The sequence below is a fragment of the Melopsittacus undulatus genome, chromosome Z (assembly GCF_012275295.1).
Source record: "Melopsittacus undulatus isolate bMelUnd1 chromosome Z, bMelUnd1.mat.Z, whole genome shotgun sequence".
NCBI lineage: Eukaryota > Metazoa > Chordata > Aves > Psittaciformes > Psittaculidae > Melopsittacus > Melopsittacus undulatus.
This window is the reverse complement of record NC_047557.1, coordinates 83,071,129-83,290,914: the sequence shown is the minus strand read 5'-3', so window position 1 is coordinate 83,290,914 and position 219,786 is coordinate 83,071,129. Positions and strand designations below refer to the sequence as shown.

The window sequence follows — 219,786 nt, the reverse complement described above, 5'->3', positions numbered from 1 at the left end:
CTCTTGTCCTGTCTTGTTCCTTGGGAATCACCTCCTGGCTCCATATATTCTTTCAGGTAGTTGTAGAAATTGATAAGGTTCCCACGAGTCTTCTCCAGACTAAACCCCCCAGTTCCCTCTGACATTCCTAATCACACTTGTGCTCTGGGCCGTCCACCAGCTCCCTTGCTCTTGTCAAAAGCAGGTGCCCTCCTTCAGGAAGATGGTGTCCACCTCACCCTGCAGGAGGTGTTGCAAGGAGATGTAGCGAGGATTCTTCCTTGTGCCCCTCTCACCCTTCTCTGATCCACAGCTGAGGGTCCTAAGGGCAGTGCTGGGTTGCTCTGCACTGGGCTGCTGGGGTGCTGCGAGGGCTGAGCTGTGCTGCAGGCAGGGCTGCCTGTCTTTAGCTCCCTGGGTAATGGGCCAGTGCTGGCCCATGTGGGGCTGGTGCAGTTGTGGATGGTGCCTGCTCACACACAGACAGTTCAGGTGGGCTGAAGCAAGTCCTCAGGAAGCAGGTTAGTGTTTGTGCATGAGTGCAGAAGACAGCCAGGGGCAGCAGGGTGGGCAGCCTGAATTTTCCATTCACTTGCAAAGCCGCATTAGGCTGAAATTCAAATGGGCTGCCTTCACATTTTATTGCCTGACTTATTTGCTGTCTCTGCTGATGTTATCGGTAACTGCTTTTAAGGCACATGTGATGGTGGGCTGCAGAGGTATGAGAGTCCCATTCTTCCCCCAGCCTCACCTCCAGGTGGCCACAGGATGGACACTGTGTTAGTGTGGCCTCGGCTCGTGTTTTCTGTCATGTGGGGAAGGGTTTAAGGGATTTGTTAAGTCAGTGATGGGGTTTGGGGCAGTTTTGAACCCTGGGTGCTCAGTGGTTCTTCTTCCCTGGGCTCAGGAGAAGGGGATGTGGGCATCTACTGCACCAGACAGCTGCTGGATCCCAAGCACTGGGGAATCACAGAGGGGCTCAGTGGCTCTCACTGATCCATGTCCTCCAGCCTCTGCAGCCCCCCTGGCATTTGAGTCCTAGTGAGGGCATCCCTCTCAATGTCACATTTCCTGCTTCCCCCTGGTTTCACTGTGAGATAAAAGGGTTGTTTTTCTCCCCATGTCTGACACAGCCCAGTGCCACAGGCAACAGCTCCAAGGCCAGCCGAGATGATTTACGGGATGTGTGGGGTCTGGGGCAGTATCCCCCGAAGGGTGAGGGTGCATGGGATTTACTTACTCCCATTTTCCATAATAAATCCCAGTGGGAACTGAATGTTCTCGGGTCAGGGCCAGAGGCAAACTCCACGCCACATTTCTCTCCTGCTCTGTCCTTGGGACTTAATCTCAAATCTGTTATCGCTGCCCCATCGGGGGCCGGGAGGCAGGGATACCGATTACAGCGGGGTTGATATCCCTTCCAGCTAGTTTTTTTTCCCCCTGACCAGCTCGGGGTGGTTCAAGCCGATTCCTTTCCCCCATTAGCAGCAGTGGTGGGTGGGTGCTGGTTGCCTCACTCTGGTTTTGCCGGGTATAAAGCCCCAGTGAGCCCTTCTCCACCCCATCCCTCTCCTGGCAGTGCCTTGGGCAGAGGCAATGGCTGAGCTGCCCATTGCAGAGCTGCCTCCGGCCCGCTGCAGTGGCCGCTTCACCATCAGCACCCTCCTGTGCATGGAGGAGGGTGGTCGTGGTCCCTATGTGCCCACTGAGAGCTCCGGCTGCGACAGCGCTCAGCCCACCCAGCTCTCGGGCAGCACCCTCTGCACCAGGACCTTTGGCTACAACACGGTGGATGTCGTGCCCGCCTATGAGCACTATGCCAATAGCAAGGGGATGGGAGACACCAGGAAGGGCAGGCCCTCCCTGGCAGACCTGCATTCCATCCTCAAGGTAAGGTGGGATTCGGCGTCCCCTGGCTGTGCTGTGGGTCCCTGTGCCATCTTCGTGGTTGTGGTGCCCCATCTTGTGCTTCTTGGTGACAATGTGCACATCCCTGGGAAGGCGCTAGAAGGCAGAGGGATAACCCAGCTGTCTCCAGAGCTCTGCACCCTGGGGAAAATCTGGCTGCCTTTCTCCTCTCACTTGCCTTGCCTTTTCCCTGCAGCCTGACCCAGGCCATCTCTGTGCACCCATGTCTGACCCACAGAGGAGCAATGGGCTCACAGAGGCTGGCCCAGAGGGGGCATCGGCGGAGCCAGGCACAGACCCTGTGCCAGAGCCTGTCCGCTTTGGCTGGGTGAAGGGTGTGATGGTGAGTGCAACTGGTCCTGCAGGAGCAGCCTCTCAAAGAGAGCCAGTGCAGCCCCAGCACCCATGGGCTGATGGTCAGTGTCCCCTCTCTGTCCCCCCAGATCCGCTGCATGCTGAACATATGGGGAGTCATCCTCTACTTGCGCCTGCCCTGGATCACTGCACAGGCAGGAATCGGTGGGTGCTGAGGCACAGCACGGGTGGAACAGTGACACCAAGCTCCCTGTCACCTAAAGCACTGGGGGGACAATGCCAGCAGTATCAAGCATGGTGGGAGGCAGTGGATGGGGGTCCTTGTGTGAGGGGTCTATGGGGCTGGGGGATGGATGGAAATGGACACAGGACCACAGCTGTACCCTCTCCCTACAGCCCTGACGTGGCTCATCATCCTGATGTCTGTGACAGTGACCACTATCACTGGTTTGTCCATCTCTGCCATATCCACCAATGGCAAAGTGAAGTCAGGTACCATGTGCGTGTGTCCTGGCATGGGCCATGACGGGCAGGGGGCCCCTAAAAACATGTTGGGGAGGCAGCAAACACCACGGGGTGCTTCCACCACCTCAGGGGGCACCTACTTCCTAATCTCGCGGAGCCTCGGGCCGGAGCTGGGCGGCTCCATCGGGCTGATCTTCGCCTTTGCAAACGCGGTGGCTGTGGCCATGCACACTGTGGGCTTCGCTGAAACCGTCCGGGACCTGCTGCAGGTAAGAGAGTGGCTGTGCGTGTCCCCTGGGCCCCACCTCTGCACACAAGCAGCATTCTTTACTAATTAATATCAGACCACTGACAATCAACTGGTGGCTGCTAAAGTCACAGCAGTGCTGGTGGTTCAGTAAGGGCAAGGGCTATTCCCATGCTGTGGATGGTTCCCCCTCCCCAGGAGCACAATTCTCTCATTGTGGACCCCACCAACGACATCCGCATCATCGGGGTGGTCACCGTGACGGTGCTGCTGGGCATCTCTCTGGCTGGCATGGAGTGGGAGGCCAAGGTAACCCTCACTTCTGCCACTCACCTTATTCTCCTGGTTTGAGAAGAGCTACCCCCGCTGCCCACCAGGCACCTGAGGAGCAGGGGATGCCCATAGCTCTGTAAAGCGGTCTGGGGTTTCTCTAAACACATTCTTCTCCCTCTCAGTGCCCAAACCCCAGCCCTCAGCTCTCTCTTTCTGCTCTGGCAGGCACAGATATTGTTCTTCCTGGTCATCTTGGTTTCCTTCATAAACTACCTGGTAGGGACGGTGATCCCTGCCACCGCTGAGAAGCAAGCGAAGGGCTTCTTCAGCTACCGAGGTGGGTCAACAGGGCCAAGTGTATGGCTGAAGCCCAGCTCCTTGCTGCTGCTGGGGAAGGAGTTTGCTATGGGAAGGTGCTCCTCACTGAGAGATGTCATCAAGAGCTTGGTGTCTTCCTCCCATGGCTTAACTGCCATCAGCAGTGTACCTCCATCCAACAGAGATGCTTCAGACAGGAGTGGGTGGTCCAGAGGCCCCACATGCTTCTCCTCTGCTTCTTTCCCAGCTGACATCTTTGCTCAGAACTTTGTGCCCAACTGGAGGGGACCTGAGGGCTCCTTTTTCAGCTTGTTTTCCATTTTCTTCCCATCGGCAACTGGCATCCTGGCTGGGGCCAACATTTCAGGTGACCTGAAGGTGGGTTTGATCACTCAGCTGGCATTTCTCAGGGATGAAGCCCTGTTTTTCCCGGGGCTTTGGTTCTGATCCATCTCAGACCCTAGTTTATTTCTTCTGGAAGCTTTGTGGAAGACTCAGCCAGAAGATGCTTCACGGCTTTATGCCACAGTGAATTACAATTCCTCTTGTGTGGCAGCATTTTAATGATGCTGCTGAAAAGCTGTCTTACATCTTTGTGGCTTCCTTGGGCAGGATCCTGCTGTGGCCATCCCCAAGGGCACCTTGATGGCCATCTTCTGGACCACCATGTCTTACCTGGTGCTTTCTGCTACGATTGGTAAGCAGCACATCCTTGGGTGAGCTGGGTAGGACCTGTTTCCCCAAAATGGGAGGTCTGGGAGGATGCAGGGAGCATGGACCCCAGCGCTGATACCCCACAGGCACCAGGCCTCATTCCTGTCCCCCTGCAGTCCTGAGAGGGCAACAAAGCTCATGGCATTCATAGAATCCCAGATTGGTTTGGGTGGGAAGGGACCTCAAAACTCACCCAGTCCCAACCTCTGCCACAGGCAGGGACACCTCCCACTAGAGCAGGTTGCTCCAAGCCCCGTCCAAGCTGGCCTTGAACACTGCCAGGGATGGGGCAGCCACAGCTTCTCTGGGCAACCTGTGCCAGGGCCTCAGCACCCTCACAGGGAAGAACTTCTGTCTCAGATCTAACCTGAACTTCCTCTGTTTCACTTTAAGCCTATCACTCCTTGTCCTGTCACTACAGTCCCTGATCAGGAGTCCCTCTCCAGCATCCTTATAGGCTCCCCTTCAGATACTGGAAGGCTGCTATGAGGTCTCCACACAGCTTCTCTTCTCCAGGCTGAACAGCCCCAACTTTCTTAGCTTGTGATAGTATGAGTCGTGTTCCTGCCCACAACCCCATGGGCCATGATCACCCTTGTAGCCTCCTCTGGACTTGCTCCAGCAACTCCATGTCCTTCATATGCTGAGGACACCAGCACTGCACACAGTGCTCCAAGTGAGGTCTCACCAGAGCAGAGCAGAGGGGAGGATCACCTCCTTCTCCTGCTGGTCATGCTGCACTGCTCACAGCAGCCCCAGGGCGGGGACTTGGGCACATGTGACAACTGCAGGTGAGCAGACACTGAGCAGCACTGTGTCCCTGCAGGTGCCTGCGTGGTCCGAGATGCCTCAGGCAGCCTCAACGACAGCATGGTGCTGGGCTCGCCGGGCTGTGAGGGGCTGGCCTGTGCTTTCGGGTGGAACTTCACCGCCTGCGCCCAGCGGCAGAGCTGCCGATATGGGCTCAGCAACTACTACCAGGTGCTTGCCTACCCCACTCCATGCTCCTGGCTGGGTCTGTGCTCCAAGGGATGGGCTTCCCAGGACAGCCCCATCCCAGCATCCTAGTGAAGGACCCATGTAACAGGGATATACTGGGGAGTATGTCTTCCTAGGGTTTTAGATGTGGCTGGACTTCACTGATGGGACAATGTTGATGGAAAAGCCCTGAGGGTGGCAGGATTGGGCCTGGAAATCCCTTAGGGCCAGGGGAGAGCAGATGTGCTAGGGGTGCCAGGTTTCCTGACCACCTGGTTTTTGGGCAGAGCATGAGCATGGTGTCCGGGTTTGGCCCCCTCATCACAGCAGGGATCTTCGGAGCTACCCTCTCCTCGGCACTGGCCTGCCTCGTCTCAGCCCCCAAAGTCTTTCAGGTGAGGGGGTATGTGTCTGCATCCTCCAGCTCCCGGGGCTGGCAGCAGGACTGATGCGCTTGGGTGCGTCTCAGTGCTCTGCGGCCATGAACAGCCCCAGGGTGAGGAGGATGCTGCCATTGGTGTAAGGCATGAGGCCAGTTCAGCACTTGCTCTAGGGGGTGCAAGAGCCACCATGGTGCTGCCATCCCCAGTACATCTCTCTCACAGTGTCTCTGCAGGGACCAGCTCTACCCTCTCATAGGCTTCTTTGGGAAGGGCTATGGGAGGAATGGTGAGCCCATCCGTGGCTACATGCTCACCTACGTCATCGCTGTGGGCTTCATCCTCATCGGTAGGTGCTGCCCACCTGGTGTTGAACACCTGCTGGGTGCCTCAGTACCTTCCACCACATCTCACCCTTGTCCTCCCCACAGCCGAGCTCAACGCCATCGCCCCCATCATCTCCAACTTCTTCCTCTGCTCCTACGCTCTCATCAACTTCAGCTGCTTCCACGCCTCCATCACCAACTCCCCAGGTGGGCTGTGCCATGCCATGCAGTGCCACACTGCCATGCTGTGCCGTGCTGCTGCACGCAGCTCCCCGTGCTGCTTCAGTCACGGCAGCACCACTCTGTGTGTGTTTGCTGCAGGCTGGCGACCCTCCTTTCGGTATTACAGCAAGTGGGCTGCGCTCTTCGGGGCTGCCATTTCAGTGGTGATCATGTTCCTGCTGACCTGGTGGGCAGCCCTCATTGCCTTTGGCATCGTTATTGTCCTCCTGGGATACGTCCTCTACAAAAAGCCAGGTAGTAACCTGGTGCCAGTGATGCCCCAGGAGGTCTCTGGCCCTATGACTAATCCATCTTCTCCACACAGATGTCAACTGGGGCTCCTCCATGCAAGCCAGCTCATACAACATGGCCCTCAACTACTCAGTGGGGCTGAGTGAAGTGGATGAGCACATCAAGAACTACAGGCAAGGGGTCTCAGAGGCAGGGGGATGCAGATCCAGCTGCTGCTGGCAAACCCAGAATGGCTTCATGCTCATGACCACATATCATAGAATATAGAATGGTTTGGGTTGGAAAAGACCTTCAGATCATCCAGTTCAAACCCCCTGAATGTTGTAGGGACACCTTCCACTAGAGCAGGTTGCTCCAAGCCCTGTCCAAGCTGGCCTTGAACACTGCCAGGGATGGGGCAGCCACAGCTTCTCTGGGCAACCTGTGCCAGGGCCTCAGCACCCTCACAGGGAAGTTCTTCCTTATATCTAACCTGAAAATCCTCACCACTATCCTCAGTAACTGGAATCCGCAGCAAAATGTGTCTGTCTCCAAAGACCCATGTCTTTGCCAAATGGGCAGAGGTGAAAAGCAGGGCAAACCTTGCCTTCCCTGTACCAGGCAGACCCATTGCTCTCATCTGATATAAAGAGACCTCAGAGAGAACCACAGCTGGATTTTGTTTCATTCTAAAGAGACTCCACATTTGCTGCTGGCCAGGCATGGGAGAAGACACATGCCTCATTCCAGAGAGGCTCTGTACCTGCATAGTACCAGCCTTCATCCCCTGTTTCCTCCCTGCCCACAGACCGCAGTGCTTGGTGCTCACTGGCCCTCCCAGTTTCCGCCCAGCCCTGGTGGACTTTGTGGGGACCTTCACCAAGAACCTCAGCCTGATGCTCTGCGGCAACGTGCTCATTGTGAGTCACCCACTCGTTGGTTCCCTGCCCTGGGAGCTCCAGCCACCCATGGGTGGTGGGCTGGGAAATCCAAATGTGTCCTGCTGGGATTGAACAGTGCTCATTGTGTGTCACTTGATGATGTTTCATCTGGAAGACTCTTTCTAGCTTGTTAAGCAATATTGATGAAACACTGGGAGGTCTCTGTGGGCTAATGGCTTCCCTTCACCAATTAATTGACAAGGCAAAGACATAGTAGAAGGAGGCAGTTGCTCAGGGTGGTCCTGAAGCCTCAAGAGCAATTGAGGTGCAGCAAATGCCATGTCATCTGCAGCCATGGGACCGCTGGCACTGTGTGTTTTGGCTGCCACCCGCAAAATTCGCTGGTTCTCTTGCTGTGATTGCAACCTCCCTTGTGTGCAGTGGTTACATCAAGGTCTTGCCAGTGATTTGGGACAAGAGAAGCTGGAGGACATTAGAGGCAAGACCACCAGCAGGAAGGGCTGCCTGTGCCTGAGCCCTTGCCCTTGCTCCCTACAGGCACCACGGAAGCAGAAGATGCCAAATTCCCGGCTGACAGCAGACGGCCACACCAAGTGGCTTATGAAGAGAAAGATCAAGGCTTTCTATACGGATGTGGTGGCTGAGAATCTGAGAAGTGGTGTCCAAATGCTCATCCAGGTAGAGCCTGGGGGTTCTGACCCTCCTCCCTGGCCTCCACACACCCCCTTTGCATCCTCCCCTGCAGACTGACACTACCTGTGTCCATCTGTCCCTCCAGAGGGATCTCATGAGGACATCTATCCACAGGCTGCTGGCCTTGGGAAGATGAGACCCAACATTCTGGTGCTGGGCTACAAGAGGAACTGGCGGACAGCATCCCCACAGAGCCTGGAGGACTACGTGGGCATCCTGCAGTACGGCCACACCAGCTCCTCCGTCCCTGGGGACGCCAGGACCTGGTGGTGGCCCTGCGGTTGGGTGCAGGGATGCTGTGGCCACATGCTGGCAGTGCCACCCAACATGAGATGCCCAGTGTTAACCTCGTTCTCCTCCCTCCTTCCAGCGACGCCTTTGATTTCAAGTATGGTGTGTGCTTGATGAGGATGAAGGAAGGGCTGAATGTTTCCCGAGTGCTGCAGGCACACAGTAAGTGCTTTTGAGCAGCTGGGGATGCTCAGAGATATGCTGGAGCTGTAGGACATGCCAGCAGGCACCATGTCCCCAGGTGAAGGTCACAGACCTGAGGGGACATCACTCCTGGCTGGGACTGAAGGGGCTGGGGCACAGGATGTTGCTGCTTGCCCATGCTGATCTCCTCCCTCCTCAGTTAATCCCATGCTTGAGGCAGAGGAGAGGAATGGCACCAGAGGCAGAGCAGCCCCGAGCACAGGTTGGTCCTGACTCGGGGTCCCTCAGAGCATTCCTGGCTTCAATGATGAATTTTGGGAAGCCAGGTTTATAGGGGGCATTTACAGGGCTGTGGGTTGGGAGCAGGGATGAGCCTTTAATCTGTGGCTGGCAGTGCTCCTTGCTGACACCAGGACCCTCTTGCCCTGGCAGTGGATCCCACCACCTTGGCCTGTGAGCAGCAGGCAAGCACCATCTTCCAGAGTGAGCAGGGCAAGAAGACCATTGACATTTACTGGCTCTTCGACGATGGAGGTAACCTTCCCCTTTGGCTGCTGCAGCTCTTTGGCATCTCTGTCTAATGTGATCCCAGCACCCCCACTGCCCAGGAGGGCTTGGTCCTTTCCAACTGTGCCAGGGCATTCCAGGCATCTGGTGTCAATAGTGCTGGTGAGCCAACAGGGCTGCTGCCAACACCTCTGCCACTGGGTGTTTTGGGGCCAGGTCTCACGCTGCTCATCCCCTACCTCATGGGGCGTAAGAAGCGGTGGGGAAAGTGCAAAATCCGTGTGTTTGTTGGTGGGCAGATCAACAGGATGGACGAGGAAAGGAAGGTGTAAGTGTCCTGCAGCCCCTCGTAGCCACCACTGCTGCCCCATGGGTGGGTGGCAAGAGCTGCTTTACCCCCGAAACTCCTTGACCTTTGTGGTAACAGGAGCTGTGGGCTGTGACCTGGCTGCTCTGTCTTGATCCTCTGAAAATCAGTGAAGTGGGGAAAACCTAAGTGCATACCAAGGATGGCAGCAGGGCAGGTCCTAGGGCTGCTATGCCCACCGATTCCTGGAAAACATGTCCTTTTCCCTCTGGTAGGATTGTCTCTCTGCTGAGCAAGTTCCGCCTCGGCTTCCATGAGGTCCACATCCTCCCTGACATCAACCAGAAACCCCAGACAGAGCAGTAACTGTCCCATTCCCTTTCTTCCCCCCCTCTCCAGCACCACCAAACCCTCCCATACCCCTGGCACCATCTGCTTGTCTTGCAGCATCAAGAGGTTTGATGACCTCATCGCTCCCTTCAGGCTAAACGATGGCTTCAAGGATGAGGCCACAGTGAACGAGATGAGGCAGGGCTGTCCCTGGAAGATTTCTGACGAGGAGGTTGATAAGAACAGAGTCAAGGTAGCAGCACTACTGGGGGAGCTTCCACAAAGGCTCTCCTGCTTCTCAGACAAAATTCAGGCACTTTGGAACCAATTTCTGTGTTTCTCAACCCTAATTGCTCTGCAGTCCCTTCGACAAGTGAGGCTGAATGAGATTTTGCTGGATTACTCGCGGGATGCGGCACTCATAGCGATGTAGGTACCATCAATAGCCTCCTGCCCCATGGAAATGGTCCCCCTAGATGTTCACTCCCCATGGACTGATGCCCTAACCTGTAATGGGACAGCAGGGAGAACCCCTTGGAAGGCACCAAGAGGTCTGGCCCTGGTCCTGTTGAGGGGGAGGATGTGGTGGTGTCCTTTTTTAGGGAAATACCTGCAAATTAGTGGGGGATGGACAAGGGGACTAAATATGAATCCCGGCTCGGGGGGCTGTGCCTTACCGACCCCTCCCTGTACCGCAGCACGCCACCTGTCATCAGGAAGGGCTGCCCCAGCTCCCTCTACATGGCCTGGCTTGAGACCCTCTCGCAGGACCTGAGACCCCCTGTCATCCTCATCCGAGGCAACCAAGAGAACGTGCTGACCTTTTACTGCCAATAAAGCCTCCTGGATCCCTGCTGACTTGGGATGTGAATTTGTCAAGCCAGTTCTGATCTCAGAGCACACACACCTGGGGCTAGTGGAGCAGTGAAGGCATCTGATTACCATCTCTTGGCAACTGCTCATTGCACACAGCCGCCAGCCTCTTCCAAAGCCTTGTTTTGCCAAACTCAGTCTTTGTAGGCTGTATATAGATATATAATAGCGCAGGCATTGCTCTGGCCCTGCGTTTAGCCAGAGCCATGCAGATGAGGTATGGGGTCCCATTTTGAGGGCATGAAGGGAACAGTGAGCCTTCCACTGCCCTTGGAGAGCCTGAGGGGTGCACAGGGATTGACCCACAGCCCGGCAAAGCCACCATCCAAGGGTGTGAACTGCCCTGGGCAGGCAGGAGTGGGTCAGCACCATGCCCAGGGGTTGCAGGGACCCTGCATGTCTGCTCAGGGAAGGGAGCTCCTGGTCCCAAAACAGGCTGAGCACATTCTGAGAGCAGAGCAGCAGTGAGATGCCATGTCAGGCTGCAGTGCCTGGCTGCAGAAGTGAGTCAAGCTCTTAAGGGAGACAAAACTAACCACCAGAACCAGGACATTCTGGGTGCAGATGGCCCAGAACAAAGCAGGAGCAAGGCTCATTTCCAGTACCACAGGCCAGGCCCCCTTGTCATGCTGCAAGAGAAACACACTTTGCTCACCTCAATGGTTACAGAATTTACTGGTAATCATCACAAGGATTAGACGGGTCAGTAGAAAAATAAAATTTACAGTTTCCTATCATACAAAGATTTGTTTGCGACAGCCTCAGTCATTAGTGAGACAGGAAGTGGGGTGGGAGCTGAATCAGAGCAGCCCAGGGCACGTCTGCACACAGCGAGCAGGGCCACGAGCCTCAGCAGCAATGTTTCTCCAGGGCAGGCAGCTTCTATGCAAGGTGCTTCCTCAAGCGACGCTGGCCAGGGGCTCACAGCACTGCCTGGAACACCTCAGCACCGATGATTCACAACTCTGAAGTTTTGGGCAAGTTTGACTGAGCAAAGTCTACTGCCGCCTGCTGAAAACTGAAGGGATTTCTCTGCTCACCTCAGCATAAAGGAATGTAAAGGGAAGACCAAGCTAATGCACTGAGAGGGGAGGAAGCTGCCATTACTGACCAACACTACTCCTTGCTGCTTGGATCTGATTTTACCGGACAAGGAAGTGGGGAAGGCAGCCAGGGGAGCAGTGGATACCCTGTGAGCACCAAAGAACACACCCCCAGTGCTAATCCCTGTCAAGACAAGCCAGCAGCTGATTGTTCACCTCCTAAGCAAGAATTCCCTGCAAATTTCACAGCGCCTGGACACAGAGAGACACCACTGGTTCTAACCACTCAACTTCCAAACAGTGGCCAAGCTGTCAACTCTTCAAGTAAAGCAGACCCCTTCCTCTTCGCCCAGACAGACTTTGGAGATCACAGTGGGTAAAAACCAGGAGGGTTTCACTTCACCCAGCACCAAGTGATTTTATTAAACAATTCTTGTTCTTAACAGCCCAGATTTGCACCCTGTATGCTTCAGCCCCATTACACCAGAGGAACCAGCCTTGTCCCATCTCACATGACACACTGATAAAGTGCTTTCATAGTTGCCATCAGCTTAGTCTTTGGGGTGAGGGAAATGGGAACACAGCACGTGCCCAGGACACTGTTTTCTAGCTTCACCTGAAGGTAAGGCCAGCTCTGCCCAGTCTAATCCACCCAGGAAAACACAGAGTAACTCATGTGAATTAAATGTCCAGGCACTATGGACATGCACTATGTGTGCAGCCATTTGAAATGGGGAGGGGAAAAAGACATCTAGAGAGATCACTAGTCCTGTTTTTTCATTGGGGGCAGAAGCAAAGAGGGAAGGAGAGGCCCAACCTTCCCCAGACAGATGACGCAGTAGGAAGACAGGCTCTCTACAAGCAGCACAGCATGTAGGGCTCTCGGGAAATCCAGGGCTTAGAATTTGTTATACCACCTGGACCTCACCCACCTAGAGAGAAGGATTCACATTAAAGTCTTCCCTAAAATGCACAGCTTTATTTCCTGAATTAACATGGGATAAAATTTAGGGTATCTCAGCAAGTAGCTCCTGAAAAACACTTCTCACCACTGGCTGCCAACAGACTGCTCCTGAGAAATTAGTTAGTATATAGAGAGAAATTCTTCTTCATGATACACAGAGTGCCCTGCTTAGGGTTGTTTCAGCAGATAGGACACATGGCTCGTGAAGGATAACTGGCCTTACGATAAGCTGTAGGTACAACAGGCAAGCAGGTTTGGAAAACAAAGGAGTTCAGCAAAAACACTGATGTGTTGTGCAAGGCTGGATACAGACCACACCTTCCCTTGGCAGCCCATGCCATGTCAGTGGCAATAACCAAAGGACCACAGCAGAGCCATGGGACTGGCTACATCAACCCCTTATCCTTGGCACTCAACCTCACCTTCTCCAAGGTCCACTAAAACCCAAGCTCCCAGGAAATACCCAGCCAGCTACCACAGTGCCCCAGCCATGTGGCATGTCTCCTAGTAAAAGGCCAGCTCTAGTTTTTAAAAGTCACTTAGACCAAACTAAATCAATTCATTTGGAGAGACCATGCTGCCTGCTGGCAAGGGCTGGGCTGGGACATTGGAATTACTGGGGCTCCTCCCAGAAGCCTTGCAGGAATCCTACTTGGCACCATGCTGTGAGCTGGTTGCCTCTGCACCCAGGAAGCCCCATATCCCAACCCAGCACCAACCAGCACAGTCACCTAAGAAGCAGTGTGCTGAGTTTTGTATAAACTGGCCAGGAATGTTTCCATGTCAGCAAAGACATCCAGTTCCACCACATCACTGTAAACATGATAAGCAAGTAAAAGGAGAATGGAGAAGTTTAAAACCACAAGTCTCCTTCAGAGCCCAAGAAGCAACACTGAGCGCTCAACACATGTGCCCTGGGATTCCCAGTGTCGGTAGTGGGGGTAGTGTGATGTAGTGTCCCATCAGCTGTGCTCTGCCTCTCAGGCAGAAGGTACACAGTGCCTGGAGGGCTTCACTGTAATAAAATACACAAAAATATCAATCCTTTTTACACCAGTTATTCTCCCCACTGCAGCATTCATAGCCACGGTTCTCAGCGACAAATCTGTGATTTCATCGTCTAAAATGATTTTTCCTTTTGCTGCTTCCAAATTCACTATGAGCAAGAGGTGGTATTCGGGCCAGGAAGAAAAATTCATTTTTTCATTTAAAAAAATCACATTAGTAGAATTCACTGCAAACAAAGCAGCAATAAGTCAAAGCATTAAGTGAGCATTACTTCACTCTGTAGCACTGGTTCTAGCCCACAGCAGCTACTATCACCTCCTAGCTACATCCTGTTGCTAGAATTCATCACTGGCAAAAGGTAGATGGGCCTTCTACTCTAGAAGCCATTTAGCTTCCTACCCTCCAGGGAAATAAAGTTTCACTTGGCACTTAATGTTACAAAAAATAACAAAAATCACCATTTTTTAGCTTAATTTCCAGCCGTGCTGGAAGGAGGAGCAGGCCCTTGGGTTACCTTTGTCCAGCAGAGTAAGCACACACCCAGGCACACCTCCCATTTTGTTCCCTCAAATTTGTTTCAGAGGTGGCACAGGCAGCAGATCCTTTGCTCTTCCTTTGATTGGAGAGCTCTAGTGACTGAAGAAGAGCTACAGAGTGGCTAAAATGCGTAGAAATGAAACCACCACCACGCAGAATGTCTGGCCCACTCCCAAAATGAGGGCTTCAAAGGGAATCATTTTTTTCCCTGCAGCTCTGTAAACTCCAGCAATGGCAGCACCTGCAGAGAGGGGAAAAAGCCAAAACATGAACATATAGACATACACTGTCATACACAGGGATGAAGGGGGGAATCTAGGAGGATGGGAGACCGGGGCAGAGAACATGGGGGCTCTGTAAAACAGGGCTAGCAGAAGTGCTGGGCTGTGTTTGCCATGATAAAACCTCAGCCAGTAACCAACCTGTGCTAGTAGGAACAGGTAAATTGGTGGTGTAGATGTCCTGCGGCCTGCAAAAGGTGTGGAGGTTGGGGTGGGTTTGGACATATTTTTGTCACAAGATTGTCTACACCATAGCCCACAGCTGCAAATAATAACCAGTTCTTGGCAAAGACACCAAACCTGTGCATGGCTTTTCTCTGAGTGCTCAGAAACCTGAAAGCCCACCTGGCTCTGCACGTGACAGGTACGTTCGGAAGCCCTGACAAAGGGCTCAATATTGGTATGGTCCAGCTCTTTCAAACATAGAATCACAGAATAGTTTGGGTTGAAATAGGACCTTCAATGGTCACCTAGTCCAAAACTCCTGCAGGGAGGAGGAACCCCTCCAACAGGTTTCCCAGAACCACATCCAGCCTGGCCTTGAATATTTCCAGGGATGGGGCATCCACCACCTCTCTGGGCAACCTGGGCCTGTGTTTCACCACCATTACTACAAAAAATTTCTTCCTCATATCCAGCCTGAATCTCCCTTTTAGTTTAAAACCATCATCCCTCATCCTGTCACACAAGCTCTGCTAAAAGGTCTCTCCACATCTTTCCTATAGGCACCTTTAAAGAACTGTAAGGTCACAATAAGGACTCTCCAGAGCCCTCTCCATGCCAAACAACCCCAACTCTCTCAGCTTTTCCTCATACAAGAAGCACTCCATCCCCTGATCATTTTTGTGTCTCTCCTCTGGACCCACTCCAACAAGTCCATCTCTTTTCTGCACTGAGGACTTCAGAGCTGGACGCAGTTCTCCACCACCAAACACAGACCAAGGGGGCATACAACTAAAACATCCATCTCCTCTGTACCCCAGAGAATACAGCAGTTGGACGTGCTCCCAAAGGCAACCTCTGATCACCTCAGAGGCACCCTGTCGTGTTTATCGATCATCTACCGTACTTGTGAGGATGCCGGCGGTAATGGGTCCCACGATGCCCATCAACAAGAGGCTCACGGACATGAATCTGCCGTACTTGTGGTGCCGAAGCGTGAAGAGCGCTAGCAAAGCTGCCGGGACGTGAAAGGAGAGGGAGGACACAAGCGCCCACAGGAAGACGCCGTACCACATCTCTGTGGAGAGAAGCGCCGTGAGGCCTGCGCGGGACCAACGGACCACGGGAGGGCCGCGCTCGGAGCAAGCCATGCCGCGGGACGGTACCTGGGAAGGTGGAGAGCGGGCTGGAGTACGTGGTGGTGCCATTGCCGACACGGGGCACCAGCCGGAGGCTGAGGATCTGCTGCAGAAGCCCCCCGCCACCCGCTTCACCGCCCTCCATCCCAGCGCGGGGCCTCCAGACGCCATTCACAGCCGCACTTTCCGCCCCACCCCTTCTGATCACCATAGCCAATGGGAAACATCTTGCAGTGACAGACAGGACCATTGTCCAATCACTGCTCGCCTGCTGCGCTTCCGGGCAGCCAGGCGCCGTTCCCACCCTCGCGTTGCTATTGGAACTGCCATAGGTCGCAAAGAACTCTGGGCGCCCTCCCTCGCGGCTGCAGACGCGCTCTAGCCTGCTGGGAGTTCTCTTGTCGCTGCTCCCTAAGCTCCTGCGCCGCCTTGGAGGTCTAGGCGTCGGCCGATCCGCCAGGGGGCGCGCACGAGCGGCGGCGACGCTCTGGGCAGCGGTGTTGCGCGCGTGAGGCGGCGGCGGCTGTGAGGCGGCTGGGCTGGGGTGGGAGCCATGTCAGGGTCGGAGGAATACTCCTCGGCCGAGGACGAGGACTACGTGCCCTCAGGTGAGCGGGGCGGTCCCGGTACCGTTGTTCCCCGTTGTCCCGGTCCCGGTGTTTACCCCCTGTGCTTGCAGGTGCAGAGTACAGTGAGGACGACGTGAGCGAGTTGGTGCGGGAGGAGCCGGCGGCCAGCCCGCGGCCAGCCCGCCGCAGGAGGATTCTCCGCCGCCCCGCCAGCAGGTACAGCCGGTTCCGCAGGGGCGCGGTATCCCAGGCGGGAGAGTCCGCCTTGGCCCAGCCGGGAGCCGCCTTCGCGGGTGCGGGTGCTCGTTCCGCCGGGCGCTGTGGTGAGGGGTTGGGGGAGGAGAAACACTCTTTTTCGTTGCGGTTCAGCACCTGAGGTCCTCAGGCTTGAAGGAGGTCGTCCTGAGCCCCCCCTGCAGGAGCCCGTTAGTTTCCTTCCAAAAAGACTTTTAAAGTGCAAAGTACTTTTGGTGGGAGAAAGCTCCCATGTATGTAGTTTGAGGCTGCGTCTTGTCCAGCTCAGGTTCTCCTGTTGTGGTTTCTGCAGTATCCCAGAGCCCATTATGCCCTTACAGGTACACATACACGTGTTACAGTCTACTTCAGGGAGACAGTGTGCTTCAGTCCCGTGGTGTTCTCTGAACAGCATCGTCTTTGAATTAAGCAGCTTCACCCTCAAGATGAGGGGAATCGCCCTGGTAGACTGTCTTAGTGTAAATACAAAATGCCGTGTTGCTTCACTGTTCTGCTCCGCAGTAGCATTGCAGCATCTCAGTATAGAATCATAGAATAGTTAGGGTTGGAAAGGATCATTTAGTTCCAACCCACCTGCCATGTATTTATATCTTTTTTTTTTGTGTCTGCTCTTAGGAAGAGGAAGAAAGGAGGTCTCTTGCTAGAGCCAGATGAGACAGAGAAAGAAAAGACTAAGAGGAATGAAGAAGAGGAGGAGGAGGAAGTGGATAATGTAGAGCAGGTGGAAAGAAGAAAAGAAGAAGAAATAAAAAAGAAAGAGGATGCTCTTTGGGCCAGTTTCCTCAGTGATGTGGGACGAAAACCCAAACCAGAGGCTTCGACTCATGCTGAGAAGGTAACGGAGCCCTGGGTTCTCACCCAGGGAGGATGGGGAGGTCCAAAGCTTTAGAGCAGTCAGCGTTGGCTCTACCTGGTGCCAGGTGTCAGTTGAAGCTGGGGGAGGCTGGGCTTATCATTGCCCCATCTGCTTAGTAAACCTAGAGCCTCATCATGCAGCAGACTGTAAGCTGCTGGTTTCCTTCTGGCTGGGGAGGAGGTGTATGATCTGGCAGTGCTGCTTCTGGAGCTTCTTTGCCTGTGTCTCAGAGTGCCCACAGAGGCCTGCTGGCTTCCCTTTCCGGTCCTGGATTCTTGTGTGATGTAGGAGTGGCATAATGAGCTTTGGTCTGAGCTGTGCTGGTGGTACAGCTCTCCCCTGAGGCTTATGCTGTTCCTCATACTCAAAATAAAAAAGGGGGGATCTGTATGTGTGTGTGCGTGGGGAAACTAAAGAGACTCCTGCTCACATCTCTGTGCTTTGCTTTTCATCGTTGTACAGTGAGGGAGGCTGGAAGATGCTGCATGTTGGGATGGAAACTGGTAATAAGAATGAATCGAGCTTTCTCTAGTTTTCTTTATATGCCCCATTAAAGTGCTCTCGCTCCCTGTCTGCAGAGGTTTTCCTTAGGAAGAATTCTGTGTGTAATTGGGTATTTAAAAGAATTTGGTTCTTAAAATCATATGCATGTATTTGCCTTGTAAAGCTGTTCACACTGAAGGTGGTAGAATGGAAGAAGGTACCAAAACTCACCCTCTTTTCTTGAAACTGTTTTGTTTTTTTCCCTTTTTGAGTGGCCAGACAAACAAGGTATTTTCTAAGAAAAGTCTGGACTCCTGAATCAGTGACACTTACCAAGTACAGCTCCTCACTGTGTGAAGCTTCTTTCTCTAACTGTTGGAGGGTTGCAGAACAAGTGTAGCCATTCTGTCCTTGCTTCTGAATGCTCCTGCTTTTCTCTAGCTCACTTGTTACTGGCTGAAGAGATGACTGCAGGTAGAATTTGAGAGGAGGAGAGAGTACAAGTTCTCTGAGCAATGCTGCAGGCAGAAACCTAAAATTTGAGTGATCTGTGAAAGTCCCTCCATGGCCTAGAAAACTTTTTGGAAAGATGCAGTTCCTCATTCTCTTTATTCTTAATTTGGACTTCAGTTGCCTGCTTGAAGATCTCAGTGGTATGTGGCTGATTTAGAGCAAGAATTTTGGGGGTGTTTTGAATATTTGTAGGGTATGAGGCTTTTTATATGTGCTGTTAAGAGCTGTGGTTGTGACTGAGTAAATTAAGAAGCATTATTGCCAGATTCCTTAATAAAGACATTTTCCTCTCAAAGAGACATTGTTGACAAGTAGCTTATTAATCTCAAGGTTGTGTTTGAAGATCAGTCTTGTGTTCTTCTATGTTACTGAGTAAAAGTAAATGTATTTGGGTGCAATCCAGACAGTTTGGGAGAACCAAGTCTTAAGGCTTTTGCTTGCTTTCTGAACCACAACAGTGTATTCTTGCTTATTCCTATATTTAATTATAATTTCACATTCATTTTGGGTCTGTTTTTATCCTTAAGCTACAGTAAGAGTCTGGAACCAAAGAGGGGAACTTCCTTTTGGTGGCAAGGGTGTTTGTTTCCTTTTGCTTTCTGTGGGTAACTTGCTTTGACCAGCCAGCCTGAATTGCAGTGGGACCTGAGGTCTGTGTTGGGTCCTTGGCCCCTTGGAGTAACAATTCAGCGGCTTCAGAAATTCATTGTTTTGCTTTCTCCTTCATGTATTTTGTAGGCTGAAGGAGAGAGGAGTGGGAAGAAGCTTCAGGAGAAACCAAAAGATTCAGGAAAAGTGACAATCACTAAAATGTTTGATTTTGCTGGAGAGGAGGTCAGGTAAGTTGACAGATGTGACACTGCAGGCTCAGCACAAACTGAGTACTGCTTTTCTGTGGGCAGGCTGGAAATGTGCTGTGAAGCATGGTGTATCTTTTCCTTTTCCCTTTAAGTTTAAGATATCCCTACCTGAGGGCTGCAGAGTATCCTGGCACAGGCTGCCCAGAGAAGTTGTGACTGCCCCATCTGTGGCAGTGTTCCAAGGCCAGGCCGGACAGGAGATGGAGCAACCTAGTCTACTGGAAGGTGTCCCTGCCCATGGCAGGGGATTGAAACTTGGTGAGCTTTAAGGTCCCTTCCAACCCAAACCAGTCCAGGATTTGCAGACCTCAGTCTTTGCTCAACTTCAAAATACTCCTGAAAATTCACTTTCCCATCTGGACAGTGTTTAAAATGGCTGGCAGAGCTTCCCAGTGGCTCTGCCCACTTGGAGGGTTGAGACAAGGAGAATAACTCTGTAGAGCCCCACATGGATGACAGTAATGCTTTATTCCTTCCGTCTAGTTCAAGTCTTGTGTTGGGGGCAGGATATTTGCTGACACTTTCCCTGGTGATATTCACAATCCGATGCACAGATCTTTAGACAGTAAGAGGCGTTTTGCTCAATGCACTAATAGCTGAGGGCTTTTACCTTTGAAACAGCTGTAACAAAAATGATGGGTGCAGGAAAATCATCTTTAGGTTGAGTTTAGTGTACAACATGCCTCTGTGGATGCACTGCAGAAACTGATATGCATTTTATAAATGTTTAAGACCAGAACTGAGAGGCCTGGGTGAACCCACTTGAAATCTGAATGCATTGTGAGCTTGTGGTTATTACCACGGTGTTTTGTTCTGTTTAATTTTTCCAGTAGATAACTGTAGGCCTGGTTTTGTCAGATGAGAATTTCGTCTCTGTGTGTGACGGCAGAGGGCAGCAGTTCCCAGCAGTAACTCCCAGATTTTAACCTGGAGGCGGAAGCAAGAGAGCAGGGGCTTCCGCTGCTATTGCTGTTAATGTCAGTACTGTTGCCTGAATTGTTTGAAAAATCTGAGGAGAGCCACAGTAACGACTTTCCTATTTCCCTGTACAATCCAGGCTGTGGGAATACCCTTCATTCACTGATGAAATGGCAAAGAACTGTGCCACTGCAGCTTTTCTGAGACAGTGGATGTACCATACCCTTTCCTCAAAGGAAAGGCACAGACTTCCCTGTGGACAGACAAAAATCCGTAGCAGAAATTCAGTAGCAAAATTTGTCTCCTAATGTACTCTCCCTTTCTCAGCTGCCAGCTTGCTTGCCTCTGATTTTGCTTTCTTTTTCCTAATTCAAACATGGTGTTCTGCTGGGTGAGAACAGCCAAAGCTGCAGAATCACTGGGCCAACATACAAAAGCCTTGTGTTCTGATGTATCATCAGATGGAATACAGCAGAACTGATGCTTTAGGGTTTCAGGAAATCAGCATGCAATCTTGTTTAAAGCCTGGACATGTCCATCTGTGTGTTGTAGGTGTCATGTCCTAGCAGGACCATAGACATTATCGCTTAAAGGAAGAGGTTGATTTACAGGGAAGCTTGCTGTGTGGGCTTCCTTCAGAACAGGAGTCTTCCACTTGTGGAAATGAATTCTTTTGTTGTGCAATTTTTTGAGAAGTGTAGGACCCTTTAAAGCAGGGAGCTAGCAAAAATGTCTGCCTTGAACCTTCTTGTTCACCTGTCTTTAGGAAAAGAAGCCACAGATAATTATGATTTAAGCCTAGAATTACTCGGGTTGGCCTAATTCTGGCATTCTAGATTTTGCATGGTGGTTAAAGACTCACTTTGCCAGTGCTGCTCTTGCTTTTATCAGTAATATTCATTGGAGTGGTTAGAGAAACTTCTTCTGTCCTTGAAGAAGTGTCTTGACTTGTGAATAGAACATACCTGGGGCTCCTAAGCTGCTGAGTTTGTGCTTTTGACATCAGTATCTTATCTGTAGGTTTTTTTATAGCTGTAGCTAAGTTAGCTAAAGGCGTATTTTTCTGCACCAGTCGTTTTTCTAGTGTCCTTTGTACTGCTCAGTGCTGTTTCCCTTGGGCACTGCAAAGGAGTCAATACATGTGTCTACTAATTTTTGATCAAATAGGCAAAAGCAGGAGAAAAAACAAAAGGGATGACGGGAGACTGTAATCCTGCAAAAACCGGGAAGGCTGATGTGGGTTTTGTTTACAGCAGCTGTTCTATCAACAGGTTACATAGCCAGCAACAGACACTGTAGGAAGCTATAGGGACCCTTTTCTGCTGGTGCCAGAGTTACAGCGTGCTACTTCCTTTGATAACAGAAAAATCCTTGAATGTTTTTTGCCCCCATTGTTTTTGTAATATTCAGAGCTGAAGCTTTTGTGTTGTTTGCTACATCTTGTATCTCTAGATGCATTACAGTGTTAGTTGTGGGTAGAAGGGGTTACCCCTGCTTGCAACAACTGCAACTTTCCAGTAATGGTGGTAGGTCAGGGTCAGAGGGCTGCTTTTACTTCAGAATAGTGGGAGGTTGTTTTTGCACTACCCTAAAGTGTGCAAATGCTCTGAATACCAAAGGCTGACTTCCTTGCCTGGGGAAGCAGCTGGCACATTGTAGTTATAAAGGCCAACACATGGTAGTTGTGTATGTGCAGTTGTCTATGTTTCTGGACCAAAAGAAATTAAATGAGAGAGCTTCCTCTGTTGCTTTCCTTTCTAAATGGTTTGAGGCTACTTTTGAGTGTTGCTCTTTTTGAAAGCTTGAGAAGAATTTAAATCAGTATTTAAGTACTGATAGATTCAGGGCACAAATTTTGATAGTCTGCTCACTAAAGCTCTTAACAGAAGATCATTTAGGCCTGATCTCATGTTGCAGAACGATGTATTTACTCCTGTAAGAAGATGGTATAATCTCTTGCATGATTGGAGTAGCAGAAGTCTCTTGAAAGAGGTCTCCCAACTGTAGGGCTACACTAGAACAGTGAAGACCTTCTTCTTTAAGCTGTCAGCTCTCCTATAGGTAATCGTTGCCTTTAATGTCTGTTTTGATTAGTCTGTGCTTGTATCAGTTGCTAATGCTGATCTTTAGGTTCTGAGTATTACAAATTACCAATCACCAAATAAAGCATCAAGCTTAGTGGCTTTTAATTTTATAGAATACATGATTTATTATTAGGTTGTAAATCCAAAGCTTTTGAATCCTGGAACTAGAAACAACCTTTCAACTGATTTCTAAGTTTTCCACTTACGACTTTTCTGTCTGCTTGTCATTCCTCCCTGGTGTTAAATAGATTAGGGGCAGCAGGTGACTGTCACCCAAATGGCTGTAATTGTGGGCAGTTGGAGCAATCTGCAAAGGTAGTTCAGCATCTAAATGTGTTCAAGTAATTTCTCCCTGACAGAGGAGATTGAAGATCCTCTGAAGCCTCTGGCTCATGAACTTGCCTCAGAATGCAGGACGTATGGTTGTGTTAATAGGGAATTGCATCCCTGGTGCTAGGGTTTATCTATTGCAAAATACAATTGTTGTATGATGAGGCTTGTTTTCTCTTTGGCACTCCAGACTGCTTTGGCCCTTGGCATTCTTCAAACTGCTGTTTTGCTTAGTGTAGCAAAATGGTTCCCTTGTGCTTCTTCAAAGAAGGTCAACTTTGTGTTCATCCAGGACTGCAGCAGAACATGGCTCCTGTATGTGCAGCTGGCCCAGACCCCTGGTGTTCATCTCAGGCAGTGTAACAGCTTGAGAGGGAAGAGTGAAATGGGGCTGTTGTAGGAATACGTTTTAGTTTGAAACATCTTCTCTACACCTTCATTTGACTTGTGGGAAGCAAAACAAAATTGAGAGGAAGAATGGTGGCTGGCTTGGGTGCTAATTCAGGAATGGGAAGTCTGTGTGTGACACCCTGCTTTGTTCTTACGTTGCAAATTCCAAGTAAAGGGTTCAAAGCCAGAAGCTTCCTATTTCTTACATATGTTCTTTGTTCGTGTGGTTTAAATCCAGAGCTTTACACACTTGAGTTATTCTGCTGCTGGGAATGTTGTCCTCGTACTGCAGAGCTGCCAGGCTGCATTGGGAGTGTTGTGTTGAGCTGGCAAAACTGGCTTGTAGTGCTTCAGTGACCCTTGGCCAGTTCTCTGTGCCTGAACAAAGCAGCCAAGCCAAAGCAAAGCCATAGCAGGGCTCCACTCTTCATCACTGGGGAGAACCCTACTCTTTTCCTGAAATCTGATAGGGCGCTCTCACAGCTCCCTTTGCTTTCTCACAAGGCTGCTTCTCCAGGAGCACCAGTCTGGGATCCAGAAAGACTCTCTGCAAGTTGGGCAATGGCCTCAGGCCTCTGCACTGTGGTCCGTTCCTGCTCAGTCCTCACTGCTGTTGATAGGTGGTAAATAGCTGACTTCTCAGAGGCAATTGCTTCTGACCCTGGAGGGCTTGCAGATCAGATTTCGCATTAACCCTGGAGTTTTATTCTTGAGCATTTTCACTGTGTTTGCACTCGGAACCTGTTTCTTTCAGCACTCACGTGTCTGTCAGTTTTTCCTGTGGTGTGAGCAATTCTGGGCTTCTTGCCACATCTAGAGCCAGAATTTCCAAGCATGCGGAAGGCATCATTCTTACTGCAGTGTCAGAAACTGCCAGAGCACAGCGCCCTGACGCACCTGCAGGCAGGGAACTGATTGTTTACTGTGGGACCTTGAACGATGGATAAATGTTACTTTCATATGTGAAGGCTGAGCAGATGGGTGCGATTTTGCAGTTTGACTGAAGCTCATCTTTTCATGTTGAGCTCCATAATCTTTTATCTGCTTCTTAAGTGCCTGTTTCCTGATTAATTCAGGCTGCTTCAGAAAGTATTCTGAAAGTGCCTGATTAAAGCTTACTGTTGCTTTGGAACTTGGTGCTAGAATGCCTGTGTTTGTTGGGGCAGCAAGCCCAGCACAGTACACTCCCTGGGAGAGCTCTTGGCTTAAATTCATAAGCCATATGAATCACCTGACTAAGGGTGCTGCTTTTTTTTCCCCTCCTGCTCCAGGGGACAGATGATGACCTAGTTCCACAGATATTGTTTGGTTTTTTTGATTACTCTTAGGTGAGTTTTAATGAGGCATTTAGTGCAGAGGTACATACAAGGGAGCAGAAAGCTCTATGATGTTTTTGAAGTTCTTGAAGGCTTTACAGATAAAAAGAGAGAAAATCCTTGGCTTTCCTGCAGAAGTTTCTGCCCATGTATCTCAAAGCACTTTTTAAAAAAGTGTTATTATTCCCTCTTGGGAATGTGAAAACTGAGGCAGGCTGGGGTTGCTGACAGCCACTGACTCATCGGGGCTCCTGCATGATGGTCTGGCTATCCTGATGCCATGGCTCAGGATACCCAGGGGTTCAAGCTGAACTTGTGCATACCATGCATCTGATCAAACTGGAAGGGCCAGTGCCAAACATACTGGATGATAAGCAGCATCACGTGGAGTGTGTGACTTGTTGCTGCGTACAATTACTGTTTATATAGTTTCATAGAAGGAACTGTGCAAGCTCATGTCAGATAAATTTGTCTGGGCTGTTCTATGTGAGGCATGAATTCCATCTCTGGATAAGGGCTCTGTGCTGCTGACTCTTGTAGGAGACTGGATTTGTGACCTGCAATAGCCTTTGGTCTACTGCAATATGACTGCTTCTATTTGTGTGTCCACCATCCTGTGAGGAAACAAGTTGTGCTGGCTACATGTGCTGAGCAGAACAGCAGCTTGTGTTCTAGGTTAAGCAAGGTGATGGTTCATAGTGCAGCTGTTGCATCATACAGGCAAAATGCAAAGGTTTTCAAGAGATACATAAAGTATCTGATTAATAACCAAATAGTTATTAACCTGAGCCAGTAAAAACCACAGTGTTTTAAGCTTATATTTCATCTGCCACAGTTGAAGTGTGGGGTGAAAGAGAATCTGATTTTCATCTATTACTATTTGTAAATGGTTAACATCTGGGATGTGCCTGGGGAAAAAAAATCCAAACAAAACACAAACTCATTCTGTGTTGCTGCTTCACAGGTTTTCAGCCTACCTCAGGGAATTAAGAAAAAAAAAGATTATTCAGAGGATATTGTTCTGAAATTGAAACTTTAGGACCTTACATTGGTCCTAAATTGTGTTTTGGTGGTGAAATTTCATGATTTTTTGAGCAGGAGAAGCAAAGGTGAAGTGAGGTGGCTGGGGGCAGGTTCTTGTCAGGAGGCTTTCCTGTGCTAATAAAAGCCCTTTCTCAGTCAATAGTACAGATATCCTTTGTACAGAAATAATATTGACAACAGGAATGATGTGGGCAGGGCTACAGGCCGTGGCTAAAGCTTGAGGTTTCTGGTGTCCCACAAAGTCCTCAAGGTCAACGTATCCTTTAGCGTAGGCCTGGTTGAGTGGGGTGGTGAGGTCTGAGCCCAGTCTGTGGCGTAAGCTGTGTTGCTGGACTCTTCCCCTTGGTGAGCTACTCTGGAGAGCTGTGCAGAGCTGGTTAAGGGCTGATCTGTTCCCTCTGGGCAAGAACTGCTTAGCTGTGTGCAGCAGTGCTGGGGTTATGATTCAGTGTTCTGCAGTTGCACGATGCCACTTCTTGGGGATTTCTTGATGCTGCCTCTCATTACTGAAATACTGGTTTTCTTTTTTTAATCTTAGCTCACCTATGTGCTTGTTGAATAGGCATCTATGTTCTAGACTGCTCACTGATTCTAACCCCAGATCTGCGGTCCTCATCTGAGCTTCAACCCGTTGGATTCCAACCATTTTTAGGAGAGAGTAGGTGGAAATGGCAGCAGGAGAAGTAGATCAGACATCTGAGAACAGCCTGAGCTTTCCAAGGTACTTGTTCAGCCTCTGATTTCCTTCTCAGTGGCTGTGGTATCCTCTGTACTCCTTGTGTGACAGCTGAGACCAGCCAAATATGACAAAGTTGGGAAATAAAGGGGGTGTAAGCCAAGGAGTTTGGGAGACTAATACCTATTTTATTGCTTTATTTTCAAGACAGTTAAAGTTAACTGTCTTGAAAAGACAGAAGCTGCTGCTTCTTCCTGACAAGCATCAAGCCAGAGTGGGGAGAGGCTGATGGAGTTAATATGTTTTAAGGGGAAAGGGGTAAAAAGAGCAGGGAATTCACTGCTAGCAGTCTCAGGATTTAGAGCTGGCACAGAGAGCAGTTTTAGAAATGTGTAATTGTCCGTCTGTGTTCTTGCTCTCTGGTCTCAGCATGGCTCAGTCAGATATGCTGGACTCATAGCACGGAGAACATGTAATACCGTTAACTCTCCTTACTTTGTAATGCTTTCCAGGAAACTCAACTGATGAATAATAGGAAGGGGTTGGCAGCATGTTCACACTTCTTGCTAGGTGTGAATCTTGGTCATTTGTTTTGTGCTCATGGGGTTTTGGGCAATGCTGAGTGAAGGGCAGTTGCTTTTAAAATCAGGAAGAAAATCAGTAGTTTGGGTGTGCATCTCTCAGTGAGGTTTTAGGTAGTGTGGCACATGTCAGATCAAGGCTGATATGTGTGTGATGTATTCCATACATGGGAGTGTTTTTTTGGTGTTCTTTTTTTTTTCAAAAACCTGTGCTGTATTGCTCATGTATGAGTGATCAGACAAGTGACAAAGCCTTATATATGCAAAGCCCTGCCTTTTTTTCCAGGTGGATAAGCAAGTGATACACAGGTAGATGGGTGTTGCAGCTTAGATAGGAATGATAATTAACTAATAGGGGCAGAGGAAGAATCTGCTTGTAGTTTGGTGTGCTTTGGCAACAGTAGCAAGAAAGTGTTAGGAAAAGGCAAATTAATTTCAGTAGCCCCTTGAAAAGCCATCCCAAAGCCTAGCCTCTCTGAGGACTTTTGTTTCATGTTGCTGACAGTGGTGCTGGATGTTCATCTAGGGTTTATTCTCAGCCCTCCTTGGCTAAGGGGTTCTAGAGGAATGGATTCCATCCACTTTCCAGTGACCTGAGACTCTCACAGTGCAAAAACCTTGGCTTTTAAGATTTTTCCAGAAATTTGGTCTGAGCAGTAGGAGCCTGGAGATGGTGCCCAGGACCGTAAGACAAATCAAACTCCCCTGCATTGCATGGAATATCACTGTGACAGCTGTTTATGGGTGGCATTCTTAAAAGCAACTGGTTGCTTTTCTACAAACAAGCAGCAAAATGTAGATTTTGGCATAATGGAATGAAGGCGTCAGCCTGTTCCTGTCCTTAAACTATTGTTACTCTTGGAGGTCAGAGCATGCCTCAGTTATCCACAGCTTATATTGGCTTTTTCCAATTTCAAATCAACTATTAAAAACAAGCTATTGATTTTTTTTTATGGTTAGTTGGTTTTGGCTTTTTTTGGAAGCCAGTAGCTGAATATGTTACCTTTCAAAAGATGCTTAAACATGAAAGGGTCTTAGGGGCATGTTTTGATAACCTTTCCTCTGTGTGCATCCATTCCTTGATGCTTCAGATTTCCTTGGGGAATCCTAATGCTGTACAAGGCTGATTGGCACTCTCATGGCTCAGGCATGAAGTCATTAAGAGTGAGCAGGAGTGATGTTGTCTGCTGGTTCACCCACAAGCCGTTTGCCTTTCTCAGAGGCAGCTGCAGAAATGAAAACTTTGTTAATAGAGTGACACACTAGCCAGAACTCTAAGCCAGAGCATTTACTCCTAAGGTAAATTGTGTTCCTGTTTGCTTAATGTGTTTTGAGAAGGGGAATGGTCTAATGAACAGCTTCTATTTGGGATCTTCATTAGTAGCTGTGCAGATGAGGCTTCTGCTTAGAGGGGGAAACTGAAGCAACAGAGAGGCTGTGACTTTGCAAAGTGTTACACAGTAGTGCCAGCTTCATCCAGTTCATTATCTGGCATTCATCAACATGCTGACTCCTGTTATATTGCTTTATTACCATGCTTTTGAAAACCCCAAAGCGATGGAGCAGATGGGCATCTGAAAGTCATCTTACGCTTCTGATACTGCTTGATGCGTTTAAGGAAATAACTGATGTGTGCTGGTTTCATTTTTGCTGGTAATCAGTATGATGGAAAAGAAGGCTCAGCTGGGATTCCCAAAGGTGGGAGCGGTCTCAAAGCATCTCCAAAATGATGGCTTGGCCTTCAGATTAACTTGGGCATTTATAGGTCTTTCAAACCTGTGGTATCTAGGGGATGCATGAGCATTGGGAACAGGATGGCCAGCTGCATTCTCCCATCTTCATGCTCTTCCAAGCGCTTTCTGCCTGCATGGTGTGTACTTAATGTGGAAATACGTGGAAACATGTAAGTAAAGATCCCACTCTTTCCCAATAGGTGAGGGAGGAGGTGTTTCTGTACCTGGCTCTCGGACAATTCCCTGACTTCTAAAAATCTGGAAACAGAAGGAGCTTATGACCTATTTAGGTTTCTCGGGGGTTCTTTGGCTGAAGGGGATTTTTTGTCCCTCTGTTCATGACTTCGTCACAGGGGCCTCAGATCCAGTCCCAGCATTTTGCTGCTTGCCCTGTTTTCCTTGCTTCCAAGCTGCTGTGTCATTCCTGACAGCTCCAGGCTCAGAAAGTGCCTTTGATGTCTGGTGAGATGCTGGCAGAGCTGCTTTGCTGCCCTTGGGCTTTGGGTTTCCCAGGATGGGAAGTACAGCTTGCAAGATGGATTTTTATTTTTTTTTCTTCCTGTTAACTAAGAGGTTCTGGAGCAAGAGGATTTCTGTGTTAGCCTGAAGGGAAGGCAAAGCTGTTTGCTGTCTTACTGTCTCATTAACACTTTATAAACCAAGTCAAGCTTAGTCTGTCATTTTTCCCATGGGGTTATTTCTGCTTTGTAGTGTGTGTTGGCTCCTGTTGTGATCTGTGTAACCTTTGTGTCCAGTGTTCATAGCTGTAAGTGTATTTTGTACCTCTGACTCCTTAATACTCCTTCCTTCAGCAAAAGGAGAGATGCATTATGCATTATTGCATTGCTTTTTAGCAGTGGGGTTGCAGGGATCTATCTTGTGTTTGGTGTACTTGCAAGTCATAGTTAACAGGGTCAGAGCACTGTCATGCTCACACATACAGCAGCTACATCTGTTCACGTGGATTGCTCAACTCAGGGATGTGTTCCATAATTTGAAGTTAATTCTTTTGGGAGGTACAATTAAAAATTACGGGATGCCACAAAAGCTAAATGCATGGCAGAATTTTGAGGCAGTGTGATGGGGCTGACTGACGGAATAGTTATCCAGAGAGGCAAGCAGAGACCAAGTGCCTGGAGAGATGTAAAACTGGGGTGGATAACCTCCAGTCAATGGGGAGGTGAAGCCTTGTGCCCTGGCCATAAGTCGTCTCATCCATAGAGCCATGTTTGTTGTGCTCTGCCTATTTCAAGGCCCAGTGGAAGCTCAGTAACTGCAGTGCTACTTCCCCTTGGATTTAGAGAGCTGGTTGCAGCAGCAGCAAGCAGAAGCCCAAAAGGGGCCTGACAGTTTGGTCAGCATCTCAGGTGGCAGCACTGTCCATCTGTTTTCTTTACATCTGTCACAGAGTCTGTCACGCAGGAGATGATGGAAGACCGGTTGTTCCCTTCAAGGCTTATGAGGTCAGGATGTGGATGTCAAAAATTACTTTTTATACATTATTGATGTTAAAATATCGTTCATCTCTGTTCTCAGATGAATTGGTTTGAGGTGCAGCCTGGGCTGGTTGCTTGGACAGAGCACGCACGCACTGTGAGGAGCAGCAGCATGGCTTTTGCCTAGTGTCAGGAGAGCTCTGATCAGATTGGTTTCTGTTTAAAAACCAGCCAGCAGCTTCTGTGCTCATAAGCAGCCCACAAAATTATCAGTCACTCCAGCCTGGTCTTGCCGGTGTTGCTTCAGTTTCCCAGGGAACAACTTCTCCCACCTGGTTTGAAGGTTTGGAGAATGGTGTGTTTTTTTCTGAAAGGGAGAAAACAAATCTTTTACTTTGAAATAAAGAAAGTGCTGGGACCTATTAATTTTAGCTCTGTTTGCTTTGCACCAGGCAATCCAGGATAAAATAAATACATACCCAGTGGCAGGCAGATGTAGCCTGAAGGTTGAGTTGTGCGGGGACTTAATTCTCTCCTGGAAGGTGCTGAACAAGTGAACTCTGTGGCTTCAGGCTCTTGCAGGCTGGAGCATCTGCCAGTGCATCTGCAAGTATTCAAGGACAGGTTGGACAGGGCTTGGAAAAAGCTGCTCTAGTGGAAGGTGTCCCTGTCCGTGGTAGGGGATTGGAACTGCATGAGTTTTTAAGTCCTTTCCAACACAAACTAGTCTGGGATTCTATGATCTGTTTGTAGAAGGTACCCAGGACATGGCAGCTCAAGCACAGGAGTCTACCAAAAAAATACTCAGACAAAATATTCCTCTTGGCTCAGAAGGGATTAGGGGTTTTTTACCAACAACTGTAGAGGAGTTTTGCTTGCTCCTCAAGCGATCATTCCAGAAGGCTGGAGGACTGTTTAATGAGGCTAGACACAGATGGGGAATACTGGGAAAAAGAAAAAAAAAAAAGGATAATTAGCCTAATTTTTCCCCTACCTTGGTCTGTGATTCCCCAGAGCTAACAACATTAAGATCATGTGGAAAGTCTTATAATTGTGTCAGGCCTAAACTGAGGCAGGTTTCCCAGGTGGGGACTGTGTGTTCTGAGTACAAGTGGCAAAGAGCTGGCATTTTCCAGAGCTTCCACTCTTGCTTTCCCTTTCTTAGCATGGTTAGAAGGGATGGTACCTTTGTGCTGCTGCAATTAGGAATCCTAACTGTCTTGTCAGCTCCAAGTCCCCTTATACCACAATACCAGCATGTGCTTCCTCAGTCTGATGTGCATCAGGCCTTTTGAGGAGAATGCAGTTGTGTTGAGCCACACGGGTGTAAGTTGGAGGGATTTTGGCATTTGGGATGCACAAGGTTGCCATTCCACAGCAGTCTGTGGACAGAAGCCTGCAAGCCTTCCTGATGTGGCTGTCCTTCCCAGCTTTCCTTGTTCTGCCTCAAAGACCCTGCCTCCTTTTCCCCTCCCTGCTGATGCACTTCTGAAAGGGTTTCCAGGGCACCTTGCTGCTGAGCCAGGCGCTTTCCTAACACTGCACCCTTGGCATCCTTTATGCTAGCTCTGTTTCTTGCAGACAGGACTGGGTTCTGCTGTGCTAGAGCAGAGGCCCCTGACCACTGCACTGGGGTGAGTCTTGAGATGCTGGTGCTGTGTGCCAAGGGAGCAGGAACGGTATGCTGTGTTAGATTGGGACCCCCTTCACTCCTGGTAACTCTGCACCCATTGTATTATCAGAGCACAGGAGACAAGCTGGTGTATCAGGCTTGCTCTGCCACTGAACCAAAGCATGAAAATTTGGGTTTAACCCCCTTCTGTAGATTAGGTAGAGCTATGTGAATGGGGTGCTCATTTTAGCCTGTATTCCTCCTTCCCTGTAGCTGCTTAGGTTCAGACTTCTGGGAACAGATCAAACACTTCTTAAATTAGGATGCTACAGTTCAGTACTGCGTGTGCTCTAGGGAATGACTCTTGGGACAGCCTATGGGTTTTCTTCACATTCTTTGGTCCCCCGCCTGCACAACTGGGGCCTTTTCCATACACATAAATCACAGCATTTCAGTTGGAAAAGGTGAAGGGAAGGGTGACAAGTTCTTGAGTGGAAGTTGGAAGTAATGTATCCATACCTGGGGACCAGAACAGCAGGATGGGTGGGTTTGAGCATGCTGAAATGCTCAGGTGCCACTTTGAGCTTGGTTCAGATATAAAGCATCCTAAGTTAGGAGGACACCTGTAAGTATCAGAGAGACTTAGTGATCTAGTTTCTAGCATGTTTTCTTTATAATAACTTTATACATGGGAGACCTTTCTATTTTACAGTTGCACAGCATCTTCTACAGTAGCATTGTCAGTGTACCAGGCTCCAGCACAGTCCAGAAAAATTAATAACTTCTGTGTTTTGGAAGTCTTATTATGCAATTTAGTAGCATAGCAATATAATGAAATCTTTATGGGAAAGTGATGAGTGAGCAGTTTTGTGTGAGAATTACGGGGTCTGCAAGCGGGTAAGACAGTAGCTACTTATTTTGTTCCTGACAATATACTTATTTCTATGTTTATTCCTGGATTACAATATGTGAATAGCATCCCAGTAAACAGTCAGGCAAATAGTTATTTATCAAGTATTTAAAAGTGAAAGGTCTTGTAATTTTCCTTAGTAATGACTGTGATTTCTTCCAGCTGGATTAATGGCTCTCATTTCTCCCCATGTAGAACAAGAAATGTTTTGGTTTCTACATGGAGAGTTATTGTCTCCCATAATAATGCAGACCAGAGGATTTTTTTTTTCCTTCTTGGCCTGGTATCTGGAAAAGGTTGGAATATGCATAACCTGAATTAATACCTTATAAAAAAGCCCTTTCGTATTCTTTGTTTTGTCACTCCTGTGGAGTGGTTCACAAGTTGCTGCTGGCATCAGCCCAGCCTCAGAGCTACTTTTGTTTCAGTCTGTGGCGATGTAAGTGGATCTTGTGGTGAAATTGCTTTGAAAGGTCACTTTTAATTACATTTCTGGTGCATTCCTTTGTCCCCACCTGGCCAGTCCTGCAGGAACAGGTTACCTGGAGCTTTGCAGATGAGTTTCTGCAGTGGACAACTTAAAAAAAAACGTGCTAAAGAAGCTGCTGGCAGACCAAAGGGAGCAAAAAGGGAGTTACATACTGTGTCCAGCCATTGATGCTGGTATCCTGAGGTGGTGGAGTACAGAAGTATCAAAGCTGAAGTGTCTGTCATTGAAGGGCTGTGTATCATGTTGAGGAGCTTCATCAGGTAGAGGTTTCTCCCTTCTCACCTTTTCTGAGATTGAGCATTTTCCTTCTCCAAGGAGCATGTTAATTCTGTCAGACTGCAGGCTGGCAAATCCCTGGAGCCGTTTTTTATTTACATCTTGGTAGAGCAGACGTTTTCCAGTTTTGTCTCTGGTTTGGTGAAGGAGGCTGAAAGTACTCATGAGGTTAAGATCCAAGCTCTGCCACGAGCTTTGAAGACTTGCTGCCCACTTACAGAATCCCAGACTGGTTTAGGTTGGAAGGGACCTTAAAGCTCATTTAGTTCCAACCCCCTGCCACGTTTAGGGACACTTTCCACTAGACCAGGTTGTTCCAAGGTCCATCCATCCTGTCCTTGAACACTCCTGGGATTGTGCCTGTCCAGACCCTGTTAAGCTATTTAATTTCCCAATACCTGTAGGCTTGTGGGAGCAGAGTCAGTGATACGGTGTGCTTTCTCTGACTTCTGCTTCCTTTCCCAACCCCTCCTCTTGGTTTTACACTCTTCAAGTCCCAGAATTGTGCAGGGTTTGGCTGAGATCTAACCCAGGAGCAGGCCCTGTGGCTGTATCGAGGCCAGTGCAGAGGATTTTTTCCAGGTGTGTGGTTACTATGCTGTGCCTCAAATTCCTGCGTGCTCAGGATCTGCCTGATGTTTCTCATGACTGCTCATGTGCTCTTTGCATGCCTCCAGTGTCACAAGAGTGGAGGGGATGATGGGAAGAGGGGGGCCATGCCAGAAACCAACACTGCAAAGTGCATGAGAAATGGTGCTTCTCTGCAGCTGGGCAGGACATTGCACCAACTCTTTGGCTGCTACGTTTGATATTAAATAGACTGTGTGACTGTATTAATGGAAACGTGGCACTTTTTCCTGGGAGAGGTCTGTGGGGCATTCTGGCTGATGGCAGCACAAAGACACCAAGTTTATTCTGTTGAAGGAAACTGGATGTACAGTAACCTTTGGTGTGTGACTGCTGTTGCTGAGCACTGTGTGCAGTTCTGGTGTCCTAGCATAAGAAGGACATGGAGCTGTTGGAGAAAGTCCGAAGGAGGCCATGAGGATGATCAGGAGCTTGAGCAGCTCCTGTATGAGGATAGGCTGAGAAAGCTGGGGCTTTTCAGCCTGGAGAAGAGAAGGCTGCGTGGAGACCTCATAGCAGCCTTCCAGTATCTGAAGGGGGCCTACAAAGATGATGGAGAGGGATTCTTCATCAGGGACTGTAGTGACAAGAAAAGGGGGAGTGGCTTTAAACTGAAACAGGGGAAGTTCAGGTTAGGTGTAAGGAAGAAGTTCTTCCCAGTGAGGGTGATGAGATGCTGGCACAGGCTGCCCAACGAAGCTGTGGCTGCTGCATCCCTGGCAGTGTTCAAGGCCAGGACAGGACCTGGAGCAACCTGGTCCAGTATGAGGCATTAATGTCCATGGCATTGAGCTGGAGCTGGATGATCTTAAGGTCCTTTCCAACCCAAACCAGTCTATGATTCTATAATGATGTGTTTGGAATGTCCTAAATTGGGACAGTGCTGTAGCAAGGCTTTTGTTTCTTCCCAGACTGTTTTTCCCCACTTCCCACCTCTTTCCAATCTGATCAGCACCCACTTCTAAATACTCATAACATGGATTTGTCTCTCTCTCCCCTTGACAGCTGCTAATTTGAAAGGCATGTGATAGCACAGGGGGAAATGGGGTTAATCTACACTGGCAGGATCAGGCAGAGAAGGAGGTGTACAGCACGAGAATTTATTCTTATTTCTGAACATGCCTTTTCCACCAAATTTGCAGTCTTCAGAGAAGGAGAAATGATTTCTCTAACAGTTTTTTCAGATGCTGTCAGGATGGGGACATGGGTGCACTAGTTGTGTGCAAGTGGGATTTCAGGGCATCAGTGCCTCCAGGCTTAACAAACAGCTCCACAGTGCTTCCCTTGAAGCTCAACCCAGCAGTAAGCCTGCTGGGTCTGCAGCTCCTTGGGTTTTTCCATGTCATCAGCCAGTTCCTACATGGAAGCTGCAGTGTTGGGTTGGTGGGTAGCTGGCAAGCAGTGATTAGCCTGACTTGTAACCAGGGCAAATCCTGTGACTAATGAGGATCAAGGAGCAAGGGAGCAAAATTATTAGGTTGGGATACCAGGACAACCTCATTAAGAGCTCCTGAGAGTGTGGAAAGTGTGTCACTGGAGGCAGGTGATTGTAAATGAGGGGCTAAAGTAGCTGGGATTTTCTAACAATTACTGAGTGTGTTTTCTAGAGATTCGTTCTCATGTTTGTAACACATTCCCTGCTGTCAATGCTGTATTTTTTGAAGTTCAGTATTTTGCACCCTCAGGGCCTCAAACAAAAATTAAGTAGAAACTGAGAGCAGATTTCTTCATTCTATCTAGCCAGAACTTTTCCTCCCATTCCACATGCCTGGAGCCAGTTTCTGTGCTCTGATTTGGGATGCAGATGTTGCCAAGCCTGTGAGATGTGGGTGGCAGAACAGCTGTGGCATAAGAGCTGCCTCACTGACCCACAAATGTGGAAATCAAGAGCCCAATTAAGAGCCTGGAATTGCCCCCAGTGACCTGAGCAGAGCATTTGGTAGCTGCAACTGAGACAGGCCTGCTTGAATGAACGGACATTCCTGTTTGTTTGAAGAAAAAGAAAATCCCTTCCTCCCTCAGCTCTAATTAACTACTCTTTTACTTTTTTTTCTGCCATGATTATAGAGGGTTTGTCACTGGCATGAAATCTTAACAAGATGCCTGTTCTTCAGCCTGAAGCTGATGGAGGTGGTGTGGGGACTTCTGCACCTCTTTTCTGTGTTTCCTTGGATTTTTGTTTCTGTTGTTGTGAGTACAGCTCTTCCTTATCCTCTGGTTTGTCTCCTTTTCCTCCAACAGAGTGACTAAAGAAGTGGACTCAACCTCAAAAGAAGCTAAAGCTTTTCTGAAGCAGCAAGAGAAATGGCAGTCAGGAGCTCCGACTTCCTTCCCAACAGTGTCTGGGTGAGTATGTGGTTTATCTGCCCAGATGCAGACCCTTAGTGAGCAAGACAGCACTCAGCATACAGTAAACCCAGTGTGGTATTTAAGCTAAGGGGTAATTGTTTTCTGCAGGATTTCAGGTGGCGGGGAGGGAAGTGGGGGAAGCAACTCATGAGTCTTCGTGACTCACTTTGTAGGTTCAAGCTTGACTTTCTCAATCCTCATAAATCATTCTTCCTAATAAGGAAATATTGTTTTGAATGTCTTGAGCAGACCGATGAAACTGCAGGTAGCCAAGGAACATGCTTGGGATTGTCTGCAGTTCTTTTGACAGGTGCTTCTTGGGACCATAAAAAGCCATGACAGGCTGGGGTGTGGCTTCTTATAAACTTTCTGGGAGTATTTGAATGTGAGATTCTTTTCTCTTGTTCTCTAATATAATTTTGACGTGGATTTATCACTTTGTTCAAGCTCTAACACCCAATTCTGAGACTATCATGCTTGTCAAAGATGCAAAGAGGTCAGGTCTCCTGAGCATGCTCTCTGTGGTTCTTGGTGAGCCTGGGAGATCCCCTGCCTCTCAGGAATAGAGGAGATGCTTCTATGTTCCAACAGTAATTTTTAGGTCAGTCGTTTATATTTATATGACATAAGCTGCATATGATTTGGTCACATAGAAACAACACCCGTTAAGTAAATACATTGTTTTTCCCATCTGCTGAAGAGCAGTTCTCTGGTGTGAGTTCAGGCTGCCTTTCCCCAAGATAGGCTGTTACTCAGTTGCTGCAGCTGGATTGTTGTTCATTTTTCCAGCTGTTTCATAGCTTATAGTTAGATCAGGGCAATGAAAGCATAGTAAGTGTGTGTGTGACTTGACAGTTGCTGCTCCCTGAGATGAATGACTGCATAGATGAGCATATTTGTCTTGTTGCTGTTCTTGCTGCACAAGGGTTTGTCTCTGCAGAGGGCATTAATTGTAACCTATGTGTTGTGTTACATGGTTTTGTGCTGGAAAACTTGCCTTGACCTGGACTGGCACTCTTTATTCAGTCTGGGTGGGCACAAAAGGGTTTTGGGTGGCAACTGAACCTGGGACACTTCCTTGCTGTGCATACTGCTGGTGGTCCCATCCCTTCAAACCTGCCTTCCAGTTCCTCCAGCAAATGCCCTGCTGCTTTGAGTGCAGGTGAGTTTGGCTGCCCACTGAGAAAGCCCCACGGGCTGCTCACCTTCCTACTGTCTGAGATCAAGGTTTCCTCCTGTGTCTTACTGGCCCAGAGGAAAAGGTGGGTGGCCAGTGGGACTTCACCACTAGTCATTACCAAGGTGCATGGCTGCTTAGGCTGGAGATCTAGTTGCTCAGGAGAAATAGCTAGAGCCCATTTTGAGTTAATACTGTAGGTATCTGAAGTGAAGAATCCACGTCAATTATGGAAAACATGGAATAAAAATCATTATAAGAAATAATGAGTTCAAGGACTCTTAACTTTCCTCCAGTGTGATTATTTTGGAGGCAGCTCAATTAGGTGGTTGTTCAGTTTGCTGATGTGTGATGTCCTACGGACAGTTGCTTGCTCGGAACATGAGGTGGCCTGGCTGCAGGGAAGGAATGGGAAAAATGCCCTGGGCTTGTTTGTCTTACCTTCTTTCAGAGCAGCAAACCCTGATGCAGTGCAGCTCCACCTGTCTTCCATCTCCTAACCTGCTGCAGAGTGCAGTGATAGTACAGCTGAAGTGTAGCAGTCACACTTTGATTAACATGTGGAACAGCCCAGTGCTCTTGAGGGTCCAGCAGGAGACCATATGGGACAGACTGACCAATGTGTGCCCTCTCGTGCAACAGTGCTCCATGGAGTTTTCTGCCTTGGGATGGTATCCAAGACTGATTCCTTAGGCTGCCAGCAAATATGCTTGCCTTTAAACTTCAGAGGGTGCTTCCAGCTGGGAAGTCAGCCAGGATATTTTCAGGTGGGAGAATTACTAGCAAGCTTGCAGTGTTTCTTAAAGCCATAAGCAAGTCCCTTGTGTTACAAAAATTACAGAGGTCAGGTTGTAGACTGGGAGTCAGCTATTGTCCAAGCCCTGCCCCTCTGGAGCAAACAGCCACAAACCTTAGTGACAAGTCTGAGCAGCACCAGAGGACTGACAGAATTTGGTGTAGCCTGATGGCTCTTTGCTGGTGCCCCTTAAAATAGAAGTTTTGGTGGAGAAGGTGCATTTCTGCCTTGTACATTACAGGAGAAGCCCCAGTCTGGGGCAGTATCAACAGAAGGCAGTGAAAAACCTGTGATTTGAGATCCTAGATGTGCTGCTGGACACCCACTGTGCTGTGAGCCATTGTCAGCCCTGAGGGGCTTTGTCAGCTATTTAAAAAAGAAAAAGAAAAGAAGAAAGCCTTGCCCTGTGTGCAGGGCATTCAAGCAGCTTAGAGTGGCCTCTCCATCTGGCTTTTCTTTCTTCACCTTGGAGGCAGCTTGCATTATTTCTGAATGCAGCCAGCCTACCCTGCATTTATTTAATTTTCCTTCTCTAAACAGACAGAAGTAATCCAGGAAAGTAGCCATCACAAAACCAAACATCCAGCTCCACATCTCCACATTAAAAACCTTTGTAGCACAACTGGTCCAGGGGAAGAGATGTTTGGGGCTGAGAGTGCATTTCCTGAATGTGTTTAACATCCATACCGGATGTGCTATAAAAAGCTAGATTTGTGCTTGTGAGGGACACGGGGGTGGTTGGAGAAGAATAACTTAAGCACTTGGCTGTAATTAAAGCCAGGAGGACAAAACAACCCACCCGGTTCTTTTCACCAGGCTTTGCTAGAAATGTCAGAAGCCCTTGGTTCCCTGGGATGCAGTAGTTTCCCAGCCTTCACATTATTCCCATCACATCCCCCTGTGACATCCAGCTAGGCAATGGTTTGTCAGCAGTGGGTGTCAGTTTGTTGGAGGGGTTTGAGGCTGATGCTGTGTTCCGTTTGTCATGCTCTTGGGTTGTGTTAGGCTGTTGCTGATGCTGTTAGCGGTATTGGGTGTGATGAGGGGATCCACTGACCCCTTCTAATTTGCTGTCACAAAAAAATTGGTGGAAAGCTTCTGGCATTCAAAAGAAGCTCTCCACTCACCCCACTTCTTGCCTGTCTGTTTTAGGGCTTGTTTCCTATCCTTATGTTGCTCCAGGGCCTTTGGGGGGCAGCAAGAGTAGCTCCTCGCTGTAAGTGCATGACCTGATGTGGGGGTCAGTTAGGGCATCATTGTGGGCATCACTGGAGCTGCTTTATGCCCCTCCCTGGGCCAGGCAGGACCTGCAAGCTGGGTTGATCGTCCTCTGTGCTAGTAATCCTATTTTGCAGCCACCATTTCATATTCAGAGGATGTTAAAGCAAATAAAATCCTCCATGCAGGCTTAGAGCAGAATGACTGTGTACATGTATTTGTGCATATGTGACTTGAGACACAATGGCGGGGTTGAGCTCCAGCCTGAGAAATACTTGCAGAGACCCAAGTCCTGCACTGGGAGTGGCGGCTGGCTGTCCATCACTCCCTGATGTGTGTCAAAGCACAGCATAGGAAACAGTGCTGCTGTAGCAGTTCTGAAAATGAAATAAAAATGTAGTTGGTGGATTTTATTCGAGATTCTCCTCTAGGCATCTGTTTCTACATGGCCTGAACAGGAGCCAGGAAGAAAAAGGAAGGTTCTTCACTTGCTTTTTCTTGCCTCTGCTTATTATCAAACCCATTTGTAATTAAGTGTGTACCTGCTACTCAGCCCCACTTTAGCTTTTCTCTTTGATTATGCCTGAAATTACAGTGGTGGATGTGTGACCTCCTAGGCCTTTTCATGCCTTGTAGGCTGGTATAAACACAGAGCAAAATTTGCCTTTGATACAAGGCACCACTCCCACAGAGTTCTGGATGTGTGGTGATCACCAATCCCCAGGGCTGAGTTTGGTCTGCAAGGGTTTGGACCTGGGCACAAGACCCAGCAGGAAGAGGCCTGTCCATCGTGGATGCATTCCTCCCCATGTCTACTGCAGAGGAATTCGTATAGACTGACCATTAAATGGTATGAAAAGCTTCAGGCAGTTGCTTTGAGAAGTCATTTACTCTGCTGCATGCTAGTGTTGGAGTGGAGTATTAGGAAGATGTCTGTTCATGGCTTCTCTCCCACATTCAGTGTGCAGGAAGAGGAATGGTGGCAGTCATTGTGGGAGGATATGGATGATGGGAGAACCTGGAGCCTGTTTGCAGCATCCCAGCCCATGACTGCTATTTCTAAGCTAACCTTGCCCTCTAGCCTGGCTACTCCTAGGAGCTGCTTTGCATCCAAAGCTTTTCTTTTGCTAAAGCTGCTCTTTCTGCATGAGTTGGCTCAAGCTAATTGGATTCCTCTGCTATCATGATGAAAACTGATTACTGCTGAAGTGAACACTGGTGAGACAAACACAGGGCTTTCAGCTTCTGTAAACCTAAGATCTAGAGCAAGTGCTGCAGCATTCACATGCCTCCAGGGAGCAGGTTCATTTCACAGCAGTCCCATGGCTCTTTTTCTCTTCAGAAAGCAGGAATTTACAGTCCAATTTCAGCTCAGCATCAACTGTAAGCAGCTATTTAGCTAAAACTCTTGCACATTTTGCTTGTATGGGGTGAATAAGGGTGCAGATAAAGCAAGTAATCAAGACCTTTGGAGGAGCTGGAGGTAGGCTTTTTCAGTAGTCACTTCAGCAATTGAATCGCTCTGTTAGTGATTTTAAGGCTTGTTAGCTTTCTCCTGCGCTTCCTTTACTGGGCTCCAGAGAGTGCTGTTTTCCCAGACGGAGACATCCAGCCCCCTTGCACCATAGCCAAATGTCTGGGTGTGAGTAGCACATGACATCTTTCTGTGCACAGCAGGATGAACCGGCCAGGGGCAATATTCATGTGCCCTAGAGCTAGTTTTACTTATTTCCTGTTCATATGCTTTGATTGTGAAAGATAAATGTGGTGGTAGCTGTTCCAAGTGTGTAATTTCTCTTTAGGTCTTAGATCCTTTGTTGGTTTTATTTTTGGTTTAATTATTCATTGTTAGTGCCTATCTACTGGTATCTGTCTATGTGTATCCCTTCCTTGAATCAACATGGTAATGACGCTGGGTGGGGGTTTTTTTTAGTTTCTTGGTTTGATTTGCTAAGGGGGCTGAAATTAATTACCCCATGGGATGAGTGTTTGTATGTGTGTGGAAGAGGTTTGTTATTAGGAAGAACGATGGCTGGTTCAGTACTAAAGAGAAGGGTTTCCATCAGCTGTAGTAAATAAGATGGTGGTTGCCACACACTTGTAAAGCATGCCAAACAACCTTACCCTCTGAACATCTGCCTCCCCTCTTGATGTCAGTGTGGACTGAGGCTTTCAGCATCCCATGAAGCCAGACCCCTTGCAGAGCCTGCACCAGTGCAGAGGCTGCTCTTCAGCTGCCACAGGGTTGGCAGCAGCAAGGGCACCAGCGTGGGCTTCACAATCCAGTTGAGAGGCAAAGTGAGTCAGTCTGTCCAAGCTGTGAACATGGCCACACTGCTGGTGAATCCTGTGCTAGGGACCTGACCACTGCTTGCAGACAGGCTTATCCAGGACTGCAGTCACCTCTGAGCTTAGCTGGGGTGGGAGAGTTCTGCCATTTTGGGTCTTTGCCCCTTCTCTGAAGTTCTGGCTCTTGAATTTAGATTAAGCCTTTTCTGATAAGAAACAGAGCTGCAAGTGTGGGAAGTTTCATACCCACTCTCCCACATGCAAAGCAAAACATGCACTAAACATCCTTTTAAACTAGTCTCTCAGGAGCAATCCTTTCTTATTCTCAGGCTAAATGAGTCAATACTTTCTGCCCCAGCCTCTCTTTTGCAATAGAAATTAATGAGATTCTTTAGCTCCATTCCACACTTCCCTGCAGCCATGCCAGCACTTGGTGTGGTTGCTTTTGCTTTGGGCAGTGACATCTCCTCGGAAGGAAGTTGAGCAGTGGCTGTACAGTCCTGTGCCTTGCTTCAGTCCTCTGTCTTAATGTGGCTAGGCTGGATCCCTGAGCCAGACTAAGTGGCATCAGCTGTTTCTTTTTCTAGTCTCATTTGAGGTTCAGAAGAATGGAATCTCAGCTATTTGAGGACTTGTATCTCTAAAGCATCTGTCTTATAAAATACAAACAACCCCCTACCAGTTGGGGCCTTTGATAATTCCCCAATGAAAGTTGTGAGGCAGTTTTCCCTTAGGGCAGTACAGGTTTTATGAGGCTTATTTTCATTTGCTTTCATCTCTTAGATCATGCGCATTTCTCTTTCCCCCTCTGTGAAAATGCTTGAGGAAATAAACTGCTAATGGTGAATGAAGCAAGCTGTGTTTTTATTCTGGAGCCCTTGTTAGGTTTCAAAGGGAAATCCCTGAATCTTCCCATGTTAGACTTGGTCTGGTTGGAGCAAGAAGTGAGAGGGGCAGCCTTGCTTTATGGTGAAAGACTGGGATTGTAGTTGGGTTTGAAGAACTCCTGTTCCCAGCTGTGCCATGGCTTGTGGGTGTGTCTACTAAGAAGATTTGTTTCCACTCCTGTCTTATTTTGCTTTTATAGTGCTTCCTTGCATATTAACTTGAGCTGCACTATGTCCCTTGAGTGTCTCCCCCATACCAGATGCTTGTTACATCCTCTTGCTTTCCCACACTCATTTTTCTCATGTCAAGGAAGAAGTTCAGCTGAATCATTCTTTGTAAAAGATGAACCAGAAGTAAGGCAGCAGTGGTAGTCAAAGCAGAGCAATGCTTCCTGCTTTCACACAGTACTGTTGCTGCAGGCTTTTCACATACTAGTGGCTTCATTCATGGAAAATTACATACTGGTGGCCTCATTCATGGAAAATTAGCACACCAATATTTTCCAGCACATTTGTTAACGAAAACTTTGATCTGCATGCTAGGTTTTTAGCCTTGTGCAGGACTGGGCTTAGAAGACAGGCATGCCCAGGCTGGTTGGCTTCGTATCAAGGTGTGAAGTCAAGCAGTTAGGGTTGGTTCCCAACTAAAATGCTCATTTTCTCCTTCTCTTAAAGGAGATGTTGGTGTGACTCGGAACTCTTGAAGAACGCATGGTCTCTCTTCAGAGCTCCAGCCCTTTGATTGACAGCTGTCTCGCAATGCTCTTTTGTGTCCAGAGAAGGCCTGAGAGAGATTGAGCAAGTGTCTGCCTCCAGACATGGGGACTTCCTCTGCTGGTTTCTGGCCAGGAGGATGGTTAGCATGGCTGCGGTTCACTTTGGCTGTTACCTCGTGTGGAGGTGTCAGAGCCCCCTAGTTCTTGCACTCCCCTTATTATTCCTGTGCAAAACCCTGAGCCTTGAGTGACCTGGTGCACAGGCTGAGCTGAAAGGGCACCTTAAACAATCTCAAGACTGTCTCAAGCTCTCCAGGGTGCTCTAATCCAGTCTGCCAAGCCATGGAATACCTTATTTCCCTATCCAAGGAGTTTCAAAGCCTTCCTGATGTTTTGTGTTACAGCCCAGTCTGCTTTGCCCTGGAGCCCTTGCCTTTGCAGAACGAGTGTATTCCTTGGGGCAGTTGCTGTACCGAGGGACCCTCTGCAGAGGCAGATAACTGGTGTTGTGCTGGCAGCACATGTCCCTCTGGGTGTATGGGGATGTGTGTGAGATGCTTGTGTACACACTGAGGCGGCGAGTGGAGGGAACTGATTTGTTTGAAGTTTCTGTTTGAGACTGCCTTTTTTTTTGGGGGGGGGGAGGGGTATCCCAGGGGAAGTTGTATTTTGTGTCCTCTCTTCTCCTAGCATCTACTAGCAGCTCTTCCCTGTGAGGGTGCTGAGGCCCTGGCACAGGTTGCCCAGAGAAGCTGTGGCTGCCCCATCCCTGGCAGTGTTCAAGGCCAGCTTAGACGGGGCTTGGAGCAACCTGGTCTAGTGGAAGGTGTCCCTGCCCGTGCCAGGGGTTGGAACTGGATGAGCTTTGAGGTCCATTCCAACCCAAAGCAGTGTAGGATTATCAGCAAATAACTGTGGCTATGAGTTTGATCCAACCGTGTGAGGCAGCTTTGATACCCTTTTGTGGAACTCATACTTCAGCACTGTTGCTCTGAGCCTTCAGGCAGCCGATGGACAATACAGATGCCTGTTCTTGAGAACAATGATGGCATTTCTTGAAGTAGCAAGTCCTGGGCATGTGCAGGGCTGGATTGTAAATCTACTGGATTTTGTCCCATTAAGGTGCAGGCCTGAGAGAACAGGCTGGCTTGCAGCACCTATGAATGCAAGAAACTTGCACAGTTTAGAAAATACTAACTGAACGAAAGCAAATGGCTGTTCCTCAGGTGCTTGGTTGTTTTGCCTTGTGATTGAGCATGCTGTGTGTCACCAATATATGTAATGTGTCAGGAAGTCAGTTGAGATGCTTGTTTAACAGCAAGGATGGGGTTAAAGCGAACCTGCAGAGGCTTGCTGATTGCAGCTCATGGCTTTCATAATGCAAAACCAGTGGGAATTCAGCAACTTGGTCTCCCCCTACCCCCCTTACCACTATTCTAACCTTCCTGACTCATCTGGAGCTGCATCCCTGCTCCTACAGCTCACCCAGGGATGCACTGCAAAAAAACAGCAGAGGTGTAATGATGGGATTATTAAATTTCCTTGAGAGAGCACTGAAAGAGTAATTTTCCAGTGTGGTCGTGCTGTTTCGTTACACTCTGGCTGGTATGCAGCATGCCTGCTTCTTCATCTGTGACCTGCACATTTCCCATTGCAGGCTGGCTGAGGAAGCAGCTGGTATATACCATATCTCTAACTCTCTGGAGACTGCTATGCAGGGACGTCCTTGTCTTTGCCGTAGGCTCTGGATGATGCACAGCAAAGTTGTTTAGGCCAGAAAAACATGAAGGTTTGTACAGCATGCTGTACAGCACTCTGACCTGTGCTGCAGCCAGGAACAGTTCCTGCCATGTACTCCCTGCTAACAGGGGGGTCTTCCTGTACATCACATGGTTTGCATAAATGCTAAACAGACAATGCAGCCTAGGGCCTTTTGTTGTGCAGCGTTCACTTTAAGGACAAGCACCATCCCAATATTTTTCCTAATGTGTAAAATCCCATCTCCCTCCCTGCTGTTTGCAAGAACCCTTCCAAAAGCTGGAAGGGCTCGCTTTCCCACTCACGAATACACTCAGGAGCCTCATCAGCACTGTTTGGCTGTTTTTTGTTTTCTGCTTCCCAAAGTCAAAGAAGAGTGTGTAGCATTTGTTTTGGAAACAAAACCCCTTGCAGAGAATTACATGGCCTCTACAAACAGATGGGTACAAAGCAGGTTGTGAGCTTTGGACTGGCTCTTGTAGTCTGTACAAGATAGCCGTTCTCTCCTCACTTTGTGGTTTCATGGCCACTGCATTTAACAGGACTCTTAAGAAACCTTTGAATTTTTATTATGCCTGTGAGACGGTGAAGATGCTTAGCATGTTTCCACTGGTCAGTGCTGTGTGAAGTGCTTGGTAGAATATCTGCGCTCAGACGGGTAAGGTTTTTCTCCAAAAATCTTTGGAGACTTTTCCCCAAAATCTTTGTGAGTAAAAGTGTGTTCTGAACATTAGGAAGAGGTTGTTGGTCATAGCTGTTCAAGAGACACTACAGAGCTGACTCTCTTCAATTTCCTTTGTTACAAACAAATGTCTCCTGGGGAGAGAAATTGCCTTCTCCCTTGTCCCTTAACACTAGATGGGCTGGATGGGAAGCAGAGACAGCTGCTGTTACAAGGAGTGCTTTCCTATCTCTCCGTGATACAGGAATCCTTTGCTCAGTTTTGATACCTTCTTTCTTCACGACGTGCCATGCTCCTGTTGTGCCAGGTTAGTATGTGTTTGTGCTGCATTGTCCTTAGCTGCTGAATTAATCTTTAACAAGTACAGGTCTTAGTGTCCAGTCTGGAGGAGCTTGGGAGGGACAGCATTAGCACTATGGGCACCTGGAAACAAATAAATTACTGTTGTCTTTGACCATGGGATTTCTGGCCATGCTTTTCCTTTATGAGGCAGTATTGGTAGGACTGGGAATATAAATCCATACAGGCTCTGCCACAGGTCATGGAAAACCTTGAGTGTGGTGTCCTGGAGCTTAAAACCTGGGCAGAAATTGGCACATTCCCACACTCACTTGTCTTTGTGCCAGAGCTTCTGCTTTGCTTGATATGTGACAGGCTGGGAAGGAACTGGCAGGATCAGCCACTGCAGTTACAAAGTCTTCATTTTCTGTATCAAATTTACAAACCAAGGGAACCTGGAAGCTCTGAGGGAATGTTCTGTCTAGGATTCCCAAAGCAAACCCTGAAGTTGTCTCTTCTCCCATTTGCTGTGCTTTTCCTCCCCCTTCCACACCTTGTGTGTCTTATTGTAGCCTAGATGGCCAGTTAACATAACCCCAGTCTTTACTGGGCATTACAGGGCATAAGCCTTAACTAGAGAACTGGCAAGGCAAGCCAGATTGGCTTCTCAGCAATCTCAGTCTAAGAGTGACAGGGAAAGCTTTGAGAGTGCCTGTATATTTGTTGTTGGTGGACTGGCTTTATAGTTTACAGCTGGGAATAGTAAATGGAGGGGAAAAAAAAACCCTTCATGCTATGCAGATTTATTGCCACTACCTGCTCTATAGGACAGATGGTTCCTGGAAGAAGATCCGAGCCTTTCATCCACTGGAAACTCTAGAAGCTTGGTAGCTGGGGGCTCGGTGGGGTGAGTCCTAAACCCTGCTTATGTTGGGATGGGACTTTGGTCAACTTGTGTACCTTTTCACCAGTTAAAGTCACACTAGAAGATTATTTGGAGTCATATCTGTTCCTGAAATAAAAGGAGGGCTTTGCTATCCAAAAACTCAGGTACCTTTCTTTGCCAGGAGCTGTGCTTCGCAGGAGGAACTCCAGGCTTTAGCATTGTTCTCTAGGCAATTTGAGCCAAAAGAAGTGAGTTTGAGATGTGTGCTGAAGGTACCACAACTGTTACCCAAGCTTTTGGGTCACCTGTCTTACAGCACTTGCTTTCCGTGTCACCTTTGTGTCTGTTGGGTTTTATGTGAAAAGTCTGATTGTACCTGGAAAGAGGTTTCTGGTGAAACGAACAGACAAAAAAACTCAAACAAACCCTGAAACACCTGTCTGAATTGGGCATGTCCAATGTGACAGGCCTGCAAAACAGCTCCTTGGTCAACTACTGTCAGCTACATCCTCTGCCTGACTGCTATAGCTGAAGGCAAAGCTCATCAGTTCATCTGGCCTCAACTCCTGCACAGCATGCTTCTCCTCAGGCACCCTCTGCCAAACTGGTGGACTTTATTTGGCCTTTCTGATAAAGGATTTCAGCTAATCTTGAGTTGGAGACCTCAGTAAATGAAGAATCCTTCCTTTTCTTTGAGGTTAATTAACTGTGGTAACTAATTGTTGAACAAATTGAAGCAGTTACAAATATACCAGAACTTCCCAGAATACAGCAAATTGCTTGAACTCTGCTCTTGTGGATTTTATTTCAGTGTCACTAGGACATGGTTGTGTTTATGCCTGTTTAATTCAGAAGAGACTCTCAGTGCCCTTGTTGCTCTCTAGCTCTCTCTAGGTGTCTGTCTCTGTATTTGAGGATGCCCTGTGGCTGATTTATGACATTTAGCAGTTTGACCAAGGGCAAACTCCAGAGATGTATAGCTGTGAGTCATTCATCTTTGCTCCTCATGCTTGGAGATAAATGTCAGGCTGGATGTCAGCTGTCTGGCCAATGCATGAGTGAATCTGGTTTCATATGTGCACCTTGAGCCAAGAATACATGCATTTATTTTTTACTCTTTGTTATAAACCTGGAAACACAGACTGTGCTGGAGGAAGAAGGCCTTTTGGTTTAAAATATTGATACCAATATAACAGGGCTGTGGCTGTGACATCTGGGAGCCCTGAAGCATTAACTCAGAGATTATGCTGAATGCTCTGGGGAATTCACTGTTGTACAAAGTAAAAGAAAGGGCATTGCTAAGTGGTAGCATGCTTCAGATGCAGAAATAATGGACAGGGTCCTCTTGAGTCCACAGGCTGTGGATATGTGGGGCTGAAAATGGGAAAGATTCATACTGAATCTTGGGAAGAGGTCCCTGACAGAGTTTTTTATTTACTTTGATTTGTGATGTAACTGGAAAGAAAGCAGCTGCCCAGAAACCCAGATGCCTGTGGATTGATGGCTGTGGAGGAAGAGATGAAGACCTTGTTCCTTGGAAATGTTGGAGGCATGGAGGGTTGGATGTGGTAGGTCGTCATCATCTCTAGAGCCTCAGTGCAGAGTGTGCTGAGTAGTTCTACTGTGTGGTTCTTCATTAGCTAATCAAGCTGAACAGTCATCCAGAAGGCACAAGAAGGGCTGAGATGCTTTTTAAAGTAACTTCCAGTGTTTTTCTTATCTTTCTGGTCCTTTTAGGATTTGGAGCCACATGCAGAGTTAATACAGTCAGACCATGCTGGGTTTCTTGTGTGTGCAATTGTCCCTTCCCCAGCAAGGCACTCATCACGTGGCTTGTGAATAAACTGTAACAGGGGCCCATGGACCCCTGAGCTGGCTCCACGCAGAATGTACCTGCCAGTTCTTGGAGGGCTTACTGGCAAAGGCAGACCTTTGTGCAGGCTGAGCTGTGCTGCTTCCAAATCTGAGCTGGCTTTGTGCCTTGCTGTGCCTGGTCTAATAAGCTCCCTCCAAATAGGATTTGCTGGGTAGTGCCTGTTGAGGCATGCAGGCTGGCTGCGGAGCAACGAGCAGAGATCTAATGCTTTGTCTGGGCATTGCAGACCCCCTTTCTCCCCTTCTGCTGTGAGGATGGAGAGGTGGCTGTAGGATATGTTCTGCATCTCAACACCAGCTTTTACATTAACTAGTTGTAGTAAGTGTGTCTACAACATAACTAGTAGTCGATGGTTATTGAATTTTTGCAGGCTGTTCCAATGTAGAGTTTAGCTCTTGCTGAGAGAAGTGTTCAAAATACAGGGGTCATTGTTGATGGGGATAGCAGAGAACATCACAACACAGCTGGGACTCATCCAGGCAAGGCAAAGCTGTGCAGGAGAGGACTCACCTTTTGTCTTCTGCCAGAGAGGTCTCAGCATCTGATGCATCAGGTAGTGGTGTTTGAGCATGTTGTCGTGAGTTAGTGTGCATGCCTGCTGCATACACTGCCCTATAGAGTTTAAGCACCTTAGCATGTTTAGTTGGAAAAGGAAAAGCAAGCTTATAAAACTTCAGGATAGCTATCTTCATGTAGAAAAGCAAACCACACTGAGAGGCTGTGAGGGACAGGAGGGGGCTGGTAACTGAGTCACTTAATTCAGCTGCAGTTTCACTCAGTGTGGAGAGAGCAAATGAGAGGAAGTGTTTTTTTCTCTGCCAGCTCCTTTATTTAAACGTAAAAGCTTATTCTGGCTACTCGCAAAAGATACTGTTAGCAGAGTGGTCCTGTGCAGAACCTCTTTCAGGTTGAGGCTTCACTGCAGCCAGACTATCTGACCCTGGCTGTTGTGTTCCTCCTATTGCTTTTGCATCCATGCTTATTGGATCTTTCTGCTGCACTATTCTGGTGCACTTAGCTGAAACCAGCCTGACTGCCAGCAGTGCATGCTAAAACAGCTCTGCAACAGCTGAGTGCTGGAGCCCATGTCAGCAAAAAGGTGGATGGGATTTAAACTGTGAAGGAACTTCAGTCTTAAATATCTCATTCTCCTGAAGCAGGAAAGGTACACCAAGGAAGATCGATTTTACACTTGAACTTTCATCTTTTCTTAGTTGCATGCTCTTGGGCTATGCTAGAGACAAGGTCCTGAATTAGACATGACCTTTGGGCAATGGCCTGCTTGCAGTATCTCCTGTTCTGAAAGCTGCTACATGTGCATCTATGTTAAGGTGACTATTAGGATAACATATGTTGTATAGATTTGCAAGAAAAAGTATTTCTTGTCCCAGCAGAGCATCACTTGAGTCACATACATGCAAGTGCTAGTGCCTGTGGTCTTTGCAGTGATAGCTCACAACATTGTGATACCATTTTCTTCAGCTTTTTAATGAAACAGAGGCTTGAATTTCATATAGTTCTTTCTGCATTTCTTCAAAGCTTTTAATGTTCACCTCCTTCTGCCCACTTCAGCTTTCCCTGGTAGGTTATAGCCTGTTGGAAAACATAGAGCACATTGTGAAGGCCAAAGCGAAAGTTGACTCAACAATCCTTCTCATTTAGGCTGTTGCTGTTCATGGAACAGGAGGTTAGCCTTAAAATACTGCTGCCAAAAAATTCTGCTGCTCTAACAGAACTGGTGCCTGCTTTATTAGTTGTCGCGATGTCCTTCGACTTACTGTTTTAAAGAGTGGCGTCTACTACTGCCTTAATACCCTGTGCAAGAGAGTTTTCATATACTGAAATAATTCTGATTTGTCTATGAGCAGCATTTGGCATCTTTTCTCCAGGTACCTGTCCTAGGCACAGCTCACGTCACTACTCACAGTGGCCCCTAACCTTAGAGGATTTCATGTGAACTCTGGGAGTTGCTGTGTGGAAGTGAATGGGCTTTGCTTATAATATAAATGTCAGCACAGGGGTATGTCTTTACGGGTTCAGGCTCACCTGTGGTCCTGTAGATCAGGTCTTTCTCTCCCCCATAGGACTTTTCCAGGTTACCTTTGGATCTGGAAAGAGCTACCTGCCAGCTTTCTGCTGGGCACTATTTCAGCTCCTGGAAGCTGGATTGGTCCTGGAGCTGCCAAATTTAGATCCTGCTAGGAGCATTGCCCCAGCTCTTCCAAACTGCATGGAGGTGCCAGGATGCATTGCTGCTCTTCCATGATTCCTGTCTTGGGGAGAGGGGGCATGAATGTGGCTCCCTTTAGGGCAGGGCAATACATGAATAAAATGCCTTCCTTATAATTCCCATCATCCTACAACCTGGAACAGATCTGTTCATGACCTTGGAGCTGATGGTTGTCAAGACCTGATCCAGCGTGCCTGAGTGTGATCTTGCTTCTGTGTATGAAACTAGATGCAGACATGTCAGCAGTGCAGGATTAGCTACTAGTGAGGTGCTGGTATAAAGAGAAAAGCAGGTATCATCAAGTTCTTGAGTTCTCCATAAAGCAATCAGTCACAAGTTGGGTTGATATTCCAGGCAGAATATTCCTTCCTTGGGGAGGGAGCTGACCAGAGAGCAATGCTTCACATGACAATGGTGGGAACTGTGGGTGTCTGTCATTCCCGGAAATATGCTCAAGTGCCCTTTTTCCACCAGGGAATTAAGAAGTTATGCAGACTCAGCCTAGTTTCATTAATGGCTTTAAAGCAGGTTTTGGCAGAAGGCAGCCAGCCACATCAGGAATGGAACAGAAAATATTCTTCCCAAGGAGCCTGGAAACTGCCTCTCACACCATCAAAATCAAGTGACAAAAGCTGCTCTTGTTGTAATCTGAAATCTTTCTCTCTCCTCCCTCCCCCACATCCATGGTGTGCATGAGTGCACAGGCTATTTATCAGCAAATTTAAAGCTACAGGCACACAAGTATTGTGAAGTCACCCTAGGACCCTTCATTGGAGGAGGAACATGTTGCATTATGTGGTACTTAGAAAGCAGCTGAATTCAGTCTCTTGATTGCCTTGGCTACAGCTCCAGGTACTTGCTAATATTTTTTCATTTTAACCCTTGTTTCTTCTCCAATCTGATCTGTGTTTTTGACAGGTGGTTATTATCACTGAAAGAGTTGACAGCTTAGGTAGTCTCAAGTGATGCAGAAGTCCTGATGCTATTTGTCATGCATGCAGGTTGTCTTTGAGCATCTGGAAAGAAAGGCTGTAGAAAACTTGCATGTTATGAAGCTTGTCTGCATTAGCATGAGCAGGAGCACTGATCACTCCTCTATCGGGGCAGGACCTGGTCCCAGAGTACCGCTAAGATCACAGGATGTCTTGGACCTCAATGGGAAGCACTGCTAGTCATGAAATCTAGAACAAAACAAGGCCAGCAACTGGACAACTCTTTTTGTAGGTGTTTGCAGCATTTTCCTGGTCCAGTCTTTAGTGCTGCTTCCTAACCCTACCTAACCCTACCCTGTGTTTGGGGTAAATATCTTGCTCAGCTTTGGCTTCCCCACATGTCTGGAGCTGTACATTAGTGACACCAGCTTCTGGGTTTGTTTTCTACAAAATTCATCTCACCAGTGGGTAATCTGTGACAGCCCAATGGAGAAGCTTGTCAGTGTCAGACCCAAACCTAGTCAGTGTGTGAATACCTTTCTCTGATGCTGAAAGACTCTAGGGATGCTCAGATGGGTTGCTCAGGATATCTCAGGCCATTTTCAGAGTTGAGATTACCTTGCTGCTCAAGCTCCTGCGGCATTTTTGAGACATGTTGCTTGGAAGAAGAATATTCCACCATAATTGACGGTGGGTGTCCTGGTGGAAAGTACCATGTACAAGATTTGCACAACTAGGAAGTAATTAATTCCATGAAGGGCTATTTTCAGTTTCTTAACATATAAAATTTTTTGTGGCTGCAGTTTGGCAGGGTCTTACCTCTTGCAACAGAGGTCAGTCCTTCCATACAATGAATGCTAGAGCTGGTTTATCCTATTTTCACTAAGCTGCGAAAGTTGTTTTTCTACTATGCTTGTTTCCCCACCCTTAGGCTCCATCTGTACACTTCAAAATAGTAGGAGGAAGAGGGCAGAGAGAGAACAAAGGCTCATAATACGAATGGAAGGAAACTAGGGAAATTCAGGAGGAAATGGACAGTGAGAAATACAAAAAGATCCAGCTGCGCTGAATGCATGGGGCGTGAGTGCACAGGGATGCTTTCTGCTTCGTATTCAGAGCTCAAGACCTGCATTGTGAAGCTGAACTTTCCTTTGAGTCAGTGACCTATTCAGGCACCTAACAATGTCCATTATGTACAGTCAGCTTGTTTATGCCCAGTGCTGGGCTTTCTTACCTTTGTTTCATATACAAAACCCCAATATCCTACTTGCAAAATGGCCAGGGAAAGCTAGATTTCTCTGTGTGAGCTCTTGACCATCAGCTTTCACATCATGTTACTTAAGAAAGATTTCAGAGGACAATGTAGGATGATAAGATGCTCAAGGAGAACATCTGCTGATGAAAAAACTGTTCTTGGTAGAGTGATAGCAAATGTCTGTCTCCTTTGAAGGCTGAGGGTGGAGGGAAGGTAGCAAGAGGTGGGTCCCTGCCTCTCTGGAGTTGCAGTGATTAAGTTGGTACCATAAGGCAGTTTGGAGAAGTAAGTCCAGAACTGTGCTGAGGCTTGGTGATAGTGTGGACCAGCCTGCCGATGATGTCCATGCATCACTCTAGGCAAGAGCAGTGGAGAGGGGAAACCTGGGGATGTGGTGGCGAACATCTCCATTGTGGAGAGGCAAGTGGAGCTGCTGCTGCTTGTATCCTTGCTGCAGAATCTGTGGGGCTGTCAGCCCACGTTAGAGCTCCACTTAGGTTTGTTCTGCAGCTCTAGAGAAACCAGCTGGCCCAGGTTTCACACACACACATGAGGGGATCCCCAGAGAGGCTTTGTGGTCTCTTCGCAGAGTCAGGGCAGCAGCTGAAGCATGCTCTGCAGAAGAGGTACCTCTGTCACCTTGGGCAGCCCAAGGTTTTACCCTGTTACTTGGAAACAGCTTCCGCCTCCACTACAAAATACAACACACATTGTCATCAGATCCTGTGGAGGCTCTGATTAATGTGAGAGCTGAAGCACAGCTTTTGGGTGAGAAGGAATCATGTACAATATGCCTTGGCCTTAACTGTAGTTTTCTCCATGAGAACATCATTCTCAGTTGAGGGAGGTGCTCTTTAACCCAGCCCACCAAGAAGCAATTGTAAGCAGTGGTTGAAAGAGCTGGATTTAGAAATAAGGTACACGTTTCGTGGTGAGAGCAGTTTGGGCATTGAAGCAAGTCTGTGCAGGCGATGGTGCTTTCTTTTTGTTAAAGAAAGCAAGCATTTTGGCAACTTGCTTGTACCATATTATGCCCTTCCTTAACCACTGCACATTCAGCTAGAGCCACTTAGCAGCTTTAAAGCTATTTCTTTAGGGGGGGAAATGAATTCTGCATATTCAGGGAAACATCTGTCCTCATTCAGAGCAGAAGCTGTAGCTAATGCAGTCTCTGAAGGGTGTGGTAGAGCTCCAGTTCCTTACTGCTGCTCTGCAGTCACATCTTAGAGAACTGCGCTGGCTGTGAAAGGTGAAGCAGGTGGTGTAGTAATGTTGCCCTACATGTAGAAAAGTCAAGTGGTGCCTCTTTGAAGCCTCAAATGTGTATGCAGCATATGACACCTGAGGAGTGTTTTATTATGTTTGTCCTCAGGAAATCATGTTACTTTGTAAGCTGAGCCTTTTTAAGTGTCATAAGTTTGGCACCCCAAAAGCTGGGCTTTAGCAGGCACTTCTGGAAGATGTCAGCCTGAGCTGTATTTTCCTGACTCAGATCCTTGCAGTAAGAACTGAGGAATGAAGCATTTAAATAGAAAAAAAATATAGGAGCTGCAGTGCAGCTAGATAATGTCAATCTTGTCACTGCTTTTAATGTTCATTTCCAGGCACAGTGATCACACTGTCAGTTTTAAGTTAAGCAACCTTTAGTCCTAGTCAGCTTCTGTCTATGTACATGAAAGAGATGACTGATCCCACAGCTGCTAAAAACATTTCTCAATTACTTATATTTCACTAGGTATTTAAAGATTTGGCTGGGGTGTAAAGCATTAAAGGGTTTTTTCTTTATCTTTTAATAAGAAACTTGTATTTGCAGATATGAAGAACACCAAAGACTTGAGGCATCTAACATGCTCCTCTTCTCCCTGCTGCTCCCTCTGAGTGTGATGGGGGTAGGGGAACATGTAGGAGATCATACAGGGAATAAACCCACATCCCTCTTGGTCTGCTGCTTATCGAAGCCCTGCCATGGTTCCCAAAATTGATGGGTAAGGATGTGCTATGCTGAAGTTCTCATGACATAGCCTTGCTTGCAATGTAGGAGACCAAGCAATGTACGTGGCAATGAAATATATGGAGCTTTGTACGCTTTAAACATGAACAGTGAAGGGGAGGATGAGATTTCTGCCTATAATGCTTTGAAACATTCCTATAGTCACTTGCTTTTGCTGTCTCCACTGACTATTCAACCATTTTTGGGAAAAGGAACACCTTCATGAGCCTTGTGGTACTCCAGCCCTTCAAACAAAAATAACCATCCCTGATACCTCCAGAAAACTATCTGGCAAGATCAGAGAGGACTAGATTAACATTGTCCTGAACAAAAGAAGAAAGCAGCAGGGGAAAAATCGCTTGGAGAAAGGCTTCTAGCTGTCTGTATTTAAAAATGTGGTAAGGAGGAACACAGGCATGGATCCCAGTGTAAAACAAAGCCAGCAACTTTCATGTCCCCTTTAAGGCAGACGTGTGGTAAGAACAGAGATGGTCCCCTTGTTGGAGCTGTGTGATCGTAGAGCTGAGTAGCGTAGGGACTGCATTCACAGCAGCATGTGCTCAGGAGGAGGGTGTGAACAGTGCCCACACAACCTCTCAAGAGCAGCCTGAAACAGTATTCACCATCCTCCTGCCAGCTGCTGGCAGGTTGAAACAAGTGATGATGTTGCTTCAAGGGAATTTGATGGTGAGCTAGTTGTGTGTGGTGTAACAGACATAACTGATGGCTGGGGTGCTTGCTTTGTTAATAGCTTAACTGGGCATAGAAAGCTCTGACTTTGTGATCAGTAGACTTGGGAGTATGAGGGGCAGCTGGGCATACCAGACCTCACACCCTGTGTATTACCAAATGCATGTAATGTGGATGAGGAGGACACAGGGAGCTTCAGCCCATGCTAAGGCAATGTGTCTGGAGGTTGGTGGAAGTGCCCACCAGCGCAGGAACAGTTCTGCTGCGGGGACACAGAGTGAATCTATGCATTCTTCTGCTGGCAAACTGCAAGCGAGCTTGGGTTTTCCATGTGGCTCTGAGTGAAGCCAGCCATGAGGAGTGAAGGCCTTGGGGCAGTCGTGCGGCTACAAGTGCCCTTTGTTACTTGTCTGACTTTTCATTTGGATTGTACACTACCTGGATGTGCAGCTTGGCTGAGAAAGCCAGGCCATGCTGTGGAAGTGCTGGTAACTCAGCTGTGTGTCTGAAGTCAGGGACTTTTGTTGCAGTGCTTGATTCCTTTGCTTTTTGAACTTGTCCAGTTGAAGAAGCCTCAGGTCCTGATGGCAAGAAGTGCAAGGTGAAAAACAAGCCAGGCTGACCTGGCTGTTCACTCCCCAGGTTCCAGGCTATGCCTCACTCACACCAGTGGAGGGCTGAGGGGTTGTGTCTGTCCTTCCGAAGTGCAGCATCATTCCTTGCGATGGTTTAACTCAGAGTTAATACCTCCACGTCACCTTTCCTGGTATAAACCAGCACCACCTATTACTTTGGTCTCTGCTCCCATCTTGTGTTCTAGCAGTCCAGTTCTCCTCCTGAGTCAGAAAGGGGTGCTTGGCAGGTCACACCTTCAACTTAACCCACTGTGCAAGGTTAGGAAGCCAATAGGGAAATTCTGCCTCCAACTCATCAAACAGAAGAACCAGGTAAAATAAACACTTGCCTTCTGAAGCAGTTACTTGGGATTGTACTGATGCAGACTTTCCCATCTGCTCCGTTCTCAGAGTTGAACATGGCAGGATCTTGATCAGGTAAAATTCACCCCATGTGGGAGATGTTCCTGAAGGATTTTGCTGTGAGGGAGAAGAAAACTGAAGGGGATTTTTGCTCATAACGTAAGGATCCCGCTTCTAAGCTGTGCCTTTGGGCATATATTTAAATGGAAAGAGCTGTCAGTTTTTCTGCCATTGGAATTTATTCTTCTGTTGCTGCACTCAGGTGAGGGTATACCGTGACAAACGACCATCTCTTGTGGCGTCTTCACCCCACAGCCTTTTGCTTTTCAGGATTTGCCTTTTTTAGCTCTACTGCTGAAAAGGGGTGTTAAGGGAGACTTGCTTTGTTTTTGTTGCCTGTGTGCAGAGTTAGCATTGCAATGATAAGAGGAAAAAGTATGGTTCAGTTTCCCCTTGCACACTGTCACTGCCTTGGCTTTGGGCATCCCAAAATCACAAAAGCTGGAAGGGACCTCCGGGAACTTTGTGTTCTCCCCACTCTTTGCAGCAGGAGACTAAATTGGAGTTCACAGGCTCAGTCTCAGCCTGCAGAGATGTTTGTGGTAACCCTTAAGGTAGGAGGCACCCTAATTTGACATGCAGACCCTTTCTCTGCCGTGTTCAGGAGGTGTTTGTGTTGTATCAGATGAGCATCTTTATGAAACCCCCTGCTCTGTCCATGCTGCTGTGGTGGTACACAGCTTTCCCAACCTACTTTTGCTGCTTCTCAGTGGATTGCACTAGTAACCCTGGTTTTCTGCAGCATGACATTGCTTTGCACCTGCTCCAGCACAGAGGATTTTAGAGGGTTGTTCAAATAGTCACAGCATGTTCATTCGGAGTCCATGGACAGTTTAAGCCTTTAAGCCTGAAGAGCACTGATTTGGTGGTGTAAACCTTTCTATCAGATTTTCCAGGCTGGGTTGTGGACAGCAGCTCTGCTCTACTTTTAATCAGGTAGCACAAGCCTCTTGTTGGAAATCACAAGTCACCCAGTGATTGTAGGAAGGAGTGATGCTAACTTTACATAAAGTCTTTAAATACTTGGCAAGTTTTCCTCTTAATACTTAAGTCTTGGGGGAAAGCGACCAGGTAAGAACCTCTAAAGGCTGGAAGGAAAGGACAGCCATTCTGACTGGCTTAACCTAAGGCTTAGAAACAAGGAGGGAAATTAATACTGTTTCTGATTTTCTTTTCTGCAATGTCTAGCTTTTGAGCTAACCTCGACAGGAGGGGTTGCATAGGCTGACTCATGGCTTTTGAACAGTGGGGTTGGCAGCTCTAGAGACAAACCCCCATGTGCTTTTGGTTACACTAATGTTCATGTGCCTGTGAAATTTGGGTGTGTGCACTGTTTCACAGTGCTGTTTGTTACCACCATTTGGCTAGATGTAGGTGGCCTGCCCTCATCTGTAATTTGGCTGGTGCTAATACATCAACATGATGCAAATCTGCCTTTAGTTAGCTGTTTCCTTCTCCCGGCTGTGTGACAATGTGGAATTTAGGTATTTGGATCTGCAAGGGAAGTCGCTATGAGAGGATTGTAATTCAACCTTGTTTAATTACATGCTCAGAGACAAGGCTTTGTACTGAAAAAGTTGGGGGTTTCTTTCAGCTTCTGAACCCATTCAGCCACCCTCTAGTATATAAAAAAAAATTATTATCAGGAATATTACTCTCCCGGTTGGGGTAAAACTGCTGAGTACCTTTCCAGTCTTACCAGTTAATGAGCTGAAAGTGGATCAGCTGGCTCAATTTAATAGCAGAAGTGGAGGAAAGCTGATGTTGGTGCATTTTTTTTCTCTGCCTGCAGTGATCTCTAGCTCAGGAGAGCACATCTCTGCTAATTGACTATTAAACGAGATTGCTTGCTGAGGTGCACTGTCTTGCCATTTCAATCCTTTAAGGAATAAGTCTCTGATCAGCTGCACATGTGGGTCTTAAATATAATCTGCCTAATGACTGGAGGGCTTTGACATTCTACTATTAAGGCGCCCATGTTTTGGGTTCCAAACCAAACCTTTGGGGTGGGGGGTTGAGCAGGGGTGTTTTTTTTTATGAAATGGTAATGTTCCAAACAACAAAGGCTGCATTTTAACCTCAAAGAGAGACTTGGAAGCAGCACAGTCAGCCTAGAGAGACATCTCTTTTAGCTGAAGATTTCTAGGATTACGTGCATGTTACCACAGGCCTGGACCACCAGTTAGACACCTACCTGGCCACAGATCCTTTGTCTCAGTTGCTGTGCATGCAAATAATGTGTGTTTGCGTGTGTTTACCCAGTCTGGAAAAAAATCTGAGCCCTGAGGGATTCAAGCTTCCTTTTGTGTTATGAAACAGGCCATGCTGAGAGCCAGCTGAAGCTCACTGCCTGCTTTGCAGAGGCACTGAAGGCTCCAGGAGGCTTTTGGACCGCATGTGCTGGGTGTTTGAGGAAGGACATTTAGTCCTGTTGTTTAATTGGGATTCCCACTGCCATTTTAAAGAGCTCTGCTGACATACTCCAGAGGGAATTTGAACCTAGGCTTGAAAAATAGCAGCAGCCTGGGGTCCAAGTCAGAAGGGGCTGGGTGAAAGGAGGGGCTAGCTGCAAAGAGAAGCATGGTTGGTTTTTCCTCTTCAAATCCTGCTCTGTTTTTTTCAGCTAGGCCAGCCCCTGGCACCATTCTCCACAAGCAGGGATGCAGGGGAGAAATGCTTCTTGTCCTATGAGGCTGGGACGCACTCCCCAAAGCGTGGGGAAGGCATGCTTTCTGGTCCCCTTCTCCTCCACCTAGCTGGTTGATATACGTCATCCTAAAGCCTCAATATCATGTGGCAAGTGGCACAGCAGACTACAAATGGGAAGGGGGGCAAGACTCAGACTTGCTCTGCTGTTTTAGAGTACATGCTGCAGGAGCAGTTGGTATTTTATTGCTGATATTAAACCTGGATGTGCAGAGAGAAGGGAGAACATGGCTAACATAGAACGCTTGCCTCTGACAGATACTCAAGCCACTAGAGACCCTGCTGTAATTCTATAAATCAAAAGCAGGTTTTCAGCCTTCCCAGAAATACACGCTTACAAATGCTAACCATCAAATAGCCTAAATTACTGATCCAGGAGATTAATCCAGAAATCAAGGTAGGCTTAGAATAGTCCTTGGAGTACAATGTTTTTAGTAAATGGCATCTAGTTCAGAGTTCTCTGTCTCTTCTTGTTCTGACCTGACAAATAATGTGGCCTCTTGTTTGTGTTGTGCTAAAATCTACTGTAGGAAAGCTGCTCAAAAGAGGGTCTTTCTAACCTATTACAGTGTGTATCTCTAGGAGAGAGGGCTTCTGCATGCAGAGTAAATGTGAGACTGTGCATCATGAGTGGTGCCTAGAGCCTCAATCCAGCCTGCCTGTTTTCCCTCTCCATCTCTTTCTTTCTTGCTCCAGACACTTGTAATCAGAGTATATTGAAGATTTATTGTATTGCTCATCATAAAATCTAAAAGCAAGGATCAGCCATGGGAGCAGTATATTTCTTTTGTAACCTGAGGTAGAAGTAAAGCTGCTCCGTGCACCACATCCGCTGAAATGAGTCAAGCTGCCACCTTTTTCTAAGGTGACATTACCAGATATCTGTCTACAGACTTTAGCCTTTTGTCTGGGAGGAGAGAGGAGGGGGGATGGTTTCATTTGCAGCAGCAAGGGCAAAATAGGCTTTTAATAAAGCTTAAATTCTGCAGCTGCTGGCTAAGTTAAAAAAAGAAGTGCTGGCACTCTGTCCTCCTGGAGATGAGCCTTTCCCAGCTCTGGCGTGACTCAGGGATGCAAGCCATGCCTTCTGGTCTTTCTTCCTTTGTGCCACTTTCTTGGATGAGAATAATGGGAGAGTTTCTTCCTTTGGCAAGGTTTTACCCTGCTTGGGCTTTTCTGCTCATGGAGATGGTCTAGGTTGCTGAATGGAAAGAAAACAGTTGCAGAAGTGCTGTGGTAAAGATACCCTGGAGGGAGCTATGACATTTTATTGGGTAGAAATCAGCCGCTAAAATTCCTGAAAAGAAGTAGAAATGCAAAAGACAAGAGATGAGAAAAGGAGAAATGACTTTAAGTATGATACAGTTACCCTTTCACCAAGGTACACATGGGGATCGGTTGAGTGCTGCTAGAGACCTGAGAGCAGGGCTGCCAGATGACAGCCCAGATAGGAACAAGAACATTTTATCCAAATACTACTGTGATTGAGGTAGATAAGGGATTTTTTTATTTATTTATTTTTTTCCTGCAGAAAGTTTCCTGTTTCTTGCTGGTCTCCTGGGACATTCAGCATGACCTCCTTGTACCTGGCTGTTCACACAGCCTGGTCCTGGCACATGCTGGTCCTTATGTGGGAGTTTCACCAAGAAACTGGTGGTGGGGAAACAGAATCGAAAGCAAAGAGACAGAGAAACTTTCATTAGGAGATCTTATTTGTAACTAAAAAAGCAATCAAAAAAACCAAACAAAACAGGTTAGAGGGGTGACAAGGTTTAGAGGGTTGCTCAACAGGTCCCTTCAAATGGAATTTAGCTGGGCTGCGGCAGATCACAGGAACAGTGAAAACTGGGCTGGGCAGAGACGTAGAAAAAGGGGAATAGCCAGGAGAAGTCTTGAATTCCCATGGTGAGATGCAGAGGACAGGTTTGTTGCTTGAAGGTCAGAAGCAGCTCCCTTGTGCTGGTGTGAGCCCCTGCCTTTACTGGGGTCGTGGCATTTCCTGAGAGCTCTCTGCAAACAGTTGTGGTTGAACTACAGCCTGCATTTTTGAGAGGCATCCACTCACAATGGATAGACTTACAGTTTGGGATCCACCACATCCTTTGGGAAGCTGTTCCCATGGTTAATGCGTTTACTGCATAACTGTTGCAGTTCCCTGAAGGAGTTTGAATCCTCAGCTGGCAGCCTGCCTGCCTTGCTCAGCACTGCTTGCATAGCTCTCTGCCTCCTGAGACAAAAAGTCTTGCTACAAAGGGACTAAATGACCTGCCTAGGGTCATGCAGGCTGTGCAGGAGAGCCAGCGACCTGAACCTGCTTCCTCCAACAGAGTACTGAAGTGAGTTTTGTGAAGCATTTGTCTGTTCATTCAGCAGCAGCGCGCTGGTCTTGTCTCATGTCTGAATGATGTCTACCCTACTGGTTTGCCCTCAGCAGCTGGTAGGTCACGGAAGATTTGAGAAACAGCTCTGGCATCGTATGAAGTAGAGGCTGTGGGATGCTCACCAATGAATTCCAGAGATGATGTGTCATGAAAACCCTGGTCCGGCTGCCCCCCTCTGCACGGGGCTGCTAGAGGTAGTGGGAGTCATGCAGGACTGTGGTCCCCACACTCAGTGAGAGCTTTGGTTTCCAGAACAGCTTTTGGTAGGTGAACGTTAGCTGCAAAATCTGTTTGGGAACCTCTTGCTTTGCATGGGCATAAGGGAAGCCTTCCTCTTACCTCTGCCTGCCTCCAGCTGCAAGGTGGCAACTGGGAAAAATCAGCTGTTTCCATGTTCTTCTTCTGGAGACTTGAAATCTATTTCCAATGAGGTGGGTCCCTGGGAAGAGGAAGGGCAGCTCTTCTAAGTGGCTGTTGCCAGAGCTGGAAGGCATTCAGGGTAGCCTTGCCAGCCTCAGGCATTTAAAACACTTCAGTCAAGCCCTAGAAAAATAACATAGGATAATCTAAGTTTTTCCTCTTTCTGTGGAAAAATTGGGCTTTCTGTGCTGTCCTCTGGTTTGTTACTGAGCTGGTTCTGCAGTCACCAGCCTTGGAAAGTTGTAGTTGAGAAGAAAAGTACATTATTTTATCACTTAACTTTTTATTGCCTGCTTTCTTGTGGGTTGGACTTCAGGTTTTGTACGCCAAACATCTTTAAAGCTTTTAGGGTATTTCCCTCCTTTCCTTACCTCCTGAAATACCCATTTTGATCTGGATTATTTGGCCAACTCTTAATCTGGAATAGAGCAGGGAAGGTAATTGTGATTGATAACCAGGTGATTTACCCTTCCCAAAAGCAATTAAATGTGATTAAACCCCTGCTCTTGTTTTATGGCTGCTTGTAGCAGTGGCCAAATCTTTATTGTCCCATATGCTGCCAGGGCAGGCTTTCCACTGGAAGATACCATATTCATACCATTTATTAACTTGCACGATGCTGCAAAGCAACTGCTCCACCAGCTCTAGCTTGTTGCTTGTTGTAGTGATGCATTTGTGCTAGGGAGCCCTGACACTCCTTTCCCCTGAGTTCTTTTCCTGAGAATATTTTCCTGTCCTGGGCTGCTGGCATTCAAACATTTTCCAGTAGAAGGCAGTGTATTTGTTTTAATCAGAACTATTATTAAAGCTGTCAGATAAATTGCTGGCGGAAGCAGAGGGGTCCCTGCCAGGGGAGCTCCCTCCCTACTTCTGCCTTTCGCACCTCATTTTGTTCAAAGCCTGGCATTGGTCTGATACAGTGGGAAGCTAACCAGAACTGAGGCTGTCTACAGACCACGGGGACAAAGCCAGGGACTCTGCATTGCAGGGGTGGGATACACTGGGGTTGTTATTTCAAGGCTTAGGTGGTTGGGGTGTTAGATCCTCCTTGCATGGCACACTGTGCCATAAAGAGCAACCTGGGAGTCACACCAGCTGCTCCGCCACTTGCACTTATTCACCTTGAAATCCCTTTAGCACTGGAACAGTTCCATTAGCACTGCTTCTCAGGCATGATTTGGAGCCATTTCTCTGCCCATTAAAACCGGGTCCGCACACTAGTCTGGAGGGCTCGTCATAACCAAGACATTCCCCCCGTACCTCAGGGCTGCTCCCAACTGAAATCCTGAACAAAAGGTCTGCTGTTAGACAAAGGAGGAAGGAGTCAGTCTCTGAAGAGAGGAGGAATTTCTCCTCTGTTTGCCAGCAGTTTTTTTCTAACTGATCTTTTTTTAAGGATTGGTCACCAATTAATCCATGTCGCTTTGCAGACAAAGCTATCAACATTTTTAAGGTTGCACGGTGAAATTATTTCAGTGCTGTTGGTTCTAGCAGCTCAGAATGTTCTCAAACAAATGCCTTTTAAGATAAAAATGGCCTGTGCTTGGTCCCAGCACAGAGTTGTGGTCGTTACCAGTTTATTTGAAACATCTCAACTGAACCTAGTGAAGTCAGTGAGAGCTGCAAGTGTTTGAAAGTCAAGTCACACTTATTTCTATGGCTAAATATGGGCGTAATACAGGGTGTTACTCTAAAATGCTTCAGCGTGACCCAAAATGTAGCCCAGCAAGCATGTTAAGTGCCACAGCAACTGACTTGCAACAGCTTCTGCAGCTTTCAGGTCATTGACCTGCTAGTCATGGGTACCAAAAGCATCATGCCTTCTTGCTTTTACTTTCTGCCCTTGCCCGCTGCTGGGGTGTGAAATGCCTCACAGCCACACAGGAGTGCAAGCTCACTGGCAACCTTTGTGTGGGTGTATACATTTTTACTTATATTTGTGCATTGGATCAGAAGAAGCACCTCCCTTCCCCACACACAGTTAAAGCTTTATGAAAAGCATTTCTCCACCATTTTTCAGTGGCAGCACTAAGATGCCAAATTAAATGTAGCCCACTACCTTGAAGTGAGGTAGGTATACTGTATCTATGTTGGTGTAGCAAAATCCATCTGAAACTGGCATATTTATTGTCCCAAAATATGTGCAGAACTTCAGAGCAACATAAAATACATATGAAGAGCATGCATGATATTTTTCAATATAAACAATAAACCAACGTGGGGCTTTGCAGGTTGAATTTAGTCCATGTGGGAGCAGTTTGGGAGTTCATGTGCGCAGTCCTTCAGTGGCAGAAGCAGGTCTGATTGCACTGTGTGGATGCCCTGGGTGGAGGAGAGCTCACGTGAGGAGTTACTTCATCTTCCAGCTGGGAAGGGGCAATTCCATCAGTGTTTGGCCACAGCAGCAGTGCTATGCTGAGTTAACAGGGGCGTAGTTCTGGCTACAGACCAAGTTACTGGTCCTTACCCATCAGCCAAGCATCAGACAGGGCTGTTTAGTGCTGAGTTGGACTCATTAATGTCTTCACAGTATCAAAAGTCATTTGAATGCTACAGCTCTTTCAATTAAGCTCCTGTTGAGCTCCATACGCAGATACTGTAGCGTAATTGGCTGGGTCTGCTGCTGAAACAGCCTGGGTCTGTGCTCCAGTCTGGAGAGGAGCCAGAGTGAGCTGAGGTCTCCGCACAATGTCACACTGATTAGGAGGGTGCGAGATTTTGTTTTTGCTAAAATGGTTCTGCCAGTACAGCCCAGAGGGCAGCTGCAGTTACACTGGTACAAAGGGGCCTTATGCCACTCTGAATTGTCCCCAGCTCGGGGGCAGGCAGGGATGCTGCAGGGAGTACCTTTATCCTGCAGTAACAGCCTGTGCATGGCATGCACTGCCCAGCTCCACAAGTGAAACTATTTTGCTGATAACCACCCTGTAGCAACTCTGTCTCAGAGGCCCAAGGAAAATATTCTGCTTCCTCTTGCTGTTAGGAAGTGGGTTCTCCACGATGGCATTCCTCTCACAAAGGGTTTGGCCCTGCACAGGAAACCCTGGTCTGTTCCATAATGAGCCCTTCCTGCTGATACGAGGATGTGCAGGTCACGGGCTCTGCCTGAGCCAGCTCCCCAAGATCTGATGTGCTTCTTGATGAACATGTCCTCCAAAGCCTGTAGAGAGTCCAGCCCCTCAGGGGTGGGTGCAGACCCAGATGCTATGGGATGGGACCTGCATGAGGAAAGGCCAGCTCTGGCACAGCTGTGCAGCTCTGATATTCTTGCTGCTCTCTGCCATTCCTGAGCCAAAGCATCCCCTCTCTCCCCTGCTCAGCAAATTTTCCTGGTGGTGTACAGGGGGACCTGAATCTGGTTTTATTCCTGGAATAACTGTAGAATCAAAGAATGGTTTGGGTTGGAAGGGACCTTAAGATCTAGTTCCAACCCCCATGCTGTGGGCAGAGATGCTTCACACTAGATCATGTTGCCCAAGACTCTGTCCAGCCTGGCCTTGAACACCACCAGGGATGGAGCATTTACCACATCTTTGGGCAATCTGTGCCAGTGCCTCACCACCCAGTGCTTCACACACAACTACGTTCATGTGTGCAGTATTACTGCGTGTTTACAGCCAGGTTGTTCCCCAGTTTGGTGGGCAGACTGGAGAACTGGGTAGTACCGTATCTATGCTGTCCTGTTTCAGAGCAAGGCAGCGCTTAGGTCTGTTTTTCCAGCCCTGCACTTTGGAAAGACATATCCAACAAAATTCATGACATGGAGATGGGCATGAAATATATGTATGCCTTGGAGAGTACACCAGAAAACAAGTCACTAACTGGAATCCCTGCTGGCACCCCATGCATGATGCTCTGCCAGCCCCTTCCTCACCTGCTGTGTGGGTTTTGCTACTTGTAAGGTGGTGCTGTGACATTTATTTCCCTCCTGAAGGTGAGGTGCACTCTGCGAGAGCAAAGCAGTGTGATGCAGTTTGTAAAGTCGCATCACAACTCACTGTGCTGGTTTAATAACAAATCCAGCAATAAACCAGTAGCTGAAACACTTCTCTTTGGTGAGCCACTGCTCACTGCTTCTGGGAGGTGGGAGTGACATGTTTTTACCCCTGTGACAAACCTCGGTTTCCCCACAGGCTGTATTTAGGCACAAACACATCCAGAACCAACTGTGCTTATTACAAGCTCTGCAACTGCCTGCAGGAACCCTCACTAAGGCAGCACCACACATGCATTTAGTCTGTCATATCTGCCCTTGCCCTCTACACTGATGGAAACCACATTATCTCAGGCCAGGCTTTGATTGCCAGGCTGCTAGGGTGTAGCAGTCTGGCTGTCTTTGCCTGGCAATGCCTTTTATCTCTGTCAAACTCTTTTCCACACAGACTCTGACTATGGGAAAGGAGAACTATCACTCTCCCTTCTCAAGAGGGTACACCTTCTCTTCCATATGTATCTGGCATGTTTTAACAATAGTCATGCCTTGTGCTGTGATCCTGGATCACCTCCTCAGCTCAGTAGAGTGATGTCAAAGACTTCCTGAGAATGGAAACAAGCTGTGAACATCAGTGTTCCTGTAGGGGTGTTCACCCTGAGGCTGTCCTGAGGTCTTAGGGATATAGGATGACATCAGAAACTAGAAGGACCTAGGGCTCAGCTTAGCTCTTCAGGTTTTGCTGGCTTGCTTTCCAACAGTAGTGATGGCAAAGACACTTGAGGTTAAATTGTGCTGTACAGAAGCCTGTATAGAAGCCCAAGAGTTAACTCATGCCAGGAGCTCAAAATCCACACTTCAGGCTGGTGCTGCTGCAGTCAGACCAACCACCTTCTGCAGGGGTAACTGCACTCAAGATGATTTCACCAGGAGCTGCTGACTGCCTCTTGTCAGTGAAGCTCCCTGTGCAGCAGCAGTAATTCTGTTGGCAGGATTGCAGGTGGGGTAACTATGTTTTGCCAGGGCACTTGTGTCTCTTATTACCTATGGACATAGGTGGCACTGTTACAGGTGGGTGCTGGGACATAGGTGTAGGATGAAGGTGCCCTGCAGCAGCACCAAATGGGGTTTGCCTCAGTTACGGCTGCTTTGCCATGGTGACTTAGTGCATGTCACTTTTCATTGTGCAAGAAGCTCTGTGTACCTCACTACAAAGATCTGGGTTTATAACTCTGTCTCAAAAGTCACTGCTACTCCTGGAGCACTTCAGCGAGGTTTTTTGGCTTGGTTTATACATGCTCTAGGGTGTAAATGCTGGGTATCTGCTACCAGCTCAGCTAGTGGAGCATATGCACAGGCACCACTACCTGAGCTGGCAGCGAGTTCCCTGGCCAGGCAGTGGAAATTGGGCTGTCTTCTTCCAGCCAGCCTGCTTTGTGTTCACTCAGTCCTGGCCTCTGCCTTCTGACCAGAATCACCACCACCCTGCCAGCCTTCCAGCACCATCCACCATGCTTTTTTATCTGTATGTCCTCCTCACTTGCTTTTTGTTTTTTTTTTTTTTCCACATGGGATTTCAGTGTTTATTCATGATCGGGGAGGCTTTCTTGTTTGTTATTTTTAACTACCTGTTGTGACAGTCAGGGCTGAGAACAAGCTGGGCTGCTCTTTGCATCCATCCGAGTGCCTGTTCAGGGAGCGATGCCGCGTAGTGGGAGGGGAATAAAAAAGGAATGTGATTAGGTTTTGCCTGGGAGTTGTTTCTGTCCTTGGCTGGTTACACAGGGTGAAGGATGGGAAGAGCTGGTTGGCTTTAGGGTCTGAAGAGGAAGACCTGTTCTATCATTTTAGGGAGGATTCCTGCAAGCCATACCAGCCACCATCATTCTGCTGCCACCTGCTCCATCTTGCCTTACTGCCCTGACCTTGAGGAGCAGATAGCACCCTGATTCCCTTTCTGCCATGTGCCACGTTTCCTCCCCACCATAATTTTTGCTCCTCTTTGAGGAAGAGGATCTGGAGAGGCTCGGGGTGAACAGCAGAGCTGGCACATGGGCCCCCAGCCAGGTCTCTGCATACATCCTTCTTGTGCAATGTGTCTCACACCAGGTTGTCATTTGGAGGCCAGTACAGTGGGTGACCCATGGTGCACTGGGCAGGAATCTTCCACGTTGCTAAAATGGAAGTATTTAATGGCTGCAGGAGTTGCCCAGCTGTGGTTAGTTTGTATGAGAAGCATTTCCTGATGTTTTGTGTTCAGTTCTGGTGTCCTCAACATAAAAAGGACATGGAACTGTTGGAACAAGTCCAGAGGAGGTCATGAGGATGATCAGGGGACTGGAGCACCTCCTGTATGAAGACAGGCTGAGAAAGTTGGGGCTGTTCAGCCTGGAGAAGAGAAGGTTGCATGAAGACCTCATAGCAGCTTCCAGTATCTGAAGGGGCCTACAGGGATGCTGGGGAGGGACTCTTCATCAGGGACTGTAGTGATAGGACAAGGGGTAATGGGTTGAAACTTAAACAGCAGAGGTTTAGACTTGATATAAGGAAGAAATTCTTTACTGTTAGAGTGGTGAGGTACTGGAATGGGTTGCCCAGGGAGGTTGTGAATGCTCCATCCCTGGCAGTGTTCAAGGCCAGGTTGGATGAAGCCTTGGGTGATATGGTTTAGTGTGAGGTGTCCCTGCCCATGGGAGGGGGGTTGGAACTAGATGATCTTGAGGTCCTTTCCAATCCTAACTATTCTATGATTCTATGTTAAGGGAACTATTCAGCTTTACAGCACTTTGTGACAGGAATAGTTATTACTATTTACAAAACCTTGTGCTTTCCTCTTTGCTGAATGTCAGTTTCTCACCTGCCATCAAAGTGCTTGGGGTGACAGGAATAGAGCTGCTATTGCTGTACTGGAAGTAAATATCAGTTGGTGAACACACTGGAGGGAAGGCATGGAATCCAGAGAGACCTGGAGAGGCTTGAGTGGTGGGACCGTGCAGACCTCATGAAGTTCAACAAGGCCAATTGTAAGGTCCTGCACTGGGTTGGGCAATCCCAAACACAAACACAGGCTGCATGGATAATGGATTGAGAGCAGCCCTGAGGAGAAGGACTTGGGGGTGTTGGGTGATGAGAAGCTCCCTATGACCCAAGTTTCAGTGTGCACTTGAGCACAGAACCCCCCCACACGTTGGGCTGCACCCCCAGAGAATGAGCAGGTCGAGGGAGGGGATTCTGCCCCTCTGCTCCTCTCTGGGGAGACCCCCCTGCAGTCCTTCATCCACCTCTGGGGCAACAACACAAGAGGGACATGGAGCTGCTGGAGCAAGTTGAGAGGCCATAGAGATGCTGTGAGGGCTGTAGCCAGGCTGAGAGCTGGGCTGGTTCGGCCTGGAGAAGAGAAAGCTCCGGGAGACCTTAGAGCATCTTCCAATGCCTAAAGGGGCTACAAGAAACCTGGAGAGGGGCTTTGGACAAGGGCCCTCAAGTGCAGAACAAGGGGGAATGGCTTTAACCTGACAGAGGGGAGACTGAGATGAGCTCTTAGGCAGAAGTTTTTCCCTATGAGGGTGCTGAGGCCCTGGCAGAGGGTGCCCAGAGAAGCTGTGGCTGCCCCATCCCTGACAGTGTTCAAGGCCAGGTTGGATGTGGCTTGGAGCAACCTGGTCTGGTGGAAGGTGTCCCTGCCTGTGGCAGGGGGTTGGAACTGGATGAGCTCTGAGGTCCCTTCCAACGCAAACCAGTCTGGGATTCTAGGAAATATTGCAGGCTCCGGTGGGGACGGAAGGTAGGAGGAGAGGGGCTGAGGACAGCCTGAGCTTGATGAAGGCAGAACTTTAAGGGCTGCATGGCCCGAGATGTCAGCTTTCTGCATGCAGTGATGTTTACTCACCAGCATACTATTCTGCTGATGGGATCTGATGTGCCGCCCTGCCTTGCAGGGAGCCAGCAGGGAACTGTTTTGTGTTACTGATATTTGAGTTGGGTTCTTCTGCTTGAAGATTTGCAAAGCTGTTCAGCCATACTGAAGACCTGCGAGCAGATGCCTTCTGCTTGTCATCTTTTGCCAGACATTGGCAGGATCCTTTCCTGCTGCAATCATCTAATCATCTAATGCACAACAGAAACTGGCTATTCTAGTTCTAAACCTCCTTGAAAGTGTTTTTTGTTTTTTTTAGCCTGTGCTTGTAACCTGCAGTTTTGATGGTAAAGGTGATTTCTTTGTTAAGCTGTGTACAGAGGCTGGGGCAGGAGATACGGGGTCTTGCCTGGCCTCACAAGATTTCCTCCTGATGAAATCATGTCACCTCTGTGAGTCCAGATTTATTTCTGCAAAAAAAAAAGGTTGCTCTGCAGTGCCTCATGGAGAGTGACCGGATGCTTCGGATGGAAGGTGGTAGAGTGCCCAGCACCAAACTGTCTCTCCTCTGGGAGGTGCAAATCCTGCAGTGAAGCCAGAGAAGATGCCCCACTATTAACAAACTGAGCTCTTAAACGTATTGCTAGAAGAAGGAATTAGGACCTTCATACTACAGCAGTTGCTGTCCTCAACAGCAAGGAGGATGACAGAAGGCAGATGGAGAAGCAGTGCAGGTTTTGTGGTTTCCACACTCCTGTGGAGCCAGCAGAAACAGAACAGCAGAGAGTTTGTGATTCCCAAGGGTGGAGGTCAGGCTGGAGCTGGGAATGCTGCTGGCTCTTTGATCAACACATGAGTACGTGTCCTGTGGGCATCCTTTGGTTATTGGAGTTGGACAGCATGAACTGTCACAGCTACTCCTGCCATCTGCTGCTGGTCCCTTCCTGCTTCTGGCTATCAGCTTGATCTTTTGTGGCCAGCTTATGCTGGTTCAGCTGCTAAATTGTCTCCATGGGTACTTTCCCCACTGGTACTCTTCAGCAGCTGCAGCATTGGTGTTATGAATGGCAGAGGCTGTTTGCAAAGGCACCAGAGAACCACTGTGTCAAGGGAAATGTGAAGGCAGACAGGGGAACAGCACAGAAGGACCAGTGCAAAGCTCTGCCTTTGTGTAGCAATAATCATTTGCATGGATTGGGAAAGGAAGTAACTGACTTGGCAGCAGCAGAGCACACAGATACCTCTGAATCACAGGCTTGACATGAGTCAGTGCTATCACACGGTTGTGAAAAGGCAGACGTCATAGGAAGCCGTGTAAGGAGCTGCATGCTTCATGAGGCATCTGAAGTATTCCTCCTGCTCCCAGTGCTGGTAAAGTTGTGGCTGAAGCCCTTTCTTTCCCATTTTAGATGCTATATTTTAAGGAAGATGTGGGCCAATAGCAGAGAGTTCAGGGAGAGCAGCGAGAGTGGTCAGAGGGCTGGAAACCATGAGGAATGAGAAAAGCTTGGAAGGATGTGGGATTGTTTAGTCTGGTGAAGAACAAGCTTAGCAGGGGAGGAGAAGGAAAAGCTTTCAAAGACATAAAAGGCTGCTGCAAAAAGTGAGGGAATGAGCTGTTCTTAGTTGCTACTAGGAAGAAGATAACCAGTCATAGCCTGAGCAAGGAAATTTAGTCACTGGGGAAACCTTAACATAAGTGAAAGGCTGATGATGTACTGGAACCTCAACTACGTGTGGGGCTGGTGTCAGGAGGCCTTCAGAGCACCCATCTCTGGAACTCATCCTGCTTTGGCTGGCAAGATGCACTACGAAACCTTTGTAGCCCTGTCTTCCTATTGCTTGAAGATTATTTTATAAAGCTTTGATGAAGTCTGCCTCTTTGGAAGCAGGCACACATTTCTCAGATGCTGCCAGCCTTACAAGACAACAGGCATTACATGTGACAGTGACACTTTATCACTGGTGTAGCAGTCGTTTTCCAAGGTCCTGGTTGGGCTGCAGGGTCGTTGTTAAGGACAGAAACACAGAGTGTATTCAGCTATGGTGGGACAGGAAGGGAGTTCTTGGCTTGCTGCTTGTCCCTGTGTGCAGCCACAGCAGGTGACATACAGACATGGTCTTTGTCCTGAAGACATTAGATGGGTACATGGAAGTCCCTCCACCCAAGGCAGAGCTTCCCAGAATGTTGGTTTGCTGGTTCAGCTGCTGACTTCGGCTGTGCTTTTTAATCATGGAAAGGAGGAGGTTGTCTTTGGGTCCTAAATGGGTGATTGTCCTGATTCTCATCCCTGGGATCCATTATGTCTTACCAAATTACTTTCTCTCCTTTAAAAACCTTAGTGATTAAAGATGCCCCAGCAGATACCCTTCATGAATATAGAAAGGGTAATAATTCCTCCTGTTGGCACTGAATGCAATTAATCAGGTCCCTTTACTTGCTTTTTAAATGAATGAGGCATTTAAGGCCAAGCAAGTTTTTAATTGGACTTTAATGTTTCTCATTGACTTTGTTTTGGCACAAGAGTAGGAATTTCCACCCCCAGGTTTGCTGCTGGATTTATTCAGGGTGATGAAAGGTGCAGCGTGGAGTGAAGGCTCAGCAGCAGACTCAAACATGTCCTTCAGCCTGTGTCTGGCCCCATCTCATTGCCTGGCAAACAGCACAGGACCAAGGGTTGTTGGGGCTTTCAGAGCTGGGTCATCCAGCCCACAGCCCATCTCCAGCATGGAGCTGACACCAGATATTAGCAGTGGTTTTGGAGTAGTGATCAACACAAGGGTGCAACATAACCTGCCCTTTTTGGTCAGGTTCCCTTGCCTTGAAGGAACTGTTGACTTGCAGATGTTGTGGCTGTCTGGAAGCAGTTGATGGAGGTCCACTTTTGTAACTTAGACTCTGTAGCTTCAAACATGGGGTGAATTGTATCTTTTAATGTGTGCTCCTGAGATCCATGGCCAAGAGGAGATAGAGGGCCCTTGAGCACTGTTACAGATAGATGTGTGCATGTAGACATTGTTAATTTATGCCAGGAATTACCATGGAAGAAAAGGTGTGTGATAAGCACTTGCAGCCTGCAGCTCCTGCTCCCTGCTGTGAAGCCAGCACTGCTGTTGCTTCAACCTCTGGCCATGGTTGCTGAACCAATCATGCCTTTGGTTCCTTTCCCTCCTGTATATCCTCCGCTGTGGTTTGGGAACAGTAGTTGCCTGTGGGCATGTCCCAGTCTGTGTTTCATGCAGGGACGTGTGTGGCAGCCCAGCCTGGCCCCTGTCCCAACTTGGCTCTTCCCCTTGGCAGCTGACAGGCTGAGGAGAAGAAGAAAAGGCATCAATTTCAGCATGTGTGAGCCTGCCTTTGCGCCTGCTTGTCGCTCTGCAGGACAGGCATTTCTCTGACACCCAGGAGAGATCTTGAAACAGCTTCAAGTGGGTTTTCCAGGTGTGTGCTGTGTCTTATGCAGAGATAGGCCTGTCTGTAATACAGCTGTATGGTTGGCTGTAGGCTTCCACCTGCAGAAGAGTTGGTGGATGCAGGTGAGATGTTGAGATGGCTCTCATACCATTGGGGTTCTCTGCCCAAAAAAAGCACTTAGGAAACATCTAGGGACATAGGACAACATCATCCATTTCTGCACCTCTGCTTCTCCCACTTCAAAGGTTGGCAAAATTGTAAGCACAAGTGTGTCTGGAAAGTTAAGTGTGTCCAGAGAAACGTGTTATTGAATACCTTCATTGTGTTAATTTAAACACCTTCTGCCTGCCAGGCTTGGGGGAGAGGAGCAGTGCCAGCTGGATCAACCCTAACACTTCTCTACATCTGTCTCAGGGCATCTTTAAGTCTCACGCTAAACCCCAAGGCCTTGCAGTAAGGAGCTGCCATGCACAAGCACCAGGCTCTGCTGTCCAGGTGGCTGCTCAGCCAGGAGTGCCACAGGGGGTGCTTGCCCAATATTTTGTTTGGTTTTGCCTTCTTCCTTGTCATATCTCCATCTCTCTCCCTCCCACATGAACATGCAGACGCTGAGCTTGGTGGTTGTGCAAGGCTCATGTGTAGTTCTGTATGATCAGATGTGGAACCAAATCTGTCGAGTGTTACCTTGTGCTGAGAAGATCTTTGCACATTTTTCCCCCCTTACACCACTTTCCTGCTACCTGCAGATAGGGATGCTTGAAGCCATCATGTCTTGAAAGGGAAGGGAGAATCAGAGGCTAAGCAAGGATCAAGGTTTTATTGCATGATCATGATGTGAAGAGCTGTAAACATCTTGATGAAATGTTCAGAGATAAAAGTGAATAAAAGTGCCCCCAGGTCGCTCTGTGTCCCTCAGAGTGGAAAGTGTTGGCTGGCACTGCGGTGGGCAGGGACTGAAAGAAGAAAGCCACGTCCTGGGCCATTTCTGCTCCTCTGGCTGGGCATATGAGGAGGGGCAGGCATCTTTGTCCAAGTGTTATAGAGCCTGCCAAGATGCCCTTAATCCAGGGTTTGTAGCCCAAATACATCTCTATCAGGCAGCTGCAACCTGAGGTGACTATGGGCAGCCATTCTTGCATTGAGAATCTTCTGGCTGAGACTTTAAAAGCCGTCATTTTCTTTGATTTAATTCCATATAAACTGCAGAATTATTTTCCTTTAGAGGATTGCAAATTATGGAAGCATAAACCATGCTAATGATCTGATAAGGACAGCTTTGGTTATGTTCCCAAGAACAGCTACCCCTGGGCGGGAGTGTTCTTGGAGAGTACTAATGGAAAGCAGCCTGCCGTGCTCACCTGGCTGCCTTCCCTTCTGTAGGCCCCCTCCCCAAATTCCTCCATCTCTCAGGAACGAGAATCATTTCCTCTCCAGCTTCTTGTAGAGGCAAAGGCCCTGCAGACCTGAAGTTATCTCTGGAATGTGTGTAAACACCGAGTTCAGTGGGATGTTGTTTGCCCCCCCTTTCCTGCGGGAGTTTACAAAGGGTTAATAGCAGTTTGTTTTACCTGTTCCTAGCATGGGAATTGTCTTCCTTAGAGGGCAACCTGGCTGACCTGAGTCCCCATGTGTGCATTTCCCAGCATAAAGGGGAGATTCAGGGCCCTGCCACATGGGTGGGATTTCAGTCTTTTAGAAGCAAGGAGTGAGTTGAAAGACCAAGTTGTTTTTCTGCTAAACAGGGACCTGAGAGATGGTAATTCAGATGTAAATTCATTATGGTGTATGAGTGTGTTACTAATGAGGCCCACCTGGGCTCCAAAGTACTGTTGAATTTAGAATAAGAAGCAGCAACCAGAACCTAAAGCTAGACAAAATTAAGTTGAAAACAAATGCATTAATATCAATGAAATGGTTAATTCATGAATGTGTTGTCAGCACTGATGACGCACTGAGGCTGGATCCCTTCCAGAAAACAGCACTTTAAACTGAAGACAAAGAGCTGGGCTTAGCACAGAGGTGATCAGTGGAATGGCTTGGCCTGGTATATACAAGGGGTCAAAGTAAATGATTTAATGATCTCTTTTGGCCTGAAAGCTTTCTGTTCTCTTAAGGAGATAAATGAAAAAGCCCTTTCACATAAAGCGAGCACTTGAGATATGTGTCAAATGAACTCTGCTGCTTCCAGAGGAACAGGGGAGCAGGATCTGCAGGAAGCGTGACCTTGCTGCCTCCAGGCTGCCTGAAGTTGATGGCCATCTGTTTAGTAGCAGTGGCTCACCACCATCAAGGTCACCACTCATGCGTGATGTTCTTCAGCTCCATTTTTAATTGCTCTCTCCCTGCTTTTAAGTGACATTTGCTTCCTTATCTCCATCAGGGTGAAAAGGCCAAGTGGTATGAGCAGTCTCCTGGGGAAAATTAGCTCCAAAAAGCAGAAGATGAGCACACTGGAGAAATCTAAACTGGACTGGGAGAACTTCAAGGAGGAAGAGGGGATTGTGGAGGAGCTGGCGATCCATAACCGTGGGAAAGATGGGTAAGAGGGACTTTACCTAATAATAGTGCAACATTTCCCACCACTTCCTATACATGTAAGAACTCCATCACTTGCTAGAGAGAAAGTTCAGCAAACCTGTGGGATTGACCAAGGATTTATTCTTGGGATAGATAAAGGCAGTAGCTGCTCTAGGTATCACAGGGAGACAGGTAAGCCTGCAAGCACCTATCAATCTTCAGACAAACTGGTGAGTTCTTTCAAACTTAAACAGGGGAGATTTAGGTTAGATCTAAGGAAGAAGTTCTTTATTGTGAGAGTGGTGAGAGACTGGAAGAGGCTGCCTAAGGAAGCTGTGAATGCTCCATCTCTGGCAGTGTTCAAGGTCAGATTGGATGGGGCCTTGAGCAACCTGGTCTAGTGGAAGGTGTCCCTGACCATGGGAGGGGGCTGGAACTAGATGGTCTTAGGATCCTTTCCAACCCAAGCCCAGCTAAAGTAGAGTCTGGCTGTGCTTTATCTTCTCTCCTGTTAGTGGCACAGATACAGCAGGAACTGGTCTAATACAGCACTCCCATGAGGAGACACTGTTGCCTTTGCCCTGTCTCAAATTGGGACGTATGTTCTTTGTTCCATTCTTCAAGTGACACATTCCAGCTGCCTCTGCCCTCTCTCTTCCTCCAAACCCAGAACAGCTGGCAATGTGCATTAAAGATTATGGCAGCACTGGGTGTTGATTGTGTGCATCAAGCAATGTTCACTCCAATGAAGTTAATGGAAGTATCATAAAAGTAAATGGCAATGCTGTAAATAAAACAGACAGTTAATAACATGCACTACAGGGAAGGGTAATAAGATCAGAAGTGGTGTTTCCACTACAGCTGCTGTGCTAAGCTCTGATAAAACATAACCGGCTTAGTGGACAGCTCATAAAATGTATTTTTATTTTAAGCTGTTGTTTTACTCTGCAGAAAAAACTCAGAGCTTCTGCATTCCAACACATTGGAGTTTGTATTTCAAATAGATACTTCATAATTGCTGTGGTTTTTTTTCAGTTTGGTCTTGCACCCTTCCACAACACCCCTGCTCCATCAGCTCTGCCCTGATAGGTTTCTGAACACTTGCCCTTGCACTAGTAGAGCAACTCATTAGGAGTGCTGGAGGGGGTCAGGTGTTCTTGAGAGATCTCTGAAATCCAAGTTGGTGAGCGATTTACATCATGAACAGGTGTGGCAGAGCCCCAGATCACTGCTGATGCTGTCTGCAGCATGGCTAACACTGCAGTCAGAGCCCCATACACAAGGCCCCATTGAACTGGCCCATACCAGGAATCTGGAGGCAGAGCCAGGCTGCCTTCCCATGAAGCCCCATCAGGAGCTGCAGGCTGCTTTGTGAGTGCCCACCTCCAGATAAGGGTCCTGTTTCTGTCTGTGGCACCTGACTGGCTTGTCCCAATGGGATGTGTAGTGAAAATTTGCCCTGTACAGATGTCCTGTAGGGGTGCCAAATGTGGTAACAGCTTTGGCCCTTCACTGCTCTGGATTGGGCTGGTGGTAGTAGTACCATCATTAAAAGCCAGACCATCTCCTTCCAAGTGTTGGTACACACCATTTCATTCCGCAGCCAGTGGAATCAGCCTGACTCAGCTGGACTGTACGCACCCCAGACAGGCCAGGCTGCCCTGCATGAGTATTCTGTGGCATCTCTTGCTTGTTCAGACCCAGTATGTCGACCTTTCCTGGGCAGAGCTGTTACCTTTCCCACCCTAGACAAGCAGGACAGCTTGATTTTCACACCTGGTAAACTGTTCCGGAGACACTAACATAATGAAGGCTGAAGAAGGGATTAGCATGTTGAAAAGATGAGCAAAGCAGAGCAGCAATATTTAAGAGCATCTGTAAGCCTGGAGAGCTTTAGGTTTTGCTGCCTGTCACATCCCAGGCTGGAAAACCCACTGGGCTTTATTGTTAATCAGGTTTCATCATTAAACTAATGAGAAACATTTGAGATGGTGTGCTAATTTTAGCCACTCTTCACAAATCTGTTTGTGCCAGTCAGGCATGTAATGTGAGGGGATCAGATGAGTACCTGCTCACTATGAATTACTTCCACCTTCAAGGTGTGAGGCATGCTGCACAGTTACAAGAGCAGCCAGCCTGCTCGGGGGGCAGAGCACACAGACACCACTGCTGCCTGCTTCAGGTCACTTTGCAAGAGAGCCTGTTGTCCCTTCCACAGCTACCTCTTCTCCTTTAATAACATAGGCTCTGCTCAGCCTGCAGTGAGCAATCATTTACCCATCTCTATAAAAACTGTAAGGAGCCGTTGCTAACCCTTCAACCCAGGCAGGAGGGAGCGGGTGCTGCCTTTAATCCCTGGTACTGACATATGTTAGAAACCTCTGTCCTGCTTTGTAGCTAACAGTCTGCCTGACCAGGACAGCCACAACCTGCTCCTAGAGCTGTCTGCTGGATGCCATGCTTGCCTGCACAGTGCAGGGATGATCCATGCATGTCTTGAGGAAGGCAAGAGGAATTTCTTTTTGCTCAGAAGGGAAGGCAGGCTGAACTTTTTTCTGGTAGCCTTGCAGAAGTTGCTGTTCACAGCCCAGAGCTCCCTGTGTGTTGGACCTCTCCAGCCCTCCTCTGGGACCGTGGCATGTTTCTGATGTTGTTGCTGGTTATCAGCCGGTTGCAGCCTGGCCCCAGATTCCTGAGGCAGAGGGAATGTGTGGCTGTGTCCACCCCTGCCTCTGATTTTCCATCCCTCTTATCACAAGCTGCATACAGTGATTTGCATTGCCCCTGCAGCAGAATCTGGGTTTGTGCAGATTGTGTCAGATGTTGAGGACCTGTACTGGATTTGACAGGAGGATGAAGTAAGGAGCAGAGGCAGCTGTCCCCTTTGCTGTTGATCTCTCTGATGAGCTTTATAAATGGAAATGTGAAACGGCCTCTTAATTGGGCCACCTTTGTAGGGCAGGCCCAGTGGGGAGCAGGCCTGGGCTGGCCCCGTGTGCTCGTGACTGGTGGTGCCTGGCAGGGGAGAGGCAGCACCAGTGAAAGCCTCCCCAGGGCAGTTTGCAAGTGCCCTGGTTAGCAGGGACAGCCTCTTCTCCCCTACCTTCCTCCGCTGTGGATCAAGCCGCCCTGTTTCCACACGGGCTGATAATTTACAGGAAACTATTGATTCAGGTAGCAAAGGTTATTTAGATAAGCGCAGGATGGGTGTTTGTGCCTTACTCATGCTCTTTGCACTGCCATTTGGCACGGCCTTGCTGTCAGTTGCAACGAGTCAGGCTAGGAACCAGAGGTGGAGATGTGACTCAGGTGCAGGGTTTGGGGTGCAGAGGGTGCTTGTGCCACACCTGCAGAGCTGCTGCTTCCCTGCTTGTGCCCATCAGCACCTCCAGCCTCTGTGTATGCACAGCAGTGCCCTGCAGGGTCTGCTCCAGCCCCTGCGGTGTTATTCTATGGCTGGCCAAGGACAACGCCATGGGGTAACCTACTCCATGCACAGCTGCCTCTGTGGCAGTGAGAACACATTCCTGGTTCGTGATCCTTATCCATCCCCCAGGAGCCAGTCCCTGCCCACCAGAGGCACAGCAGCTGAGGAGGAGGAAAAAGAAGGCACTGACCTCTTGCTGGGGCTGGGAGAATGGTGTTGCAGAGGGCTTAAAGAGCTTCCAAATCAGTAGCTCATGGTGTTGCTGCCCCAGCAGTAGGAGTGCTCCCAGGTTGTCAGCAGTAACCCTGTCCCTTGCCTTCCCAGCTGTGGTTGTGGTCAGTGTTCAGCAGCGGAGGGGGAGGAAAACCACACGCCCAGCAGTATGACACACAATATTCAATGTGACCCCTCCAACTTCCTTCCTGTGGCCTCTCCAAGCCCGGTCCCAGGATGCAGGTCCCCTCCCTGCTTGCAGGGATGAAGGGAAGTAACACTCCCCTGCCTGCCTTTCCTGAACCAGCGTGGGGAGGGGACCAAGGCTCTCAGCCCAACTTCTGACAGTGAAGGGTGCAGAAAAATACTTCCTCACAGCCAGCGCATCATCTGCATTACACCCCTGCCCTCGCACCCAGCGGAGATGAGCTGACCCAGTTGTGTCAGCTGCAATGGGGCATGGGGTGGCAGTAGGGACGTGCAGGGCCGTTCATCCGCTCAGGGGAATCACTCACTGAAATTAATTTGGATTAATTCATGTCGAGTGATGCCTGGGTGGGCAGGAGCATCAGGGCTGTCCCTTGCAGCAAGGGCGAAGGCACCCTGCTGCTGGAGCACATTCAGTGCCAGTTCAGTGTATGTAGCATCAAGCAGAGACCTCATCACCAAAGGCAGAGGAGGCCCTCTGTCCTAGGAGGATTGCTGCTGGTGGTGGGAAGGGGCTTCAGCCTTCCCATGCAGGTGGGTGTTAGGCACATCCGTGCATGCTGCCCCCACCCTGGAGCCTGGAAAATCTGCAGATGCTCATCTTCCCTGCAGCCTTCAGTCTTGCTTTCAAGCAGCAGGCTTCTCTGGTTAGCAGGCACCAGCTGCAGGAAAAGCAGTGACCGACACAGAGAAGCCAAATGCATGGAGCGTAATGACCTTGTCATGACAGCCTAGTGCTTGCAGCCCTGGAACAAATGCAGAACAATTGTGATGATTCAATTACAGCTCCTGTTTTGAATTGCAATTTCGCTCCCTCTGTAGGTTAATTAGTAGCACAGCCCCAGGCTAAACTGTGGCAAGGGTTGCAGCAAAGTACATTAAAATTCATCTGCATGCCATTAATGAGTGGCAAGGTGCTTTTCCACGTGCAGGCGTGCTTGCTTTCTTCCTTGCAGCACTCAGGTGCTTTGCTGAGAGGGAGAGGTAAATGCTCAGCCGTGGCTATGAGCTGATTTTTGGCAGGGAAACTCCTGGGCTGAATCCCTGAGCTGCTGCTCATGGGTTATGATGTTTGTGTCCCTAATGCTCCCTGTGCCTGTTACCAGCTTGTGTTGTGGCTTGTGTTGCTGTGGTTGGGTTTGAAATGCTTTACAGGGTCACCTGGGCAAGAGAGAGGAGCATCAGAGCTGCCTCTCTGCCAAAGACCTTCCCTGAGCCAGTTCAAGTTATTTGTGAAGGATGCATCCAGTTCTGGGGCCCCTCACACAAGGATGTGGGCCTGTTGGAGCGAGTCCAGAGGAGGTCATGGAGATGCTCCAGGGCTGGAGCACCTCTGCTTGATGAGAGGCTGAGGGAGCTGGGCTGGTTCAGCCTGGAGAAGAGAAGGCTCCTTAAGGGGAGACCTTAGAGCAGCTCCAGTGCCTAAAGAGGCTGCAAGAAACCTGGAGAGGGGATTTGGACAAGGGCCCTCAAGTGCAGAACAAGGGGGAATGGCTTTAACCTGACAGGGGGCAGATTGAGATGAGCTCTTAGGCAGAAGTACTTCCCTGTGAGGGTGCTGAGGCCCTGGCACAGTTTGCCCAGAGAAGCTGTGGCTGCCCCATCCCTGGCAGTGTTCTAGGCCAGGTTGGATGTGGCTTGGAGCAACCTGGTCTGGTGGAAGATGTCCCTGCACGTGGCAGGGGGTTGGAACTGGATGAGCTTTAAGGTCCTTCCAACACAAACTCGTCTAGGGTTCTTATTTCTCAGCCACTAGAGGAGAGCTGGAACCAGAACCAGCCAGTCCGTACCTCCAGCCTGCAGTATCCCTTCACCCCAGGCCTCTGTGAGTCCCCCAGGGGACACCCAGCAGGCTACAGGGCACTTCTTGTGTCCAGGGGAGACATTCAGTGCACTGATAGCTCATGGAGAGAGAGGGAGGGAAGCAGATGATGCCTTTCCTCTCTGCTCCTGACTTTGGGTCAGCTGTGTCCCAAGGCTGGGGGCAGCCCTGGCTGCTACAGGCACTGCTTAACAGCCTCTGCCTCCCTGTAGGTACATCGAGAGGAAAGCATTCCTGGAGCGCGTGGATCACAGGCAGTTTGAAATCGAACGTGACCTGAGACTGAGCAGGATGAAGCCCTAAGTGCTGTGTATGGCTGCAGGGGATCCTGCTTCCTTCTGTGCCCGAGTGCTGGCTGGGGGCTGCCAGCCATCGCTGGACCACCGAGCACGGAAACCTCTACCCAAGACTCAGCCTGTATGGTTCAATGTACAGGCTTTTCCTTTTAATGCAATAGTTCGGGGAGGGTATTAGTCTGTGGGAATGGGCCACTTTGAGGGTTAAATGGCCCACAAGGGGATAGAAGGATGGGATTCTGGCAGCAGCTTTCCATGGAGAAGATATGGTGGCACCCATCCTTTGTCAACCCTAGGTGCTTCTGGCAGCAGGAGGAACTGTGAGGGCTGGGAGGGTGCCAGCATATTCAGCTCTGAGAGTAGAGCTGCAGGGAGGTTTTATGGGTGCTGTGCCTGCACAAGCTGTTTCCTGGAGCCCTTCTCCCAGCCCTGCCAGCCCCACAGCCTCCCTGCCCCGCCACACTATGTTCTTGCCTGGACAAAGCTGAACTGTCTCTACTTGCTTACGGGGTCTGATGATGCTGGGGGGAGGTGTGGGGGGTGCGTGTTAAGCAAGCTGATTGTCGTGAGTTCAGCAGTAGAAGTCGTTTGTGAAGAAATCCTTCCTTGTTCATGCTGTCTAGAAGATGGGAGCAGCTGCAGCAGGCAGGATGGGCCAGGATCTGACCATTCATGTGAATAAAGTATTCCACCCTGACACTCTTGCATGCTGGTTTTTGTGGGAATCAGAGGACAGAGAAATAAATAGTTGCATACGGTAAGAAGTGTCTGATGGTGATAGTGAAAATCCCTGCTTAGAGGTGGGATTAAATCCAGAACTGGGGGTTGATGGGGACAGTGTAGTCATACTCTAGTGATGCTGGCAGGAGTTAGGAATCTCTCCCACAGCACAGCCACACAGGGACATTCAGCGAGTGAAGCTGCCTGGGAGGGCAGACAGAGGGGCTGGGTGTGGAGCAGATGGAGCTGGAGGCCAGCAGCACACCATCATCTTGCTCTTCTTCTGATCTGGAGCTGAGTTTGGTAGTTCCCAGTGTTTGTCCCATACAGGTCCTTGGAGTAGAAGTGCCTTTCCCCACAGGATGCTAGGAGCCTGTTCGGTGGGCAGCCCATGCTGGTGCTGTGGCGGGGGGAAAAGCAACACCAGCTCCATCCTTCCTGCTAGCAGGCTGAGCAATGCTGCACTGGCCCCTTGCCCATGGTGCTGAGCATGGTCTCAGCTTTGGACTCACGTGTCAGCTGCTGAGTCAGCCCTTGCTCTGTGGCGGTGTTGCAGGATAGCTGAGAACAAAACACCACGTGCTGGGGAGAGCTGCAGCCTGTTCTGTACAGAATCAGCTGTTACAGACCTGCTTCAACGAGCCTGAAATTGGACACAAACAAAACGAGGGGGTGATGACAGGTTTTCATCTCGAAACGCTCCCAAGCCAGTTGCTGCTTTGGTTTTGGTTGCAAAAACAACTGGAGTCCCCATGCAGGGCACTGTTGTGGGGAGGTTTCAGCTCAGGGCTCCTGGCTGGCAGATGGCAACAGGGAAACCTTTGAAGAACCCAAAGGCCAGAGGTACCAAATCCAGCCCTGCTCTTAAAAGCCCTGAATAGCTCCAGGCTGTGTCCAGAGAGGGCCCTGCAGCAGCACCAGGCTCTGGGTGGCTTGGGGGAATGCCTTTGGATTTCCACACATGCTAACAGTGTGTTAGTGGGATCTGGCCAGCGCAGCCTCCACGGGCATGCTGGTAAACTGTGAAAATGAGTGACCCCCAGTTTACCGGACCCTGCCTGCCAGGCCCAGCTCTGCTCTCCAGAAGAGCTCCATCCTCTCTGGGGTTTTTCCTTCCTTCCCTTCAGCTGAAAAATGTGGAAAATTTTGAAGTCTTTGGAAGCAACCTGACCTGCTGGAAAAGCACGGATCCATGGCTGTGGCCAAGAGCCTCAGCTCCCCTCTCTGCCAGGCTCCCCACTCCAGGAATCCTGGAGGTGAGCTGGGCTGTGGTACCAGTGCCCAGCCCGGCAAGCCTGGACAGGGTTTGTGGGACGGCCGGTGGCGGCCTCAGCCTGGGGCTGATTCCTGGCTTCCTCCGCCTGAGCTCCCAAGTGTCCTGCGTTTTTGCTTGGTTGGATCATGTATTCCTTGCCTGTCTTTTCTAAAGACAAGGAGTGATTTACAGGTCTCCAGAAAACACAGCTTGGCTGCTTAGGAAGGGAAAACAAAAAGCCAACCCCCCACCCCCCTCACCCCTCCCCACTTGCTATTTCCATTCCCAGCCACCTTCCCACGAAGGGGGGTGGCCCCGGTCCTGGCCAGCCCTCGGCATCCCCTCCAGCCCTGAGCACTCTGGAGGGAGATGGAGATCCTGCAGGAGATGTGGGTCCTTCTTTTGAGATGTTCCCACCTTGAGCCATCCTCTCCAGGAAGCTCTATGTGTCCTCTGTGGGTCAGAACCCACTCGGGGCATTTGCTGGGGATAACTCTGGCACTGCAAGCAGTCCCTCATGGCCCCAAGTATCACCTCGCCCCGAGGAGCTCCCCATTCCAGGCCTGCCTGAAAGGGCCCCTTGTGTGGCTGAGCCCCAGACAAGGCAGTAATTGTGTCTGTGTGCCCCATCAGTCGGGGGTATGCTCCAGAGCTGCAGTGAAACTGTTATGAAGCTGTTCAATGGGGTTTGGGGAGGCTGCCCAGGGGAACCTGCTGCAGGGCATGGAATGGTGTGCATTTACAGCTGCTGAGGTGGTAGGGATGCAGGAACACACATCTGGCTCTCAAGGTGCATCCCATGGGACCCTGCCAGGCCATCCCCAGGCCTGTGATGGGATTCTGGGCTGGCCAGGCTGCCATGGGGCAAAGTGTGGCCCCAGGAGGCACCTCCCTGCTGTGGGACAGCAGTTCCCCATGGGGACTTGGTGGTGGGAAGGGCTGATGAGGCTGGGGGCACCACATCCTCTTCCCCAAGCTGCTGCTTTCAGCTTCTCCCACCTCTTCTCCCTGCAGCAATGTGTGATCCAGCAGCACAGCATGGCTGCCGTGGGTTCAGGACTAATGGGGAGTAATGGTGTGGTTTGTGGGTCTCCCACACATTGGAGGGTCCACACTTGGGGCATCCTCACACACTGGTGGGTGCTGGCACTGGTGTTTGAAGGTCAGCCGGCAGTGGTGGCACAGCCAAGCCCTCACTGGGGGATGAACAGGGAGATGAACAGAGCCACTACTGTTGGGGCAGCCCTAGGCCCATGCTCCACCTCAGCTTTTCAGGAGATGAGAGGTGCCCTGCTGTCCTGTTCCCACCATCCTGCTCCCTGGAAAAGCAAGCGGTCTCCTCTGCAGCTTAAAACCAGCCCTGCACCATCGAGAGGCGTGGGGATAAATCCTTGTTGTGATCCTGTTGGGTCCCGTGATAATACAAGCCAAGAGAAATGTCCTCATTATTTCCAGAATATTGAAAGCTAATAAATCCCGTCCTGCCTTACAGGATTTATTTCTCCGTTCATTGCTAGGAGACTCAGTCCCGTGTAATCCTATTGCTGCTCCAGGAGGCGGGAGGCAGCTTTCCAAAGCACAGCCCTGGCAGGGCTGCAGAAAAGTGCTGCAGGCAGGAGCAGGCAGCTCCATCCAAAGCCTGTTTCCCACTAGGGATGGCTCCAGCTCCCCCAGTGCGCCCCCTTTCCTGGGATGTCCCACTGTGCCAGAGCTGTGGCCCAGGTGTGGGATCACTTCAACACATCCTGTCTTGGTGGTTGAGGCGTAGCAGGGTCGATGGGGCATTAAACAACAATTAACCAATTAACCTGGCACAGCACCACTCACCTGCTCCCCCAATCCCAGGTATGCCCACTGTGCTCCCCTTGACCTCCACTTTGTGGTCCTCCAACACATTTCCCTGCCAGGAAAAGCCAGGCTAGGCACAGAAACAACAGGAGCAGCCTGCCTGGTGCAGAGCTGGCTCACTGGACACCAGGGACTCTCCCAGAGACAGTGACAGACAAATGAATATGGCTGGAAATTTTGCCACTGAAGTGTCTTCCATAGCAACCGTTGCTGGGGCAACCTGCATCCCAAGCAGGATCCATCCCAAAACTCCCAACCCTGCGTGAACCATAGCCGGTGGAGAATCACGGTGTGAGGCCCTCACCATACCCCACTGCCAGCAGCCAACTACAGCACCAACGTAGCTTTGAGCATCCCCAGCACCACAGGGCCCCTGTAATGCTCCACTTCTGATCCTCTTTTCTGGCATTCCATTTTATCAGAAGTTGGAGAAGCTGCAGGAAGGCCTGTTGGTGCCTGTCACCCACCGGGTGCTCAGCTGCAGAAGCAGGGGGATGCAGAAGCTGTTGCCAGCAGATGCATTTGGCTCCAATGCACCTAAAATGGCCAGAACTGAGGACTGACAGAGGATGCTTTGATTTCTTCACAAGGAGAGTGGGAAATAAAATCCCTGCTGCTTTTAAATACCAAAGCAAGGAGCTTGTGGCTCCTCAGCACCTGCCTGAAGCCATGCGGTGGCTGGATCATCCCAGGGATCCCAAGAGACACCCTTGCTGCTGCCCCAGCAGAACCTCACCAGGCTTGAGGGCTCCAGAGCAAACACACTGCGGCCTCATGGGATCAGCTGCGGAGATCAGAGCCCATCCCAGAGCTGCCCACGGGGCTCATTCCCTGCACTGTCACCACTGCCACTGGCAAGAGGAAAACACAGTCCTCCAGCTGCACCACCAGGGTGGCTGCGGTTTGCGGTGCAACCGCAGTCCCTGTGCCAGATATCTCCTACACCCTGTCGTGCCTCGATTTCCCCTTCTGCCCGGCATGCACTGGGGATCCTGCCTCCAAGCAGGGGATGGTATGGGGAGGTTGCTGGTAACAGGGGATGGTGGTGGTGCCTCTTGGGGAGCAGAGCAAGCCTTGCTTTCTCTGGTGCCACACGTGTTGGCAGTGTGGCCTCGGCTCCACTGCAGCACACTGGTACAACCCAAAGGTAAGCCCTGATGTGAAAGCAGCCGAGAGGGAAAGCCACGGCAGGAGCATGTGCACTGGTGGAGGTGCATTCCTGGCCTGCCTCGGCATGCACCGCTTGCTCCATGGCCCACAGCTCTGAAGCTCCTGTGTGCACAGCGTGGCTGCTGGGAACCCCCGTGTGCGTCCCCTTGGCTCCCTGCATGTGCACAGGTCTTGCACCTTCACTGGGCATTCCCAGATCTCCCCGCGGCTCTGGGCGCACACACATGAGGTCCCATGCTCCCCACTGCCGGCACACACTCAGCTATCACATGATCCTGTGCTGGGCCACATGTGTGTCTGCAGCTTGTGCAGGTCTGTGCATGTCACACGGGTCCTGTGCTCCACTGCAGCTCTTACATATCCTGCAGCTTGTCTTTGCCCATGCAGCTCACACCTCCCGCAGCTCACACTGCTGTAGCTCAGACGTGTGCCTCCATGAGCTCCCCACTCGCCCTGCAGCTGCCCTCCCAGCCCACTCCTGGCTCCATGCGCATGCCAGCAGCAGACCTGCAGTTCATGGGGAGCAGCATCAAGCCTGGCTGCCAGGGCGCCTGTGGGCCATGTGTCCGGGCTGTTGGAACAGGCCAGGTGGGGAACGTGCAGGATGCTGCAGTGTGCCATGTGCCATCGTGTGCCTCGTGTGCTGCATCATGCCATGTGTGCCGCACTGTGCCATGCTGTGCCACAATGGACCATCACCCTGCATCAGCAACTGGGCTGGGGTGGGACATGCAGCTTAGGGAAAGCCCTTGCACACACTTACACACACCCCCTCCACTGCACACATCACCCCTGTGTTACAAACTCATTGTACCTACACACACCCATCACCTTCCCCTTAAACCTACCCAGTACTCCTCTGCTGTTGAACACCCACCACCTGCCCACAACACCCGTTACATACCTGCCTGTTGCACACTTTTCACACACACCTCCCCTGCTACGCACCCCTTACATACACATGTATGTGCTCCGAACCCATCACACACACGTAACCCCCATGGCACCCACCTGTCACAAGCCCGCGTACGTCCGTTACACCCCCAGTGCACACCACCGCACCCCCTCTGCACCCTGCCTGCACGGTGGTACACCCCCCGCTGCCGGTCCCCCCCCGCCGTCCCGTCCCGTCCCGTCCCGTCCCGTCCCATCCCGGGTTCTGGTGCCGGTCCCAGTCCCTTCCTGGTCCCGGTCGCGGTTCTGGTCCCCCTCCCGCCGTCGGTACCGAACCCCGTCCCAGCACCCGCCCCGCCACGCCCCACGCAAACCCCGCCCCCGCGGGGCGGGCTCAGCCAATGGGCGCGGGCGGTGCCGCCGGGCCCTGGCGGGCAAGCGCTATAATGATCCCTACGGCACCGCCGCTGCCGCCGCGCCGCCCGCCCGCCCCGCCGAGCCCGGCCCGGCCCCTGGCCGCCCGGTGCTAGGGCCTCCCGGCCCCGCGGGAAGATGAACTACCTGGTGAGGGGGCCCGCAGCCGGGGCGGGGTGCGCTCCTCACGGAGCACGGGGTGAGGGCTCACCGGGTGCCCCGGCACCTCGGAGCTCGGGGGAGGCCGCGTTCCGCCTCCAGAGCCCTGGTAGGGTCCCCTCCTCTCCTCGGGGCGGCCGAGCCCCCCTCGGGTGACCTTGGCCTAGCCCTGCCGGGGCGGGGAGGCCTTGTCCACTCGGGGCTCCACGGAGAGACCCCACAGGGGCTACGGGCCTCCCCACCGGGGCGGCGGGGAGCCAGGCGGCCGGCGAGGCCCGCGGGGAGGGGAGGGAGCCGGCCGGACCGGTCCCGCCATTCTGGGGCAGGCCGCGGCCTGCGCTGCCGCCGTGGCACCGGCTGAGGCCAGAGGGCTCCGTGCCGTGTCTCGGCCACGCTGCGGCGACACGGCCCGTGTCCGCCATGAGGGTGGCCGTGGCGGAAGGGGCTCGGTGGCGGCTGGCGTGGGGATGGCCGCGGCTGACTCACCGCCATGGCACTTCCTCCCCGGCGGCGGCGGGAAGGGGAGGGAGAGGCGGAGGAGGGCCCCCCCCCCGACGCCGGGGAGGTGGAGGGGCCCGTCCCCTTCCCACCACCACCTCTGGGAAGGATGGGTTGAACTACAGCCGGGAAGGAAAGGGAGGCTGGAGCAGAGAGCTCCAGCCGGTGCGACCCGCTCAGCAGAGGCCGCGGGGCTCCGTCCTGGTGCTGGGTCTGCCGCAATGACTCCCCGCGGCTCACCGCCCCGGCGCGGGGCTCTCTTGCAGAACGTGCTGGCCAAGGCGCTGTACGACAACGTGGCCGAGTCCCCGGACGAGCTCTCCTTCCGCAAGGGCGACATCATGACGGTGCTGGAGCGCAACACACAAGGGCTGGATGGCTGGTGGCTCTGCTCCCTCCACGGCCGGCAGGGCATCGTCCCCGGGAACCGCCTCAAGATCCTGGTGGGAATGTATGACAAGAAGCAGCAGCAGCAGCAAGTGCCTGGTCCTGCACAGGGACCGGCACCACCGCAGCCATCGGTGTCTCAGTTGTCTCTGCCTTACCACCACCAAGGGGGCTTCACCCCGCTGTCACCCGCTTCGCAGTACACACCCATGCACCCTGCTTATGCCCCCCAAGGGGACAACGTCTACCTGATGCCAGTCCCCAACAAGGGACAGCAGGGTCTGTACCCAGGCTCGGCACCCTCTGGACAGTTTCCACCTGCCCCAGCTAAGCAGCCACCTGCCTACCCGAAGCAGACACCTCCCCATGCCTTCCCCAGCCCCGGCCAGGAGATCTACCAGGTGCCCCCCTCACTGGGCCAAGCAGCAGAGGCATACACTGGGGGCTCTGCCAGCCCTCCCCAGGATGTCTACCAGGTTCCCCCTTCAGCCAGTCAGGCTCAAGACATCTACCAGGTACCGCCGTCGTTGGACATGAGGAGCTGGGAAGGGCACAAGTCCCAAGGAAAGGTAGGATGGGGGGACTGAGGATGGTAGTGTGATTGTAGGGCTCTCTGTGGTGCATGGTGGAACGTGGGTGATAGGGCTATAGGGCTATTAGTTGCCCACCACTGTCTTTGGTGCGGGCACTCCTTTTGTGTATCATGGGGGGTGTGTGGGCATCCTTGCCTGCACCACAGGCAGGAGTGGGTGTGCTGTTGAGGGTCCCTGTGCTGGCTGAGGTGCTCAGGTTAAGTGTAGTCTACCTAGATGAGGGCTGGCACAGCATCTGGCACTCGGGTCCTCTTCGTCTCTAGTATAGGCTCTGCCAGTGACTGCTACAGGCATAGGCTGCTGTTAACCCAAGAGCTGCTTGGAAATGCCCCTTTGCCAGATCCTGCAGCTATGGAGGTGGCTGTGCTACCCGGTATGGCACTGCTGGAGTGTGGACAGGGGCAGGCAGCCAGTGCCAGCATGTCCCAGCCAAGCCAAGGGTCCTGCCAGTGCTTGCCAGTTGGGTTTACTGGCAGGACAAGGGTGAGCCACCAGGCTGTCCCCAGCACAGGGATCCTGTCCAGGTCAGCCTAACGGCTGCATCCTGGACACTGGGCTCTTCCTGGCTCTGCCCTTTCCCGGGCACGTCATCCTGGGGAAAAGGAGCAAGGTGTTTTCATCATCGTGCTTTCTGGGAATGCTGCCCTGACTAAACCCCTTAGGAAATGACCGGTGAGGGGTGGTGGGGCTGCCAAATCACTGCCAGTGTATGGGGAGTATTCTACATGGAGGACAAGCCCGGCATCTCTGCCAGTGGCTCGGCCGTTCTTGCCCCAGGGTGCCGTGATCCTCTGGGTTTGGTTCTGTGCCGCTGTTGTATCCCTGTGGTGCAGCAGGGTGGGAGGTGCTAAGCCATGGGCAGGGACCTGATGTACCCGCCGGGCGCTGGCAGGTCCCTGCCCGCGGCCCCGTGCCCAACAGACCATTCCCTCCCGCACACTGCGGCCGTGCTGCCGCTGGGCTTTGTCTCTCGCCGAGGCTCGCCGCTATAAATAACTGGTGAGATCATCCCGGTCCTGGCAGCGCAGCCTTGCCAGGCAGCGCCCTCCCGTGGGCACCGGTTTACTGGTGCCGGACAATCCCAGCACCCATCTTTCCAGCCCCATTGCTGCGTTTTGGACTGCTGATGTGGGGAGGGAAGGCAGGCTGGGGATGCTCGGTGGCCCCACCTCATCCCTTTCCCTCTTGCAGGTGCTGGTGCCCACCCGTGTGGGGCAAGTGTACGTCTACGACTCCCCCAAGGGCGAGCAGGATGAGTACGATTTCCCTCGTCACCTCCTCTCCACAGGCTCCCATGAGATCTATGACGTGCCGCCTGTACGAGGGGGTGTCCCAGGCCAGTTCAGCCAGGAGGTGAGGCTGGTTGTGGGGAGGGAGGTGCTCTGTCACAGCATGGGATCCAAATCTGGACAAATGACACCCAAAGCTGCGCACGTCATGAGCCTTGGTGCTGTTTTGGGCACCTCCATCCTTCCCAGTGGTCCTTGGGAAGAGGTGGGTACTCACACCATTCCTGACACACAGTCCTGTGTCACATCCCTCCAGGTCTATGACACCCCACCTATGTCAGTGAAGGGTCCCAATGGGCAGGACTCAGGGCAGGAGATCTATGATGTGCCCCCCAGCGTGGAGAAGAACCTGCACCAAACTGTAAGTGCTGCTGAGAACATCCCAGCTTCTCTTAATAAAACACTATATAAAGGAACAATCATTCCCTGGAACAACATCCCTAGGGGTCTGCTGGCCTCCCTAGCACTGTGAGGGGACAGGGCTCTAGATAATCTTATCTAGGGAATAAGGCTGTACTGGATGATCTTTCAAGGTCTCTCTCATCCTGATCTGATCTAGGACTTTGTGATTCCCACCCCAAAAGGGATGTGGGAGGCTGGGGTGCTGCGGCAGGGTTGTGCCAGCCTCCCTGGGGGCAGGGGCATCCCTGGGGGTATGTCTCCATCTTGGTGCTCCCCCAGCACTGTCTAGCATCCCTGGTGCTGGCGCTGATGTGCACCCCAGCATGGCACAGCATGTGCTCATGTCCTGGTGTGACCCAGGCTGGCTCTCCCTATGATGCTGATGGTGCCTGCTGCTGACCTTGCAGGTGTACGATGTGCCCCCCTCTGTGAGCAAGGACGTGCCTGATGGCCTGGTGCGGGAGGAGACCTATGATGTGCCCCCTGCCTTTGCCAAGCAAAAACCCTTTGACGCCTCCCGCCACCCTTTCCTGGCCCAGCAGGAGCCCTATTTGCCAGAGGATGTCTACGATGTGCCACCGGCAGCTGGGAAAGGTGCCCCTGATCCGCAGCTCTCCCATGATATCTATGATGTGCCCCCCAGCCTCAAGAAGCTGGGTGGGTCAGCCTTCTCCCCCCAGGAGGTATATGACGTGCCCCGGGACCTGCATGCTCCGAGCAAAGGCTCCCTGGACACAGAGGGCGAGTACATTTATGATGTCCCACCACAAGTGGATCGTGAGGCTAAGGGCGCCGATGCCAAGCGCCTCTCAGCCTCCAGCACAGGCAGCACCCGTAGCAACATCTCCACGTCCTCACTGGATGTGGTGCCCATGAAGGAGCCAGCCAAGGGAGCCAGCAAGGAGTTCTCCCTGGACTTGGATGCCGCCATGGAGACACTGGCCAAGCTCCAGCACGGTGTTGGCGGCGCCGTCTCCTACCTCATGTCCTTCATCAGTGCCAACTGGCGCAGCCCCGAGCACATGGAGGCCAATGCTGCCAGCATCCGTGGGGCAGCTGAAGGTGTCCGGACGGCCCTACGGGACCTTCTGGAGTTTGCCCGGGGGGCGGTGGGCAATGCTGCCCAGGCCTCTGACCGATCCCTCTACACCAAGCTCAGCAAGCAACTGCAGAAGATGGAGGAGGTCTACCAGGCTCTGGCACGGCATGGCCAAGCGCTGGACGCTTGCCACTGGGCACCAAGTACCCTGGCTGGTGGCAAGCCGGGCACGGATGACTTGGAGCACTTTGTCATGCACTCACGTGGCATTCCTGATGACACCAAGCAGTTGGCCTCCTTCCTGCACGGCAATGCCTCCCTCCTCTTCAAACGGACAAAGCCGGCAGCAGAGAGCGGCAGCCATGGCCCCCCTCACTCTTCTGACAAGGCCAGCAGCATCCAGTCGCGGCCCCTGCCCTCCCCACCCAAGCTGCTGGCCCAGGAGTCGCCCGATGGGCCCTATGAGAACAGTGAGAGCGGCTGGATGGAGGATTATGACTATGTCCATCTCCAGGTGAGCACAGATTGTGGAGCTGCTTCCCAAGGGTGGGTTCTGTGCCAGTGGTCCCTAGAACAAGGGGGGATCAGACAGTTCTGACCACTGCAGTGCTTCTTCCACCCACATCTTGATTTTACTCTGTGGTTTGAGCACCAGGGAGACCAGCGGTATCCCAGAGCAGGGGAGGGCTTCATCTCAGCAACGCTGGTGTTGCTGACCCTCATGTCATGCCCATTCCTTCCCTGCAGGGCAAGGAGGAGTTTGAGAAGACCCAGAAAGAGCTGCTGGAGAAAGGCAACATCATCCGGCAGAGCAAGGACCAGCTGGAGCACCAGCAGGTAATGGGGCGGGTGTGCAGTGCTGGGCACAGCTCTTGTGACAGGCAGGGTCCTTGGGTCCTGCTCCCCTTGTACCCCCTGCCACTGGCCTGGACCATGGTCCTGTCTTGTATGGCTGTGCCCCTGGTGGGTTCCAGCTCACCTCCTGTGCCAGTGCTGTGGAGGAGAGAGGAGCCTGGCACAGCTGTCCTGGGGCTGGCACTGTCCCTTACTGTGTCCCCTGTGGCACAGCTGTCACCTGGAGCTGGTGGCCACTGCCAGCTGTGCCTGTGGCTCCAGGCAGGGGATCAGGCAGTGGCTTGATGGCTGCCGTGCCTCACACCTGTCCCTCCCATAGCTGAAGCAGTTTGAGCGGCTGGAGCAGGAGGTGACACGCCCCATTGACAACGACCTGTCCAACTGGAGCCCTCCCCAGCACTATGGCCCAGCGCGGGGTGCCCTGTGTCCTGCTGATCGTCAGCTCCTCCTATTCTACCTGGAGCAGTGTGAGGCCAACCTCACCACGCTCACCAATGCTGTCGATGCCTTCTTCACCGCTGTCAGCACCAACCAGCCTCCCAAGATCTTTGTGGCCCACAGCAAGTTCATCATCCTGAGCGCCCACAAGCTCGTCTTCATTGGGGATACCCTGTCCCGCCAGGCCAAGGCCCAGGACGTCCAGCATAAGGTGATGCACTACAGCAACCTCCTCTGCGAGATGCTCAAGGAGATCGTGGTGACCACCAAGGCAGCCGCCCTCCACTACCCTTCTCCTGCTGCCTCTAAGGACATGGTAGAGCGTGTCAAGGACCTTGCCAACAGCACGCAGCAGTTCAGGATGGTGCTGGGCCAGCTGGCAGCCATGTGATGGCACAGGGCTGCTATTCCCATAGCCCCCACCCTGTTTCCCAGACACATCCCTTCCATGAGATCCCTCTCTGCCTGGTGTAAGTGGATTTGTACATAGAGACTCCCCATATGCACCGGGGGTCTGGGGCTCTGCTGTTAGAGGGGTGAGGGGCTGCAGCCATTATCCCCCTTCCTTTTTTTCCTCCCTCTGGCCAGAGGCCAGGATTGGTTTTAGAGCCATGCCCTTAATGAAGCAAAGCTGGGGTGTGGATTTATACCCACTCATCCCTGCTCTATCCTCTCTCCATACAAAACCCAGCAGCCTGAAGGCCATGGGGCCCTGTTCCTGTTGAATCAGCATGGGGATGTGTCTGGCAAGTTGGGTTGATGCTGTTGGCCGCTCCACTGCTGGAGGGCCTCCTAAGTGGTCTCCAACAGCCAGACTTTTAATGCTGTGCAAGCCACCATATGTGGTGGGGCAGGGACAGGTTGTACTATGTGCCAGAGGCTCTGGATAAGTGTTCCCAGGGGAATAAGGGGATTGTAGGGGACCTGGGGCAGGAAGGGCCTGACCTGTATGTTCTTGGGTTTTAACTCCTGTACGAGCTGTAACCGAAACGCAAACCAAAATTGGTGCCTTTTGAATGCAGGGGAAGCTTCTGCTGGTTCCCAGAGCTATGGTGTCACAGCCCCCCAGACCTCAGCCCCCTAGCCCCCAACAGCATAAAGATTTGCCTAGAAACCCCCCCATCTCTTGCGTATCTGTGTTTGCCTGCAGTGGGAAGGGAACCCATTGGGAAGGCTGGGGCATCACCCCAAAAGAGATAATAGCATGTAGAGGCTATGGGTACAAAGGAAAGAGGATGAGAAGATTAGGGGTGAAAATGAATGGGGGCAGTGGGGCCACCCAGCCCGGACTCCAGGGGGCTGGTGCTGGCACTGGGAGTATCTCAGAGCATTGTAGTGGGGCTCATGGGAGTGGGGGGTGGGTTTAGTGTAGTCTTAAATGCAGGACATTGAAGGTCTCTTGAAACCCAAACTATGCTATGATTCTGAAGGTGGCAGTGGCCTCAGGCAGTGGGTGCAGGGACAGTGTGACTTCTGTATCCCTGGAGCCCACAAAGAGCAGGGTCAGGTTGTAGCTGGATACCCCTTCCTACATGGGGCTGGTGCTCCTCCAGCAGCACCACATTGCATGTTAGGCTACAGAATCACAGGATAATCGGGGTTGGGAGGGACATTCAAAGCTCATCTATTCCAGTCCCCCTGCAGTGAGCATGGACATCTTCGACTGGATTAGGTTGCTCAGAACCACATCCAGCCTGGCCTTGAATGTCTCCAGGGATGCTGCATCTAGCATGGTGCAGTAATGTGCTGTGTTGGTGGTTGAGGGGCCCATGGCTGCCATGCTGCACAGCGAGGCATCTGCCCTGGCATCTGCAGGTAGCAGGTGGGACCCTGGAACCATGGAGAGCCCAGCACCCCAAGGGACCATGACACACAGAAGAGGGCCCCATAGACCGTAGCACCCCCAGTCCGTGGCACCTATGATGCACCACGGTACTGATGGGGAACCAGAGCCCAGGGCCCCACACCCGCACCACCATGTCCCTTCCTTTTCCCAGGCCTTCCCACCCACTGCCCCTCCACAGACCGTCTCCAGCTCAGACCCTTCCCTCTGTATGCGCATGGCCCAGCCCCGATCTTTGCCCCGGGGGTCCTGGGCCCAGGCCCCGTGAGACAGCTGGGGCCCCGACCGCGCCCTCAGGTCTCCACGAAGGCGGGGGCAGCAGAAACTCCCGGAGAAGGGGTGGGAACAAGGGCCCTCATGTGGGCAGAGGGGGACGGGAGGGTTCAACCTGGGGCCATGGGCCGGAGACCCACAGCCGAGGGCAGCGCGGTCACACCGGACCCCCCGTCCCGTCGTGCCCCACGGGAGCCCCGAGCCCCTTGGAGCAGCAGCTCCAGCGGCCCAGGGCCCGCCCCAGCCCCCGCTGAAGGGATATGGCGGCTTCGCCCATGGCAGGACAGGGATCCCAGAGGGTTTGGCCCAGGCCAGGAGCGCAGCAGGAGTGGGATCGCAGCGGGACCCTGCCCAGCCCATGCCACCGCCTCCGCCGCGTTAAGGTGGCTCCGACTCACGGGGCCGCGGTGCTTCAATACGGCTCCCTCCCGGACTCCCCCTCGCCTCCCGCACCATGGCCCAAGGTTCCCGCTCCCTGCCGGTGCCTTCCCGAGGATCCACCGGATCCCGCCCCTGCCCTGCTCGGCCCACACCGGCAGCACAGAGTGTCCTGCGGCTGCTCTGGTGTCCCGCACCTCGGCCCACATCCATCGGCTGTATTAGCTACCAGGAAGAACACTGACTATCCCAACCGAAACCAGGACAGCGTCCTTGGTCCCTAGGCTGACCTTGGTTTCTGGGGTAACCCTCCACCCTCCTGTCCCTGGGTGCCCTTGGGTTCTCTCTGTGTCCCTGCTCTCTTTGCCCCAGAGGCTGACAGCCCGAGACACACAGGAGCCCCATCTGTCCCGGCGGGGTCCCCGGTGCCCTGGGTGGGGGTGCCGCCGGCAGCAAAGCAGGCTGGGGTCCTGCGGTCGTGTCCAGGCGCCCAGACACGGAGCAGCTGCAGAGACACCGGTACTGCCGCTGCGGGGACACCGGTACTGCCGCTGCAGGGACACCGGTACTGCCGCTGCAGGGACACCGGTACTGCCGCTGCAGAGACACCGGTACTGCCGCTGCAGGGACACCGGTACTGCCGCTGCAGAGACACCGGTACTGCCGCTGCAGGGACACCGGTACTGCCGCTGCAGGGACACCGGTACTGCCGCTGCGGGGACACCGGTACTGCCGCTGCAGGGACACCGGTACTGACGCTGCAGAGACACCGGTACTGCCGCTGCGGGGACATCCGGTGCTGCCGCTGCGGGCAGGCCAAGCGCGGGAGGCTGAGACCCACCGGGAGGGGGGACCCGTGCAGGGGCGCCGCGGCCACATCAGCTGGAGCCACCTTAACGCGGCGGAGGCGGTGTCGGAGGCGGGAGGGGCGGGGAAATGCTCGGCTCCTGTCTCCCGTTTCGCTCCAGCCGCACTTCGGTCTCGCCCGTGTCGTGGCCGTCCCCGCCATGTCCCTGCGGCGGCTGCTGGGGCTGGGGCGGGCCCTGGGCCGCCGGAGCTGCTGCTCCAAGGTGGGGCCGAGCAGGGGCTTGGGGTCCCATGGGGCACGGCGGGAAGGGGATCCCGGTGTGACCGCGCTGCCCTCGGCTGTGGGTGGAGGTTCTGGGGCCATGGCCTCCAGGTCGGACCCTCGTTTCCCCCCCCGCAGTCCCCGCTGCCCCCAAACTTCGTAGAGGCCCTGAAGGCTGTGGTGGGGACCTCCAACGTCTCCACGGCCATGGCGGTACGGGAGCAGCACGGGCATGACGAGTCCATGCATGTGTAGGTACCTGGGCTGGGGCCCCGGGAAGGGGTTGAGAAGGGGAAAGGACTTGGGAGAGGGGAAGAGCCATGGGGAGAGGAAGTGTCTGGGGAGAAGAAGAGCGCTGTGGAGGGGAAGGGCCATCGGGAGGGGAAGGGTTTTGGAAGGGGAAGGCTCTAGGCTGGGGGCATGGGAGAGAAAGTGACTGGGGAGAGGAAAGGTCTGGGTTGGGGAAGGGTCATGGGGAGAGACATGGGCATACGGGGGGGAAGGGTCTGGACTGGGAGAGGATCCTTGGAGGGGAAGAGCAATGGGGGGAAGGGTCTGGGGTGAGGAAGAAGGGACACGGGGATGAGGCTGGGGGAAGGTGGAAGGTCTGTGAGGTGAGGGTTGTGGAGGGGGGCCGGTGGCAGCAATGCTCCTGTCCCCAGCTGTGCCCCTCCGGACGCCGTGGTGTGGCCGCAGGCGGTGGGGCAGGTCCAGGAGCTGGCTGCACTCTGCTACCACTACCGTGTGCCTATGGTGCCCTTTGGCACTGGCACGGGCCTGGAGGGCGGCGTCAATGCCGTGCAGGTACAGATCCCCAGACCCCTGCCTGGTCCCTGCCCAGGGCTGCCAGTGCCACCGTGCCCAGCCCTTGTGGTGCCCCATGGCAGGGCGGTGTCTGCTTTGACCTGAGCCACATGAACACCATCATGGAGCTGAGCGTCGAGGATTTCTCCGTGTCAGTGGAGCCCGGCGTCACCCGCAAGGCCCTCAACAGCTACCTGCGTGACACCGGGCTCTGGTTTCCTGTCGGTACCGTGAGCACTGGGGAACAGACAGGACGGTGTCTGGTGTGGGGTGGTGGCACTGGGGTGTGGGGGGTGCCCGTGGGTGTGCTGTGATCACAAGGGTGCTGGAGTTGACCACTGAGGTGCTGTGGTTCCAGGGGTGTCCACATGGGAGTGGGTGCCATGATCTCACGAGGTCCCAATGGTACCAGGGGTGCACAGGGCTGGGCAGAGCACGGGGTCTCATGGGGACATCCTATGTCCCTGTCGCTATGACATCTGCCCATCCCGTCTCCACTCCGTGCAATACTGTCCACAGACCCCGGTGCGGACGCCTCGCTGTGTGGCATGGCAGCCACAGGCGCCTCAGGCACCAATGCCGTGCGCTACGGCACCATGCGCCCCAACGTGCTGAACCTGCGTGTGGTGCTGCCGGATGGGCGCTTGTTGCACACTGCAGGCGCCGGGCGCCAGCCCAGGTGGGCATGGGGGGGTTCAAGCTGGGTGCAGCCTGTACCAGCACGCACTCACTAGCCCGACACAGGAAACGGGCGGCCGGCTACGACCTGACCTCGCTGTTTGTGGGCTCCGAGGGCACCCTGGGCTTCCTCACGCTGGCCACGCTGCGGCTGCATCCGCTGCCCGAGGCCAGCGCTGCCACCACCACTGCCTTCCCGACTGTGCAGGCAGCTGTGGACTGCACCGTGCAGGTCCTGCAGGCTGCCGTGCCCGTGGCACGTATCGGTGGGTGCTAGGGAATGGGTCTGGCACTCGGGCTGAGGGTCTGGGTGCTGTGGCAGTGCTCACGCTGTCTTCTTCTGGTCAGAGTTCCTGGATGAGGTGATGGCAGGTGCCTGCAGCCGCTTCAGCAACATGGAGCTGCCCGTGGCCCCCACACTGCTCCTGGAGCTCCACGGCTCCCGGCATGGCCTGGCTGAGCAGCAGCAGCAGACAGGTAGGCTCGGCTGAGGGCCATGGTCACAGGTGCCCAGGGACAATGGATGGGAACCAAGGGTGTCCTGGCATGAAGGACAGTGTTGAGTGGCTGTGGCATGGCTCTGGGGCAAGTGACAATGTCCACTACCTGGGATGGGGAGCCAGGTACATCCTGAGGCAAGGAATGGGTGCCCAGGGGCAGGGATTGGGGAACCTTATTGTCATCAGGGTGAGGTTGCCTGGAACCTAGGACTGGTGTTTTGAGGGGTCCAGTGGATGTGGTCTCCTATCCCAAGCCTGTGGACAGGGGACCTGGGCTGTCCTGAGGAGAGCGACAGGTTCCCAGAGGAAATAGGGCTGGATGCCCAGGATGGGGACTGGGAAACTGGGGAGTTCCAAGGTGAAGGATGGGTACAAACCTCTTTAGGCAGGGGTCTGCTGAGGGGCCCAGGAGCAGGGGATGGGGGGATCATGGGTGTCCCAGGGTGTGGGGTGGATGCCTGGGGTAGGGACTGGGGTTCCCGGGGGTGCTGTGTGTCCATCTACCCCATCCCAGTGCTCCTGGCAGAGGAGATTGTGCGGCTGAATGGCGGCTCCAACCTGGCCTGGGCAGAAGAGCTGGAGGAACGTGAGCGCCTCTGGGCCATGCGCCACTGTGCCTGGTACGCAGCCCTGGCACTGCGGCCCGGCTGCCAGGTGAGGGATGGGCACGGGGACAATGGCACCAATGCCCCGTGGAGCTGTGGTGCCATTGCTCTGCCCTGGGGGACAGCCCTTCATGGATTTGTGGTGCCACTGCTCTGCCCTGGGGCACAGTGCCCTGTGGAGCTGTGGTGCCACTGCTGTATCCTGCCTGGCCCAGGGCTACTCCACTGATGTCTGCGTGCCCATCTCCCGCCTGCCTGATGTGGTGGTGGAGACCAAGCGGGACCTGCAGGACTCCGGCCTCACTGGTCAGTGGGGCAGAGGGGGGTGTCAGTTGGGGGACTGCTGTCCTCCCCACTGTACCCCACCTGACCCACAGTCCCTTGCAGGCCCCATGGTGGGACACGTGGGTGATGGCAACTTCCACTGCATCCTTGTCTTCAATACCCAGGACAAGGATGAGGCACAGCGCGTCCATGCCTTCACTGAGCGCCTGGGCAGGTGGGGATGGGGACGCTCCAGGGGAACAGGGATGGAGAGATGGACTTCCCCATCCCCTGACCTCATCATCCTGCAGGCGGGCGCTGGCAGCAGGGGGGACCTGCACTGGGGAACATGGCGTAGGTCTGGGCAAGCGGGCACTGCTGCTGGAGGAGCTAGGACAAGAGGGGCTGGACACCCTGCGCAGCATCAAGGCTGCGCTGGACCCCCACAACCTCATGAATCCTGGCAAGGTGCTCTGATGGTGGCACCACCACTAGGCTCACACCCCTTGTGTTTCCCCAAATCCCCCACCCTTGTGGGCCAAGGACCCCCAATAAACTCCTTTGCACCCACAGCCTCCATGCACTGTGATGTTTTTTGGGGGGACAGGACACCCAAGCCCATCCTCAGGGGTTCCCTGCCCTAAGGTGTGCATACCCCTAGGCTAGGGGATTGGTGGGGTCCCACTTTAACCCCTTCCCAGTGCCATGGGGCTCTGTGGGACTGAGAGCTTTCCAGGCTGTGTGGGAGAGGTGAAGACAGGGAAGGGGTGCTGCCACGCTCTGCTTCACCAAGAAAGCCAATGAAATAAAATAACAGCGACTATTTTATTGAACATTGTTTTAATACCATATCAAAACACCTTGACTAATGAAGGAAGCTCCCCCAGGCTCTGAACTCTTTGAAGGTTTTGTTTTTTCCCCCTTGTTTTTAATATATAAATACAGAAAGGTTTCCCGCAGGGGCACGGCCACCAGCAGGGGAGGTCTCACCAACAAAAACACACCCGCCGCGCTGGGAGGGACAGGGATGGGATAGGCTGGGCTGGGCTGGGATAGGGGGGGTCACTGCCAGCAACCGGCTCCATCTTGGCACCTCTGGCAAAGCCACCCCCATAGCCAGGGGTGGCTGGGGAGAGGCCATCGGGGACCTCACCCATCCCCTCCTCACAAGGGTTTGACTCCAGGACAATGGCAAGGAGGAGTTCTGGCAAGAGGAGCCCAGTGAGGGGTGGCAGAGGGGTGGTGGGATGCTGCGGCTCTCCAGTCTCTTGAGTGGTTATAGCTGAGTTAAAGAGTGACCAGTCTGTAAACATCGCCGGGGCAGGGAAGCTCAAACTGAAGAACACGCCAGTCAACACGAAGCTTCAGTTGTAGTTGGGGTTTTCATTTTTTCTTCTTTTTTACCATTTTCTCTTTTTTTTTCTTTTTTCCCTTTTTTTTGTTACTCATTGTAAACACTTTGATAGACTGACCCCTGCGGCTCGGCATGGGGGAGCACTGTCCCTGTTCCCAGCATGGGGCAGAGTCCCCATCTCCCGCTGCCGGGCCCAGGATGGAGATCTCCAAAAGGGAGATGGAAAGAGGAGAAAATTCCTGTTGAGTCAGTGCAAAAACACCGAGCAGGGCCCGCGGGCAGGTCCAGGCGGGAGGCTGCCGGTGAGGAATGCCATGTGCTCCGTTTGGCCGGCTGCTTTCCCCCAGCAGTTTCCCCTTTAGTTTTGGGGTGAAAAGCCAAACATCATGGCAGGGTTTCGGCCGAGGGCCTCCCTGGCAGGCAGAACTCTCCTGGTGACCAGCAGCTGTGGAGGGGACAGCAGGTCGCTCTGCTGGTCTCACTCGTCTTCTGGATGGTTCTTTATTTTAAATTGGTTCATTTAAAAAACCAGAACAAAACAAAGCAAAAAAAAAGCAAAAAAACCCCAACAAAACAAATTATAATAATAAAATAATAATAATTAAAAAAAAAATCACTGTTGTCCCGAATGGGTTCAAGTTTCTGGGTTTTATTTTTTGTCTTCTCGAGGAATTTAAAGTCAGCCCAAAACTCCAGGCGGGGCAGGGAGGGCAGGGAGAGGAGGTACAGCAGGTATAGCAAGGTGCCCTGCAAAGGCAGAGAGATAACAAGTGAGAGCTACAGCCACCGTATCCCACCCCAACCCAACCCATCCTCCCCTCCTGGCCCAGGATTTAAACCCAGCAGAGGAAAGTCACAGAATCAACTGGGTTGGAAAGGACCTTTAAGATCATCAGATCATCATTACCCCACCACTGCCAAGGACACCACTAGTCCGTGTCCCTGAGAGCCTCATCCACACGGGTTTTGAACGCTTTGAGGGATGGTGATTCTACCACTGCCTTGGGCAGCCTGTTCCAATGCCCGAGCACCCTTAGGGAGAAGGATTTCCTTCCTTCCTAGTAGTCAGTCTAATCTGACCAGCCCGCAACAGGCTCACCTTAGAGAGAAATCAGCAAGCATGCCCGGCAGGTCAATCAGAAGGATGCTCCGGGCAAGATCTGTTCACTTCAAACCATGAGTCTATACAGCTGCAGAGAGGAAAGCATGTCACCACTGTGCTGCTGAGCCATGGGCTGTCCTCTTACCCCCCTGCCACCTGCCTGGCTGTGTCCCCTGCTCCCCATGTGGTACCTTTTGTGATAGATGCAGAGGCAGGGCAGCCTGGCTATCGTGTCCCCCTGCAGCAGCTCCTCCAGGCAGATCACGCACTCACCAGCATCCTTGGTCAGAACGTCATCTAGGAGGGGAGGAGAGGGAAGTGGTGAGACATTACCCACTGTAGCAGCATTCCCATTCCTGGGACGGAGGAGAAGCCCATGGCCACCTCTGCGGAGGCAGCCAGGATCAGGCTTCCAAAGAGCACCACAGAGTAGTGAGTGAGCATCAAGATGAAGGGAGATGCAGGAGCAGTGCTCAGCCCAGTAAGCTCCACTGCCAGTGAGACTGGGAAGAAAGCAATGACCCTTTAGAGGGCCAGCCCAGGAGGACATATCCCCTACCACAGGCAGGATACCTGGCCAAGATGGGTCCCTCTGGCCACAGCACTCTGCAATGTGGGGAGAGGGCTCTATCCCAAAGGGTCCCAAAGGCACAAGCAGCGAGGCTGAGCCATGCCGGAGGAGCAGAGCTGAGCAGGGCTGTGAGCTGCACCATCCCACTGGAGCACAGCCCTTTGGCAAGCCTAGCTGAGCCACCTGCCCGTGTAGCCTGCAGTGTCTCCAGGCTGCCCAGAGCCATCCCAAGCCAGCAGGACACCGTGTCCGCTGAGCAGCCCAGCCCTTACCATTGTAGGAGAGGCGAGGTTTGCTCAGACACATGATAAAGTGCATTTCCATCTCATCAGAAGCCACCGATTTGGAGCAAATGGGGCACTTGAAACCTGGAGGGAGAGCAGAGAGAAGAGCCCTAAGTGAGGGAAACAGAAGGATCCATCCCACATCTCCCATCCTGGCAGTGGGCAGCCCCTCACCTGCTGCCTGCATGGTGGCACTGACCCCACGCAGTGCCCGTGGGGCACCCACTCATCCTGTGCCAGCCACCAGCAGTGCCAGCACGGGGGACAGCCACCCAAGAGAAGGGACAGCCACCCAAGCGAGGGGACAGCCACCTGAGAAAGGGGACAGCTGCCTGCCCCTGTGCCTGCTGCGCAGAGGGCACAAGGAGTGTGCCAAGGCAGAGCACACGTGGGCATCAGCTGCTGCCGGCCCTTAAAGGGCGAGGAGCAGTCAGGGGCATGAAGCACCCACAGCTGGCAAGGGCAGGGGCACGTCTCTGTGCCTGGATAGTGATGTCCCCGCTGCCACAGCGATCCAGGAGAGCTGCAAGGAAGGAGGTTTTGCCGTAGGGCTGCAGCAGAGCACTGACATGCTGGAGCCATGAGACCACACTGCTGCTTTATCCAGCTTCTGGCAGGAGTGAGGTGGGTGCTCACCCCTCCAATGCCAGGCACCAGCTCCAGGAGAAGGGACCCTGCAGGCTGATGTCCCAGTTTAGCTTTGGCCTTGCCTGGTGACTTGGACTTTTGGATAAAGCTGGCCAGATCTGTTCTGCATCTTTGCTTGGGCTTGAGGATGGAGCCTGGCTTGTGCCAGGGTACCCCACTGGTGCTGCCACAAGCTTAAGCCACACAGACTGCCATGGCATTATCCCCAGCACTGCTGAGCCAGGCTGCCCCAAATCCCCAGACACACAGGGAGCAAAACCCCACCCAGCCCTGCAGGTCACCCACCCAGGATTCCTGCCGTCCCACTGCTCCAGGCCATGCAGCTTGTCACTGCCCAGCACAGCAGAGCTTGAGCTGCTGCAGCCAAACGCGTGTGCCACCACTGCCACCATGGCTTTGCACCAGAATATCTATCAATTCCCTGCCTGCAGAGAGGGAGAAGGTAATTTAAGGACCTGTCTTCTAAAAGCAGATCAGGTTTGACTGCAGCGCTGCTTAAAATCTTTCTTCATATATATGCAAAGGCTGCTCAGGAAAGGAGAGGAATGTACACAAATTATCTAAGGATGAATCAGGTTCTTGTTTGCCATCACGTGGATGTGGCGAGTGCATATTTTCTGCTTCCTGGAAGGGAGAAAGTGTGGGTGGCTTGAAGGGTGGCTTTAAGGGTAGGCAGCTCAGACCTCTACCATGCAAACAGTCAGGATAATTGCTCTCATTATTAGCACTGATAAATACAGATTACTTCCCAGCTCCCTGGATGAAAGGCTAGGACATAGATGCTGACTCCTACTCTTCCAGAGAATGGCTATTCCCAGGGAGGGCACAGCAAGGATGCGAGTCATGGATAGCAGGGGACTGGTTCTACAGGGACCTGCTAGGACAGGGAGACCCCCAGCAGGGTGTCACTGCAGGGTCACATCCCCACCGATGGGTTTCTGCTGTGAGTCCCATCTTGTTTGCACCACAGCCATGCTGGCAGCTGGAGTCACAGGGGCAGCAGCCCCAACCTGCCTCATCCTCTCCAGCCTAATTTTACTCCTGACCAATTTATACCTTATGGCAGCAGTGCCCATTAGCTGAAATAGTTGGGTTTTTTTCCTCCTCCCAAGTGTTTATCTGCCTGGTGTATTTATAGAGTGGGCTCAGATGGCCTCCCAGCCTGCCTCCTGCAAGCCCCAACGAGCCTCCCATTGCGAGACACCTTTCCTGTCACCCAGCTCCCCTGGCAGCCAGCCTGTCCCTGGCTGAACCCATCCTGGTTGAAGGAGGATGGTCTCCCAGCACCAGGGAAGCTCTGGGGCCCGGTTCCCAGGGGCAAGCCCCTGGCACAGGGCATCTGTGAAGGGTTCCCTTTGGGAAAGGTGTTCCAGCTGCCAGCTTGGTGTCAGGACAAGGCATTTGCAGAGGTGAGGTACTGTCCCCCGTGCACCACACGGGAAGACCTCGTTTTCTCTGCACCCAACCCCCCCATTTTTTTTCTGTGCCAATGTGTTATTTTAAACGGCTGCCCCAGATCTACTGGCTTCGGCAGCATCCAAAGGGATCCAGTGAGATGCGCAACCAGGGCAAAAGTAGAGGGTCCTGGATGAAACCACCCAGCCCAGGGCATGAAGCAGTAGGAGCTAAGCAAAGAGCAGGGCCCTTTGCAGGCTCTGGTGAGCGCTGTTGCCGTGTCTCCAGGCCTCTTTGCTGGCTGGGGTAGTTTTAGCACAGTTATAAATAGCTGGCATGAACACCCATCACGCTCCTTGGTGCTCCCGGGGCAGCTGGCGCGGTACAGAGACCCCCAGCACCACCATGGCCCTGTGACAAGGACATGGGGACATTGTGCAGACAGAGGGGCTCGTGCACAAACCCCAGCACGTGTGTGACGTGCTCCACACATGGATGCTGGCTGCTGCATGGGTCTGGGGGCTGAGCCAAGTGCATGCTTTCCTGGCTCTGCATTTCACAAGATAGGGTTGGAGACAGGGATGAAAATGCAGTTCTTGGATCTGGGCAGGAGTGAGGAGCCAGCTGGGAAAGGTCCCTGGGGCCAGCGGGCACCCTGCACCCCAGCTGTCGGCACAAATATTTGGCATTACAAAAGCAACTGCTTGAATTCCGCTTTCACTGGAGCCGCAGGGAAAGGGGAGGCCTGGAAGGGTTCAGGCTCCCTCATCCCTTCTTTGGGTGACCTCCAGGCGAATGTTGTAGATGGAAAACCCAGTGGGGCCAGGGAACACCCAACAGTGGAGCCCAGCACCTCAGAGCATCCCTCTATAGCTCAGGCAGGCACCGGGGCCTGGGGCTGCTCCTCACATGGCTGGTCCTCCCCCAGGCCATGGGATTTTCCATGGTCCCTGAAATCCCTGTTAATTTATCCTGCCTAAACTGCCAGCCCGAGCGATGCAGGAGATTACATTTTGACAGCTGCTCATGGAAAATTCAGCTCTCCCTCCTCCTCGAGCCCTTTCCACCCTCCTCCCACATGCCTGAAAAAGAAAGGAAAGAGAGAAATGGCCCAGCTCCATGGGGAGGCTTAAGGATGCTCCCGGAAAAGGCCTTCCTCCTTCCCAAAGCACCCTGGGCAGCTGTCAATGCTCCTGCCTGCGGCACATTAAACCCAAAGCTGGCACAGTCACCGCATGTCACAGAGATGTGCAGGCAGGAACCAGCTCTCGCCAGGAGCCAGTGAGGAAGACGAGGGTGCTGTGGGAAATCAGCTGGCCCAGAAAGGCAGGTTCAGATCCAGGCCTAGCCTCTCATATCCTGCAGGAGACTGAGAAAGCCAAGGGCTTTCCAGGGCTTCGAGACATAGGTTGGCAGGTGATCTCATCTCTCTGATGGCTTGGTCTAGAAACTGGGAGCAAGCAGCGCTGGTGCTCCCTGGGGGCTACTGCCCTCTGAGTATTTTTAGGAAGGTTACATGGTTAATTTTAGAGAGATGGGTGAAGCAGAGCTGGGAACCTCTGAAAAACCACAGCAGATCCTATGCAAGCTGAAAAAGCGCTGTGCTTAACCCTCAAGTGCCAAAAGCACTACCACACAGGCTGCCGTGGTAGGGTTAAGATGCCTTTCCAGCCCACCTGTAATCATCTCAAACACAGCTGGGACAGGAAATTCCCATCACTTGTGTCTACAAGTGATACCCACAGCAACCTGTGCAGCTTGGGGAAGCCACTGAGCACAACAGAGTCAACCACACCACAACCTGCAAGTGGAAGAGGCTGCTCCCTTGGGGATGGGCTAGATGGCATCCACAGGAGCTGCAAGGACATCCCTGACCACAGAGAAAGGCACATACCATTCACTCACCAAACCTAACTTGGTCTGCCTGCAGACAGCTTATTTCCAGGCTACAGGGCCACCAGGAGATGTGGCATCACTCCAGCAGCAGGAGACCTTGGTTCTGTCACTAGTAGACAGCTGAAACACAGGGAGCAGCACCTCCAGCAACGGGAGGAAGATGCTGGTGGGGTATAATGTGCTCTGAAGGCAGGGGAAAGTAGCAGCTCAGGCACAAGCAACCCATCCCATACAGAGTAGCATCCAAAGGCATCCCCAAGAGTGGGATAAACCAGAAGTCCCGTATAACAATATCCCCAGAATGTGCCCACCCGAGGAGGGGTCCCTCTCTCTGTGCCCACCACCCCAAGGGACAACCTGAGTACCAGAGAGCTCAGAGATAAGCCCCAGGCAGCCTGATGTCCATGCAAGTTCTGGAAACCTCAGCTGCACAGCACATCTCAATGTCTCCAGCGGGCACTCTGGGACCCTGGCCAAGAGAGCTGGCTTGCACCAGGTCAGGATGTGTCTGAGCTCAAGATGAACACAAGGAATATATGGTCCAAGCATACAGTTGAAGCAGGGCCCTGGTGCCTCCTCTCCTTGCTGAGCAAACCCTGAGTATCCCAGCTCCTCCTGCAAAACCTGAGTATCCTAACTCTTCCTTGCAGCTTCCCCAGCTGAACTGGCATCAGGCAGAAGATGGAAGAGATGGATCATCTTTAGAAAACCTATGCTAGTGATTGCAGAGGAAGGAAATACTGAAAAAAGAAAACCATGTCTATAGGCCCAGTTGGTCAACCTGAATCAGATAAGGATGTGGAATTGTGAGAGGTGAAAGGAGTCTGACCCCTCCCCTTCCATTACCCCTTGTGGGCTCCAGCACAGCCCCAGGAAGGAAGGGATCATGGAGTAGTTGTCCTCCTCACCAGCCAAGCAAAGGAAACCTGCACAGCCAAGATATTCAGACCTCACATTTCCTGGAAAATAAATTTACTCCTTGTTTTTCTAAAGCAATTGTCACAGGAGCACACACTGGCAGATGACACATGGGGTGCACAGAGCACATCTGCAGTACTTGGGTACCTCGGATAGCTCAGGAGCTGCATGGGTGTCCTCTTCTGAGAGCATCACCCACCATGGAAGTGATGCACTTTCAGCCTCTGAGCGAGGCAGCTGGTGATGCTGCCTGGCACTGGGGCAAAGAGGCAGCTCACAGCTGCAGCAAGGACCTGTCCCACCAAGGACCATGCTCCCTCTGCCAACGAAGCACTTGCATGGAGTGCCTGGAAGCCAGGGCACCCAACAGAATCAGGCCCAAACCCACCTCCCTTTGCAGAATGAAACAGCATCAACAGGGCAGATGCAGAAGCCAAAGCCCAATGTGGGCCCAGGGTGCCAGGTGAATGTGGTGACAGTGCTGGGCTATTGTGCAGCATGAGGGTTGACACGAGCAGAGACACATGGGCAGGAAGAAGTAAAGCACCTAAGCAGCCTCATTTGCCAGCTCTGAAAAAGGACCCTAGGAGTGTATTTTCTCCCAGTTCAAGGCTGCATGGAGGTGGGAGAACATAAAGTTTGGCTCCAGGGTGGAAACACCCTACTTTCCTGAGGATGAAAGGCAGGCAGGGCTGGGGGATGCCAATGAGCCAACCTCAGATTATCAGCTAGGACTGGACATGTTTAGATGACAGTGCTTGGAATGAAGCCCAATAGGCCTTGGCAGAGAAATGGTCCTGGTCCATCCCCATCTCACCCCATCATTTCTTTGCAGACTGAGTCAGTCCACCTTGCTGAGCCAGGAGAAAATAAATGTTTGTGAAGTGAAGCAGGCACCCCAAAAAGAAGCCAATTCTGTGCAAGGCAAGGTTTTACAGTGTCTAAGACAAGCTGTCTGTGACTCACAGTGGCTTCCTGGCAAAATCCCCATGCTGCAGGTATCTGCTACCAGGTTGGCTGCACACCAGCCAAGGGTGGCAGGGACGTGCCATGGACCATGAAACTGGCTAAGGCCAGCACCACTATTACACTTGAGGTTTTAGAGATGCCTCTGCCTGCTCCCACCCAACTCAAGCCACAAAGAGGAGATGCAGCAGCAATGAAAAGGCATCAGTGTTCCAGCTGGGATACAGAGCAGGAAAGATGCAGGACATGGAGCAGACGGTCTGGGTGGCATCATGTCACAGCAGCCCAAGATTGCCTTGCTGCAAGCCAGGAGGCAGAGATATCTTATTTTATTGTATTTTTTTAGCCAGCTGGCTTCTTGCAGAGGTGGTGGGAGAGGATGGGAAGGAGGAGAACAGATTGCAATACTGGGGCTGAGGAAAGCCCGAGCACTGGGAACAGGCAGGAGACACAAGAGAGGGAACCCCACAGGGACATTTGCTCCAGAGCACCCAAAGCCATCAAGCCTCAGCAGATGGACACACCAAAGCCTTTCAGGACACATGGCCTGTAGTGTAGTACCCTATTGTACAGGTAGAGAGCATCTCCCTCCTACAGCCCAGGCTATGCTGCAGAATCAGTTTCCCCAGACGTGGATGAGAGGAACAACCTCACCCTGCCTGCCAGTTCTACTTCACTGCAGAAATACTCCCCTAGTTGCTGGGAACAGGCTTCATAAGGAAGAGTGTGTAGCCCAAAGCTAATTTTAGCATCCCAGAGAACAGCAAAATTAAGCAGAGGGGTCCTGGGCAACAGCCCAGCAAAGGCATTAACACCTTAAACTCCTGACATCAGGCTGCAGGGCTTGAATTTACTGAGTTTCAAGCTCATTCGGGGCTCATGCTAGTCACAAAACCAGCCTGAGGCCATCTAATGGCACACAAGAGCAGCAGGGATATCCCAGCACTGCTCTCCTACCTCTCAAGGGAGGCTCCAGGTTTCAAATTCACTGCCCAAAGAGGAGAGGGATCCTCCAGGCACACTGGGAATTTCCAAAGGGCTTGCCTGTGCACCTGCTTTTTCCCTCCTGACTCTTTCTTGTGCAGAAGAGGAAGCCCAACCACAAACCCTGCTGCAGGCAGCAATCATCTGCAAGATGCACAGAGCCAATGGGGCCATGGGGATCTTCCCGCAGCACAGTGGGATATGGAGACTCAGAAAGCAGAGCTGAAAGGGAGAGTTGGGACGCTTTGGCTGTGACGGAGCAGTGAGGAAACGTCATGCGGGGACCAGGCATGAGTCATTCCTGGCTAAGCCATTGCTGGGAGGCACCCATGGAGTCCCCACTGCGGGCTCCTGCTGCTGCTGAGCTGCCGGAGGAACTCCTGCTTTCCCAAAGTCTCAAGTGCAAAAGCCTGACCTGAGCTACTCCCAAATGCAACTGGATCTTGTGTGGGGTGATGCAGCAGCTCCCCAGCTCCCTCCCTATGACCCATAGGTTTTTCCAAAGCAAAACACTCATGCCTTTATGCTGTCAAGGCTCTGTCTTGCCTCAGCTTCAGCTGGTCTCGCTAGGGAGGATGAAGAGACACTTCTGAGACACGATGACATGTCCTGGCTTTGTGATGCTGGCAGAGGGAGCAGAGCACAGCACTGATGGGAAGCGATCCCATCCGGCTTCTGGGACACCTCCTCCCTCGGCATCCCATGGCAGCACCTCCATGGCAGAGAGTCTCCTGTGGCATTTCATGCCTGGGCCACGTTGGCAAGTGTTACTGGGGCAACTGCTTCTCATTAGTGCAAGACCCACAGCCCCTGGGGTGTGTGAAAAGCATGAGGCACTGCTCTCCAGGGTAGAGAAAAGGCAATTTTTAAAGTAATGGGCAGCAAACAAAGACAAAATGCACACAGAGCTAGAGCCACAGACAGCACATAGCTGGGAAATGCCTTTGGGCAGCTAACACTGTTCGTGTCTGCAGAAAGAAAGACACAATTGGGAAAAAGGTGGAGGAGCACACTGCAGAGCAAGCCCTAACCTCAGCTGCCCCTGGTGTGCTAGGAAGAGATGCGTGGCAGAGAGTATCTCCCTGCTCCACAGGAGAGTCTGGAACTGCTAAAGGATGCCCAGTGAATGCTCCCAGCTAACAGGACAGCAGGAAGGGAAAAGGTGGTGTGTGGACCTGCAGGATGATCACACACCTCTGCTGTGCACAGTGCAGGAGGAGAGGGATGCTCAACAGCACCAAGCTGACCAGCCAGTCATGAGCTCCCCTTCTCCAGCCACAGATATACACCCATGCCAATTCCTGCTAGCAGAGGCAGGATGGGCTGCGCACCATACCATAGGGAGGAGCAACCTTGCATGGCTGTCCCATCTCCTCTGCTCCTGCTTCCTCTTTGTTTCAACATGTGCCATCCTTGAACACAGGAAGGGCTGAACTGCTCTGCAGCCAGTGGCTGCTGAAGCAGAAGGGAGATGGGATTGCAGATGACAAAAATCCCAGCTGTGGATTTCATGCTCTCTCTTCCCCAGGAGAAAGGAAAATCATCAATGCAACACCCAGTGGAGCACAGTGTACCCTCACTTCCAAAGCTAAGCAGGGCCTTGGAAAGCAGAGTTCCCCATGAAACACTCACCCAGGACTGGCCACAGGGTGCTGTCTGTTTCATACGGTGAGCAAAAAGAAATCAAAGGTGTCTACAACAGCCCTTGGAAGTGTAAGATCTATGCAAACAGGAGACTTCCATGGCTGTGAAATCCATATTGCAATAAATAAGCAGAGGGACAATAGCTCAAAGCAGTAAGATCCAGGCAGAAATGACCTGGAATGTAAAGGCAGCTCAGGAGGGTGCTCAGCCTCACCCCATCCTGATCGGCACCAGCTTAACAGACATCAGGCCCCAAAACTGACTTCAGTTCACATTGATTCAACCTCCCTGCAGACAGTAATCTAAGCCATCAACGTCCTCTCCTTCACTTCCCCCAGCCACAGATGTATAGGCCTTGGATGAATGGAGTGAAAGGCAAATCCAATTCCCCTGCAGCACTGCTGACAAAACACAGCTCCATTGCCTCACAGGGAGAGCTCCCAAATGGATTACTACAACTACCGTGACTGCAGCAGGAACTGTGGGTTTTCCCTCACTGGTGACAAAGACTTCTCCAAAAAAATCCAATCCCCCAAATGCCCACTATACCAAGCTGCATTGCAAAGAGTAGAGTGCCCAACACCACCACTGAGCTGCTGAGCTGTGATCAGAGAAGCCATGGAGAAAGCCAGAGGTAAAATTAAGTCTTTTGAGGCAGCAACAGGCAAAGAGGCACAGAGGATGTGTAAACTCCTTAAAGCCAGCAGCTCCAGAAAATAAAATGCTGGACAGGGATGCAGGACAGGAAAAGCATCACTCAGTTCTCCTGCCTGCCTGCTGCTTTCCTTCTCTTGCATTGCAGGCAGCTGGCCTCTAAAAATATCCACTGTTGTCATGCCGTCCTGCCTGCTAGGGCCAGGAAACAGCCCTGAGCAGCTTTGAGAGAAATTCTTCATCTCTGCCATTGTGTTTTCCTCACCAGGACCCATCCCAGCCCCATTTCTGTGCCTGCTAGGTGACAGTCTCTCAGAAACAGCGGCCACAACACTCATCACAGCCTCAACGAGGCGGGAGGACTCGCTGGGAACATACAGCCCTGAGGAATTTCTGCTAAAACTAGCAAAAGAGTAAATATTTCCACTACATCTCTCTGCTCCTCTACAGAGCGCCACTAGACAGTTGCACAAGGTGTATGGTCTCATTTCTGTGCTGCTGACGGGAGGCCCACAGCTGCACCAGTGTGCACAAGCACAGAGCCAGGAACTTCCCCAACCTGCTGCTGGCACCAGCCAGAGCAGCTCAGCTCCAGAGGGAAGGAGTGGAGAGGAGCCAGCTCCACCTCGAGGTGCATTGCAGCTTCCCCAACAGCACCCATCCCTGCCCACAGCCCCCTCCTCTGCCCACAGCCTGGCAGGGCAGGAAACCCACTGACAGTTGGGCTCTGCCCATGGGAAACACTGTGCTGTGGCACAAGAGGCCCCAGGCCAGAAGAGCTTCCTGCAGCTGCACCTCCTGACAGCCTCCCACCAGAAAGCTCTGAGGAGAAAGTGTTCAACCAAAGCAGCACCTGCAAGAAACAACAGGAGCATTCCGGAGGTAGACCCATGCCCAGTGGGGACACCTGCATTTGGAAGCTGCCTGGTGGGGCTGGTGCAGGGGAGACATCTAAGGTCTAACTTCAAACCACTCCTGCTCTCTCTGCAGGAAGAAACGGGTCTGCCTCCACAGAGAGAAGCTTCTTGTGTCCTGATGTACAGCCACAGCAGAGCAGGCAGGTAAACTGCTCTGCGTCAGGGCCTGCTGCTTTACAGTATCACTTGTGTAAATCACAGAATCCCAGAGTGGTTTGGGTTGGAAGGGACCTCAAAGCTCTTCCAGTTCCAATCCCCTGCCACAGGCAGGGACACCTTCCACCAGACCAGGTTGCTCCAAGCCCCGTCCAACCTGGCCTTGAACACTGCCAGGGATGGGGCAGCCACAGCTTCTCTGGGCAACCTGTGCCAGGGCCTCAGCACCCTCACAGGGAAGAACTTGTGCCTTATATCCAACCTGAATCTCCCCTGTTTAAGTCTGAACTCATTGTCCCTTGTCCTGTCACTGATTTAAATTTTCAAGGGAATCAGGAGAAAGCCAGTTCACATCAAAGCCAAATATTTGACACATCTGGGGCTTTGGTGTACCAGCAGCAGAGGCAATATGATGTGCCTTGTGGTAGCCCACTAGTTTGCTGGGGTGCCACAGAATTGGTCCCTGCAGAGGGAATTCATTCAAAGAGGTCTTTGCTGCTTGTCTGATTTGTCACACAGAGATTACATTTGGGGGGAAAAAAAAGGTTTTTTCTTTTTTCTCTCCCTCCAAAGTGGGATTTTCTCCTTCCCTGTGTTTCTCCTGAAATTAATTTTCAGCATTTAGCAGCATTTTCGCATGACTCTCCATGGCTCCCTTGGCCCAGCACCAGCCTTGGTACCACTCCTCCACCAAAGATGTCTGCAGCTGACTTATTCTCTGGTCAGCAAATGGGAGAGAGGGAGCACAGGGGCCTTAAGAGCACATTAATAAATAAGAGAAGTCTTCACGGTTATTCCAGTCACCAGAACAAACACCTCAGCAAAACAAACCAGCATGGGATAAACTTAAGTCATGGGCTGGGAAGACAATCCTGCCTGGGAAGTGGGTCAGCCCAGGGAGCACAAGAGCATCCCTCTCAGCATCTCTGGAACACGTGTGCAGACAGGGGAGAGGGCATCCAGCTCCCCTGAACTGATTTAAGCACAGGTTTAAGAGAGGAGCGAGTCCAGCCAAGCCATTAGCACCCACACCAATTAGTGCCTGGCTCCTGGGCAAGGCATATGAGAGATTTTGGAGGGCACTGGAGTCAAGGCAGTGCAGCTCTTGCTGTGGAGACCACAGATAACTGCCACTGGCTCCCCACACACAACACCAACGTTGGCACACTTCATCTTCAGGCTGCAGGCCTGGTATGCACCAAAGCTGCCTTCTACTTCCCCGTCTTTTGGTATTCAGTACTTTGTTTTACCAAGGCTGCCTCTTGCCTAGGGTGTATGCTGCCCTGCAGCTGGCCTGGAGAAGGCTGAAGTGGAAAAGCAACCCTTCCAGACCCAAGGAGTCCAATAGCTGAATATCACCAGCCTGGGGAGTCATCAGGACCACTTCCAAACAGTGCCTTGAAACAGGCTAAGAAAAGCCTGGAGAAGGAAAAGCTGCATTGAGACCTCATAGAAGCCTTCCAGTATCTGAACGGGGCCTATAAAGATGCTGGAGAGGGATTCTTCACCAGGGAGTGTAGCGACAGGATGAGGGGCGATGGGCTCAAACTTAAACAAGGGAGATTTAGGTTAGATCTAAGGAAGAAATTATTCACTGTGAGGGTGATGGGGCCCTGGCACATGCTGCCCAAGGAAGGTGTGGCTGATCCATCTCCGGCAGTGTTCAAAGACAGTTTGGATAGGGCTTGGAGCAACCTGGTCTAGTGTGAGGTGTTCCTGCCCATGGCAGTGGGTTGGAACTACACAATCTTAAAATACACTCTAACCCTAATCATTATGTGATTCTATGATCCACAGGCCTGGCAATGCTGTGGGCACCTGACCCAGCTGCCAGGCAACCACCAGCACCAAACCCACAAAAAGATGGCTTGAGGGCAGCCTTCTTTGGAAATTTCCTCTGTGAAAAATAGATACATTAATGGCAATTTCCTGCAGACCCTGGGATGCCCTTTTCCCTGCATAGCACCTGTAAGAGGGGAGGGAAGCACATACAGTATCTGCATATTGGAACTTGGTGTCAGGAAAATCAGCTGAAAGTGGACCTGCTGACTAGCCAGCTAGAATGAAGGCTTCTGGTTTTGGTGGAGTCCACAATGGCAGGACTAGTACAGGAGTGAGGACTTTCAAGTGAGAAAAGGCTCAAGACTTGAAGCTGTCAGAGCACAACAAGGGTGCAGCACAGACATGGGTACTGGATACCACAGTACCCAGCCAGGCAGAGAGACTAAGGCTGCCCAGCACTAGCATTCAGACAGACCTTCATCTCCCTCTCCAACAAGTGATCTCTATTTCACATCCCTTGTTAAACAGCACTTCCAACTTGTTTCACTCTCTAAAGCTGCCTGGAGGACACAGCCCAGCAGCCATGCTGCAATCTCTGGGCCAGCCACTCTTCCCTTTCCCTCAGGGTGGGTCCTCCTGCTATGGGCAAGGCACCACTGAGAATACAGCAGCTCCCTTGGCAAAGGAGACCTCCTGACCTTGCTGCTGCCAGCATCCAGGAAAAACAGTTTATTTTGTCAGTCCACGGAAAGATTGTGACATTCCTGTTAGCACAGAAAGATGGCATTTCCCTTAGCTAGCCAGCAGAAAAGGAGATATGGATTTATTAGAACTTCAAACAAGGGCTTTGGGTGATGAGGGGGAATTCCAGATAAACTTTAAGCTACTTACAGCCTCTGCAAACTCCCTGAGATCTTCTGATGAAGATGAGTAACATGAGTGATACCAAGAGAACCACACAAAGCTGAAGACATGCAGCATTAAACCACACATCTCCTTTTTCTCCCTTCTTCCTGCTAGCCTTGGCTTTGCTGAGAAGTCCTAATGGTCATGAAGCTATAGAGATGGGGTCAAGCACTACAGGCAAACTCCAAAGTTGCAAAAGCTGTTTTGCCATCTTCCACGCATGTAAGCCAGGAAGCAGACCTCAAACCCTGGGTAGTCAGGGAAATCCCAGAGCAGTTCTGGGTGGAACAGTTGCACCGCTCACGTGGATCCAGGCACGCCTGGGAAAATCCCCATCAGGAAATGGGATATGCTTACTCAGAGAGGTGCTGTTGCCTCAGCAGAGAGACAAGCTCCACTGCAAGGTCAGAGCCCCCTCACTCACCCCATTTAAAACACCCACTTAGGCTTTGCTATTCCTAAGAGCAGTAGCTCTCCTTCCCTGACCCTGGAAGGCCACCAGTACAGAATTGCTTCTGCTGTCCCTGCACTCCAGCAGCTGTGGCAGAGCCTGGAGGATTCAGCAGTGGGCTCTTCTTGCTGACTGTCATGACACACAGCACCCTACAGTGATGCTGCAGCACATGCTGGCCCTAGGAACCACTTCCCAACCTCCCTCTGCACAGGCCTCTCCTCCATTACTGGCTCTTCTGCAAGCCTTCCACTGCAGAGTGGGGAAAGGAGTCAAGATCAGCCAACGAAAAGAGCTCAGGCCCATCCCAGCTCTCCCGAGGGTTCCTGCTGATGGGCCCAGCACCACAGATAAATGGAGCAGTGAGGTGCCCAGCCTATCTGCATGCTCCTATTATCCCAGACATGTTGCTGCAACAACCACACCTTATCACTGGCGTTAAGCCAGGGCTCCTTGCTGTCCCACCAGGGTCCCTGCAGAGCCTGGGCTGCACTTTGAGGTTCCTGGCTCTACCCCACAACTCAAGTACTCCTAGAAAAGCAAGCCCATGAGCACAACCTCCCCCATGTGCCAAGATCAGCACTGCCTGGGTCCCCAGCTTGTGCAGAGGAAAGGGCAGTCAGGGCAAGGATCCACTCTCCAGACCTCTTGGCCACAGTCTGGGAGGACTCCTCTCCTGAAGGAGTACAGCAACATGGGCAGACCCCCAGGATCAGGACGTACACATCCTGCTGAGTAGGTTTGGTGTGTCGAAGGGTCCCCTCATCCCCACAGCCCCGAGTCATCCTTCAAAGGAGGAGAGACAATCAGGCACAGCAATGTCAAAGCTCCTCTCCATTTACTGGAGTGCTGCTGCTTCAGCACTTTCCAGTGACTAATGGAGTGGCTCCACACCATGAGAGGAGCAGATCGATGGGGATGCAAGGGGAGAGAAGGGTGTAGCTCCTGTCTGCCCTGCTGTAGGTTAACCAACTGCAACAGGAGATTAACAGGAATGTTGGCAGTCTTGAGGTGGTTTACTTCCTCTCAGTCTCCAAATCCTCCATTAACTTCTTACACTAAGAGAAAGAATGCAAAAGTTTAAAAACCATCCTGAAAACTTGTTGGAGCTTGTTAAGCATCCTCCATTCCTTTTGCTTTAATTAGCAATGAGGAATAACCACCACCGGGATAGGCTTCCACACAGACAGAACTGCTTTCACTGCTGCTTCAGCACAGCTCACTCTCAAAGGGCCTCAAAAGAGACACCAGGGAAACCCAGTTCTTGCAGCACCTCCCACAGCTTGTACTGCAATCTTCCAAGGGCACTGGCTTTAACTTAGCAGCATTGTACTAACCTGAGCAGCCAGAAAAAGCTTACTCCATTTTGCAGCTGTTTTATTTTTATGAGCAGGTCTTTGCCTCTCAGTGTTGCAGCTTGAAAACTATCATTTAATGTAACTGATACTCTCTAACTGACCACCTCTAAGCATAGATTAGCCCCAGGGTGTTTCAGCAATGGAACACTCCTTGCTCCAGTGCCAGGTGCAGTAAAAGGCCTCATGGCACTTGTTCATGCAGAGGTTTGTGAAATACCTGCAAGGATGCTGCGCCTTAGTTTCTATCTGTGCTTAAAACCCAGAGCAGCAGCACACTTTCATAAGGTCATGGAGCAAGAAAGTCTGTAGAAGCAGTTGGTCTCGCATGCCAGTCAGCCCTCTCCATCTTGCAGGGAGGGCTGCAAGCACCCAGCTCCGGGTGTTCTGCCACTGAGGATGCAATGCAAGGCATACAGCTTTCATATAACTGAGAAGAGCTGCCCATGGAGACTGGGTAAATGGAAAAAAATCCCAAGATGAAAGGAGGAAAATGGGTCCCACAAGCCTTGTTTTGCACTTTGTTCTTGTCCACTCTTTCAGTTTCAATCCTTTCTGAAAATAAGGCATTGTCCCAAAGTGTATTATGAAATTCCCAGACCACGTCATGTAAGGAGAACGCTTACAGAGCTTACAAAGGGGACGGGTGGGAGAGAAATCCCAGACTATTCCAGGAAACACAAGGAGACATCCCTGAAATGACTTCCCCCCTAGCCATGATGGGAAGGGAGGATCTCCCATCTCACTCCCTGTACCCAGCCAAAACAAGGTCAGCGACACAGCCCTGCTCACAGCCACAGCTCCTCTCCAGACACACAGAAGGGTCCAGCCAGGAGGGTGAAGATGGGGGCAACTGTTCCCCTCCCTCAGCCTGACGTATTTCCTGCAAGAGAGCCTAGCTGGCTCCCCAGCCCTGCTAAAGAGGCAGGCAGTTCCTCCTCTGCTTCCTTCCCAGCATCACAACAGTGCCAGCTGGCTTCAATGAGAAAACCCCCTTTGGCCTCTCTGTGGCCCTCTATCCGAAGGAACCGAGGGGAATAAAATCCCATACATCGTTTTCAAAGGCTTCCTCTGCCCCTTTCCCAGTTTCTAATGCATGGAGACAATTATACCTGAGCAGCACCCCCAAGTACTTTCAGCAGAGGCATAAGGAGCTTGGTCTGGTCTTCAAAACCCAGTGCTCCAGCTAAAGCACGCTTAGACCACTTTCTCCCAACTCAAAGTAGAGGGGATACACGTCTGCCACACCTACCACTTCACATCCCACAGTCAAACCACCTCCCTTACAGAAAGCCTTCTGCCTTCCCAGCCCCTTCCTCCCTTCCCCTTGACACAGACGCTATCCTCAGTACCAGGAAAGGGATGGAGGTCTTTCCTTCAGGCTTAGCACAAGAGGGGATGAACAGCCAACCAAGCCAGGGGCAGCACCCCTCACAACCTGTTCCCAGGCAAACCATGCCCGCCATTGCACCGGGGCTGCCATGGACGGAGTGGAAGCTGTGGGGAGGTTCCGGGGAGACGGCACTCACCGCTGTGCGAGCTGAACCACCGCGGTGCGATGTGGAGGGGCAGCGCGTCGGCCAGCGAGGCCCTGGCGCCCAGGTACAGCATCCCGTCTCTATGGTGACCGCCTCCCGTCTCCTGGTAACCGTTGCCATGGGCGTACGTGGAGTCGGAGCCTGGACCGCCGCTGCCGCCGCCCGGGGCCCGCTCGGCCTCTCCTGCCGCCCTCGCCGCCGCTGCGTACAGCCCGAAGGGGACGGCGCCGGCCGCTGCAGGGTCCATGCCCATACCGGCCACCGAGCTGACGGAGCGGCTGCGCAGCCCCATGGCGCCGCCGCCGCCGCCCGCCCGGTAATGGCCGAAGGGGGGCGGCCCCCCCCCCTCCTCCCGGCGGCGGCACGGCGCTGTCATCCGTCGACACCCCCGGGAAGGGGCCCCGCGAACGGGCCGCCGTGCTCTGCTTGCCCCCCATATGGGCGCCGCAGGGCCGGAGGGAGCTGAGCGACAGCCCCCCGCGGGGAACGGGGCCGCGCCGCCCCCGGGAGGCGAGAGGGGGCGGAAGGAAGCGGGGGGGCGCTCGGAGCTACGGGCGAAAACCCATCCCCGCCCCAGGCATCCTCCCCGCGCCGGGCCCGCAAGGGCGAGGGCGCTCCGAGGCCGCCGCCGCCGTCACCCTCGGCGGTTCCCGCCGAGGGCTCCGGGGCCGCGGAGGGGAGGAATGAGGATGGCGGGGGAAGGAAAGGAAGGGGAAGGGGGGAGGGTGAACGCCGGTCGGGTCGCTCCGCCCGCCTCGCTCCTGCCCGGGGCGCGGCCGAGCAGCCGGGCGACGATCAGCTGCGGCCCATGTGGCGGCGGGGGGCGGCGGGGGCGCGGGGCCCCACTCCGCTGCGCTGCGCCGACCACGGCCTCGCTGCCGGCCGCCGCCAGCCGCCTGGGTGCTCGGCGCCGCGCCGGAGACAATAGAGGCCGACAGCACGCATGCTCCCTCCCCCAACCTCCCTCCCTCCCCCCCCCCGGCCCGCCGCCCTTAACCCCTGCGATGCTGTCGGACCCGCCGCCTGGGCTTGCGCTCGCCGCCTCAGTGGCTCTGCGGGTCACGGAGACATCGTGCTTCGGCTGCTGCCCCACGAAGCAGAGCCCTCGACCCCAGGGGACTGCAGCAGGGCCGTAACGGCGGGGACGACGCCGCAGCTAGGCGGTCCGGGGAGGCCCGGCCGCGCTAGGGCCACCCCAGCCTTGAGACCCCGCCAGCTGCGGGGAACGCTCTGCCCCCGGTGCACCGAATCGGGGCCATGACCGGGGGGGCTGGGGTGTGCGAGAGTGAGTGAGGACTACATTTCCTGTCGTCCCCCGCGCGGGGCGCCGCTCTGCTCAGGCGCGCTGCTGCCCGTCCCGCGGGAGCTGGGGCGGCCCAAGATGGCGGCGCGCTGGAGCAGCGAGAATGTGGTGGTGGAGTTCCGCGACGCCCAGGTCGGGGGGGCAGCCGCCGCCGGGGGTTGCTGCTCGAACCGGCCGCTCCTCGGACCGGCCCTTGTGGGGCTGCCCCGGGAGCGCCCGGTCGCTCCTGTGAGGAGCGGGGAGGGGGTTCTGGCCTAGACGCACTCGGCCTTCCCACTGGGCCTTTGGCCGGCTGTAGGCGGACGGGGCTGAGCCAGTCTCGGAGCTGTTTGCGCGGAGATAATGCCTTAATTCATGAGGCACTTTATTTCTAATCTTATTTAGACTTTTTTTTTGAGTGTAATGTCAGACCCAATAGAAGATATTGCCATTTCCCACACATCTTTCCTCATGTTTCGTCGGAGATTTTTATAGCTCCTTTCTCATTTGCAATATAAACTGTTGGATGATGCTCGATTAGGTAGAAACATGGTAGAAAAGTGGTTTGTATTTTCTTGTAAATAGTAAAACGGTCAGCTTTTGGTTTTGAAGTTGCTGGCTACAGGGGAGCTTTCCTCAGAGTTTATGTGCTCTCATAGAAGGTATTATAAGAAGTGTGGGTTTTTTTTAAGGTGACAGTTGCTTAGCATAGTTGCATATGGTGAGTAAACTATGATCAGCTTCTGCAGGAAGTCCAGAAAGATTAGCAAACAGGTATACAAACTGTCATTTTCTAGTTTCTCCTCTTGTGCTGGAGTGACATCAGCTCTGCATTCAACATTGCAAATAAGGGTATTAAATCCTCTGGTGCTGCATCCAACCTTTTCTCTAAGCTCAGAAAACCTTCTGCTTTTATACCTCAAAAGTTTTGTATCAGTTTTGTGTTACTCTTGTAAGAAATGTTAAAGCAGTTTTGACTGCTGTTGAAGATTTGCTCTTGGGAAACAAGTAATGATACACAAAAGTATGCCTTAGATCACAGATTGAGATTGTATCCAGCTCAGGAGATACGTGGCCTGATTTGATTTTTTATTCATAATGACTGGTATATGAGGGGGAGAACACAAGTGTTTCCATCCTCTTCAGCAACAGTTAGTTTCACTCTTGCTGTTGTGCAGGCATATGCCTTAATAGAGAGGCTAACGACAGGTATTTTTGTCCCTTCGGCTCACTCTGGTGTGATCTGTCTAGAGCTGTTCTGACCTGCCTGCTCCCTCATATGAAACCAGAGAGCTGCAGTAGCTGCTAGGCTGCTGCTTCAAGCTAAATTCATTTATGTTTGTCCTTGAGCTTTTCTTAGGAGTCTGCACAAACATTTTTGCAGATGGGAAACTTGAACTTGAGAAACTGAAACACCTTGGCTCTGTCGTCCTGTACGAGGCTTGGGCTCTGCCTACAGGCCACACTGTCTCCAAAATCCCTTCCCCAAATCCAACTTAAATGGGAACGAGAGTCAAAGGAGTGGGCACCAGTTACATATATAGCCCGTACGTGTCTGCAAGCACAGCAGTTGTCTTTTCACGTGACACACTCTGGCATGGTGAACAAACTAAAGGACCCAACCTGTTAACACTTCAGAAAATCTGCGTAATCTGGGGCCTTTACTGCCTACAAGTGTCATCTTGCTTTTCAAGCTGACAGAGGTGGCAGTCTTCATGCTCTTCTGATTTAGATGTGACCCACAGGCTCTTGTCAGGCTGCCTGTACTACCAAAAGGAGAGTAAAGCTCACCACGTCCAACAGTGACATAGTACCATATGTAGCAACTCAGGGTGCAGGTAGCCAGTTAGGTATGCTAAGAGTTTGTACCTCTTGAAAAGCAGTATAGCCTTGGCAAATTGAGTTGGTCTGTTGCCTTTTGGTTAGAGAGAATGAAACTGGCTTCAAAACTAACCAAAGTTCAGACATGAAAAGGTGTTTTTCCTGGCTTACCAGAAATTGAGTGACGTGAAGTCTGAGGAGATGCTGGCTGGGCTGTGGGCTCACAGCTGGTTTTCAAATGTGCAGTACTCCTACTGTGCTTATTCATGTAATTGTTACTCATAAACAGCAGTTCTAGCTATCCTGATGTTTTGGGATAAAAGCTGCTTTTAGGTCAGTTTGTACAGTTTCAGCTCCCTGCTTCTGAAACTTTATGCTGTGAAGACTGACATAATAATCAACCAAGCACATTACATGGCAGCTGTTTGGTTTGATTTTTTTCTGTTGCTTAGGTAAGACTGTAGTATTGTAGAGAACTGTTTGTTGCCATAAGGTTACTTCATTTGTAACCTGCCAGAGTAGCAGCCTGACACATAAAGCTTTTTACTTCATTCTGATTGTTCATTGCATTTTATGATGTTTGGTGCTTGGAAAAACAGATCACCAATGTTCATTATTAAAAACAATTTGTAAGGATTTATGATACCCTGGTGCCAACATGAGGAAAAATAAACTTGTATATGGAATTATCACATTAAATTGATGTTTGTCTTCTGTCTTGAGGAAGGATAGCCACAGCTGCATGGAGTATGTCAGCTGAGCGGCTCTTCATCATGTGAGAAAGTTTAGTGGCTTTAGCGATCCTCATTCTAATTCCTCAGAAGTGTGTCTGGGGGAAGTTCTTCCTCCTGCTCGCCTTTTTTTATATTCAAGAACCCACTTTTGTTTTGCAAGGTGCTGTGAAATCTAGGAAGCTGGAATTCCTTCTTTACCAAGTTGATTTTAAAACCAGCTGCTTCTTTACAGCATTATTTTAGGACTAGGACTACCTTGCCAGAAGACTGGATTTGTTACCTAGAAAAAAGCAGTGAAGGCAGCTTGTTCCTGGAACAGCAAAAGTGGCTCTTTGCCTTGTAGACTCTTGGTCTCTAGCAAAGAATGAGCCTGTGAACCTGTTTTCCCCTTAGTTTGGGTACTTGGAATTAGGGGATGGAACCCTGGTTGAAAAAACAAGTTTTTTTGTGGTGGTTATTCTCCTGCCACATCTGATCGAATTGCAATGGGATTGCCATTTTTTCTCCTTTATAAGTAGTAGCTGTGGGACATCTTATCTTGATATATCCATACTGAGAGTACTTAGTAGAATCCCGAACAGGGACATTCTGAGCCTTCAAAGAGGAAGCTTTGAAGATGACAGCAATCAGTTTGAAGAATATGGGGCATAGTCTGATTTTTGAACTGTGAACACTAAAAACTGTGTTGAAGTCATATCTCTGTTTGTGGGCCAAACTGTTTGGCTTTCCAAGTAAAAGTTTCCTTTATTCTCTTGGGAATTAAATAAGGTGATCATCCCATTCCATTCTGAACATAAAGATGGGAGACAATGTTCAAGCAGTCTCTTCTTTTTTCTTATGGTATTTAAGTTATCTCTTGGCTTTCTTTACAAGCAATGCCAAATTAAATTCTGATGCTTCTTAGCCATCTCTCATTTTTGGAGACCAGCCGTACACAAATGATTGCATTCTGTCTCCCAGAACATATATAATTAAATCTGGCCCTGCAATGTTAGATGGGAGACTGAGAAAGCTCCTGAGTGGGAGCAGAGGCTGATTAATACGGATTATTAGAGACTGCTGATTGAAAGGCTGCAGCTGTGATTGCCATAGTGGAGAGAGGGGAGCAAGGTCTCTGTGCTTGTAATGGGGTCTGCCAGGTCTTGTCTTCAGTTTACTCTAAGAAAAATATTTTCTGTGTGCTGTCCTACATCCCAAAATCAGCTGCTACACTCCATTGCCCTTCTGTGCTTCTTTAAGGGATGCCACTTCTACCATCTTTGACTGATATCAGCCTTGACTCTTACCAGAGCAGTTTGTACCTTAAAGATGAGCTGGCAGGTTTTCCTGAGCTCCTCCGCAGAGCTGTGTGTCTGGCTAAGAAGCTGGCCTGACAGACATAATTTAGTTTTATTCTCTGTTTCTCTTTAACAGGCGACTGCGATGTCAGTGGATTGCCTGGGACAGCATGCAGTGCTCTCAGGGTGAGTGTGACAGTCCCCTTTAGAACCATATGACAGTCGTTTCCACAAGCCAAATCAGCAACCTTCAGGTTGACCTGAGATGAAGGGCTTACATATTGTTTCAGAAAGGTGTAGCTGAATTCTGTTCATGGCTTGACAAAGAGGATTCTGGATTACATTTCCAATGGGATATAGAGGGGAAAGCCAGAAATAACATCACAATAAAATACTCTCCTGGCTTTCCCAAATCTACCTGTAGGAGGTGGAGCATCATGAACTAGTGTTTGGATTCTGCTTGAAATACAGATTAAATAATTTCCTAAAGACAGAATTTGCCACAAATATTCTTATGGTATACAGGGCATGAGAGCCAAGTTCTCTGACCTGTTCCTCTGCTGGTTCAGTGAGGGATGATACTCAACAAGAGCAGTAGATGCCAAGCTGCCAGAGCTCCTGAGAGAGCTGGGCATTACATAGATACCCTGAGGGCAAGTCTTTAACCAGCTCAGCAGTTACCTGCCTTGCTGCCCCTTTCAATGCCAACAGGTATTCTTATCCCATTGTCAATAACACAATTACCACACCAATTCAGATATTCACTTCAAATTCAGATTGCATGGGTGCAGCTGACCTTTGGTCAGCCGTAGAGGAAACAGATCCTTTAGTGTAACTCGGGGCCTTCTTTCTTCCATGTAAACCCTTAGCCAGCAGCCCTATGCAGGAATAACCAGCTCAGCAGCTGGCTTGGGTCTAACTTGATACTCCCTCCTTACACTTGCCTAGTTTCACAGCTTGCTTATTTAGGCCAACACAAGCTGGGGACACCCTGTTTGTAATTCATCATCCACCCTGCATTCCAAGCTTCTCCTGCATGCTCAGCAGTCCTTGAGGATTTGCCTCCTTTATTTTAAAGCTCTGTGAGAGCCTAAGAACATTCAACATCTTTGGCTTTTGGAGTAGGGAGGAGCCCTGAGGACTGGAAAGGCAGCAAATAATATTCACTCCTTCTCTTAAGAGGATTCACAGTGCTCAGAGCAGCTGTATGCTTGCAATGCAGCTGATGTGTGATGTGTGGTTAACTATATGTGATTCAATATGTTTTGGTGCTGGTTTTCCATTAGAGTTCAGCTGGCTCACAGTTATTTCTGGCCACTTTATCTTGCTTGTAAGATGAATCACACTGTGGGAGGAATGATACCTTTCCTAGTTTTTTGGGGAGTTTGCCACATCCAGCAGGTTGTATGAACTCAGGTTTAGCATCCTGCAAACATATCTCTGCTGCATATAGGGGCAGCAGGTAAGCTCAGGTAAGTAATGTAACCAGATCCATGCAGTGTTGTGTCCATGCCTGTTTGTAAGCTGCTGCAGCTGCGGCAACTCTGTGCAGGTGTACTTGTACTGTCTGCAGAACCAAGCCCCACAAGCAGTGTGGTGTGGAAAGATGCAGCCACACAGAATCATTTGATGTTTGTCAAAGCTCTTTAATTCGTGCTCAGAGCAACCTCTTCAAACTGAAACTGGCTCCTGTGAAGCTATTCCACTGTGCTCCCGGCCTGCGCCACCTCACCTCTGCTGCTGCAGCTTTAGGCCAGCAAGGCATATTTGTATGTGCTTGCACCGTTTCTGAGTGCTTCCTTTTGTATCCTGGTTATCTGAGGGTTTCTGTGGTCAGAGCTACCCATTACATTTGCAGATCCTGTGTAATTTCAGTGTGTCTTTCTGGGTTTTTTTCAATGTAGTCCTTTCTGAAGTATGTGGGCAAATGTAGCAGTCTCAAGAAGAGTCTTTTCATCTGTCTTGTGAAATGCTTCTCTTCTTCACTGCTCTGGGCCCAAGGCTGTGAGCTCCATGTGAGCTTGGGGTTTTGAGATCAGTCCTGTGTGATATAGGCCCTTTGTGTCTGTGTGTCTTGCAGCCGCCGTTTCCTCTACATAGTCAATCTGGACGCACCAAACGAGGGGCATCGAAAGATCTCACGACAGAGCAAGTGGGACATAGGGGCAGTGCAGTGGAACCCGCATGACAGCTATGCATACTACTTTGCAGCTTCAGTAAGTTCACTCATTTAAGAGCTATAACTTACCATCTTCTGCTTTCATGGGTGGACTTCTGCAAGGTTGGAAGACTGTATGGAGTTCGCACAGGCATGCTTTTGCAAGTCACATTGCAAGATTAAGGCCTCACTCAACTACTGTCAGAGAGGTATTTGGCTTGATGGCTCTCAGTTATTGGTCAGTCAGTGTTGCATCTAGTTTTGCTTGCTTGTCTATTATAAAAACAACTTCCCAAATAAATTTGGCATTCAAATGGTCCTTTTCTGGAAGGAAAAGGGGATGCAATTTCTTTCTAACTTCCATTGTGTTATGAGATTTATTGATTTTCTTACTCTATGGTGATTTCTTTTCACCTTCCTGCTGGGATGTGGTGCACCAGGCAGTCTGTAAATAGCACAAGTCAATACTGGCTCACCGTTGTAACAGTCTAGGTTTGCAGATGGGCAGGGACTGAGCCAGCAAGGAGTTCTTACTCAATGTGTGGAGAAATAAATAGACTGATCTGAAGAAGCAGTAGTGGCCAAGTGAGACTTGAGTACAGCGTTTAGTTCTGATCTTTACTCGGTCTATCATGCTCTGTAGATTGTTGACTCAGAGCCCTGAGCTTCTGCTAATGGCAGCCTTGTCCATCAACCATAGCACTGCAGCAAGCAGCACTGGCCAAACACAGACTGTTTTCATGGTAAGGTGCATTTGCTGCCATGTTGCATCTGCTTTTATAGCCTGAGAATCCTGGAATATCTGGGAATAGAGAGGTTTCAGCTATTTTTCTTGAGAAAATGTTTAGCAGAAGGTGTTTTTTCCTGGGATTTTTGTTCATTTTTCTTCTTGGACTGTCACTTAACTTCTCACTCTTACTTACAACTTGAGATTAAAGACAGTCTTGAAAATGGACCAGTGTTCTCAGTTAGGAGCCTTTGTTTGTTTGCTGTCTGAATTGCCCAGCCTGTCTCCTCCCAGCTCTGGCACTACTGACTAGTATCTTAAAGGTGCCTTCAGCAGCTATCTGCTTCTCAGTACAGAGTTAGTAAAACTTGCAAAAAGGTGTCCTTCAGTGCCACTTCTGCATAGTCTATGAAAATCAGAACCAAATAATTAAATGTGTTGTGCAGGCCACAAGCAGAGCAGGAAAGCTTCTTTCCAAACACACTCTGAAGGCAATACCCAGAGATTGGTTAATACTGATTTGAGCAGGACCCTGCTGTAAACCAGGGCTGTGCTAGACAGCTCTTTGCACCCCCATCTGCTCACCCTGAGCAGATGCAGGAACCCCTCTCTCTACAGACTGAAACTAGGTGTAGGTGACATCAAACCTTGCTGCTCCTGTTTATGAATGAAGATTGTAGTATCCAAGTCCAGGTTGTAGGGGCTTGGAGCAACCTGGTCTAGTGGAAGGTGTCCCTGCCTGTGGCAGGGGATTGGAACTGGATGACCTCAATGTCCCTTGCAACCCAAACCATTCTGTGATTCTGATTCTCTACTAAGGTGCTCTGGTCATTTAGATGTACTTGCTGATGTACAAGAGGGAAGAAATACCCAAGATCATAGAATCAGCTAGATTGGAAAAGACCCTTATGATCATGAAGTCCAGCCATTACCCCAGGAAAGGATGAGATCAGGCAGCTTCTCTCTTTTGGGCCAGGAACACCTTTTCATCCAGCCTATAGTTGGCTGGCATTCTGGTGCTGCTGCATTACAGCCCTGTCCTAGGATTAGAATTTAGCTTGTCTTGTTTAGAAGAGGAAGACAGGCTTACACCACATGCTCAGGTCTGTGTGTCCCAGGTCAGGTTTAGAAGCAGTGTGGATGTTTGAGGGCCATACCTCAGGGGGGCGAAGGTGCATTGGAAAGACTAAATCAGCTTGGATTCAGCACTGTGAAGATGTGATATGCTACTTCTGCACTCAGGCTGGCTATCATTCCCCCATCAGTCTGCTGTTGAGTTTGTCATATGTTTAAGTATACCATGCAGCTACTGTGGACAGCCCTGAGGGTCCTATCCCTCTGCTGTGGGTATCCTTGAGGATGGGAAGGGAGTGTAACAGGGGGTGGTGTTCTGTATGCCAACAGTTTCAGCTGGTCTGCAGTGCCGTTAGTTGGCAGTGGTGCAGGCAGAGGAGAAGTCTGTCCTTGTATTTGGATAACAACTAATTTTTTTAGCTTCTTTCCAGAAGAGCTGAAGCATGTCCTCTTGCTGTGCTTGGCTGTGTCTGCCCTTTGGCATGAGTGCATTTCTGAGGACTCCTAAGCTGTTCTTTCAAGAAATGCCATTGTTTTTAATCCTAAATCCTTGTTACTTCTTTTGTGTGGCCACAAATGCTTGAACAAGAGGGTGATGAAACTGTTGGAAGTGCACACTGATACTTACATGAGCAACACATATTCTAGAAAATGCTCCTGGTGCGGGGAGTTGTCATTTCACCACACCTGGTGCTAGGGAGAACACTTTCCATTAGAGATGCCCTACTAAAAGTCTGGTGATCTGGTAATCCTTTGTCTTGTAGCACAAACTCTGGAGTCCTGGATAAATCCTGTTGGGTAATTTCACTCTACCCCCTTAAATCCTTCTGTCAATGAGAAACATGCAAGGAGTTTTCCTTGCTCAAAGCTCTTGTGAGTTATTAGAGAAATAGCGTATATTATTGCTGAGTTGGAAGGAGACTTTCCATTTCAGGGAAAGCAAGTTCCAATTAATAAGAAGCAGTTAGGGGTAGAAGAATAAAACACCACCACCACAAAAAACTGCAACAAAAACTGTACGTATCTTCTCAATTATCCTTTCTCTCATCTACCTGTAAATCTGAAAACAAGGGGCTAATGAAGATCAGGGTGCTGATGAAGATTGTGTTATTCATGTTTTTGCAGAATCAGCATGAATTTCCAGTTGTGGCCTTAGATTCACTTTGCTTGGTGCTATGTATGCACCCACAAAGGCAATTCCTGCCCCAGAAAGATTGGAGTCCACCTGGGCTGAGGTGAACATTGGTTGAGGCAGAATATGAACTTAAAGCACAAAAGCTATTTCCAAGTAACTTTTGTGTGTGGCTGCACTGAGGAGGATTTATTCCTGGAATAAGTGAAAGAGCCCTAAATATTGTTGTAATTGATTCATCTGGTTTGCTCCTGTGGTTTACACTTAGTGGTAAACACTTGAAAGCTTTTTTCCCTGGGCTGGCAATGGTGGAAGTGACCTTAAAGCCATCAGACTGTATTGTTCATGTTTGGCGATAGCTCTCATTATCTCAGAAGGGAATTGAGAGAGAGTTGAGGAGGACCAATTGTGATCCATCATCCCCCTCACTGAAAACTCATCTGAACAGACTGGTAGGGTATTCTTGCAAGAGAATTTGTATGCCTTTTGCCTGCATTTACAGGGTGTTGGTAGTAAATAAAAGCTCTGAGAACATCATGTCATGGAAATATTTTGCACTGTGACTTTTTTTCTCCTCCCGTTCTTGTTTATCTCCAACTTTAAGTAATTAAAGTGTAAGCTTTTGAGAGACCTTGAAGCCTGTAGTTTTATCTTTGCTCTTTTGCTTTGGGCAAGGACATTGCTAATCATGGTGTGACTTATTGGTAACTGAAGTCATTCAAAGTGAAGTGAACCTGGTTCTAACAGATTCCTACCTTGTTTGACTATCTCCTTTCTTCCATTTAATTTCAGAGCAATCAGCGTGTTGACCTGTATAAGTGGAAGGAAGGGAATGGGGAAGTCTGCACATCACTGCAAGGACACACGCGTGTCATCAGGTGAGGGACACACAAGCTATGCTGCAGACTAATGGGTGGAAAACGATGCACCATTTCACAGAAGCTGAGTGTTTTGATCGTCATCTTGTTCAGGCTCTGCTGTGAGCCTGTTTTTGCTTTTCTGGACTTCCCATTTGGAGGCAGGATCACCTGTGAAGCAGCTCACCCTTTCATGGCTGCCCACAGTATATCAGCTTAGCCTTTGATAGCTTGTGTCATTGCCTTAGGCCACTGTCCTTGTGTGGTGGTTTAAGCCCAGCTGGCAACTCAGAACCACGCAGCTGCTCACTCACTCCCTCTGATTTGTTCCCCTTCATTCCCAGAGGGAGGGGGAGGAGAATCAAAAGAATGTAAATCCCACAGGTTGAGATAAGAACAGTCCTGTAACTATAACACAAAACTACTACTGCTACCAGCAATAATAATCCTGATAAGGAAAAGAACAAGCATAATTGCTCTAAGGTTCAGGGTCAGGAGCATGTTTCATGGGTGTTTCACTTAGAAGCATTTCATTGCTTCTTGGAATTTACTTAGAGAAATTATTAAGATATTGCTTTTTACTTAGAAAATTTCAGTAGATGTTATGGAGTGACCATGAATTTGTCAGAGAAATGGAGTGGGGCTTGTGAGAAGTTGATACAAACCTCATGTGCTTGCCTTTGCTGACCTGCTATGATTTTGTGTTTACAGTGACCTGGACTGGGCAGTGTTTGAGCCAGACCTGCTGGTCACCAGTTCTGTTGACACATACATCTACATCTGGGACATCAAGTAAGAATCAGTATGTTCCTCCATTGCAGGGGAATCATTGCACTCCTTTCCATAAGTAGTAGCTGTCAGGGCAAAGCACACACTGAAGGGTGCTGCTCTTCAGCTGTGCTTGCAGGGGCTTTGTCTACATCCCATAATCTGAAAGATGACTTCTCTTCCCCTGTTTTCAAGCCAATTCAGAGTCAGTGAAGGGCAGCAGACTGGCACTCGTAGTCATGCTCCTCTGTTGAAAAAATATTGACTGGCTTCATTCCCTACCCACTTCATATCTTTCCTTGGGAGCTTTTCCTGGAGACTGAGGATGTTCCTCAGTCTGTTGGGGTTTCTAGCAGCATGAATGAACACTATTTCAAGATCCTGCAGCCATTTTACACTAAAGTCACTGCTTGTTGCTAGCTCTCCCTCAGCGGTGGGAAGAGTGGTAGTTGTATTTGGGAACATTTTCCTGTTTGTGCTTTCCTTTGATTTCTGGTGCTTTCTACTGTGAAATTTCTTAAGTGAGCAATTTCAGGTTAAGGGTTATCTCCAACTACATATCCTAAACCCACCAATGTTAGAATTACATATTTTACACCTGAGAAGCAAGGAGGTGGCACTGAGGCTGCTGGGTACTTTTGCTGACTGTACAGCAACTCTTTATGACCTCTGGCAAGTCACTTGGTTCCTCTCTGCCTCCCTTGCTCAGTTGTAATAGGAGGATAATTATATAACCCCACTGCACCACGCTATCCTGAGGCTTGTTTAGCTCCTGTGAAGCTCTTAGATCCTTGGTTAAATGGTGCTTGAGAATGGCAATATATTATTAATGTGTAATTAAACGACGTAGAGAGACAATAACTGCTGGTTGTGTTTTCCTATGTTACTATCTTAGTGCCAAGCAAAAAATAGAGCTCTCTAAAGGTTTGTGTCTGTCTATATCACTTGACCATAAATGCTTCTTAGGCAGTCTCTGACTAGCCTCTACATCCCACCTGTGCTGGTAAGGTCTCTGAGCTTGTTGGGACGGTGAGGTCCTGGGCTTGCTGGCCTCCAGCAAATGAACATCCTTCTGAAATCGCTGTCTTTAGTGACACTCTAGAGAGGTAGCCCTGCAGTAAGGACAGCTGGAAGTTGCCCACTTAATTTTTCATACAAAATAACTGTTTGATTAGGCAGAAATTCGTAGAGGGAAGAAGTGCAGTCCATTCCAGATAATGGTCTGGTTTTCAGCAAATGCAAAAAGCTGAAGACAATATTCCTTATTTTCACTGGCATTTTTCATGAAAGGGCAGGTAAATTCCTGAGAAGCAAGGTTAATGAACAAATTACTGCCTTCATCCATGTCCTGGCTGCTAGAAGTTGTCATGGTGCTGCACTGACTTCTGCCCCTGCAGAATTTGGCCTGTAGAGTCTGCACACAGCTGGGCTTACTTTCTACTGATTTTGTTGTTTTGTGCTAGACGTGAAGTCTTTGCTCTGAAGTCACTGTTCCATCTGCCTTGAATCAGGGTCTGCAAAGGCTTGAAAACACATCAGTAGCTTTTGTCAAGTTTTTCCACAGCTCTGTTTCCTTTAATCCTCCTGGCAAAGGCTGTCTTGTTGCTTACTGCAGCAGCACTTTGTGAGCCCAGTTTTCTTGCCTGCCCAGTTGCAACATGCCACATGTTGTACATGTTTCTCTTCCCTCTAGTTGTCTCACAGTTCCATCCTGTGTCCTAAACTGCTGCATGTGGTGGCAAGACAGGATGGCTGTTGTCCTCCAGCTAGTCACCTCTTTCTTTATTCCATTTAACACAGGTGTATTTTGGTAACCAGAAAGCACATTAGCTCGCAGGAGACAGCAATACAATTAGTCCTGGAATAGCAAGGAGCTCAATGGGGAGGCTGGAACTTCTGAGCTATGCTGTGGGTACTCATATTAGACATGTTGTGTTTCAGAGATACCAGGAAGCCTACAGTCTCGCTCTCTGCAGTTGGTAAGTATAATATGTACATGTGATGTAGGCATTAAACAATCCTATTGACATGTGTCCCTGATGTTATTCCTCCCTCTTGTCATGCACTGAGGCTGAATGTGGCAGAATACAGAAGTGCCACCACATGTGATCGTCCCATGTAGGAGCAGCCTGAGAGGCCCCAGTTCATAGCTCTTAGAGGAGCAAAATTCAGATTGGATGTGAAGCCCTTAGAGGTTCCCAGGCATGGAGGATGGTGCTTGGACTGGCTGTCCTGAAATTGGTGGACAGTCACATGCTATTTGTGCTTTTTAAATGTAGCTTCCTCTCTGCTTAATCATCCTGCTGCACTGCTTGTCCTGTGCTGTCTGTCTGTAATACCTCCACATCCTTTTATGTTTGCTTAAATCAGCTGAGAAACTAAATCACACTGCAGGCAGTGCTGTTGAATCCTGCTGGTTGCCAGCCTCCCCCTTTACTTACTGAGGGGCTGGGTACATTAACCTGCTGTTTCTGCCTCCCTGGGGCACCTTCAGCATGACACAAAGGTGCTCTCTTTGGGCTGTGCTTGCTCTTGAAAGACACTTGTTGTGGCTATTGGTAGTGTGACTTTCCAGCCACCTGTAATACAGCCCGGTGGCAGGTGCTTTGTGTCAGTCCTCACCAGCTGTGTGTTGGAATTGGGTGAAGCACAGCTGAAAAGCAAAATGTCCTTTTCCTGAGCTACTGCACCCAGTAATAGAGTAATCCCCCCACTGTGTATGTCTTAGGCTTTGCTGCTTATTTCTCCTTGGGCTGCATATCTGCAATGTCTCCCTCTTCCCTTGCACCCAGTAAACCCATCTATCATAGTGCAAAAACCTTCCTGAATCAGGGAAAAGCAGCATTCAGTTCTGGTGCCTGGGGTGAGGTTCCATGGGTCAGCTAGCTCCCCAGAAGGCATCCTTCCTCCCATGCCCAATTCTGCTTAGTGCTGGTCCAGAGGTTTGTGTACCCTTCGGTGAGTGGATCAAATCATCAACTGGCAGCCTATTTACAGATTGTTACTATGATTAGTAGTAGTAGTAGTAGTAGTAGTAGTAGTAGTAGTAGTGTTTGTTTTCCTGACTAATTTTTTGATAGGTTGTCAGGATGAATCTGCTCACTGTGCAGCAGAAAGTGGGGAATAGTAGCAGGCTGAGCTCTGTTTGGCTTTCTTATGGACCTCACCTTTCTGATAGCTCAGAATATTTTGAAAATACTGGTGGAATAAGGATAAACAGAATGTGTATTTGTATTACAGTATTTGAACAATCCACATCAACTGAAGCTGTGTTTTGAGTAGAAATAACTATTCATCTGCTGTTGACTGAGTCACACATGATATTCTATATAATCATATTTGGACCATTATGCAGTTTCTTTACAAAGCTGTGATGTCTTTGACTTTGTTGTGTATTTTGACAATTGAGGCTTCCTTCTACCCAGTGATCCTTACCTCCAGCTGTCTAGACACAAGCCTTCTACACCTGTCTTTCAATAATAAACCAGTAACACTGGTGCATGAGATGGCAGAAAGGATGTTGGGGAGACAAACTGGTCAGTCTGTGAGCACTTGGAAGTAACTTGAATAAAAACAAGGGATTTGGGCGGGGAGCAGGGAACCTGCAGTTGCTTGGGAGAACTTGCTCCATCTGAGTTAATGAACATGAATATTCTAACTGAGGACAACCTGTGACTAGAAGCTGCAGTGTAGATCTGTAGGCATGTAACTGGAACTGTCTTGCTTTGAACACAAACACTACGCTGAGGAATTGGGAGTTAATAATTTTCATGCCATCCTTCATGCAGGCTTCTGGGATATCCTTCCTTTGAGCTGCCTTTGCTGTGCTAAGAAGAGCAGCTCTAAGCCCAGGCCAAGGGTCTGCTGTGCCATTGGCTTTATAACTGCTTGTTTTGACCTGCTGTGTTTGTGCTGCAGCTGGAGCTTCCCAGGTGAAATGGAACAAGAAGAATGCCAACTGTTTAGCAACAAGCCATGATGGGGATGTCCGAATATGGGACAAAAGGGTAAGCTGGGGGGTTTTTGAGGAGTCTGTGCATATTCATAGAATCCCAGACTGGTTTGGGTTGGAAGGGGCCTTAAAGCTCACCCAGTTCCAGCCCCCTGCCATGGGCAGGGACACCTTCCACTAGACCAGGTTGCTCCAAGGCCCATCCAATCTGGCCTTGAACACTGCCAGGAATGGGGCAGCCACAGCTTCTTTGGGCAACCTGTGCCAGGGCCTCACCACCTTTAGTAAAGAATTTCTTCCTAATGTCTAATCTAAATCCACCCTTTTTCAGTGTAAAGCCATTCCCCCTTGTCTTGTCACTACACACCTTTGTAAAAAATCCTCCTCCAGAAGAGAGCATGTAAATAGCCTCCTTCCCCAGAAACTATGTCTGTTAACGTTTTGCTTTTGTTCTCTTAGCACTTCACTGTTTTACTGAATAGAAAGTATCTTTCAGGGCTGTACTTGGTGACTGGAATTTGCCACAGCTTCCTAGGACCTTTTCTTCAACCACTTTTGCTGGACTGTTTGCCTTTCTCCAGCAGGAAGGTGTTCTACCTCCCTTGTTAAATTGTCTCTTTTTATGCCAAAGAACTAGTCAAAATGTCATGAGTCCTGTGCTGAGAAGGAAAATGTCTCTCCTTGCAGAAACCCAGTACTGCAGTAGAGTACTTGGCAGCTCATCTCTCTAAAATCCATGGTCTGGATTGGCATCCTGACAATGAGTATACACTGGCCACTTCAAGCCAGGACAACTCTGTCAGGGTAAGTGTTACTTTTTGGGATTCCTGCTTGGTTGATGTCAGGATGGTACAGCAGTTTCCCGTCTGCTACAGAAGGCTTGAGGAGTGCTTGCCGTTGGCAAGATCTAGATCCTTATTTTTTGCTTTTTGTCCACCTGTGTGTATTGAGCCAGGGGTGTGCTCAGAGAACAGGCAGAAAAGTTACTGCAGGATGGGTGCATATGTTTGCCACATACCTGTGGTGATTTGGGCAGTACTGAGGCTGAAAACAACTGTCTCTCTGCCTGTTGCTTGTCAAAAGGGGGCTGGCCACACTTGCCAGAAGAGACTTCTCAAATGCAGTGTTGCCAGCCTCAAGCTGATTACAGCAGCTTGGGGGGAAGACAGACTCCAGCCTCGAGGTTCCCAAACTCATGTTGAACCGGGTTATCAATAAGGGACTGCCTGCAAGCACTGCTCTGCAGGGCCTTTTACCTGGGGTGGAATTGTGCGCTCTGTATGTCAGCCAAATGGAGTTCATTCACATTTAGCTAAGATCTGAGGCAAATGCAACTGATGTGTATTCTAGCAAAGCAAAAGGTTAGATTCTTTATTATAAAATTAGCATTAACAGCATGGTGGGCCTGCCTCCAGTCTGAACTGGCACATTGGCTGGGAGCCTGCAGGGTGCCTTGCAGCTCTGAAAGCCCAAGCAGGCTGCTGGTCTCCCTGCTCTAATTACTCAAGCTATGATCACTGAAAGTGACCTCAAGTCACTCGTCTAAGGGGTGCTGCCAGATGCTGATAGCTTGATATTTGTCCTTCGGGGCCATCTCTGTTGTTGGTGAATGGGATTACTAATGATGCTGTGAGCACCATGGTATGTTTTTCATTCTGTTATATCTGCAAGCCACATGGAAGACTGCAGCCTTGAAGTATAGCCAGCTGACTCATGCCTTTGCATGTCTTTCTGTGTTTTATTTCTTTAAGTTCTGGGATTACCGTCAGCCTCGGAAATACCTTAATATCCTTCCCTGCCAGGTTCCTGTCTGGAAGGCAAGGTACACGGTGAGTGAGAAACTCAAATGCAGAAAGGGACGTTAAATAAAGAAGAACTGCTGAAGGTCTTCTCACCAGTTCTACTGCTGGACATTAGGTTGGTTTTTTAAATCCCTCTTGGTGCTTGAAATACCTAGAAAAGCAACATCCCCTGTGGAATGAACTCAGCAGAAGGGATGTGAAGCACTGTGAGATCCCGATCTTGGGCATTGTCCTCCTGAGGGATGAAGACCTAAGTGCAGGTGGTTTGCTCTGGGAGAAAGAGGCTCAGAAAGTGGCTGCTGCTTTCCTGGTTTTTTGCTCAGCTTCAGTACTGGTACATGTTGCACAGAGCAATGCACCTATGGTCTTCCTTCTCTTGAGCACTTCCTCTCCTCCCAAGGTTTCCAAGTGTGGCACAATGGGATCTTACAGCATATCAAATCCAAGAACTGTTGCCATTTATAAAGCAAGCACGCAGCTGCGTGAAGCTAAGGCTCTTGACATCAGTCATCTGTGTTCTCTTTCCCAGACATCTGAATGTGGTCTGAAGACAGTGCTGTGCCTTGAATCTTTGATACTCTTTTCCCATCCCCATGGTGGTGGGTGCAGGACTGGGTTCCAGTCTGAGCATCGTGACCCTGAGCAGCTGCTGGGACTCAATCCCCAGGTAGCGGTTCTTGCAGCTCCAAGGAAATTGCTGGAAGGATGCCATGTGTCAATGGTGAAATCCCTTCAGCCTCTCAGCTAAAGTGTGAGGATGCAGCAGAAGAAAATTACTAATCTTAAATGAGCTGCATGGAGTGTCTCAATCTCTTTTACCTTTTACCTTGTAAGACAGTAGTTTTGCACATTTGCTTTCGACCATCCCAGTTTTAGGCCTGTTTTTGTTTTGGGCTAACCTTCTTTAAAAAACATATATTCTTGATAGGAAAAGGGAAAAATTAGAGTATGATAACAGCATCATGACTGCCCAAGGCTAACTAAAAGGGTGTTTCTCTCTTAAGCCTTTCAGCAATGGGCTGGTGACAGTAATGGTCCCCCAACTCCGCCGGGAGAACAGTCTCCTTCTCTGGAATGTCTTTGACTTGAACACGCCTGTCCACACCTTTGTGGGACATGATGATGTGGTGCTGGAATTTCAGTGGAGGAAGCAAAAAGAAGGTGAGTTTAGGTCTGTATGGGCTCTCTCCCCTCCACTGTGGCCATCAGCTAATCAGGGATGGGAAAGGCTGGTACCTGGCTTCAGTGCTTTTGCTATCACCATTTGACTCTTGCCTTTCCTTGGAGTAGCTCCTACCCACTTTCCTGCTCCTCCTCAAGCTTCAGGTATTTTGTACTTGTTTTATAACAACGCCCACAGAAGCATTGCCCTGTTGTTTCCATGCTAACAAAGTAAATTACCAAATGCTGAGTGGGTCAGCAGTGACTCTTAATTGCTTCCACTGTCCTGTGTCTATTTTTGAATGTATCTTTTAGGATAAATTGTACAAACCGCTAGATGGGTGCATGAATCCTGCTCAGAGCTCCAGGCTAATCAGTTAACCCCTCAGTCACTGCCTGGATCAGCAGCCTCTAGCATATCCCAGACCAGAGACACAGCGAATGCACCTTATCTGTGTGCTGACAAAGGCAGGGGAGGAAGAGCGTGGGATAGAGAGACTGCTGTCAGAGTTCAGTCCTGAGTGCATTTTCCAGTGTAGGCAGCTAAATATAGGATATTCCATATTAGAAGCTGGATAACCACACAGAGTGAGGCTTTGTTTCCAACACCTCAGCTGCCATTGACAGAACATGGACGGTTGGCTTTGGTGTCACTTGTGGTATGACTTTGTAAAGTCCAGCCCTCTGCCACCAGCTACTGGGGCAATTCAGTTAAGTCACCTTCTTCTCTATACCTTGCTTTTCCTCTTTCAAAAAGAGGAGAGTGGTACAGAACCATGTTAGGAGCTGGAGGTGCAGTCTAAGCCAGCTTGCGAATGAACATTCAGGCAGGCTTGAACCACAGTTGTGTGTCTTATCTGAGTTAGTAGCTAAATATCTGAGGCTGCAAGTCATCTCAAGCAGCATAGATTAATCATGCAAGCATTCCAAGTCTGCTTCAACATGGAGACAACCAAGATAACACAGTTCTGTTTCTACAGAGCCTGCTGTGCTGTATTTAGACAGCCCTGTGTCTCAGCAGAGGAGTGTAGGAAGCAGTTGTGCAGCAGCAAATTCTTGAGTGTAGCAGCTGTTTGACAAGGGAAACTTAAGCTGTGTCACAAGGCCTAAACATGGGCATAAATAAGTCTGTGTATCTAAGTCTGTTGGTAGGTAGTATGTACCTAGATGTATTTTATTACAACCTGAACTCGTGGCATTGGCCAAGTCTTTCAGAAGGAAGAAGGGGGAGAGTTGAACAAGCTTCTCTTAACTTAGAAATGTTTTGAAACATCGGCATCTTGAAACAGATAGGTTGAAGATAATTTGACTTTACAACTGTAAAAACAAATCTGTTTCTCAACTGTATTATTTCTTCTATTTAAATAAGTATTGTAGCAGAACTTGTCCATTCCTAGTTGGGAAACTTGCATCACATTCATTATACTTTGTGGTTTTTGCCTGTAAGTTATACCCCATTTAGAGGTGTGGTAACTAGTGCAGGGAGACATAAAGGCTGATGCACCTAGGTCAATTCAAAGCAGAAAATGACTCAGGTTGCCTTTTGGTGTCTTACCCGTTGGATCTCCCTGCTGGCTTGCTTTAATCTGTTTACACCAAACACAGGGCTGAGATAGTCTTTGTTTTCAGCCAGGTCTGTAAAATTTTTCTGTCCTTTGTAGGTTCTAAAGACTACCAGCTGGTTACGTGGTCCCGTGATCAGACTCTGCGCATGTGGCGGATTGACTCTCAGCTGCAGAGGGTACGTAAACACTTCAGCTCTTGAGCTGTAGACAGTTTTCTTACAAGCTGGGTTGACCTCCCTTTCCTTATACTCCCAGTAACTCCTCTGATATCCTAGAGCTGTAGGCATGTCAGCCAGCTGCTGCTGCTCCACTTTCTTCTTCAGCTCCAGCTCAGAAACACCCCTAAGGAGGCCTGTGATGAGGCTTCTCTGTGCCTCAAAAGCTTCTGTGGAAGTGCAAAGCCACTTTGTGGTGTAACAGTAAGTGTAGAAGTCATTTGGGGAAGGTGGAGATAGGTTAATGTCTGCACTGCTTCTGAAGATGCCATCTCCATGGCTGCAGGACTGAATGACTCTTGACATTTTAGATTCACAGAATCCCAAGGGTTGGAAGGGACCTCAAAACATCATCTAGTCCAACCCCCCTGCAAGAGCAGGGTAACCTAGAGTACATCACACAGGAACTTGTCCAGGCGGGCCTTGAATATCTCCAACATAGGAGACTCCACAACCCCCCTGGGCAACCTGTTCCAGTGCTCTGTCACTCTCACAGTAAAGAAATTCTTCCTGATGTTAACATGGAACCTCCTATGCTCCAGTTTACACCCATTGCCCCTTGTCCTATCACTAGATATCACTGAAAAAAGCCTAGCTCCATCATCCTGACACCCACCCTTTACATATTTGTAAACACTGATGAGGTCACCCCTCAGTCTCCTCCAAGCTAAAGAGACCCAGCTCCCTCAGCCTCTCCTCATAAGGGAGGTGTTCCACTCCCTTCATCATCTTTGTGGCTCTGTGCTGGACTCTTTCAAGCAATTCCCTGTCCTTCTTGAACTGAGGGGCCCAGAACTGGACGCAATATTCCAGATGCAGCTTCACCAAGGCAGAGTAGAGGGGGAGGAGAACCTCTCTTGCCCTACTAACCACACCCTTTCTAATGCACCCTAGGATGCCATTTGCCTTCTTGGCCACAAGGGCACATTGCTGGCTCATGGTCATCCTCCTATCCACCAGGACCCCCAGGTCCCTTTCCCCTTCACTCCTTTCCAGCAGGTCAACCCCCAACCTGTACTGGTACATGGGATTGTTCTCCTGCACTTCTTCCCCTTGTTTCCATTGCTTCTTAGGCTGGTTCAGGCAGTGTGAATCCTGTTACTCTGCTGTCTGGCAGCAGTTACAAGTTGCTGATGCAGTTACTGGAACACCCATGCTGGGCCAGACCAGAGGTTCATATGGTCCATATTGCCCTGTTTCATCTTCAGCTGTGGATGCCTTGGAAGGGGATAGCAAGCAAAGCAAGTACGGAGCCCTGCCAGGCCCCTGCAATTTGCAGCTTAGAGGCTCATTGAGTCTGGCATCTTTGTACTCAATAGAGCTTGATGAGTTTCACTTCCATTGACTTGTTCTGTCTTTTCTTTGACCTGTGTAAATTTTTGTCATCTTTAACATCCTATCAATAAGGAGTTTCATGACTTTTCATGCATGTTGTGTGGAAAAACAAGTCCTTTCATGTGTTTATTTTGCAACCTGGCAGTTTCATTGCATTGAAGATGAAATGAGCAGCCATCTTGTACATGCTACTAATGATTCCATAGATATCCTTGATACTCCTGCTCAGCTGCCTTCTTTTTCAAGACAGAAGGTCTTTATTTACTTCATTCTTTGTACAAGATGTTTGCTCCTCTGCCTTTCATGACCCTTTTTCAGCTTCACTATTTGGGCTGGGGATATGATCTTTGTTCTTTCTACAGAATTCACAGTACTGTGGTTTTGTAAATTATCAGGCATCATTCCATGAAAACATCAGCTTAGTCTGGCCCTCCGCATTTTGTTCCCTCAGTCAGCTTTAACTTGCCATTTTTTAACCCTATGTGTGTTGCTTTATATTTGTCTGAAATTCATCTTTTATTTTAATACAGTTACTCCTGTAAGGTCCTTCTGTGATTGTTTGCAGTCAGCCACTCTTGTTACTACCCTAAAAAACTTGGTGGCATCAGCAAACCTGGTCATGTTGCTATTCACCTCCTATTCCAGGTTTTTAATGAACATGTTGAGAAGCATGTTTCTCAGCATAGATCCTGCAGGAGTCCTGCAGGTCTGTAACAAACTTTTTCTGTGAAAAATGACCCTTTACTCCTACCTGATATATTTGTGAACATTTGATTCCTTTCTAGTCTTTAAATCAATTGTTCATCCATGTCAGAGCACTTCCTCTGCTGGCTCCCACTCCACTCTTCTGTCCTTGTCTTTGTCTAAATCAAACAACACACATGATGGCATGTTGCTGGTGACCAGTGCTGTAATTTGCTACATTGCACACTCTTTCTCCTCCCTATGTTTTCTCTCTTCATCTTCTCTGTTTTCCTGTGCTGAACTTAAAATACAAGTTTTCATGGTCTCCTTTGATACAGAACCTAGAACACGTCCTGCTGGAATGTAAATATCAAAAGCAGAAAGTGTGCTGGTGTTATATCTAATCTAAAAAATTAAACTAGTTCTGACAAATTAATTCAAGGAATTAAAGTCATACTAGATTTTGGTTTGATTAAAGTAAAACCTGTTACTTAGACTGGCTCTGTCAATTAAGAGGCTTTGTAAGTGAGCAGGAGATTTGGCCAGGCTGTCTGAGGTGACAGAGCTGAGGATGCTGGAAAGTGGAAGATCACCTATCTTTGTCATAGAAACAATGATGAGTGCTAGGGCATGACTGTGGTGTGGATAGACCTACCTTGCAAATCCTGCTCCCTGGAGAAACGAGTTGTTTAGTGGTCATTCTTTCCACAGCTTGGTTTCTGTTGTGCAGTGCGTGAGTGTGTTTGTTCTTTTCAGCTATGTGCTAATGATATCCTGGATGGAGTGGAGGACCTCATAGATGGGATTTCTCATCTGCCAGAGCCAGACAAGACCCTTCACTCACAGGACTCGGAGCCCCAGCATAACTCTGGACATGGGGATGAGGAAGGTGAGACAAGTGATGGGTTGTGGAACTTCAAACACCACTTGTCTTTGTGTTGGGAAGAAGATGCATCTTGACATGAGAAAATAACTTTGTAGACAAAGCGCAAACTGCTGCTGTTCCAAAGGCTAGTGGATTCCCCATGTGTGAGGAGGGAAAACACTATGAGTGTCTCAGAATGGTCTTCCCAAGGTTTTTCTCCTCTATCACAATGATTCTAGCTCTAAAATGAAGCTCTTCCTTGTTACTAATACCATTGCATTCTCTTTTTGTCATAACTGTGGCTTGCTGCCAAAAAATAAGGCAGTATTGTAAGGCAGTAAGACAGTAAGTAATTCTGCATTTTAAGAAGGTAGATTAGTTTCAGCTGACAGGTGAACCCACAGAAGAAGGGACTGTATGGGTACAGCACTCAGAAACAAGCTGCTTACTTCAAACCTGGTACCTAAACACTTCTGCTGGGGTCACTGTGTGAACTGATGTAACATGGAGGTGTTTGCTGGTGTCTTCTCCCATCCCCCAGAATTAGCATGGGGAGAGCTTGTGAAGTTTTTTTCGTGTATTGATGAGAGGTGACTGAAGGCTGGCAGAGCAGAGGGGGAGCAATACTATCTCTAACTTCTAAGTACCAGATGGGTGGATGGGAGTGGGTTAGAGGTTTTAACAGAAAGCATTGATGAAGCATTCTTCAGGGACCTCATAGCAGCCTTCCAGTATCTGAAGGGGAGCTATAGGGTTGCTGGGGAGGGACTTGTCATTAGGGACTGTAATGATAGGACAAGGGGTAATGGGTTCGAACTTAAATAAGCAACGTTTAGATTGGATATAAGAAAGAAGGTCTTTACTGTAAGGGTGGTGAGGCACTGGAATGGGTTGCCGAGGAAAGCTGCAAATGCTCCATCCCTGGCGGTGTTCAAGGCCAGGCATGACAGAGCCTTGGGTGGCATGGTTTAGTGTGAGGTGTCCCTGCCCATAGCAGGGGGTTGGAACTAGATGATCTTAAGGTCCTCTCCAACCCTAACTATTCTATGATTCTATAAAGAGAAGGCACACAAGGAAGGAAGGCGAAGGAGGACTTGTGAGGTTAAGGCTCTGGCCAGGTTAAACATTCAGGGTGTTAGTGTTTGTAGCGTGTAGGTGCAAGAATAGAAGAGATTGCAGCAGCTGAGGCCCATGGTGATAATGTGCATTGTGGAAAGGATATCTAGACTGTTCTATATCTAATAAAAAGGTTCCATACCTTTGTGATAGCTTGGATTTAAATTCAGAGTTCCTTTCTGTATTGGATCAAGGTGCTACAATCCATTTCTATGTGAGTTGCTTACAGGAAAGCAATTTGAGTCTCCCTTTGACTTGCCAGCCAACTGGAGAGAAGAAAAAAGATCTAATATCTGTCCTTTGAGTAAAGGACCCAGCTGTGAGGTCCCTTAGGGAAGGCATCTCTTACTAACTGAAAGCTTCCTGCCCAGAAAATCCCAGTGAAGTTCCTTTCTGCCAGCCAGAAGAACAAGTTTATAAAAGCCATCAGCTCCTCGGCCTACATTTTATAATATGATAGGAAAAGGCTTGGCTGCCTGTGCTCTCCATGAGCAATGCTGTGTCGGGAAGCACAGCCACTCTTGCTTCCACTGGGAGCATTATGTGTTCTCAGGGCTGCCTGACTTCTCTTTTTCCACAGGAGAGAGTTAACTCTTTCACTGTCCCTGATTAGGTCATGTTCATCTGTCCTATATGGTTTTTGTGTGGGTCTGGCTTTGGTTCAGCAGGTAGGGTTTCTCTTGAAGCCAAGGGGAATGAAAATTACTTTTCTTTAACAGGGTAGATTTTGCTGCAAATACCGTGACTGCAGGATTAATGCCCAGGCAAGTTCTTAAGGAGGAATTTAATTTCTTTCTAGCCTAAAAGCTGTTGTGGAGCGTTTATGTTTCGCCCTGGAGGTGGCTGTGTTTCAGCTGCAGTTTCTCCATGCTATATTAGTAAAGCACTTTGGGGATCTTTGAAGAAAGCAGTGCTCTGCAGATAAATCAAAAAGCTCACCAGCTGTGTCTTCAGTGCACAGCTCTCCTCACTGGCAGCTGCCTGTAAAGTGTCTTTAGGAATCTAGGCAAATATTTGGGCTTTGGGGGACTAGAAACTAATTTGAAGGGAATGGGAGGAGAAGACAAAGGGAGGGTATTGCCCGTATCAGGAACCTCGGAGACAGCTTTTCAGTAAGCTATGTGGTGTCTTGAGCTAGAAATAATTATCTTCCCTGAGAGCCACTAATCTTCGTTTAATCCCCTTTTCAGCTCTCTTTTGTGAAGTATACATAGGCACTATAATAAAACTGCAAACAGAAAAGGGTAGCTAAGCATCCTACCTATCCAAATTCAGCAACCAACTGGGCAGCAGTAAAACCAGATATATTTATCCCAGCAGTAAAGTCAGTAAATTTTAAGCAAAGGCCTGTAAAAGGGCAGCTTTTTGCATTTATTTTCATTTATTTTTTTGCTAGGAATAGTCTGTGCAATATGATATAGCAAACTTGAGGATGACAGCCAAGTAACTGGGACTTCCCTTGTGTCCTTGGAACAAAGGAATCAAAAAGTACTTATTTTGTTATCTTAGGAAGTGGTGCCACAGCAAAACACTCTTCCAAAGGAGCTGCCTCTGCCCTAATGGGGATACATAGCAAGAGATGAGGCAAAAGCCAGTCACCACCACAGGCAGAGACCAATTCTCCTGAAACTCAGTCAAGTTTGCCATCTTAACCATAATTCCTTGTGTCCTGCAGCACTTCCCTGGATGTTTAAATGTATTCTGGCTTTTGGGGTTACTGTCCTCTGAAAACTATTTGGACTTTGACACTAGACCCAGTGTTTAGATGGGCTTTAGAATCTGTTAAAGCACAAGAATGCTTTGCAACATTAAGTGAAAATGGCTGCTATAAATGTGTTAAGCCTCTACTACTGCCAGAAATACCCTCTTTTTCTCTCCTCGGCTTTATCATACTTTGAAAGCATTCCCTGAAAGCCAGGAGAGGTGGGGTATGAGTCCTGAAGACCAGAGCTCCTCCTGGAGATTGCTTTGGCAGCAGGTCTTTCACAGTGACCTGAGGGGATCTAGTTCAGCTGTTTCAGACTCTGGCAGTACTGTGTAGGGAGGACAAGGGTTCTCAAATGAGCAGAGATAGATCACTTAGGGCTCTATAGAATACAGGCAGCTTCTGTAACCATCTTGGGAAACCTGTGTGCAGATAGGTTTGGTTTTCTTAAAGGGCAAGGCCCAGAAGCTTGCTTCTAAACAGCTGCTCAGACTTCCCAGGTCTTTGGCAGGTAAAACTCATACCTCCATGTGTCAGAAGTGCAGAGGAAAGCCTGCTGTCCTGGCTGACTCCTGGCATCACATGCCAAAAGTCTGTCTGTTATAACTTGTCTCAACCATTTCTCCATCGTTCCTGACAGCCTTAAAAGAAGATTTCCTGAGTGACCCACTGGTGGGAAAGAAAACAGAGCAATTGGGGCTGCCCCAAACACTGCAGCAAGAGTTCTCGCTGATCAATGTGCAGATCCGAAATGTCAATGTGGAGGTAGAGTGTTTCCTTTTGCTGGCTTGATTGGAAAGGGATATGGGCAGGCTGGTTTATTGGAGGCTTTAGAGGGGAACCTTCTTTGCTGCAGTGACTGCTGTCTGTAAACAAGGTTTATTTTGAGCTGTAGAGATCCTCTTGGCCAGGGGTAGTCGGAAAGAAGGTAACACCAGACACTGGGAGTGAGGGAACTGTTTCAGCGCAGTAAATACACTGGCTGCTCCCAAGAAGGCTGGACGGTGCTTTGCTCTCTGTCTAGACTGTGGAGTGGAAAGTGGCTTTTTCTACTACATGTCTGGTCTGCTGAGCTATCTCCATCCTGTGCCTCTCCCCTCAGTTTTGACATCTCCCTTGCCCACCAAACCCTCCTCTCTGTGTGGAAGCTGGCTGAAGGCACAGTACTGGTAGGAGGTTTGAGGCAGCTGCCTGTCTCCTTTTCCCACCCCTCTGGTTTCACAGCTCCTGATAGAGTTTTCCAAGACCCTGGTATATGATGTTAGATGGTGCCAATTACTGCTGCACTGGGATTGGAGCTCTCCATGGCCAAGCGAAGTTTGCTGTGGTGCAGTGACTTGGGAGCAAAGCCTGATTTCCTGGCTGTGGTCTCTAGATGGTTGGCAGTCTGCTGGTGTGAGCTGAGCCTGTGCCCATCTGCCTGGGGATTTTTGCTGTCACCATGTTCACTGCCATTGAGAACAGCATGACTTCTCTTATGGGTGTGCAGAGGAATCAGCCCCTCAGCATGAATTTAAGTCACTCTTAAGTTTAAAAGGCCTTGGAGATCTAACTACAGAACAATTGCTTTTCCTCACAGATGGATGCGGTGAGTCGTAGCTGTACAGTGTCAGTGCATTGTGGCAACCACAGAGTCAGGATGCTGGTGATGTTCCCTGTCCAGTATCCCAATAATGCTGCACCGTCCTTCCAGTTCATCAACCCAACTTCAATCACTGCTTCCATGAAGGCAAAGCTGCTGAAGGTGGGTGGTCGGTATACAGTGTCTTTATACATTAACAAATGCTGGATACTTGATGTCTAGATTACTGAGACAATAAAACATCTCACCTTTCTGAACACATAGGGCTTTGAACTGATACGTTGTTGAGCTCTCAGGGTTAGGGTTTTGTTGGCCTTGTGGCCCAGTATTTGCCTTTTGCCACCGGTGCATTTTAAACATATGTTCCTCGCTGCTTCTCTGTTCTGGTGTGATGTGTATTGCTGTTGCCTGAGGATCCCTACCATCCTTCTCTTCACACAATTAACCCCAAGCCCATAATAAAAAAAATGACCAGCTAAGCATCCAGCTGCGGAAAGAGATCATATTTTTGAGTTGGGGTGTTGCTTCCTTCTGTCCTCCTCAAACTGTTTTAAAAATTAAGGGAATTTTTACACAGTGTCAGCTAATTCCAGACCAAGTGTTTGATCATCTGGTGTAGGAAGTCCTATTGCTATTGCTGGGGATTCCTTCCCCAACAGCAAGTTGATAGATCAGTTTGTATTCCTTCCTGAAACAGAAACCAACCCTCATCCAGTTTTCCACAAACTGGTATGGAATGTGTGAGCTACAACAGCATAGAAGTCCAAATCCTGTCTGAGTGTGCTGAATCTAGATGAAGCCTCAGTGCTCTGATCAAAGCTCACAGTGATTTCTCAAATAGACAGCACACCAGTGGTGTTAGGGGATATCTTTGGCCTCTCTGGATCCTGGCATCTTAGCTACTCTGCAGACAAAAAAGGATGCTTGAAAAATGTTAATACAGCCATGATTCAAGCTGCATCTTGTGTTTTATTCCAGATACTGAAAGACACTTCTCTGCAGAAAGTGAAGCGGAACCAGAGCTGCCTGGAGCCCTGCCTGCGTCAGCTGGTCTCCTGGCTGGAGTCTGTTGTGGTATGGAGAGCTGCATGGGCTTTCTGTCCAGGGTTGTTGTCTTCTCCCACATCCCATACTTCTGACTCTGCTGTGAGAGTCCAGCCTCATTAGACATGTAAATAGACTGCTGTGACTGGCCATTACACTTCTGGTTGTGTTGAAGAAAACTAAGTGGATCGTTAGATGTCTTTTGTTTTTGAAAATCAGGCCCTGAAGATTGCTGCTTTGGGGAACTCTGCATGCTCACTGGTACTCAGGTTAGCAGCAATGACTGTGAGTTGGAGCACCTGAGTGGTGCATAGTAGTTTACCAGCTCGCAATATATCGAACTAGTGCAAGAGCATGGTTATCATCCATGAGAGAAGAGGCCTTGGGAAGCTGATGGATCCATTCTTGTCTGGAAGGCAGTGGCAGATGCCTTTACCTCCTCAGTTCTAGTCACATATCCTGCTAGTCCTATTCTAGGGTGTTTGTTTAATCTCTTAAAAAAAAAAAAATCTGTGAAAGTCTTTTCTGAAGCCTTGTGCTGAGGTTTTGTAAGGATGATACTGCAGATAAATCCAAGTCACAGCCTGCCCATAGCTGAGAGATCTGTGATACCTACTCAGCATCCCAGTGTCAGGTATTAGGTCTGTGTGTGGGTGAACTGTACCAGGGTGGGTGTTCTCAGCATTCATGAAGAGATTGGAGAGGCTCCTCAGGTTTCTTTTCCAAGAGGTTTTGTTTATTCATCACAAATAAAGGGCTTTTTTATTTTTTTGTTTATGTATTTTTACCAAGAAAAGGCTTAATCTGTTTGGTGTCAGCAGTGTTGTTCTAAGAGTAGGAACTTTCTCTGTTGTATGGAAATCTGATGACTCAAGCCAGGTGTCACTGCCTTTAGAGAATTCCTTTACACCTAAGCTGTAGTACTCTTTATCAATATAAATGCAGATTTCTGCCAAAATTCATGGATAGGCCTGAGGTCCCTCGGTGTTGCACACTATCTGCCTTCCTCACTTTGACTTCCAGCCTGCATTTGAACTCCCCACAGTTGTGTGGTATTCTTATTTAAGGAGACTGTCTCACTTGCATCATTGAGTTGTCAGATTTAGCTGAGTTCCCTTTAGAGTCATATCCAGTCTTGGGAGTCATATCCAGTGAGAGGATTAGATTTTCTATGTAGTTTCACCCCAAGTTAAGCTCTACATTTCAACATGGCTGTGGTGGGAGAGATATCTCTGGACAAGCAGCCAGAGAAGCCCTTTCCTCAAAGGTAAATGTGCTTTTAAGTGCCTGTGCAACAGAGCAATAGCCTTACTCTGTCCTTGATCTGCTCTGGCTCAAACAAGCACCTTCCATGAGGCTGCCACACGCTGTGATGTCCAGTGCTCCAGCTGTGTTTCCTTTCTGTGGCAGCAGGAGTGTGACCTTGAGTAACTTCTGTTTCAGAACCAAGAGGACAGTACATCCAGCAATCCCTACGCTTTGTCCAACTCCGTAACACCCCCCTTGCCCACGTTCGCCCGGGTCTCCAATGCCTATGGCTCATACCAGGACTCTAACATACCATTTCCACGGACCTCTGGAGCCAGGTTCTGTGGTGCAGGTTAGCCCCATCACTGATATGTTACAACACTTACCTGATGAGTGGGCCTTTGAATGTTTTGGGGAAGGCTTGCCTGTGGATAAAACAAGGTTTTGGTCACTGCTATGCAATGAGTAAGAAATGGTATTAAAGCAGTGAGGTTGTGATAAATTTGCAGATAGTGGGGCTAGTTAGCAACTGTTTGCAGTTGGTGTTGAGTGTGTGGGATTTTAGGATTTGGAAATCCAGGGCTGGTTAAAGAAATGGCCTTTGGTTTGTGGCATGCCAGAGGCATTGATAGACCACTCTTTTACAGAAGACTGGGAGTAGCTGTTTTCCTTGCCTAGCTTTCTCCTACCAACATCAAATTGCTGTACATATTCTGGTGCTCAGTCTTCACAAATTCTGGTGATTTGGGGTTGAACTTACCCCTTGCTGAAACTATATTCTTGTTACTAACCATTCTTTTCTCACTCTGCACCCTTTCTGTTTTCCGAGGTCCTTGGGAAAATTCTCTTAAATGGGAGATGGTGTACAATCACGTCCAGGTTTCCAAGAAAGTGTACAATGCAGAGATCATCCTAAAAACAGATTAAGGTCTGAGTAAGAGCTGTTAAATTTCACTGAGCTGTTTCAGATGCAAGCATGCCTCCTCCACATCTGACCACATCCCAGTTTGAGCATGTTTTAGAGCTGCTTTTCACAAAGTCCTTATTGAATTCCCAGAAAAACAGGGTGGTATTGCATTGAATAGGCTCAGTGAAACCTGCTAAGTCCTGAAACCATTGCAAGAGTGGGTATATGAAGACACTTGAGATGCTAACAAATGGGGTAAGGCTTGTGAGAGAGTACTCTGGAGTGGCTTCAGATGGCTGTGGTTATCTGTGGAGAGATGTACAAGCTGCAATGGTTTCTCTGTATAGCTAGACATCACCTCACTTTCCTCTAAAATAGCAGTGCTTGATATGTTCTGGTGAAGAGTCAAAACAGGAGTATGTACCTGCTCATTTTCTCTTACTGCCTTTAACATTCTGTAAGCCACTTGAGATGGTGCTTTTAAGACAATCATCTCAACAGAACATGCATTTTAATGAGTTTGCAGGGAGTGCATTTGGTTTCAGAAAATGTGGTTATCTACTTGAGATTTAAAAGCACTCGTGGTAATGGGTAGGCACCCAGTCCCTTACATGATCGTATTTCCTTGTGTAACCCACCCCTGGACAATCTTCTCCTCACTTTGTGATCTTTATGCCATATCCTGTCTCTTTAGGGTACCTGGTGTATTTCACGAGACCAATGACCATGCACCGTGCGGTGTCCCCTATGGAGCCCACGCCCAGGTGAGGTGTGCTGCTGTCACGGGTGGGAAAATAGATCAATTCCTACGCTGGAGCTGCTGACCTCTAGTGTTAGCAGTGTTCTCGACACAGAGAGCCTGGTCCTTTACAGCACGGCCCTCGCAGACTCCTTTCAACACACTGTTAGCAACTTAGTGGAGATGTTGGTGTGAACCTCCAGGGCAGTTTGGTGTATAAAAGCTCCTGAAAGTGTATTCTTTTTTTTCCAGGTCCCTGTCAGCTTTATCAGCATACCATAGTGGCCTCATTACTCCAATGAAGATCCGCACAGAGACTCCAGGCAATCTGCGTTTGTACAGCGGGAGTCCAACACGCAGTGAGAAGGAGCAAGTCTCCATTAGCTCCTTCTACTACAAAGAGAGGGTAAACACCAGGCCAAAAAGCCTTTTTTAACACTTCAGCTTTTGTGATCTGTATTCCTTTCATATAGCTGTGAGCATTCCTAGTAACAGAAGCTTCATATTCCTCAAAGAAGGCATCTTTTTACAGACAGCTCTGTAAAAATGTCAAATGGATTTATCTCCTATACTGATCCTCTCCAGTATTTGACCTGCTTATTTTGATATTTCTCTACACTGACCATCACAGCTTTCTTCGGTGTGTTACACTGTCTCACTTTGCATTAAGTAGGGTTAAAATCTCACACTCAAGTTGTAGCCTCTCGATAAATACATATAGGCAACTCTGCTGTCCTCTACTCCCTGATGTATATAACTGCAAAGGGTTGTGGCTCTCTGCAGCTAACTGACAACTTCTCCTGAATTATGGGATATATTTGGTTATTTCTATTACAGGTGTCTCTTTCAGGGATATGTGCCCCTTTGGACTTTTTTAAAATAGAAGTCATTCCTACATGATTCTCCAAAGATCTTCCAGTCCACATACTTCTGGTTTAGGTGTAGGTCTTGCTGTCATTGTTGTTTACAAGAAGGACTTTGGGGGCGAGTGGGATTGTTTTCTTCAGGATCATAGAGGGTGAGGAAGACTTGTTGGTAATTGTAGGACGGCTGTAGTTCTCAGGGAGCTGAGGGCCTGATGTGCCTGAAGCAGATGCTGTGGGAGTAATAGGCCGTGCAGCTTGCTCAGAAACTAGCTCTCTGCTTCAGCAGAGGGTGAAATGGCTTACAGAAGTACAGTAAGCTTCCACTGAGAGCCTAAGAATTTGGGGCATTCAAGTAATTTTCCCACTACTGTCCATGCTGAGGACACTCATCCTCTGCAGCAGTAGAGAGCTTCCAGGTACCTCAACGAAAGCTGAGAGCTGTCTGCATTCTGCTGCGGTGGAACTTGGGAACTCCTGTCCTGGGAGCAGAGGGAAAGTCAGAGCCTTGAGCTCTCATCCTTCCTTGGCACCAAAAGAGGTATTGATTTTCCAGTATGGCTGGACATGACAGCTGACCTCTCTGGGACTATGTCCTGCTTTCATGATATAAGTTAAGTAACTGCACTTTCTAGCCATGGGGAAACACTCTCTCCTCATGGCAAGCTTTGCCTCCACACAGACCACAGAAGACTCTTGAGTCCCCATTCTTGTTTTTTGACCCACACAAACTCCTTTTTGATGGGAAGAGAAAATGGTTCTGCCAGGTATAATTACAGCCTGTTCTGGTCTTTGCAGGAGAGTTTATTTAAAGGGCTACCTCTGTCCTCTGCAGCATGCATGCCTGTGACACACAGCTCTCTAAGATTACAGACAAAGCTAAAAATAACATGTGGAAGCAGCTTGGTGCAATTTCATGTGACCTGTCTCCCCAGCTCTTGTATTGATGGCTACAAGATTTGTATCATTGGGAGGGAAGAAAATGGAGACAGCATTGTGTAGTCAAGCTCTCTCCTTGCATACTGGATTGGAAGAAGTGTAAAGGCCATAGCAGAAAGCTAACTCAAGTGTTCTTGCAGATGAAAGTTTAAAAACCAAAGCTCAACTTTAACTTCTAAACAATCAGAAAATCTTTGCTGAAGGGGAATAATGTCATGGCCTCTGTTAGATCAATGCTACATATTTTTATGTCATTTCATTGTGAGTTTTTTAAAAAGCCCAGACTCTTAAGTCTAATTAACTCCTTGCTCTCAAGCTTGGATTTTATATTTGTGTTAAAACAGAAGTTGAAATGTTGGTGTTAAACTCTTGTGTTATATAACTTCAGCCCCAAAACTGAGTTTGACAGTAGTAAGCAGGTATTTAAATCACATATAGCAATCCCACTGGCATCACTACCATTAGCAAACAAGTGGAATTTGCCCATTTATAGACAGGTAATATCTCAGGTTCCTGTAAAGGGAGGAGAGCTGCTGAACCCAGCAGAGATCTCCTTAAATAACCAAATAAAACTAAAGCCAGCACTGAGCCTTCCTGTGCTCTTCTAAATGAGTGTGTATACACACACACATGTATATCTTTCTCCTATTTTATTCACACATGCACACTCCTTTCTTCCTCCTTTTCACTCATCAAAAAAAAAAATCCTGCTGAAGAAGAATAGTCAGCAGGAAGAAGCTGTATCTATACTGAGGCAATGCCACCAGTGTTTCCAACCTGGATTTGTCTCAAAGAAGGTGCTGTGCCTGTGGTTCCCCCCCCGGCTTCAGTTAGGGTGTTGTGCCAGTGGAGACCTGGGGACAGCTCAGATTTTCCAGAGAGACAGCTCCACACAGGGGTGGTGACAGTGATGCTTCCCATTGGGGAATTGGGCAGGGCTTGGAAACTGTTGCTTCTCAGGATATCCCTCAGGTTTTGCCTGGTGTCTACCTGGTTGCAAACCTCTCAAACTCACAGACGTGAGAGTGGAGGCTGGCAGCAGTGGCTCTCACTGCAGAAGAGTAGGACTTCACAAGAGGGCTGAGCTTAGTTTTGCTGCTTCTCTGCTATACTGAATTTCTTTCAGTTGACCCATTTCTCCTTCTCTGGTGAGGCTGCAGTCTTCTCCTCTCTCATGGCTCCCTGGCTGCAGGGTTCTCCCAGCAGCAAGATGCAAGGGAAGGTAGAGGCCAGGCATAGCTGATGGCCTTGACTGCCCACCATCAGCTGGAAATAAATGTAAAATACATTGCGTACAACACAAATAACACTTTTTGTTGTGTTGATTCTTACAGAACCGAAACAGAAGTTTGTTTTTTTTCCAAATGAGTGTGCAGTAATGTGCTTTGAGAGATTCCATTTATTGTTGCTTTAATACTGAGTTGCATGCTTAATGAAATGTATGTACTTTTGTAGTGAAAGCCTACTTTGGAGCTATTCTGCATAGTCAGTCAGTGAATTTGATCACTTACTCAATCTGAAAGAGTTCCTCAACCCATGAGGACAATTTATACGTGGCGCTGCCAAGTAGCAGGGTCTCTGTATCTCTTCTGATATCCTGACATGTGACTTGTATTGTTTAAAATGAAAGTGAACAGTTATAGCAGGTTCCAGTGTATGAAATTGTGGAGGACACTGGATTTTAAAGAGATACCTGAGTAAGAAGGAGTGTTTATTTAGCTTCCTACAGATTTCTATGCCATGGTGGACAGCTGTGTTAAAAATAATGCAGTTTGCACTTATTTTCCTCCTCATCCAAGAGGAATAAAATTTATTAGAGTAGGAGCCTGGCATTTGAGGCACCAGGGTATTGTCCTCTGCTCAGCTGTCAATTGATGGTATGAAAAAGGTCATAAAGCACATGAAACAGTCCTGTGCTTCTTGCATTAATACAACTCTGTGTGGAAGACTTTATTGAGATCTGTCGTTGGCAAAGTCTTCTGCGGAGGCTGATGTGGGGCACAGACACAGGGCTGTAAGTAACGCATAGTACAACTGTGTGGATGAAAGTGGGGATCATGGTTTACAACTGTTTGTTGTGTAACAGAACCATTGGGAACAATATCTTTTACTCTGCTGGTTCAAGGCACTTTTCATTTCAGTCTATTTACCTTTTGTCTTTATTTTTCTTGGTGTCTTTCTTCCCTTTTCCTGGGTATAATGTTTTCACATACAGATGTCTCCTCGCTCTGCCTGGCGACGTTGGTCCATACAAGCAATTAACGACTTCCCGGTACTGTGCGCTGTGCTAATACTGTCCTTGATATAACCCTGTCTTCTGCCCAAGGGCCCAAGAATAAAATGCCACCGGCCTGCCTTTGAGTAACCTGCACAGAGTTGGGAGACTTGCACTCCACACAGGGCCGAGGGCTTCAGTAAGAGCGTGTAAGTGGACAGGAGCAGACAGTAGCTTGCAGGGTATGAATACTGACCTACAACACACCTATTTTACCTAGCCTAGCAGTCAGGAAAGGATGCCAAGGGGTAGTTTGCAATGTAAGAAAAAATCAAACTCTAAGTAACAGAGCTGCAGAGGAGCTTAATGATTATTATGCCTCATCATTCAACTGGTGAGACTGACACTGGAGCACCTCATTTCTGAAAAAGATAAAGCCTTGCTGGAGAGGGAGGATCACTTAAGAGCTGTGGAAGAAACAAACCGGTTGAGTTGCTGACAATGATTTGCCATAAAATGAGCTGCCTATTCTCAGGGCCGTGCATCATAAGGCCTAATTTCCCACAGCAATAAATAGAATTTCTCCTTAATTTGTGATCTCCTCCCAGCCCCAGGAATGGCACCACCCTGCATTCAGTGTGAGAGGCTACACTTCCAGCGACTTCTTCCTGGCACCTGCCCCTCTGAGGCTGCTTTGGCAGTTGTTTTCCATTAGTCAGGTCCATGTGTCTCTCAAGCTTGAACATCATTCATGTGAACATCTTGATGATATCAGCATTGCTCAAGCTGTGCTGTAAATTTGGGTAATTACTATCTCATCACTCATCTGCCAAGCATAGGCAAAACTCAGAAAACTCCATTTCAGTTTAAAGATTATCTCTTTAGGACCACTTTTCACAATGTTTGTGTGAAACTCTTTTTTCACAGCTGCTGTCTCTCATGCTATCCCTTCATAAGATGGCAGGGAATAAAATACAATTCCTGTAACACCTAATTTAACCCGGTATAATAGCATCAAGTCTTCCTAATTACAGCAGCTCTAAGACTATAATAGCAAATAATAGGTGAAAGACATCATTTACTTGAAGTAATTTACTTGACACCATCAAGGCTTTTGCAAAGAATTAATAAAGAAATGTGAGCAGTGAAGGCAAAAAATCTTCAAAATCAGTCTTGAATCAGGAAAAGGCTGAAAGAAAGAAAACCACGCAAGGGACTTGCCAGCTTGTGGTGTGGTAAATTGTAGTGCACAAAGTGCCACAGTTTAATTCCCTTACCACTGGCTTGGAAGGAAGAGCAAGTAGTGATGTGATAAAGCTATAATTTTGTGTAGCATATACTTAAAAATTATATATGGATTAATACAAGCCTTGAAGGTTTAACTGTATTTGTGGATAACCTTTGGAAGAGGCTAATCACATTGTCTAAAGTGGATCACAGTGCCCAAGGCGAATGGGCAGGCAAGCATGGAGAGAGGTGTGGAGTATTTGTGCAGACCAGCTGCCCCCCCTTCTGGGGTAAGAGCTCAGCATTGCTCAGGGTGCTCTGGGAAGCAAGAGACAAGTCTAGAAGAAGGAATAATTCCCCCTTCTTTCTAGGTAATGACTCCACTTCAGAAATGCCAGTGCTTCAGGGCAGCTGCCAGCTATTAATTAATAAAAGCTCTAAAGAAATATTCCTGCTGGGGGCCACAGAAGTGCCTCTGATAGGTTGGTTGTTGTTTTTTTTTTTTACCCCCTTTGTGGAAGTTGCCTGGTACTGTGGGAGGTGCTGGAAATAGTAAGTGTTGATTATTTTGAAAAGAAAAATCCAGGCAGTGCTGCATGACCTGCATGGGGGAGTTAATCTGTATGCAGTAGTTCAGAATAAAGGAGCATAGCGTTTTGCAGGGAGGCAGCAATTTTTAAATCTTACTTTAAAAGAAAAAAAATAATATTAGAAGCAGTTTGAACCTGATTTTGAGCAGGTTTACCTCTTCATTTTGTAAATGCCATATCGTAGCTTAGTCTTTGCATCAAGTCTGTTCACTTCTGTCCGCAACCTTTCCCTGTGCTCTACTAACACCACTTTATACCACAAATGCTGAAATTTTGCATCTGCTTATGCAAATAGGCACTTTACATTTCATGATGCTGCTTACAGCACTGCCTCAGCAGGATCCAAAGACACACACACCCAACTGTTGGGCATCCTTTCCAAGCAGACATGCAGCATTTCAGAACTACTTCTACTGTGTACATAGTGATGATGGTGGTTGCTACGAAGCAGTTGGTGGCTTATTCTTGGGCTGTCTGTTTCTACATGTAACCCATTTACTGCCATTGTTATCACCTCGGACTGCAGGAAATTACAGCCTTAGGTATGGTAGTGCAGATACAGGCTGGCTTTTTTAGTCATTAGTTGGTGCTGTTGCCACTGTCACCTTCAACCCTGTGATTGTCATAAATACTCTGATTTCTTTCCTTCCAATGCTCTGAGGAACTGATGAGTCTTAATTTACTGTCACTAGCTATTTTCTTTCTGTTCTTCCTCTCAAACTCTCAGGAGCAGCTGGGTAGATGCAGTTCTGCTTGACATGGATTCTAGGCTGCAGGAGAAGCTAGAAATGTTGGAGGCAGTGCAGAAAACCTGTGTCTTTGACCTTCACTGTCATAGTTACCTTGGTGCATGCATGTTAATTTCTGCTTCAGCTCCAGCTGTTGTGTTCCCTGCTCCCCCTTGTGACCTGTGCTCCAGCCCCTAGGAAGAGACCTGTTTTCTATCCTACCCTAACATCCATGAGTCTTGGTGACACCTTTAAATAACACCATAGTGAGAGCTTCCCCAGGGAGAAGAGGTGAAGCAGAAGGGAACAAGGAGCCTTGTGGTGAACCTTGTCTAGACAAACACAAGCTAGAGCCCTTCTTGCCTCTGGTAACCCCTATTAATAGTGCTCAAATACTGCCTGGTGGAGATTCACTCCTGTAATGAACACCAGCAATTATTTGGCTCAAAGTATAGCTTCTGCTGTCAGTGGTGATGGTTCCCATACTTCTGTTCATAGTTTTTTCTAACATTTTGTTACTGTGGCTGAGACAAACATGAATTGCAAAAAAACAGACATTTTAATGTGACTTTACATTTGGCTTTAGGATTTTCTTTTGCCACAGGGGCAGGAAGTAGTGATTGTGGCAGTGTAGTGCTGGCAGGACATATTGGCCATCAACTATCTCTTCTCCAAGAGTTCCACCAGTAAAGAATTAGGGCATCCCTTTTTGCCAGTAAATAGGCAGTGCTTAGAGGGAGAAAACAGGACAATTTTGTTGTGAGTCCAAGTTCTCAGGGGATTCTGGTACATGTAGTGTCTTCATTTGTCTGGTGATATGCTAACAGCAAGAAGTGGAAACCATTCATGGGATCTCTTTTCCATTGTCATCCTCATTTGTTGTCATTCTCCTCAAAACAACAACAGCAAAAAAGTGACTGAATTACTTGTGGAAAGTGATATGTGTTGTTCATGTTTCTAGCCTTTGAAATGCCTGTTAGGAGGCTTCTTCAGTCTGCTCTTGCAGAGGGCAGGAGCAGGTTGAATCTGTTCCTTAGGATGGGACAGAGAACATGCCTCAGTCAGAGGGAATTCTCCATAGTCTACGAGTCCTGGGGGCAGCTGGCTTATGGATGGTCAGGAGGTGGCAAGTTGCTCTCCAAATTCCTGCCAAGCTTTAGAAGATCCCTGGTGACAGACCTGCAGAATGTGGTTGTGCATCTGCAAGCCTGGGTCCAACTACCTGCTCAAACACAGAACACACAACAGCTTTGGTTGTGAGGAGCCTGGTAGCCCTTCCAGGACAGTGGCCGAGCGCTGCATGTCCCTGCAGGGGTTCCCAAGCTTTGCGCAAGTATTTTTTTTGGCAGCATCAACAGCTCCTCACTGAAGCTAGCAGACAGCATTTGGCTGTCCTGACAAGGAATGAGGTAGAGGTGCCACTGTTATTTGGGAACCTTGTTGTAATACATCCCACATCCTTCAGCATGGGGAGGGTAGCTACATTTTTAGGTATTATCAAAAGAGGTATAGTCTGCCTGATGAGAAGAGAGTCAGAGGTAAATCAAACTGCCTTCACTAGGAACTGATGTATTCCAGAGAGATTGATCTCCCACTTGACCACATTCTACCCACTTTCTACTGCATAGCACTTCTCAGAGTGATGTAGCAGATAAATACTGCAGGCAAACTCTGCTTGAATGGATTAGGACTTGAGGGGACATGGCAGAGATCAGAATCATACCCTGGTCAGCCTTCTAGCACTGAATGCTGACAGCTCTGTTTCCACCACCATTTGGCATCTCTGAATATTGAGCAGCATGCACACTACTTCTCTTTCCTCTGAGGAGCAGTGGAAGATCAGGGGGACTGGTGATGCTCTTACGTGGGCAACCCTGGCAAAATCCAGCTCCACCTCTTTGAGGTCTGAAATGCCTTCTTCACTTACTGTCAAGCCTGTGCTTGAGCTTCTGAGCCTCAGTCACCCACTGTTCAGAGTGGCCTCAGGAACATCGCCATTTTACTTCTTGTGACGTGCTAGTAGCATGTACACTCAGCACAGCAAGATCTCCTCAGCACACTGGCTTCAGCTTGAGCCAGGCAGGCAGTGAAAGAGGAATTAATTTCTTAAGATCTAATGAGGTGTTTTTCTCTAATGAGGTTTTTTTTTAAGGGCATTCTGTGACTGTGATGGGCCTGCTCAGGTTCTCGTAGGATTATGTATGATGGTAGTTTGGTACCCACCCATCCCAGACCTGGCCTAACATCCACAGTAGAGGTGACCCAATTGCAGGTCCAAGTCCTGCCCTTCCTGTAGAGTAGCTGCTCTTTAGGAGCATGGATGTGTTGTCTTGCAGAGCTGTCACCACAGGGCTGGTTTGCTGGCCCCATCAAAGGAGCTGTTTGCTTCAGATAGGGATGTAGGAAGCCCCACAAGTGCCTTAGAATACCCTGCATAACTTGGCATGACCAGGATACTTCCACGAAGAGCATCGACTCTGTGTGTCAGTGAGGGAACAAGCCATAGGGGAGCAGTGCTGCAAAGCATTCTTTGTTGCTCTGAGAAATGCTGCATAGCAGCCAGTGGAGCTCCAGTGCCTACTGCCTGTTGTGCTGCCACTCATCTTTTCATCCCTTCTCCTCCTCACCCTCCTAGAGCGAGGAGCTGGAAGAGCTCAGGATACTAGACAAATACTCTATGGTGTTTCCTACAGCCAAGGTAGCTTTATGCAGCTTGGCATTAATGTGATCTCCGTGTCTGTTAAGGAGAGTATCTGGGAATCTTTGCTTCTTGGTTTTGTTCCCTTGTGTTGATTCCTCTTCTCCCTTCTCCCCACCACCTTATGTCCTGAGCCAGTTGTAAGTAGCTGTGAGTATGGTAGCTAGGAAAACTCAGGTCCTGCTTTATCATCTGCCAGTTGCTTTTCTGAAGCTGTTGATAAAGCAGGAGGTGGGACCCCTGCTGTGTGAAGCTAAACAGAGATTTACTCAAACACTGAAAGAGCAGACCAGAACAGACTCTGGAGCTGTCAGTTTGCCCTGAAGCTAAAGGCAAATGAAAGCTGCCTCCCCACATCTCTGTGCTGATGTTGGCTGAAGTCAACAGTGGTCTGTGCACAGAGGGTTTCCAGGACGGACCTCTAATGAGAATGACAATTGAGCCATCCTCCTGCCAAACCTGCCCAGGTTTGATTGGCATCCTGAGGCCGATTTGTTCTCTTATTGGCTTTCACAAAATACTTTTTGAGTGAGTTTGACCTTGAGCTTGCTGCCTTGACCAGTTTTTCACTTCTACAGATGGAGATGCTTGTTCTCCTGGGCATGTCATGGATGTTTTCCAGGGTAACAAAGAGCCTTCTGAAAGGCAGGTTTGGGTGCTGCTTGCATTATTCCTGACCCTAGTGCTTTTTTCCCTGGCCCAAAAAGCCTGCTGTCCTCCCCAGTAACACGTTGCAATTTATTATGCAGAAATCAAGGAGGTGGAAAAGCAAACGAGAGGGGACAGATGCCAACAACCGACCCATTAAAGCTGCCGGGAAAGTTATTATCCAGGATATTTCCTGCTTGCTGCCTGTCCACAAGCTGCTGGGAGAGCTCTATATGTGAGTATGTATGGGCTGGCACCCTTTCCAAATCAAAGCAGCTGGTTTTGGCTGTGCTTTGCTCCTGATATCAGTCAGCCCTGATCTTTGAGTGCTTCTGTACCTTCTTCCTCTGTTCTTGCCTTGCTGCTTTATCATGGTATCCCTCAGCCTGTGAGAGGGAACTTGTCTCCTATAAATGTGAAAAGTGTGTTGAAGAGATTTGTGCTGGGATGTTGTATACAGAGTTTGAACTGGTGCTCCAGCACCATCATTGTGGATCTTACATGTTTGCAGCTTGAGAGAAGTTATCAGTACAAATTCCTTTTCAAATCTTGTGTTAAACTCCACACTTAAATGCACAAGCTTAAAAATTCCAATAAATGCACATTCTCGTACTGGAAACCTGTTAAAATCTCATAAGACTTTTTCATTTCAGAAGTATCTAGAATGCCCCATTCACTTGGAGACTTGGTTGTACATGCCAGTGTCTGTACAGCAAATTTTTTTGCTTTAATGGAAAAGATGGAAAAGTTCTGTGATTTCTGGTTGTTTGGTCAGGGTTTTTTTAAGGACAGACTGCTTCTTTTTCCAAACTTTCTATTTCAGATAGTTACAAAATCTCTGTTCCTGTTTTTGGTTTTTTTTTTTAACTTAGCTTTGGCAATACTGCCTCGTCCTTCACAGAATTTCCAATTTATGGACATTCAGGGAAGAAGCAGATGTTCCTTCTTAGAGGAGACAGAAGGGTATGGGAAGAGAGAGAAAATAAAAATATTCTGTGTTGGATTTTTTCTGTATAATTAAAAAAAAAAGTGTTCTTTAAAAAAACTGTTGGACCTTTCCACTCTGGATATCTCATGTGTGAACATCCTGACCTTTTTCCGTTTGCTCTAAGATCTTAAGCAGTAAAAGTGCCACACGTCTTGGGAAGAATTCTGACAATAAGCAGGAAAGCCTTCATGGGTTTCCTCAGGCCACCTTGCCAACCTCTCAGACACTCCCCAGTGAATGTGTTATCCTACTGCAGGGCAGGCTGAAGACCAGCCTGCTTCTCCTCAGCATGCTACTGTCTCAGTCCCGGTCAGTCAGAGCAGACCAATTGACTGAATGGGCACAGCACCACATAACTGATGGCACCAGCTTCTAGAGACAAGAATGTATCTTGGCTTAGGGGGTATTCTGGTACAAGTTTGGTCTGGTATCTCTTTAGAGATGGTGCTTCTTAGGATCAATCCCAGCTAGTTTGGAAGCTGGACTTGATGTGCAGTGTGTTAGTAAAGATGAACAGTGGGAGAAGGATGGCAGTGATCCCTGAATAAGAAAAGGAAGTGATGGGATCCTGGCTATGCTAGCAGGTTTGTACTGATCACGAAATTTTGAGCTACTTGCTGCTGTCAGTATTACTTCTCCCCCATTCCTCCCCACCTTTATAGGTAATGTGGGTTTTAGCATGTTTTTTTTTTTAACTTTTACCTTCATAGGTAACTGAGCTCTCTCTTTTTAGACTAAATGTGAATAATATCCAAGAGACTTGCCAGAAGAATGCTGCCTCAGCCTTGGCTGTGGGACGGAGGGACCTCGTACAGGTAATGACATTGAATCAGAGCTCTTCCTCAGCACGCTTGTGCTCTCACCTTGATACCCCAAAAACCCCGTGGGCTGAGCAGTTGTTCCAGGGAATTTCCAATTTATGAACCAAGGCCTGTGGAACAGCCACAGAGGTGGTCTCTATCTCACTGACTCTTGGCATGTAGAGATTCCTTCCCAGGGCTGCAAGCAGATTGTTTTATGCCCTTTGTCAAACTGAGTGAGGCACATTTTTCAGGGAATTCCTGCAGGCAAAGCAAGGAATGCAGCCTGCTTTTGAGTCAGCAAATGGAGTAACTGTGCACAGAGTTGCTGAGCGGCTGTCAGCATTTTGATGGGTGATTTTTTTTCTTCTCTCTTACGCATAATGGTTCCCATTGTTTGGTATTCATCTGCGTTGGCACTGGGTGATAACTGCAACCTGCTTCTCCACAGGAGTCTGAACCCAGGAACCCAGCCCCAAAATGGGGCTGGCTACTTGCCTGCAGCTAATAATAGGAGAAAAATTACTGTTGTAGCACATCTTTTTCTGTGTGATTGGTCCATTGCAACAGGCAGAACATTTGACAGGAGACCGAAGCATCTGAAAGATACAGGAGCTGGCACTGCCAGAGGAGCTGTGCTCTACTCCTGAGCATTTGGCTTTTCCTAGACCCAGGCAGGGAACATACGTAGGCTTACCTCATCTAAGCAGAAGTAAACTCAAGCTGTTGTCTTGCTTCTTGGTGGGTTCTCCTGGAGCAGGAGAGAGGAAGTAGGTCTAGGTCCTCTTTGTCAATGCTTCATCTTGCCCTCTTGTTTGCCCACATAGGACCAGAGCTTGGGTGGAATAATGTTTGCCAACTTCCTCTGAGATACATCTGTTTCTTGTTTGTTTTTCCCTGTCCTGTGTAACTCCGCTCTGTGTTGCAGCTTGCCCAATTCCTACCAGGTAGGGATGTTTGAGTTGCAGGTTACATGTAAGATGTGCTCTGTAGCAGTGTAGGAAGTGGCATCTTACCAGTTCTACCTTTCTTTGCTCTCTTGTACTCAGACCCATCTTTGGTTTTAGTTTCTCTCCTGTTTCGGTTTCCCAGTGAGTAGCTGGGGGACTGCTGCTCCTGGCTGTTCTTCCTGTTTGGAGCATGTGGGTTTTCTTTACTTTTGCATGTTACCGGCTCTGATTTCTGCTGTCTTTCCAACATAATTCTCTTTTCCTGTTCTCTTTTTCATGCCAAACTAGGAACTATGCTTTTCCTTGGAATATTCTAATTGCCCCAATTTAAAAGGCCCAACAGACAAAAACAGTCCTAGAGCAGCAGTATAGAGGCTGAAAAGATCAGCGGTTTTCAGAGTTGAGTATGTAAATGAATGAGAAATATCATGTGAAATAGCTAAACCATTTGAGTAGAAATGGCAAGTTTGTACTCCTGACTGCACTGGGCTGCGCCAGGACAACAGAGATGATCAATAAAACAACTAATCAAGAGATACTGGTGAATCACTGCGTGAAAAATAAACTTTAAGCCACCAGACATCTCTGAACCCAAGAACAGTATCAAAACTAAAACTAAACCCTTTTGAGGTCTATTACTATAAAATGGACTAATAGATCTGTTACGCTACCCTGAGTGGTAGGTTGTTCTTCAAGGTTTAACTCAAACCTAAAGCAAGTGGAACAGCGAAAGCTTTGGGTTTGTGTTATTATATATATTATTTGTGACATAGAGGCTGAAACTGCTCCCGGCTGCTAGGAAAAAAAAAAGCAAGCTCCATTATTATCTGTCTGTGAGGGAATTTGTACACACCTATGCCCTGAGAGTATGGTTGTTCCTAATTGTAGCTTTGATGCTTTTCTTTCCTGTCTGCCAGGTTTGGTCACTGGCCATGGTAGCCACTGATCTGTGTCTTGGACCAAAGTCTGACCCAGATTTGGAGATACCTTGGGCACAGCATCCATTTGGACGTCAATTACTGGAGTCCCTGTAGGTATCTGAATGCCAGGGAGGGGTTGGGGAATGGTTGCTGAAGCCTTCCATAACTATGTACCTGATGGTAAGGTGTCATTTCAGATTTGGAGTAGTGTAGTGTCACAGCATGTATATTCACTTCTAAAGCCTGACGTACATCAAGAAGGGAAGCTGCAAGTGTGTTTATGACATACAGGAGGCAGCATTTGGCCTCCCATCTAGCACCCAGGTCCTCTTTGGGTGACACTGATCAATAAGCCAGGTGGAGTTGGTGCTCTGCTTTCCAGCATTTACACAATGCCTGACTTAGGGATTTTGGTTTTCTGCTCCCCACCTAAATGAGGGTGTTGGTGCAGTTGGTTTTCCACCTTCAGATTTGCTGTTGCCATATAAACATGAGGGAAACCATTCCACTGGTCTCAAAGCCAAGTATTAGCTGCAGATGTCTTTCTGCCATAGAATCTCTTCAGGAGAGGACATAATTAGTAGTTGACATTATCTCAGTATACCCTAATTGGAGGCACAGGATTTGTGAGATGTACTTTGGCATTCCTGTTGCTTGACATAGCTCTTTCCTGCTATGTGGCAATGGTGGAAGGGGAGCGCAGTCTTCAGACCAACCAGAAACTTCATAGCCACACAGAAAACCTGTGGTCCACAAGGCAAAACAGGTTTTCTCAGAAAGACATTGTAGCTGGGGGTCAGTATAATGGCTGCAGCTTTTAAAATCAGTTCTGTGGATGTTGTTCCTGAAGCTACACAAACTTGGGATAATCAGGGCATGAGTATTGCTGTATTCCCAAAGCTCCCATCTTTCTCTTGCCTGTGAGCATGCTCAGGAGGAGGACTGGCTCTTCCGTGACAGAACGGAAATGACAACTGAGTCCTTCAGAGCATACATGCCTCCTCTAGTCAGTAATGTGTCCCGAATTGGTTTAGGCAAGAGGCTCAGAATTAGTTTACCTGAAGTCTGAATGCTTTTGCCACTGATTTCTGCTCAGTCCCACACAGTCTATCCTTTTAATTTCACAGGCTGGCTCATTACTCTCAGCTCCACGATGTGCAGACCCTGGCCATGCTCTGCAGTGTGTTTGAAGCCCAGTCCAGGCTACAGGGGTGCCCAAACTCTGGCCCCTTTCCTCCTCGTGCCTCCAACCTGGCCTCCCACAGCCGATATGTATGCTGGCCAGTTCTTCCCCATTTGTCTTAACTATCTGTGAACATCGCTCATATATGTAACATGATTTCCTCTCATTTCCTCTCAACAGCCCAGCTTTACTTCCTCTGGTTCCTGTTCCAGCATGTCAGATCCTGGACTTGGCACCGGAGGCTGGAGCATAGGTATGAAGACCTGGGTAGGAAATAGCAGGATCTCCTGACCTTCTGGCCTGGATTTTAGGTGGCTTCTGCTCCTTCCTTCCTGTGAGGGAAGAAAGGTTGTAATGGTAAATGTACTCTGCTAGAGTTTGGCCCACATGATGGGACTCCATGGTTGGAAGTGAGCAGAGCTTGCAGTAACAATGTCAGTGCTCATGCAGTCCTGCCCCTTCTGACTTCTATAGCATGCTATGCCACTAGGCTTTGGAGGAAATGTTGCAAACACCCTAAACATACCTAGCTAAGCCCTTGGATCTCAGGTTAACCGAGAGCCAAGAGCTCCCACTGCTGCCTTTTCCAGTGGGAGCCAAGTAAAGAGACAGACCAGTTTGTACTGTTTTTCTTCCAGCGTGGCTATAGCAAGCACTTGGGGTGACTGCCTTGACTGGGGCTGTTAACCATGCCAATTCCTCCTGGTATTTTTCTTGACTTACACGTGCCTGTATATGGTTCACAGGATTAGCTGTTCCATTGCCTTCCCAGGGATTGAGGTAGGGCTGACTGCCGTGCAGTTCCCTGATTCCTTCTCCTTGTCTTTGAAGACAGCAGTGACATTTTCTTTCTTCAGTCCTCAGGCACTTCTTCCAGTCACCACAGTCATTCAGTGATTATCAAGAGTGGCCTTGCAATGTCGTCAGCCAGCTAATTTCACACCAAAAGGAGTGCTGTGCTTTCTCCTGTCACTGGAAAAACAGCAGCAGTTGGGAAGGCTGTGGTTATCTCATGTTCTTGGTGCCATGAAATACCCACAGACCTAAGGAGGTTTTCTGCTGAGCTGCAAAGGTGTCAAAGACAAGTCATTCTTAAGGGCTTCAGTGTCAGAATTGAAGCTGTTGGCTAATTCCTTGTGATACACACGGCCTGGGGCAGCATCAGCATTGTTAGCACCAAGTTGTAACTTTTCAGGGCGATATCAGGGCATCTGTGATATGAGGAAGAGCGCAGAATGGTGCTTAGTGTAGCTGTTGATGTCTTGTAGCCATTATTAATAGTCTTCTCCCTGTCCCAACGGCAATACCTCCCATAGAGAGATCCCTTTACGTAACTGCAGCCCTTGTGATGAGAGTCCTCCCTCCTTAGGAAAGAGACAGGGAGGATTCTCCTGTCTCCTTCCAAGTCTGCCAGGGATAGTATTCTCAAGCAAACTCCATGTGATTGAATGCCTGATTAATTGCTGTCTAAAGTGGAAAAAAGCAAAAGGGATTCCTCCATGTTAGATTTCTTTGCCTGATGATCCCTGTTCCCATCCTGTCACCAAAAGAGTAACTTGTCCTTGCCTATGGCATGGGTGTTGGAACTAGATGATCTTTAAGATCCCTTTCAACCCAAACCAGTCTAGGATTCCAAGTGCAGTAGAAACACTTGGCAAATAGAGATAGTCACTTAGTTTTCTAAGGTAGTGGTCTTCCATGTTTCTTTCCCCACCTTGGTTTTGATGAGGTTATGCTCATGAGCACTGTGCTTTCTGAGGTGTGCTCATGGCCTTTTGATGCTTGCAGCAAACAAAGACACAGAGCAGGCCTCCACTCCCTGGTGTGAGTCTTCTCCGGATGACTTCCGCTATGGAAACCTTACGTATCCCGATCATCGTGAGCGTGAGAAAGACCAGCATGAGAAGAACAAAAGGTAGGTTATAGGGTGTCTTGGGGGCACTCAGGGGTGTGTTACTCTGTACCCAAGTCAGCTAAAACACCACAGCCAGGTCTCTGTTGGTGCTGTGAAGTACCACACCTGCTCCTGGACCTTTTCATATGGAGAAGCTTCATACTGCAGATTAACTCTGCTTGGCTGGTATATGATACACCTACAAGTGGGCGCCCCAGTGGGTAGTGCACCCATTGAGTCCACACCCTTCAGTGGAAGGCCAGATGCCTTAGTGTTCAGCCAGGTTGTCAGCAGCACATGGGAAGTAATCTGCTCTCCTAGCAGTGTTACCTGGCTGTATAGACATCACTGGGAAGGGGATTTCAGCCACTGGGTGGATGACAACCCTGTTTATTCCTCTAGGCTCCTGGATCCCGCCAACACTCAGCAATTTGATGACTTCAAGAAGTGCTATGGAGAAATCCTTTACCGCTGGGGCCTGCGAGAGAAGAGGGCTGAGGTTCTCAAGTTTGTCTCTTGTCCTCCCGATCCCCACAAAGGAATTGGTGAGTGCCTCCTTCAGTCTGCTCCAGCTGCCAGGCAGAGTCACAGCTCTGCCTCAGGAGCTTAGGAACACAGGGTCGCTCGGTGAGATGCAAAGTGTCCATCATGCTGCCCAGAGGTTAGCTCTGCTGAGAGATGGGTTTTGCTGCTTCTCAGCTCTGCTTGGAGATGAGGCTTGCAGATGTTGGTTCAAGGACTTGATGTTGGTTCAAGGGCTTTGTAGATGGTAACATCTCTCCAGCAAAGATGGAAAAGTACACACTGTTATGCTAGTGATGTTCAGCTGTTTATGCTGATGGCCATTCTTTATTCCCTCTGAAAAAGAGCCCAGACATGCGCTGTCCTAATTTCTGAATCTGGGTTGATGTGACCTTCTAGTGCCTTATTGGAAGATCTCTAACTGTGGGTGAGCCAGCCAATAGGCAAATAGAACTTTCATTCCAAAATTTTTCCAGCAGTGCAGGTGCGCAGAACTGCTGCTTAAGGGCAGCTGCCAAAATGCCTTCTTCCTGGGCCTCTGGGAGAAGGTGCACCTAACCTGGGAGGAGGGTTGGAGGAGAGATGCCAGGGAATTAGTGGCTGTCTCACCTTGGCACCTGAAACTCCTCCTGGGGAGTAACTGGAGGAAAAAATCGGTGAGTTTGACCACTGCCATTGCCCCTCCATGGCTGACAGCCATGGCACTGAGACCAGACTGAAATCGCTAACAGATATGTGGCTGCCCCATCCTTAGCAGTGTTCAAGGCCAGCTTGGATGGGGCTTGGAGCAACCTGCTCTAGTGAAAGGTGTCCCTGTCCGTGGCAGAGGGTTGGAACTGGGTGAGCTTTAAGGTCCTTCTCAACCCAAACCACTCCGTGATTCTATACCATTCTCTCACCTTGGGCAGGGGTTTGAGGCCAATCTCTTGGGCAGTGAGTCTGGGGGCCTCCTCTGTTGAACGGGGGGCTGTGTGCAGGGCTGCCAGCACTAACTCTCTGTTTGTTCCCTCCTGCCAGAGTTCGGCGTGTACTGCAGCCACTGCCGCAGCGAGGTGCGCGGTACCCAGTGCGCCATCTGCAAGGGCTTCACCTTCCAGTGCGCTATCTGTCACGTGGCGGTGCGAGGCTCCTCCAACTTCTGCCTGACGTGTGGACACGGGGGCCACACCAGCCATATGATGGAGTGGTTTCGCACACAGGAGGTGTGCCCTACGGGCTGCGGGTGCCACTGCCTGCTCGAGAGCACCTTTTGAGCAGAGCTGACATCTCGTGAGCTGCACTTAATCTTTAAATTCCCAAATGATGGTGAATCAGCTTTCCTCCACAGTGTGTTTGGAGAAGATGCCACAGGGAGATTAAGCAGGATGTCCTGATGATGCACTGCAGTGATGTATACAAGTGCTTCCAATATTCCTACACTTGTTGCTTTCAGACTGATTTGACCAAATTCCCTGTGTCCATTGCTGGCAATAGATGCCAGTCCAAAAAAATTTACTCCCTTCTGCAAAAGGGTGTATGAATATTTGCTAGTCTTCATGGAGATGAAGAGGTGTTAAAAAGCTTCTTTGGAAAGGACTCTCATGGCAGAGCCAAACTTTCTTCAACTGCATAGTGTCTCTACAGGGACTCCAAGGGAGCCAAATAGTTAAAGCAGAAATAATTCACAAGCAGCAGTGAGCTCTAAAGGCAAACTGTGAACTGGGCTTAGAGAACAAACAGTCCATAGGACTGCTCGGAGTCGCTTTAGGAAGCAATAAGGTGGGGTTATTTTTTGAATGGCTGTTTATATTTATTAGATTATCCCATAAAGCAAGAGTAAAATCCTGGAAAGTGACATTTTTAGGATTACTTCCTAAATAGCTTCCCTATCACGGGTCTGTACCTGTACCTGGTGTGTAAAGCCCCACCGTGTGCCCAGGGTCACTGGGATTAGTTCCTTTCTTCCAGCAGTTTTAGTCCTGTTACTCTTAAAGTATCTCCATCTGCTGCTCTGACCTGGTGATATAATGCACTTTAACTTGCCTGTCCCTGCCTTGTCAGTGATGCTGCCTTTTGATTCTGGGGTTCATGCAGCATTTCCATGGATGGTGGCACCTGAGATGGTTTCAGAAAGCCTTTGCTTCCCTACTGAGCTTGCTCCATGCAACTCCTTTTGACTGTTTTCTCCACACTCTATGAGGAACATCTGTGAATAAGTTGAGGTTTGCTGAGGGTGTGCTTGAGTGGCAAGGCTTCTGAGATGGGGATCAATTTTTAGGGGAAAAGGGGTTTTGGAAGGGTGGTGGGATTCATGGACACAAAAGGTTTGTGCCTTTTCTCCCTGTGGAGCTTCAATAGCAGAATGTACTGGATTTATCTGTCTGTTTGGGGCTGTGCCCGTGGGCACTCCCATCCCAGGGATGCTGCTGTGTGGTTGTGTGCATGGCCTGTGCACCCCGAGCTCTCCTGAGTAGGCTTCAGCCTCAGCTTTGGCTTTGGGCAAATGCATGGTGAGGGATGAACCCACTGGAGTTACTGCCATGCCATGCCAGCACTGATCCCAATTTCCTGTGCTTTGCCTGTTGCACGGGGCCACGTGCTGTGCCTGATCCCAGCCTTTGTGCCAGCTTTGCTGTGGAATAAACAGATGGGTGTATCTGAAAACATTAAACCATTAAAGATATTTTTAAAGTGATCTTCTGGTAGAACTTGGTGTTGCTTTCCTGGTTCTCCCTCTACGGGGAGCCCTCTGCAGCTCTCCCTCCCAGTGTGGCAGTCGCTGCTGCACCCATAGCCCTCTCCCTGCACCCCAAACTGGGATCCTGCTGCTGGGACCCCCAGACTGACTTTCCCGGCAGGATGATGGGATGGCGTCTGGTAGCTGCCCATGGGTTGTGATGCACCTCTTGGGAAAACAGTGAGAGCAGCCTTCCAGTATCTTAAGGGGCCTACAAGGATGCTGGGGAGGGCCTCATCATCAGGGACTGTAGCAAGAGGACAAGGGTTGATGGGCTTGAAGTGAGACGGGGGAAGTTCAGGTTAGATGGAAGGTAGAAGCTTTTTACTGTGAGGGTGGTGAGGCACTGGAACAGGTTGTCCAGAGAAGTGGTAAATGCGCCATCCCTGGCGGTGTTCAAGGCCAGGCTGGACAGAGCCTTGGGTCTAGTGTGAGGTGTCCCTTCCCATGGCAGGGCTGGAACAGGATGATCTGAAGGTCCTTTCCAACCCAGACCACTCTGTAATTCTATGAAAGTGAAGCCAGGCAGTGTCTGAGCTGCTGAACCTAACCCCACGTCCTGCAGCTCAGGGGGGCCATGGGCAGTGCCTCCACCCCCAGCAAGCTTAGTCGGTGCTGAGCTGGGCCTGGGGTGAAGATGCTGTTACTGGCAGCTCCTGCTGTCCACCTTCCTGCACGCCAGCCCTTCAGCTAGGAAGTGTTTTCATTTCCATGCTTGAGTGTGTGCGTAGGTTGTGAGGGAAAGGACACATGCTGTTTAAGGGTGACAGACCGATGGATGCCATTGTTTATGTGTTATTACAGTTCATTAGGGTCTATCTGCATAGTATCTGAATGTGCCTGAGGTGGAGGGCGGCTGAGGCTTCGAAGGAAGGTGGAAAAGCACTTTGCTGTGCCTGTTTGTGCAACTCTGCACTGGTAAGTGGAATTTCTTCCTGAATGCTGCAGGTGTTTGTCTCACACCCTGCAGCATGTGTGGTGGTTGCTTTGGGAGCGGTCTTGCTCAATGCAGGAGTGACTACTGCAAGGAAACTGGAATGGTTTACTCTCACCTGCCCAGAACCCAGTGAGAAGTGTATTGCCCTTGCTGTGCTCGGCACCAGCAATCAGAGATAGGACATGCTGCTGCACCCACACCAGCCCCTCCATCTGCTCTGTCCCTGCCTACTTGTCCCCTGAGCCACGTGCTGTTTGTTAACATGTAAACAGTTCCCAAATCTGGCCAAATCTCTTAGAACTTCAGGCTTCAAGAAAAGAAGGCAGGCACAGCTCAAGAGGGGTGTCTTGGCACCCTGTGCACTGAATCAGCTCTGGGGATGCTGCCATGGTCAGTCCATGCACATCACGTAAAGCATCCAGCCACCAAGGTCATGGACCATGGTTAGTCTTGAGTGCTGGGGAAATGGTGTGACCCCTTTGTGGTTTCTGCTGGTGCAGAACAAGGGGATACTGAATTAAACTGGCCACTCAAGGCAGGAGCATGGGAAGGGTGTGAAAGCACTTCCCTCAGGGCATCACCAGTGCCATGGGTTTGCCAGGGCTCCCGGAGTGATCAAGTATTTCCAAGGGGAGAAGCTCCATTCCAGGCCACCTGCAGCACCGGCAGTGCTCTGTGGAGATACCACTGTGCCTGGTCTTGCCCCATTGCTGCTGGCCTTTGCACAGGAGGTTGCTGAGCACGGGGGACCTTTGGGCCAACCCGAAGTAGCTGTTTTGGCAGGACTTGCTTCAGCTGCCTGCTGAGTGTGTGCCCAGGGCTGCCCAGTGCATCCACACTGGCTTTCCAAGTGTACCTGCACGAGAAAGCTTTTGGAGCAACATGCACCTTGCTCTTAAGGCCACCATCAGCTTTTCAAACCCTTCTTGTGCCCTGGAGAGCTAGCAGGGGGGTGGGAAGCATGGGGGCCTTTCCTGTGCCCACTGAGGTTCTCCATGCATGGAGAAGGAAGTTTAATCTCCATTATCAGTTTGGCAGCAAAACTGATGGAGAGCATGCAAAGGAGAAGCTCTCCATAGGGATGCTGCAGTGCCTGTATCAGCCCTCTCCTCCCCTGTGGCTGCAGCACCATTCCCCCAGTGCCAGCCTGTGCCTGCACTACAGGATCTGATCTTGCCCGAAGCCCCGTGGCACATTCCTGCGTCTGTCTCGCGCCGGCCCCAGCGTCTGCCTGGTGGGTAAACCAGTTCAGAGCTGAGGAGCCAAAACCAATTGGCTGCTCTTGTTTGGGCCAGGCTAATCATCACCCTGCTCCACTTCTGGATGCTGCTCGCCCTGGGGGCCAGCATGATGTGGGGACAGGGATGGAGATTGTGGCTGGATGGGGGGACAGCGGCAAAACTCTCCACTGCTGTGACAGCAGTGTCTGTCATACAGCTTGGTCTGCACACCGACCTTCTCCCAGTGCCTCCAGTGCTTGGAGCATCCCTGCTCTTGTGGGTGACATCCTCACCACAGAGCTGCGGGTCTGCTCACCCATCCTGGGGACACCCCTGTCCCTTGCACGGAGGACAGAGCCCCACCATGGAGACCGGGAGCTGTCAGCACCCTGTAGTGAGGGCAGAGAAGGTGTCAGCTTACTGATGTCCCCATGCCCTGGTGCAGGGGAGCTGGAAGAGCAACCCCTGTGTACTTAGGGGGGAACCACAGCAGAGAGCCACTGGTGCACCCTGTGCTGTGCTGGGAAACTGGAGCTGGCAAAAGCTGATCCCATCCCTGTCAGGAGATGAAACCACACATGAGCCCATGTCATGGCCCTTTGCAGCACGATGTGCTCAAGAGACCTGAACAGTCTGAAACCCGGGAACATCCCCCTGACTCCTGGGTCATCACCGTGGCACCTGGCCTGCCTTCCCTTCTGTCTGGGTGTGGGTGTGAAGGGAAGGAAATGCCTTTCCGGGATTTCATGGCTCCTGGGGCCCTGGGGAGTGTCTGGGACAGATCAGTACGTGGCTGGACCCATACCACCAGCAGGACCGGCCTGGACATCAGGGAGACAGCACAGTCACAGGGGTCAGTGTGGTGAGGCCACAGCCAGGGGTCCCCTCTGCTCCCTCAGCATCTGCCTTGGGGTGGTGCCACTCCCTCCGTGCTCACTTGAGAAACCTTAATCCCTGCAAAGCCTCCAAGGGATGGTTTTGACCACATAGAGTCACAGAGTCCCAGACTGGTTTGGGTTGGAAGGGACCTCAAAGCTCATCCAGTTCCAACCCCTGAATGGGTAGGGACACCTTCCACCAGACCAGGTTGCTCCAAGCCCCGTCCAAGCTGACCTTGAACACTGCCAGGGATGGGGCAGCCACAGCTTCTCTGGGCAACCTGTGCCAGGGCCTCAGCACCCTCACAGGGAAGAGCTTCCTTCTAGCTAACCTGAACTTCCTCCACTTCACTTTAAGCCCATTACCCCTTGTCCTATCACTACAGTCCCTAATGAATAGTCCCTCCCCAGCATCCTTGTAGACTCCCTTCAGATACTGGAAGGCTGCTATGAGGTCTCCACGCAGCCTTCTCTTCTCCAGGCTGAACAGCCCCAACTTTCTCAGCCTGTCTTCATATGGGAGGTGCTCCAGTCCCCTGATCATCCTCATGGCCTCCTCTGGACTTGCTCCAGCAGCTTCATGTGACGCTGGGAGCAGGGCTGGAAGGTGAAGCCATCATAGCAAGTTTTGCATCTGCCTTGATTAAAGGCCTCTGGTAATGCCCCAAAGCCGGGTGCCGGGGCAGAGCCAGGGGGGTCCCCCTCTTCCTGATTCCAAACCCCACCTTAATCACCAGCTGTGGCCCGTGACACCAAAGTATGGCAGCACATGACCCAGGCTCAAGGGTGTCACCCCACAGCAGTGGTGTCCCCCCCAGCCTCAGTGCTGCTTGGAAGGAGTGCTTCACCAGAGTGGGGGGGAAAGCTCCTTTCTTGTCATTCCTTGTGATTTATCTGTCTGTGGTTCTCCGGGGGGTGGGGAGGAGGGGCTGGGGGTGCTGGTCTCTGCTCCTCCTCTTCCCCCCCACTGCTGCCTGCGCCGGCTAATCACATGTGTGACATTTAATTAAGTATTAATTAGCTGGGGGACACATAACGCCTCATAGCAAGTGACACCGGGGAGGGGTGGCTTCTCCTGGGTGGGCTTGAGCCGGGATTGAGTTCCCTCTGCCTCAGCCACCACGAAGCTTGAGGGAGGGATGTCTCATACCCCCAGTTACTCCCCCCAGGGATGCCCCCATCCCTCATCGCTCCCCCTAGGGTGCCCATGCTCCACTTCCCCCCACTGCTTACTGCCACAGTGCCCCCTATAACCCACTCTCAAGCATGCGCCCGTCCCCCACCTCGGCTGCCCCCCTGGAGCCCTCCGCCTGCATCACCCCCTGTGCCTGCTTCAGTCCCACCCTGGGGTACCCCAGCCCCACCATCACCCATCCGTGGGCTCCCCGTTCCCCGCCCGTCGCTCCCGGTAAGGGGGCGGAGCCTCAGCGGGTAAGCCCCGTCGGGGGGGGGCGAGGCCTATGGAGGGGCGTGGCCGGCTGGCATATGCCCGCACGCGGGTGTGCAGGTGCCGGCAGACGGCGGCGGAGCGGGCGCGGTGCGGGACGGGCAGCACCGGTCAGCGGGGCCATGGCGGCGGCACCGTCGCCGTCGCCGCGGTCTTTCAGCGCCGCCGAGGTGCGGGCTCTGTGCGCGCAGGGCGCCTGCCTCGTGTCCTGCCGCCGCCGCCTCTACGACCTGAGCGGGTTCGTGCGGCTGCACCCGGGAGGGGAGCAGCTGCTGCGGCGCCGTGCGGGCACCGACGTGAGCGCCGCGCTGGACGGGCCGCCCCATCGGCACTCGGACAACGCCCGCCGCTGGCTGGAGCAGTACTACGTGGGGGAGATGGAGCCCGGCGAGGAGCAGGTATCGCCGGCGGCCGCGGAATGTCCCGGGTCCGCGGTTAACAGCACAGAGGGTGTTCCGAGTCCAGAGTGTGCAGAGCTCATTGGGTGTTAAGGGTGTCCCAGGTCCAGGGTGTACACAACCCATAGGGTTGCCCAGGCTGTGTGGGATCTGAGCAGTGCAGGAGTCTGTAGCACACCCCAAGTCCAGGGTACATGCAGTTTGAGTTGTACAGAGTCTCTAAGGGACCCCATGTCCAGGCTCCATGGATTTAAGTCAGTACAGGACACGCAGAAGCTATTTAGGGTGTACATCCTGGTACATCCAGGTACAGGTCAGAGGTGCAGGCTGTGGGGGTTCTGGGGTGTTCAGAGCATGAGTGATAAGTGGGGCAGGGCATGTTTGAGGTTCCTGGACCACTATATGAACCATGCCTGAGGTGTATGGGGTGCAAAGGTCCCAGGTGCATGGAGCATGCTGGTTCCAGGCAAATCTATGGGGCTGTCAATGTCAGTGGGGCTGGGCTCTCTGGGGCAGAGGATCCCAAGACACATAGGGTCCAGGCAGCTCAGGGTTTGAGAGTGACCATGTCCCAGGCACCCAAAGCCTTGTATCTTTGGGATCCCACCCCATGGACACATCCCACCCTGGCCATGCTGGATGGCAGGGCTGATAGTGGATCCTGGCATGCCAGCATGGCAGAGAGGTGCTTGGTTCTATGGAGGGGTGCTTGAGATGGAGACATACATCTCAGTGTGGGTTTTAGCAGAGCCGTGTGGCATGGGGTGGGTAATGGAGCAGGGCACCCTTCCTGGCACTGCTGGCCATTGGGTATCAAGTGTAGGGCACCAGGACTTGCTGGCAGCAAGCGGCCAGCACTGCAGTGAGGAGCCCGGTCACCTCCCCAGCATCTGGGTGTGGGATACGGGTGGCTGTGACTCAGCACTGTCCCCTCCACAACAGCCCCATGCTCGGCCACTGCCCGTGTGGAAAGGAAAGTGCCCCAAGAAGCTGCACTTCTGGTGGGTGGACTTCCCAGAGGCAGCATGGCACCGGGTGCTGCCGCCCCAGAATGTTCAGGCAGTGGGGCCACCCCAGCCCCTTTGCCAGCCCAGGTCAGTGCTTTCCCTTCCTTACATCCCAGCAAGGTCAATGACTGCTTGGTCCCTCTGACTGGCTGTTTGCTCTCGCTCCCTGTGGTGCAGCCTCGGCCCTTATCAACGGCAGTGCCACAGATGGGGCTTTGTTCAGCCCCAGCACGATGCCGGCTCATTCCCTGAGTCCCAGAGATGGCACCTCCTCTGTTGGGACACTCACTGCTGCCGCCGCCTCCTCGCAGGCGTGACGAGCCCAGCGGGTTGGGGAGAAGGAAGGTTCCGGACAAACGAGTTCTCGCACTGCAGGGAATTGCCACCGTCCCTATGCAAATATACAGCATGATAACACTAGAGTGCAGGGAGATCAGACACTACCTGGTACTAGATAAACCATCCCAGTTTGTAACATGATGGGGACTGAAAGAAGCTGCCTGCTGCATGGTGAGGCTGGCTGTGCTGCAGCCAGCATGCACCTTGTGTGAGCTGCTCTGACGGACTTGCCACCCCCCAGAAATCCTTTGGAGGGAGAAGGGGAATTGATGCCATCATTGGTACTTGGAATTTTGCTTTGGCTACTTTTGGGCTGGCAAACCCCAAGCAGCTCTTTGAAGGAGGTGTTGCATTGCCCTAGTCTGGCTTGGACTCCTATGGCTTTGCTGGTGCTTCTCCTCATTTGTCAGGAGTCCCAGGGCTGCACCATTCCCATGCCATGCTGTGGTCCTGCAGGCATCCAGCATCCCTGACTGCTTATGTTTGGAAACTGGAAGAAGTTCTTCCCTGTGAGGCCCTGGCACAGGTTGCCCAGAGAAGCTGTGGCTGCCCAATCCCTGGCAGTGTTCAAGGCCAGCTCAGATGGGGCTTGGAGCAACCTGGTCTAGTGGAAGGTGTCCCTGCCCATGGCAGGGGTTGGAACTGGATGAGCTTAACCTTGTTTCCAACACAAACCAGTCTGGGATTCTATGATGAGTGCAGGAAAGGCAAAGAGGAAGATGAGAGGCAGCCTTCATCCAGCTGGCAAGCCTCTCTGTGCCTCTTCCTGCTGCTCTTGGGAGCTCGGCTCCAACCTTTGGCTGCAGGTCCCTCTTCTGCATCATCCAGCCTCATTTGGTTAAGGACAAATTAACCCTCAAACTCTTTATCTATGCAAACAGAATATATAAGGGAGATCAAAGTGAGAAGCAACAATTACCCAAACTAGAAGTGGATTTTAGCAGCCTTGCCAGAGGGAAACTGGATCATTTAATTACCCCTCCAATTTAAGCAATGGGAGACTTTCATCACAGCCTCTCTGGGGTGTGTGACGTGGCCATGAGTCACAGTGAATCTCCCATGCCTCTTGGGGTTGGTGTCCTCCCCTTCCTTTCACCCACATCACCCCATATTGGGCTTGCCCTGGTTCTCCATCCCACCCTGAGCTCACTTGGACGTAGGTGCTCGCGTGTTCTTCTCAGGCATTGCAACAAGAAGTGACTTTTTTATTTTTATTGTCATTAGAACAAGTTAAATTCCACCTCACTTTAATAGTCCTGCTGCACCCAGTTTAATGGGCTGCGACGCAGCCTCGTGGGGCTCTGCCAGCCACTGCCTGAGCACTGTGTTGCTGGTGGGATGGTGATGCTGGGACCATGTCACTGCGGGTGGGGCCCTCACCTGTGCTCCCTGTACCTCGTGGGATGTGCTACGTGTTTGAGCCTACATTGCCAACACAGCTTCTCCTGTGGGGCACCAGCAAATCCGGCTAGCTCAGGAGCCTGGTGAAGGTCCTGAAGGTCCTTGGGTGGAAAACTGGGTCCGGGCTGCTGTTCAAGCAGCAGTCTGCAGGCAGTATCACCCTACTTGGGCCAGAGGGATGTTTCCAGCTTCTCCTCTTGCCTGTGTCCCAGGCACACTGGGCCTCATGCCAGACTGTCTCTCCTCTTTGTACCTGCCCACATCACAGCTGCGTTTGTTTTCCTTCATCCTGAGCCCTGCTCTGTGGCATCAACAGCCTGGAGAAGAGAAGGCTCAGCAGAGACCTTGTAACAGTCCTTAATACCTAAAGGTGCTACAAGAAACCTGGAGGGGGGCTTTTGACAAGGGCTTGTAGGGACAGGACAAGGGGGAATGGCTTTAACCTGACAGAGGGGAGACTGAGCTGAGCTCTTAGGCAGAAGTTCTTCCCTGTGAGGGTGCTGAGGCCCTGGCACAGGTTGCCCAGAGAAGCTGTGGCTGCCCCATCCCTGGCAGTGCTCAAGACCAGCTTGCACAGGGCTTGGAACAACCTGGTCTAGTGGAAGATGTCCCTGCCCATGGCAGGGGGTTGGAACTGGGTGAGCTTTGAGGTCCTTTCCAACCCAAAACAGGCTAGGATTCTATAGCCAGTGCTCTCCAGCCAGCACAGGACCAGAGATGAGCTCCCCTGCCTGACCCATTGCAGGGCAGAGGGATGCTTGGAGGTGGGTGCAGGCTCACCCAGTTACCACATCATGCTGTGCCCTGAGTGTCTGGCTGTGTTGCCTCAGAGCAGGAGAGCCAGCACCTTGCTGGGGTGGCAGTGGGAACATGGTCTTCGTAGGTGTTAACTTTCCCTTTGTTACATAAGGCTCTTGCACATTATTCCTGGCAGGACCAGTTTGCCTGGGGATGGCACTGATGCATCAACATCACACACAGGCAACAGGCAGAGCCTGGCACTCTCAAAGACCCCTTCAGCCTCTTTCAAACCCACTTTTCATGAGGAAGAGGAGGAAGGCAGAAGCCCCAGTGCTGGTCTGGGTGCTGTTGGGTCTTGGTCTGTAAAGGATCCCTTTGTGCTCCAGGAAGGAAGGAGCATGCTGCTGCTCCAAGGAGCGAGCCAGGGCATGCATGCATGGCTTGCACCCCATTACGCCACTGCTGCTGGTTCTTTCAGTGCTAGCCCTGGGATGAGCAAGAGGAGAGCCTTCCTTCTGGTTCCCTGCTGAGGAGGAGGAGGTGACTCAGGTGAGGCAGGGTGCTGCAAGGGAACACAGAGGGCGATGGCATCGCACTGTTGGCACCCAACCTGCCCAGACTGGGTGCTCCTAGTGAGGTGGGGTCTGAGCCCCTGTCCACCTCCTTGACCTGGAAGGACTGGGAAGCCTCTGGACATGACATGGTGCTCAGGTGTTCATGGGCAGGGGAGATGGAGGCATGTGAATATGTCAGGAAGTGGAGGAGAGGTGCCCAGGGGTTGCATCAGCCCGCTTTCTTAAGCATCCTTCCTGCTGCCAGCAAGGCTGAAGTGCAAGCATTGAGGTGGAGAGCAAGGTCTCATTTTTGGGGAGAAGGAGGAGCTGTCTCTTTTTCTTGTAAAGCCAAATTTTCTCCCAAAGGATCAGTGAGGAGGAGGCAAAGCCATAACTTCACCATCCTCGGCTGGATTTCAAGGCATCCCACCTCAGTTTTGGGAAGTCTGCCTGAAGGACAGAGCATGCAAAGCCAAAAACAGCAGTGGGGACCCCTGCAGAGGGAGATGTGTTGGTCCAGAGCTCATACTGGTGCTCTGCCTCCAGTAAAATTGATACTTGCTCAAATCCAGCCTTGCTGGAAATGAGCCCTGCCCTGCCCCAGGGTGAGAGGCTGCCTCAGGGCTGGGTAGTGCAGCTTCTGTACCAGTGGAATGAGGCTTGAAATCCAGCTAGCCCAGGACAGGAACTGGGAGCCTGATGGGCAAGGAGTGCTGGAGCCTGCCTTGGTGTCACCAGTGTGGCAGGGAGTAAAGTCCTGTCCACCCTAGTGAGGTGACACTTGATCCTCCTGCATCCCAGCTCCCAGTGGCTGCGGGGGTGTTTATTCCCACAGGGAATTGCATCCCGCTTGGAGAAGTGGGGAGAGCATTCACTGAGGGCCCATGATGGCTGCCGGGACAACACCCTTCCTCCCAGAACAACCAGGAGCCCTGGCGGGCACTGGTGTGCTGGGGCTGCCGTGCCGTGCCGTACCCTGCTGCTGGTTAATGGGTAACTCAAGGTGACAAAGCAGGAGAGAAGGCATGTTTGGCACGTCCTGCCTGGGAGCCGGCAGGCGGCCAGTGCCGCAGGGCATGGCCAGTGCCAGGCCTGCACAGGCATGCCGTGCCCTCACCGAGCCCTGTGCCAGCAGCAGGGCCAGAGCAAGCAGTGCAATGGGAAGGAGGCTGCTGCCAGGGGCTGGCGATAGATTTGCTTCGAAGTGCCGCACAGGGCAGGTTTCTCCTGTTTCCTGGCCAGCCCCGGCAGTAGGACGGCAACCTGTGCTCATCCTGCTGCATCCCCAAAGCTTCTGTGTGCCTTTTCTAGTCAAAACCAAGCCTCCCCACCCCACCTTGTGTAGCCTGTGGCTGAGGTGCCAGGCCCAGGACCACCCTGCAAATGGGACTTTGCCTTTTTCCTGCAGTGAGCTCCCTCCTGCTGCATTTCTTTCTTGTGCCTGGTGCCAGGCTGGTGCCACCAGCTGTGCCATGCTTCCAAGCTCCAAAATGAACCTTGGGAACCAAAATGCCGAGTCAGGCTTTTGCTGGAGCACAGTGGAGTGAGGAGGAGGGAGCCCATCGCCAGTGTGGTGAACACTAACCCAGCGATGCCCGCTGAAGCACCAGAACCGGCTGCCCTGCTGGCAGCATGGTGAGGTGCTCTGAACACTGAGCTTGGGGAGAGGTTTCAAACAGACCTGAACGTGTGATTGCTGATGGAAAGTTCAATGGTAGCTGGTGGCCACATCCCTTGGGAACCTGCTCTGCAGGTACTGACTTAAATTCATCAGGTATTTCCCTCTGATTCATTTAGCAGGCAGTCATGAGCTTGCTGTGCCTGTGCCCCTGGCTGGCACGACCACCACTGTCCCCAGCCATGTCTACCATCCATGCTTCACTGCAGGGTTTTCCTTCCTTTTCCAGAGCCCTGCCAAGCCAGTGGATGAGCAGACAGTGGGTGCTGCAACCCAGACCCCAGCACGGATGGATCCCCGCTGTAAAACAGTGGATGTGGAGAAGGTGAGAGCTGGGGGTCTGCCAGAGTGCTCCTGGGGAAGGCCAGCTATCCTGTCCCCTGCAGGAATGCTGTCTGGCTGCTGACCTCTGGGATGGGAGGGATGCCGGGAGGGAGGTGGGCCGAGCCGGCTGCTTCTGCCCTTTCTCCCAGCACAGACAGCATCACTCCTGCTTTATTGCCCAGGCGTGGCTGTGCTGGGAGGCTCCTGCTGCGGTGGCGTGGGAGGAGATGGCTCTCTCTGACAGCAGCCATGCCCATCGAGCAGGACGTGCTGCCAGGCCGCACCTTACTTGCCTTAGTTATTGCTTTTCCCCACTTCTTTCCCCCTTGATTAAACGCTAAGGGATCCCCTGTCCTGGGCAGGGTGATCCCGGTGTGTCCAGAGTGCTCCCTGCCCTGCTAGCTCCAATCTGAGCACACCACAGAGGTAGGGATTTGTTCCCAAGGTGCCTTTGAATGTCTTTTCCTTCTGTGGCACCCTCTGGCTGCTGAGGAGCCTTGTGTGCTCCTCAGTGAGTGTGCCTTTATCTTGCGAAAGGTGGTTTTATTTTGAGCAGGAGAACACCTTTCACCCTTCCCCATATCTTTATATATCACTTGCTGACTGCCTTTAAAATCAGTTACACCAAAGCGATATTTTTGCTCTGATTTTTCCTCTACCTCTCCAGTGGAGGGTGTCTCCATCCCATGCACCCCTGCGGGCTGGGGTTGTTTCCCCTCCTGGGTGATCACATCCATCCCTGCCAGCAGCAGAGCCCCAGTAATGGCCATGGCCACCTCAGCCCTTTGCTATGAAGCTCTCCAAACTGAGCCACCCCCTGCCACCACTGACAAATGACCAGTGGTACAGCCGTGGGTGCTGGTGCTGTGAAGGCACTGTGCAGCCCAGCCTGGACGATGGAGAGGTGCCAGGCCTGTGGTTTGGTGCGGTGAGTGTGGTTTCTGTCCCAGGGCAGGGGTGGGACCAAGAGATCACTTTATCTGGCCAGGCCAGCAGAAGACGTGCCTGGGGATGCTGAGCAACAGCAGAGGTGGTGCTGCCGGTTGTGCCTCTCTATTTTTGTCCCATACAGACATGCACAGCTGCACGGGTCCCTTCTTGCTTTTGCAGCCATCTGAATGCAGTTATGCATGGGAGCATAACTGGTGTTTGTATTCCCATCTTGTATCCCAACTCCCCATCCCTTTCTGCTTCACTCCTCACTGCTGGAGCACTTAAATGGCTGTGGTTGCCCTGTGTGTCCTCTCCACAAGGAGAAAAGCCCTTGGTCAGGGCAATGCCATGGGGATGGGCTCCGCACCCAACCTCCACCTCACTGATGTGGCTGGTGAGGGGGGAATAATGCTGCTCACTATCTAATCTTGGCAGCTCCCAGTGGGGAAAGAGCCTGTGTTATTGAAACCTGATGCTGAGCCAGGTCTGGTACAGCCACCTTCACCTTGAACAACTGGCAGGTACCTGGTGACACAGGGGGTGAGCTCAGCCCTGTGCTTGTGTATAGGTGGACCTGATGTGCATCTGGCTCTGCTTCTCTGTCCTGTGCCAGTGCTTACAGGGAGTTTTGGGCTGCTTGGAACAAAAAGCAGCTGCTTGTGGGGCATGGGGTGGGGTTTATAGCTCCAGATCCCACAGCTCTGTGTCCAATACCAGGGCATTGTGTGGGTACAACTGATGTCTGCTCCCTCAGGACCTGGTAGACTGGCAGAAGCCCTTGCTGTGGCAGGTGGGCTACCTGGGGGAGAAGTACGACGAGTGGGTGCACCAGCCTGTGGATCGTCCCATCCGCCTCTTCCACTCGGATTTCCTCGAGTCCCTCTCCAAGACAGCGTGGTGAGCCCCTGGGGTCTGTGCCATGCCCTAGCCAGTGCGTCCATGGGTAGGGATGGGGGGCAATGATACACAGCTTGCCTCACACCATGGGATGCTCTCTCTGGTATCTCCCTCTATCCCACAGGTATGTGGTGTTCATGGTGTGGACTCCTGTAGTGCTCTATCTCAGCTGGGTCAGCTATACCTCCCTTGACCAGGGCAACACCAGGCTCTTCTCTTCCTTCACGACAGGTATAAGCAGCACCAAAGCCTTTGGACTCACTCACTGCTCCCGCTTTGTGTCCAGGGTGGGGTGAAGTCTTCTGCATCCTTTCTGCATCCCTCCTTCCATGCATGCTCAATACGAGTCACATGCACAAGTAGCGAGTGACCCCCTGTCCCTATGGCCACCGGCATGTCCCCTGCACAAAGCTGCCTGTGTTACTTGAAAGCCTGAGCTCACCCACCTCCATATCCTCCTCTCACCTACACCATTCTGTCCCAGCAAAGAACATAGAGCCATGGAGCACACAGACTGCTCCCTGTTTCCTCCCTCCCTTCCTTCCATGCCAAACCCAAGCCCTGCAGGCACTGCAGTGTGTGCCAACCCCGCTGACACCCACCCTGGGCCACCGCTGGATGCCAGCATAGCAGACGAACAAACCCTGCTCTCAGCGCCGTTGGCATCGCACAGTGCAGGGCTTGTTTGCCCGGAACGCCTGCCCTTGAATCTCCCACTGTCTGCTCCCCCGGGAATAACAAGCGTGGCCAGGGCAGGCTGTCGTCTTTGTTGTCCTTTTTTCTTCTGCTGGGCTCCCTGTTTTTTTGCAAGGTGCCACCCGGTGCCAGCTGTGCCCGGCTGCACAGGCAATCTCCGGCTCCTCGCGGCATTTGACACCTTGCTGCCAAGGGTTTGGTGGTTTTGTTTTGGTTTTGGGCTTTTTTTTCCCCCAAATTGAACACACTGGAGGAGATCTGAATTCTTTCAGCAAAGATGCAGGGCTGTCAGCCAGCCCTGAATGGAGGAGGTGGCTGAAAAATGCTCTGTGGAGGAAAGTGCCCAACAAATCTATTCTTTTTCCCAAAAAATAATAAAAACCCAGCACCACAGCACTGTTTAACTGTCATGAGTGCTGCCTCCACAGATAAGGTCCCTCCTGCCTTGTTCTGGAGGGTGAAGCAGCTTTGTTCAGACAGGTTGTCCCAGCAAGTGCACATCCCAAGCCTTCAATGCCATCTGGGATGTAGGGGACCCCCGTCACCAGCTCTCTGTGGCAGCAAGAAGCCAACTCTTTCCATCACAAGTATAAATTAATGGGAATCAACAGAAGATGTGGTTAGGAGTGGTGCTTGAGGAGCTCCCTGGTGAAGCTTGGGGCAGGAGGTGGATGAGAGGTGAGAGGGAGGGAGAGCTGATGAGGAAGAGGATGGTGATGGAGAAGAGCACTCGCATATCACCTGCCCTGCTAACCACTGCATGTCTTGTTGTGTAGAGTACTCCATCCCTGTCCACAAATACTACTTCCCCTTCATCTTCCTCGTGGGGATGTTCCTGTGGTCCCTGCTAGAGTACCTCATCCATCGCTTTGTCTTCCACATGAAGCCACCTGCTAGTAACTACTATCTCATCACCCTGCATTTCTTGCTGCATGGGCAGCACCACAAGGTGAGTCGCAGCTCACCTCCGCTGGCACCCACTGGGCATGGGAACAGTGGCCTTTGCTCAGGCGGAGCCTGTCAGTGCGTGTTCAGCGTGTGACTCGTGGCATCTTTGCCCCAGGCTGTGCCTTTACTTAATACTGGTGAGGACTGCACGATGGGCTCTGAGGAACTGGAGTCAAAGCTGCAAGCTCTGTTAGGGCAAGCGGGAAGACCAAAAAAGCCATGGGCTCCCTCTAGCTTCACTGGAGAAAATGTCCCTGTGGAGCTCAGGGACCTCCCATCCAAAGCCACCAGTTGCCTGGCCACCTGGCTGAGGGCAAGTGGCTGCTCTCGCTGCTGGGCTCATCTTTTGGGGAGGGTTTCTGGAGGCTTTGGTGTTTGCTTTCCCAGCCTGTTTTGCAAGGTTGTGCTGGGAGATGTGAGGTGAGCTAGGAGCTCCCTTTCACACCATCTTTCTCTGCTTCCAGTCTCCCTTTGACAGCTCCCGCCTGGTGTTTCCTCCCGTGCCAGCCTCGCTAGTGATCGGCTTCTTCTATGGTGTCCTGCAGCTCCTGCTGCCCGAGGTGCTGGGGCTCTCAGTGTTTGTTGGGGGGCTCTGTGGCTACGTCGTCTATGACATGATGCACTATTACCTCCACTATGGGTCACCGAAGAAGGGCACCTACCTGTATGGGCTGAAGGCTTATCACGTCAAGCACCACTTCGAACACCAAAAATCAGGTAGTGCTCCATTGCCCATGTGTGCTGCCAGGGATCAAGGGCTGTCACAGCCTCACCTCTCTGCGTGTGTGTAGCTGGTGCTCTGAAATGTTTGGTATTTTGGGTGGGGAAGCCCACCCATGCTGCTGGGGAAGTGATGCATGAAGTGTTGCAGCCCTATTGGGCACCTTTCTTGGTCCCAGGTTGAGGATGGGGAGCTGGCATGTAGCAGGGGTGAAGGCAGCAATCCTTCTCACTGATAGGCACCAAGGCTGCCTGGGGATGCCGGAGCAAGGACATGGATGTGGGTGCCTGTCCCTGCCTGGAGCAGCATCTCATCCTGCCTGGAGGTGTTGTCAGGCACAGGGTGAGGCAGAGGGTGAGGCCCAGGGCTCCCCCAAGTCCTCTCCACACCTTCCCCAACCTGGCACTTGCTCAACTTGGCCTTTGCCCGGTTTCCTAGGAGAAACCGCCCCATCCAGATAAGCTATCATCCATGGGACTGGCAGAATGGCCCAGCCAGCAACTTCTGCTATTTCTTCTCACCCTTGCGTTGCCTTCCTCCCTTCCCTCCCTCATCAGTTAATGTAGAGCAAGCTGTGCCCTGCCCCAGCAGCATCCTGGTGCCAGTGGTGCTGTGGGCTCAGCTTTCTCTATCCCACCCACAGGCTTTGGCATCACCACTCGCTTTTGGGATCACCCCTTCGGGACACTCATCCCTGAGGAGACCTTTGAGAAGAAGGAGTAATGGCCCTGATGGTATGGCACCTGGTTGCTGGCTCTTCCCATCTTGGGCTGGGGCTGGTGTCCCTTTGAGCCTTCAGTGGGGCACTTACCTCCTTCCTGGGGATTGTGCCACAGCAGTGGCCCCACACTGGAGCATCCCTGTGGTGCACTGTGGCATTGCCAAGGGGGATAGGGTGTGAGGATGCAGGGAAAGGGGAGGAGGAGTTTGTGGGGTTCCCTGTGTCGCTCCTGCCCCTTCCTTGCTGCTCTCCTGCTCCAGGACACGGATGCATGGGCAGATCTGCTGCCTGAGACATGAAGTGCCTGATGCCACCCTCCCTCCTCTGCCCTGAACCTTGCTCAAGCCCTCTGGCCCTCTCTGGGCATACAACACGCTGCAGTTAACTTTGTCACCTAACTTGTGCTGAGAGGCTTCCATATCCTGGATCCTTCTCTCGGCCCAATCCCACACAGGGTTTACTTGGCCTGCAGTCCTTTGCATGGGGATCCTTTATGTCTGTATTTTGTCTTTTTCTAAACAGTGCAAACCTAAATCTCTGTCCCAGATTTATCAAGTTCATGGGTTTTGTAGACAGTGGCTACTCAAAACTCAGACTCCAATGAGCAGAATTACTACCTGATGCCTTTTGCTGATTCTGTGATTTGGTTTGTGTTGTTTTGTTTTTTTTTTCCTGAATGTTTACTGCAGGTTTTGGAATAAAGTTCTGTGTGAAACCGTAGACACTACAATTGTAAATAAACTGTATATTTTGAAAAATAAAGCCTTTAAACAGGGTCTGGCTAGTGTATTCGTTGGGCCTCCTACCACATTCTCCCAGCTTGGGTGTATCCATTCCCAGGTGCTGATGGCCCTTGATGCTACAGTCCCTTGGGGTTTCCTTTCACATCTCCCCATGCTGACGAAATCTGTGCTGTGGGTGATGGTGATGGTGAGGGAGATGCTCTCTGCAGCAGGAAACCACAGCAGACTTGTGTGACCCTATGCTCCCAGTAAGCAGAAGCTGGCTAAGCCACAGCTCACTTCTCTGAAGTTAGGCAACAGCATCACATGCTCCCCCAAGCTTCCCGAAACCAGCCTGGCCCTCTGACGAACCCAACTGAAAAGTTTCCTGTGCTCCTGGAAGAGGTCAAGCGCTGTTTCCGGCATGGGTGCCTGCAGCCTGCTTCCTTTGATTGATGCTGGGGGGTCCTGAGGCTTCATAGATATGGAGGGTAGCAGAAGGTCCCAAAGGACCAGCATCCCTAGTGTGTGACGGGTGTCCTCTGGAGGGTCCTGCTGGCCACTGTGAGGACCTCAGCAGGGTGCTGAGGGTGTTACAGTGCTTTGGTAAAGCAGGGAAGAGCTCTGCTTACCCAACCTCCTCCCCTATCACTGCATCCTCACCACTTCCCATAGAATCACAGAAAGATTTGAGTTGGAAAGGACCTTAAGGTCATGTAGTTCCAACAGCCTGCTATGGACAGGGACACCTCACACTAAACCATGTCACCCAAGGCTCTGTCCACCCTGGCATTGAACACTGCCAGGGATGGAGCATTCACCACTTGTTTGGGCAACCTGTTCCACTGTCTCACCAAGCTTACAAGGAAGAACTTTATATTTAATCTGAACTTTGCCCGTTTCAGTTTAAATCTATTACCCCTTCTTCTATCATTACAGTCCTGATGAAGAGTCCCTCTCCAGCACCCTTGTAGGCCCCCTTCATGTACTGGAGGCTGCTATGGGGTCTCCACGCAGCCTTCTCTTCTCCAGGCTGAACAGCCCCAACTTTCTCAGCCTGTCTTCATATGGGAGGTCCTCCAGGCCCCTGATCATCCTCGTGGCCTCCTCTGGACTTGCTCCAATAGCTTCTGTCCTTCTTCTCCAGTGTCCTTCTTGTGTTGAAGAAACCAGCACTGCACACAGTGCTCCAAGTAAAGTCTCACGAGAGCAGAGTAGAGGGGCAGGATCACCTCCTTCGACCTGCTGGTCATACTGCTGGGGCTGCAGCCCAGGACATGGTTGGCTTTCTGTCCTTCTTGGCAGTGCACCACAGGGATGCTGCAGTGTGGGACCGCTGCTATGGCACAGTCCCCACGAAGGAGGCAGGGTCCAGCAGCCCCACTGAAGACTGGGGAGGGATGCCCCATAGCAGAAGGGATTGCAGTGTTCCAAATAGCAACAAGCGTCAATATGGGGAGAACAGCCTCTCCCATCTCCTTCCTCCCCAGGTGCTTTCCACAGACAGTTCTTCTTCCAGCAGGCAAAACCTAGCACAGGCAGATAGAGCCCTCCTGACCCTTTCCTCTGACACCCAAGAAGGTTGCTGGGAAAAGGAAACCGGGGTGGTGTGGGAAGTACAGCAGGTTGCATAATGCCTCTTCCGCTGCCCGGGAGCAGAAGGGGAAAGCACCCTATGAACACACTTTATAAATATGCAGTGGTCCTGCCATGTCTCTCAGTCTTCGGAGGCAGCCGTGGCGAACGAAGCAGAGCCAGGTAAACCCAGCTGATTTAGCAAGCAGATGAGCTGGTTCTTTCTTTGGGGCCATGCTAGAGAGAGATGAAGAGGAAGGGCAAGAGGCTGAGCTTGTTTCTGGGTGCATTTCTGTCTTGTTTCCAGCTGGTAGAGCCTGGCTCACCTCTCTTAGTGCTGTCTGCATCAATGATATGGGTGGCTGCTGCTCATTTCCCTGCAACAGGGGCAGCTTTCTGTCCGTGCTGCCTGGACATAGTCTGGGGAGCAGGGACTATCCCTGTGGGGATGCTAAGCACATAGAAAGAGTTTGATTTAAAATCTTAAGTGGGCAATACAGAGCTAGAGGGAGAAAATATGAAGTCAAAAACACTGGGGACGGTATGAAAGCTTTTATTAGATGGGTGACAACAGAGAGACATTTACTAGAAATAAAAATGGATCTTTATGGTCAAAGATGTAGGCTCTGAGGCAGGACCCCAAGGTGGTGTGGGGCCAGTCTCTGTGTAAGCTCTCTGGAGAAGGCTAGCAGTAAATTAATTTATATAAATCAAGCCAAAACATCTGCTAATGCAGAGTGAGATGTGGCCATACTGCTTCTAGTGATGTCTCTGTGTGTGTGCCTACTCCAGTCTTAGAAGAAGGTGCAGAAGAGCAATATCCAGCTGATCTCTGAACGATATCTGAGGCTCACCTCCACTAGACACTGCCAGTCCACATTCCCAGTGGCCAAGCCCTTTGCTGCAAGCATGGACATCGTGGAGAGGGTCCTCTCTGTGGCCCAGGCCATCCATGCCCAATTCGAACAGGTCAAGTGCTGTAAGCACCAGTGCCAGCGCCTAGTGGAGCGCATCCAGATCCTACTGGAGCCCGTGAGGATCCTCAAGGCTCAGCCACCAAAACACATCTCCTACCATGAAAAGGAACTCCTGAAGAAGCTGCTGGGGGCACTGGGGGAAGCCCAGAGGCTGGTGATGAAATACAGCCAGACCAGCTGGATCCAGAAGTTCCTGAGAGCCCGCAGCACGGGTGAGGAGTTTGTCTGGGTGAATGAAAGCCTGGAGGACATTGCCCAGGGGCTCTCGCTCCTGCTGCAGGCAGAGCAGAAGCAGACTTTCCTGGAGGCTTTCCAGGCAAAGACATGCCGCATGCAGGATGCTGAGGACCTGAGGGATGATAAGGCTTTCTTGGACCAGGTGATTGCAAGTAAGTTTGCATTTAGCAAACCCTCTTCCCTGAGATTGGCACCTCCCTGCAGCTGCTGCCCAGCTTTGGCTTGATGGCCATGTCCAAGGACAGACAGATGGACATTTAAACCATGAGAAAAAAACTATCTGGATCAGTTCCACATATTCATCCAGTGGTCCCACCTCTGCACATTTCTCTCCCCAGGTACTGAGGAACCTGAAGACATGACCAGGGAGATCTGCATCGACAGGCAATGTATGGAGAGCAAGGTGGACTGGATGCAAAGCGAGCTGAACAAAATCGTGCGTGTGATGGACTGTAAGTTGAGTGGAAACTCAAGGCACCCTGATTATTGTCTTTCCTCTCTGAGATCTGTGTAACATATCCCTTGTTCCCTTCTGGCACCTGGCGGGAACAGGCTTGAAGAAGGTCAATGTTGGTAAAAGAGAAGATATCACCGAGATCAAGCGGGACCACCTCACCTTCGACAGGCAACTGCAGGACACTGAGAGCTACAGCCTCTACAAGGGCGAGTACCTCAAGTACCCTGTTGCCATCAAAACCTTCAAGAGGCCATTGACCACCGACCCGGCGTGAGTTGTCTGGGTGAAGGCAACACAAGGCACCTGGGACAGGAGGGTGGCTCAGCACCAGGTTGTGCCCTGTTGCAGGGATATCACCATGCTGTTCCTTTCTGCAGGAAGGTGAGAGACATATTTGAGAAGGAGATTCAGACCCTGAAGAAGTTTGAATCTCCAAACATCCTGCGTATGTACGGGATCTGCATTGAGGAGAAAGGTAGGGGGGCCACATTCATGTCACTTTTTCCCTTCCCTGCCTGTCCCCAGTGCAGTTTATCATGGTTCCCTCCCAAGAGCAGGCAGAAGGTGGGATACTCAAAATTTTGCTTTGCAGATGGGAGCCCCTGCTTCTCCATCGTCATGGAGTACTGCAAGCATGGGACGCTGCGTGATGTGCTGACCAAGCAACAGCATCTCTCCTGGGACATCCGCATTCGGATGGCTCTGGGAGCCGCCAGAGGCCTTTACAGGTGAGCTCCTGCATAAACCGGTGAGACTTACAATCCACAAGCTATGCTCAGCTTCCTGGTATCTCTCAGTAAGCAGTGGTATCCTGGCAGACACTGTTTCTACCACCTTTGGACACTGGGATGGGAGGCTGGTGAGGCCGGGAATGGGTTTAGATGCATCCATTTTCCCTGGTCACTGGCACCTACCTCCAGCTTCAAGCCTGCAAAGGCCTGGAATGGGGAAACTCCCTTCCCCACACCCACAGGGCAGCTTCAGCAGCACCCTACAGCATGGCCAGTTCTTCTTATGGGTCCTTATCCACAAAGCTCGTTATTTTGCCCTTCCGGAAAGGTTGGCTTGGCAAGACTGGTCCACCAAGACAAGCAGAGAGCTGCTGGCTTCTCTGGGTAGATGTCAGTCCATCCCCCGCACAGAGGGAGGGAGCCCCCAGGTCAGGGTGGGTCCATTACCAGCATATGTTGCCCTTGGCTGCAGGTTGCACCAGACAGAGGAGAAGTCCCGACTCCATGGCTGCATCTGCAGCAGCAAGTTCCTGGTGGCTGGGGATTACTGTGTAAAGGTAAGAGCCATACCTGGAGAACTTTTGGGGAGTTTGGCATGTTTTTGTGGATGTCTCCGCCTGCTAACACTGAAGGGAATTATGATGGTCCAGAATAAAACCCAGAGCAGAACCATCTATTCTGTCACCTTGGACACTGACACCTCAGTTCATCATTATCTCCATTTTATCATCATCAAAGTAAGCGTTTCTGAGCCATTCACCCTGAGATGAGCTGAAACCAGGGCAATTCTCCTGCCTTCACCTGATATTTCACTTGCAGACAGAGCCACGTGCTGGGAAGCACGTGGCAGCACGACAGCCTTTACTGCCCACTGTTTTCTCTACAGCATTTTGCATATCTGCCACTTTGCCCTTTCTCTCTCTCACTCAATCAGCTCTCAGGATTTGAGCTGTGTGAAACGGAGTCATCCATCAAGAGGAAAGCCAAGAATAACTGGAAACAAGTTTCTATGTTGGCGTACATTGCTCCTGAGAATCTGAAAGACATCAACTACCCCTACAGGAGGCCCTGTGAAATATATAGGTGCGTCTGTCCTTCCCGAGAGATGTCTGTAAGCGGGCAGATGCCAGGCAGGGTCGCTGTTGAGCTGTAGAAGAGGGCCAAGGTTTAATCAGCCACATTAAGCAGATGTTTGCTGTTGGCACAGGGAGGATGACGTGGTGGGTTGAATACTCAGATTCTTGCTTGTCTTCTTCCAGCTTTGGGATCGTGCTGGGGGAGATTGCGACCTCCAAAATCCCATTTGAAGGTGAGACAGAAGTATCTGGTCCCCTGTATAAAAGCCATATGAGCAAGTGTGACTCCTGTCTGGTACTGGGTGCTCTCTGCTCCTTTCCAGAGCACCCGTGGGATATAGAGTACAGTAAAGCATTTCTGCTTAAACCACAAACATGCAAGTAATTTTTGTCTCTATTTGATGTTCTTGTGCATTGAAGCATAAACACATCTTGCTCTACTGGAGCCCAATAATGTCATGCCAAATATCAGGGAAATTCATTGCAGACACAGTTTGGGTGGCTTCTCTGCAGCCTTCTCCATGCTGAGGGCTGCAGAAAGGCTGTTGGCATGGGTCTGCACTGGGTATCCTCCGCAGCACCCTCCTGTGGCAACAAAGCTTCATCCTGACACTTGTGTTCGCATGTCTGCTGTTCAGGCTGCACTCCTCAGGAGATCATGGAGAAAATCTGCAACCACCAATACCAAGAACCTGTTGGGGATGATTGTCCTGAAGACCTGCAGAAAGTCATTGACCAGTGCCGAGCCTTTGACCCTTGCCAGCGCCCTTCTGCTGAGGGTGGGTGTCCTGGATATCTGCTCCACAGGCCCCTTGTATCCCCCAGCCAGCTGCTGCAGCAGTCAGTTTGCCCCTTATTTCTCGTATGAATTTGTCTGGTTCTGGGATCCATCCTTGATTTACCTTCCTATGCTAACAAGTCCCCTAACACTAGACCTTTCTTCCTCCTGTAACTGATGGTTCATACAGTTAAGGTTTATGCAATTATCACCAGGATGTTCACTTGGCATCACGTAAGAGTAAGCTTTTTCTCTTGGACAAACCTGGGAGCGGGGCTGTGTGTGCTAATCCCCACTCAGATCCTGCAGATCCCATAAACTGGAGGAGTAGCCACAACACAGTGCAGGAGCACTTCCTGGCTTGGGCTTTGAGCAGTGAATTGCAGTCTCAGGACCTGCTCCAAGGGAGGGGAGATCTGACTGTCTCTGAATTCAGTCTGGGTTGTGATAGTGCTGAGGCCCTGGCACAGGTTGCCCAGAGAAGCTGTGGCTGCCCCATCACTGGCAGTGTTCAAGGCCAGCTTGCATGGAGCTTGGAGCAACCTGGTCTAGTGGAAGGTGTCCCTGCCTGTGGCAGGGGGTTGGAACTGGGTGAGCCTTGAGGTCCCTTCCAACCCAAAACAGGGTAGGATTTTATGATTCTAACGGCTACCCAGTTGTGTTGGCCTGAGGAGACAGTGACTCGTTGTCCTGGCTGTTATCCAGACATAAAGCTATCTTCCATTGAGGTGGGAGAGTGAAAGCCTCCACCAAACACTCTGTTTAGATGTCTGTTTTGATTAATGCTCTTGCTGTGTTCTGCAGAGATCGTGGATATTCTGTCTGACCTGGAGAGAAGCAGGAACCAAGGAAGCTAACCCGGAAGCATGGGAGGGCAGCCGAAAGCAGCTTTGGAGAGTGATCCAAGGGGGAGAAGAAGCACACAGCATGCTACTTGCCCCCCTTTCCTGCTCACAGAGACTGCCTGTTCAATACATGTGTGTTTGAGACCTCCACCCTTACAGGCGAGGGAACCCTGCCACAGGCTTTAGCTGGGAGACGTTTGCTGCAGGGGATACAAAGGGAGGGGGATGCAAAGGGAGGCTGGCAGGAGCAGCCGGGGAGACGCGAAGGGAACTAGAGGGAGGGCAAGAGGCTACAGCGCGGCCGGTGCCTCAGCGCCCTCTCCCGGTGAGCCTCGCCGCCATGACAGCGCCCCGCGCCCTGTTTGAATGCGCTCAAATTCCCGCTCTTTTCGCCCCGGCGGCGGCTCCCCCAATGGAAACTCATTTCCCCTGTCTTGGCCCCGCCCCGCTCCCTCCCTCCGCCTGCCATGGGTCTCACCGCCCAATCAGCCGGGCCCTCCGGCAGTCCCTGTAGCCAATCAAAACAAGCCTTGTTTTCCCGCCCCTTTTCCTTTTCCTTTCCACCTCCGGTCTGTCGGACAGACTGACAGAGCTCCTGGCCAATGAGAACGCGGGCCTGGCCCCGGCCTGCCTTATAGAAGGGCGCGTAGAGCCCGTATTATCCAGGGGTGGTGGAGCTCGAGCGGGTTGGTGGGAGCAGCGGTTGGTGAGTGTCGGGCCCGTCTGGGCCTGCGGGGAGGGCCGCGGGAGTGTGGGGCCTGCTGCCGGTTGGTCTCGCCGGGGCAGGGCGGTGGGAGGCTTGTTTGAGCGGGCCCTGGCCTGAGGCCTGGGCTGGCGTCCCGAGCGCGGGGGTGCCCGCGGCTGCCGGAGGAGAGATTTCCCACATCCCGCGCCGGTCTTGTGTCTGGTTCTTGGTTAAAACAAGCGAGCCTTTTAAGAAGCCAGAAATAAAGCGGTGCTCGTAGACTGTGTGCTGAGTTTTGGGTCGTGTTTGGGTCCTTTTGGTTAACTTTATGTTAAAGCAGGCGAGGCGTTTTAACACCTGGAGATGTAGAGCACGGTTTGCCCCTCCGCCAGGGGAAGCTGGTGCTTAAGCGTTCGGCCGCCAAGTCAGTGCTGCAGAGGGTCTGTGGAGCCTCCTGGCTGTGTCTGCTGGAAGCGCTGGGGCGTTGCTCCTGTGGGCCAGAGTCTGTTGGTGGAGACCTTCCCGTCTGCGGCTCTCCCAGGAGCCGTCGGAAGCCTGGGTGGAGGAAGTTCTGGCTTCTGCTCCCTCAGGAAGACTCCAAGGTGTCACGTTGGAAATGATGTGTGTTTTCTAGTCTCATGGTTAATTTACAAAGAAGATAAGGAGTCTGTTGTGCTTATAGGTGATAGGTTTGACATAAACATGAGTGGAATGCTGGAGAAGCAGTACTTGAGCACTGAATGGACTGTACGACTGTTTTGCTGAGAGGTGGCATTTAACATCTGGATTTCGCCTAACTTATGCTGAATTTCTAATTAGGATAAGAAGTATAAAATTATTCTTAATTTAGGATTTCTTAACAGGTCTATAAAAATATTTGAGCATTGCTAGTGATACAAGTAAGTCTTTCCAGTAATTCTTTTATACATTTTCTGGATATTCTTTGTACTCAAAGCAGTTTGTTCTCTTTGCACAGTACCTAGCCTAATAAACCTTAGTGTGTGCTTTGAGCTGTAAGTGATGATAAAGGTCCTCAATTCCCAAGGCCTTTCAGGCTTATGATTGCCTAAGTATTTTTTTTTTGGAGAATGTGAAATGTTTTTCAGCTCTTTGTAAAATATAATCCATGTACCTCCTTCAGAAAAGGAGTATTTTATTCTTTTACACATTTATTTATCCAATTGATAAAATAATCTTGAACTTTAGTGTTGTGAGACTGCCTGTAGAACAGGGTGACTATAGTAGCTTGAGACTGAATCTGGACCCACAAACGCTGGTGCTGTAGGAGGCTTGCTGACTGTGACATCTTGGATGTGGGATCTGCTGTGATACCCTTTCTGAGTTTGTGTGGTGTTGGTGAATATAAAGTACCTGAAAGGCCTGTGAAGTAAGCTGTGGGTATGGATCACACTGCCTTGTTATACAGAATCTTATTCAGAGAAACTTGAAAATACAACCTGAGAGCTGTACAACAAAAGATTGCATTGTAGAGTTTGTTTCTGGCTGTCTTTGTGGGTGTTTGTGCAGTGTCTCTCACAATGGAGTTTCTCATTACTTCCAAATCCTGTTCTCTGTATGAATTTACTGGCAAATTATGCCAGCAAGAAATCATTAACTTTCCATATTCATTAAAAGGCTTACGTAAGTTGATTTCGTGATGTGCCTTTGTGCTAGCTGCTGTTAAGCCAAAGACTTCTGACTGCTATGCCCACTCACGTACATGTGTCAACTTGAGATGATTTAGCTCTAATGCAAACGGAGAAAGTCTTCTCTGGTGTCTGAGTTCTAAAGGCTTTGTAGTCACTCATTGCTGATTCTTGCTACTGTCAGGCTGGAAGCAGAGTGCACACTTGCAAATAAATACTGTTTTTCTTCAACTGTTTGCAGAAATGGCTCAAGAAGAGATGGAAGTTGATCTCCACGCAGAGGCTGCTTCCTCTGAAGAGAATCCCAACACACTTTCCACAGAGCCCTCTCGTCATGTTGTGCTGTCATCCCAGGCACCGATCCCCAGTGAAGGAGGAGATAGTGCTGCAGCTCTACCTGCTAATGACACTGTTGTCACACCAAATGCTGGTACAGAGGAAGCAGCTGCTGAACCTGACCTGCAGTTGCATCCTGTCATGGCTCCCAGTGTACTCCAAAGGCTGCAAGGGGCACCGGTCATGCATCTGTGGGTGAGGAGAGGTCGCAGCCACCAGCGAGTTGGTGATTCTCAGAGGACAATCTGTGCCAGGTAAAGCAGAGATGAAATTGGGTCTGAACACGCTGTTGTCAAGTCTGGCATCATTTAAAACTGCCTTGCTCCCTGCCTTATAAATAGCCCAGCTCAGTCCAGGTGTGTGGCTGTGGCCAGATTCTGGGCTCCTCGTGTACCTTTTAAGCTGAAGAATAGCACAGACTTTCTGACCTCTTCTGGAAGGATATTTTGCTTGTGTTAAGTAAATTTCCCCTTTTTCTTGTGTTGATTCCCGAACCCTTCTGCACCTTCTGTCTTGCTTGCAGGGCTGCTCTCACTGTTCCCTCTGCTCTGCCAGATTCCTGCTGGTGCTTTCTGCAGCAGTGCTGACTCTTGGCAGTTCCAGCCAGCTCAGAGGAGCTTATGCTCTGTTTTGCATTTCACCTTTGATGTGGGGACTGCCTGATTATATTTTCTGGTGACAGTTTTGGCAAAAAGCTTTCCCAAACATACACACTAATATTTTCCTGTAGGGGGTTGTTTTTTGTTACCTCCAGGCAAAGAAAAAAATACTGTGTTTAATACTGTCTGATGGGTATAAAGGTTGATGAGTGCAGATGCTCTGCAGCCAGTAAGAAACTCCTGTTTCTGGTTTATTTGGGTTTTGTCTCATCTTTGTAGCTTTTGTGAATGCCAAAGGGGTCTTTAGGTTCTCTGAAATAACTGGCTTTTGTTTCTTGCTTTTGTGCACTCAGGGCAGCATTGGACAGTTACTTTCGATTCAGCAGGACCCAGCAGCCAGCTGCAGGACAAGTTCCACATATGGAGCTCCTGCATACTGCAGGGGACAGCCAGGAACACAGCTCAGATGAAACAATAGATTTAAATGAGACTCAAAGCAGCAGTTCTACTGAAGAGGAGGAGGAGGAAGAAGTGTTGGGGGCTGCAGCACTGCCCAGTGCTATGGCATCAGCCCAGGAGACACCTCTGACAGCTAGCTTGGGAGGTTTGTGATATATTAGAGCTGTGTAGACACTTGATTTTTTAGAAGGTCATTTTGCCGTTTCAGAACTTGGTGGGGAAATCCTTTTGAGCTTCCCAACAGACGATGCTCAGAGATCATTATGCCCACAACGGATAGGAGCAGGTTGCTGCCACAAGCCTTTCTGCCAAGTGTTCCAAGAGCAGTAGCAGCAATGGGGATTGCTACTGTAATGTTAAATACACTCTTTTGCTGTTGGCAGTATGCTGCTTATAAGTAATCCTGGAAATGTTCAGAATGTTTAAGTTCAGTTACTTACTGTGCTTCTGCTATTTCATCTTATCAAGGAGTATTGTTGAAGACAGTAGGTTACACCTGGGAGATCAGCAGTGCTTTCAGAGAATGATCTGAGTATTTTTTAATTATTTGGGATTTTGGTCTGTTTCTTTTGTTCGTGTAACTTCTCATGACCCACAGCTGAGGAGATAGAGGTGCTTAGGGCAGTGGGCTTTTTTGTTTGTCTGTTTCCTTGGCTTTTTCAGGCTCACAGTCCTTTATCTAAATGCATGTTCACAGGGTGCTGTTCACTTCAATGACACTGTTTGTCAGGAGTATATATGGTTTTACATGAGTGACAAATAATTAACTTGCTAGTCAAGGATATTGATGCACAGAGAGAACAAGATTAGTGGGTTGTTTTATTTTGTGGTTTGGGGTTTTTTTTTTGTTGTTTGCTTATGGGTTGGGGTTTTTTTGTGGTTGTTGGGTTTTTTTTGTTTGTTGGTTTTTTTTTTTAATTCAGTCTCTAAGGAATGCTCTTATACCTCACTCTCTGCCCTTAGTTTTGGTTTTGCCTACCTTAACATGTATTTTTGAGGATGCATTTATGAGATGTCTTTTGAACAGACTCATTCTGCTTGCTCTGAGCTAGTCTTACATGTGACAGGAGCTCAAGCTGTTCAGTGCTGTCTAATGTTGTGTGACCATATGGTCTCTGTTGGGTTTTCTGGAATTCCATTGTCCTGTTTTCTGCTTATACAAGCCACTGGTTCCCCTCCAGCCCAGAACTGTGGAGGCTGAAATTTTTATTGACATTAGTGAGGGTTAGGTGGTATGTCTCCACTGGACTGAGAATATCTGTCTCGAATACTAAATGTGACTAATAACTTTATTGTTTTGTCAGGACATGGGAGGAGACTGTGATTTCTGTTTCTTTTTCAGTATACTTGTGGTGATAATCCAAACATAGTGTTTCTGCATGCCCATGCTTCAACAGAAGGGCTAACAGTGTCCTACCGCAAAAACATATGGCCCAGCAGAACTGATAGTTCAGACAACTGCCAGCTGGAAAAGTGCTTAAGTCAGGGTGAATGGACAGATAGCATATGGTAAATACCTTTGGCACATAAAATATGCCCACTTAGATCGCTTGGGAGAATAACTTCTGCATATTGGTGTCTGTTTCTGAGCGTAATGATGCAGGGGTGTAACCATACATCAGTCTAATTATAGACATGTATGCAGATAATGCTTCTTTCAAGCATATCAAAGTCGCGTTAACAGTTACTGTTTTCAAAAGGCCTCTCTTTTTTTTTTCACTGAAATTCTGCTATTTTTTATAAATGAAAACAAAATTCTTCGGCTCTGCTGTTGATAAGTGGAAGGGCTTACACGCAGGCTGCCTAACCTCCAGTATCCAGAACACTGATCTGAAGCTCTGTATGTAACATGTGCCATCACTGCGCTGCTTACTTTATGCCTTGATGATTTCAGATCAAGTCAGGGGGAACTTCTTTCTCCCCATTATGTACTGGTTCATTTAAGCAATGCTTTCTTTAGCTTCCAGTCAGACCCAAGTAGAGCCACCTCAAGCATTGTTGCAAGCTTCTGCAGTACACAGTCATGAAAGTGAAGAGGCTGAAGTTCAGGTAAAGCAGGTAAGATGACTTTAATGCGTTTGGAGCCAGATTAAATATGGTAAATTCTGCATTTGCGTAGAAGTTTTGTGTGTTTGTTTTTAATTTTTGATCCTAGAGAGCGCCACTAAAGGGGCTGGAGCCATCTGTTCCTGTTGCACCACTGGATGAGGAGGAAGGGGATACCTGTGCAATCTGTTTTGAACAGTGGACCAGCAGTGGGGACCACCGTCTCTCAGCACTGCGGTGTGGACACTTATTTGGTTACACATGCATCAAAAAGTGGCTCAGGGGACGGGAAGGGAAGTGCCCTCAGGTAAAACACACATTTATGAGTGCTGGGGAAGACTTGCTATTGGGTAACTGTTACTGCAGGATTAGTCACTGTAACTGTTACAGGTGCTTGCTGCATGAAGGATCCACCTTTGCCTACTGTCAGAAATAACAAAATTCAACATAATTTTGATCTAATTGTGCCAGGAACAACTAGTACTGCTTTAGAGGGATAATTCTGTTTTGGATTTTCTCACTAAAGTAGAGCATTTGTAAGCAGCAGACTTGCAAGTTTGAGAGTTCCAGTACTAATCCTGTAAATGTTTTCATGACACTGCACTGTTGTCTTGGCATGTGGGAATGGCACATTCCTAGAAAAGTGAACTGAGCATAAAGAACTATTGGACAAGAAAACTGTTTGAGAACTGTTTTCAGTTGGTTAATCCTCTGGTTTGAACTGCATCTGTTTTTGCAGCCTTTAAGCAGATCAGGTTGTTGAGGTAGCTTGCAGAGTATGAACTGAGAAACAAGTAATGTCCCTCTGCAAGGGGTAGATCTGCTTTTTTTTTTTTAAGGAGCTCTTTTCAGTTTTGTTTCTGTGGGTGATACTGATCTCTTTTGATTAGGTCTGTGCTTCTCTGTTCTGGGCTCCCATTCCTCATCCCTTCTCTCCAGAAAGGAAAATTGACAAAAATCAGGTCAATGGGTACCTTGGAAATAGGATTCAGTTCTGCTGCTGAGTTGGTGGCTGGAAACGCGGGATTTCTTTGGCTTTATTATTTTGGGAGCTTCCATAGCCCTGCTTGGCTTTGTGCAGGATTGCCTTCTCTTAGCAAGAAACCTCCTGTTGATGTGCGCTGTGAAGAAACCTGATGATTCACTCTTGCCATAGAAAAGGCCCAAACCTTTTTTTTTTTTCCCTCACACTTGTCAAATTTATGTAAGCTTTTCTTCACCCACTCCAGGCCCAGGCAGAATTCTCAGGCCTTCCTGGCATCTTTGCTCTTTGGAATTTTGTGCCTGCTTTCTTCTTGAACCCTACCAACTCCTATGGGGTGCCTGCTCCCTCTTTCTTCCAGTGATGCAAATACTGAAAAGTTCCTGGGAGAACTTTCACTGGGGAGAACCTTGCAGCTAAATCATCTTCCCTTCATTTTCAGTTGCCATCCTTTGCGACTGGTCATTCTCTGTTCAGTGGCACAGGGTTGCTGTGCGTGGTGCTCTGATTACCAAGTGGCTGGAGTATGAGTTACTGTGAAATTGCAGCATTCCTGATTCTGCTAATGATAGCTGCTAGCTGCCAGGAAAGCTGTCTTATCCACTTAGTGCTCTGCAGGGCAGTTCTTTCCTAAAGAAGGAGGGTTGTCTGATCTGAAACTCCTGCCCGTAATATCCTTGTGCAACCAAACAATAGAGAAGTCTGCATTTTAAGTGCACGTAGTAATTTAATGTTCAGCAGAGGTTACTTGATCTATTTCCTGCCTCTTTTCTGACCAATGAAGTATGTTTGCAAAACAATAAGCTTGCAGTTGTAATTTCTTCCAGGCCCCAGCTCATGGGGAGGTATTATCCCTTCTTAGATGACTAAGGTACTAAATGGTCACAGCTAGATGCACAAGATATTGGAATATCTGACTTGCTGTGCACCACTGAAGTCAGTGGGATGTCAGTATTTTGTACTGCTCTTACAGATTTTGGCCTATAGTATTTGATTAAAGGTATATAGTATGTAAATAACAGAGTTGGGAGTGTAATCAGGGGTTCCTAAATCATCATCTGTTGGCCAAGCAGCCAGTCTTAATGTTTCCAAAACAGAGGTTGGACTGGTGTTTTGATTTAAATCTTGCTTCCTCCACTTTGATCTTTTTTGTCCCTGTAACTCACTTGACTGTGCTGCTTTAGTAGAGTGAGTTTAGTGGGAAGCAAGGATATGCGTTACTGAAAGTGGAGTAGGGTACATGACCTAAACTTGTAGCTGTGATTAGAGCTCTGGTGTCATGAGGGAAAGAGCATGCTGTGTTAATGTCCGGTTTTATTGACTTCTTGTCAAGTAGACAATTCCTCCTTTCAAAGCTGGAAGGGTTTTCAAAATAATACCTCAAAACTTGTGGGGGCGTGTGGTTTGGATAGTGAAATTAGAATCCTAGAATGGTTTGGAGTGGAAGGAACCTTAAAGCTTATCAGTTCCAACTATCTGCCATGGGCAGGGACACCTTCCACTAGACTGGGGGGTCTCTAAGCCCCATCCATCCTGGCCTTGAACACTGCCAGGGATGGGGCAGTCACAGCTTCTCTGGGCAATCTGTGCAAGGGCCTCAGCACTCTCACAGTGGGTACACAAGAAAGAACTTCTTCCTAAGATCTCATCTCAATATCCTCCCTTGTCAATTTAAGGCATTCCTCCTTGTCCTGTCCCTACAGGCCTTTGTCAGAAGCCCCTCTCCAGGTTTCTTGTAGCCCTTTTAGGTATTGGAAAACTTGTAATTCTTGTGGATGACCTGAACTTGTCTTTTTGTTTCAGTGCAATAAGAAGGCAAAATCTTCTGACATTGTGATCCTTTATGCTCGCACTCTGAAAGCGCTGGATACCAATGAGCAAGAACAGATGAAAAGGTACACAGCCTCCACATAAAGATACATCCTTGCTGCCTATGTGCCACTGAAAGCTGCAGCCCAGCTTCTACTTCATGCTTTAATTTTCTATAGTGTCTAAAGCAATTTGTGCATTCCCTTTGGAATTACAATAAGCATGGCTGGATTCGCAATGTAAGGTCTTCCGGTGTTGCGTGTGTCTTGCCTGGAAGGAGAATTTTCTTTTGGAGTAGAGTGCTTGAGTTTGAGCTTTGCAGCAGTGAAATAGCAAAAGCTATCTGTATCCTGGAATGTCATAAGAGCAGAACATGCAGAGTTGTTGCCAAAAAGCCTTATATTGCTAATTCATCATTAGAGAAGTGAGGCATAGTTGGAAATGCAAGGAGGTTGAAGAGCTGACCTTTCTTACATGCATTAAACAGAGTAATCTCTCATATGAATCACTTTCTGTCTCACTTTGTCAGACTCTTCACGTAGCTTTATTTATGAAAGGTCAGCAAGCATTACTATGGCTGCCTACCTCTTCAACTGAAATGCAGGCTTTTTATTGAAAAAAGTGAAAAGCAGGTATGAAAATGGGACTGATTTCTTTTCAGTAAGATGCTGTCACAGATACTATTATGAGATTAGAAAGCTGTGAATATCAGTTCTCCTGAATCTTGGAGCGAATAAAATTTAATTGGGGTTGACTTCACTGCTGTTCTTTCAGTGCAGTCTTTCAGCAGAAACCTCACTATCCTGGTAATTATTGATTAGAAATGGTCAGAGAGTAACTGCCGCAATGGGAAAAATACCTCTTTTGTCCAGATTGCCACTGCCTGATGGTGTTTGAACTCTTTAAAAGGATTTCTTTTGCTGGACTGACAGTGCAAAACAAATGATAAATAAGTTTTGTGTGTTTTTTTTTTTCAAAAGCATTTGGGTGTTTAAATCTTGCCTCTTATGGATAAGCAGTTGTCTAACTGCTACTGTGTCTTGCATTTTAGTCTTGCTGTAGCCCTGTACCTCCTCTGCTTCCTGTTTTTGACTGCCTGCCAGTCCAGAGAAGCTGCTGGCAATGCCTGCTATGTGGCACACAGCCATGAGTGGAGGACAAATATGAACTCTACATGCATGCATCAATATTGTTTATTCAGATCTGAATTATGTACAGGATCATGCTTTTCCTTTTTTTTTTTTTATTTCCACATTCAAAAAAAGCCAGCCTTCAGGCTCTGGGTACTTGTGTAATGTGATGGTTAAATACAGCATCTTACCTATTTCTTCTGCAGCACAAGTAAAAATCATGTGAGACTACAGGGAAAAGACAGAATTTTCTGCCTGGTGAACGTGCAAGGCTAGGTCTGTATATTTAGAAGGCACTTAGGCAAGCTAGATCTCCCTGCACATGATCTGCTGAAACAAATGGAATATTCCAGCTTTTGAAGTGCAGAATGCAGTGGTCATTGCAGAGCTATTCTTTTGTACGTGAAACCTATATGAAAGATACTGAAGTATGTTATCAAAACTGCTACTGCTAAGTGGTGTGTATGCACTTCTAGGCTCAAGATGAGGTAGTAAATATGGCTTCTGTGTGGGCATTCACAGATAATTTGTCTGTTTAGTTCTGATACAGCTCTTTTCCTGAAACACAAAATTAGCTACTGTTAGTAGAAACAAGCTTGCAGATCTTGCTGTGTTATGACTTGCTTTATTACTTGCATGCTATATGTCATGGACACTGATAGTATAGAATTTGCTAAATTGTTTCTGTAGGGGAAAAAAAAACCCCACAATTTGTTTTCCTCTCTTATATTAAATTAGTGCATTTGGAGAGGATGAGAAGAAAGGCTATTGTTTCTATGGAACAATACTCGAGTGAGACATTTGGTACAATTGTGTAACAGAACACCTCAAGGTGAATGTACTGGATGAGTGTGGTCTCAGATATTATTTTACTTTTTAATTTACCTGAACATGACTTGTTCTAATCAGGTTGACAGCCAAGAGAAACATCCTAGGTAATACCTAGTCCTAAGGATTCCTTTTCTCTTGCTCCTGCAGCTCCCTAAGACAGGAGCAAATGTTGCGGAGACAGGCAGAGCTGGAATCTGCACAGAGCCGTCTCCAACTGCAGGTTTTGACAGACAAATGCAGCAAGCTCCACAAGCAAGTTCAGGTGAGTCTCATCCTACTAATGCACAGAGGATTCCCTTTCTCTTCTTCCCTTTGAGAGGCAAATACAGGCTTTCAGTTTTAGTAAGCACCAGGATTTAGTAAATTTAACTGGTGAAACATCAGGAGTATCCTAAACTCCCAGGTTGGCATATTCATGTGTGCTACAGAGCACTGACCTGCTTCCTTGTTCTTCTAAGACTTGATCAAAGTTGTAAGTACAGCTTAGCAGTGGAGTGTTGTAACTGCTGATGTTGTAGGTTCCTCCTTTAGTGCTGTCTGGCACCACAAAACCTAGCTCACTGTCTTACTCTTACCTGCATCAAAATAAGCTTTGAAAATCTCTACAGTACTATAAAACTAAATGGGACCCATTATCACTAGTTAATCAAGAGCCTTTGAGTACAGGTATGGTTATATGCAAATCCATAAGAAAAAAGCAACAACAAAAATAACTTTTCTTGTTTGCTTGTTTTTTTTTTTCTCTAGTGAAGGTCAATTAATGTTTTAAGCACCTTCTGGTGCCATGAAACCTGGCCTGTCAGCCGGACTGCCTGTGTGCATGCACTGAGCAGCTGTGAAGAGGCACCTCTGTTCCCTGATAATACAAATCACTGAAAATAAGTTACTGCTTCCTTTCTGGTTCTGTCAATACTGCGAGATTTTTGTAACCTGTCATGGCTGGTTTTGCATGATTCCTGGAAATTGTGGACTTGTGCTTCCAGCCATGAATTCTGGCATGTTCCACTAGTGCTAGATTTTGAGAGCCTTTTTTATTACAAATTTGTTACTTTTTTTTGTTGTGAGAAGTAGATGATTTTTAATCTCTCACTGTTTAGTAACTCAATTTCATGTTTTTCCCTACTTCTGGATTTTTTTATAGCCTTGGCTATTCATGTCTGCACAAAAAGCAACATTATCTGCTGAAGTCTTCCTATGTGATGTGAGACAAGGCTTTATAGTTTTCCTGAATTCCTGTGCAATGCATTATGCTCATCAGGGCTAATAAAAAAATTGGGCCATTTCAAATTTTGCCGTAAGGAAAAATGCAAATAAGATGAAACTACAGGTCCGTAATATCCTCCTGCAATTCTTTTGGTATTAAGTGATAGAGTATCCAGAGTAATAGAATTGAAGTTGCATGTTATAAAGATTAAGTACCCTGTGTTCTTCAAGCTGTGCTTCAGTATTTATACTGCATTCGTCACTGTCCTGTAGTGGTTAGTGGGAATGCTGGAAGCAATTTTAAGGTGCTTGTTCATACTATGAATAAACAATTTGCTGGGGAACAGAAAATCAGCAGGAAGTCTGGAATAAGTCTCCAAGTTCTTTGATTACAGTTTGAACACATGCCTAATGAGTTTCTTTCTGATTAGAGGTTATCTAGTAAAGCAGCTGCTTGCATGGAATGATTTAGGTTGGAACGGACCTCTGGAGGTTTCCAGCCTGACCCTAGGTGGGTAAATTCAATGGTGGGTTGGATTGCTCAGGGCACTGTCATATCAGTTGTTCTATGTATCAAGCAGATCACACATCCTTTCTGTATGTCTTGTTTGACCATCCTCACTGCAAGACTGTTTTTTTTCCTTACATAAATCTGAACTTGCCTTGTTACGTCTTGAGTATGTTGCCCTGCTTCTTCAGCAAGTGATGTTACTAATGGCACAAGAAAACATGTTTAACTGGCATGCAAAGCTGTAGGTCAGTAGAGAGAATAAAGTGCTGTGAACTGCAGAAGGAATGTGTGAAAATAAGAGGAATGCAAACCTACTTGAGCAGGGAGTTAGAACTGGATGAGCTTTAAACCCTTCCAACCCAAACCATTCTGATTCTGTGAAAAGCTACAATTTCATTTCACTGTTACTTACACTGAAGCTGATTTAAAATGCTCCCTTTCTCTTTGAGTGAACTTGAACCCAAACTGAAGGAAGCTAGAATGCCTGCAGCGCTGCACCTAAGCTTGAGGTCGTACAGCCATGTATTTAACTCCTAAATGCAAGGTTAGGGCTGTACAGTGCATGTGAGGTCAGTGGGAGCAGAACTAGAGAGCAACGGTGATCTGGTAACTGCCTTTGTCTTTAAGCTTTGTATCAGCTAGGAAATAACTAATACTCAAAGAAAACTATTCTGAATTTTTGTAGCTGTGCTCTCCTGCTTCTACTGTCCTTCATGCTTCTCAGACTTCTGCTCTCTTTTTTTCTGCAACTTTTTCTTTTCCATGTGATTGTGTTTGTTCATAACTACAAGTACAAGCTGACATTTGGAAGGCAGTTGTAGCATTTGCAGGTACAAGTGTGCCCTGAAGGCCCTTCATTAACAGCAGGCAGGCTCTGTAAAGTACCTCGAGGAGGATGTAGGTTTCTGTTACCAGAACAGCATTCTTCTGAGCACAATTAGTGGAATCTGTTCTTCAGTGCAGCATTTTTAATTGCCTTGGTAATGTGTCTCCAGCAAGGCTTCCTGATTCTGCTGGCTTCAACCATCATGTTAAAATGGAAACATGGTACTAATAGTCCTAGTGGTTTTAAAGATGCCTGGTTTCCTTGTTAATCACTTGTGTAAAGGTTGAATGTTGAGAGCAGGTGAAAAGGACAGTTTTAGAAAGTCCCCAGAGCAACAAATCATTTGAATATCTTCTGATCCTTGGTGATGGTGTCCTCCTGCTTTTTAGAAGAAAGTAACTTTTAATCAAAAATTTAATCAACTCATTATTTCTAAGTAACCTGTGTTTTCACAGACTACTTATGCTTTAGCATCCTGGCCACTCTTACACTTCCTTCCCCAGTTGCTTTGTCTTTGCTTGCTATAATGGGATCATCTTGACTCTTAAGCTTTAATTTTTTTTTCTAATTATTAAATTTTCATTCCCTTGTGGAATTTGCAAGCTCAATACAGAATAACTCAAACCTCTGTCAAATATTAGAGTTGCTCTCCTCTTGAGCTGTTTCCAGAAGTTACAGGTCTTGATGATAACAATTAATGTAGAGCTTGATCTTTGATCTTTCCTCTTTGAGAATGCCTTTGCATAGGTGTAAGTTAAATGGGAGTGGCTGGTTCAATATTGAAGCTAGCTTGCAATCTAATACATTCATAATATCGCTCTTGCAGCCCTTAATTGTTTAAAAATTACATAGTATTTGAAGCACAATCTATGCTGCTCAGACAACAGAAAGCAAACAGTGATTTTCTTAATGTATACACTCCTTCTAATATCCCTGGGCTTCTGTGCCCTCTGGTTTTGCCCTTGATTACAATCTGGTCGAAATGTTTTTTTTTGGGGGGGGGATTTTTAGTAAACTCACAATATGCCAGTGCCACTACTCGCATACCTACCCCCTGATGATCTCTGGAAGGATGAATTCTAAGAATTTCTTGTTGGTGATGGAAGGAGTCCTAGCTGTGTCTCTGCTGTGTATCCCTGAGCATTTATCAGTTGAGGTGGAATAAGGGGAAAGAGGTGGTGGCAGAAAACAGGGCTGGAGCTCTTGAGAATTGTGTTGTTCCTGGAATATGCTTCCCAGTGTTTACAAGAACAGGGTCATCTTCGTTAAAAAGACTAACTTGTTTCCTGCAATGTCCTTTATGTTGAAATTTGGGCTTTTGTTTGGGGTTTTTGTTGGTTTTTTTTTGTGTGTGTGTTTTTTTTTATGGGGTATTCTGGAAGTTCTAGAAAATGGTTTTAATTAACTTGTGTTTTAGCTGCATGTAATACTTGGCAGTGTGTTTACTTCTCAACAGCATTGATCTGGTAATAATTACTTCTGGGTTTCATGTGTTATCCAAGAGTCCTTTCTTTCACAGGGTCTAATACATACAGTAATGGACTTTAAACATGTTCTGCCAGAATTTGCATAGTGTTCAAATGTCTCTGTTTCTCACTGTCATAGTTGGTCTATTTGGGAATCCAGCATTTCAGGAACTGCATGGAAGTGGGGACCATATTCTTTGTCTTCATATGAGAACAAATAGTGTTGGAGCATGTGGACTAGGTAGCACAGACTGTTATATTGCCTGTGGCACATTAAAGTTATTGGGTGTTTTCCTTTGCAGGAACTGAAGGCTCTGATGGTCCAGCACAATGCAAAAGTTTCTGAACAGCCTGTCAGCTCCCGTATCTGCCTTCCAGGCAGCCTTCCCTCCAGCCAAAGCCAGTGCAAGTACAACCTGGAAAAGGCTTTCTTGGTGTCTCAGTCTGGGAAATGCAGAGTAATGGCATACTGTGACTCACTGAGCTGCCTTGTGGTATCACAGCCCTCTCCAGAGTCTACTTTAATTCCTGGTAATTAAGCAAGTTAAGACTTGGGGGTTTCTGAGTGAAAGTCAAATGTTTTCTACTTGCTCCCTGCTGCTCTGCTTCACCTTTGCATGTGCCTTGTCAACTGGGAATAGGATCACAGAACCCTAGAATGGTTTGGGGTGAAAGTGACTTTAAAGCTTACCAGTTCCAACCATCTGCTGTGGGCAGGGACACCTTCCACTAGACTTGGTGGCTTTAAGCCCCTGTCCAACTTGGCCTTAACGCTGCCAGGGGTGGGGCAGTCACAGCTTCTCTGGGCAACCTGTGCCAGTGCCTCAGCACCCTCACAGTAAAGAACTTGCCAAGATCTCATCTCTGTCTCCTGTCTGTCAGATTAAAGCCATTCCCCCTTGTCCTGCCCCTACAGGCCCTTGTCCAAAGGCCCTTTCAGGCTTCTTTTAGCCCTTTTAGGCACTGGAAATTGCTGTAAGGTCTCCATGGAGCCTTCTCCAGGCTGAACAAGCCCAGCTCTCTCAGCCTGTCCTCAATCAGAGGTACTCTGGACTTTCTACAACAGTTCTGTGTCCCTCTTGTGTTGTTGCACCAGAGCTGGATGTAGAACTGCAAGGGTTCCTTACAAGAGGGACAAGACTCCCTGTAGTTCATATGACTCCTGCACTGGCAGCTTCTGCCTACTGAGCTTGTGTCTGGTACTCCTTGCAAAGGTGGGCCTTCTAAAAGAACAAGGGGACTGCAGTGGAGGTTCCAGTGCTTGAGCAAAGAACGCTGATCTCCAAACTGTAGGTGGATTGATCCAAATACAGCTGAATTGTCAGCACTCAAAAAAAAAAAAAAAAACAAACCCCACAAAAACCCAAACCAACAAAAACAAAAAATACCAAAAAGTACCACCCCCACCTCACCCTTCCCCCAAAAAAAACACAAGCAAAACCAGAAAAATGACAGAAACACTGTTTGCCAGTGAGGAAATAGAAAGCCAAGAAGTTGTGGGCAGCCCTGGTTTTGTTGGTTTTGTCTTATTGTTACAGCCAGGGGCAAGAGGCTTGTCACCTGGAACAGCACCAATTTGTCCTTATAATTTTAGCCTTAGGAGTCTGGGAGAGTTTATTAGCAAAGTACTTCAATGTTTTCTGAATTATAAGACATCTTTATTGGGTTAATGGCTTGGAGATGAAATGCCTTATCTTGGCCTAACAAAACTGTCTTCTGCAGTCAACTGACCTTCTTTTTTTGGCTTTTGAAGCCAGGGAGTGAATCTCTGAATGGAGGCTTTATGGTGACTCTTGTAATACACAGGTTAAGTTTACCTGTAGCCATTCTTTGCAGTGATGTTTGTTCTCTTAAATAGCCATGTAATCCTGCTGTGTATGTTTTTATCTAGACAAGAATGTTTTTGCAGAAACTGGCTAAAGAGCAGCAGGCTTTTGTAACAAGAACTGTAAAACTGACATGGAATTTCTTCTTGCTGCCTGGGATCCTTAAGGATTTAGCCCTTTTGTCACTTGAACTAACAAAAGATTTGTGGTAGCTCTTGTCCAGAACAACAAGTAACTTCTATGTGTTTATCCTGCCATAGGCTTTGGTACAGACATCATAGTTCTGGCACAGAATTGCTAGTTCTCCTTCTGCAGTAACCTGCTTTACCCTTTTTCTCTTGACAGGTTGTGGTGTTAAGATGCTGAGCGTGGCCGATCTGAAGAGCAGTCAGTACATCGCCATCCACAGTAAACAGATTCGGGGCCTCGCTTTCGGTGGTCGAGCAGATGGCTTGCTGCTCTCTGCTTCTCTGGACAATGCTGTCAAGCTTACCAGGTGAGCCCTGCCACAGAGAGCAGTCTGTCCCAGTGGAGCTCTGCTCTGTGCAAGAGGCTTCACTGGATTTTGTTTTGTCTTCCTGAAAATGCCTAGCAGCACGTGACATTCTTTCCAAAAGATGCTGCTGAAATGAGATCAGGTCATGTATTCTTCCTGCATGCAGGAACTAACAGGGGGAAAGACTTATTCACACTTTCAGACCTTTCAGATGGAGGTGCTATGGAGCTACCAGTCTGTACTACTTTCCCATGGAGAACTTGGTGGGGGGAAAAAAAGTAGTTCAGCATGGATTGGCCAAGTTGTGTTGAGAATTAATATAGCTTAATATATAGATGTGAAATTTACTTTCCACTTTGTTATCTGTTATTGCAGGGAAATGTGAAGCATGGGAAATTGTATGGCATAAAACAGGAACAAGGGATGTCTAGATTAGGTACTTTCTTCCCTGTGCTGCTGATGGCTTCTCTGATTTTAAGCTTCTTGCAGAGCATGGGATTCATCTGGGATATGAAATATGTTGATAGTGTTGTTTTGCAGGTTCTTCACAGCTAGCAGAGATTTAAAGCAGCAGTAATTTTGCAGGGGTTAAGAGGCAAATATGTCCTGTCCTGTCAGAATTTACAGCCTATGAGTGTTTTCTTACTACTCTGCTGGTCTTCAGTCTTGAGCTTTAGCTGCTTCAAAACTTTGTTGGCTGGTTGATTCTTATTGAGTAATAACATCCTTATGCACATCTGTCTGTCAGTTAGTATAGGGTTAGGATGTGTGATGGTTGTATAATTGATTAATCCCAATCCCAATATAACTGATTAATCCCAAGTGAAGCAATGAAGAGAACTTAATCCTGCAACAGAAATGTGAAGAATATTGCTTTCCTGTTACTGTGCTGAAATGTTTGCTTTATTAGTTACAAGTAAACTGTGTCTGATGCTAGAGTCAGCATGTCAGTTTGCTAACGAGTGGGGTTGATACTCTTTTCATGGTTTAATCTGGAGAGTGGCTTCTCATCACAGTATCTGCTCAGACACTTGACTCCCATATCTGTCTCCTGCTGCCTGGTTGGTTGCATCAGAGCTTGTTACCCTTTTGCTTTTGTGCTTGATCTCACTATGTCCTTTAGTTAAGTGCTTGCTTCAGCAGTATCTTCATACTTCTCCCTCTGAAAAAAAAAAAAAGTCCCTTTTGGTTATCTTTCATAGAAAACCAAAGACTGGTTTGGGTTGCAAGGGATCTTAAATCTCACTCAGTTCCAACCCCTGCCATGGGCAGGGACACCTTCCACTAGACCAGATTGCTCAAAGCCCCATCCAGCCTGGCCTTGAACACTGCCAGGGATGAAGCAGCCACAGCTTCTCTGGGCAACCTGTGCCAGGGCCTCACTGCCCAGGAGGAATTATCTAAGATGTCCTTAAGTGTCCTATTCTGGCTTATGAGTATTTAGAATAGAACCATGACTTTGCATTTGGTTATTTTGGGATGTTTTGTTGTTTGTGGTGGTTGTTTTCTACCTCCAACTCCCCACTTCTTCCCCCTACCCCATTGCTTTGAATAAGTCACTGTCTTGATACCAAGCTCTCCATTTCCCAGCCAGGTTTGTCTCTGTACTTGTTCCCTCTATACTTATGTGGGACCAATTTCTGTCTTCTCTGGAGCCCTGAGCATAATCACACTCCCCAGGGAGAAACCACATGTTGTAAAGGATATCCAGAGTTCCTTTGATATGTGGCTTTGATATCTGGCTTCTGTGTCTTGCTCTTCTCAGCAAGCTAAGCCTATGCTGACAACGCTGTCCTTTGCAAATGCATTCTAATCTGATACCATATTCAAGATGCTATTCTGTGTTGCATTGCTCTATTCTCCTTCCTTTCACAAATTTATAGTTAATGCTATAAGTGTGCTTTTAACTGTGTTTACTCTACTTGCTGTCTTATTCTTGCCTAAATTGGGTTCTTTTGAGGCATACTTTTTTTCTTCTTAAAAAAAAAAAGAAATGTAATCTGAAGGAATAAGCCCTTTGATCTCAGGAATATGCGGATATTATGGGATTACACTAGAGTCAATTCTATTTTTTTTCCAGAAAAGTAACTTTGCTTTCTCTTGCCAGCAAAGCGGCTGAGACCCTGCTCTGAGATTTCCTTTCCCAGTCTCCAGAGTTCAGTCTGGAAAAGAAGCATTGGTGTGGAAGAACTATAAATCACTTGGATATTGTAAAGTGATTTTTCTGTCTGGATTAGCCAGATTCATGTCTGGAGTAAAGGAGGAGTTAATTTAGAATTCAGTCTGCAGAGAGATGCTTCTGTCTAAAGACTTCCAAAAGCTATATTTACTTACCTTATGTTGTTTTATCATCAGTAGATGCTTGTGCAAAGGGCCTACACTTTGCTTCTCTTCTGCAGCTTGGCAACAAATACTGTGGTACAGACATACAACACTGGCCGCCCTGTCTGGAGCTGCTGCTGGTGTCTTGACGACACAAACTACATCTACGCTGGGTTGGTCAATGGCTCTATCATGATATATGATTTGAGATACACAAACTCTCATGTCCAGGAACTAGTCCCCCGGAAGTCTAGGTATGGTGTAAGGATTTTTTCATTCCTCTCAACTTTGCTAATATACATAGCTTCTTCTATAAATCACCCAGCAATAGTTTAAATAGTTACATGTGAATGTTTTGACTGAAAATACAAATCTGGCACAGATGTGAGAAGTCTCTCATAAGGTTGGACAGTGTATGTATAATTCAGCATGAGTGCTTGGCACCTGTCTGAGGCATGCAGGGGTCAGAAATGGACCCATTGGTGCAGCCTAAGAACTGAATTTGTTCTGGAGATGGGTTTAATGTCTAACTTGTAAAGGACAAATTACAAAGGAGTGTGAGATGCTGGTACTTCCATCTCTTCTGCTTAGAGAATCAAATGCCGATTTACCCGATAAGTTTGATATGTACTCTGATGCTTCCTTAAATATGTCTCAGTAGTTAAGTTAAATTTCATTTATTCTTGACAAAGCCATTGGGGTTCCTTGTTCGAAAGACCATCTTGTAGCCTGCTGAGGCCCATTGTTTGGAGTGCAAGTGGAGAGGCTGGAACTCTGAAGCAGTGAGGCAGGAAGCCAGCAGGGCTGCAGCTGCCAGCACTGATCCTTGCCAACCCTCCCTCTCAGGTGCCCCATGGTGTCACTGTCCTATCTGCCCCGGATGGCCTCAGCTTCACTGCCCTACGGTGGAATTTTAGCTGGGACCTTGGAAGGAGCCTGCTTTTGGGAACAGAAAGCTGGCAACTCTTACCAGCCTCATCACCTGCCACTGGAGTCTGGAGGATGCATTGATCTTCAGGCAGAAATCAGCACACGGCACTGCCTCGCAACATATAGGCCCAGTATGTAATGCCATGTCTGCAGCTTGCTTTTCACTTCCTGCTGCTGGTGGAGCTCAACAGCAGCTTCTTGCCTAGGGCACAGCACAAATATAGCTCTTGTCCCAGTCAGAGCACTGAGAATCATAGAACCATATAATGGTTTGGTTTGGAAAGGACCTTACAGCTCATCCAGTTCCAACCCCCTGCCATGGGGGCTTCCACTAGACCAGGTTGCTCCAAGCCCTGTCCAACCTGGCCTTGAACACTGCCAGGGATGGGGCAGCCACAGCTCCTCTAGGCAACCTGTGCCATGGCCTCAGCACCCTCACAGGTTTAACCTGGATTTCCCCTGTTTAAACCCATCACCCCTTGTCCTAATCACTACAGTCCCTGACAAAGAGTCTCTCTGGCATCCTTGTAGGCACTTTCAGATATTGAAGGCTGCTAGACTCTGCATGGAAATAAGAATTGGGTGAGGACAGAAGGAGGCAGCTGCAGGGTGGTGCTGCTTATGTTCTTACAGTTAAAACTTGTCTGCAATTAAATTACCTCTTATTTCTGCCTTACAGGCAAAAATAATCCATGTGTGCGTTGTGTGATGATGGAGCTGACTTGCAGCCCACTGGCAGAGGACTCTAAAGACCTTGTGTGTTCTTCTAACCTGGTTCAGACTTTCAGTGCTGGGCCCATCTGCAAGCTGTTGACCAAGAATGCCATTTTCCAGAGCCCGGAGGAGGATGGCAGCATCTTTGTGTGTGCTGGTGATGAGGCATCCACTTCTGCCCTGGTATCTCTTGTTCCTTTCAGTGTGGTGGTGGGTTTTACTGGGGTTCTTAGGACAGAAATCTTATCAGTCAGTGGTTTTAGGTGGGAATGGCCTTGTCAAGCACATCACCCTGTGCAGGTTGGGCTGTTGTACTTGCTGTAGCAGGTGTAATTTTCTCATTGTGTGAGACTGTATTAGCTATGGCCTGTAGTCCACACCCATTGAAAGGAATGTAGGCAGTGTCCACCAGAGGATTGCGGGTGGACATGCTGGCACAACTGGGTACTGTAAATGGCATAATGCTCAGTAGGACAGCTCACATGGTAAGTGCTGTGAGGGACAGACTAATTCTTCTTGGGAATGACTGAAAAGGTGAGGAAAAAGGTTGCACTTTGTAAAAAGGCAGCTCAGAAACAAAAGATGGACAACAGCCTGTATGAGAGCTCATGGGTCAGAGTGAGAGGAGAGGGCACTGAGGGTGGCATTGTGCTGCAAGTCTGTGAAAGAGCATCCAAGCCGGGTGTGAAGGTAGAGAAAGGGTCCTGTAAGTCACTTGAGGAAAGTCTCTCCAGAGAGAGGAAGCTCTGTTTTGGATGGGAGGGGAGAATCCTGCAGTCTTTGACCTTGTCTGTCCCACAGCTATGGGATGCTGGAAGTGGGTCCTTGCTGCAGAAGCTGCAGGCTGACATGCCCGTGCTGGACATCTGCACCATGGAAGTGAACCAAGCCCACCTCCTGGCTGCTCTGACAGAGAAGCTGGTGAAGATCTACAAGTGGCAGTGAGAGTGGTCCCTACGACTGCCAGAGAGGCTTTCCTGATGTGCTGCTGATTAACCCTACACAATACTCCATCCTGGACTGCTGTCTTACAAGTGCTGCTTACAGGACACAGGAACTGCCATGGCCCTTTTTTGACAGCAGGTGGGAACAGGCATGTCCTGGTGACAGGAGCAGTTCCCTGTTTTCCCCGTCTTCTTTCTAGGCTTGCCTGTATTTCAACTCTATGACTCTGTTATTTGGTCAGTTTTGGTCAGTTTTCTTCAGCCAAACTCTTCAAGGTGCCTCAGCACAGCAATAATTCTTGGCCTTTCTCTAGTGTGTGTTGCTGGTTTTGTTTTTAACCAGTGTGAATAGAATGCAGGGACTTGCAAATCTCTTCTATGAATCAACAAAATAAGAGGGCACTTGAAGACCTGAGACTCCCACTGCACTTTCCTGTGGAGTCCTGCTGTGATTACTGGTAGTGAAGAGGTGGCAAAATTGGCATCTCACATTGTTGACACCCAGTGTTAAAAGCAAGTCTGCTGCTTTAGGGAACATACTCTTGTGTTCTTTTGAATATCTAGGGTCAGTTGGCAGTTATTCCTCAACAGGGATAGACCCTGTTTTGTGACTATGGAGAGAACAGGCTTGGAAGATATACACAGAACCTTTTTCTGTGGGTTTTACTTTTCCTTGAGCATATAATTTGCACAGAGATTCCTTAATTTGCTACCTTCATTTCCTTCCCCTTCTCTTCCTGCTTCACCCACAAGCAAACTTGGAACAGTGTGACTGTGGAAAAAGAAGCTGTAGTACTGAAAAAGGACAGGTAAGGAAGAGAAAGATGATTCTTGTACTGTTGGCTGCAGCATCTCGTGGTGTCCTTCCTTAAAGACAGTGATGTAAAAAAACAGCCAGTACCTTTGAAAAGAGTGCTGGTTGCTTTCTAGGGTTTTGGGGATTTTTTTTTTTTTCCCATTTTGAGGAACTGGTGGGAACTTGGGGATGTCATCAGCTTGCTTTTTCTGACCTTTTACCTGCCTTAAATCCTAGCTGCCAGCTTACCAGCTGGTCACAGACAGTTTCCAGTTGTACTTGTGTGCAAGTGTGCTCCAGACTAATGGATGATGTAGATCTGTGCCCATCAGGTGGGATCACAGGCTGGATGTGTGGGCTCTTATACACCCTTATCTAAGGATATGATGAGGGGTGTAAAAAGATCTCTGCTTCACTTTCTGTATTTTATGTATAGCATTTTGATCCTCTATTTTCATATGCTGCAATGTATTACAGAAATAAAGTTGGTAATTTTCAAATACAACTGATGCTGCTGTACCTAATGTTTTGGTGATGCACACGGTGCATCTTGTAAACATAAGCCTGCATGTAGGTGAGGTTACTCGGCCTCAGATTGAAATAAGGAAGGCATTTAGTGAGACAGGAGCCCTCACTGAACCACTCTGCCCTGACCAGATGTGGGGAGAGGGAAGGGCTGAGCAGAGTCAGCCTTTTAACCAGAAATAAACTTGCTGATGTTTGACTTTTTGACAATTTAACAATGATCAGGAACAAAAGGTTAGAATAAAGAATAGCATGAGAAGTTCTCCAGCTAAAACCAGGTGAAGTGGGTCAACAGTACAATGAGATGAGCTGCTCGTTCTCAGCCATTTTTCAGGCATCATCAATGTTCCATCTTAACCCTCAGCCCATTCTTCACACAAGAAATTTGGAAAATTTTAACCATACATAGGGGAAGGAATTAAAAGACCTCTTAGCTTTGAATTTTTCAGGTAGCACTTGCTGTGTGCAGAAAGCCGTCTGCACTGAGGGCAGCTAAGAGGTCAAATGTGTTAAGTATTTGCTGATTTCTGCTGGGAGTCAAAGGGGCAGATTGTGGAACTGAAGAAAGAAAAGCATCAGTGTCCGCACAATCCATGGCAGAGCTGCTTCACTGGTGTTTTAGGCACTAAGTCACTGTGTGGATATTTCTGCCTCGGGGAGGATTTTGTTACTGAGGAGCATAGTGGCCTCTTGGCAACTCCTGTAGTAAATCTGGTGTGAGGCAGTGAGTAAAGCTGGGCAGCATGGCAGCTCCTGCTCTTACCTGTGCACAGCCATGCTTTAATATTTGTCTCCACGATGTTGTTTCTGTTTCACCTTTCTTTCCTAATTTGAATTCTTGTGACACCAGATCCAAGGCACAGCACAGCACTGGCCAGAGCAGGCTGTAGTGGCAACCTGGCAGGAAACCCAAGGATGATACTGGTTGCCACACCTCCCTGTGGAGGAGAGTTGTCAAGGAAGGGGAAGATGGAGTTGGAGTGAGCCAAGTTCTCTAGAGAAGGTCTGCCCTCTGCATGTGTCTTTAACAGGTATGATCCTGCATTAGGCTGCAGTGAGAAAAAGCCTAGGCTGGGAAAGGTGAGGAGGCAGCCAGCTCGTGCCTGGCCTCATGCCATCGGGACTTTGCATCTGCCTCTGTGATTTAGCCCTCAGTTTGGAGTGGCTCAGGCATGAATTTCGACGAACATAATCCAAAGTGTTGCAAACGACAAAAGGTAGTGCTAAAAAAGTGTGAGGGAAGACGTGCCCCTGCGTGATTATGTGTGCATGTGAGGCAGGACCTGCTAGCACTTCTCTTGGCTCCGGCAGTGCCTGCTGCTTCCTGGAGGGCAGAAAAGCAGCCATTTTATGTGTCCTGAACCAAACTGGATTAAAGTTAAGCAATGCAGCAAGTGAAACAAACAGCTTAATCTACACTGAGGTAGCCAGAGCATCCTGGTGGGATTTCATTTAGTTCTCCTTTTTGGTTTGCAAGGAGACTAGGTAAGATTTCTGCTAATGTAGATAAGCAGATTTTTTACCAAGGTAGTAAATTCCTTAAAAGACTGGCTTACAAAAGAGAGAGAATAGGAGGAAAAGGAATTCATGGAGAAGGGAAACAAAGGAATGAGGAAGCAAAACCTTAGTTTTCAGTTTGATTTGCATCAAATGCCAGAATGAGTAAATGTGAAAGAAGAGATTTCGCTGCTGGGAGAGGGGAGCATGGTCTCCCCACCAGGATGGCACTTTTGCCTTTTTGGTAACGAATCTTTAATAAAGTTTTTTCCCATTTGCGCTGTGAGTTGGCTGATTGCCTAAACACTGTTCAAGTCTAGCTCCACCCCTAATCCCTGCAGAGATGCCTGCAAAATCAAGCAGAAGGGCTTGTGGCACTAGCAGTGGGACTGCTGCTGTCCCATGTGAGCACTCAGTCTGCAAAGTCAAGCACATTGGTGTTAACAGCCTCCCTGACTTAAGAGAACAATAATTATCATTATTTGCTTTTAAGAGAAAGATATTTAAAGATGGTGCTGAGAAAGGCAGAAATGTTTCTCTTTGCTCAAAGAGATGGGCTTGCTCAGGCAGCTTCATAGCTGCAGGTGCCCTGGCATCACAGAGCACTGGGTGTTGCGGGGTGCATGTCAGTAAGAAACTGATGCCCTGGTGCAGTGGAGTTCATGGGTAGCACCAAGCGGATGCGGGACATTGTTCTTACCCTTTTTC

At 49.5% G+C, this 219,786-nt stretch overlaps 10 protein-coding genes across 14 annotated transcripts; 8 read left to right on the top strand and 2 right to left on the bottom strand.

Annotated features, from left to right (window-relative positions):
- The first annotated feature begins 1,575 nt into the window (after positions 1-1,575).
- LOC101872365 (solute carrier family 12 member 3) lies at positions 1,576-10,367 on the top strand. Its single transcript, XM_031051838.1, has 26 exons — positions 1,576-1,869; positions 2,084-2,230; positions 2,331-2,406; positions 2,599-2,694; positions 2,797-2,936; positions 3,113-3,223; positions 3,413-3,524; positions 3,753-3,883; positions 4,118-4,202; positions 5,046-5,200; positions 5,485-5,592; positions 5,803-5,926; positions 6,009-6,110; positions 6,225-6,380; positions 6,451-6,550; positions 7,165-7,276; positions 7,796-7,936; positions 8,066-8,172; positions 8,322-8,404; positions 8,586-8,648; positions 8,819-8,920; positions 9,110-9,221; positions 9,476-9,562; positions 9,648-9,783; positions 9,892-9,959; positions 10,229-10,367. Exons 1-26 carry the CDS (start codon positions 1,576-1,578, stop codon positions 10,365-10,367), a joined length of 3,087 nt encoding a protein of 1,028 aa, XP_030907698.1.
- Positions 10,368-11,061: 694 nt separating this feature from the next.
- On the bottom strand, positions 11,062-15,722 carry TMEM170A (transmembrane protein 170A). The gene is made up of 3 exons (XM_005152256.3): positions 15,565-15,722; positions 15,306-15,476; positions 11,062-14,196 (listed from the first exon to the last, which is right to left on the bottom strand). The coding sequence occupies exons 1-3, from the start codon at positions 15,680-15,682 to the stop codon at positions 14,066-14,068; spliced, it is 420 nt and encodes a 139-aa protein (XP_005152313.1). The 5' UTR covers positions 15,683-15,722; the 3' UTR covers positions 11,062-14,065.
- Positions 15,723-15,915: 193 nt separating this feature from the next.
- CFDP1 (craniofacial development protein 1) lies at positions 15,916-82,431 on the top strand. The gene is made up of 7 exons (XM_031051977.2): positions 15,916-16,145; positions 16,217-16,322; positions 16,977-17,196; positions 18,952-19,052; positions 35,738-35,842; positions 75,633-75,791; positions 81,651-82,431. The coding sequence occupies exons 1-7, from the start codon at positions 16,091-16,093 to the stop codon at positions 81,739-81,741; spliced, it is 837 nt and encodes a 278-aa protein (XP_030907837.1). The 5' UTR covers positions 15,916-16,090; the 3' UTR covers positions 81,742-82,431.
- A 5,667-nt stretch (positions 82,432-88,098) lies between these two features.
- On the top strand, positions 88,099-94,812 carry BCAR1 (BCAR1 scaffold protein, Cas family member). Of its 3 annotated transcripts, none has more exons than XM_034073083.1 (7): positions 88,099-88,185; positions 88,959-89,648; positions 90,864-91,025; positions 91,218-91,322; positions 91,771-92,916; positions 93,150-93,239; positions 93,577-94,812. In XM_034073083.1, exons 1-7 carry the CDS (start codon positions 88,174-88,176, stop codon positions 94,084-94,086), a joined length of 2,715 nt encoding a protein of 904 aa, XP_033928974.1. In that variant the 5' UTR covers positions 88,099-88,173; the 3' UTR covers positions 94,087-94,812. The 3 variants fall into 3 exon arrangements, with proteins under 3 accessions (XP_033928974.1, XP_033928975.1, XP_030907794.2); XM_034073084.1 differs by having other exon boundaries at positions 88,102-88,234; XM_031051934.2 differs by lacking the exon at positions 88,099-88,185 and having other exon boundaries at positions 88,806-89,648.
- Positions 94,813-97,141: 2,329 nt separating this feature from the next.
- Positions 97,142-100,681, top strand: LDHD (lactate dehydrogenase D). 2 transcript variants are annotated; one of them, XM_034072845.1, is made up of 11 exons: positions 97,142-97,259; positions 97,397-97,509; positions 97,921-98,062; positions 98,146-98,287; positions 98,582-98,741; positions 98,807-99,006; positions 99,089-99,217; positions 99,767-99,894; positions 100,061-100,151; positions 100,233-100,344; positions 100,421-100,681. In XM_034072845.1, the coding sequence occupies exons 1-11, from the start codon at positions 97,197-97,199 to the stop codon at positions 100,584-100,586; spliced, it is 1,446 nt and encodes a 481-aa protein (XP_033928736.1). In that variant the 5' UTR covers positions 97,142-97,196; the 3' UTR covers positions 100,587-100,681. The 2 variants fall into 2 exon arrangements, with proteins under 2 accessions (XP_033928736.1, XP_033928735.1); XM_034072844.1 differs by having other exon boundaries at positions 99,755-99,894.
- Positions 100,682-100,915: 234 nt separating this feature from the next.
- Positions 100,916-120,487, bottom strand: ZNRF1 (zinc and ring finger 1). Its single transcript, XM_005152258.4, is given in 6 exon segments — positions 100,916-102,210; positions 102,563-102,653; positions 102,757-102,862; positions 103,409-103,504; positions 119,622-119,973; positions 119,975-120,487. Coding segments are annotated over 5 exon segments (705 nt in total). The 5' UTR covers positions 120,068-120,487; the 3' UTR covers positions 100,916-102,210; positions 102,563-102,595.
- Positions 120,488-120,645: 158 nt separating this feature from the next.
- On the top strand, positions 120,646-171,219 carry WDR59 (WD repeat domain 59). Of its 2 annotated transcripts, XM_034072800.1 has the most exons (26): positions 120,646-121,065; positions 124,881-124,930; positions 126,825-126,960; positions 130,628-130,713; positions 131,404-131,484; positions 133,402-133,439; positions 135,379-135,467; positions 136,100-136,216; positions 137,164-137,241; positions 138,219-138,375; positions 140,037-140,116; positions 142,931-143,063; positions 146,501-146,625; positions 147,440-147,604; positions 148,421-148,516; positions 149,930-150,086; positions 151,336-151,405; positions 151,633-151,786; positions 161,390-161,523; positions 163,010-163,091; positions 164,944-165,056; positions 166,074-166,218; positions 166,310-166,382; positions 167,918-168,044; positions 168,426-168,568; positions 169,563-171,219. In XM_034072800.1, the coding sequence occupies exons 1-26, from the start codon at positions 121,012-121,014 to the stop codon at positions 169,796-169,798; spliced, it is 2,919 nt and encodes a 972-aa protein (XP_033928691.1). In that variant the 5' UTR covers positions 120,646-121,011; the 3' UTR covers positions 169,799-171,219. The 2 variants fall into 2 exon arrangements, with proteins under 2 accessions (XP_033928691.1, XP_033928692.1); XM_034072801.1 differs by lacking the exons at positions 149,930-150,086; positions 161,390-161,523; positions 163,010-163,091; ... (4 more) ...; positions 168,426-168,568; positions 169,563-171,219 and having other exon boundaries at positions 151,633-151,744.
- Positions 171,220-175,808: 4,589 nt separating this feature from the next.
- FA2H (fatty acid 2-hydroxylase) lies at positions 175,809-187,877 on the top strand. The gene is made up of 7 exons (XM_005152404.3): positions 175,809-176,141; positions 182,091-182,186; positions 183,873-184,015; positions 184,140-184,246; positions 185,488-185,660; positions 186,124-186,376; positions 187,024-187,877. Exons 1-7 carry the CDS (start codon positions 175,866-175,868, stop codon positions 187,101-187,103), a joined length of 1,128 nt encoding a protein of 375 aa, XP_005152461.2. The 5' UTR covers positions 175,809-175,865; the 3' UTR covers positions 187,104-187,877.
- A 2,331-nt stretch (positions 187,878-190,208) lies between these two features.
- On the top strand, positions 190,209-195,004 carry MLKL (mixed lineage kinase domain like pseudokinase). Its single transcript, XM_034072984.1, has 10 exons — positions 190,209-190,764; positions 190,951-191,064; positions 191,165-191,339; positions 191,447-191,544; positions 191,662-191,797; positions 192,273-192,357; positions 192,735-192,883; positions 193,060-193,109; positions 193,515-193,655; positions 194,459-195,004. Exons 1-10 carry the CDS (start codon positions 190,308-190,310, stop codon positions 194,509-194,511), a joined length of 1,458 nt encoding a protein of 485 aa, XP_033928875.1. The 5' UTR covers positions 190,209-190,307; the 3' UTR covers positions 194,512-195,004.
- Positions 195,005-195,145: 141 nt separating this feature from the next.
- On the top strand, positions 195,146-217,561 carry RFWD3 (ring finger and WD repeat domain 3). Its single transcript, XM_005152260.3, has 13 exons — positions 195,146-195,205; positions 197,072-197,420; positions 198,119-198,369; positions 200,185-200,282; positions 200,380-200,577; positions 203,056-203,147; positions 205,170-205,284; positions 209,331-209,559; positions 211,200-211,350; positions 213,750-213,926; positions 214,519-214,733; positions 215,282-215,499; positions 216,118-217,561. Exons 2-13 carry the CDS (start codon positions 197,074-197,076, stop codon positions 216,259-216,261), a joined length of 2,235 nt encoding a protein of 744 aa, XP_005152317.1. The 5' UTR covers positions 195,146-195,205; positions 197,072-197,073; the 3' UTR covers positions 216,262-217,561.
- Positions 217,562-219,786: the final 2,225 nt, after the last annotated feature.

Coding starts and splice junctions, on each gene's coding strand:
- TMEM170A (XM_005152256.3), bottom strand. CDS start 15,682: ATGGAGGGCGGTGAAGCGGGTGGCGGGGGGCTTCTGCAGCAGATCCTC. Junction 15,477..15,564: donor CCCGCTCTCCACCTTCCCAG/GTACCGTCCCGC, acceptor TTCTCTCCACAG/AGATGTGGTACGGCGTCTTC. Junction 14,197..15,305: donor TACCGCCGGCATCCTCACAA/GTACGGTAGATG, acceptor CCCTCTCTGCAG/GTGCTGCCATTGCTGGAGTT.
- RFWD3 (XM_005152260.3), top strand. CDS start 197,074: ATGGCTCAAGAAGAGATGGAAGTTGATCTCCACGCAGAGGCTGCTTCC. Junction 203,148..205,169: donor GAGCAAGAACAGATGAAAAG/GTACACAGCCTC, acceptor TTGCTCCTGCAG/CTCCCTAAGACAGGAGCAAA. Junction 214,734..215,281: donor CCTCGCAACATATAGGCCCA/GTATGTAATGCC, acceptor TCTGCCTTACAG/GCAAAAATAATCCATGTGTG.
- CFDP1 (XM_031051977.2), top strand. CDS start 16,091: ATGTCAGGGTCGGAGGAATACTCCTCGGCCGAGGACGAGGACTACGTG. Junction 16,323..16,976: donor CTCCGCCGCCCCGCCAGCAG/GTACAGCCGGTT, acceptor GTCTGCTCTTAG/GAAGAGGAAGAAAGGAGGTC. Junction 35,843..75,632: donor TCCTTCCCAACAGTGTCTGG/GTGAGTATGTGG, acceptor TATCTCCATCAG/GGTGAAAAGGCCAAGTGGTA.
- LOC101872365 (XM_031051838.1), top strand. CDS start 1,576: ATGGCTGAGCTGCCCATTGCAGAGCTGCCTCCGGCCCGCTGCAGTGGC. Junction 2,407..2,598: donor CACTGCACAGGCAGGAATCG/GTGGGTGCTGAG, acceptor CTCTCCCTACAG/CCCTGACGTGGCTCATCATC. Junction 3,884..4,117: donor ACATTTCAGGTGACCTGAAG/GTGGGTTTGATC, acceptor TTCCTTGGGCAG/GATCCTGCTGTGGCCATCCC.
- LDHD (XM_034072844.1), top strand. CDS start 97,197: ATGTCCCTGCGGCGGCTGCTGGGGCTGGGGCGGGCCCTGGGCCGCCGG. Junction 97,260..97,396: donor GCCGGAGCTGCTGCTCCAAG/GTGGGGCCGAGC, acceptor CCCCCCCCGCAG/TCCCCGCTGCCCCCAAACTT. Junction 99,218..99,754: donor TGAGCAGCAGCAGCAGACAG/GTAGGCTCGGCT, acceptor ACCCCATCCCAG/TGCTCCTGGCAGAGGAGATT.
- FA2H (XM_005152404.3), top strand. CDS start 175,866: ATGGCGGCGGCACCGTCGCCGTCGCCGCGGTCTTTCAGCGCCGCCGAG. Junction 185,661..186,123: donor TGCATGGGCAGCACCACAAG/GTGAGTCGCAGC, acceptor CTCTGCTTCCAG/TCTCCCTTTGACAGCTCCCG. Junction 186,377..187,023: donor CTTCGAACACCAAAAATCAG/GTAGTGCTCCAT, acceptor TCCCACCCACAG/GCTTTGGCATCACCACTCGC.
- MLKL (XM_034072984.1), top strand. CDS start 190,308: ATGGACATCGTGGAGAGGGTCCTCTCTGTGGCCCAGGCCATCCATGCC. Junction 191,065..191,164: donor AATCGTGCGTGTGATGGACT/GTAAGTTGAGTG, acceptor TGGCGGGAACAG/GCTTGAAGAAGGTCAATGTT. Junction 192,884..193,059: donor AGGCCCTGTGAAATATATAG/GTGCGTCTGTCC, acceptor GTCTTCTTCCAG/CTTTGGGATCGTGCTGGGGG.
- WDR59 (XM_034072800.1), top strand. CDS start 121,012: ATGGCGGCGCGCTGGAGCAGCGAGAATGTGGTGGTGGAGTTCCGCGAC. Junction 126,961..130,627: donor CATACTACTTTGCAGCTTCA/GTAAGTTCACTC, acceptor ATTTAATTTCAG/AGCAATCAGCGTGTTGACCT. Junction 135,468..136,099: donor TCCGAATATGGGACAAAAGG/GTAAGCTGGGGG, acceptor CTCTCCTTGCAG/AAACCCAGTACTGCAGTAGA.
- BCAR1 (XM_031051934.2), top strand. CDS start 88,914: ATGACTCCCCGCGGCTCACCGCCCCGGCGCGGGGCTCTCTTGCAGAAC. Junction 91,026..91,217: donor CAGGCCAGTTCAGCCAGGAG/GTGAGGCTGGTT, acceptor ACATCCCTCCAG/GTCTATGACACCCCACCTAT. Junction 92,917..93,149: donor ATGACTATGTCCATCTCCAG/GTGAGCACAGAT, acceptor CCTTCCCTGCAG/GGCAAGGAGGAGTTTGAGAA.